The sequence below is a fragment of the Meriones unguiculatus genome, chromosome 17 (genome assembly GCF_030254825.1).
Source record: "Meriones unguiculatus strain TT.TT164.6M chromosome 17, Bangor_MerUng_6.1, whole genome shotgun sequence".
NCBI lineage: Eukaryota > Metazoa > Chordata > Mammalia > Rodentia > Muridae > Meriones > Meriones unguiculatus.
The window spans coordinates 58,195,758-58,429,620 of NC_083364.1; the positions used below are offsets into that span (position 1 = coordinate 58,195,758).

Sequence of the window (233,863 nt, forward strand, 5' to 3'; positions counted from 1 at the left end):
AATAGATTTAAAGCTTCAGAAAAAGACATTTTTGTTTTAAGTGGTAGTTCTTACACACTGAACAGAACTTTTGACCAAGGAGGAAGTATATTTAATACATAAGTGCCCAGAAATTTCTCTGTAGTATTAAAAAAAAAGAAGAAGAAGTTAAAAATAGGTTCCAAAGTCAGGAATACTTGCTTTGTCTGGTTGGAAGGGCACAGGCTTATTCTTTTTTGATTTAACTAAACTCAGTGAAATTTTTAAAAAAATGGAAATTACAATCTTTGAAAGAAGGATAGGGAAAGTGAAAATGAGCTGGGGCTTAAAAGGTAACTCAATAGCACAAAGGTAGCTCCACTTTCTTTCACCAACTGCTCTACATACTGAAAGCCACTCTTGCTGAACTGGCTCTCCAAAGTCTGAGAGTTTCTGTTCACAAAAATCCAGTAACTCGATTCTAGCTCTTCAGGCTCATAATTCTAACAGTATTTCCTCTTTCCTGGATTCCCTCTTTTCTTTGACATCATTGCTCTTAAAGACCTTTTCTGTTTCCCATTGCTTCAGTCTAAAGATAATTTTCTAATTCTGAAGAAAATAAGAATTCCCTTTCCTGGACCTGCAGAAGCTGATGAATCAACCAAGAACCACGCATGGAGAGGACGTAGACCCCCTGCTCAGATGTAGCCCATGGGCAGCTCAGTCTGCATGGGGGTACCCTAGTAAGAGGTGCAAGGACAGTCGGTGGCATGAACTCGGTGGCTGGCTCTTTGATCACCTCCCCCGAGGGGGTGCAACCTTTGGGCAGAGTATAGGGAATCTTATGGAAGAAGGGGGAGATAAAAAAAAAAAAGACCTGGAGGGGACAAGAACTCCACAAGGAGACAAACAGAGCCAAAAAATCTGGGCCCAGGGGACCTGCAAAGACTGATGAATCAACCAAGGACCATGCATGGAGATGACCTACACCTCCTGCTCAGATATAGTCCATGGCAGCTCAGCCTCCCTATTAGTGGACTAGGGGAGGGCATATGGAAGGATGATAGAGCAAAGGTGGGACTGGGAGGAGATGAGGGAGGGGGTTACAGCCAGGATATATAAAATAAAAATATCCTTTGGGTTGGGAATATGGTGGTAAAGTGTTTGCCTAGGATGTAAAGAGCTTGGTTTGATCCCTAGCAGTTCCAGATAGCAAAAATCAAAAACAGTAAACAAAGCAACAGTGTTACCTGTAGATGACACTTTGTAGATGACAATGTGCTGCAATCTCAGAAATGGCAAAATGCTATTCCCAAATAAATATGCTTATTCTTTGGAGAATTTTTGTTTTCTGATGTCATTGGTTTATTTTTTTTTTATTGTTGCTTTTGTTGTTATTGTTGTTTTTAGACAAGGTGCCACTGTGCAGCCAAGGCTTGCCTTGACATACTTCTTACCTTCCTTAACCACGAGAGTGCTGGCGTTACAGGTTTGGCCTACCACGCTTGGCTCTTTCTTTTCTTAGATTACATATATATATATATATATATATATATATATATATATATATATATTGTGTGTGTGTATGTGTGTGTGTACACATGCACAAAGATGCAATGGCACACATGTGGAAGTCCAAAGACAACTTTCACACTTTCACGAGTGTGTGGTCATCTTCTACTGTGTGGGTTATGGGAATCGAACTCAGGTCATCAGTCTTGATAGCAAGCTCCTTACTGGCTGAGCCATCTCTCTGTCCCCTCCAATTGTTTTTACTTGTGTTGCCATAAAGAGGAAAGGGTTAGTAGGGAGTGATATTTATATTTGCTTTTTTTTTTTAAGACAGTTTCTTTATTATGTGGATCTGATTATCCCAGAACTCACTAAGTAGACCAAGCAGGCCTTGACTTAGTAAAAATCCACCTGCCTCTGCCTCTGGATGGCTGGAATTAAAGGTTTGGGCCATAATACCTGTTTTCATACATATGAAATAGTAAGACTGCTCTTCACTCAATGGCACGCTCTTAGACCTCCCCACCGCCCCAAGGGAGGAGCAGTCCTGCTAGGCCACAGAGGAGGACTTTGCAGCCAGTCCTGAAGATACCTGATAAAACAGGGTCAGATGAAAGGGGAGGAGGTCCTCCCCGATCAGTGGACTTGGAAAGGGGCAGGGAGGAGATGAGGGAGGGAGGGTTTTGGGGGGAATGAGGGAGCGGGATACAGAGTTAATAAAATGTAAATAATAAATAAATAATAAGACTGCTCTTCAAGGAAAGGGTCTCTTGTTTAAAGGAAGGGGAATTTTTATTATTTTGTTATTGTTATAATTACTATTTATTAAAACTTATTCACTTTGTATCCTCGATGTTGCCCTCACTTCAACTCCTCCCAGTCCCACTCTCCCTTCTTCTACTCCCCCAATAGGGGAGGTCCTCCTCCCCTACTATCTGATCCTAACCTATCTGGATTTTCATGGTTGGAATGGATGAGATCTATTCCCCAACTCATCTCATCTCCTAAATTATTTTATTATTTTAAGGGAAAATATTATAGTTGTCTTAGGAAGCATTGAGGATGCCAGGGCTTTGCTGAGATTCTTTGAAGGGAAGCAATTTTATCCTGGTCAAAAGAATAGGGTACCTCTTGTCCCAACTGGAGACATGACATTCTGATTGCTCCAAGGAATAGAACATTACATACTATTTATTGTTGCCTAATTTATTAGTTAATCCAACTGGGTGTGGTGGCACACACCTTTAATCCAGCACTCTAAAGGCAGGCAGATCTCTGTAATTGTTACCTTCCACCATATGGCTGGTTGTCTGCCATGAGACTGCTTACAAATGGCATGGATTTCTCTTCTCTCTCCCTCTTCTGTTCTCCTTCTCCCAGTAGGTGCTCATGTTTACAGCTTGACTGACCTGTTGTTTTTCTTTGTTTCAAATGCTAATAAAATTGTTCTGGAACTTCCACATCTGTTTCTAAAATATTTTATTAAGAAGACGAAGATCGCCAGACAAGGTGGCATAGGCCTATAATCCCAGCACTCTGGGAGGCATTGGCAGACACATCACTGTGAGTTCAAGGCCAGTGTGCTCTACAAAGTGAGTCCAGAACAGCCAAGGCTGCAGAGAGAAACCCTGTCTCAGCTCAGGGAAGAAGAAGAAGAAGAAGAAGAAGAAGAAGAAGAAGAAGAAGAAGAAGAAGAAAAAGAAGAAGAAGAAGAGGGGGAGGGGGGGAGGGGGAGGGGGAGGGGGAGGAAAAAGAAAATGACTGAGATCCCAAAAGAAGGAAACCCCAGTAACATTATTGAAAAGCACTATTTACATCAGAATCTATTTACATCAGAATCTTTCCTTCATAATCTACTAGCCTGATTTACTTTTGAATATTTGTGTGTGTGTGCCTTCATAATCTACTAGTCTGATTTACTTTTGAATATTTGTGTGTGTGTGTGTGTGTGTGTGTGTGTGTTATGTGTGAAGAACAGAAGAGGATATCCAATATGTTTGTAAGCCACCAATGTGGATTCTGGGAACCAAGGTCAGGTCCTCTACAAGTGCAGCCATCTCTCCAGCCTCATGGTTTATTTTTTTCATTCTAAGGATCTTTTCAGGGCACCCCACTTTAATTCTAACGACTCTGATATTTCTTTTCCTACCTGAAATGGGCTGTGAGGACTGTAAAGAAAACAGTTCCGTGAAGGGGAAAGGGACTACAAATCTCTATTGGACAAAGTTGTTATTTAGAAAGGCGATCTCCTGATGTTCAGGAGCACAGATTCCTGCACATTTACAATAGTAGCTGGAAGAGAGTTCTGTTTGATTCATCTGCCCTCAGCTCCTGAGGAAAGGGCACAAAAGTCAGATGTTCCCCTATGACCAAGTGACTCCACCCTCCTTCACAGGCATGGCACAGACATTCCATTTGTGTTTCAGGAACCAATTTTACATCTAAAGTCAAACTGCTAACCTTTTAACTAAGTTGTCTTCTTTCCTAAATGTTAAGCCCTGCAATTTCTGAATGAATTGGAGAAAATCATTCTCCTAATTAAACCTGCAAGCCTCCCAGAAAGGTAGTATTTCTTGGCAAGCCCAGGCTTTTATTTCTATCAGTACTGTATATTCAATCCCCAACTCTCTCTCCCAAATTCATCTGCCCACTGTAACTGGAATGATCCAAGCAAGACAATGCCATTTATCATATCAATCTTCTCCTTCAAAAACTTCCCACTCGATATTCAACTTTCCAAGGCCAAACATAAGTTGGCCTCACTAGACCTTCCCACTATTCATTCCATTCATTTTCATTTGGTGCCTTTCACTGAAGGACAGACACAAAGAAACTTGTGTTTACAAAAGTTAAACTGCTCATATAACAAGGATTAGTTGAAAGGTAGAAGAGCTCCGGAAGGAGATTTGTAACACAGAAACTTCCAACAAGATTCCAGGAAAGGATTATATACAAAGTTCAGATAACACGTGGTGAAGAGACTAAGTCAACACAGGACTGGGATAGCATTTGTTTGTTTTCTGAAAGAAGGGCTTACTCTGCAGCCTAGGTTGCTCTCAAACTCACTAAAACAATCCTGCCAAAGACTTCTGAGTGCTAGGATTACAGACATTGCCACCATGCCTGGATACATTTGTGGATACTGTAATTTATCATACAATGAAGGTGCTTCAGTAATTAGGATTAAATTTATCATGTCTGAAAGAAAAAAGTATAAATGACGGTTTCAAATTGTAAAATTAAGTTATTGATGTACAGGCAGAGGTCAACAAACTTTTGTGGGAATTGGTTCTCTCCTGCCACGTGAGTTTTGGGGGTGGAACTCAGGGTTGGCAGGGAGTCTCAACATTAAATAAATAATGGAGGGGCTAGAGAAATGAGTCAGCATTAAGAGGAGTGGCTGCTGTTTCAGAGAACTGGAGTGAAGTCCCCAGCACCCACAGCAGGTGGCTTGTAACTGCTTGTAACTCCACCTCCGGGGATCCAGCTTTTTCCTACCTCCACAGGCACCCGCATGCAGGTGCACTCCCACGCTCCCACAAATAAAATATAAAATTATTATTTAAAAAAAAATCAAAAGGGCTGGAGAGATGGCTCAGGGGTTAAGAGCACTGGCTGCCCATCCAGAAGTCCTGAGTTCAGTTCCCAGCTTGTAAGTCTGAAACACACTCTCACAGAGAGTCATACATGCAGGCAAACCACCAATGTACATGAAATAAAAATAAATAATTTAAAAAATCAAAATCAAAACAATTGTATTTATTTCATTTTACATGAAATGACCTGAAATTAAAATTTAGCAGTTAAGAACACAGGTTGATCTTCCATAGGACCTGTGTTTATTTCCCAGCACCCAGATCGTGGCTCACAACCATCTGTAACCTGTAATGGAAGTTTTGGTTTCTTTATAAACTCAGTTACATTATGTAAATATGTTTTTGTTTTAATCCCAAGTGTGAGATTTAATTTGTCCACAGCTGATAACTGTCTCATGCAGGTCTTTGTTAGCTGGTTACAGCCAGCTTTTTGCTGCACAGAGAGGGATGTGGTCTAGGACTCTGAAGGATATAAATATGGGAGCCCAGAGTGAGAAAGTGTGGCATTCAGTGTTGGCTTGTGTCAAGTAGTGGTTTGGAATGACCAGAGGTCAAGGGTGTGGCAGATGGACAGAGAGAAACATTTCAACACAGCTCAGAGGCTAGGAGGAGATTGCCTGCTGTATTTGCTGCTGATGGAGACTGGGATAGCCCCAGAGGAACCCATCGACCCTAAACAGCCAGAAGTAAAAGGGTCTGTACCCTCTCTCCCCACTTACCTTCTTCCTCCTACCTAGGGTTAGGGGGTTGGAAGAAAGAGGCTTTAAGGAGCCCCAAATAACAAGTGCTACAGGAACTCCTGTCCCAGGAGATCCAACACCTTTTTCTGGACTCCATGGACACCCTACACACAAGTGGAACACAGACACATATGCAGCCAAAACATACATACACATAAAATAATACAACGTATTTTTAAAGATTTATTAATTTATTTTATGTACATGAGTTCTGTTTTCATGCACTCCAAAAGAGGAAATCAGACTCCATTACAGATAGTTGTGAGTCACCATGTGGTTGCTGGGAATTGAACTCAGGACCTCTGGAATTGCCGCCAGTGCTCTTAAATTCTTGAGCCATATTTCTAGGCTCCCTTAAAAAAAAAAAAAAAAAAAAAGAAAGAAAGAAAACCAACTTATGAGACTGAGGATGACTAGCACACAGCAAGCCCTGATTCCCTAGCCCTTAATAAAACCAGGCATGGAACTGTATGTCTCTGTAAGCACAACACTTGGAAGGTGGGGGTAAGAGGACTGTGGTGGTTTAAATGAGAGTGGACGCTGATGAGGCCTGCTCTTTTTGGGTAGCATAACTATAGCCATTTCTGTTTTAGACCTAACAGCCACATCATCTCAGCTTGCTATTGATGTAGAGAAAAGTTCTCTGTGCAAGGTCAGGTCGAGCAAAAGCCATGCTTATGTTCAGCATACTCTGTTCTTGCTCCTTCTAGAAGTTCACCGAGGCATAAGCACAGCTGGCCCTGACTAATTAAAGGTCAGTCACAACTGCTTTGTCTAGTTAGCAAAAATAACTTGAGTCAAAGATGACTACCCTTTCCCACCCACCCCCACACCTCCATGTAAACTAATTTCGGTTTTCACCCTTTAAATATGCGATACAGCTTCCCCTTGGGGATCCCAAACTGGTGCCTCCCTGAGCTCAAAAAATAAAGCTTTCATTTTAAGCTTCTGTATCTGAAGTGAGCTTTCTCTGCTTCCACCCCAACCCAGCACTCCATAGGCTCATGTGTTTGAATGCTTGTTCCCCAGTTAGGGGACTGTTTAGAAAGAATTCGGAGGTGTGGCCTTAATGGAAGAGGTGTGTCCTTGGAGGTGAGCTTGAGGTTTCAAAATGACTCTCTCTGCCTGGTTCCTGCAGATCAGAATGTAAAGCTTTCAGTTACTGCTCCAGTACCATGTCTGTCTGCTTCCCACCATGATGATCATAGGCTAACCCTGTAAACTGTAAGCAAGCCCTCAAATAAATGCTTTGTTTTATAAGAGTCTTGGTCTTGGTGTCTAATCACAGCAATAGAACAGTAAGTCAAAGATCAAAAGTTCAAGGTCATGCTCAGCTACAAAGTGAGTTGAGGCTAGCCTGGGATCACGGCTACATGAGATTCTGTCTCCGAAAGAAGAAAATAGGGTCTGTCAGCTTGTTCCTGGGGGTGGCGCTAGGTGCTCATACCTAAGTGCACAATGTACAGTTGCCTTGCCTCTGCATTTGCACCTGAAATAGATTCACCCAAAGCTAAGCCTTAAAACCGCTCTTCTAATAAAATACAGAGAAATTCAGCAGCAAGTATCCTAGTTAGTTTGTGTCAAGGACCTGAGCAGCCGGTCCTGGAGTGCAGTTGATAGTAGACTGATGGCTAGGGAGTTGGCTTACAGCTTAAGAGCATGTGTTGCTTGTGCAGAGGACCCAGGTTCCATTTCCAGCACCCATGGGGTAGCTCAAAACCTTCTATAACTCCAGTCTCAGGAAAGCTGATGTTTTCTTCTGACCTTTGAGAGGTCTAGGCACACACATGGTGCACATACATACATGTGGGTAAAACATACACATAAAATAGTAACATAAATTTTTGTTCATTTTTCACTTTTTATTTTTGAGACAGAGTTTCTTAGTGTACTCCTGGCTGTCCTGGAACTTGCTCTATAGATGAGGCTAGCCTAAAACTCTGAGATCTGTCTACCTCTGTCGCTCACATGAAATGTGTGGACCACCAATATAAATGTAAAGTAAATGTAAAAGGGAGGAAGGAAGGAAGGAAGGAAGGAAGGAAGGAAGGAAGGAAGGAAGGAAGGAAGGAAAGAAGGGAGAGAGGAGGAGAAAAAAGAAAGAGAAGGGGAAAAGGGAGGGGAAAAGGAAAGAAAGAAGAGAAAGAGAGAAAGAAAAAGAGAGAGAGAAAGAAAGAAAGAAAGAAAGAAAGAAAGAAAGAACGAACCAGGCTGTGATGCCAGGGCTTGTTACACAGAGAAACCCCGTCTTGAAAAACCAACCAACCAAACAAACAAACAAACCAAATAATATATCTCTGTTACTGACTTGTGAGAGATTAATGAACTGCCCAGAGTGACTTCATTTTGTCCTAGTTTTAGCTAACTGTCTTCCTAGCCCCCAATGACCACATCCTGCTGAGCGGCACATTCTTGTGCAGCTGTTTCCACAGTCTTAGGTTTTACAACATAAAACAAATTGAAACTTCTGAACTAAAACATCTGAAACTCCTATACCCTGGCCTGCCTATGGTATGGTGTGATTGTGGTTTTTGGCTTTATAAACCCTACCTTGCTTTTCTCTGAGCCAAAAGTTCTCTCCAGCCAAAGCCTGCTCTTGGTATCCATCAAATAAAGAACTCTTAGCCTGACCTTCACTGAGTGGCATTCTCATGTTTCAAGTAGGTACAACAATTAATATGCCAATTTACATGCTTAGATTGTTATCAGTATTGTGTGGTGTCTGTAATATCACATTCCTTATCATGACAAATAAACATTTAGAATTAATTTGATAACATGCAATAAACAACTTGTTTGTTTGTTTGGTTGGGTTTTGTTTGTTTGTTTGTTTGTTTGTTTTTTGGTTATTCGTGACAGGTTTTCTCTGTGTAATAGCCCTGGCTGTCCTGGACTTGCTCTGTAGACCAGGCTTGCTTCAAACTAACAAAGATCTGCCTGCCTCTGTCTCCCGAGTACTGGGATTAAAGGTGTGCGCCATCAGGCCATGTTACAACATTTAAATATTAAAAACATTTTAAATATTAAATAAAAGTACTTTTAAAAGTTATTGTTCTTTGTAGTGAGAATTTTTATTTCTTTTTTAAAAAAGATGTTATTTATTTTTTTAAAGTATATAAGTGTTCTTTCTGCATGTACATCTGCATGCCAGAGGAGGGCATCAGATCTGTACTGGTACAGATGGCTGTGAGGCACCATGTAGTTGTTGGGAACTGAACTCAGGACCTCTGGAAGAGCAGTCAGTGCTCTTAATCAGAGCCATCTCTCCAGCCCAAGAATTTTACTTCCTTTAACAACAAAGAAATGTCATGCTTTTGTTTTAAGCCCAGGTGTGGGATATGGGGCTGATTCAGACTGACCACAGCAGCTAATTTTGATTTGTCTCCAGCTCTAGCAGGAGTGTGACAGTTGGTGTTTGGAATTCTGAGGGTTCTTCAGAGGTTATAAAGCCAGAGCCTTGAGCGGTGAGAAGGCTGCTGTTGCCCCTGCTGCAGTTTGTTGCTGTTTTCTGGTTGCTGGTTGGCCAAATCCCTACAACAAAGATCAAATTTTCCCTAAGGAACTTGCCTCTCCCCCCAATCAGCAGGCCGTAGTCAAAGGACATTGACTCCTCTTTTCACCTCTAACCTTTTTTTTTTCCTACCTAGTTTTGGGGGTTTAGAAGGGATGGGGGTGGTGTGGGGAGTTAGAGAAAAGAACCCAATAAGGTAGCCAAAAGTCTGGCTACAGTTCTTTACTTCTGAAAAGATAGAATGCAAAAAAGATTTTAATTCTCATTCATAGGCTTTAAATTTTTATCACATTTATTTGTGTGTGTGTGTGTGTGTGTGTGTGTGTGTGTAAGTGCTCACATATACCATGTCATATGTGTGGGGAGGGTATCAGGAAACAACTTACAAAATCGGTTCCCTCCTTTGCTTAGGGCTCCAACTCGAGCTGTCAGGACTGGCAGCCTGAGATTTGCCCAGTGAACCATCTCACAGGCTAGCAGATTCATTTTTATAAAAAGCTGTACCCAGGTCTGGAGAAATGGCTCAGTGTTTAAGAGAACTGACTGCTCTTCCAAAGGACCCCAGTTTGACTCCCTGCATCCACACGGCAGCTCATAACTGTAACTCCAGTCCCAGGGGATATGACACCTTCTTCTGGCCTCTGTGGTCACTACATGCACATGGGGCATGGACATATAGACAGACAAAACTACCTTACAAATAAAGCTTAAATATTAAAATCTACGTAGCAAACTCCAGGACAGATAGGATTACATAGAAAGACCCTGTCTTTAAAAACACAAAAACCTTGTACTCACTATATCTTTAGTTGTGTCAGCATGAATATTGTGTAAATTTGTTTTTGTTTTTTTGTTTTTTTGTTTTTTTTTTTTGTGTGTGTGTGTGTGTAATATGTACCTAAATGGTATCTTCAATTTTCCTCTTAGCTCACATGGCTGGATGTATTTGCTATTTGGCCTTTTACGGAAGGCATTATTCTAGAGGAAGTAAAATGGAAGTAAGAATTTAGCCAGTGAAAGAGGAAAAGTCTTTCTAAACAAAAAGGACAGGCTGGGCACAGGAGGATGAACCAAAAAATGAACAAGCATTGCATACCAGGCCATGCAAAACAAGGTTTGCCTTTCTGAGCCGATCTGTAATGTCAGCTTCTTCCAGAAGAGGGCTCCCTTTAGTTAGTTTGTTGAAATACAGATAATTTGAAACAACTTTACAGTAACTATTTATATACTTATCACTTTGATTTCTTCATCAAGAGCTTTATATTTGCTTTCATAACATATCTACACATCTATCAATAAATCATGTTTTCAATAGGCCACTACACCTCTCTTAAAATAGGTTAGCAGGTATTAGATTTACTAGTAATCCAAATTATCTAGTTTCTTTTTCTTTCTTTTTTTATGTTTTTACTTTTAGAGGGCTGGGACCTTGAGCATGCTAGGCTATCCCAATACCACTAAAATGCATCTCCAGTCCTTTTGTTATTAGAGGATACACAGGAGCAATGAAGTTGGAGAAGGAGGGTCCCAGGGGGCCAACCAGCAAAGCTCAAAAAAAAAATTTTTTTTGGGACAGGATTTCTCTGTGTATCCTTGGCTGTCTTGGACTTGCTTTGTAGACCAGGCTGGCCTCGAACTCACAGAGATCCTCCTGCCCCTGCCTCCCAAGTGCTGGAATCAAAGCTGTGTGCTACCACCTCTGGCCCTTTTATACATTTTGTTTATTTATTGTTGGTAAAAAGAGAGCACGTGTGTCAAAACATGCATGTGGAGGTCAGAGGAGAGCTCCTGGGAGTTGGTTCTCTCCTTCTAGATGTGGGATCCAGAGACCCAATGTAGTTTGTCTGCCTTAACAGAAAACACCATCTCACTAGCCCTCTCGACTTTATTTTCTGAGGCAAGGTGCTTTAGTTTTATTCTTTTGCTGTGAAAAATACAACAATTGAATGCAACTCAGGGAAGGAAAGAGTTTATTTCAGCTTACAGTCCACCACTGAGGGAAATCGGGGACATAACTTAAGCAGACCTGTTTGCCATTCCACACGGTGCTGCCTCCTGCTGAGAGAGATTTATTTCACAGCCAAAAACCATGTAGGATGTTGCTAGCTAGCTAGCTCTCAGCTAACTTTCATATACAGCTCAGGACCACCTTTCCAGGAAATCAAGGAATAGTGTTGCACACAGTGGCCTGGGACCTCTTCCATCAATTAACAATCAAGACAAAAACTCTAGACATATCCACAGGCCAATCTGATCTGGAAAATAATGCACTTGAGACTCTTCTCAAGTCTCTAGGTTAAAAGTACCTGGGACACAGAGTGTCTCACTGAACCTGGAGGTCATCCTTCCCACTCAGGCTTTGACCTGAGTGCTGGCATCTGAACTAGGCTCAAATGCTTACATAGCAGGTGATTTACCCACTGACCTATCTCCCCATCTTTTCCCAGCTATCAGCTTTCTTAGCACTGACCAGTCACTTGTCTAGCCAGTCTTCAATTAACTACTTAAAGGACATTTTCAGGGTGAGTTGCTCATTAAAATAGAAAACATTAATCATTATATTTTAGTAAGCAACAATTTAGAACAGAGTTGGCAGCCTTCAACAAAATTCAACAGCTGGTTCTTGCTATGTTCCCTCAGATGTTGAAGAAAACGAGGAACAGATCCACTCAGTGAGAATGGTCAGAAGCTTTCCCCAACTTTCCATCTGTTCTCTGTGAAACGAAGGAGCAGTCTACCCTCAACTGAGTTTCTCTATGGGGACTGCAGTGTTGTCTGATTTTCAGTTTTCTGTTTGGTTGGTTAGTTTTGTTTTGAGGATTGTTTGTTTTGAGACAGGCTACACCTAGACCTGGCTATCCTGGAACTTGCTCTGTAGACCAGGGAGGCTGCAAACTCAGAGATCTGCCTGTTTCTGCCCCCTGAATATCCAGAAAGTTCTTTAAAACAGATTTTTTAATTAAAGGTTTTTTTAAAATGTATTCATCTTATTTTATATGCTTGCACATATTTTATGTAAATTTATATAAATTTTGGCTGGATGTATGTGTCGATGGTGGTCAGAAGACAGAGTTGGATTCCCTGGAACTGGAATTACTGGTGGTTGTGAGCCATCAAGTGGAGGCTTAGGACTTCCTCTAAAGCCAGTTCTCTGCTGGCTCTTAAAAGTTGAGCCATTATTCCAGGCCTTAAAATATCTTTTTTCTTCTTTTAAGATTTATTTATTTATTATTTTTATTTATTGGTATTTTGCCTGCATGTATGTCTGCGTGAGGGTGCCAGATCACAGGGAACTGGAGCTACAGACAGTTGTGGGCTGCCACGTGGGTGCAGGGAACTGCGCTAGGGTCCCCTGGAAGACCAGCCAGCGTCTTCCTAACTGCTGCGCCATCTCTCCAGCTCCCTAAAATAGCTTTTTAAGTTTTTCTTGGTTCTCTCTTTCTTTCTTTTTCTTTTTTCTCTGGAGACAAGGTCTCTGAGTAGCCTTGGCTGTCCTAGAATTCCCTCTGTAGACCAGGCTGGGCCTGAGTTCGTAGAAAGATCTGCCTGTCTCTGCCTCCTCTGCCTGTGCTGTGATTAAAGGCGTGTGCCACCACTGCCCAGCTGAGAAAATTTCTTTTCTTTTGTGTATGTTGAGAGTACACTCATGACTTCAGAGTCATACAGTTGGAGTTAAAGACGGCAGAACTCTGCTCCTCTGCAAGAATAGTCGTAAACACTCTTAACCTGCTCAGCTATCTCTGCAAGCCCACACTTAGGTTTTTGAGCCAGTCTTACACTGTATCCAAGGCTGGTTTCAAACTTGTGGCAGTCCAGCTTGAGTGCTGGTATTACAAGCAGGAGCTCTCTATTTAAACAAGTGGCCAATTATTTTTAGTTTTTGATACAGGGTGTCACAACGTACCCCTTGCACTCTCTTGCTACGCAGACCAGCCTGAAAGTGCCTACTAGAAAGTTTGGATCAAAAACTTACGCCACCGTGCTAGGCTTAAAATATTACTTCCCCTCCCCGCCCAGTTGAGGATTTACCTAAGGGTTTCTCGTAGCAGTCACGCTATCTCTGGGCCACTTTGTCGGCCGCTACGATTTAATTTTGTTTAAAGGAACAATCCAAAGCCAAAATGTGACCTTCAGGTTTTACCTGAGAGACAGACATTCGTCTGCCGCCTTCATAAGACACGGAGAACACACTTGCCTTTCGTTTAGATTCCCTGCGAAATGCTGGCTCTACATTCTAGAATACCTGCAGGAGGGAAACGGTTTGACACAGAACACAAATCTTTCTGGCAGCAACCTTGGGGCACGCTCAACCTCTCAAAGGCAGTCTCCGCCGGTAAGTTTGAAAGAAAGCTGTTGCTAGGAAACCGAGACCCGGCTCTCGGAAGTGACATCATCACAGGGCGCTGGGATCAAGGAAGAGAGACGCGCCTCTCCCGCTGCCCTATAAGGTGTTTTCCCATGATCCTTCCTTTCTCTTCGCCATCTTTCCTCCGGCCGGCCGGCAGCTATCACCATGAAGTAAGCGGGCGCCCTGTATCCCAATCCGCCTCCATCCTGGGGCAGAGCACCTGGGAATGGCTCTCTTTTGCGGCGTACGTCCTAACGGGCTTTGGCCTTTCTTTACAGGGTCGAGCTGTGCAGTTTCAGCGGCTACAAGATCTACCCCGGACACGGGCGGCGCTACGCCAGGACCGACGGGAAGGTAAAAGGCCGAGCGCCGCTGGGACCGATGGCAGTGAGGCCGGTCGGCCGGCCCTCGAAGGACCCGGGGTTCGAATGTGGGATGGGAAACCTGAGTGGACATGGACAAGAGCGTGAGCCAGGTCGGAAATGAGTGCTCTGTGTAACAGCCATTGGAAAGGGAAACGGCCAGGGCTCGGAGGTGCCTGGTTCCTTAATGGGCTTCAGGAATTGAGTCTGAGAGGGCTAAGAGCCATATTTCCTCAAAATTTAACGCCACCCGACCCTTGGCGAAGTGTAGACTTGTCTGCTCTTGAGAAAAGTTGAAATATGAAAACATTGATGCCATGCAGTTACCTGTCATTTTGTGTCAGAGAGCCATTTGGTCTCTTTATATATTGAGACAAGGGAAGTAGAATAAAAAGTGTATACGGATTTCGATCGCAGCCTTTTCTATTTTGTGTAAAAGGAGGGACTCACTTTAATGTAAATTTGTTAACCGCAGGTTTTCCAGTTTCTTAATGCAAAATGTGAGTCCGCATTCCTTTCCAAAAGGAATCCTCGGCAGATAAACTGGACTGTCCTCTACAGAAGAAAGCACAAGAAGGGACAGTCGGTAAGTAGAATACTGCTTCCTAGCCTCTGGAAATAATAAAATTAAGCTGTCAGATTTTACCATGTTAAATTTTGTTTAGATGAGATAGGATGCAGTGTGCTCTTAAAACTGAAGCATCAAACAAGTGACAGAAAATAAGTAACCACAGGCTCAGAATGCTGTGTTGAAATTTGAAGAGATTCCCCTCTAAGTTTGGTTTGGGTTGAAGAGGACCTTAGGCTTTAAGGTGTTGCGTTGGGTGGAGATGGGGTAAGACTACAGCTAATAGTTGAAAGGCTTGGCATGTTTGAGCCCTTACTAAGTAGATTCCAGCTACATATTGCAGTAAGTGGCACCGGGTGTGAAGTATGTCAAGTAGGCATGGTGGCCCACTCTTGTAATTCCAATGTTTGGGAGGTAGAAGCAGGAGGATCCGTAGTTCAAGGTCAACCTAGGCTATGTAGATCTTGATTCCCAAAGCAAAACCCACAGAGTATAGTTAGTGGAAGGATTAACTAGATAACTAATCTAATATATCCATTTTGGTGCATAAAAGTGGGTCTTAATGGATGTTGGTTAGGCTACAGGGGCAGGAACCCTGCTTAGTATGTTGCTGGAGTAAAAGGCAGCTGTTGTGATAACAGCACATTGATTAACTCAATATTTATTTTTTGTTTTGTTTCGTTTTTTATATTTTGAAGTAGGGTTTTTCTGTGTAGTTTTGGCTGGCTTGGAACTCTTTAGATCAGGCTAACAAAGTTATATGAAACTATAACATCTGGTGATTTCATTCTAAGTATTGAAAGCAGGTACTCATAATAAAATTTGGTATTCAACTCTTGGAAGGCTGAGGCAGGAGAATTGACTTTGAGACCAGCCAAGGCTACAAGGTAAAAGCCTTTCTCCAAAAAAAGGAGGTTGGTACTAGAACTTGAATGCTTTAAGCCAGAAAGTTCTTGACTTTAGTGTTCTTAAAAATAGTTGCATGTATATAAAGTATTTTAGTGATGGAACTGAAGTCTAAAAAAACAATTCCATTTCTCTTCTAGCCTGAAAATGGTCTTTTTTTAAAAGCATATTCCCAGACCTGTATTTTGACAGCAACCAGTTACGTGAAGTCTGCAGTGGAATTTTCCATTTGTTGTTGCTCCCCAAAGATTAGAGATATTCAGTCATAGGTATATATGCAGTGGGATAGTTAGCCCTTTAAAGGATGGGAAAACATCCAGCTTTGAAGACACTAAAGCTGATGATAGGCTTATCCTTCCTAATGCTTTGACCCTTCAATAGTTTCTCATGTTGTGACCCTCAACCATAGAACTATTTTCATTGCTAATTCAGAACTAATTTTGCTGATGTTATGGATTGTAATGTAAATATCTGATATGCAGCCACAGTGAAAAGGGTCTCTGAACCCCAAAAGGGTTCATGAACAACAGATTGAGGGCTGCTATTTTAAACCAATGACTTGTTTTCTTTTTCAGCGTTTATTTAGTTTTTTATTTTATGTACATAGACTGCATCTATGTGAGGAGGTTCGATCCCCTGGAACAGGAGTACAGATAGTTGTGAGCTGCCATGTAGGTACTGGGAATGGAACCCGTGTCCTCTAGAAGAGCAGTCAGTGCTCTTAAATGCTGGGCCATTTCTCCAGCCTTGACTTGTTTTCTGATGATGTCAGGAGATCCCTGTGTAAAGGTCCTTCGACTCCACAGGTTTTGAACCACTGTGAAAAAGGATAACTCCATTGTTTCACTTTTATGAAGTACCTAGAATAGGTAGATTAGTAAAGATTAAAATTAGAGGAGGAATAAAGAGTTAATTGTTTTAAGAAGGATTTGGGGTTTGAAATTATGAATATTTCTGGCATCTTTCTACTGTAAGACTTAATCTTGGTAAATTTTAAATTTATTTTTATTTTTTTATACTTTTGGGTTTTTTTTGTTTGTTTGTTTGTTTTGAGAGAGGGTTTCTCTGTGTAATAGCCCTTGCTGTCTTGGAGTCACTTTTTAGATCAGGTTGGCCTTGAACCCACAGAGAGCCTCCTGCTTCCTTAATGCTGGGATTAAAGGTGTGTGCCACCACCTACCGATCGGATCGTAAATTTTATTTTTAAGGAGAATAACAACATTATTTTTTATAAGGGCAATTTTGTATACACCTACCTTAGACAATTTTTCAAGAATATTTAATTGTTTTTGGACTTAGAGATACCCTGTGAGATCTTATTTCTCATAATAACTATGTTTTAGGTTTCCAGTATAGACTCTACAGCAAACTCTGGATTCCTGGATACTAATGCTTGGCATTTTTGTCGGAATCAATTATTTAGCTTGAGTAAACCGTTTGCTGGCTAAGCCCATTTCCTGAGTAGATTTTCTTAAGTCTATAAGCACTCTTGCTAAAATAGTTTAATGATAGCTTTGAGATTTCTCTGCACGAAGGTTCGCCTGCACCTGTAAGTGTAGCGTGTGTGTCTGCAGAGGTCAGAGAAAGTGTCAGATCCCTTGATGCTAGAGTTGTCAACCACTGTATCAATGCTGGGAACTGGACCTGTGTCCTTAACTGATAAAGCCATCTGTCTAGCCCCTAAAAATAAAGTACCATCCAACTGCTGAAGTGAGCCATTCTTCCTAAAGTTCAATATTTGCTGTCTTTTTTCAGTAGTAAAAATGCTCATTATTTGTGATACAAACTTTAAAACAAATTCATAACTTGGAGAACAATTTTATTTCATATAATTGGCATGAATTAATTTGTTGAGTATATTTTAAGTGCTCTTTGACCAAATGGCTGGGCATGGTGGTGCATGCCTCTAATATCAGCATTGGGAGGGTAGCTGAGTCAGGGCTATTCTACAGAGTTTCGGGATAGCCAGGACTACAAAGAGAAACATGTCTCAACACCTCCCCCCTTTAAGTTCTTTGACCTTAATTCCTACTTCATAGAGTAAGGTTAAGTCTTTGCTTTATAGGAAGAAATTCAAAAGAAAAGAACTCGCCGTGCAGTCAAATTCCAGCGGGCCATCACTGGTGCATCTCTTGCTGATATAATGGCCAAGAGGAATCAGAAACCAGAAGTTAGGAAAGCTCAGCGAGAGCAGGCTATCAGGTAAGATAGAGAGCAGCTATCCTGAACATTTCAGCCTTGAGCATGGTTTTGATTGTTTTGTAGCTACAGAAACCCAGTTTCACCTGATTGTTGGTCCTTAGCGGTGTAACAGACATCTATGCTCTAGTTTGCTAAACCCTAGTATTTACTGTACAATAAAATATGTTCTGCTGGCTTGGGTAATGGAATTTATTAGCAAATCTTTAGTTCTGGTGTTTGTGGGCTTTTTGCCAAGCTCTCCAAGTGAAGCCCTGGCTGTCCTTGGATTTGCTATCTTCCTGCCAGCTATATAATTTTAGGTATGTACCATTGTGCCTGGCTCTGGATTTTGGATTTCATTTACAAATATGAGGAGTATATATGATTTTTGTCTGAAACTCTACAGCTGTGTTCTTAAAGAGTAAAGTGTTTTGCTTAATGTTAATTATATGACACTACAGGGCTGCCAAGGAAGCAAAAAAGGCTAAGCAGGCATCAAAGAAGACAGCAATGGCTGCTGCAAAGGTAACTATGGGGACTTCTTGGGTTTCTTATAGTAGGAAATTTTATCTTTATTAAAAGGGTTAGGAAATGGCAGGTGCAAGTTTCTGTTGGAAATGGTTGAAGCTAATTTCCATGTGAATGGTTATATCTCTGGTTTCTAGTGAATCTTAACTTTAAATGTGTTAGGAAAAGGAAAAGAAAGATAGCTTTTTAAAAAATGTGTTTCTTTTTTCTGAAATGATGTGTTACTGTAACTCAGGCTGGCTTGGAACTAACAACTGGACTTTGAAATAGTCCTCTTTAGCTTGGATTATGGATGTGGTTCCTAGCACCAAGCTTGCCTTTTGTGTTTTTAATTTTATACCCTGATTAACTACAACAGTATGGGTTTAATCCAGCTTTTGCTAATGGTTAAATTTAAAGCCAGAGCTGGGAGGCAGAGGAAGGTGGATCTCTGAGTTTGAGGCCTCAGGTTACACAGAAAGACCTTGTCTCTAAAAAAAACAAAAGAAAAAATTTTTTAAATAGCCAGAGCTAAAAATATTTATGTCTTTTTGGGTGGGCAAGATGGCTCTGCCAGTAAAGGCACTTTCTACTAGCACTAGTAGTCCCTGGAACCCACAAGGTGAAAGGAAAGAACCAACTCCTATCATGCAAGCCCCTACCCCCTCCAGTGAATTTAAAATCATTCTGGGCCAGCAAGAAGGTTCAGCAGGTAAAGACACTTGTTGCAAAGCCTTGAATTTGATCTTTGAGAATTCTATGGTAGGAATTACTAACAATTCAGGATCCCACTTTGTATCTTCTTACTGTTGAATCTGTAACAATGTCTGATTTAAATGAACTTTAAACCATGGGTTACTTTGAAATTGATAAGGTAGTTAGATTAAGACAGTGAAAGGTATGTAAAGAATCTAAGGGCAAGGTAACAATTCTATGAAATAATGTGATGTGTTTTGTTTTTTTTTTTTTTTTTTTTTTACAGGCCCCCACAAAGGCAGCGCCTAAACAAAAGATTGTGAAGCCTGTGAAGGTCTCTGCTCCCAGAGTCGGTGGAAAACGCTGATTTGGTAGAAGAGAGTTTAAAATAAAGATCTGTTTCTGACTCTAGATGGTGTTGATTTTTTTTCTCCTTTCATGTAGTCTTTATTTTGGGTGGGAGTGGCTTAGCCACAGACCATGTGCTTAGCTTGCCTGACTTCCTAGGTTTTATCCAGCTAAAAATGTTTTATTCCTTGTTATGTGGTGGTGTACACATTTAATCTTGATCCTAGCACTCTGGAGGCAGAGGCAAGTGGATCTCTTTGAATTCCAAGACATCCCTGGCAATAATGCCTCCTAATATAACCATAGTTGAAGAGATGAAAAAAAGTGATATGGTTGTGAAATGTGTTTGAAGCATAGCTATGATCCCAGCACTTGGGAAACATAGGTCAAGGCTACTCTATTCCATGAATCCTTTTACTTTTCACTACCCCTAAAAATTTGGGGTTTTCTTGCAGTGCTAGGGATCAAACCCATTCATTGTGTATAGCAGGCATTAAAGACATTGCTTTTCCGTTACAAAACTTCAATCCTAGGATGTTGCAGTATTTTTTGTTTTATCTAAAATGCTAAGATAACCTTTCTTAGTGTAGTTTTTAGATTCAAGATCTCTGTAACCTCAGGACTGTCTTGCCATTTTAGTGTCAAGATTATATAGGATTTCAACTCTACACCCAGGTAGACCTTTCTGTTACTGTGGGTGCAGCGATTAAAGGTGTGTGCACTACACCCAGCTTTTTTTTTTTCCTCTTTTTGAGAAATGTTGAGACTGGTTGCCATTTTGGTCTTGAACTCAATACTCTTCCTACTTGGGTAGCACATGTGGCAGCTGTGTGCTACCACATGTAGCTTTTTATTATGTATTTAATGTATGAGTGCTGTTTGCATGTACACCTTTCTGCCAGAAGGGGACATTAGATCTGGGTTGCCGGGAATTGAATTCAGGACCTCTGGAAGATTAGCCAGTGTTAAGTGCTGAGCGATCTCACCATTTCTCAATATTGCTTAAATATGGTACATTGTACTTGTTTACTCGCTTTGTTACAAAACCATACCAAATTTTAAGTTTTCTTAAGAGTGGACTTGTGTATAAGGTATGCCTGTAAGCTGGAGACCTCAAGTTCAAGGTCATCCTGATGACTTCAGAGTACATGAGATCCATTCAACTGACTCCAACTACTCTACGCCACTCTCCCTCCAGTTGCACACCTGTTAGTGTATGTGTATACAAACGTGATGAAGCAGGGGAAACTGTAATTTCAGCATTTGAAAATATGAGCTGGTAGGATTGTTAAGGGTTTGAGATCAGCCTAGTAACAAGATTTTTTTCCCCAAAGAAGCCATTAATTTGTGTAAAAATGTGTGCACATGGAATGCAAACCTTAGCAAAGATCCAACTGAACAGAACAGTCTTCGAAGATTTGACATATGGCCCAGGAAGCCCACAAAGGGCTAGAAACAACTCAAGTTAAAGTTTGACTTAGTGAAATTAGATTACCAAAAAAAAAAAAAAAACTTGTAAAATTTACTGTTAACCTCCAAATACTAGATAACATTCGACTTTTTAGAAAGTGAACTGATCTTTTAGTCGTGTTTACCACATCGTTCTAACTGTATTCTCAACATATTAAAAAAACCTCAACGTTTTCAATGTGTAAGGGTCGTGAAGCTGCGCCCAGTACAGGCCAAGTTCCATAGAAGGGTTTGGCTACCTACACTGTCATGTGGGTGGTGGAAGGGTGATTTTCATTTGCACTCTCTTCCATTGTAGCTGATGGAAAAACCCAAATCACTGGTGTCTGAGCACACTGCCACCTGCTTGAACCTCACTTGAGATCCCATAAAGGTCTAAAAGCCTCGTAGAACTATATCCTCCAAGCGGAAAAAAATAATCAAGTCCATGGGTTGGAAAATCTGGAACTTTCTAGCTTCATTAGACAGCGCCAAGTGTCCCAGCATTACAAGAGCACAGCTGAATCAGACTAGTAAGGGAAAGTCTGGATTGCCGCTGCAGGTAATTTAATCATCTAAATAAGCTGGGACTGCAGAGTCGTTACCATAGTGACGGTTCTAGAAAAATCGTACTGAGGTTAATTCCTAACATCGAGGTATTTAATGCTTGATAATACTGCGACTGTCTGTGGCCCAGAAGCCCAGACGGTGGTAACTAATTACTAGTTTCAAAATCAGCGGAATCTAGTATATTGAGAGCCTCAAAACAGACAGAAAAACGGACTGATTTACTCTTTGCGGGGAAGGTCTCAGTTGAGGCAACAAACACCAAACTGCGCCAACACGTGGCTTTTCAGAGAGCGTGGGAAAGGGGAAAAAAAAAAAAAAAAGGAAACTGCCAGGACTTAAGATGCCGGCTCGAGACCCTCGTATCCGCCAGAAAGAGCGTACCCTCTTCCAAAATGTCCTCCTGCAGTATTGACGTCACTCCGATGGCTCCTCAAGAGCCAGAAATCGTGAGCCCTCCAATCAGGACGTAGGCCCCGCCCCACACGCGCGTCACTTCCGGTGGTGCAGCAGCCATTTTGTCAGTCGCCAGCGGATCCCGCGCGCTGCACAAGTGCAGTTCCCCCTGGTTACCAAGTCGTCCGTTCTTCCTTCGCGCCGCGGGCGCCCTCGAAGAGCGCCCACCAAAGGCGCAGCCGTTCCTCCTGAAAGTGTTGCCGCTGCTGTTGCACCTACACGGAGCCAGAGCGCTGTCTGCCTTTCCCTACCACTGACAGGCGCCCTGAGGGCGCTGCCACCAGCGATGTCAAGCGAGGAAAGCTATCGCGCCATCCTGCGCTACCTGACGAACGAACGTGAGCCTTATGCACCGGGCACCGAGGGCAATGTCAAGCGTAAAATCCGCAAGGCTGCCGCCTGCTACGTAGTGCGCGGCGGGACTCTGTACTACCAGCGGCGGCAGCGGCACCGCAAGACGTTTGCGGAGCTGGAAGTGGTGCTGCAGCCGGAGCGACGCCAGGGCCTCATAGAGGCGGCACACCTGGGCCCCGGAGGCACTCACCACACCCGGCATCAGACCTGGCATGACCTGTCCAAGACGTACTGGTGGCGAGGTGAGCGCCGGCCCGGGGCGACTCGGTGGCGGGCTTGCGGGGCCACGGCCCCGCGTCGAGGCCTGCGTGCGTGCGCACTCGCGAGCCGGAGGGGTCGGGCAGGGCTGGCTGTCCCCCTGGCCAGCCGGCGTTCGGCTGCGCGGCGGCCGCGGGACCCAGCCGAGCGGGCGGGGGACGCGAAAGCAGCCGCACTTCCCAACAGGAAGGAGGCCCGGGAGGCTGGGGGCGGACCCTCGCCCGGGGTGGGGCTTCGGGGGCTTACCCCGGGGCCGGGCCAGCCGGCGGGGGTGTGGCGCGGCCTCTCTGGGCCCGCCCCCTCAGGCCTCCGGGGAAGGGCGGGAGGCCCTGAGGCAGGGGCTTTATCTCTCTTTTCCACTTATCGCGGGAGGCTTGGCCCAAACCTGGGGCTGCGGTCTCCAGCGAGTGCCGCTCTGGTTTCTCCACTGGGTCTGGGGGTCTCTGAATCCCTTTGCCCGCATTCCTCTTGAGTCTGCAGCTGCGACGTGGAAAAGCAATGATGTAGTTAATAGGAGGGACTGTGCGCAGTCGTCTTGAGTCTCGGTTTAGAGCATAAGGTAGTCTTAAAGATTGTCAGGTGCTTGTTTTTCTTGGGAGAAGGGATGAGACAGACACGCCATCAGAAGAGATTTCATTAGGAAGAAATATGCCATATTTGGCTCCCCCCGCCCCCTCTTGTTTTCCTCTTCTCGCCTCAGCCTCTCTAGTGTTGAGATCACAGCCCTGACTCACCAATCACGGCGATGATGTCGCATTTTCTAATGTTTTCATGTTCTTTTTGCGAAAAAGGCCCAGGGAACTGTGCAACCCTATGTATGTTGAGAAAAGATAAAAGGTAACTGTGAGTCATTGAGTGGTTATTTATTTCTCTATTTGAGGCAAGATCTTACTAGTTACTCAGGCTGACCTTGAATTAAGGATCTGAATGCCTCAGCTAGGATTACAGTCCTGTGCCACCAGACCTGACTTAATTGATTATTTTGGGGTCAGAAAATAACCCTAATGTTTCTTGATCTCTTGGAAAGCAGATGAGAGCAGAACAGTTTGATTTTTTTTCTTTTTAATTTCTAAAAATAGTTGTATGTATATGAAGGTTTTCCCTGAATGCGTGTGTCAGCTGCCCACGGAGTCAGGATTGGGTATTGGATTCAGAACTAGAGTTAGATGGTTTTGAGCCACCATGTGGGTGCTAAGAATTGAACCCTGGCCCTTTGCAAGAGCAAAAGTACTCACGAATGACTTGTCTCTTCATTCCGTCTAATTTTTTAAATAAGTTTTTTAAAATTATATTTTGTGTGGTATTATACATGCAAGCCAGGGTTGGCAGCAAGGGCCTTTATTTGTTGAACCATCTTATTTGTTCTAGATATTTGTTTATGTTTATTAACTTTGTCATCAAACCTATTTTAGGAACTCTAGGACCTATTTTAGGAATTCTACGGTAATCCTTTTGTTCCTTAGAGAATTCCTTTGTGGATAGCAGCCCAGATTTATACTAGTCTCATACAGTTTTCCTTAACATTTAAAAAAATTTTAGATTATTTACATTTTGTGTATGGGTGTTTTGCTTGTATATACATGTGTGTGTGGTGCCTACAGAGGTCAAAAGATACTGGATTTCCTGGAACTGGAGTTATTTATGAATGGGTGTGAGCTACCATGTGGGTGCTGGAAATCAAACCTTGGACCTCTGCAAGAGCAAAAAGTGCTCCATTGCTCCATACTGCTGGCCATATCTCCTAGCAGCCTATATGATCTCCTAGTCCTTGTTTTATATTAAAAAAAAACCTGAATTAAACTGGATGCCTTGGTGTACCCCCTTTAATCCTAGCACTCAGAAGGCAAAGGCCAGTGGATCTCTGAGTTCAAGGCCAGCCTCATCTACAGAGTGAGTTCCAGGACAGTCAAAGCTACACAGAGAAGCCTTATCACAAAACCAACCAACCAAAACAAAACAAAAACCCAGATAAATAAAGTGAAAAAAAAATCTGAATTAAGCCAGGCCTGTGCTCTTAGAACCTCCATTGTTCCAGAGGCAGAGGCCAGCCTGATCTGCATACTTAGTTCTAGGACAGCCAGAACTACATGGAGAGAATTTTTCTCTTATTTCATCCCCCAAGAAATCTGGGTCAAATTTACAAGATGATGTAGCTGTGAAGAGTAAACATAGAGTCATAGCTGCATTTTGTTCAGATTGGTTTGGCCATTGGTCAGATACTTCAGGTATAGTGTGTTAAAGAGAATTATATCTAAAGATCAGGGATCCACCGCTTGGGAGTCAGAGGCAGCTTAGTCTATACAGTGAGTTTTGGGCCAGCCAGAGCTACCTAGTGAGACCCTGTCTAAATTAAAAAAGAGTATGATGTTTGATTCCCATCCCCCCACCCCCACCCCAGGGTAGGAGTATGTTAATGTAACCAGTCTGTGCTTGCAGCACTAATTCCCAATCAGCAGGTGATAGTTGATGAGTGGTCAGTACTCTATAGTTCACTACAGAGCTATGATGCTTCATAGATTGGGCAAATTAAATATGTATTACATTTAAGGACATTTTCAATTTATGATGAGATTATTGGGATTATAATCCCATCATAAATTGAAGTATTTATATTACTGAAGTTCAAAAGCCCTGTTTAGGCTTAGTGGCCTATGCCTTTAATCCCAGCACTTGTGAGGCAGAGGTGGTTCTAGGCCAGCCTGATCTACATAATGAGTTCCAGGACAGCCAGAGCTATACAATGAGACCCTGTCTTGAAAACAAACAAACAAAACCCCTGTTCTAGATCAAGAAACTATTCACAAGCTGTTTTGTTATATGAGTACCCACTAAGGATGCTTGACTGAAGTACTTAGGAACAGTTTTTGTTGTTTTGTTTTGTTTCGTTTTGTTTTATTTTGTTGTGAGACAGTGGGCCTCTCTGTATGCCAGGCTGGACTAGAAGGTTTTTTGTTTTTTTTTAAGTTAGTGCATATTATGTATACACATAATGAGATATCTTAAGGAAAAAGCCCTAGTCTAAACACAAAGATCTTATGTTTATAATGTGTGTTAATATTTATACATCCCTTGTGGTAATTTTAAACAATAGTTTTAGTGTGCCTGCATATGGCTTACCCATCACATGGACTCAGGTGGGGGATTTTGTAACATTGTGTTGATACTCAAAACTTTTGGTGTATATATTTCTGTATTTATTTATTTCAGGTGTATGGGTGTTTTGCCAGCATGTATATCTGTCTAACACTTGTGTGCCTGGTACCTGTAAGGTCCAGAAGAGAACATTGAATCCCTTGGAACTGGAATTACAGGGAGTTGTGAGCCACTATGTGGGTGCTGGGAATTGAACTCTAGTCCTCTGGAAGAGCAGCCAGTGCTCTTAACTACTGAGTCATCTCTTCAGAACCAGGTTTTGGGTTTGTTTGTTTAATCATTCATTCATTTAATTGTTGGATTAAGGGGAGTGCTCAGTGTAAACTTTATTTCTCTCTGACTCTGTGCTCTTTGAACAACCTTTTATTAGTAGCTTGACAGTCAATGAACTATCACAGGGGTCTTTGTTGGGAAAATACAGAAACTTACATTGAAGAGCACAAAACCAGTTGTTTCCCTAAACATAAAGAGAGTTTTTCTGCAGGTGGAGCTTGGTAAATGCTTGGAGCACCAACATAAACAGACAGAAAGACTAAGCACAATGTAGATACAAATACCTCAACTCATTTTTATGTCATGTAGTTTAAATGTTTCTCATTGGATAATGTAGTTATTTTAGGAGAAATATCAGAAGAGCATCCAACCTGCATATCCCAACTGCCCTTGCCTCAAGACATGATCTTTGCAGTGATTACATGTTGTACTCATAAAATGTGCTCTTAATTTTTCTGTGCTGTTATTTTTTTCAGATTAATTTTGTAATACACATTGGTGTTTTGCCTGCATGTATGTCTTTGTGAGCGTCAAATCTTGGAGTTGCAGACAGTGTGAGCTGCTATATGGGTGCTGAGATTTAAACCCCACTTTGGAAGAGCAGTCAGTGCCTTTAGCCACTGAGCCATCTCTCAGGCCCATGTGATGTTATTATATTTTGAGACAGGGTTTCTCTGTAGATCTGACTGTCCTGGAACTTTGTTTTCAGGATGGCTTTGAACTTAGAGATCTTACTACCTCTGCCTTCAGAGTACTGGGGATTAAAGGCATGCCCCACTATACCAAGCTTAGTGCTGTTTTGTTGTTGTTGTTTGATTTTTTTTATTTGTTTGTTTTTGTTTTATTGATGAGCAATAAGAAAAGTATATCAAAGCTCTGGATGAAAACGAGGAATAATTTCTGTTGAAGTCTTCCGACAACTGGGTGACATTTTGTCTAATTCAGAGGGGTAAAAATTGCCCTCATGCATAGGAATCTACAAATTCAGGGAATTGAACAATATTCTCATAACATTTTTGTCTCATCACATAAAATTTTAAGAGTAATTTTTAAGAGTAATTGAAGGAAGATTAAGTGCATGATAGAGAGGAAAACTTTTGTTATAGTTTAGCTTTCTTTTTTGTTTGTTCATTTTTTGTTTTTGATTTTTTTTGAGACAGGGTTTCCCTGTGTAGCCTTACTATTCTGGACTCACTTTATAGACCAGGCTGGCCTCAAACTCACAGAGATCCATCTGCCTCTGCCTCCTTGAGTGCTTGGTTTACAGACATGTGCCCAACTTTATTTCTTATTCTTTTTTTTTTTAAAAAAAAAAGACCTAATTTTCTTGGTGATCATCCACATATTTAATCCCAGCACTTCGGAGGCAGAGGCAGAGGCAGATGGTTCCACCGAGTTCAAGCCCAGCCTGGTCTACACAGTGAGTTCCAGGACAGGCAAGGCTACACAGAAAAACCATGTCTCAAAAAATAAAAAAACAAAAAAAAACAAAAACAAAACAACAAACCCACAAAACAAACAAACAAAAAACCCAAAACCTTAATTTTATTTGTTATGTGCCACATAACATACGGGTGTTCACAGAGGCCAGAAGACGGATCTTCTAGAGTTGATGTTACAGGCAGTTGTGAGCTGCTGCCTCATGGGCTGGGAACTCAGGTACTCTGAAAGTAGAATTTTTTTTTTTTTTTAAGATTTCCTTATTTTATGTATGTGGGTGCTCTATATATACCTGCATGCCAGAAGATCACATTGTAGATGGTTGTGAGCCACTATGTGGTTGCCAGGAATTGAACTCAGGACCTCTGGAAGAGCAGACAGTGCTCTTAATCACTGAGCCATTTCTCCAGCCCCCTGGAAGAGGGCTTTTAACTGCTAAGCTATCTCTCCAACCCAGTAGATTTATATCTGCATGAGATATAGTGGCAGTTTTTTAAAATAGTTTGGAAAAATTACTTATCATTATGGGTTGAGCCATATTAACTTTCTATAGGTCAAGACAGTTGGGTATTTGTTTCATGTTTATGTAACAACAGGAATATTTTATAGGTACTAAGAAATGTATTAGGTGATTTTGTGGTTTTGTAAACATAGAATATATAATTATATGAATCTAGATTGCATAGGCTATATTACAATTGCATTCTCACATAGTTGGTCCACTAATAAAAGCATCATTATTTAGTATTTAACTGTATTGTTTTTCATGGATGCCTTGAAATATACACAGAAATGTGAAAATACATAATCATATCATGCCAGAGGAGACTGAATACTTGGTAATAAATAAGAAAAAAGTATCTCACATTCTGAAGAATTCACTCTGCTTTCTTTCTGGGCATAAGTGCTTGCATATATGTATCTGAATATAATTTATTGTATACATTAAAGTGATACATTTTCAAGTAGGAACACTTAAATTTGATGTTAATTTTTTTTTTTTTTTTTTGACTGAAGGTATATTAAAGCAAGTTAAAGATTACATAAAACAGTGTAGCAAATGTCAGGAGAAACTTGATCGCTCCCGTCCAATATCAGATGCTTCAGAAATGTTGGAAGAATTGGGATTGGACCTTGAATCTGGAGAAGAAAGTAATGAATCAGAGGATGACCTGAGCAATTTTACTTCACCTCCAACCACAGCCTCCAAGTCTTCAAAAAAGAAGCCAGTGTCTAAACATGAACTTGTATTTGTAAGTGATGCTTCTGTCCTACTTTCAGTCTTTAAGTGTTTTTGTTTGTTTGTTTGTTTTTCCATGACACTAACACTGTTTGACTGTGGGTGCTTTCCTTGAAGGAGATATATTTGTCTAAAGTGTTTCTCAACCTTCCCAGTGCTGAGACACTTTAATACAATTCCTCATGTTGTGGTGACCCCCAACCACAAAATTATTTTTGTTGCTACTTTATAACTGTAATGTTGCTTCTGTTATGAATAGTAAATATCTGCTGTACAGGACATCTGATATGTAACCCCTGGAAAAGGGTTGTTTGACCCCTTAAGGGGCCAATACCCACAGGCTTTGAACTACTGGTCTAAAGTAAAGCTTATTGTTCAAGACATGTTAATTTGTGCATTGGCACAAGTGTATAGAATATTTTTCTGAATTAGACTATGGATCACATAGCAAGATAAAATTGTCTAGCTCGGACTTCTGCTTGTTTGGTATTTTGGGGACAGAGTCATGTAGCCACGGCTGGCCTTGAAATAGTTATGTAGGTGGGGATGACCTTGATGTCCTACCTCTACTTCAGTGCTGGAATTTCAAACATGTTCTATAGGTTGTGTTTTATGAGGTGCCAGCATCAAAACTTCAAACATATTAGGTAAGCACCCTACTAACGGAGCTGCATTCCTCTCTTCCTTGGAGGTTTTTATTGTTTGAGTCAGGTTGTCTTCATGTAGCCCTGGCTATCCTTGAACTTTCTATGTAAACCAGGGTGACCCAGGACTCAGCTGCCTCTGCATCCCAAATGCTGAAATTAAAGTTGTGTGCTACCATGGCTAATTCCTGGCTGGGTTTTTAGAAAGTGTTTGTTTAATTGCTCATTTGTATTGTTTTAGACTGTATCAGTGCCATACATCAAATTTTTGACCAGAAGAGGCAGGATCAAGTAAAACAGCATGACAGACTAAGGGGAATTGCGGGGAGGGAAAGGGTCAGGCCTACACCTTTAATCCCAGCACTTGGGAGGCAGAGGCAGGAGGAATTCTAGGTCAACTTGGTCTACATAGTGAGTTCCAGGTTAGAAAGCTACATAAACTCTGTCTTTTAAAAAGGCAGAAAATTCTAATGTGTTTTATTTAAATATATAGATAAAAAAGAAAAACAAATTGTTGGCTGAAAAACAAAATGAGAATATATTGGTGATATATAATACACCTCTTGATCTCAAACCTCTCTTGACAGGTTGACACCAAAGGAGTGGTAAAACGTTCTTCACCAAAACATTGTCAGGCAGTTTTGAAACAGCTGAATGAACAGAGACTTTCCAATCAGTTCTGTGATGTTACATTGTTAATCGAAGGAGAAGAGTACAAAGCTCACAAGTCTGTCCTGTCAGCTAATAGTGAATACTTCAGAGACCTTTTCATTGAGAAAGGAGCTGTTTCTAGTCATGAGGCTGTCGTGGATCTTTCTGGTAAGATTTCTTAATACCCTTTGCTGTTAATAAGTACATTCTAGAACAGAAATAGATTTGTATCTTCCAGACAAACAGGACTTATGCCAAAATAAAGGCCTGTTTTCTCAAGGTAAAAGGTTCTTTTAATGCAAGGTTTCTAAGATTGTTGTGGCTATCACTTATTTTTTGTCTGTTTCCAGACCAGGTTTCTCTTTGTAGCCCTGGATATCCTTGAACTCAGTAGACCAGGCTAGGCTCTGAACTCAGACCTGTCTGCTTTTGCCTCACAAGCACTGAGATGTAAGACATGGACAACAACACCTGGCAGAAAGGCTGTCTTTTCTTACCATTGCCTCTGAGTTCAGGGAATTGGAACAGAGTTATTTCTAGAGTTGAAATGAAACAGTTGGAGAGAAATCTACAACTGAGTAATAATTATATCAAGTGAAAATATACTTTAAACTACTTGTGTGTTTTTAATTTTGTATGTGTGATGGATGACCTGTTGGTATGTTCGTATATATAGAGGTTTACATCAAATGTCTTTTTCTATTGCTTTCACCTTTATTTTTTTTCACCTGTTCTCTCAGTCTGTCATCACCAAACCTGAAGCTCATTATTTGGGCCATTAAGGTTCTAGGAGTCTGTTTTTAATACCAGTGCCACGGTTTTGTGTTGTTGGTAGTGTGGCTCTATAATATAATATCAGATATAATATCTATAATATAATATCAGATCAGCTTTTAAGATACTTTCAGCATTGTTCTTTCTGCTTAGTATAACTTTGGTTATTATGGGGTGTGTGTTTCTATATGAATATAGAATTTTCTAGTTCTGTAAAGAATGTGATTGTGTCATCAAATCTGTACTATTTCAGTTAGTAGAGCAATTTTGGCAGCATTAATTAGTTCTGCTGGTCTATAAATAGGGTAGAACCTTTCCATGTTAATAGTGTTTTCATTTTTTTCCCCTCCTTCACTGTCATGAAGTTTTAATTCTAGAGTGTTGTTGAATATTTATTAATTCTAGAAGGCTTTTCTATGACCTGGCTAGTTCCCCATTAATTGAGACAGAGACCTATTAAACAGGCTTTAAGCTCAATAACTGGGCAGATCCAATTTAAACTAATTTTCTTAGCTAGTCTGGCTACTTCCCAGCCACATTTCCCAAGTTACTTGCCAAAATTCATCCTGTCTGGGCTGGATGTGCAGTGTCATGCCACATCCTCTCTCTCTCCATCTTCTTTTCCCAACCTCACCTTCCACCTCATGGTCCCTCCCTGGGACACCAAGCCAAGAAAACGAAGCTCTGCCTATTTCTCTTCTGCCCAGTTACAGGCTGTTCAGCCTTCTTTATTAAACAATCTGAGATAATTGGGGATCAAGGTCACAACAAAGACTAGTTTATGTGAGAGTACACACTTGTCTGGACTACAGCCAGATCTTGGGGGCCAGAATTTAGCATTCGTACACAACATACGACCAGACCAACCTCCAACAGTAGAGGTCTATTGTTTTGTTTTGTTTAGAAAACTATTAATATAATGAAATTTTCTCTCTTGACAGATTTGTCATTGGTTTATAGGAAACCTATTGACTTTAATTGTTGATTTTAGTTTCTGTCTTGCTGCTTTTCTGAGAGTGTTTATTCCAAGTATTTCAGTGTTTATACAGTTTTTGTAAGTATTAAATCATATCATTCACAAATAAGGACAAATTTTTTTTATTTATTTATTTTTTTTTTTTACTTTCTGGCTTGTTTTTGTTTTTGTTTTTGTTTTCTCTTGCTTTGTTCTAAGACTTGAAGCAGTATAGTCAAAGAATGGAGAGAGTGGCCACCAATTTCTGGTCTCCTTTTGTACGATATTGGCTATAGGCTTATTGTAGCTAGATAGCCTTTATTATGTTATGGTATGTTCCTTTCAGTCCACATATTTAGGGCTTTTATCATGAAGGTATGTTGAACTTTGTTGAAGGTCTTTTCTGATATCACTTGAGAATGGTTGCTTTATTTCTTTTCTTTTTTACACAGGGGTTTCTATAAAGCCCTAGTTGATCTGAAACTTACTATGTAGACCATGCTGACCTTAACTCACAGAGATTTACATGCCATTGCTTCCTGAGAGCTAGGGTTAAAGGCATGGGCTACCATGCCCTGCTCTCATTTTGTTTGTATTCTCATGTCTGTATGCTGTATTATGCTTTATTGGTTTGTATTTGATGAATCAGTCTTGAATCCCTAGAATGAAACCAGTTGATCCAGGAGGTAGTAATTTGTTGTTTTTTTGTTGGGGAACAGGGTCTATGTCATTCTGGCTGTCCTGGAACTCACTGTATAGGCCAGGCTGGCCTCAAATTCATAGAGATTCAATTGCCTCTGCCTCCTGAGAACTCCAATCAAAGATTGACTCTTCTACAGCTGGTGCCTTAATGTGTTCAGTTTACAACAGTACTGTTCAGAATTTATTTTTCTCAAGACAGGGTCTTACTATGTAGCTCTGGATGTTCTGGAACTCACCATGTAGACCAGGCTGACCTTGAACCATAGAGATCTGTGTGTTCTTCCTCTCAAGTGCTGGGATTAAAGACATTTGTCACTACACCTGTGTTCAACAAGGACTAAGTTTGTAGTTGTCTTTTCTTTTTTTTTTTCCCCCCGTGTTCTTATCCAGTTTTATATCAGGGTAATAGTGGCTTCATAGAATGAGCTTGGTGCAGCGATTCTTTTTCCTTTAATGTTTTAGAAAACATTTGAACAGTTTGTAGGATCTGGTCAGTTTGAGGCTTCCTGGCCTATGGTTGTTCTTATATTTAGGCAGCCATGGGAGTTCAGCGCTTTTTTAAAATTTCTGTTTTTTGAGACAGGGTTTCTCTGTGTATGTAACCCTGACTGTCCTGGAACTCAATTTGTAGACCAGGCTGGCCTGGTGCTGCCTCTGCCTCCTGAGTACTGGGGTTAAAGATGTGTGCCACCACTGCCCAGCTATTAATATATGATGTAATGACTTGCCTGTCTATGAATATAAAGATCCCATATTTTACATACTTTGAATAAAAATATTTGCTTTGTTTCTATGTATTAAACATAACAGTTTATATCCTTAAGGTAGTTTATGTCTATGATTTGGGAGGAAATGAACAAAATGTAGACAGTGTGCCCGAAAGCACTTGATGCATGGGGGATGGGATAAGAATACTGGATGACTGTGTAAAGAAACCTGAAAAGACACTATATTAAAACAACTCTCATGCAGAGGGACTGCAGAATGAATATTGTGAAAATGGCTATGTTACCAAAGCCATCTATAAATTTAATGTTATCTCTATCAAAATTCATTACATAATAAACATTTTTGGGGTGCGGGGGGAACAACCAAAATTTATATGGAAGCCAAAACAATGTAAGTAGCAAGAGCAGTTCTTAGCAGAAAGAGTGCAGCAGTGCTGGAGATACCATATCTAGCCTGATGTACTACAGGCTGTTTTGTTCTGGCACAAAAACAGACATGCAGAACAATGGAATACAATAGAAGGGCCTAGCAGTGAACCTATATAGTTAGAACTTTACTTTTGACAAGCATACATTGAAGAAAAACAGCTACTTTAACAAGTAGTGCTGGGCAAACTGGATTTGTTCTAGATGAATGACACTCCGTATCTCATCAAAATAATCAAAAATGGATCAAAGATCCTAATGTAAGATCTGAAACTTTGAACAGATGGGAAAGTTTCAGGCATAGACAAGGACTTTTTGAAAAGGACTTCAGTAACACAGGAAATGATTCTAAATAATGACAAATGAGATTTCACTAAATTGAAAAGCAAAGGGAAAGACCAAGAGTGGGACTGGAGATATGGCTCAGAGGTTAAGAGCACTGGCTATTGTTCCAGAGGTCCTGAGTTCAATTCCTAGCACCACATGGTATGTTACAACCATCTATAATGAGATCTCTTCTTGCCTGCAGGCAGAATACTGTATAAATAATAAATAAATCTTAAAAACAAAAACGAGTGAAAAGATAGCTTACAAAATGGAGAAACAAATACTGCAACTACACATCAGACTGAGATTAATAACCAGGATATATAAGAACTACAAAAATCAAGTGCACAGACATACACCCACAAATCATCCAACCAGTTAGATAAATGAACTGAATAGTCAGTTTCCAAAAGCAGAGATAGAAAGGCTAATAAATACTTGAACTTGAGTGTTCAACATCTTTAGCAGTCAAGAATATGAATTAAAGTTGCTTTGAGAAGCTGGAGAGATAGCTCAGTAGCTAAAAGCACTGCTTGTTCTAGGGGACCCAGGTTCAGTTCCCAGTACTCACATGGCAGCTCACAACCATCTGTAATTCCCCTTCTAGGGGATTGGACTACCTCTTTTGGTCTGAAGACGCCAGGCATGAAAGTAATGCACAGACCTACATGCAAACAAAACACCCATAACCATTTCTTTTTTAAAGTTTGAAAATTGCTTTGAGAATCCTTTTCATCTAAGTCAAAATAACAGTTATCAAGAAAACAACTAGCAACATACTGTGAGAAAAGAAGACCCATTGTTCACTGTTGGTGGGAAAATACACTTATGTGGCCATTATAAAGATACGATGGAGTTGCTACGCAAGTGATACGCCATTTATCCCAGCAATTCAGAAACAGGCTTCTGCCAATCTGAGGCCAACCTGGTCTACATAGTCAGCTCCAGGACAGCCAGGGCTATGTAGAGAGACCCTGTCTTAAAAAAAAAATAAAAAAAAAAAAACAAGAAACAAATAATGTAAACAAACAAAACCACTAAAAATAAACTACTAGAGATAACCCATTTATACCATTCTTGGGTACATACTAGAATGAATCTTAAAGCCAATATGCTATGGAGATACTTGTGTATCTATGTTTATTGCTTCACTATTCATAATAGGTAGGAAATGGAACCAGACTAGATGTCCATCAAGATAAACAGATAAAAAATATGCGTTATTCTGGGTGGTCGTTGCACATGCCTCTAATCCCAGAACCAGGAGACAGAGGCAGGCTGATCTCTGTGAGTTCAAAAATCGCCTGGTCTACAGAGTGAGTTCCAGGACAGCCCAGACTGTTACTCGAGAAACCCTACCTTGAAAAAACAAAACAACAAAAGAATATGTGATAAATGCACAGATTGGAATTTCATTCAGCCACAGAGAAAAATGAAACCAGCACTTTTGTTGGATAATGTATAGAATTTGAAATCATTGTTAAATGAAATATAAAATCTTCATAAATTTTTATCTTTAAGCTGAGTGAGCTGGCACATAGCTTTAATCCCAGTACTAGAGAGGGAGAGGCAGGTGGATCTCCCAGTTTGAGGTCAGCCTAGTTTATATAGTAAGATCCTTTCTCAAAACAAAAAATTGTCAATTTTAAGGACAAATTATTCTTGAAGGAGTTTTAACCGTTGTCTCTTTTGTGTCATTATTTCAAACAAGTTTTTTTTTTTTGAGATTCGTTTTAGAATTTCCTAAAATAATAACTCCAATGTTATTAGTGAGATTTGTTGTTGTTTTGGTTCCCCCCCACCTTACCGTTAATCCCGCCCCTCCCCCCATTGCCCCAGTTGTAATGGAACTTGCTCTGTGTTAGGGGTTGGTCTGGTGCTGTGTTCTAATGCTAATTACTGGCAGAGGCAGGTGGATCTCTGAGATCCAAGCCAGCTTGGTCAACAAAATGAGTCTAGGACAGCCACGGCTGTCTCCATCTGGTTGCTGCTCAGATGAGCACATTCATACCAGCACATGTCTTTGTTGTGTAAACCTTGCTCTATCTAATTTAAAGGTGATGGGTTAGTAGGAGTGCTGAAGCCTGGGACTTGGCATAAGAGAGATTAGCAGAGCTGGACTTTAGGGCTTGGGGAAGGGAGGACCAGGAGGCAGGAGGAGGAGGAAAAAGTGGAGAAAGAGGACAAGGCTTGATGGAACAGATCCAGCCTAGAAAGAATGACTTATTAGCAGGAAACTTGGGTTGTGTAGCTGAGAGGTAGCTAAATAGCTTAGAGGGTTGAAATCTGCCCATCTCCAGTGTATTAAGCTTGTAAAATAAATCATAGTCTCTCTTTGTCAATTATTTTGGAAGATAGTGATATTAAAGAAAACTGTTGCTTATGTAATTAGTATCTTATACTCTGTGAACCAAGTCAGCCTTGAACTCACAGAGATCTGCCTGTTTCTGCCTCCAGAGTTCTGGGATTAAAGGTGTAGCACCACTGCCCACAGAGATGGAATCTTTAGCCATTGTTTTATTTGTAATTTTACTGTATTAAGTTAAAAAAAAAACTTTACTTTTTTTTTTCTCATGTATCACCTACATTTAAAAGTGTGTGTCCTTGCTGATCACAGAACTAACTAGCAAGGGATCATGAAGATGGCAAATAGGGTAGAAATCTATATGACATGAGTGCAAAGGAGACTTTTTAGGAGGAAGAAGAGGATTATCTGTGGAAGGATTGAAACAGGGTTTCTCTGTGTAGCCTTGGCTGTTCTGGAATTTGCTCTGTAGACCTGTCTGGCCTTGAACTCACAGATCCACCTGCCTCTGCCTCCTCAGTGCTGGGATTAAAGGCATGTACCACACACACCTGACTAAGCACATGTGAATAAAGGCGTCTACATGGGACCCATAACTTTGTTAACCTAAAAGTTTATGAAAAACAAACTTAAGAAAGATAGGTACTATTTTTGGACAAGGGACAGAGAAAAGTGAGAGCTTGGCAGGTGTGTTTGCCCCTGACTTTCACTGTAATCCTACAGAACTTTGTAGTCACTTGTTTGTGGAAGTAGAATTACAATTATCACTGTGTAGCACTTGTTTTATATACATTATTCTTATATGTGTACATATACTATATATAAATATAGAGAGAAAATAAAAAATGGCTTCTGGAAGCTGGGAGTGGTGGTGCATGTCCATAATCCCAGCACTCTGGGAGGCAGAGTCATGTGGGTAGTTCAAGGCCAGTCTGGTCTACAAATAGAGTCTGGTTCAGCTATGGCTGCACAGAGAAACACTGTCTCAAAACAACAACAACAGCAAAAACTACTACAGAAGTAAAGTGCTGAGAAGCAAATTGAATTTAACATTCTACCAAAGAAACAATTTAATACCTAGAATAATGATTTTATTTTTTAAATCTTGGATAAGCAAACTATAAACCAGGGTCTTTCTATTTTTGTAATGAAAGTTGGGCATCTATACCCATTTCATTTGCATTTCTTTTTTTTTTTTTAAAGGTTTGTTTATTTATTATGTATACAGCATTCTGCCTGCATGTACACCTGCACACCAGAAGAGGGCACCAGATCTCATTATAGATGGTTGTGAGCCACCATGTGGTTGCTGGGATTTGAACTCAGGACCTCTGCAAGAGCAGCCAGTGTTCTTAACCTCTGAGCCACCTCTCCAGCCCCTTCATTTGCATTTCAACTATAATTTCTTTTCTTAATTTTTGAATGCAGATTATTTGGTTTCTTTATTTCTGTGTATCTCTTTGTCTCTGTGTATCTAGAGTCTATGAATACCATGGCAGGCAGCATGGTGGCAGGCAGGCAGGTATGGCATTCAAGCAGTCCCTGAGAGTTTACATCTGATCCACAAGCATGAAGTGGAAGGGACAGGTCACATCACCAGGAATGAGATGGCTTTTTGAAACCTCAAAGCCCACAAGTGTCACACTTCTTCCCACAAGTGTGATCCCAATCCTTAGAAGGATTTCTAATCCTTCTCAAACTGATCCACCAACTGAAGGCTGAGCATTCAAATATATCAAACTATGGGGGCAATTCTCATTCAAACCACAATAGTCTTTAAATTGAGAAAAATCACGTTATAATCAGAAAGTTATCAAAGATTGAAGATGTAGTCAATCATCACTTTCCTATCTTTTCTATCTTATTTGCATACTTGTGTGACCTTTTAATATCAAATATTACACTAACATTTACCAAATTTAAGTAACTCAGTGAATGTGCATTCTCTTTCAAATATTACCCTCAGGTGGAGGTGATCAAAGAGCCAGCCACTGAATTCATGTCACAGACAGTCCCTGTTCCCCTTACTAGGGAACCCGCTTGGACACTGAACTGAACATCTGTGCAGGGGTTCTAGGTTATCTCCATACCTGGTCCTTGGTTGGAGTATCAGTCTCAGAAAAGACCCCTGTGCCCCTATTTTTGGTTCTGTTGGTCTCCTTGTGGAGCTCCAGTCCTCTCCAGGTTTTTCTGTCTCCCCCTTCTTTCATAAGATTTCTAGAACTCTGCCCAAAGTTTGGCTAAGAATCTCAGCATCTGCTTTGATACCCTGCTAGGTAGAGTCTTTCAAAGGCCCTCTGTGGTAGGCTGTTGTCCTGTTGCCTGTTTTCTCCCTCTTCCGATGTCCATCCCATTTGCCTTTCTGAGTGAGGATTGATCATTTTACCTAGGATCCTCCTCCTTGCTTAGCGTCTTTAGGTGTACAGATTTTTGTATGTTTATCCTATATTGTATGTGTAGTATCCACTTGTAAGTGAGTATATACTATGTATATCTTTCTGCTTCTGGAATATCTCACTCAGGATGATCTTTTCTAGTTCCCATCATTTGCCTGCAAATTTCATGATTTCCTTATTTTTAATTGCTGGGTAGTATTCCATTGTGTAAGTGTACCACAATTTCTGTATCCATTCCTCAACTGAGGGGCATCTGGGTTGTTTCCAAATTCTGGCTATTTCGAATAAAGCTGTTACAACATGGTTGAACAAATGTCCTTGTTGTGTAGTAGACCATAGTTTGGATATATGCCCAGGAGTGGTATAGCCGGATCTTGAAGAAGCGCTATTCTTAATTGTCTGAGAAAGTGCCAGATTAATTTCCAAAGTTGTTGTACAGTGGTTGGACAGCAATGGAGGAGGGTTCTCCTTTCTCTACATATTCTCCAGCATGCATTGTCACTTGAGTTTTTTATATTAGCCATTCTGATGGGTGTAAGGTGAAATCTCAGGATCATTTTGATTTGCATTTCCATGATGACTAAAGATGTTGAGCATTTGAGTGTTTTTCTGCCATTTGATATTCCTCTATAGAGAAATAATTCTCTTTTTAGCTCAGCACCCAAATTTTTAATTGAATTACTTGATTTGTTGCTGTTTAACTTCTTGAGTTCTTTATATATTATGGATATTAGCCCTCTGTCAGACATAGGGTTGGTGAAGATCCTTTCCCAGTCTGTAGGTTATCATTTTGTTCTGATGACAGTGTCCTTTGCTTTACAGAAGCCTTTTAGTTTCATGAGATCCCATTTATTGATTGTTGTTCTTAGAACCTGTGTTGTTGGTGTTCTGTTCAGGAAGTTGTCTCCTGTGCCAATGTGTTCTAGGGTATTCCCCACTTTTTCTTCTAACCGATTTAGTGTGTCTGGTTTTATGTTGAGATCTTTGATCCACTTGGACCTTTGTTTTGTGCAGGTGATAAATATGGATCTATTTTAATTTTTCTGCATGTAGACATCCAGTTGGACCAGCACCATCTGTTGAAGATGCTGTCTTTTTTTCCATTGAAGGGTTTTGGCTTCTTTGTTGATTTTCTTAAAGAACCAGCTCTTGGTCTCATTGAGTCTCTGAACTGTTTTCTTTGTTTCTAATTCATTGATTTCCGCTCTTAGTTTGATTATTTCCAATCCTCTACTCCTCGTGGGTGTGTCTGCTTTTTTTCTAGGGCTTTTAGGTGTGCCATTAAGTTGCTTGTATGAGATGTCTCTAACTTCTTTCTGAAGGCAGTTAGTGCTATGAACTTTCCTCTTAGCACTGCTTTCATTGTGTCCCATAAGTTTGGGTAAGCCTTTATTTTCATTGAATTTTAGGAAGTCTCTAATTTCTTTTTTCATTTCTTCCCTGACCAAGCTGTCATTGAGTAGAGAGTTATTTAGTTTACATGTGTATGTAGGCTTTTTGTTATTTCTGTTGTTCTTGAGGTCTAGTTTTAGGCCATGATGGTCTGATAGGATACAAGGGATTATTTTGATCTTCTTGTATCTGTTGAGGTTTGCTTTGTTCCCGACTATATGGTCAATTTTGGAGAAGGTTCTGTGAGGTGCAAAAAAAAAAAGGTATACTCTTTTAAGTTTGGGTGAAAAGTTCTGTAGACATCTCTTAGGTCCATTTGATTTAGGATTTCTCGTTATTTCTCTATTTAGCCTCTATCTAGATGATCTGTCCTGTGGTAAGAGTTAAGTGTTGAAGTCTCCCACTTTTAAGGTGTTGGGATCGATGTATGATTTAAACTTTAATAATGTTTCATTTACAAATGCAGGTGCTTTTGCATTTGAGGTTAGATGGTTAGGATCCTGATGTCCTCCTGGTGGATTTTTCCTTTGAGAATGAAGTGCCCCTCTTCATCCTTTTTGATTAACTGTGGTTGAAAGTCTATTTTATTATATATTAGGATAGCTTTCCCAGCTTGTTTTCCAGGTCCGTTTGCTTGAAAAACATTTTCCCAGCCCTTTACTCTGAGGTAGTATTTATCTTTGTTGCAAAGGTGTGTTTCTTGGATGCAGCAGAATGTTGGATCCTGTTTCCACCATCATTCTGTTAATCTGTGTCTTTTTATTGGGGAGTGGAATCCGTTGATGTTGATAGGTAATAGTGACCAATGAATTTGTTGTAGAGTTCGTGGTATTACTGGGTTTCTATGCTTGTTTTCTTTTAATTTTTTGTTGTGACGTTATCTATATCCTGTGTTTTCTTGGGTGTAGTTGATTTCATTGGATTGGAGTTTTCCTTCTAGTATCTTCTGTAGGGCTGGGTTGTTGTGTAGATATTAAGTTTAGTTTAGTCGTGGAATATTTTGTTTTCTCCATCTATGTTGATTGAAAGCTTTGCTGGGTATAGTAGTCTGGTTTGTCATCTGTGGTCTCTTACAGTCTGCATGACATTCGCCCAGGACTTTCATAGTTTCTGTTGAGAAGTCTGGTGTGATTCTGATAGGTCTACCTTTATATGTTACTTGGCCTTTTTCCCTTGCTGCTTTTAATATTTTTTCTTTGTTCTGTAGATTTAGTGTTTTGACTATGATGTGACATGAGGAGTTTCTTTTCTGGTGTAGTCTATTTGGTGTTCTGTAGGCCTCTTGTGTGTTTATGGACATCTCTTTAAGTTGAAAGAATTTTCTTCTTTGATTTTTCTTGAAAATATTTTCTGGACCGTGGAGCCTGGACTCTTCTTTTTCGTCTGTTCCTATTGTTTTAGATTTCGTCTTTTCATGGTGTCCTTGATTTCTTGGGTGTTTTGTGTTAGGAACTTTTCTGATTTTATTTTTTCTTTGAGAGGTGTATAAATGTCTTCAGTTGTATCTTCAGTGACAGAGATTCTCTCTTCCATCTCTTGTATTCTGTTGGTGGTGCTTACCTTTGTGATTCCTGCCTGATGTTTTCTCTTAAGTTCTCGAGCTCTAGGGTTTTCTCTATTGATTCTAACTCTGTTTTCATGTCTTGTACTGTTTCCTTCATCTGTTTGAATGGAGATTCCTGTCTTTCCATGATGGCCACTATTTTTTTTTTCCTCTCTATATGCCATTACTTGTGCCTCTACTTTTTGGCTGTATTTGCCTGTATTTCTTTGAGAGGTTTTTTAATTTTCTCTTTATGTGCTTCTAACAACTGGATAAGCATAGATAATTTTCCTGTGTGGCTGATGAATTAGCATATCTAGTGATTTTGGGGGTTGCTGGCGAAGCCATGATGTTCTGATTTTTGTTGGATGTGTTCTTATGTCGACTTCTAGCCATCTGCTTATCTGTAATCTTCGCTGTTTATTTCTGGAGTCTGTACTTCAGACTATGTCCTTCTGTCTCTGGTGTCTTGAGTATTCTTCAGGAAGATGAGAGAGATCCACCGGTTTGAGAGTGGATGTTGGTGTTTCAGTTGTAGTTAAGGGAGGAAGGTCGCAGGTGCATGTCCATAAGCGCGGCATGTGGGTGAAAGTGTGCCTTGAAGGGCAGGGTGCTAGAGGCTGTAAATGCCTGGAAGGGTGGACTTAAGTGCAGGAGCGCGTGCACAGTGCTTTCACTGTTTGCGGGTGCATGTACAGGTGCCCTTACTACCTCAGTGACCTACAGGCCTGTCGTACTGTCCTCTTGGTATTCAGATCTGCCTGGGCTCCAGGAATTGTTTGCCTGGACTCCACTGGTAGACCCACAGAACAGGGTCTCCAATGTTGACAACGCTGTCCCAAGGATCCCTATGTTGCCCACAGTGGGGGTGTGGGTGGGAGGGATCCGATGTCTGGCTCCTAGTGCAGAGGGACCCTGGATCTGGGGCTCTGCACACACTCACTTGAAGGCGCACTCACTCGCTCGCAGGCCTAATGGGAAAGCACAGGGGTTCCCCCTGTTCTCTACTTTCAGATTTGGGTCTGTAGGAGTAAATGAGAGTGTAGGAGATCCATCAGCTCAGTGGTGTCCACTGTTTGGCCACCAGACAGCCACCTCACTGTCTTAGACACTGAGCATGGAGGCTCCTGCTTGGGCTAGCCGCTGCCCGCCCTACTGCAGTTGCAGGCCCAGGAGGCCCTTCTCAGTCATGGAGCAAGGAGGCTAGTGCAGCGGGGTTGAATATTCGCCACCCTCAGTTCCTGAGATATCCACAGGGGACTTGGATCCAAACTGTCCCAGCTCAAGTGTTGTCCCCTCTCGCCCAGGAAGCCTCAATGTTGATGTTCTGGTTTCAGCTGCCCCTCCACTCACTAATTTTGGAGTTTTGTATCCTGTGCTTCTCAAATACGGTGTGCACTCGTCGCTGCCATCTTGGACTCTCAACTGTAATTTCCAAGCAGAATGGTTATGGCAGGTATCTTCTGACCTGCAGTTTATGTCATTTGATTCATTATAGAAAATAGTAGTCCTTGCTTTAAATTGTAGTTTTGTTGTTGTTGTTGTTTTGTGTTTTGTTTTTGTTTTTGTTTTTGAGATTAGGTTTTATGTATTCCGGGCTGGCTTCAAAACTCTCTGTAGTTCAAGAGATATGACCATATGTGATAGACCACAACTTCCTGCTAGTCAAGAAGTCTACCAGCTAAGCTATATCTGTGGGCTCAATTTAGGTGGTTGTTGTTTTTAGTACATTTACTTGCTGTGGGTGTAGGTGTGTGAGTGTAGCTGTGTAGGAATTAATGTGTTAGGCAAGGCAAAGTTATAGAGGTCTGAAGACAGTTTTTAGAAATTGTTTCTCTGCTTCATTGTTGGGTTTTTAGGGATTGACCTTTACCCGAGTCATGTCATTGGCTCGAAATATTTTTAATGTACACATGTAGAACACACTTCGTTCAATTAACATTTTATGTGGACTGCTATTATTAGAAAATACAGCTATCTATAATAAGCGAAGAGAGGTAAGGGGATAGGTTGGTTGGTCCCTGTCTATTCACTTTCCTACCCCCTCCCTTTTTTACCCTCTATTCTCCAGCAACTGTTTCTTGAAGGGAATTGAGGAACCCCCAGGGTTCTAAAGGAATACAGTTTGAAAATGGCTGCCTTATAACAACTCTTAAGGTAGTAAGTTTGTTATTATTTTCTTCTTTACTAGTAGTTTAGAGACTCAGCTTATGGATGTGAGTTAGTCAAGGTTGTTTAATAGCAACCAAAAATGAAAGAAAATCCAGTGGTGACTAATTGTAGAATACATGGTCACAATATTTCTTTCTTGTCACAAATCTATATTATCTTTATAAAGTAGTTTTGTGATGACTGACTTTTTTTGTTCCTTGCTTTTTCTTGTTTCATACAGGTTTTTGTAAAGCAAGCTTTCTTCCTTTGCTGGAATTTGCCTATACTTCTGTACTAAGTTTTGACTTTTGTAGCATGGCTGATGTAGCTATCTTAGCTCGCCATCTTTTTATGTCAGAAGTTTTAGAAATTTGTGAAAGTGTACATAAACTTATGGAAGAAAAGCAACTAACAGTGTATAAGAAAGGTGAAGTACAAACAGTTGCATCTACTCAGGACATACCAGCACATAATGGAACTACAACACCACCTGTGACTAGGAATGAAGCAACCACAGCTTTGTCAAGTGAACTTGGGCACTGTGAAATTGTACTGCTGGTAAATGGAGAATTGCCAGAAACAGAGCAGAATGGGGAGCCAGGACCACAGCCTGTGCCTCAGGTTTCTCCTGAGTCTGAAGCTAGTGTGGCCCCTGTAGAGTGTGTAACTGATGCCCATTCTGAAGTGGAAACTGCTAACTTAGCAACAACAACCAGCCAACCAGAGCTAGAGCCTGCAGTCATCAGAGAAGATGACACAGTTGCTAATGATCATCCTAACATTTCAAAGGAGAACGTAATCAGCACCTCTCAAGAGGACAGTGATATAGGAAATGATATATCATCTGAGGACATCTGTGCCAAAGACTTTCCAGAGCATAGTCAGAGTCCTGGCCAACCTTCAAAAGATGAGGAAACCCTAATTGAAATCACAGAAAAGACAGACTCAGGCCCAGACGATGACACTTACAGAAGCAGGCTTAGGCAGCGGTCTGTTAATGAAGGGGGCTACATCCGGCTACACAAGGGCATGGAGAAAAAGTTACAGAAGCGGAAAGCCATTTCAAAGTCAGCAGTTCAACAGGTATGATATAAAATAGGTTGGTCAGGTTTTGTTTGTTTGTCATTTTAGTCAGAGGGCATTCTAGTAATGAACTTATGCTTGTAATAAAAATTACATGGGAGGGGAGATGTACAGGGAAGCAGTTTACTGCTTGAAGCACTACATGACCCGTGACTTTAAAAATGATAGTGAAGCTAGACATGGTGATACATTTGAGGTGAGAGGATTGATGTGAGTTTGAGGCCAGTCTAGGTTCCACAGTACCAGGCCAGCCTGGGCTACATAGCAAAACCATGCTTTGAAAAAGAAGAGAAAAATGAATGTATTTTCTTAAATTGTGTTTTCTGTCTGCTTAGGTGGCCCAGAAATTAGTTCAAAGAGGAAAAAAGATGAAACAACCAAAAAGGGATGCTAAGGAGAACACTGAAGAGGCGTCTCATAAATGCGGGGAATGTGGAATGGTTTTTCAAAGACGATATGCCTTTATAATGCATACATTGAAACATGAAAGAGCTAGAGATTACAAATGTCCAGTAAGTACCTGGAAGCTAACTGAAAATAAGCCTAAATTCATAAATGGAGTCTATCTTGCTCACTGCTCTGTTATTCCTACAACTCCTTTTTTATTGTTTTTGTGTTTCTTTTCTTTTTCTTTTTAATTTTTCTTTTCTTTTTTCTTGTTTTACAGATGAAGTCTTACAGTGTAGCCTAGTCTAACCTTGGACTTAAGGCAATATTCTTAATTCAGGCTTCTAAGTGCTGGGATAACAGGCATGCACAACCATATCACCCAATTCTTTCTTATATTGTTAAAAGATTCTGATTCATGTTATTTACTTGCCACACCTTAATGTTCTTTCATCTGGGTTTCCTCAGGAGGAGGACAGTGAAAATATTGTTCATAAAAACTACAAACTTGGGGCCAAACAGGTGGCTCAGCAGTTAAGAATATTTCTTATTCTTGCAGAAGACCCAGTTTTGGTTCCCTGCACCTTCTTGTGTAGTGCAGATGCATACATGCACATAGGCCTGTGTGTGTGGTACATATACATACATGCAGGGAAAACACGCATGCACATAAAAATAAATCAGGCTAAAAAGTAAAAACAAAAAGGTAAGGTAACAGAAGAGAACTAGTCAACTAAATTTTATCTGTTAATAAGCATGTATAAAGTGATTCAGTAAATTTGAACTAGATTTTCAACAGAGAAAGCTGAGAACCAATCACAGTTGTACATAGAACCAATAAAAGTCTCAATAATTGATGGTACTGATTACTTTGATACTAGGAGCCATTGATTACATTGCCACCCCTTAGCCAGGAATCTCCTTTCCCTTGAAAAATCACAACTGCCCTAGCGAGCACAGTGTATATAGTGAAAGGAAAAGTTTACTTGCTGAATATTGAAACCTTTCAAGATCTTTCCTCACACAAACCCTTAACCTTAAAACAAAATGCCTTTTCTGAAAACAGAAAGAGAAATCTAAAGTTCAATAACAAAAGACCTAAAGATATTGCCAGCCAGAGCCCAGAGTTGAAACTGAAAATACTGCCTGCTCTTTGTGTCTCCTCCTCCTCTTTTATTTTTGATTGGTGTTGGGGATGGCTTCTAGGGCCTTGCACATTGCTGGGTATGTACTGTACTACAATTAGTTGTGTTGTTGTTGTTATTGTTTTATTTTATGCCCAATTAGTTTTTAAATGTCTTTCTCTAAAATACAAAGAAATATCACAGATTTTTTGGATTCCAGGGGGGGAAAAGGAGTTCTGAGGAATCAAAGACCTTATTGAAAAAACAAAACCTCTCACAAGCAAAGAGGAATGGTGGTGTACTCTCATAAAGATAGCATATGGGAGACTGAGGAAGAAAGACTGTGAGTCAAGGACAGCCTTGACTATATAAATGAGAACATGTCTCAAAAAAAGAATCAAGGTCACAAAATGTAATTTATGTAAAAAGGAGATTGCATCTGTAAAACAACCAAATACAATCTAGCCCTCAGTATTGGTAGATTCTACACCCACAGGTTCAGCTGGTGCATGTCAAAAATGTTTGTAGGGGCTACAGAGGTGTTTCAGCACTTAAAAATCTGTCTCAAAAAAAAAAACAACCCACAAAACAAAATACAAAAGAAAGAAAGAGAGAGAGAAAGAAAAGACAACACCAAGAAAAACCACTTGTTCTTGCAGATAATTCAGGTTTGGTTCCCATTACCTGTGTGGTAGCTCACAACCATTCATAACTCCAGTTTCAAGGGATCTGACTCTTTTGCAACTTCTGCAAGCACCAGGTATACATACATATTGTGTAGACTTTAAATCAGTCTTAAATATGTTAATGTTTTAACATAAAATCAGTCCTAATGGGTTAATGTTTTTAGGTTTTTTTGTTGTTGTTTTGTTTTGTTTTGCTGTGATAAAATGGTCTAACAGAAAGAATTTAAGGGGAAAAAGTTTATTCTGGCTCACTGTTGAGGAGTCCAGTCCATCATATTAGGGAGGTCAAGGCAACAAGAGCGTCAAGTAAATATATGGTCACATCAGGTCTATAGTCAGGAAGCAGAAAGCTCTGACCGGTGCTGCTGCTCAGCACCCTTTCTCCTTTAAGTCACTTTTATTGTGTATCTTATCACAGCACCAGGAAAAGCAACCAAGACAGTGTCAGATGCATACCAGTGGACAAAACCATATCGAGGAAACACCAGCTTTTAAATAAAATGTATATGGCCTCCAATAAACAGTGATCCAGCTTGAAGACTTTTTACCTTATGATGGATTTATGATGATGTGACCCCATTGTAAATGGAAGAACATCTAGATAGTAACAAGTATCTCATAAAAGCAAGGTGTACAATTGAATAATGTTCCAGAAAATAGAGCAAAGGATAAATTAGAAAACAGGAGTGATGGGGTGATTGGATTGTTTATCAGTTTTTAAGTAATGTTTCTACAGCATGGATAAAAAGAAATTCTTAAGGGCTGGAGAGATGACTCGGCAGTTAAGAGTACTGGCTGTTCTTCCAAAGGTCCTGAGTTCAATTTCCAGCATCCACATGGCAGTTCACAACCAATTATAGTGGGATCTGATGCCCTCTTCTGATATGCAGACATACATTCTGATAGCACTCATACATAAAATACATAAACAAAAATTTTTTAAAATGTGCAGAAAGAAGGAAATTTTTTTTGTTTGTTTTTTTTTTTTTTTTATAGCCTTGGCTGTCTTGGAACTCTGTAGACCAGGCTGGCCTTGAACTCAGAGATCCTCCTCCTCTGCCACCCAAGCGCTAGGATTAAAGGTATGTGCCACAGCTGCCCTGCAAATTCTTAACAACAACAACAAAGCCCAAACCTAAGATACATGTTTTCATCTTAAAAGGATAAGTCCAGAGCTAGGCATGCTGGTGTGTACCTCAGATCCCCGCACTCAGGGAACAGTAGCAGACAGGTTTCTGTGAATTCAAGGCAAGCCAGTGCTACACAGAGAGACCCTCTCTTTTGTCAAAAAAAGACAAAAGGAGGTTTTGCCCAGAAGATTGGATGTCAAGAAGAAACCTGTATGAAAGTATTATTATGAAGCTTGCATTTAGGAACATGGAACAACAGAGTGAATTTCAGAAAGGCAAGAATTAAAATTAGAAGACAAGAGGACAATCTGTTTAAAATTATAGAGGGAAGTGAGCTCCATGCACAAAGCATAGCCATACCATCCATGTCTGTAATGGAAGAAATACTCTGAGACATGGAAGATTTTGGAAGTTTTATTAAACCCCAGCTGTCATGCAGGTGTTGAGGCTTGTTTGACTAAAATGAGCATGACATAGGAAATGGAAAATTGGATTCAATTAAGCAGGGTTAAGGAATGCATCAGGGCAATAACAGAGGTTGACCAGGGTGAAATTATGTACCAAGAGGAGGGACAGTCAGGTAGGTATCAACAGAAAATGCCTTCACAACACTTTCAATAAGGTAATGAATTGGGATTTGTGGTTTTAGTGAAGTGCTTTAAATCTCTTAGACAATTGGTGAAGATTTTTAGTGATCAGGTCGTAAATATAAAGAGACTTAAGCAAAACAAAATAAAAATGGAAAGATCCAAGTATATCATGTAGCCCATGTTTGGTAGCATTCATGATAATAAGCACGCATAGTGCTCTGTAATGCAGCATTGAGAGGCTGAGGTATAGGGGGAGAGTCTGGGTTCTTTAAGGCCATCATGGACTTCATGCTAAGTTCCATGCAGAAGGGACTACAGAGGGAGAATCTGTCCAAACAAACAAAGATATGATGGAATCATTAACACACATAGTATGGAGAGGACCAACTTTTGTATGCACTGTACATACTGTCAGAAAATAAACATCAGGTGGTGCAGGCCTGTAATGCCAGCACTCAGGGAAGCAGAAGCAGGCAGATCTCTGTGAGTTTGAGGCCAGCCTGTTCTACAGCCAAGGCTACACAGAGAAACCCTGTCTTGAAAAACTAAAGTGGGAGAAAAAAAGAAAGGAAATAAACATCAAAAGACAGTAAGAGCTAATTTAGAGGTAAAGGGAGATAAGGAGTCAGGACATAACCAGTCTCGTTATTTTTAATGACCAGTCTGGTTATTTTTATTTTTCATTATATTTTTAATGAAAAAAATTTTTATGATGAGCATATTTATCCTCAATTTATGAGCACATAAAAGCTTCCCTAAACCACACTAACTTTAAAGTCTGAAAACTGACCTAATTTTATACTTTAATCTTTTTAGTCCCTCTTTCATTTCTACCTAAAATCTCTTGGTATTGTTATGTTGATAATACTCTGTGTGTTTAGTCTTTCTTGGTGGTTGTGCCAGGGATCAAACCCAGGGCCCAACAGATGAGGCAAGCCTTTGTCCCAAGTGACATACAAACTTTCCTTTTAAGACCCAACTTAAGTCTACTTTTAACTAACCCCTCTTAAATACTTTACCCTTTAAAAAAATAGACAATTCCTATGCTGTGTCTAGATTTTAATTCTCTCCAGCCTTATCCTTTTCATCTTTATAATCTGGTACCTAGTGCTTTATTGATTTACTTATTTTGACACAGGTCTAATACAGCCTACGCTGTCGTGTCTGTATGTCAGTGTGTGTATGTAGGTTGCTGTGTGCCACAGAACATCAGACTTGTGGGACAGTCCTTACCACTCTGAGACAGCTCCCTGGATCCATATATATTGTCTTTTAAACTATGTATTTCTTTATTTATTTTCATAATTATAACCAGAATTGTAATATTGAAATGTGCATTGATTGTCACTTAACATTTTATATAGGAAGAACTTCTGTTTTTCTTTTTAGTTATGTAAGAAACAGTTTCAGTACAGTGCCTCATTGCGAGCACACCTTATACGACATACGAGAAAAGATGCACCCACTTCATCTTCATCCAGTTCCACTTCTAATGAGGCATCAGGAACATCATCTGAGAAGGGAAGAACCAAAAGAGAATTTATATGTTCTATATGTGGAAGGACATTACCTAAATTATACTCTCTCCGAATACACATGCTAAAGCACACAGGTGTCAAGCCACATGCATGCCAGGTAAAGGCCTGCTTATTCTGTTACTTACAGGAGATTGGAAATGAACTGTGATGATGAGGTGGGTTTTAAATATAGTGTGAAATCATCTTCACTCTTGTAAAATGTCAGGTTTGTTGCCTACATTAGGTGTGATTCCTTGTTGTAGTCTTTAATTTGCTGTCTGAAACTATCATTTGAAATGTTTTGGTACCCAGAGGACATGGTGGATGAGAAGAGCTATTCATCACCCTAATCATTCCTTAGCCTTTAGTAGAAATCACCTGTAGTAAAAAAGAATGTGTGGCATAAGCAAACACTGCTCAGAAAAAGTCCTTTCTAAGCTGTCTTTTTGTTGTTACTAAGGATTGTGGGTAAATAAGCCAAAACTCTTGGTTAATGAATCCTGTGATTACCCAGCTTTGGGCTGTTTGGAACATGAGAGTTTTGAGTAACACTAGTAGCCTTACATGGCATCACTTTTTTTTTTATTATCAAACAGTTGTGGAACCAATACAGTTTTGTTGTTAATTTTTATTAGAACTTCACATATGAGCGCTGCATCTATACCATATCAGCCCCTCCTTTGCCTGTCTCCAGCTCTTCCTGTGGCCCCTCATCCATGATTGCTTTTTAAATTATTATTGTTATATATATGTGTGTGATTTTTAAAGTTCATATGAATGCATATACATGTGCATACACCCTCCTGGGTCTATTTCGCTTTACTCATATGTGTCCAGGCATGGCCACTTGGGATTGGACACCTTATGTGGGATCTTGTTCTTTGAGGAGACTAAGTCTCCCTCTCTCAGTATCTATTGATCACCCATAGCTCTTCATCTAGGAGTGGAACTATGTGGAATTTTCCTGTTTTGGGTTGATGTTGTCATTGTGAAGGTAATTGTATTGTTCAGGCAACCTCACTCTTGACAGTCCATGGGTTCAGCCTCCCTGACGGGTGGAGAAAACACCATTTTAGAGCCGATGCCCAGGTTCTTTGGTGTTCAGTGTCTTCCCCCTCCCCTTTCCCGAGATTTTTCAGTCATTTGCTCCCTTCATTTTTACCTATTTCGGATCTCTGTAATAGTCACCATTTTTTGAAAAAAGAAGCTAACCTTATCTGTAAAAATAAGGATAAATTTTTAGCCTGACAAGGTTGTGCACGCCTGTAATCCCAGCACTCAGAGAGGCAGAGGCAGGTGGATCTCTGTGAGTTCAAGGCCAGCCTGGTCTACAAAGCAAGTCCAGGACAGCCAAGGCTACACAGAGAAACCCTGTCTTGAAAAACCAGAAAAAGGGGTGGGGGAGGATACATATTTAGAATAGTTAGAAATGAAATTAGTTTAGAAAAATGGCAGTAGAAAATGGTCTCTAATCACAGGTCCCCTTTAAGCATCTTACTATATGAAAATAGAATGTATTATAAGAGAACCCTTCCTCAGTGTTTATTTAGTGTTTTCAGCTCATGAACAATGTTTTATTTTTATTGTTAATCAGTGTTCTTTCCTTCACTGTCCCAATTATTTTTGAGGTTAAGCTCTCTGAATTGCATTCATGTGTTTAAACACTTAAGTATTGAATGAGCCTCTGGTCTTCAGTGGGAAGACCACCACTCAAAATGTGTGTTCCGTGGGAAGTAAACACAGAAATAAGAGTGTAAAACTTCTCAGAGCTGTTGACATTGCTATATTTATTGTACTTAACAACAAAATTTCCCCAAAGGATTAGAAAAACGGAAAATAATGGTTTTTCATCCAGAGATCAAGAATAACTATTTTCTGTTGTGTGTTGGGTAATGAGAAGTGCTTTTCATTACTCTCACATGCCTGAAAAGATATGTATTTTGCCAAGCTGGCAATGATTTTTGCCTTCTGTTGTGCATACTTTCAGAAAGATGGCAATTGTACTGAGTAAGAAAAGGGGTCAACTGGCTAAGGTCCTTGGTAGTTATGGCTTCATCTTTGACAATGTCATTTTGCTAGCTTTAATATAATAAATTACAGTTTAATTAAATTATTTAATATTTTTGTCTATAATGATATTAGGATTTTTTGTTCATAATCATCTGGAATAAAATCTTTTTTGTTTTGCTGCCTTAAACATTTCTGTCATAGGTCTGTGGAAAAACTTTTATTTATAAGCATGGTCTAAAATTACATCAAAGCCTCCATCAGTCACAAAAACAGTTCCAGTGTGAACTGTGTGTCAAGTCATTTGTTACCAAACGGAGTCTTCAGGAACATATGAGCATTCACACAGGTAATTTAAAAAACGTACTGACATAGTTATATTTTATGTTTTCATTTAGTATTATGTTGATTACTCATACTGTAATGATACCAGAACATTGTATTCCCAGCACTTGGGACCATGAGGCAGGACCATGATGAGTTCAAGGCCAGCTTGGGTTTCATGTAAGTTCTAGGGTAGTCTGGTCTACATGGCTGGGCCTTCTCTGAAATTTCTGTTAGCCCCCAAGTAGAGGTAATTATATTAAGATGCTAAAAAACTAATGTCTACAATTTTTTATTGAGTAGTAAAATTTTAAAGTTTTCTTAAATACAATTACTGATTAGCCTTATTTTTATAGAAACTTTTTAAATTTTATTTATTTTGTGTGTGTTCATATGTGTCTGGCATTTGGGCGCTGTGCGTGTGTATAGAGGAGGTCAGAGGACAGCTTTCAGGAGTCAGTCATCATGTGTGGGTACGAGTTGTTGAAGTGAAGTCACAAGGCTTGACAAGTGCTTTCCTCCCTGAGCCTCACATACTAGTATAGTGATGCATTATACTAATTGTCCTGGAACTTTTGCTGTAGACCTTGGCTGTCCTAGAACTCAGAGATCCTCCTGCCTCTGCCTCTCAAGTCTTGGGATTAAAAAAGGTGTACATCACCATACCTTCAAAACTTCTAAACCACATCATCAAGTAGTCATGGCAAAGACTCTACTCTTTTTTTTTTTGTTTGTTTGTTTGTTTCTGTCAACCTGTTAATAACTGTGGTAAATAACCTGTGTCAGGGATAGCTGAGCTGCAACAGCTATGGGATTCCCATTCTACAAGGGATTGGAAGGACTGGCTGGGCAGAGGTTAAGGGAGCAGTAAGAGCTTGGTAGGCAGGCTCGTCCCCTCACCTAGAGGTTACCCTCTCCATCTCCTTTGAACAGTTTTTCTGTTACCACTCTCTTTACCTCATCTCCATTGAGGGCTCCTGCCCAATTGCTCAGTCCTCTCTTATGAATGCTGTGACTCAGCTCTCACCTGCAAAGGTGTTCTGTGACAGATTACACCAGCATTTTAAGTGTATTTTGACAGTACTACACTTTTAAAAGGAAATAGAAAAAATTTTTTTCTCGTTAGTTTATTTATTTTTTCACTTTACATCCTGCTTGCAGTTCCATACCTCCCCTACTCCTATCATCCTCCTACCCTCTTCCCCCATTCCTTCTTCCATTCTTCTCAGAAAAGAGGACCCTCCCCATACCAACTCTCCTCAGCACATCAAGCTGCATACAAACTAAGTGCATCTGCTTCCACTCAGGCCAGAGAAGGCAGCCTAGTTAGGGGAAATGATCCAAAAGCAGGAAATTCTTCCCATGTCACATACAGCCCTCCTTCAATTGCTAGGCAACTGACATTTAGACAAAGCTGCCCAATAAGGCTGCCCCATATCTTGCCCATATTGCAAGATATGTGTCAAATGCTAAGGTCCAGTCCATGCGTGCTCTATAGTTGGTGGCAACCAGCCATTTTATGATGGCATGCTGTCAACTGAATCTACCATGTGAAAACAACTCAGAATTCTCATTATGATTACATGCATAGAAAAAATATGATTCCCCTATTGTACAGCCACGACAATGCACAATATTTGTGAAAGAATAAAGGAAGGCAGAGAAAATGCCAACAACATAAGCCCAACAATATAATCAAGTGGAAATAGAAAATTTAGTAAAGTTTTTTTTCCAGGCTTTTGTAAAATGTCACCATTTGTGTTTTTTCTCTTTGTCTGGATAAAATGTAACTCTGGAAATGTAGTGAATTATGTTGAAAAGAGGACATGATTATTGGATTTATAATATGGCTTCTCATTTTCTCTCAGGAGAGTCCAAGTACTTTTGCTCAGTTTGTGGGAAGTCTTTTCACAGGGGCTCTGGACTTAGCAAGCACCTTAAGAAACACCAGCCAAAGCCTGAGGTCCGAGGCTATCACTGTACACAGTGAGTATTAAGATGTGACATTAATTTCACTATCTAATCGCCCTTATTTGAATGTTGCTTTTTTTCTTTTTTTTTTACAAGAAAACATACAAAGATAACATTAAACAATAATTTCAGTTTACTGAGTGCTCAGTCCATCTAACTCTTAACTGTTTGGTTTTGTTTTGTGTGTGTGTGTGTTTTAAAGTAATTTAGAGACTTTCCAAGGCTCTGCCAAGGGGTGAAAATTGTATGGGAGAGGTCTACATCTAGCCAAGCTCCTTTGTAGGGGGTTCATACAGGGCCTTTGCAGATCCTACTCAGCATATTTTCAGTCTCACACATCTATGCAGCTTGATTCTCAGAAAGAGGTGAATTTTGAAAATTCTTATTCCCCAAAGCATCTCATTCTCATCCTTTTGATGTTTTCATTTCTATAAAATGTATTCCTTGTCCCCAAGAGACACTGGCTAATGTATTTGGTTTTAAATGTTGTCAACAAACAGCTGTACTCCAACCACACAGCTACAGGAGGATTGGGATATAAATAAAAGGAAAAGATAGGCTTCTTTGGTGAGCTAGCCAATAGATTTAAACAGTCTTAGGTCTAGGCCATGTGTGATGGTACACACCTCTAATCACAGCTCTGACGCAGGAGGCAGAGGCAGGTAGATCTTTGTGAGTTCAAGGCTAGCCTGGTCTGTACAGTGAGTTCCAGGACATCCAGGTCTACATAGTGAGACCCTGTCTCCAAAAGCAAAACAAAACAAACAATCCAAAACAAACAAAAATAAAAGTTATAGATCTTTAACTATAGATCTTTATAGTACTAGGAACTTTTACTAGGTTCGCTGGCTGTTGTCTTCAAGGCTAAGCTCTGGCAACCAGAGTATGGGTCAGAGTAAAATGCTGTAAAACCTTAGATAGTAACTTTTTCTGTAAAGATTAATTTATTTTTATTATATGTAAATGGGTGTTTGACTGCATCTATGTATGTGCATCATGACTGTGCCTGGTACCTGCAGAGGCTGGAAGAAATTAAATATCATGGGACTGCGAGTTATAAGCTGGTTGTGAGCTGCTGTTTGGGTCCTGGGGATCCTGAGTCCTCTGCAAGTGGTCTTTACTGCTGAGCTGTCTCTGCAGCCCTAGTGTTTGTTGGTGTTTTTTGTTGTTGTTGTTGTTTGTTTGTTTTGTTTTGTTTTGTTTTTTGCATTTAACCAGTTGCTGGCCATGATAAGTGTTTTTTGTTTATTTTTTGAAACAGGGTTTTTCTAGTTAGTCTTGGCTATCCTGAGAAATTGTTTCTTGAAACAGGGTTTCATTCACTATGCAAGCTCTGGCTAGCCTAGAACTCCCTGGGTAATCTAGGCTGGCCTTGACCTCACAAAAGAGATCTGCTTGCCTTTAATGCTGGGATTAAAGGCATATGCTACCACAACTAGATTCAATGTATACTGTTGATAAGTTCCTAGACTCCCTGATAAAGTTAACCAATTGAACTCCAACTTTTATGTCTAAAGAGGTTTTTGCCATTTCCTACTCTGCTGTACTTGCCAGTTTCACTACAGTTAGTCTTATTTTAAAGTAAAGATACATGGTGACAGGTGCCTCTAATCCCCAAACTTGAGCTCAGGCAGGAAAGTTGCATGTTAGAGACATGCTTGGGCTACAAAATAAAACTGTTTCAAAACAAATGACAACAACAAAACAGACAAACAAACAAAACAACAACCCAACAACAACAATAAAACCCCCAGCAAATATAGGGTGTAATATTTTTATTTTTTAAGATAGGGTCTAAATAGCTTTGGCTATTCTGAAACTTGCTTTGTGACCAGGCTGGACTTGAACTCACAGAGTTCTGTCTGCCTCTGCCCCTGAAGTACAGCTCCTGGCCCCAGGTACAGTTTTTGTCAGTACTTGCTGTTATTACATGTGGAAGAAAATCCAGCCCATCTGGCTTGAATGGAAAGGAAAGTCTGGGTCTGCGTGGTTTAGCCTAAGCTGGACTCAGATTGATTAGTGTCTGGTTTCTCTCAGGCTCCATATGGACAAAGTCTGGCAGTGGTTTCAGCTTCTCATCCTCTCAACTTCCAAATTGTCAAGATTATTTTCTGGTAGTTCCTGTAAAAGTCCTGAGTTTCACTCTGACTGGATCAAGTTAAGTCATTTGGCATTCCTAAGCTGATTGCTGCCACCAAGGGAATGCTATTATTGTCATTGACTAGGCCTGAATCATTGCTTCATTCCTAGTGTCAGTGATGAAGCCTACCTTCTGCAAATGGACAAATAGGAAGGGGTTGAAGGGTATGCAAAAAGAGGGATGAGGAGAGGTGGACAGTAATTCACTTTGTGCTAACTTTTGGGAGTTCTGCATGATGCCTTCTCAAGCATTTTGAGTGTTTGACAAAACTTAAACCTTGCATCCTTGATGCAAGACTGAAAAATTGGATATCTCTCTCTCTCTCTGATGAATAATTTTGTGAAGCTTCAAAAACAATGTGGTGAATTCTTGGAGACTTGCTTTTAAGATGATCCAGTTGGGTAATTAAACTTTATTACAGATGTGAAAAAAGTTTCTTTGAAGCTAGAGATCTACGCCAGCATATGAACAAACATCTTGGCGTGAAGCCCTTTCAGTGCCAATTTTGTGATAAATGTTACAGCTGGAAGAAAGATTGGTATTCCCATGTGAAGTCCCATTCTGTCACTGAGCCTTACAGGTGAGTAAACCTCAGAAGGACCTAAACTCAATGAGAAATATACCCAATTTAAGTTGATTCTTATGGTCATTTTTACTTTGGAAAAAAAAGTAATTTGGGCCTTCTCTATTATAGGTGTAATGTATGCGGCAAAGAATTTTATGAAAAAGCTTTATTCAGAAGACATGTAAAGAAAGCTACCCATGGGAAGAAAGGAAGAGCAAAGCAAAACCTGGAACGGGTGTGTGATCAGTGTGGAAGGAAGTTCACTCAGCTGAGAGAGTACAGGAGACACATGAACAACCATGAAGGTAATGTGGATTTATCATGATAGAAGAAGGCCAAGTAGTATTTAAGTGGCAGAAATGATACTGAGTCTGAGAACTTAATTATTTGGAGGTTCTTTTTTTTTTTTAATATTTATTTATTTATTTGATGTATATGAACACTCTGTTTTCATGCACACCAGAAGAGGAAATCAGATTCCATTGCAGATGGTTGTGAGCCACCATGTGGTTGCTGGGAATTGAACTCAGGACCTCTGGAAGAGCAGTCAGTCCTCTTAACCGCTGAGCCATCTCTCCAGCCCTATTTGGAGGTTCTTATCCTAGGAATAGAAGATTGTGGTAAAAAGGATAAGATCATGACAAACTCACAGTTGTTCATTGGTAACTTCTATTATGAGAACACTTTTTGAGAGAGTATAGTGCAAAACCTTGATTAGTCCATTGAACAGTGTTAGATGCTAATTAAAAGATTACAGTAGTAAAAGGGAAATTGTTGTGGAAAATAGTACTTAAGAACATTTGCAAATCGATTTATATATATGTATTGGAATTTGCTACCTTACCCCACACACACATTTTTTTTCTTTTTCTTTTTTTCAATAGGTGTTAAGCCCTTTGAGTGTTTAACATGTGGAGTAGCTTGGGCTGACGCCCGGTCACTAAAACGTCATGTACGAACACACACTGGTGAACGGCCCTATGTTTGTCCTGTGTGTAGTGAAGCCTACATAGACGCTCGAACACTTCGTAAGCATATGACTAAATTCCACAGAGACTATGTGCCTTGCAAAATTATGCTGGAGAAAGACACTCTGCAGTTTCATAACCAAGGAACTCAGGTGGAACATGCTGTCAGCATCTTAACTGCAGACATGCAGGAACAAGAGAGCAGTGGGCCTCAAGAGCTTGAGACTGTGGTGGTGACAGGAGAAACCATGGAAGTTCTGGAAGCTGTTGCAGCCACCGAAGAGTGCCCATCAGTGTCTACGCTTTCTGACCAAAGTATTATGCAAGTGGTTAACTACGTGTTAGCACAGCAGCAGGGACAGAAGCTGTCTGAAGTTGCAGAAGCCATTCAGACTGTGGAAGTGGAAGTGGCACATATGCCGGAAGCAGAGTGAGTGCAGCAGCCAGAGCCAGCTGCTCTCACAGAGCTCGTGTTTACAGTCAAGTCACCACCATGGAGACTTCCAATGTGAAACTCTGCGCTGTTGGTGACTTACTAAACTCCGTGTCTGACCCGTGAGGTCTGTAGGAAAGTCCACTTTCTGTAAAGAAATTGAAAACAAAAATCTGTTGGAAGTAGTTGATCATGGTATGCCTTTTATGAATTAATGTTTATAAATAACTGTACTAAATTTAAAGATGAGCAGTTTCATCTATATTTTGACATTTTATTACATATTTTGAATTTAAAAGGCTGCACTTAGCTTTTCTGTTTCTTCTTAAAATACAGAGGTTCTGTGACTAGTTGCTGTTTGTGGATTTAAAAATTCTAATATAAAGCCTATCGTAAGATGCATAAATATATTACATTTTAAAAATGCTTTAGATGTATGATTCTTGACTTAATATTTATTTTAACTGCTTCTGAGTCAGAATCTATTCTGTCTTAAGGCACTTAATGAGTTCTGTGTTGTAATCAAGTTTGCATAATTTATTTATCTGTATGGGAGACCCATATGCAAAGCTAATTTTAAAATACCATTAAAATGCATGAGATGCCTATTAAAGCCTTACTGTACTATCTCTTCAAAGCAAGTAGTTGGCCATGAGCAAATAGTACTGTTATTGAACACTGTTGATGGGAAGTTTCTGCTTGATAACATTGACTATAAATGAGGAGGAAAAAAAAGAAAATGAAAAAAAAAAAAACCTGTTTCTTTTGCTGAAGAATGAACAAGTTAACGAAGAAGCTATGTTTGCTATGTTTTAGCTTTTGTATCATGTTTGTTTAAATTTGTTAAAAAACTATACATCTACAGTGGTAATATGGATACCATATAATTGTTAGATAATTTCAGAATGTTGGAAGATCTTCAATGCAGCCCTCATTATACTACATTACATTGAAAGACTGATTATGGTACTATCAAATTGCTGAAAGTATTTTGAAAAGTTACCTTAAAACTAAATTATAGTCATTCATGTGTTTGATTTTTTTTTTTCTTTTTAATTTTTCACCTCTGAGTTGTCAATTATCCAGATTTTGAAAATAACTATGGGGAGAAGTCACATTTCTCTCTAGAAAACTATTGTTCAAGCTATAATTATTAAATTAAGCTTTTAGGTATTAGAAGCTTTCTAAGATATATAATTAAGATATAAAACAGATTATATGTAAATCATTCCTAAAGCACAAGAAATGAATGTGCCTTGATGTACATATATAATATTAAGATGCTTATTCCAATATATGTTCAAAATGGCTTTAAGGTTAAGGAGTAAATGTGATAGCCCTGCATGCATTTTCTTGCGTATTTAATGTCTGCATTTGCAAATTTGTTGTTATTTTAACAGCTGTGTGGCTTTCAGTTTTAAAAGTGAACTATATACAGCCCATGACTTCATAAAGGCTATTCATTGGTCATGTCCATCAGTTAGTGAGAAAGTATTTCAATGTAACAAAAATTTGAAATTGTCTTTTATGTTCCATTTTCACCATTGTTGTTAGATTTAGTTAGAAGTATAAGATCATTAATGTATGTCAGAAATATGTAAATAAAAGATGTTCAGTATTGTTAAAAGCAAAGCTTTGGAATTGAGCTTGACATCTTTTTCAGTCTATACCTGACAGTGATTACTTTTGAGGCTGTGGTCTATGCAATGCACTCACCTATTTGCAAGGGTGGAAGCCAGGAGTTAACCTTATCTGGTATTTTCTTTTATCTTTCTCTGCCTTATTTATTTGTTTATTTTCTACTTACACTTTTGAATTTTGTGCATGTGCATGCCTTTGCATGTGTATGTGTGAGCACATGAGTGCCTGTGTGCAGGCACTCTTGCCAGGGCATACATGTGGAGATGTGAGGACAGCTGTGGGGTTGGGCTCTCTTCTCATCACGTGGGTCCCCAGATTGAACTCAAGTCATTAGTCTCTGTGGTGGGTGCCTTTACATACAGTTATCTTGCTGGCGCTCCACCTTATTTCCTTAAAAGTTTTGGCTAGACTGCCTGGCCTGTAATCCCCATGGATGCTTCTTCCTCAACCCTGTCCAGCACTGGTAGAACAACAGCTGCACTTTTATTATAGCCAGATTTTATGTGTGTTCTGGGAATATAAACCCAGTCCTCATGCTTGCATAGCAAACATTTTACCTACACGGAAATCTTGCCTCAAAAACAAACTAAGAGTTAAAAGTTCATACTACTCTTTCAAAGAACCTGAGTTCCAGCTGTCTACATCAGGCAACTCATGAGCTACAGTTCCCAGGGGATCTGACCACTCTCATATTCTGGGAACCTGCATGCACATGTGGAAACCCATATAGATACAACAATTAAAAGTAATAAAAATAGAGCTTACACAGATATAAAGGGCACAAAGAAACCCTATCTCTGAAAAAAAGAAAATAAAATTTGCACAAAGAAAAAAAGTAAGCTTCCAAAATTTTAACATAGTTTTATGTTGGTGTACTTTAAACAAAAAAAAAAAAAAAAAAAAAAAAAAAAAAAAAAAACAACTTTATTTATATTTCTTATATCTATTTCTCCCTACTCCACCCAATCCCTTCTAACATCCCAACACCAAGTAAGAGAGATAAAGGGTTAGTAGGAGACGGGGTGCAATTCTCTTTCTTAGCTGCTTCCTGCTAGTTAGGTCATCATCGGGTTCCTTGGAGCCAGTTCAATCCTTGTTTCAGGAGATCTCCAACTTCTTGTCTCATTGCATCAACAGCAACAGGGATCCTGCAGAGAGAAAGCAGCAGCAGCCTTGTTCTTTCTCAGAGCTTGTATCCTGAAAGGTATATTCATCTTTCTCTACCGTGCTGTCTCCTCTACAACATTAGCCATTATTTTAAACCCCACTTTGGGTGCCAAAATGTTTAAAAGAAGGAAAATCCCAACAGTTCTATTTTACCAATAAAGACTCAGGAGCCAGATGCTGGGGTGAAAACCTGCTAGCTCAGAGAGGCAGAGAAAATAACCAGCTCAGCTCAGGTCTGGATGGAAAAACCCAAAAGGCTCACTAGCTCAGCTGACAGCCCAGGAGCAAAAGGCCAAGCAAAAAACCCAAGGCCAGAGGCTTACTATCTCAAAGCCCAAAAAGTCAGGGAGCTGAGGAGCTGAAGAAGCCTAAACTAAAGCCAGAGCTTGAGCTTATAGCTCTTCTTCTCCACACTGTCTTAAAAACCCCTCACCTCAAAGTCCCTCCTATTCTCTAATTCCTGTCAGCTGGTGTCTTGCTCTGCCTCTTCTTGAACTAGGGTTAACTTTATTAAATCCTGTGTACAGAAAGCTCTTGGATTAAATGTGTCCTAGGGCTGGGTAAACCATAGCATAATCACCTTGTTTACAATGAACAGAAAGTTCTTGGATTAAAGATGTGTAATAGCATTCAACCAGACCCAAGAAACAAGGTTTTACAGTTCACAATTTTGGGGTTCACCATGGGATCAAATATCCTGCAGTAGTTTTGTGATTTTTGTGGATTTAATTGTGTGTTTGCAAGTGGGAATGTGTGCCTGTGAAAGCCTAAAGAGGATGTTGGCCCCCCTGGAATTACAGCTGGTTTATGATCTGTCCAACAGAAGTGCTGGGAGGAAAAAAAAACTCCCAAAGGTTCTCCTAACCACTACACCATCACTGTGGTCCATGTTTTGTTTTTTGAGACAGGTTTTCATGCTTTACTCTCAACCAGCCTGGAACTGGCTATGTAGAGCAGCAGATACCTGTAGCACTTGTCCCACCTTTGTCTCCTGAATACTAGGATTGCAGATGTGTGCCAGCCCAGTACCATTGTAATGATACCATATGGGAAAGTGTTTTATCTATAGTGAATCTGTTTAGAAACATATATTGCTTTGTTCTCAGATGAATTGTCTCCTGATCAAATCCTGAGTATTTGAAGAAACACCAGTGTTTTTGTTTTTGAGCCAGGGTCTCCTGTAGCCCGGACTGGACTTGAACTCGGTGTGGAACTGAGAATGAGCTTAATTTGTGATGCCCCTTTGGGTTATAGACATGCCCCACGACATGCAGTTTATGTTGTGTTGGGGACTAAATCCAGTGCCACATGAATCCTAGACAACTCTACCACCCGAGCTATGCCCCAGCCTTTCTGTTACTGCTACTGCTGTTAAGCAATCTGGATCACAGAAGAAACTTGCAGTGTTAGCAGAAACCAATTCTCTAACATATTTGAATATGTATGTGTGTATTTATAGCCCAAGTACACTCTGGCCCAGGCTGGTCTTGAGTTCAAAGTTCTGCCTCAGCATCCTGAGTGTTGGATAATAGGCAGGAGTCGCCATACTGCATTTTTCTGTGGCTACTTATGTCAAGGGAGAGTGACTGAAGAATTTCTCCAGGATAGTTAAACTTCTAGATTTGTAGCTTACATCTCTACGGTTTACTGTTTGGAGTTTTCCTCTATGTATACAGGTATTTTGTCTATTTTCTATGTAACTGTATTTTTTGTTTTGTCTATATATGTCTATGCACTACTTTTGTACCTGATGCCCATGAAGGCTGGGAGAGGGCCTTGGATCTTCTGAAACTGAAGTTAAAGATAATTGTGAACTGCCATGTGGGAGGTAGGAATTGAACCTGGGTTGTAAGAACAGCCAGTGCTCCTAACTATTGAGCCACCTCTGTAATTCACTTGTTTTTGTAAACTCTCTATACATGTGTCCTGCTCACGATTCTATCAAACTTGCAGTCCCCTTGGAATTTCTTACCAGGTCTTCTATTTTTCAGATCAAGTTAGGCCTTAACTCTGCTGATCTTCCAAATTTATCAGCAAATATGTTGAAATGTGTGGAGTGAAGGTACTTAATTTTTTAACATACCATGTTTATAGTCTATTGTCTCATTTTGGGGTTTGTTGCTACTTTTGTTGGCCTTTTCCCAAAGGGTATGAGCTCTTCTGTATCAGGTTCTGCTCTATTTTGAATATTTTCCTGTTATCCAGCATTCATGTTGAACCTTGATCCTGAAAGTAGCATTAGCCTTGGTGCTGGGGAAAAGGTTCAGCTGTGAAGAGCACTGCTTGTTCCTGCAAAGGACCTGGGTTGAGTTCCCAGCAACCACATCGCAGCTCACAACCATTTTTAACATACTTCCAGAGGACCCAGCACCTTCTTCAGGCTTCTATGGGTATCAAGTGTACAGACATACATGGAGGCAAAACACCCATACATGAAAATAAAATAAAACGTTGTAGCCTTTGGAAGATGATTAGGTCATGAAGGCTCCACCTGCAGAAGAAATTAGTGCAGTAACAGGGCTAGGTGCTTTTAGGCCCTTCTGTTTTCAGCTAAGAGAATGCAAATGCCATTAAGATGCAGAGGCAAAAGCTGCTTCATGTTGGACTTCTGCCTCCAGATGTGTGAGAATAATTTATATTCTTATTACAGTATCCATAAATTGCCCTTCTGGTATTTTGATCTAACAGCACAAATAAACTCCCCGGCCTTACCTCAGGGAGCCTGTTACCCTTATGTTGAGAACTGGTCCTTCCAGGTCAGTTTGCTTGTTTCTGATAGGGTGCTCAAGGGACTAGGTATTGTTTTATATCAACTGTGCAGCCTGTGGACTCCCCATTGGACAACTGCAGTTTGAATTCTTTCGTAATGTGAAGACAGGTCCATTATCATTATGTCGGTGAATGTTTATCTGGTTTTTACGCCTTGACTCAAGTTCACTGGCAGCTGGGCTTGGTGGCACACATCTGTAATCCCTGCACTCTGAGAGGCAGAGGCAGGTGGATTGCTGTGATTTTGAGGCCAGCCTGGTCTACAAAGCAAGTCCAGAGCAGCCAAGGCTACACAGAGAAACCCTGTGTCAAAACAAAAAAAAAAGCTCACTGTCTTCTGTGGCCCCATTTCATCTCTTCACAGTTTGTTAAAAGCCTTTAAGACCAATAGTCTCAGCAGGACATAAGTGTGCACCTTTAGTCTGCCCACCGGGAAGCAGACGGATCTCAGCTTGAGGCCAGCTTGGTCTACATACTAAGTATGTATGTATCAGTCAGGGCTGGCTGTTTGGTTTTTTGTTTGTTTTGTTTTTTAAAGGGTTTTTGGTTTTTTTGAGATAGGGTCTCACTAGATAATTCAGGCTGTCCTGGAACTCACTATATAGACCAGGCTATCCTCAGATTCACAGAGATCCACCCGCCTTGGCCTCCTGTGTCCTGGGATTAAAGGTGTGAGCCACCATTGTGCCCAGCTTGTTTGTCAGTTTTTAATTTTGTGTTTTTGTGTGCCACAGCTACAGAGATGGCCACCTGGGGATGGGCTGTTGCTTTTTCCCATTCTGATCAACAACAACGTCTTAGTTTTATAATTTTTGACATCTGATAGAGTAAGTTCTCCTGCTTTGAGGGGTTAGGACACTGTGTAGCCCTCCCTGGCTGGCCTGGAACTATGTAGATAGACCCAGATGGCCTTGAACTCACAGCAATCCACTTGTCTCTGCCTCCCAAGTGCTGGTATTAAAGGCCTAAGCCATGGCTGGCTCCCACTCTGTTCCTATTTCATTTTGTCTTGAGTATTATACAAATTTTAGGATTACCTTTTTAATCTCTAAGAAAATGTACTTGTATTTTTGCCCATACTTATAATAACTATAGATTGAGAAAACTGGTATCTAAATTGATTCTTCAAAATTTTCATTATTTTATGTGTTTATGAATATTTTACCTGAATGTTTAGTCTGTGTACCTCATGCACGCCTGTGCTGGTACAGAACAGGACAACAGATCTCCTTGGAGTTACAGAGAGTTGTGAACCACCATGTGAGTTCTGGGAATCAAACCCTCCAAGCCATCTCTCCAGCCCCATTTTTGTTTTTTTGAAACAGGATTTAGGCTCCGCTGCCTTGCCTTGAACTCAGATTCTTCTGAGTGCTAGGAAAGGTGTACACCTCCAGGCCTAGTAGGGGTGAGGATGGGGGTTTCCCTTAGAGTGATGGGCAGGGGAATCTCACAGCTCTGACTAGCAATCAGGTGCTTCTTTATTTATATAGATTTCATAGAACAAAGACTAATGATTATCTAAGTGTTACAGAGTATGTGTTTGTTTTATTATTACCTTGCCAGGATTACAAATTCAGTTACAAACAGATTTTATTTTTTTAAGTTTATTTATTTTTATTAATTACAGTTTATTCACTTTGTATCCCCCCATAAGGCCTTCCTCCCTCCCCTCCAAGTCCCACCCTCCCTTCCCCTTCTTCACGAATGCCCCTCCCCAAGTCCACTGATAGGGGGAGGTCCTCCTCTCCCTCTCCTTCCTTCTGATCTTAGTTTATCAGATCACATCAGTAGTGGCTGCATTGTCATCTTCTGTGGCCTGGTAAGGCAGCTCTCCCCTCAGGGGGAGGTGATCAAAGAACAGGCCAATCAAATTATGTCAGAGGCAGTCCAGATTTTATTTTTATTAGCCCTATTACTCCAATTTAAAGAATCTCCAAAGAAAACACATTCATTACATGACAGCCTGCTTTTAAGCTGGCAGTGTTTGTAGTTTGAGAGCACTCCAGAGAAACAGAAAATATCTAGTCTTTTTATGAATAGCACATACTAATACCTATAATTTCTTTTACTATATGTTTCATCATCGACACTATAAATAGGAAAAATTTTAGTCAATCTTACTGAGTTTTATTCCTCCTGAGGTGTATGAACCCCTATCTTTAAACATTTTCAGAGAGCTCTAAGCCTGTAATAAAGAGATCTTGAATCTGTAACTCATTCTGGTCAGTCAGAGTTTGTCAGTTGTCTCTGCTTTCCCTGCAGCAATTATGCTATTTGAGTTTGCTCATGGGCAGATATCTTAAGACTTCATCTAGCTATGTGCTTCTCTGTGCTTAATGATCTCCAGGGAATAAGGAAGACTTCCAAATCATAGCCAGATAAACAATTTTAGGATTTTCCTAAAAAGACTCAGACATATTTTTTCTCAGCAAAAGACATAAAATGGATCTTGAAAGTCCCCAAGAATACATGACACAGAGACCAAAACCCAAAAGCGAGACATAGAATGACAGTGACTATAGCAATCCACTCAGCTTTGCTGAAACTATGTCAAGCAGCTGTGCTACTACCTTCATGACTCTTACCATTTCCAGAGGATATGGCTGTGCCACCTAGCAAAATCAATTTTTTTTTTTCTCTCCTGAACCTACCTACTAATATGTCTCTTGCCTGGACTACCTACCTGGTAATGCCTCTCAAATTATTTTTACAAATAATGTGAATTTAATGGATATTGAAAAAAAAAAATGTCCCCAAAGTGGACATGATCTCTGAAAAATAGAAAATCAAGGTTTTGAATGATAGCTCATTAGTATTATTACATAAGAAATGTACAGGCCAGACATACTTAATCCTAATACTTCGGAAGCAGAGAGAGGGGAATCTCTCTGGAGGCCAGCCCAGTCTACACAGCAAGTTCCAGCATGGCCTGTCTAGAACTTTTCAGAGACTGTTTCAAAAAACTAAACCAAACCAAACCAAGAAATGTTCACAGGAAGGCTATGGCTGTTCAGTCGGTAGACTGCTTGCCTAGAATGCATGCAGTCCTGGGCAGTCTAGCACTGGATAAAACCATGTAAGGATACACCCTGTAATCACAGCACTCAGCAGGTAGTGGCAGAAACTCAGCAATTCAGGGCTACCCTCAGCTACCTAGCTTGAAGAACAACTTGAGACGTGCAAACCATTTCAAATTAAGAAAATCAATAAATGCAGAGCTATGTGCAATAGTCAGATGGATAGCCATTGTGATATGCCTCAAGGCCAGTGCTCAAAGTTCTCAGATCTCTTAAAGTGAGCCCTAGCTCACAGCTGATCCAGTTCACTTTATTAGACATCTCTCCTCTCCTCTCTCCCAGTTACCCAGGTAACGTAGGGTTAACACAGGATTATACAGAAAAAGAAATACAACAGTATTTTTTCTTACTAATTTCCCTTGGGGTGGAGAGTTCCATACTATTAGAGCTCTTATAGAGGTTGGGTCACATTCCCAAATGTTTTCATTGTGGGACAAACAGCTTTTCTCTACAGCCACTCTTAATTTGACCACTGACACCAAAACCACCTTCTGACCAACATGGGTCCTTGTGACCCAGGCTGGCCTCAGTATCTCTCTAGCCAAGGGTAATATTGAGCTTTTAATATGCCTGCTCTACTTCCCAAGTTCTGGGAATCCAAGTATGCATTACTGGTAATGCATGGATTTTACAGTACTGGGGATCAAATCCAGAGTTTTTTGCATACTAGGCAAGCAGTCTCCCAACAGAACTGTCTCCAGCCTCTGCCCTATGATTATACATTTTTACAAAAGATTTATTTTTAATGCTCTTATGTGCACGTACATCTGCATGCCATAAAGAGAGCAGTAGAGGGTATAGATGGTTATGAACCACCATGTGGTTGCTGGGAATTGAACTCAGGACCTGTGGAAGAGCAGACAGAGCTCTTAACCACTGAGCCATCTCTCCAGCCCCCATTTTCTTATTTTCTTATTCAGTAGTCTCTTCGTACATTTGGTAACTCTGCTACACCTTAGATTTCTTAGGTTGAGTCCTTTAAATCATTGCTTAAGACTCCTTTTACAGCTGGGTGGCGGCAGCATGTCTTCAGCCCCAGCACTTGGGAGACAAAGGCAGGCCAATCCCTTGAGTTGGAGGATAGCCTGATCTACAAAGTGAGTTCTAGGATAGATAGGGCTACACAGAAAAACCTGTCTTAAAACAAAAAGAATCCTTTGACAGGCAGGCAACGTTGGGGAAGCCTGTTTTTTCTTGAAGGGGAACAAATGAGAAATGGTTCTCAGGGAAAGGGAGGTGGGGGGAGGGACTTGCAGAGCGGAGAGGAGGTTGGGATGTAATATATGGAGAAAGGATCCTTTGACTGAATTCAACAGTCATTCTTGACAAAAGCACTTATTAGGCGTCAGTTGGCAATTGCAGCAAGTTGAAATGCTTACTTTATAATTTAAAACATTCCCAAAAGACGTAAAAGCCACTTTATTTAGTACCCTTATCAAAATGTATAACATCCTCAAAGTAAGGCTACCTATATAAACTTTGAAAAAGGAAAATACTATAAAAATGGGGTGAATTTATCTTTAACTTTAGTATATTTAATTATTAAGATCAAAAGGCAAAAAAGAATGCAACATTACAAATACTATACTTTAAAAAGGAAATCTATCACAGAGTTCCCTGTTTTACAAATTAACACTGTAGACAGAGCTGGCACAGTTTGGGTGCTACACACCTACGTTTAATCTTTAGCCCAACCAAAAACAAAAGTAACAGAACAAACTGACACTATGCACTTGCTAATAAGACAGTGGTCAGTAGTATTCCCCAGAGCACTCTAAGTGAACTTAATAAGGAAATATTAAGCAGCCCCCCCCCCCCCCCCCCGAGAGCTCTATTGTCAATAACTGGCAACCATTTTTCCATAATGTAATAGAAGATTATCACCAACTTGCACCTTGGGAGGCAAGTTTTGAGTCCAGTCAGAGTAAAACTGAAAACAAAAGATATTTTTGTATGTTTCATTTCTGAAGCTAAGAGCTGGCAAGCGTGGGAAAAGGTGCTTGCTGTCAAGCCTGATGACCTGAGTTCCACCCTCGAAACCCACATGGCAGAAGAAAGAGATTCTTCTAGCAAGTTGTGCTCTGACCTTCAACATGTGTACAGTGGCGTGTGTGCACAGAAACTCACAGTAAATGCATGGGGAAAAGAAGCGTCAACAGAGACAATGCATGTACTGACAATGAAGTGGCTCTTGGACTGGGAGTATAATCGCATCTGTAAATGGAATGCAAAGATCTATAGAACAGGGTAAGGTAATAACAGATGATGCTAATACACCTATTCTGACAACTATCTAATAAGTAGTATGTTAAGATACTGGGAACATTTATCTATAATGGTGATATTTTCACAATTTTTTGTCTCCCTGACCCCACCAGTATGCCATGCACACGAAGTACTTTATATATTTTTTAAATGCAGTAAAAAATAAATAAAATAGAAAATAAGACCACCACCAAGTTTGACAAAATTTATTGTAATTTTAGTAAAGACATTCAGCTCAGTCACCTCTCTCCTCATCTTGACCTCAGGTTAATATGTCATTTGCGTCAAGTAAAGAATATGTAGGAGAGATGTTATTTCAACAAACAGGAAAATGGACAAATGGACAGGTTGCCAACACAAAAGTTAAATTTATGTATCTTGATATACTTAAATCATGTAAGAACTAATAGTGCTATGTACATTTCCATTGTTTTACTTGGGGCTTATTAAGTAAACTAAAATGTAATTAACCAAGTGTTAGGAGTATCGGCAGGCTGCTTCTTGGAAGTCATTACATTAAAAAACACCTAGTGAACAATTACCACCAATAAAGCTCATTGAAGCTGCCTCCAATTAACATTGTAATTTTCAAGGAAAATTTATTTCTTTTGTCTGTGACTAATAAAGATGCATTTAATTGCCACGTTAAAAAAGCCCATATACAATACAAAAATACAAAACAAACACCCTGCAATACACAAATCTAAGAGTACATGTGGTGAGAGACTCATAATGAAAATGTGTTTTAAGAAGCATTTCTGTCCTAGTTCAGTCATTAAAATGTGCTTTTGAAACCACTGGTCAGTATGTATATACTTAAAATAAGCCATGTAGTTGTACAAATAAGAAATCTTATGAGTTCAATTCAAATTGGATCTAATAAGTTAGTAACTTAAATGCTTCAAAAGTCACAGAAAGTGTGTTGCCTCATCTGTCATACAATGTTATACTTTTTTTTTTTTTTTTTTTGGTATTGAAACCTTTTAAAAAATAAAAGCCAGCCAAATACTTAAAGCAGTATGTACATTTATATTTTTGGTGGTGGTTTGTACTTTAAAAGAAACAGCTTCCTTATGATTTGCCTCAAGTTCTGATGGAAATACAGGAACTAGAATAAAAACCAAGAGAAGCACATTCAAAATACTGATTTACTTTGGTAGCAAATAGTGTCCTTTGAAGACTCCTGAATGGAGGCAAGCTCCAGCAAAGTGGGCTACTTCTAATACTAAGTACTTCACATAGGAATTTTTGACAAAAAAAAATTTTTTTAAGAGCAAAGCGACTGTACCCACTGATAGCAATGCAATACTAGTATATGATAACCCAAAACAAAATGAAATGCCCACAGGAAAAGGTTTAATTTATCTAAATTTACTTTCAGTCAATAGTCCAGTAACATTGTCTTCTGAATCCCAAACTCCCTCTCTCTGTATGGCTGTTCCTGGGAGCCAGACAGTTTAGGTAATGAGGGAGTGAAGTCAGGAGAGGAACTGCTTACAGTTTTAAGTAGACAGTAACTTTTGGCTTCCCTCTTAATGTGCTAATAATAGTTGTGTCTAAAAAAATATGCAATTCTTAGAAAGGTACCACTTCTGATTTATTATCTGTAACCTTTGGAAACTAATCACATGAAACTACAAAATTAGCAAATGTCTTGAAATCTGTATATAAAACATAAATTACCTCTAATTTCAAACTCTCATTTATTAGTGTACCACTCAATCTTAAAAAAAAAAAGAAAAAGAAAAAAAAGAGGAAAAAAAACAAAAACAAAAACAAAAACGGCTCCAAAGCTAGTCTTACACCTTTCTTAACAAAAGGAGACTGTTCCTTCCAAGTGCACCCACCCACACCCCAATCTCAAAACACTTCACTTAATTGTCTTGGTCGTGTACATTTCCAAGATGAGATTTTATATTTCGCTCCCACAGCTTCTGGTTATCAGAAAAGCCATGCTTTCCTTTATTAAAGGAGTTTGGTCCGGCTGATGTTGGTGTGTCCCTGTATTAAAAGAAATGCACTTTATTCAAATTGTTGTTGTCTTAAACCGATTAATATACATTTGCTTAGCATCCATTATAATAGAAGGCCATACAGAGACTTTTTAAAATGTCTTTTCTATAAAGGGTTAAGCCTTTAGAGTCAGTGTGTCTGCAGTGAGGATAGGAATGCAAAGGGGAGCCTAGTGTTTTGTATGGTCAGCTCAGGCTGCCTGGAATGCAGAGGTCCACCTGCCTCCTGCCTTCTGAGTATCAGGATTGTAGGCATGCACCTGCAAGCCCACTCTGGTGTTGTTGCTGGGTTTTTTTGGCAGTACTGAGGAAAGCCTAGGGAGTGGCTAGTGCATCCTGGTCAAGGGCTGTACCACTGAGCTCTACTCCACACTCAATTGTTTAGTTTTCAACACACATTTACAGTAATACAGTAATAGCAGATGCCGTTAGAGTTCTAAAGCCGCTGCTGAGGGCTGGAGGAATAAACTCAGTTGAGGAGTACTTATCCAGAATACCAGTTCAATTCCCAGCCCTGCAGCAAACAAAAAAATCTTGCAAGTAAGTGACATAAAACCCACAAAAAGGTTAAAAAAGTACTTTGGTGGCTTACCACCAGCATTTGTGAAAACGAAACAAAAATCCAAAGATGTGTCAAACACAGAAATGTGCAGTGTCACACTTTATGTTTCAGTTTAAACATGTTTAAACTTCTGTTTCAGTTTCAGTTTAAACATGTGTGGGCTGGGTGGCACACACCTTTAATCCCAGCACTTTGGAGGCAGAAGCAGGTGAATATGAAATCTCTGTGCGTTCAAGTCCAGCCTGGTCTATATAGCAAGCTCTAGGACAGATAGGGCTATATGGTGAGACCGTCTCAAAAATAAGTAACGAAAAAGTGTGTATATGTGCACGCAAGTACTTCATTTGGACTGGTAACAATATCAGATACATTTCTTACTCTAAGGTCTAGTAGAGAGGATGGAAGGCTGGCAGCCATGGGACTGCTTTTATTTGAATCATAGACGTAAAGCTCATAGACAGATTTAGATTTTAATGCTTTGTAGGCTCATGTGTGTGGGCATAGTACGGATTCACGTAAAACGTGCAATTTATTCTTTCCCTCGATTTCCCTATAACTGCAATAATTATGAAAACCTATGGTACCTTCCAATATTCTTCATCCGCATCTTTGCTTCTGGAGGCATTTCTTCTGGCTCACTCTGCAGAACAAGTAAATTGAGATGAATATGTTCTAATTATTCACTTGGTTACTAAGAATGCTGAATTTTACCTCTATAATGTGTTTTAATGCCATCAATTTTGTTAAAAGAAAAGTAGTCAATTATCTTAACAGTTACTTTAAAAAAATATAGTAAAACCCTCATATTCTATACATTATATATATGAACTAGAAGCCAACAGTGTTCCACTAAGTACAATTAGTATGTTGTCTTTTTTTTTTTTTAATTTTTTTTTAAATCTTAGGTTGAGAAGATGGCCCAGTCAATAAGAATGAGGACTTAAGTTTAATCCCCACCTATGCTAGGTACAGTGGTGCCTGCCTATAACTCTGGTATTGGCGAGGTGGAGACAGAAGGATTCTAGGGGCCTGCTGGCCAGCTTGTCTAAACGAATCATCAAGTTCCAAGCCAACAGCACCCTATCTCAAAAAAAAAATAAATAAATAAAAATAATTGTGAAGAATAATTGAAAAGACATCTGATGCTAAGCTCTGGCCTTCACACGTATGTATGAGCGAGCACCCCCACACAACATGAATATGAATACACACACACCACACAATTTAAACCACAAAATCAAACTTTGAGTAGTATAAAGAGAAGGTAACTCTCACATACTAATTAGGCAAGGATGTAAATTATTTGTACAGCCAAAACACAATATAAGAGGTTTCTTAAAAACTTGTAACTATAACCAAAGAAAGAAACAACTATATCAACAAGACATACGAATTTCATGTGCTCAGGTGCACTTTTCACACCAGCAAAGACACGAAGCCTGCCTAGGTGTTTACGAGTAACTGGTTCAAGAAAATGTCAAAGTATGTGAGAGGGTGGGCACAGGTGCCCTGAGAGAACAGAAGCCGCAGATCCCCCTGCAGCCACAGCTAGAGATGCTGGAAGCTGCCAAACATGGGTGCTAAAACATCAAGTCCTCTGGAAGGGAGGAAAGCGCTCTTAATGTTGAGCTATCTCTCCATTCTTGTTCACCAAGGTATTCTTGAGCCGTAACACGGAATAAAAAACAGATGAAACTGGAGAGGGTCAGGCGCAGGGATGCACACTTGTACTGTTAGTACACAGGGGGCAGAGCTGACAGATTCCTGTGAGTTCCAATTCTGGATACAAAGTAGACCGTCTTAAAAACAAAGCAAACCCCAAAACTTCTTTAAAATTAAGGAAGACAGTGAGTTAAGATGCATAGCCCTGAGCAACAAAGCCATAGCCTAAGGCAGTGCTTACTTAGGCACACTTCTCCATCTGCAAAGATGAACTAATGCACACTACAAAAAATAAATAAATAAACAAACATGTGAGAGACAGCCACACTGTAAAAAGCACTGCTGCAACACAGGTACCCACAGTGCCCATTTACATACTTCACCCACTTTCTATGTTCTCTTTTCCTTCTAGACTTGTACATATCTAAATGTTTCATCAGCTGAGCATGGTAGAATGGTAGGAAGATCAGGAGTTGAAGTCTATCCTCAGCTACCTAGTGAGTTCATGGGCTAGCCTCAGCTAAAAAGTCTGTGTCTCAAAGACTAAACAAAAGAAAACAATCAAATGAGATGTATGAGCCTTTAATCCCAACTTGCCTAGTATTCACAAGGCTCTAGGCAGGTTTGATCCTCCACACCACATAAAAACCAGATATGGCCAGGTATAGTCCCATCCCAGCACTTGGAAGGCAGAGGCAGGTGGAGCTATGTGAGTTCAAGGCCAGCCTGTTCTACAGAGCAGGTTTCAGGATAGTCAGGGCTACATAGAGAAAACCTGTCTTGGGAACAAAAAAAAACAAAAAACAAACAAACAAAAAAAAACAAACAAAAAAACCTGGGCATGGTAGCGTATTTTTGTGATCCCAACACATGAGAGGTGGAGGCAAGATGATTTGAAATTCAAAGCCATCATCCTACATATCAAGTTACAAGCCAGTCAGCCTGAAATGTGTGTGACCATGTTTTTTACAAAGAAGGGAAAAAAAACAAAAAACAAAACAAAACAAAACAAAACAAAAACCTGGAAAATTCCACTGATCATCCTTGAGTATGATGTCAAGACTATAGGGGGCACAAGAGAACTGGGACAGGACTAGCAAGAGACACCTTAAGCTCTCTCTGGAACAAGCTCATTGAGAGGAGAGTCTGGTAGAACCCCTGCACTGTTGTCCCTGCTACAGATGTGCCGTGCAGCTGCTTTTGTGGTCTGCACAACAGTCATCACTGAAGACTCCAACTATAAGACTATGGAAGGCAGCAGTACAGAAGGTCAGGCATGAGAAGGCTACTGAGAGAGTCAGTGGGTAAAGGTGCCTGGCATCAAGCCACACAACCTATAACTGAACCCAGGGACCCACACAATCGAAGAACTAACTCTATAAGTTGTTTTTTGACCTCTATACATTCAAGTGAACATGTGCATACAGATGTGTGTGCGAGCACACATGGACATGCATGCGCACGCACGCACGCACGCACGCACGCACGCACGCACGCACACAGTAAATGTAAAAAAGGAAATTCTTAAAGCCTGGCCTGGTGGCATGTGCACTGCTATACATACTTCCTAGTGTGTACAACTATAAGCATTTGACTTGATTCTTAAGCTTCTTGCCTAAATTAGCAACATTTAAAGACTTAGCTTTTTGTCAACAAACAAAACACATCACATTTTTAGTTTTTGATATGTACCTCAGTTGTAGACAGTTACTTGGAATTTACTTGGCAGTAAGATCAGTATCTAGCACCACAAAACAAGAAATCCAATTTTCTTATGCATTACAAAAATTTTACTAATATTAATTTAAGTACCATTAGTACAAACTCTAACTTTCTATTAATATCATCCTCTCTTTTTAAAAAATTTTATTATTTTTAATTATGTGTGGGTGTGTGTGCAGGTGCTTGTGCAAAGGGAGCTTTGAGTTACAGATATTTGTGAGCCACATGGTGTCGGTGTCAGAAATTGAACCCAGATCCTCTGGAACAACAGTACATGCTCTTAACCACTGAGCCATCTCTCTATCCGCCATTATCTTCTTAAAAGGACTAGTTAGTTAAAGTCAAAATAAGGGCCAGCAGGATGGTTCAGTAGGTAAACAGCGAGGCAGGTAAGCCTGACAGCCCTGACACATTTCTTGGCCTCTATATGGAGGAAAAGAACTGACTCCCCAAAGTTATCCTCTGACTTCCATATGCATACTACGGCACACATGCATTTCATGCACACACCACACTCACACACATAAAATCTTTAAAAATAAATAAACAGGTATTAGCTTACATCTTCATCTTCATTGAAAGCTGCTGCTACTGAAAGTGTTTTTGGAGCAAGAGTTGGAACCGTTTCCTTAGGCTTCTGAAGGAGAAATAGTAACAGAATTATCACAAAATTTATATTGTTTAATAAAAAATAACTTCTAGAAGATTCAATTTTATTCATGGTTTTTCTTTTTGCCACTAGATGAATTTTTTTTATTCATGTTTTAGTCATTTTTTTTTATGTTTTCATAAGCTTACACAAAACCCATTGTATCTTTGAATATAAGAGTTATCAGCAGGTAGGTTTACTTTACTAATTTCGTATATCCATCAGTCTTTTACTCATTAGGACCTGCAGTTTATTATCTAGGCTAAGGACACTCACAGAAGAGACAATGACTAGCTGGCAATGCTGCTGCCTCACATGACTACACAGTGCTTTTAGAATACGAGGGACGTCACTCTGTCTTTCTGTAGCAGCGAGTTTCCCCTTTGGCCTGAAATCCTGCTCCTCTCTTGCTTCTTCTATTCACTCTACAGCCCCCTCGCTGTCCCACTAAGTCTCCTCACCACCCACTTCTTCTCTACCCCACTGCAATGAGCTCCCAGGGCCACCAGTGACTAGTGTGCCACATTTGATTAGGGTCACCAGCTCCTTTTTGAAAATATATCTCTGTTGGCTTCTGGCTTTTTATAAAGACTATCTCAATTCTCAGACCTTCAGTTGGGTATCTCCATTGTTTCTAGTCAAGAGAGGTATCTGTTAGTGATTCTTCCTTCTTTGGTCAATTTCATTGGAAATTTTAACTACAAAATTCTTTGAATATCCCAAAAGGCTATATCACCTGTCCATGGTCAGCTCTACTTAAGAATTCCCACAGTTTCATATTGTTTTTAAGTATTCAGGCTTGAAAACCTTTCCTTTGTCTTCCAAGGTCCTTCTGATTAAATCCTTAGTGAACACTCTTATTTTTCTCCCTCTCTCCATGATACTAGCACACTACCTTCCAATCTTAGCACCACTCAACTGGACAACTATTAGAAACAGCATGTGCCAAGGTAAGGGGTACACAGCTTAGTGAGAGAGAGACTATCCAACATTATTGAGCCCTGGGGTCAGTCTCCAACACTGGAGGAGAGGATACTAACCATTCACACCCCTTTGCATTCTTTTTTAAACTAGTGATGGTCCTAAGATGCTAAAGGACTTACGTCTTGAGATTCTTTATTATATGAAGGCTCTTTATTTGATTCGAAGACCTCACTTTGATTTTCACTTTCCAAACTTAAAACTTTCGTGCATAGGCTTTTCTGAACCTAACTTAACAATTATTAAACACTGTCAACTATTTTATAAAAAGGAGAAACTGGACTCAGAGTATGCCACAGAATATTAGAATGATAAGAACACTTGCCTAATATTTAAACGTATCAAGATATACTTTTATAAACATATACATGTTTAAACTACTAAAGAGTAAATAAAAGTATTATCCTTTAGAAACCAAGTATTTATGCAATTAGGTCTATGTGAGTTTTAAAAATTACACATGAAGAACCAGAGGATATAAAGAAAAATGTTAATGAAGTAAAAGCATCAATCATTTTGTTCAAAATAAAATTTTCTTTTTAAAAAGAAAAAAAAAAAAAATCCATGGTGGAATTTGTGGTTCTGAGAAATGGTTGCTCTTTTAATGCAGAAAGATAGTTCAAACAGATTCCAGTAAGAAAATGATTGAAAATGTATTTTCATTTTAAAAAATCACTGAAATGAACATCTATGGCATAAATAAAACCATATACAGAATTTAAAAAAAAGAATTAAAAATCAAAACCAACCAGAGATAAAAAATTTTTTTTGCTACATCAATCCTGTGAATTACAAAGAGCTAATTTATTGAGTTATTATTTCAATCTGTGGTAATAATGTTGGGTATTTTTTCCAAGACCTCTCAAATGTTAAGCATATCCTAAGTAGCATAGCTACAGCACAGTACAAGTTATTACTGTTAATAGACCAAATGATAAAAGGCTTAAAAAAAATCCCCAAATATCTTTTAGAGATGTTGCTCAACTAAGAAAAATTCTAAGTGATTACTTTATAAATCATGCATTCGTTATAATATGCCTTTTTTCTTCAAGTGCTTTGAGACAGAATTCATAGGCCTTTCCTATGCGTTCATTAGTTCTTGGTTATTTACATGTAAGTTCACATGTACATTAAAGCACTTTACTTTTTAACACTTGCTATTTTCTCTATATATACCAGGAAAAACAGACTGAGGAAACTCGTCTTTAAGGGCCATTCCCAGAGGACACATAGAACAACTCACACTTGCTCCGAGTCTGATGGAGATGGCGGATGCTTTCCTTGTCGTCTGACTACCTATGGCAAATCCAAACTTGGACATCTTTGTAGGCTTTGTTGGGAGGTCTGCAGCTTCGTCTTCAGCTGATCGCTTTTCAGCGCTGCGACTGGAACTTTCCCCTCCATTACTGGAAGAAACAGTCTTAGTTTTCACAGGTTTTTCTGCTTCTTCTTCAGGTCCTGGTGAAGTCGAAACAACTTACCAAGATGAGCTATTTTTACTGAGCAGATTGATGGGAGCAGCAACCTCAAAAAGCATCTTTACAAGGAAGATACCTCTGCAGCTGTCACCTACTGACCCAACAGTCTCTTCACTGCTTGTTAGAGTGTACAGCAGGAACTGAGATTGTGTGGCAGTACAAGAGGCTCCCATGAATTAACTAGCATAAAATACAGAGCAATTTAAAATTATAAACACAGAGTTCACAAAAAGTACATACCCATCAGCTAAACATTACTGTATTAGTTGTACATTAATCTTGGTTCCATTAGTGGAATTTTGATGTTCAGAAATTAAGATCAACAAATTCTCTTATACAAACTAACTTGTAAATAATCATATGGTAAGGTAAAACATATGGCTAACAAATTATAATATTCTCAGTCATGTAGTCCTAATCACACAAAACATGTAGTCATGAACATGTGAATTCAGTCTACAGCCTTTCCTTCCCCCCTTCAGCACACTGAACCCAGGGCTTTGCATAAACAAGGCAAGCACTCTACACTGGGCTCCAACCCCAGCTAGTTATGCTCATAAGTGTTGTGTTACTAAAGATACACCTTTCATAACCTTTGGAGTTGAAAAAGAATTTCAAAGTAATCTCTTGAGAGTTCATCCTACTCTGAAAGCAGTCTAGCACCTGTTTTAAACTACTTGTAAGAGCTACATAGATATATGTAGATATAGAAAGCAAGATGTCTTTCAAAAATTTTGCTTGTATGTATTTAAGTCAATAATGACGTAACATCTTGAGTATCTTATGCTTGCTGTATAAGAAACATATCAGAACATATCATAAAAACAGAAAAGACTGGCTGATCTTTTGTCCAGTCTATTACATGTTGCATTCTGAGACAATGAGTCAAACTCACTTGTAAAGAAACAGAAGATGCCCTAAGTGACCGCCTTAACACGTTCAATAAGAAAATGGGGCAAAGCAAGGATGGGGGGTGGGGGAATTTGTCAAACATAGTAACTGACAAGTGAAAGAATTAAAGACTCAAGACTATAAATCTCCTTTCATGCAGTTTGGGAATGGTGCATCTTTAGATTAATTAGTACTTTGTGGCACCGAGGACTGAACACATGTTACATAAGTGCTATACCACTGACCTACATGCCCAAATAGTTTTCTCATTTACAGAGAGGTTCTTGCTGTGTTGCCCAAGGCCAAACATTCCTGTAACTTGCACACCTCCTGCTTCATCTGCAGGGAACTTGGGATCATGGGCTTGTATCACCATGCTAGTTCAACAACAAGCACTTTGAACAGATTATCTGATTTTGTACAGGTTAAAACAAAACAAAACTACTTTTTTGGGTTTTTTGTTTTGTTTTGTTGTTGTTTTTTTTTTTGAGACAGGATTTCTCTGTGTATAGCTTTGGCTGTCCTGGAACTCACTCTGTTGACCCAGCTCAGAGAGATCCAATGCCTCTGCCTCCTGAGTGCTGAGATTAATGGCATGTGCCATCACCACCGGGTATAAACTACCTTCTTTAAACCCTGTCTCAAAACAAAACAAAAAAACCTAAACAAACAAAACCTAGATGGATAGACAGACAGAGAGACAGACAGTAAATTCAAGGCCAGTGGTCTACAAAGTGAGGAGTCCTGGACAGTCCAGGACTCTGGACAGAGAAAACCAACAAGCAAACAAAAAAACCAAACAGTTTCCCCAAGTGGACTGGAGGGAAAAGGGGTAGTTCAAAAAGTCTCTTTAGTAGAGACACATTAGCTTTAATTATGGGAATATTCTATTTACTAAAATAGAGCACAGCAATGAAGTGCATCCTTAGCATAAATGTAGCCTTGGGTTCAATCTCCATCACGAATAACAAGACTAAACGGACAGAAAAAAACAACAAAAACTTATATTTACAATACTGTGGGCCATGCCACAAAAGAAAAACTGCCAAGTCTAGACAAGGTTTTCCAAAAGAGCTGAATGTACTTGCCACAAACTTATTTCAGTCGTATCTATGGGTTGAAATGTTTCTGTTATAATTCCTCTGCATAATTTCATTACAAATGTCTGACCTTAAAATATCTCTATGAAATGAGGCAAATTATGTAGAAAAGGACAGCTATTTTAAGTTACCAACAAAGACCATATTTTTTTTTTTAGTACTGATTAGCAAAGTACATACAACCCCTAACACTGTTAAAATGGAAACAATATTCTCACTACAGAATGTCCCTCAACCGAAAGGTTGGCAAGTATATTACACAGTGGAGTTATATCTATTAAGTACATTTTGGCAGTACCTTAAAACAATTTTCTCAGTCAAGTAAAAAGGACCTTCACTTCAAAGCTACCTATGTACCTAGGCTATAGTTTTCCTCAAAATACTATTAACAATATTGGAGAGTTCTAAAGCAACTAAGAACTAACTAAATTACTTTCTTTAGCTATTTTACTAGTTTACTTATTTAAAACAAAATAAAAATGAGTAAGAATCCTAACAATGTGGCCATGGGCCTATAATTCCTGTACTCAGGATGCTTGAGCTAAATGAGATCCTATCTCAAACAAACAAACGGGGGCGGCTCAACTAATAGTACTCACTGTACATATTTTTAAAGCAAATTCTGAGTTCAAAGTAACATTACATTTACCTCTTCAGTAATTTTAACTTCCAGGACAATTTAACAAACCTAGTAGGCCCTATTATTTGCCTCTATGCGCTACAGAGTTTATATATTCTCACATAAAAGTATTTCAGGGATAAGATCAAAGGGATCTAGAGAGTGAAATATTAGAACATTCTGAACAAGACATTATGATCCGCCCACACATGTTAATTATCGGTACGACAAAACGGCATAGTGGGTAGAGAGACTACCATTTTCTTTTCCTTCCTGCACACGATCACAAATTACGGGGGTAGGAGGGACGAAAAGATAGCTATAATCTGAGTCTGATTTCGCGACAAATTACAGGAAGATCACACCTGACTACTACGCCAACTAAATATCTGGCACTGACTCCGCTGTCGGCAGCCTAAGACAGATACTGTGAAGAAAGCGAATCAGACCCTAATTTCAGGCCTTTGCTGCTTGAACCAGATCATCGCCCCCTCCCCGCCCCCATCGCCCTCCCGTATCGTATGGAGGACTGATCCCGTCGCAGGGTTTATAAATGTTATGTCTGAAAACACAGCAAAGAGAGGGCTGGGGTCTTCCAACCTCCTCAGGGAAGGTGGGCGTCAGGCGGCCCTAACTACGGGTAAGCGAGAGGCCGGCGCCCTCGCGGCGCCCTCGGAAAGCCGGCTTGCGGTCAGTGCCCGCGGCGGCGGCTGGGCGCTCGCGCTGGGCCCTGAGTGCGCAGCGGGGCCTGAGCTCTCCGCTGTTTGTCCCCGCACGGCCGCCCCGGCTCCCGCCTCCCTCCGCAGGGCCGGGTGGTAACCGCGGCCTCTCTTCGGAGGAGGCGACGTGGGCCTGGATCCCCCGTGGGCCACCCCGGGCGTGCCCGGCGCTCATCGGGGCCCAGCCTTCGGCCCGGCGAGCGCCAGCTCCGCCCGCGCTAGCGATGCCGTCAGCCCGCCGCCCCCACTCGCCCACCCCGGGAAGCCCAGCCAAAGGCCGGGCAGCCCCCGCAGCCCGCGACGCTGGGGTTGTGTTCACCTCCGGCGGCTCCTGCTCGCTGCGGCTTCTCAGGCTTCTCCTCTCCCGCCTTCCCGTCCGCCATCTTCCCCGCCGCGGCCTCCCCCTGCAGCCCGGGCAAGGACGTCACGGCGCCGCCCAGCAACCATAAAGCTTCGGGCGGGCCAGCGAGGCGGCAGCCTAGAGCGGCCCTGCAGCGGGAGACAGAAGCGGATGTGACGTCCTAGGCTTGGCGCCGCAGAACGGGGTGTGTGGTGGTGGTGGCTGAGGGGGGCTGCGCTGTCACATGGCAGGTCCGGGTTAGTGTGGACTGCCTGACCGTGGAGGGGTTGGTAGAATCCTAGGTTTCTGCATGCCCAGGGGTGGCTGCAGCTGGCTCCTCATTTTATGGGATAGGGCTGTATTCTTACAGGGAAAACTCAGCAGTTATCGACCGCCGTCTGGTATTGACATCTCTCATGCCCTGTCACAGAATCTCCAAGACAGTCCAGTGCGAAATTGTACTTTCGTATACTGACACGTGGATGCATACATGCCAGAATAGGGCACCAGATATCATTATAGATGGTTGGGAGCCACCATGTGGTTTCTGGGAATTGAACTCAGAACCTTTGGACGAGCAGCCAATGCTCTTAACCTGAGACATCTCTCCAGCCCAATCATCATATTCTTTCAAGGAAAAAGTATCCTGTGGGAGTTTTATCATAAAAACTACTGCCAGTTTTGCCTCTTAATCTGCACAGGCACAACGAATAGAACTGTCTTGTAGCCTCCCTGCCATTTTTCTCGCTCCAGTGTTAGTCTTTTACTTAATAACAACCATTGCAGGCCACTTCTCTATCAAGTCAAAGACTGTTAACTACCACCTCCTCTAGAAACCTTTAGTATATTAATTGTTGAAGTCCATGCACTACATATGCCTACAGCTTCATCTATGTTTGTTTCTTTTCTTTTTCTATACTTACTAAGCCCTCTGCCCAAATTTAGTCAATTTCTAGCCTGCAATATACAATCAGTGTTAGAGAATATAGTTTAAAATCCTGAGCTGTCCTCCAAACAACATTAAGAGCTGCTGCCCACAGACCTGCTTTTACTTCTCTGTGAAATAACAGTATATGTACCTCAATTGGCAGAGTGTTTGCATAACATGCAAAAAACGCGATGGGTCTCATCTCCAACATTACATAAACGAAGTGGTGACACAGATATACATAATTCCAGCATTTGGGAGGTAGAGGTAGGATCAGCCTGGTATGCAGGAGACCCAGTATCCAAATAAATACTAGTACCTCTTCAACAGGTGGTCATGGGATAGATACCATCCTTTGCTACACAGCCAGTTCAAAGCCAGCCTGAGCTACATGAGATCCTGCCATCAAAACTCAAAACTATCAACAGATGTTGATAAAGCATTTGTTACATTTCATTATTCTGTTGTCTCAAGAGCAGAGTTCATATTCCTAGTATTCACATTAAAAGCTGGGATGCCTCTAGTCCTAGTGCTGGGGAGGCCAGGACAGTTCCCTGGGGTTTGCTGGCCAGCCAATGCAGCCAGATCAGCCAGCTGATCTGGTTTCAACAGGACACCATTCTAAAAAATTAAAGTGGCACCAGGGATGGTGGCACATGCCTTTAATCCCAGAGGCAGAGGCAGGATGATCTCAAAGCCAGTTTGGTCTACATACTGAGAACATGTCTCAAAATAACTAAATCAAGACAGCTTATCAACACATGCATGCATACTCATCAATGGGAAGAGCTGCTTGTTTGGGAAGCTGCTTTGTTATTAAGTATTCACTCTGGCCTTTACCTTGAAAGTTGCAGGATCTTTTGCCAAAGCTCCTTTAATTTGTGTGGACCATTTTTGCTATACAGGTAGTTTAAGAAAACAACCTTTGACTTCTCCACGAACCCCTTCCTTGTATTGATGGTTTTTGTCTTGACTATATAAAGGAGCTGTGGAATAAACTGGGCTGCTACAGTTTTTACTGTCTTGCCACTCAGGTAGGTACTTTCTTGGCAGGCTCCGGAATAACAATTAAAAAGCAGCCACTTTTCAAAGCACCTTATATAGGGGTTTTCCTGTATGAAAGCTGTTCAGTATTTGTTAATAGGTAACTCAAGCTTCAAGTAGAGGATGGGAAAGTGCCTTTAGAGTAGTACGGTAGTGGGGGATTTGGCAGGGATTTTGTAATGTAAGTCAGGAGTTCTCACTTTGCTATTTAGCACACAATTATATCCAAGTGATCAGGAAATTATCATATAGCAGTATTTGGTTCCTTTTGTTTTACCATTTCAGATTCTCACATTTCTTGTGTTATAATCCCAGCACTTGGTTGGCAGGCAGAGGCAGATGGATGTCTGTGAATTCATGGCCAGACAGAGCTATACCCTAAGACCCTGTCTCAAAAAGAAAAAAAAAAAAAAGATATAATACCCTAGGTTATTCTTGAATATCTTGTATAGACTTGGCTGTCTCCAACTTGCTGTTAAGCTAAAGCTTTGGTCCAAAAAAAAAAACAAAAAACCAAGGATCCAAACCGTAAGTCCAGAAACCATACAAGACCAGAAACATGGCTCAGGCATTAGAATCTAGGTTTACTTCCCAGCATCCAGTGTTTGGGCATCTCAAAACTACAGTAAGGTATGTTTTCTTCTGGTCACATGGTTATGCACATATGTCATACACCCACACAAGCAAATACACAATAACTAAAAAAATAATAATAATAAAAAAGGAACTTCCTTAGTCAGGGTGTTTCTACTGCTGTGAAGTGACGCCATGACCGCAGCAACTCTCATAAAGGACATTCAATTGGGGTGGCTTACTGTTTCAGATGTTTTAGACTATCATCATGGCAGGAAGTAGACATGGTGCTGCAGGAACAGAGTTCTACATCTAGATCCACAGACAGCAGGAAGACTGCCATAATGAGATCTATGGCATGGAATGAGATCTCAGACTTCAAAGGCCACCTCTTGTTATGCACTTCCAACAAGCTATACCTACTCTAACAAGGTCATACCTCTCAAGAGTGCCACTGCCTATGGGGGCTATTTTTTTTCAAACCACAATAACTTAAGAAATGTTCAAAGCCATGACTAGAGAACAACAGTATTTCCTAGAAATGCTATCCACACAGTAAATAGTATCCATTAACCAATTACTTGTTTTTTCCAGCATTTGTATTCACCTGTGTGTATATACTTGCATGGGTTGTATCCATGTTTGGTACAGGTGCCCTTAAGAGGCCAGAGTGTCAGATCCACTGGAGTTGTAAGTGGTTGTGAGCCACCTGACATGGTTCTGGAAAATGAACTCAAGTTCTCTGCAAGAGCCCACTGAGCCATCCTCCCAATCCAGATTTTTTTTTCTCCCCTAAGAATTTGGTTTTACATCTAAACTCATTTTTCATAGTATAAGGAAATCACCGAACATGCCAGGGAGAAGCAATTTTTGGATAACCAAGATTGTGTTAAGGAATATACCTTACCCTTAGTGCCTGAAACATGCCTAGCATTGTACACAGGCTTTAATTTCATAATGGCTACACCAAATTTACAAAGATTTAAATTATTTTCTCAGGAAAGAATAGTTTGACATGGATAACGAATATGTATAATGGAGCCAGGCATGGTGGTAATCCCTTCATTTGGGATATGGAAGCAGAGAATCAGGAGTTGAAGCTGATAGGCTACTTAAGAAATCCCTCCCCACCAACAAAATCCCACAAAATTCCCAAGCCAAAAAGGAAAGTCTAATATTCAAAGAATCTGCTACCAAAAAAAAAGTATCACAATGATGTTTCATTTTGTTCAATTCTAGATTAACTATAAACCTTTCTAATTGTTTTTACAACAAATAAAACATACTTTCAAAGTTTTATAGATATTTAAATAAGAAAAAGACATAGGCCGGCAACGGTGGTACACACTTTTAATCTCAATACTTGGTAGGCAAAACGAGGCAGATCACTGAGTTGGAGGCCAGCCTCGTGTATACACACAAGGCTACAGAGAAATCGTGTCTTGAAAAACAAATAACAAAACTGCAAGCAAACAACCAAACGCCTCTACTGACTGTTAGTCTGGAAAGACTACTTTTAAGAGACAATTCCACTTAGGAAGATATGTTATTTTAACCATTTCCAATCTATTTAGTTCCTAAATTATCACAGTTTCTCATTTAGGTCACCTTTTCCATATGCATACATTTAAGAGGCCTTTTGGAAATAAACTTAAAATCTTTTCTTCAGTTTCCTGAAAACTTCCTGAGAATGCCGAGTAATCTCTAGATAGCCAGAATGCTTTCTCCTGGGAACAAACTTCAGAGCCTCTTCCCAGTTACCAGTATTTTTCATGCAGAGCAGAATACGGATCATTTGATCTAAAGTGAGATTTTTGTTACCAATATTCCATTGTAAATACTTATCTAATGGAAGGCGTTCCGTTGCTAGATCTAGCCTTTTAGCCTTAGCTAGCGATATGCCTGTTTGTGAATTTTTATCAACAACCGATCCAATTATATAAATTTTATCATGCTTGAAGGTAGTCATAACATTGGGAGAATTTGCTGTTAAATATATAATACTGTCCTTCGGAAATAAATCAATGGGAGATTTTTCGGTTGCTGTTAAGAGCAATTTATCCCATTTTTCTCCATAACGCTTAACTAACTCTCTATGATAAGCACCATCTGTTTTGAGATTGCAGAAATAAATGTGGAAAGGATCAACATTTCTTCTGTTCCACCCTTCACTTTCTAAAAGTTGAGAAACAGCATTCTGAAGTTCATTTGCTTTCATATAATTATCATAAGACATGTCAAAAACCAAAGGTTGTCCAAACTGCATAGCCTGGACACCCTTCCAACCCATTGCAGCGCTCATCTTTCGGTCCCAGAGGCGAAGAAACATAAAGTCCTGTTGCTCTTCCTCGGTGCTTTCTAGCAACCTGGCCTTTTTGGCTTCTTCTCTGGCCTCTGCTTTCATTGCCTTCTTTTTTTGCTCAGCTTTTTTCAACTTTTCCTTACCATACAAATATCTTAAGTACTTCTTTTTGGCTGATTTAGAAGCACATTCCATAAGGGTTTTGAATTGTTCTTCAGTGATATGCTCTGGTACTTCTTTGCCAAGCAATCTCCACATCTCAATTAATTCTCTGGTGGCAGCTAGAGAATCTTCATCTTTATCTGAAACTGTTGAAACACCATCTCCTTGAATGCTAGATTTCATTGTAGTTTTCCACCCATCCAATTCCAGCTGTTCAGAAGGGGATGTACTGTCATTATGACAGGGCAAAGAAGGTACTTTGGAAGACATATACCTCTGTAGAATTGTTGAATATAAAGTCTTTCTCTTCCTATTAAAAGTAAATGGCACCAGCAACCTGGGAAAAGTTCTTAGGAAACGGACAGTAACATTCATTTTGAAGAAATGTGAGGAACCCCTAGAAAAGAAAAATTAAAAGTAAGTTAGATAAAGATTTTAAAACTTCCTTGGGTCTTGGGAAAGCTGCGTCTGCCACAACTGGGAATATTTTGACCCCACAGCCATCAGAGAAAGCCACTTCTCAGCTACCAGGGCTTTAAAATGAGCTGCACTAAACTTGGTGAAGGCCCACATCACTAAGATGTGGATCTTCTGGCTGTCAGCAAAGCTGAAGTTGGCTCTAATTGGGCCTCAGCCACACATTCCTTATTCCGCAGCTTGGTGTGGATAGACCTGACCTGACCAATGTGAACCCTGACCACTGTGTTCTAGGAAGCCCAAGCACTTGTCTAGACACTAGGATGAAAATAGCATTGCAATGAGACATGATTATCCACCTAAAAACTGTCTCCAAGGTCCCTTTGGGCAACCTGCACTTTCAACAGGCTGCATACACTACCAAGGAGGATACTATTTGCAACCATTGCACACCAGAACCCCACGAAGAAAGGAACCTGGTCGGCTTAATTGGCTGCACAGGACAATTGATTTCTGAAGCATGAAGTGAAACCTTTGAAAAACATAAAATGTTATACACCATTAATTTAACTCCTAAGCATGTGATCACTTACTCGTCAAAAAATTTTGTGAGACAAGGGTCTTGTCATGCTAATCAGGGTGATATCAAACTCAACCTGAGTGATCTGCCTCAGCCTATGACATAATTGGCACTATAGCCATGTATCACCACACCTTGCTCCCTGCTACTTTATATATTAATTTCAATATATTTTTAAACAGGTTGACCCAAATATCCTTTTTGGATTTGTTATAGTAATAGGCTTTGAGGATCAATGTAACTAGACAGCAAAATTATATGGGAATTACAGGGCTGAGAAAAAAATGTTATAGTCTCCTCCAGATACATATCCAAACTCCAGATCCTTCATAAAAGCAAAAAGGAAGACAAGAAGGCGGAAATTTACATAGGATGGCACCTGATTTAAAAAAAAAAAAAATACTGAAGAGCTGCCCCACAAACTACTTTGTGCTTCCAAACCAGAAATCCAGAGCAGCTGATTAAAACAATCAATAAATGTTTCAGCTGCGAGTTTATAGCAAATAATGTTATAAAATAAAATGTCCAAAACTGGAGCGAATATATGTAATGCTCCATAATTTTATCTTGAAGAACTGGTTGTTCCACAAGACAATGAAGATTCTTAAAAGTTTGTGAGCTGATGTAAAATGTGAGAGGAAAAGAAAATTCCACCGACCTTCGGCTTCCTGTAATGATCCTCTGGTCTGTGCAGATGCTGAAATACACTCCTTCCCAGACCAACATAATCATAACTTTGTGTTCTGTTCGGATCCAAGTGCATAAATGTGGCTTAAGCAGGTTTTCATATCACCATTTGCTTGCCTTTTCAGCTGAACACCTCTTCATTTCACACTTCAGATCAAGCTGCCCTATTAGTTTAACAGCATCCTGTTCCTATAATACAATTTTCCAAACTATCCCATTTGGATAAGTACTGTGTCTATACAGCTAGACGTGGCCAGCCTGGTCTACATAGTGAGTTCCATGCCAGCTACGGATACAGTCAAATTCTGTCTCAAAAAATAAAAAATTTAGACCTTAAAGATTTAAAAACAAAAACACCCCCCCCCAATAAAAACTGATACCAGATTTTGAGAAATATTTAACTCAGGATCCTCCGGCCCTGTGTTTGACAGTGATTTCAAAAACTTCGCTTTGGTCCAGGCGTTGACCCTGCCTCCAAAAAAATAATGATAAAAACAATATGGTTGCGTGTTGCTTTTATAACTAGTGGAGACACTTTTGGTAATAGGAATTAAAACACAAAAATAATTTAAAATTTTTACAGGTTCTCCACTCTTTAGCGCAGGCTGGCTAACTCCAACTGCCTCAGCCTCCCCAAGCCTCAAACTACAGGCCTCGCCCGCCACAATCATTATGTAAACCCAATTTTTAAAGGATTTTATCTTAAAGTTCTATGTGTGCGTCTGTGCAGGCCTAGTTCCGTGCTCCGGTATGCGGGTGCCGGAAAAGACCGAAGGCACGGGGTCACCTGGCCAGAGATACAGGAAGTCAGTTGTGAGCCGTCCGAAGTGGGTGTTGAAAACCATACTTAAACCCTCTGCAAGAGCACTAAGCATCTTTAACGCTGAACTGTCTCTGCCACCCCTGCCAACTTAAACTTTACAGCGCGACGATGAAGATGGTTTTGGCAAACAGGGCTTCTGCGTCAGGTCGTTTGTTAACTTACGATCTGTGAATCACAGCTTCCTCTCGCCTGCAGCTGTTCGCGCACACGCTCCACAGCCTGCGTCCAGGAGGGCCACTGAGTCTACGCAGCACCAGCATCCCGGCATTGGGAAGCCCGCAAGGACAAGAGTGTGGGCCCCAGAGCGGATGGCCAAGACACGCGAACTGGGCCGCGTGCACACCGCGGCGGGAACAGCACGGGGCGTAGAAAGGACGAGGGCTGCCCGCGGCGGCCGCCGGAAATCCGGGGTCCCCGGAAGCCCCGCCTATTCCGGCGCTACCTCTGACGTTTACCCGGCCTGCAGTTTCCCCGCTTAAAGTTGGTCTGCGGTCTCGCTGCCTGCCTGCCCTTGTGTCTTTGTGAAAATGAGGTCTTGAGTCGGCTCGGGGGCCTTGTCACTTGCGCCCCGCCACTCCATTTATTGCATAGTCGTTAGGACTGGAACTTTCACAGGCTCTCAGTTTGGTTAGTCTAGTTATATGCGTGTAATAACAAAAACGATCCGACGCAGGTCTTCCTGTTGTGGATGTAAACATATCTTTGTTTTGATCCCAGGTGTAAAATATGGGATTGATCCAGATTGTCCACAGCAACAAAATATTTGCCCCATGCGGGCTCTGAGAGGGGCCCTTTGCCAGTTGCAGATAGTTTAAATCTGAGGACCCTGAGAGGAAATAAAGGCCAGAGCCCAGAGAGAGAGAGTGGAGCTCTGAGAAAAAGGGTGCTGGTGTCCACCCTGTTGTTCCTGTTGATACAGTTGGATGAGAAGCAGTTAGCTCCAAGAAACCTGACGACCTTAAGCAGCAAGAAGTAGCCTAAGAACTACGCTCTCTACTAACGTTCCTTCTCTCCTACCCGGTGTTGGGTGTTAGAAGGGATTGGGATGGAGTAGGGAGAAAGACATAGATTTGGGGGTAGAGGCCAGGGAGGCTTTGGAGGCCGAGGAAAATTTCACGGCTGCTTGGAGGGGGCGTAGGAGGACTGCTAGCTGCGCTTGCCGGTTACTTGGTTATTTGGACTACTGGATTTCCTGACAACAAAGGATATTTTTCCCCCCAAAAGAATCCTACGACCCTACCCAGCAGGAAGAAGAAGCAGCATCCCCTTTCCCTTCCAACGCCGTAGTATCAGGTGCGAGAGAGAAAAGGTTAGTGGGGAAAGGAGGCAGAGTTCTCTTTGCTTTTTCCTGTTGGGTAGGGTCACAGGATTCTTTTGGAGCAATACCAATATTCGTCATCAGGAAATCCAGAAGTCCAGATAACCAGCAAACCAGCAAATGCAGATAGCAGGCCTCCTCCAAGACCCTGTGGAAGCCTCCAAAGCCTCCTCGGCCTCTGCCCTCAAATCTACCTCTTTCTCCCCACACTATCCCAATCCCTACCAACACCCGACACCAGGTAGGAGAGAAGGAACGGTAGCTTGTAGGGAAAGGGATCATAGTTCTTAGGCTAATTCCTGCTGCTTGGGGTTGTCAGGTTCCTTGGGGCAAATCTAGTCTTAGGTTCAGGATATCTCTAACATCTTCTAATCCAAATGTATCAATAGGAACAGCAAGGGTGGACACCAGCAGCCTTCTTCCTTCTCAGAGCTCTCCTCTCTCTCTCTCTAGGCTCTGGCCTTCATTCCCTCTCAAGAGTCTTCAGATTTAAACTGTCTGCAGCTGGCAAAGGGTCCCTCTCAGAGCCCTTATGGGGCAAAGAGTTTGCTGCTGTGGACAGTCTGAATCAGTCCCATATGCTACACCTGGGATCAAAATCAAAACATTTTTCCATCCACAACAGCTTACAGTTCTATTTAAAAATTTAATTGGAGCCAGGTATAGTGGCTCACACCTTTAATCCTAGCCACTTGGGGTGGCAGGGGTGGCCTGGTCTACAAAGTGAGTTTCAGGACAGCCAGAGATACACAGAAAAACTCTCTCAAAAAACCAAGAATGTAAAAAAGTAAATAAAATTTAATTCTAAACCTGATTGATCAGTTTATTGCCAGTACCCACTACAGTGTGCATGTACCAGGTCACTCAGGTGCTAGTCCTCAGAGGAAAGTGGCTTCCCGAATTTGAGGCCAGCCCAGTCTACTAAGGGAGTTCTAGGACAGCTAAGGCTACTTAGAAAGACCCCGTCTTAACAACAACAAAGATTGTTCAGTGACACTTGAGATATCAGTAACCATTGAAAGTCAATACTCAAGTGCTAGGAAGTGCTAGGGGAAAGTAAAATTTTTTAGCTTGTTGAATTCTTTCTGCAGTACATGATACTAAATTAAGGGTTTCATAATGACATTATCTTTCTGCCCTAAGGTAAAGACTTCCTTAGTAATTGTGAATAATGTACAGTAGCAACAGACCAGGTATTTGAAAGGACAAGCAAAGGTCTAGGCCTTTAGCCAGACATGGCATATGGCTTTAAACCCAGGACTTGGGAGGTCAACCTGGTCCACAAAGTGAGTTCCGGGACTGCTAGGGCTGTTACAAAGGGAAACCCTGACTTGAAAAAACAACAACAAAAGGGCACATGCTTGTAATCACAGCATTTGGGAGTTAGAGGCAGGCGAATCTCTGGGAGTTTGGGGATAGCATGGTATATAGTGAGTTCCAGGCTAGCCAAAGCTATGTAGTAAGAATCTGTTGAAAAGAAGGAGGGGAAATACAAATATGGAGAAAACTCTTCTACAGTCTGCCCAGGTAACCTAACCAACTCTTGTGTTTTTTTTTTTTTTTTTTTTTGATACAGGATTGCTCTGCATAGCCTTGGCCGTCCAGGATTTGCTCTGTAGACCAGGCTAGCCTCCAACTCACTCCTTGCCTATGCCTCCTGAGTGCTGGGATTAAAGGCATATGCCACTAGAACTCAGCTTTAACTAACAATACAGTAAACATCCCAGAAAGCTATCCTGGCATGAAGTAGACATGTAGGAAGTGATCTTTCTTTCTTCCAACTTTTATTTATTATTTATATTGTATTCTTCCTGCATGTGTGCCTGCACACCAGAAGAGGGCAGCAGATCTTATTCCAGATGGTTGGGAGCCACCATGTGGTTGCTGGGACTTCAACTCAGGACCTTTGGAGTGCTCTTAACCTCTGAGCCATCTCTCCAGCCCAGGAAGCCATATTTTTATCTCCTGCTACAGCCCAGAAAACAAACTAATAATTTCTGTGAGAACTTGTGCCAAATGGCCAGGACAGGTTAATAACTGATGGCTTTACTGCTTTTTAAAAATCATCCCTGTGTACATGTGATGTGTATAAATTTGTAAGTGCAAGTATGAGCACATATATGGAAATCAGGAAAGCCTTAGGTGTTGATCCTTATCTTTCACATTGCTTGAGGTAAGGTTTCTTTGTTGCTTTTCTGCTACATACACCAGGTTAGATGCTGTGAACCTAGAGATTTACCAATCTTTGCCATCTATTTTCCAGTTGGAGCACAGATTATAGATGTCCACACTAATGGGCTCTCTTCACTGAACGATCTCACCTGCTCGGCTTTGCTATTTTTTTTTCCCTGTTGATAATCTGAGATCAGTCAGAAAAGGTCAAATATATACTCCTTCCCAAACCCTTAGGATGTTCCACTTCCAGTAGGTTCACCCAGAAGACATACCAGAAGCCTCTATCCACACTGTAAGGCATGACTGCTCTTCTGTCTTTGAATTTCATCCAGAACAGTGATGGTCATCCATTCCTTGATACAGAAAGCTCAGCATAAATGGGGTTTGGCTTTCTCATTTTGTTGCTCTTTATTTATTTCCATAGCAGACATTAATAAATGTCTTAGTTGGAGTTACTGTTGTTATGATGAAACACTATGAGCAAAAGCAAGCTGGAGAGGAAAGTGTTTCTTTGGCTTATACTTTCACTTGTACTCTATCACTGGAGGAAGTCAGGCCAGGAACTCAAATGGCAGGAACTTGGAGGCAGAAGCTGATATGGCACCCATGGAGGAATGTGGCTTAATGGCTTGCTTTGGATGGCTTGCTCAGCCTGCTTAACCCAGGACCACCAGCCCAGGGACGACTGTGGAGAGGTGCTTGATTTCACTCTGGCCTTCACCTGGAGGTAGGGATAGGCAGGAACTTGTTTTGCCAAGTTCATTTCCTTTTGTTTGTGTGAGGATCACCCAGACACGTGGCGGAGGTTTGACTTCTCAACGAACCCCTTCATTTTATCGAGGTGCTTTGCTCTGACTATAAAAAGGAATTGTGGAATAAACCAGTGTGACAGTTTCTACTGGCAGCCCTCTCGAACTCATCCTGTGTGTCATGTGTTGGCTTTTTAAAAATTTTCTTTCAATCTTCACTCCTAACTCAAGAACTTTTTGGCTCTGCCAGTGGGGTCCGGCAGATGACCCCACCTACAGTGGACTGGACTTTCCCCTGTCCATCACTAATTAAGAAAATGCCCTATAGCTGGATTGTATGGAAGCATTTTCTCAATTGTGTTTCCCTCCTTTCCTGTGACTCTTGTCACTTGTGTCAGGTTGACATAAAACTAGCCAGCACAATGAATTTTACTGTTAACCAAATGGAAATTACAGTAGTGGAAATGTGTTGGGAAAACAAAGGTCCTTGCCCTCACAGATAAGCACTAGGGAAACCAGGAATGTTAAACAAAGAATCGTCTCTTCAATGTGAGAGATGTACAACCTATTTTTCCCACCCAGCAGGCTGGAAATGGAGGAAGTTAATAGCCTGTCTTTCTGTGCTATCTGTGGAGATAGGCCATAGCAAGCTCCCACAAGCAGGATCAGAGGTAGCTAGTAGCCCAGATGACTTTTACACTATTTGTGTGACAGAGAGCACACCAGATCCTACTCTCAGTCCTTCAGCTAACACATGTAGCCTATCTGTAGAACCCATCTTCATGGAAGAAGTGATATGTACTTTAAGAAAAGTTTTGGTTCTCCCATGTACACAAGAGATTATGTTATACCAGGAAACCTTTTTTTTTTTAATTGTACTGTATTTAAATATGCCTACAATAAACTGTCTAGTGTTAGACTCTAGAAGTTTGAGCCAACATCGGCTACTGAGTTGTATTGAACAGGACTTCCTTCTTGGCTCAGGAAGTCATTACCAGTAGTAATATCTCCCAACCCTGATTGTCTCAGAGACCCCCAAAGAAATGAAATATGAATCAGGCTGTGTAAGTTATGATCCATATACAAGATCACTGTATATAGTGTTCCCGATATCTGAAAAGGTAAAGTAGGCTCACTACCTTTTAATTTAATTTAATTTTATGTGTATTGGTGTTTTGCCTGCATGTGTGTCTGTGTGTACCATGCACTTGCCTGCTGTTCAAAAGGCCAGAAGAGGGTGTTAAATCTGCTGGAACTGGAGTTACAGATAGTTCCAAGCTGACATATTAGTACTGAGAATTGAACCTGGGTTGTCTGGAAGAGCAACCAATGCTCTCAATCACTGAGCCATCTCTCCAGCCCCAAGGGGTTCTCTCTCTCTCTCTCTCTCTCTCTCTCTCTCTCTCTCACTCTCTCTCTCTCTCTCATGCATATTAGTATCCTAACAGGATGTATACATGCATGACAGATGAAGACGTCAGATTCCATTACAGATGGTTGTGAGCCACCATGTGGTTGCTGGGAATTAAGTTCAGGACCTCTGGACGAGCACACAGTGCCCTTAACTTCTGAGCTATCTCTCCATCCCCTCCAAGGCTGAATTCTTGAGGGAAGAACTTAAAGGGAAAAGATAAAGGTTTGGGGGTCTAAGTGGGTTGCTCCAAAGACAGAAACAAATTGTGTCAGGCATCATCTACTATGATAACTACCTGAGACAATTTCTATGCTGTGATAAAAGGTTTGGTTTTGCTCACAGTTTTGATGTTCTGGTCCACGATTAGGCAGCTCCAATGCTTTAAAGTCTCTGGTAGTAGGGCCATATGGAGGGCAATGATGGAGAAAATGTAGTGTGTGCAAATCTATTTATTTTTTATATACATGAATCAATCAAATTTATTTTATTTTATTTTATTTGGTTGCATGGTTGTGTGCAGGTGTGAGGCACCTGTTTGCAATGCATGAGGAGGCAGGAGGACAACCTTGGGTGCTGGTCTTCAGGAATATTGCCTACTTTTAACTTCTGAGATGAGAACTCTATTGGGCCTGTGATTCACCATACCAGGCTGGCTGGCCAGTAAGCCCCAAGAATCCTGTCTCCATTTCCCCAGTGCTGGGATCACAAGTGTGTGCTACCATTGTTGGCTTTTTTCACATGGATTCTGGAGCTCAAATTCATATCCTCACATTTGAGAAGCCACCATGGCACCAACCATGCCATTTCCCAGCCCCAAAGCAACTTAGTGCATGACCAGAAAGTGAAAGAGAAAGAAGAGACTTCAGCTCCCACAGTTTCATTTAATGCACATCTCAGTAGCCTAAAAAAAAAACACCCATTACATCCTTTCTCAGCATTTCAATCAGCCAGCAGCACCAAGCTAAGGGAAAAGACTGTAAAGCATGGTTCTTTGGGAGAACATTCCTGATTCAGACTAGTAACAACCATAAACGATTAATTTATTGAATGAACTAATGACACATACTCTTAAATTCTCATTTAAAATACATTGTATTAGTTATTTTTCTTATGTTGTGACAAAAAAGGTAAAAAAAGCAACTTAAGAAAGGGTTTATTTTGAGGGAGTTGTGAAGAGACACCACAACCATAGCAACTCTTATAAAGGAAAACATTTCATTGGTATTTTCTTACAGTTTCAGAGGTTTAGTCCATCATTATCATGGCAGGAAGCATGGCAGTGTCCAGGCATCTACAGTGCTGGAGAAGGAGCTGAGAGTTCTATATCTTGATCTGCAGGTAGCAAAAGGAGACTGTGTGCCACACTGGCTATAGCTAGAACATTTAAGACTTCAAAGCCCACCTCCACAGTGACACACTTCCTCCAACAAGGCCACACCTACTCGAACAATGCCACACCTCTGGCCAAGCATTCAAATAGGACTCTGTGGGGGCCATTCCTATTTAAACCACCACAGGTACCAACCATCAAAGCGGAAAGGCAGGGTAACAGGAGAGTGAATTTGATGAGCACATCCTGGTGCTCAGTTCATTTTCTCCTATTTGGTCTCAGCCCCAACCGTGAGATAGTGCTACCCACATTCAGGGAAGGTTGTCTCTTTTCACTTAAATCTTTCAGGGGAAAAACTTTCATAGATGCATTCAGAAGTGTGTTTCCACGGTGATTCTAAATCCATTCAAGTGGACAGATTAATCATCACAACTGGTTTGAACAAAACTTCAGTGGCTTTTAGATCTCAAGTCTTGTTTATTCAGGTGCTAAGCTGTAAAACATAATTTTCTGTGCCAAATATAAAATAGATTGAGGATATGTAAAACATGAACCTTATTAACTAGAAGGTTTTTTGTTTTTCCAGAGAACACACCAAAAATCAAATATTTATGGTAACAAACACTATACAGTATTTATTTATTCTCTTCCAATTTATTTTATTTATTTATTTATTTTTGAGACGGGGTTTTTATGTGTAGACTTGACTATTTTGGACTTGCTTGGTAGACCAGGCTGGCCTCAAACTCACAGAGATCTGCCTGGCTCTGGTTCCCAGAGTGTTGGGATTACAGGTGTGTGCTGCCATACCTGGGAATCTTGCAGTTTCTTTTTTTTTTTCTTTTAAAGATATTTGTGTGTCTAGTTGGTGAAGAGACCATTATTAGGGCAAAGAATGGTAGTTGGTGGGCTTTCAAACCAACAATAACACAAACAGATAAAAGATGAGTAGAGGTAGGATGAGTAGGAGGAGCCAGGTAGAATAAAAAAGGAGACATTTTTAGAAGACAGTGTCTTTGTAGTTCAGACTGGCCTAAAATTTGCCATTTCCAGCTGGCAATGGTAGTCCACACCTGTAATCCCAGCACTCAGGAAGGCAGAGGCAGGCATATCACTGTGAGTTCATATCTCCCTACACTATAGGAAAAACACTACTGACAAAAGTTCAGATACCACCAAAGTCCAATTTGGCAAATGAGTTTTATTGCTGTTATCTAGAGGAATACTGGTGAGAAGAAATACTTCAAAGACAGCTCCATCACCACAGCCCACCCCAGAACAGGTGACAACTCATGAAAACTGAAAACCTGGAGTTCACTGAACAGCCGCAGGCAGCTCAATAGGTTAGAAAGCATCTTTTCCGGGTGGCTCAGTTGGTCTTCCCAGCCAAAGAGTGTCTTTCGGCAGTCCTTAGTGCCTATATATGCTTGCACACATACAAATGCCACACACTCACACACACTTATACAAGATTAAAAACAAAACAAATATTAATCAACCGAACCCAGGACAGACTGTTACCTAGGAGTCTAGATTGAAAGAATTCTAATTGCACCACCTAGCGGAGGCAGAAATAACACACAGAAAAACCTCTGAGATCTTAGCTTTAATAGCTACTTAGGGTGGGGCTCAAGGCATTCTCTTGGAGAAGTGTGTGTTTGTTTGACAGATGGTCTCATCCAGCTGGTCTGGCTCTGAACTTGTTATGTGGATGAGGATGACTTTGGGATCCTCATCTTCCTGCTGTCACTTTCCAAGTGGTGGGCTTACAGGCATGTGCCACAATAATTGGCCTGAGTCTGGACCTGGTATTTTGAGGTTCCTGGCTCCTTATTCACAAGATTGAAATAGGACTTAGACAGTTTGCAACAAACAAGAATACTTAGGAAAGGTACAAAACAGTTCAGAATATGCTGCAAGAGAGCAGTGGGCCACATGAAGGAAGATACGCAAGGATCTGGATTAAAAATATACCTTTTACATTGCCTGATTTGGTGTGTCATATACATGTCCTCAAGCATATATAAGCAATAAGAATACACAAGCATGCATGCACACACGTACACACACACACACACACACACACACACTGTGAAAGTTAGAGAAAAGCGTTCAACTCTCTCTTGCACTGTTGGGGTTCCGGGGATTGTCAGGCTTTCTGGCTTCTTTTGATGGGGTTGAAGAGAAGGAGTTTGGTTATTAGGGCATAGTTTGGGTGGCTATTTTATTTTTTTTGTTTCATTTTATTTATTTTGTCTGTGTGTATAGTATATGTGTGAGTGTAGGCCTGTATACTGCACCATTTCCCTGTCCACTGAGCTACTATCCATTGGGCCATCTTGATGGTCTCGGGTCTCTATTTTGACTGACAGATTATCTAACTATTTCACTGATGCACATTGATCGTAATGCATTTGATTTTAATCACAGGCATGCCCAATCATCTTACAAGGTGTAAGATAGCCAACAGGCTTGGTATGGGAGCACATGCCTTTAATGACAGTACTCAAGAGACAGAGATAGGTAGATCTCTGTGAGTTCAAGCTCCCCCTTGACAACATGGTGTGTTTCAGGCTAGCCACAGTAGGACCCTGTCCAAAGGAGATGAAGGTTTCCCCCTAAGACTTCACTTTGAGGGCCCTTGTATATACAAGGGTCTTGAGGGTCTTGTATATACATCTAAAACTACTTCAGGCAAGATAGGTCCTTCTACACTATTTGGAGTATTTGGAGACTGGGGAAATATATTTGAGTAGATGCTATTGATTGTTATTAATGGAAGGAGAAACTTCTTTTGTTCAGAGACCACCCCTAGTTGGGTGAGCTCTCAGAAGAACGCTGAGGACAACTTTGAACATCTGATCCTCACATTTTCAACTCCTGAGTGTTGGGATTTCAGGCATGTTCTTATATTACAGAGAAACCAAGTTTTGTTAGGGTCCAGAAGACCCTGAAAGAATGACCCCAAACTCAGGTAGTGTGCAAACAACAAAAGGCGTTTATTCTGCAGAGAACCAGCTTGTGGGGATCACCATTCAGGAAGAATGGCAACCCCCAGATAAGCATGGGAACTCTATTCAAGGTCAACTAGGGGAATTTCAGGGATAGTTATGTCATCTTTTTGTGATTGGTGCAGGTCAAAAGCAAGGGTATGAGTGCACTGATGATTAGCTAGGGCTAGCTAGTGCTTGATTAGGGGCTAGGGGCTCTCTAAACTGGTTCAAACTGGCCCAAACTGGTGGGTGCCTATGGAGGCTCTATCAGGGCATGGCCTGGTGAAGGCTATTGACTCTGATCAGGGCTTAGGGGCTCCTCATACCAGTAGCTAAGCAACTTTATCTCCCTAGGCCAATGGTCCTGGTGAAGCAGGTTTCTGAGTTTTGTTTGTTTTTTTCTTTCTTGCAACTGAAATATCTTTTTCTGTACCAGGAAGAAAGCTGTGTGCTAGCAGGATCTTGCTATTGTCATTTCTATTGTCATTTTGAGCAGATAAAGCCCATCTTTGGCTTTATCTGCTCAAAAACATGAAAGTCAGACAGCACTCTATGCCTCTATGTCTTGCTGCTGATTGGTTGTAATAAAGACCTGACAGCAAATATCTGGGGAAGGAAACACGAGGGCAGAACTTCAGGGCAGCAAGAGGCAAGCCGAAGTGGGACAATTGTGAGGACCAGGAAGGGTACAGACACTGACCAGAATGGAGCAGAGAGGTAAAGTTCTAGCCATATGGTGGATCATAGTGCTAGAATAGTTTTGACAGTTGATGGGAGACTTTCCTAGCAAAAGGCCCAAGCTTTAAAGTTCCTGAGAAATCTCAGCATCATTATTTGATCTGAGAAAGCCCCGAAATAGCTGGTGCCCAACGTGGGGCTCAAAACCACAATCCTGAGATTAAGAGTCTCATGCTCTACCAACCAACTGAGCGAGCGGGGCTGAGAATGCCAGCAGCTGCCAGGAATTAGAAAGACAAAGTAGAGGAAGTCATGTTTTATCGAGTTAGGGATAGAGGAAAGCAGCAGAGGGAGGAAAGGGGTAGGGAGCAAGGAAGCCTTCAGAGAAACAGTGAAAAAGAGTGTCAAGGAAAGCATGCTTTTGGATGGTATCTGAAAGATAGATAGGAAAGGAAAAAAAATTATGCTTTATGAGTTAGAACCCAGAAAAATGAGAAGGCTTATCTGTGAAGTTCTGCAAACAACTGCACTGAAGGAGGGATTTCTGGAGTGTAAGCACATAAGCTCATTAAGGGAATACTTATTCTTCTCACATCCTTATCATGCTTTCAGTTGAATTAGCTCTTCTCAGGGGTGGTCTCCTGGCCAGATGATTGATAGATCTTGTTGTATTAACTCTCATTTAAGCTGTTTTACTTATCTTACTTATATGCATGGGTGTTTGCCTATATGAATTTATGTCCACCACGAATGCAGGAGCCCAAGGAGGTCAGAAGAAGGGGTTAGATCTGGAAATGGAGTTACACATGGTTATGAGTTGTCATGTGGGAGTCAGGAACCAAACAGAGCTCTTCTGCTATAGCAGTGGATGCTTTTAACCTCTGGGCTTCTCTCCAGTTCCTATATTAACTTTATTCGTGAGACACCCAAAGACCCACCAGGAATTGACTCCGCTGCAAAACACATGAGGATCTTTTTATTACAAGCTTGAGCCTGGGTCGCAGCAACCTCCCTATTTGAAGAGGAAGAGTGTGGCCCTGTGGTCTAGGGGAACAAGGTGTTTAAAGGGCAAAACTGCAAGCGGCAGATTACATGCCTTGGCATTACATGATTGGGTAAGGGAAACTGACTTTTGAAATGATTGGTTTACTTTAGGTGCCAATTGCATAAACAGCTCTGGCCTGGCTGTATGGGCCGGTTTCCTACAACTGTATCTCTAGTGGGCAGGAAAGAATGTGGTAAGGCTAGTTCCTCCCCTGTAGGTGGCTGGACATGTCTCCATCTGGCTAGCTGTTGTTGTTGTTCAGGCTTGTGCTTTAAAGTTTAAACCAATACCCCCAAAACCTAAATTTTAATTATTTGGTCTCTCAATACCTAGAAGAAATGATGTCCTTTCCTTCCTTTTTTCTTTCTCTCTTCCACTTACCATCCTATTATCTCTTTAATTCTGTATTTAGTGGTGTGGCTGATCCTAGTCTGTTGTGGCTTTTGGAGCTTGGATTTTTGCACTAAAACTCGACTTATAGGCCAAGGAGGAAAGAGGTTTAGGGAGTTAATACATAATGGTGCAATGTCTCTGTTTGGTATGATGTAAGGAAAAAAAAAAAAAAAGAAAAATGGGGGGAAAAGGTCATTGAATTGCATACTTAAAAAAGGATTAAGGGCTGGGACAGGTGTACCCCTGGCTGGCCTGAGTATTACTGGTTTGGAACTTGATATTTATAGACTTAAGTACTTCTGAGGTAACCTCTGGCTTGGAACATTCCAGTATTATTTTGCCTTCTTTCTCCTACCTTCTTGCTCTCTAGTATTTCACCATGGAACCATGGTTTTTCCGGGACTCAATATATAGACCAGGCTGGCCTTGAAATCATAGTGATCTTCCTGCCTCTGCCTCCCAAGGGATGGGATCATTGGTTTGAGATAACATACTTGACTTCTCATTTATTTTTTGTGGGGAGGGATATTAATAAAAGGCAAACTTTATTTATTTACTTGTTTATTTACTCACTTTACAAAAAACTTTAATTTTAAATACATCTCCTTTATAAACTACACGTGTTCCTCTAAATTTTTCTTTCCAAACTCACAATTAATAACTATGCAACTGGGCATGGGGACTCACACATGTAATCTCAGCATTTGCAAGACTGAGTTTGGAGGCCTGACCAGAATTTAAGCATAGCCTGGACTACAGAGTGACTTTTAGACTAATCTGGGCTACAGAGTGAGTATGCATCTAAAACATCAAAGTAAATAAATAACCTGTCCAAATAACAACAATGTTTTAGTTAGGTTTCTATCACTGTGATGAAACACCATGATCAAAGCAACTTGCTATTCATCACCAAATTAAGTCAGGACAGGAACTCAACAACGCAGGAACCTAGAGGTGGGAGCTGATGCAGAGGGCATGGATAGAGTTCTGCTTACTGCTTTGCTTCCCATGGCTTGGTCAGCCTGCTTTCTTTTTCTTTTTCTTTTGAATTTATAAATCTTATTTATTTAATATATTTTATTTATTAAACATAGTTGTTTCTTATTTCAAATTTTTATTTTAGGACAAAAATCATCATGTAAAAATGTATCCTAATCCAAAATATCTTATAGACCTCTTCTCTCTTTTGTCTAAAAATATGAGTTGATTTAAGCTACACAGAAGCATGCAGCAGCAAATTATGATTACCAATGTATAGATTTTTGACTACCAATCTTTTTGCTTCAAATTTTAGACTAAGGTTTTTGCTTGGAATTTTACAGGTTGCCCCTACCACTCCCACAATGGTTTTACATATCCTGAGCGAATGAAAGTTTACATTTCAGCAAGAGTTTTGAATATTCATGATCTTGAATGGGGGAACAATTTTTTTTTTTAAAACAAGAACCAAGAAGTCAAAGAGCAAGTCATCAGTAAATAAATGTAGCCAACCTAATTTCTATATAAATCCTTTTTGATTAAAATATTTAAATAATATGTGGCATAATGTTATACCCAGTTCGCTAACAATAACAAATTTGCCATTCATTGTAAGAAAAATTTTCTTAGGGGATGTTATACTGTATCCAGAGCCTTCACCCAGTATATTGAATTGCCTTCCCATTGTTGCAGAGATGGACCCTCTCCTTATTCTTAGTTTTTAGCCTGTGTACCATAAGTTTTTCAGAAAACCTTGACGTTTCATGCAATTTAGGCTTAATTGCATACAACCAGCCACAGCCTGCTTTCTTATAGAAAACCAGCCCAAGAACCAGCCCAGGAATGGCATCACCCATAGTGGGCTGGGCCCTCCCAAGTCAATCCCTAATTGAGAAAATGCCCTACAGCCAGATCATTTGGAGGCTTTTTCTCAACTGAGGTTCCTTAACTCTAGCTAGCGTCAAGTTCACTTAAAACTCTCTAACACAAATACAGAAACTCATTATTAGGTAATTTTTGTTTTAAAATTTCTGGCCAGGCCTGGTGCCACCCATCTTTAATCCCATCACTTCAGAGGCAGGGATAGGAGTATTTCCATCAGGTCTAGTCTACCGAGGGCTGTGCAGTGAGACTTAGCTCAAATGCTAGAAACAGGTTAGAGGAGGAAAGAAAGGGGCCACTATTCTAATTAGACAAAGCAAATTTGACTCTTCATCAAGAGGATGTGCTCAGAAAAGTAAACACATTGAGACAGGACTGTCTCCTCCTCCTCTTCTTTCGAGACAGGGTTTCTTTGTGTAGCCCTGGCTGTCCTACATTGTAAACCAGGCTGGCCTCCAACTGAGAGATCTGCCTGCCTCTGCCTTCCGAGTGGTGAGATTAAAGGCATGCCCCCAAATGGGGCATGATTTATATTCTAATTCAGGTGGTGACCTGTGTCTTTTTTCCATTGGTTGGGGGTCTGAGCACACAGTCTTAATGCAAATGTCAATTCTGAGAAGAATTGGCCCACAGGAAGTGAAGGAGAAAGAAAAAAGGGAGTCACTATTTTGTGCCATCGGATTCCTGCAATACATCAAATTCCTGGCTTCAACTGGGTGGGAAGATGAAAACATTTTACTAAGTCTTCCAAGGCAGGTGTTAGGTCCCTACATGCTGCAGGGCACGGCTGGCATACCCTGCTCTCTACCTAGGGGCGAGGCTCCCGGCTCCCAGAAGCCCCGCACTATAGACTGCGGACATTTTGGTCCCTTTTTGCCCTTTGCTCTTTCCTCTCTCCCTCCCCCTCTTTCTCTTCCGCTCTGCTCTCTCTGTGTCTCTTGCTCTTAAGTGAGAAGGCTACAGGACTGTCAGCCAGTCTGCCAGGATGTTGTGGTTTCTCAGATGTTGCCTTCCAGGGCCGGTTTGTTGCGGTGGTTTTGGATTGATCAACAGACGTTCGGGCATTGGCTGGTTATTGGCAGTCCTGTAGCCTTCTCACTTAAGAACATGCCATGCTCTCAGGTTGGGTCTTATATAATTTATTTCCTAATTACCTCATTGGCATTACATTATCCTGTCAGCTGTTCACACACACACAAGCCTTACCTCATCCTATCAGCTAGCTATTCACACACAAGCCTCACTTCGTCCTGTCCGTGGTGTCTTATCAACTTCTGGCAGCTGCTCACAGTTCTTGTGGCTGCCTTACAGCTCATTACACTTGCCCTCCTATGAGAGGGGCCACAAGAACGAAAACACTGACCTATCTGCTTCATGATAAACGGGAGGTTTTTCTTGTGAATAAGAAAGAGGAAATACCCAGAGGCATCTGGAAGAGAATGGACATGCCCAGGGCGATCTGTGAGAAATTAGAGAACAGTGGGAGAGAATAGTGGATATAGTGACATAGCAACCAGATAGTGGGCGCAGTGGGCAAACTTTGGTGTTACAAAGAGCGGGGATTCTGGGACAGCCTGAGGGCTTGGCACAGTGCAGGAAGAGTAGTGGAGGTGAATAGCCAGAAGGCTAGGGGCTTTGGAGACTTGTGAATGGGGACTATGAGAGCCTACAGGCTGACATGGACTTTGATATGTAACCACAAGTGTCTGTCAGCGGAGAGCAATATGCCCTATCTGCCAGGCAAGGGAAATAACAAGAGAAACACTGGCTTTTATGTAATTGCTGGGCCTAGACTGTTACTCTTGGATATATGGACTTCCTGAGTTCTAAGCACACGTTTTATAGTTTTTGATATAAAACACTCATATTTGACTACTTCTTACAACAAAAAGAACAAATATATTTTGCGGTTCTTCCTTCTAAAGTTTGAGTAGGCTTCTTGAGCACATAACAGCCAGAAATACTACAGAGTAAGTTCTACACTTAAACTTCTGGGGGCAACTTCCTTAAAGGCAATAAACTGGAAAAACTCGGTATTTTTATATTTTTTATTTTTGTCAACTTAAAATTTTTTTAAATGTTTTCTTAAAGTTTTTTTTTTTTTTCCCGAGACAGGGTTTCTCTGTGTAGCCTTGGCTGTCCTGGATTAGGCTGGTCTCGAACTCCTGCTTCTGTCTCCCAGAGTGCTGGGATTACAGGCATGTGAAGAAACACATGTATCACGGCGCCCGGCTTGTCAGCTTACATTTTAAAGTCAACGGGCTAAAACCGTAAACGAAGTTTACTTTCCCTTACCGACTTCGTTGGTGCAACTGCTCAGGCCCAGGTAGCAGCCCGCAGGACAAACAAGGCCCAGGAAGTGCGATCTCCGGCAGAGGAGGGAGGGGCCCGGGACTTCCGGTCGGAGGGAGGCGACTGCTAGTGCGCAAGCGCGAATCCCACTTCTGGCTGTCTTTCTCTCCCCTCCCCCTCCCTTCCCCAGCCCAAGGGGTCCCGAGGTGACAGTGCCTGGAACGGCGACAGGAGGGAGCCAGAGGAGGAGGAGACCATGGACAGGGCCAGGCCTGGGCGTCGGCGACCTTCGTCGGGTGAGGAGAGCTTGCGCGAGGGCCGAGCCGACCGTGCTACCTGCGCGGCTAGCGGCTGCTCCGAGGGGGAGGAGGGAGGAGCGGCGGGAGCGCGCATAATGGAAGCTCCGGGGCCGCGCCCGCAGCTGTCAGAGAAGCCTGTGCTGCAGCCGGTTCCTGCTGCACCCCTCTGGTGTGCTTCCCCCTCCCGGGACCCTGGCCTTGATTGTCTTCGGCCCGCAGATCTTCCCTGCTGGCAGTCACTCTCCTGCCACGCCTTCCTCGATATTCCACCCGCGTTCATTTTCGCTCCCGCCCACCCCCCACTTGATCTCACTTTTCTTCTTTTTCTTTTTCTTCTTCTTCATTTTTTTTTTTTTTTCCGAGACTGGGTTTCTCTGTGTTGCCTTGGCTGTCCTGGACTCGCTTCGTAGACCCGGCTGGCCTCGAATTCACAAGAGATCCACCTGCCTGTGCCTCCCTGAGTACTAGGTTCACCGGCTTGCGCCACCGTCTTTTGATCTCACTTTCCTGGGTTCCTTTGAATCCTTCCCTGGCCTGCTTTCCTCCTCCTTCCCCACAGCAGGCTGCTAGGAAGGTAGGCGGGGCTTGCCGAAAGCCCCGAAGTTCCTTAAGTAAATATGCCTGGTGTCCCTCTCGCAGGAACAGGCACATTTAATAGCCTTTTTTTCTTTTCCAGCCTCCTGCATCTTCCAAAAGTGGTTCGAAAGTTAAAGGATTTGAAACCGGGCTTTTGTTGCTTTTAATCTCAGTACAGTTTTTTGTTTGTTTGTTTGTTTGAAACTGTTTTAAAGCTTGAAACTCAAGAAGATCTTTAAGTTTTGCACAAAATTGAGGTAAAGATCCTCCAAGTCAACAAGTAATTGTCATCTGTTAAGTGCACCTCCTAGGTCCTTAAGTCAATTCCTTTGTGCATAGAAATGCGTTCTAGTACATAAAACCACGTTGATGAATTCATTGAGTTATTTTTTTCCTTTTCCTTTATTGTTGCAAAAGGGTTTCCCTGTGTAACCCAGGATGGGGTCAGATTCCCAGTCCCCCTGCCTATCTCTTCTGAATTTTGGGGTTGGTTACAAAGTAAGCCACCCCCCCTTTTTTTTTCTACACAGAATTTCTCTCCAACCCTGGCTGTTGGAATTCGATTTGTAGACCAGGCTTGCCTCTAACTCAGATGTGCATGCTTTCGCCTCCTAAGTGTTGGGGCTAAAGGCATGCATCACTACAGCTCAGCTCAGCCCAACCCATTTTAAAATTTATCACTGTAGTGTTTATTTTTGTAGCGCTAGCGTTAGCAGTTCTATTTAGGTATGCCCAGTGGCAATGTGTCTAAAACTTTTATTGTTGAACCGAAGGATGTGAGTGCACATCCCTGAGGACTTGGTTTGACAGAGTTGAAATCCCAAGGCCTCTTCACATGTATTCGATCTGATTAATACTTTGTCTTATTTTTTTTGGAGGGACGGTTGTCATCGTGCAGCCTTGGAGCTCTGGAGTCTCCTGCCTCAGACTTTCCCAGTGCTGGGATTTTAGGTGTATACCACCATGCCTAACGTTTTTTCCCCTGTGTATTGTAAAGATACAAAGAACTAGCTGTTCTTTGGCTTTGAAATTATATTTATGCAAACATAAAGGTGTTTCTGTGTGCATGTCTCCACTGATCAGTTTTTGTTTTTATATTGCTGCTCCCTGTGGTCAAGTAAGATTTGACATACTAGAAAAATGCATTGGTTAGTATCATTTGGGAGTTTTTTTAAATGCAGAACTGTAAGCATAGTCATAATTTCAGTTTAAGACACAGTTTCTTCTCAATAAATATGCTCCTTGGCTTTTTACATACACGTCTTACTGTGCTATATTAAGATATTCGCTCTTTCCATTGGCAAAATCTATTCCCTTCATCTGGTTATTATAGTTTATTTGATAGATATACTTTTGAGCCACTGTGTGGTTGCTGGGTATTGAACTCAGGACCTTTGGAAGAACAGCCAGTGCTCTTAACCTGTGAGCCATCTCTCCAGCCCCCAAATGGATATACTTTGAGAATAAAAAGTGGCTAATTTGAAAACCACACTGGTATTTGGTATTTATGTTAGCTGTACCTGTAAGAAAGATCTTTTTTGAGTGACTTTTGAGATTAAAACCTCAAATTCAAGTCTGGTGCAGTGGCGTGTGCCTGCAATCCCAGCACTCTGGGAGGCAGAGGCAGGAGAATCGCTCTGAGTTCTAGCCTGGTCCACAAAGTGAGTCCAGGACAGCCAAGGCTACAGGAAACCCTGTCTTGAAAAAACAAAACAAACCACACAAACAAACAAAAACAAACCCTCAAATTCATAAAAGATGTTGCTTTTTTTTTTCTCTAGAGAACTTTCCTCTGGAAATGGCTTTTCTGCAGAGTAATATATCCTCAGACCCATTCAGAGATGGAATTTTTTTTAGCATTTTCTCTGATATGCCTCTAGTTATATGAGCATTAACAAATGTTGCTCAATACTATATTTGATTTTTCATAAGTATACTAACTGAAATATGCTGTCCTGCAACTTGCTGTGTAGAACAGGCTGTCCTCAAACTCATAGATCTGCCTGCCTTAGCTTCCTGAGTACTCAGATTAAAGGCATATGCCACCATTCCCATCTTAAAATATTTTCATTTTGATTTATGTATTTATTTTATGTCTATGGGTATCTTTCCTGCATGGACATATGTGCACCATTTGTGTTCCTTGGTGCCTTTGGAGGTCAGGAGAGGATATCAGATCCTTTGGAACTGGAGCTACAGAGAGTTGTGAGCTGCTGCCATGTGGTTGCTGGGAATCGATCTTGCATCCTCTGCAAAGTGTCCTTAACAGCTGAGCCAACTCTCCAACCCCTGGAAACAGTTTGTGGCAGAGTAATATTACCGCCTTTTAGTGCAACCCAGTTTTCTGGGCTTTGTTTTAGACTAAATCTCCTCTGCATGCCTGAGGGTCACGTACTCATCATGTACAGTGGCTCGGTACTCTGTTTTCCCAATCACTTGATCACAGAGCTCCACGAAGTCTGAAGATGAGGTTGGCGGAGTGCCCTCTCACAGGCTGCCTCCCTGCCAGACTACACTAGGAACTTTACAAACTCTAATCCTTTCCAAAAACTTTTACAAGTGATTTATTATTTTTGATTTATGGATGAAGCTGGGATTTAGGAATCAGAAGCATCTGTTGGTAAGAGCTAGTGTTAGAAACAGGGCCGGGATTCAAAATCTGGTCTCTAAATATGGTATCTATAGCTTTAACTTCTTTTACTGCCAGTTCACATTAATTAGCCGTACTTTGGGGGAATAAAAAGTTCTGTGGCTAAAAAATAACTAGTTTGGGTTTAAAACCAAAAATACCTTCAGCATTTCCAAATTCTTTGTGTGTTCTTGTGCATTGTGTCTTGTCAAGAAAGTGGCTTTTGTGTGCTGGAGAGATGACTCAGGAGTTAAGAACACTGGCTGTCCTCCCAAAGGTATGGAGTTCAATTCCCAGCAGCTACATGGTGGCTCATACCTTTCTATAGAGAGATCTGGTATGCAGGCAGAATGCTGTATAAATAATAATAAATAAATATTTTAAGAAAAAGAGTGGCTTTTAAGTGAGAGTAGCAGAGAGAGGCTGAAGGGAGGAGAGGAAGGGGAGAAACTGATAAAATTCTGTTTCAATTAAAAACATAAAGAAGAGGTCAGGAAAGCCAAGACTACATAGAGAAACCCTGTCTCAGAAAAAAAAAAAAAGTGGCTGTGAGGATTGGTGAGATGGCTTAGTGGGTAGAGGTGCTTGCTGCCAAGACTGACACACGAATTCACAAGGTGCTGGGAGACAGACAACTCCTGATCACTGTCCTCTGATCTCCACATGGGCACTGGGATATATATGCCCCTTTACCCCCATAAATAAATAAAAATGTAGCTGAGTGCTTCCTGATTTTTTCTTCAATTCCATCTTGAGGGATTAATGTCCCCTGATGCATTTTTTTCTTTCTTTTAAAAAATTTTTGATAAGTTTTTCTAACAGGCACCAGTTGGTCCATGTTTTGTCTGCTTTGTGGTATTGGAAGTATAGTGTGAGCTGGACCAGCAAGCCATTCTTTAGTGACAGGGTCCTAAGGAGGATAACCAGGGGATGGAAAGATAAAGCAGAGAGGAAAGCTGGGACCAGAAGATCTTGCACATGCTGTATCTTATGCCCAGCAAGTTTACTAAGAAATATATCATCAGCCAGGCGTGATGCCGCATGTCTGTAATCCAGCACTTGGGGAGGCAGAAGAAGGTGAATCTCTGTGAATTTGAGGCCAGCCTGGTCTACAAAGCGAGTCCAGGACACAGAGAAACAGCATCTTATATACAGCTTGCAGGGGAAAATGGCACAGAGTCAGCAGAAATCTATCATACAATGGGCCAAAGTCTGCAAGAAGCTAACCAAGCAGTTTTTCACAAAGAAAACACAAGGTAATCTCAAAGTGCGTCACAGTACAGGTGATTACTGGTTTGGGAACTGACAACTATAACCCTTCAAAGAGGGAAAAGTTGGGTTCTCAAGATCTGTACAACAGCAGCTTCCCAAGGCCCAGGCCCCAGGCCATTACATATACCTGTGTTTGACAAGGTACTAAGTTACTTCTCTGTATGCCATGGCCTCAAAGAAAGTCCTGCACTGTCCTGTTCCTCAAAAGCAGTGGACTCTGGTTCAAAGTTCAAACTGAAAAGCTGCAGTTAGTCATGGTGAGGCTGCATTCTTTGCCAAGAAGGCACTTAAAGCAAGGGAAGGGAGTGAAATTATCCAGAGTATAAATTATAAAGGAATAGGATGGTGGCATATGGCTTCAGTCCCAGCACCCTGTGAATTTAAAGCCAGCCTTGTCTGTATAGCAAGTTCTAGGCCAACATAATGACCCCCCACACACACCCAATTTACAGGTACGTTGAAAATGGAGAAAATAGACACTGCCAAGCTGTTAGGTAGGCAGAATAAGAATAGGTTTAGAAGGAGAGGGTGAAATGTTAGTATTTCAGGTAAAATAGTGTGAAGGATTTGCCAAGAGAGGTTACTTTTAATGATGTGGTTCTAACAGCAGCAGGAGAAGCCAGAGTTCAAGAAGCTGAAGTAACTAAGTTAAGGTGAGGAAGTAAGCTACAGAAACAAGCGGGAAGATGAAATAGTTATACAAGTTGGAGTAGGGAAACAAAGTCTTAAAAAAGGAAAAAAAATGTAAAGACTGATTGGGAAGGGAGTAGGAAAAGTGTCAGTAGAGAGGAAAATGGGTTACAAATGTACTAACTAAACTGTAGTTAATAGGGTGAGGTGCTAGAAGAGTGGGGGGAATGGAGTAGATTTGATGACATGGGGAAAAATGGAGATGAAGATAAATATAGATACAATTTGAGAAGTTAAATCTTTTTTGTTATTATTATTTACAATTTATAAACTTTGTATCCAGGTTGTAGCCCCCTTCCTCATCTCCTCCCAGTCTCACCCTCCCTTCCTCTTTCTCTCCTCTCCCTCTCTCCTAGTCCACTGATAGAGGAGGTTCTCTTCCCTTACTGTCAGTGTTGCAGTCCGCGTTATGTTGGTGTGCAAGCAATTCAACTGGCCTGCCCTCAGGGGTTGTGGTGGGTTGCTGAAGGAAACAGGAAGTGAGAGTGTGGGTGGGGTTGCAGGAGGGTTATATCCTGTGCACCTGGCTGCAGCAGGTGATGGCGGGAGGATGTAGGTGGTGACAGAGGGTGTCCAGACCGTAAAGCCCCCTCAGGGCAGGCCAGTTGAATTGCCTGCATACCAACATAACATTCAGGGCACGCTATACAATAGGCAAGGTATTATGAAAATGGAGTTTTTATTTGTTAAATAAAGCCTCCTTTATTTAAAGAGGTTATATAGGGTAAATAAAGAAAGCAAATAGGTTCAGTTTTGGATATAGGGTAAATAAAGAAAGCAAATAGGTTCAGTTTTAGAACGAAGCAGTAGCCATCCATGGTGGTGTACGCCTTTAATCCCAGTGCTTGGGAGGCTGAAGCAGGCGGATCTCTGAGTTTGAGAGCGAATTCCAGGGCAGCCCGGGCTGTAAAGGGAAACCTGTTCTTGAAAAGAAAGAAAAAAAAACAAAAGTGAGTTTTCAGAGGTTGGGGTTACAAAAGTTTATATTAATTCAATGATATTAAGCGGTAGGAAGAAGTAAGTACTCAGAGAAAAATAAGTTTAGTTTAACTTAGGGTAAAGTGATGTGACAGGATGTGAGGTCAAGGAAAGGATTCAGGGGGAGTGAGAAAGTTGAGCCAAAGGACAGCATGTTGAATGAGAGATTTAAGAAGCTGGGTGAAGCTGGGTGGCGCACACATTTAATCCCAGAACCTGAGAGTCAGGAGCAGGCATATTTCTGAGTCCAAATCTTCAACAGCTTCCTAAAAAGCATAGTGTAGCTCTGTGTTCCGTAATCCTAGCACCGTTGTGGATAGAGACTGGAGGATCTCGGGCTCCTTGGCTGCTGGCCTTGTTCCAGGTCCAGTGAGAGACCTTGTCTCAAAGGAATAAGGCAAAGAAGGATGAGCAGGACATCAGATGTCCTCTGTTTCTGCAATATATTTAGGGGTATGTGCAGCCAGCACATGCATGCATACACCCACATGTCATGTATGCCATTACATACATGAACTCAAATGTACAACACAAAATTGCTTTGCCATCATTTACTGACAAAAAGTATTTTTTTCTTACTGAATTATAGTAATATGCCATAAGTAGATGACTCAGTGTTATGTGCATACATGTATTTATATAATATTTTTATATAATATATAAATTTTATATAATATTTAATTTTATTTTATATAATATTATTATGAAGTCTGCTATATAATTAGGTTACATTTATGTTTTGAACAGGGTCTTACACTGTTAGCCTTAGCTCTGTGTAGACCTACCAGGCTGGCCTTGAAATCATAGAGACCTACCTGACTCTTCCTCCTGAGTACTAGGATTAAAGGCATGTTCCACCATGCTCAGACTAGGTTATAATTGTTGAGAAATCTTGGATTGTGTCTGATTTTCGCAATGTTATTTATACTCACTGCTTAGCAAAAATGAGGGGTCTATGGTAGCTATTGAGTAACTATTTGCTCACTGAATGAGAGAATTCATATAAGAAAAATCCACAGGAAGTCTGAAAAATATTGATGAGTAAAGAGTTAAAAGGTTTCTTGTATGCATCAGTGTGTGTGTGTGTGTGTGTGTGTGTGTGATAGAACAGAAAGGAAATGTTTTTGTAGAATACTGCCAGCTTCTAGATAATCTTACCTCTGCTCCCCACCATAAGAATTTACCCAGTCATCTGATTCTATCATGAAGTTTGTTTGTTTATTTATATATTTTTTTCAAGACAAGGTTTCTCTGTGTAGCCTTGGCTATCCTGGACTTGCTTTGTAGACCAGGCTGGCACCCCACTTGTAGTGAGTCGCCTGTCTCTGCCTCCTTGAATGCTGGGATTAATAGGCCTGTACCACTGTGCCTGGCTGGGTCTGATGTTTTTATCAGGAACTTTCTGTTTAGTTTTTGAGACATTTGTGACAGTCTGACACATGACAAAACTTTTTTGTTTTTAGGCAGAGTCCTTTAGGGTCTGTACAACATAGGGTATTATAAGCATAACAAGTAATTTTAAATAAGGGATAGATATAAAAGGATCCTGTTCAGTAAATTATGTCATTTAGTTGTTAAATAATAATATTTGTTATGTCTTTGGATTTGTAGAGATTGTCACAGAGGGAAAAAGGAAAAAGTCAGCTGATTTACAGGAGGTATGTATTTATGTGTTCTTTGTCTTTGAAGTTACTGATACCAAAAACATTGTGCTATTTGCTTTTTATTTTTTATTTTTATTTTCCTGAGACAGGGTTTCTCAGGAAACCCTGAGAAACAAAGCCCTTGCTGTTTTTTATTTGTAAAACTTGAATCATTATTGTACTGAAAATTCTGTGTTCTAATTAATTGAGGGTTGAGAAGGGAATCCCTTGTGGGACTTGACTTTAACATTATTATGGTAATCAGTGTACATTCCAGTCCTCATTTTAGATTTTTTGTTTGTTTGTTTTTCAAGACAGGGTTTCTTTCTGTAGCCTTGGCTGTCCTGGTCTCACTTTGTAGACCAAGTTGGCCTTGAACTCATAGAGATCCACCTGACTCTGCCTCCCATGGTGCTAAAATTACAGGCATGAGCCACCGTGCCTGGCTACTTTAGGTTTTATATAAAACATAGTTCAGTGTTTCTTTGGTGAATGAATAACATGTCTCATATTCATTTATTAATAATACAGATTTAGAAGATTTATATTCATGATATATGCTGGAAATGATACCTGGGCTGTGTCCTTGTTTTTATTTAATTAGGTTTTTAAACATTAATTAATTTTTATGTGTGTGGGTGTTTTGCCTGAATGTATGTCTATGCATCATAATAATGATTGGAGGCTAAAAGATGGTATTGGTTCCCTTGGGATTGGAGCTGGTTTACAGCTGGTTGTGACCCAGCATGTGGGTGCTCTTAACCGCCCAGCCAACTTTCTAGACCCTGTGCTTTGTTTTCTTGAAACGGCATCTCATGGAACACAGGGTAGCCTTGAGCACAGTGTAGAGCTGAGAATGATTCTCCTGTTCTACCCCCTGAGGGCTAGGATCACGGTATATCAAAATAAAGCATTAAATTTTAAAAAATTTGTTTATTCTGTATAAGCCAAAACTAGAAAAAAACAATTATTAATTTCGACTATGTAACAAGTTCTAAAAATCATTCTTTAAAAAATTATATTTTTTTCCTCTTGGCATTTTGTTATTTAAATGTATTAATAATCTGATTTACAAAATAATTAATTACTTATTAGATAACTGTTCTTGCTTTTATCCACTTCTTTTTATTCATGTATAAGTGGAAATGACAGGGTTTTACTATGTAACTCTGGCTGAACTAGAACTAGAACCAGAACCAGGTTGCTTCAAACCCACAGAGATCAGCTGTGTCCTAAAGGCATGTTCTACCATTCCCAGCTACTTCTTTTGTTTTTTTCTACACAGGGTCTCTCTGTGTGTTCTGCCTGCATTTATACCTGCTCTCTAGAAGAGGGCACCAGATCTCGTTATAAATGGTTGTGAGCCATCATGTGGTTGCTGGGAATTGAACTCAGAACCTTTGGAAGAGCAGCCAGTGCTCTTAACCTCTGATCCATCTCTAGCTCCTTCCAGCTATATGTTTACCTTTAATTTAGAACTTTCTGTTTTGTTTTGTTTCTTGAAACAGGATTTTTCTGTGTAGCCTTGGCTGTCCTGGATTCCCTTTGAAGACCAGGCTGGCCTTGAACTATGATTTGCCTGCCTCTGCCTCTCTGAGTGCTGGGATAATCTAGAACATTTTTATGTTATGCAGTTGTAGCATTTGGCAAAGGAGGGTGACGAGAGCCAATAAGAGTCTTAGTAAAAAACATTGCTATAAGGTATTGCTTTTCATTGGCTGACTTAAAACTTGCAGGGATGCTTTCTCCATTTAAAAGGTTAGATTAAGTTGGGTAAATGATAGAGAAAATTTTTTTGTTTATTTTATTTATGTATTTATGTGTGTATATATTTATTTATTGCCAGGTTATATACTGTCATATCCAGTGACTCCGTTTGTTTTCCATTGCTATCAGGATACTTGAGACTGGTAGTGTGTTGGACCACTGAGATGGCTCAAATGAGTAAAGGGAAATAAGTGTGTTTTGTTTATGGTATTGGAGAATCGTTGGCATTTGTGCATCTTCTGTTGAAAGTGTTGTTCAGCTTCAGCTCAAGACAAAAAGTGGAAGATAAAAAAAAAAGTGGAAGATCGAGCAGGCTGGAGAGAGGCACTGGAGAGACATTAAAAAGGAGAATTCCAGTCATTCTTTGAATACTCTCTCCCTTTAACTATCTTCTTTTTCTTTTTCTTTTTTTTTTAAAATTAATTACACTTTATTCACTTTGTATCCTATCTGTAGCCCCCTACCTTACTCATCACCTCCCTTTTCTCCCCCATTCCTCTTCCCTAATCCACTGATAGGGGAGGTCCTCCTTCCTTTCCATCTGACCCTAGCCTGTCAGGTCTCATCAGGACTGGCTGCATTGTCTTCCTCGGTGGCCTGGTAAGGCTGCCCCTCCCTCGGGGAGGTCCTTCTTATTTTTCTTTTTTTTATTAAGTGTCTCAGTGTCTAATTCTGGCTTGCTTGGTATTCTCTATGTAGAGCAGGCTGGCCTCAAATTCACAGAGACTGCCTCTGCATCCAAAATGTGAGGATTAAAGGTATCTGATACCTCACTAGGCTCAGGAGGGTCTCCTGTGCTCAGAAGTTCGATGCTGGTCTGGGCAACATAGCTATGATATTGAATTGCATTGAAGGACATTGCAGCCGTATTTTCTGAGTTCTCCTCCTCTTTTCTCTTTTATGATTTATCTAGTTTTACAATGTTGAGTATGTTTTCTTCCACTAAAGCCACACCTTTTGCCCTACTCTGCTCTTTAGTAAGACTTTTTAAAAATTAAAAAAAAAATATTTATATAGTGTTCTGCCTGCATGTGTGCCTGCAGAGCAAAAGAGTGCACCAGATCTCTATAGATTAGATTCAGGAAGGTTACAAAAATATCACACAAAATTCTGGTGTACTATTCTTTTAGTTTCTTCTGATGTTCATGTGTTATATAATGATAGTATGACTATCAAGAATAAGAAATTAGCCTTGATCTAATTTAAAGAGTCTCCATTATGTTTGTTATGCCTTTTTAATTTCCTTGTTTGTCACATTTCTTTAGTGTTGTTGATTTTAAGCCATGACGCTTTAAAAAGTACTAGATAAAGGCATACTAATAATATGCCTTAATCTAAATAGACGTGTGTGTGTGTGTGTGTGTGTTATTGTTGATGTTAGCCTGATTGTTTGGTTAAAGCAGTATATCTTGCTTAGTTACTCTTTGATCATTTTCTATTTCTTTTATTCATCGCCTTTTGGCCAAGTTCAAGTATAGTATATACCTTCCTTATTCCGTCTTCATTTCTTTTTTTTTTTTTCCTTCTTCACTTCTTAATGGAAATTTTTCTGTAAGGGAGAGCTGTCTCTCTTCTTCCATTTATTTATATCAAGTTGTTTTCAGATACTTGCTTCATTCTGTTTGTTATAATCTACTGTGATGATTTTCTTGGTCAAACTTTTCTAGTTTTGGCAATAGGGTACCTTTCAGGTTAGCGTCTGTGTTTCCTTGTGTGTACATGTTTTGTATATGTATATTCATTTGCATGCAGGTGCATGTGCAGAGGGTACATTGTAATATTTATTATTTTAAATTATCTCATGTTTATACCAATAAAGACACAGGAGGCATAAACTGAGGTAAAAACCTGCTAGCCCAGTGTGGTTAACTTTATTTTCTGAACTATGTAGAAAAAAAAAGATATATATATATATATACCTGATTCTACAACCAAATTGCTAGTTGTCTTTAGAAATCTCTTTCTGTGTCCTTTTACTGAGCTAGTCTATCTTTCTTTTGAGCTCCTCCAAACCCATGAGGGCTACTTAGTTCTCTCTTCTAGATACCATTTTTCTTGTGTCCTGCCAGCTGCAAACTGTTGTTCCTGCAAACCCAGAGTGAGAGACTCAGACTAGCTTTATAACCTATGTTTTTGAATTATAGGCCCACGCCAAACTAAAGTCTCTCAGTACTTTTCCGGAGAACAGGAGAATGTAACAGCCCCCCCTGATCCTAGTGTTAGGCCCAGCATGAGCCTAATTTCCAGAAGGGATGAAGAGAATTCAGGAGACCAGATCTCATCAATGCAGAAATCGCAAGAGGTTTATTTTAACCATCGTGCAATGGCAATGGGGTCACCCCTGCTGGTCAGCAAAGAGTGGCACTGGGAGACAAAGGCCTTGGGTTTTTCAAGGACAAGGCACGGGAATTCAGGATTGGATGAGGTATTTAAATTTTAAAATAATTGTTTGGTTCTGGGCACCCTTAGGTCAGGTCAGCCCCGTCGTAAATATCTGGGGAATATCTGATCTTCAAGTCAGTTTGGAATTTCCTGCCATATGAGATATAGCCACAGTTAAAGGCGGGAGAGTGATTAACTCATCCCGTGTCTGTTCTGAGGAGTGGGAGCTACAGGCTTTGGGTCAAAGGTCAGGAACTATTCAGGAGAAGGATTGGGGCCATTTGGCCCAGTTTCCAAACAAAGTTTATCTCACAGGCGCCGGCTGGTAATTTTCTCTCCACTTAGTAGAGGTCTCTGTTTGTTTTCTTCCTTATCTCTGCCCTCACAGATGGCTGACATTGGGAACTTTTACATTCCTCTGTTCTCTGGAGAAGCACTACAAGGCTTTAATTAACATGGGCCTAAAACTTGAAAATATAAGTTATAAGGCAGTTAAAGAAACATAGATTATAAAGTCAGCCTGATTCTTTCATTTCCCCCTTCTCCTTGTAACTGCTGCAATCATGAAGCAGCTGTAGAGTGAGGATTCTATCTCAAGAAAAATTTTCTCTTTTGACTCAACATTTCAGCCTGTAGAATGGGACAGTGGGCTGGAGATCCGTCTTCTGGAATTTCTTCAATGCTAATGATTGGACCGTTGATATCTCAATTTGAAAGAAGCTGAAATGCTGGTCAAAAGTTACGGAGAGTACATGGGTAGTTACCTTAGTCTGTAATTATCTGGGTGTTTGTTTCTGTTTCATGCCCAGTCATATTTACTCTTTGGTAATGTCTCAGCATAAGCACTTGCACCGTACTAATCCTTTCCCTAATAAACATAACCAGATGATTTATAATGCAGGGTTCAAACATTGAAAAAACAAGCAGAGTCGCTAAGGGTTCCATTCCTTGAGTGCCCAAGAGGGTTGCTTCTATATTGACTTGTCTTTGAAAATAGTAAAATGTGTCCTTCATGACAAAACAGCAGAGAATAAAGAGTTTTGTTAAAAAATCAGTAGTCAGTCATGGAGTACAGTTCAGGTGCAGAAAGAAAGGCTGGTTAACCAATGCCTTACAATCAAAGATCAAGAGTCACAAGACTGCTTAGAGCTCCCTTGGTCTCTGATATAGCACTCAACACACACACACACACACCTATCCAGTCTATATCCAAACAACTCTAGGATCCATTTCCTTCCCCCCACCCCACCCCCCTTTGAACATATGCTTGCTTTTAAGGATTAAGGATTAAGGATTAAGGATTAAGGATTTTAATCCTTTTAATTTTAAGGATTCCTCCTGGATCTTTTGAGCTCCCGCCCAAGATACTAGAATCTCTTACTTTGATGCCAAAATCATGGCCTTTTGTCCAATCATAAGTTTTTTCCTAATTTAGTAAAGATTACTAGGAGCCAGTCAAAGGCTGGTCAGTAAGGCAATCCTTAACAGTCTCTGGTTAGTTGATCCGATTGAAGAGACAGGGAGCAGTCATGTCAGCTTCCAACAAGTCCAGATTTTCCCTCACAGCCCATAGCTGATCTGAAAATAGAGTCAACCAGGTGAAGAATCTGCTGGAACAAATTCAGACTAGAGACAGAAGTTAAGATTTGTCTATTAAATGGGAAAAGTGAGGAATCCCAACATCAGGGAAAAACTCATCTGGGATCCACTTGAGCTATGCCAGATCCAGGTCTCATAACCTTTTGATTTCCTGAAACTCATATGAATTTTTGGTACACAAAAGGAAATATATATTTAAAAACTCAGGAAGGTAACATATCAGCAAATCTAATACAACAACATTCTGAGAGTAACAGGTAAAACTATATCCAACGGAATGGACAGCATTCAGCTGTTTGTTTTGTATCTTTTATAAACAACATAAGTGTGTCCACAGTCTGAAACTCTAATACTTCTGTGGGTACAGCTGTTGGTAATCAGCCACCAATGGAGGTTGGCCATTTTTTGTACACCTAGGAAGGAATACATTTTTTTTTAACAAAAAAACTAGAAGGAATAGGTTTACATTATTCTTGTGTCAAAGTCTACCCCAGAAATGGCAGGTATTAAGAATACCATAGTAAAAGCTATGACTTTTGGGTCAGATATATACATTAAACAGATGTTTTTAGCATGATGAGAAGCACCTTTAAGTCTGTTTTCAGAAAACAACCAAAGGAAATTAAAGTTTCAAGCTTGTGACTGAATAGTAAGCAGTTAGTGCTCCATCAACTTATCAGAACTCTATTGATCAATGCCAAAATTCTGAACTTCTGAAATTTTGTAACAACATAAGCACAAGAGTAGCAAAGGGAAGAAATATAAAATATCTCCCATTTTTAATATGTCTTAAATTAATTTTATATTATTATAATTTATATTTATATATTTTAAAACATTTAGATTCTCTAATCTTTTTTGTACTTATCAACCCCGAAACATTTTTCAAGACCAAACAACATTTTCTGGATTCTCATAACCTAGACTCCTATATTCCCTACCTAAACTCCATATTTTTTTATCCAACTATTTATCATAAGACACAGACAACTGACGTAAAGCCTGTGAGCAGGGCAAACCAGTTTCCCTTTCTACACAAAAGATATAGTACCTAGTTGTTCTAACTAACTAATGAACTGTCTGATGGGCTGATAGTGGACCTAATTGTCTGCTCTTTAGCTGCCAAGCTACCATTAACTTAGCCTAGCCTTCCAGCCTAGCCGTCAGTGTGATCAGAGACCTGAGAAGGATAAATTATGAGCTAAGTAAATGTACCAATCCATGTACCAATCAAAATGACAGAGATGACTAGCTAGTCCATCACCTAGGCAGTGTCCCTGGTTCCTGTGGTCTCCTGGCATTATGAGCAGAGGCAGTCCAGCCGTCAGACATAGAGGGTTAGAAGCTGCTTCTGTGGAAAGAGGAACATGAGAGATTGACCTCACCTTGCTTCCTGCAATGTGAAACAATGGCTCTCCAGATGTCCATGGCTTTGTCCACAGTTTAGGCTGGGCCCTAGCAGTGGGCCAATTGAGGCAGTATTGCCCAGTGGTTAGCATACCACAATCCAGAGTCGCAGTAATTGGTTGTTGTACCCAAATCTTCTTGGAGACCTTGGGGGAGCTACTGCCAGAATTTTGGGACTCTCTGTCATAATAAACTTATACATGTTAAAATGCCATATTCATCAGATCTCTGACAAGCTTGAGGGCCAGCATATCTGAGTTACTCTTTGTCTATTTTTATCATCTACTCTAAGCTGCATTCTATAAAACAGAATGCTATAATCTCTAATTCTGGCATATTCCTTAGATGCATGTTTTAGAACCAGACTTTAAGTAGGTTTATATAGGCAAACTTCATGGTTACCCATCCTAAATTTAACCTTAGAAAACAACCTAAACAAAGGGACTAGGTAAAGCTCAATCTTTAGCGTAACTTTAAATCTGCTTTTTCTCGACTAAAATGAAAGCAAGACCTTTAATGGGGCACAATTTATAAAGTGGCTAGCAAATCTTATGAATCTCACCATCTTCTTTAAAACTTAACAGCAAAAAGCTTTGCACACTGGGATCAAATAAGTTTTAGAACCAGTTGCCTAATAGAACAGTACAGAACAAACAGAACAGTATAAAACAATTTTAAACTGTATGAATTATTTTGTCCACATCAAACCTGTCAGCCAGATTTTTTTCTTTAAAAGAACATAAGAAAACATTTTGCAATGAAGAATCACCAGCCTTTTAAATGAAGTACAACATATTTTACAGTTCTTTCTCAAATCATATTTGCAGGTATAAAGAACCAAAGCAAACATCATTCATATGCCTTCTGGCTTTTACATACATATACGGACCTTTCATAACATTCTTCAGGTTCCTAGCTTCATTCTTCTGGCTTAACCAGACATTCTTGCTTTAGACAAGCTATTTTTTTCTTTGCTATCCCTTTTATTTATTATTCCAGTCTTTTTGCCTTCTCTCTTGCTTTTTAGACAACTTCCATCAAAATTTTTTCTTTAATTTTCTAAAGGGTTGGGAAACTGTTCCAGGTTCTTTGTTAGACTGCCCAAGGGTTGTTGCTTTAAAAAACTTGGTAAACTGTAAACGTTTTATCACCTTAAACATCTAAACATTTTTAAAAACATTTTGCAATATCAAAACAAAATATCTTCTTTAGGAGTGAATTCACAAAGCATAACCATAATTTTAAAAGTCAAAACTAGATTTTAAGACCAAAATTTATCAGTGCAAACAATTTAATCTTTAGAACTAATATTAACTTATAATAAGACTTCCTTTTTATCCTAAAAGGAAACAAAATCATTTTGACTCAGATTTTGCAACCTTTGTTCTTCTCCTGAGCCACACAATGTGGCAATTTACATTGTTGTTATTTAAACATGTGCATTTATAGACCTTATAAACACATAGGCACATATACATGTTTTACCAAGAATTTGAATTTAACCTTAAAACATACCCATTTTTTTTTGGTCATATTAACCATTTAAGATCAGTTGAAAATAATCATATAATGGCCATATATTTAAACAGACGGATAAAACTCTTTTTATTGGACTTAGCTGTAATTCTAGACATTACAGCTAAGAGCAGTTTTCTTCCTACATTGCTGCATGGTCTGCAAGTTGCAATCGACATAAGCTCCCTGGGTGGGTGGAAGGAAGAGAGGAGGAAGGGGGCTTGGTGAGCGCCTGCCACTCACTTCCCTGCAAGGCTGGCCTGGAGGCAGGGGGAGGAGTTTTTCCCAGCTCTCTAAGCGCTCAGCCCCTTCTGGGCCGTAGCAGCTCTGGTTCTGAGCCCCGCCCAGCCATGTGTAAGCGCTCCCGCTCCCACGGAAGAGCCTTACCGGCTTCCTTTTGAGCCTCACTCTAGTTTACCTCCCCTGCAAGGCCCGCACTGAACCTGTTTCCCGCCCGGCCTCCCCCCTCCCCCCCCTCTCCCCCCCACCCCGTGCTCCTCAGCCACTGCAAATGGCTCAGGCCAGCCTTGGCAAGGGGCCTAGTAGTGAAGCCCCTGCACTGCTGGGTGTGCATTGTTACGTGGCACAGCTGTATGCTGGCATGTGGAGGACAACCTCAGGGTCATTCCTTGGGCTTTTGTCTGTTGTCCCTACACTCCCATCCCCCCACCCCCCACCCCCTCTCCTTTTTTTGGACCGTATCTCTTTCTGTCTTGGAACTTAAGAACCCCAGGGATCTGTGGGTTTACACCTCTCCAGTGCTAAGTGTGTAAGTGTCACCATGCATATGTTTATGTATGATTTGTATATGTATATGCACATAAACACATGCATATTTAAAGTCAGTTCTTAGGACCGAATTCAGGTTCGTGCTTTCAAAGTACGCAGCTTTCAAAGTACGCAGCATACTGGCTAATCTATTTTCCTAGCCCTCCTGTGCCCTTGTGACGTGGTGCTTGCTTTTTTTTTTTTTTTTTTTTTTTTACAAGTGCTTTTTAGCATTGCAACATGTTTTGTCACCACAGGATGCTGATTTTGTTAGTTGGACTGTTGCTGTGACATACTTTGTGACATACTTATGAAAGAAGGAAGGAAATTTATTTTGCCTCCTAGTTTCAGTCATTGCTTTTAGGCCATGGCATGGCTGAAATATCATGGAGGAAGGGTATGGTAGAGAAAAGCTGTTCACTTCTAGGCTGTCAGGAAGCCAAGAAGTGGTCCTGGGCCAGAAGAGCATGCTTCAAAGGCTTGCCCCCCCAGTGAGCTACTTCTTTAGCTAGGCTTCGCAGTCTGCGCTTCCTGTGTTCCAGGGACCTTAGTTATGTCAGGGGTTGAGTCATCCCTCGGGCTAAACACCCGCACAGACTCTCAGGTGTGCTTTACTAGTCTCAGGTGCAGTGCAGATGCCTTTCAGCCCACTTGCCCATCAAGACTATCCATCAACTTGTGCTGTTTTGTTTTTAAGTTGAAGAGTTACATTTAGACATCCAGATCTCGATGTGGCATGTCCCTTTGCCTCTGGAGTAGTCTCATTTGTTCAAGGCATTCTCAGTAAAAAGAGCTAGAAAATACATAGGCACTTGCACTAATTCCCCCATCTCTCTTACAGTTTTAGCTCTGTATTTTCTGTCTGTACAAATATTAAAAAATGAGCTCACTATTGAGACTTCAGATTCTAGTCTAATACTACTAGTCTTATTTTAGCTTTTCCTTTTCTTCATTTTTAATGTTTTGTTAATCGTTTATTAACACTATATTTTAAAAATATCAATTCTTCGAGAATTTTATGAAATGATCATATTAGCCCCCTCCCAACAGTATTTTTTATTATAACTATAAACTATAACATAACTTATACATCTAAAAGTACAGTGGTACATTAAAAAATCTTTTGAAAGTTAACATTAAATTCTTGATAGTAGTTAGCTTCTATGATCACTTTTTCTCTTAAAAGTAGTTAGTTGCAATAAATTACTGAAAGCATAAAAGCTTTGCTTGATAGAGGCATAAGACATAAGTACTTAAGATTATTTTCAAAAGCTAGTTTGTGTGTGTGTATTAGAAAATTCAGTTGAACAAAAAGACTATCCATGGTGTTGTAATGATTAAAATCCCACTGCAATATAGTTGGTATAAAGGAGGTTTATTGTGGGAAAAGGGGAGGAGAGGAGAGAGAGGGTACAGGGGAAGGAAGAGAGAGGAAGATGCCCATAACAGAGAGAGAAAAAGAGGAAGAGACTGAGAGACAGAGTGAGTGAGAGAAACAGAGAGAGAGTAAGCGAAAGAGTAAGAGAGACCGAGGTGGCAGGTGGGTCCTTTTTATACAGCACACACCTGCCTGGCACACACTTGGTGGCACATACCTGTGGCACACCTGGCGGTTGTGGCAGGTGATGACATCAGAGGTTGCTAGGCCCTTGAAAGGCAGGCTAGTGGGGACACCTGTGTGAGGCTAGTGGGAGATGCTAGTGGGACCACCTGTACACGTGGAACTCTAGAAGATGGCAGCAGTTGAGAGCACTTGATGCTTTTCACAGAGGACGTGGGTTCAGTTTCAGCACCCATGTGGCATCCCTCAACTGCCTACAACTCCAGTTTCAAGGGATCTGATGCCATCTTCTGGCCTCAAACATGCTCACACACATAAATATAAATTAAAAAAAAAAAGTAAATCTTTTAGTTTTTAGAGAAGAATAACCAGACACAACCAGAACTACTACTTGGTATGCATTCTTGTTTCATGTGTCTCTCTCTTGTCTGACTACCTAGTTATCAACCACAAAATAGTTGAAAACCACAAAATGCTGCATTAAGATTATTGCAGTTATGTAGATTATTACATTATGAAGTCATTTTTTTTTTTTTTCTGAGACAGGGTTTCTCTGCCTTGGCTGTCCTAGACCTTGAGGGCCTACCTTTAGACCAGGCTAAATCTACCTGCCATATAGAGAATAGAGCTTGGGGGCTAGCTTTAGGAATGCAATCTAATTTAGATTTATTCTATCCTTCCAACTTAGGCTTTCTTGTAGAAATTCCCAGGGTTAACAGGTTAGAGTTGGATATTAGTCCTGGTTGAGGAGGAGGGGGTTGGTAATTGAGCCTAGGGCCTTATGTATATGCTAATAAGTGGGTGCTCTGCTGCTCACCTGGAGCTCTCTTCTAGGGGATTATTGTGTGTTCTTTAATATTTAGTTATTTATACATTTTAGGAATTTAAACTTTAAACAAATGATTTCTAACTTGTTACATGTCATACATTCATGTCCCGTTCAACGGGAGTTCAACGAGTTCCTAGGGAGGGACGAAAACAATGAGGCGACAAGAGACACAAAGAATGAGAGCAAGTCTATAGTCTGATCTCGCTCTCATTTATTTGAAAAATTTCACACAACTTTATAGGGAGAAGGCAGGAAGGGAAAATGTGTCAGCAATATAGTTTACAAAACATAACAGGGTGATTAATGATGATGCAGAACACCGCAAGAATGTTTACTAAAAGAGATACTACAAAAATGTCAGCTAAGATATCTCAAAATGTCTAGCCTGACACACAGATGTCTCATAGGTTCCGGAAACGTAAATCTCTCACCTACGACCTTGTTGCAGCTGTCTGTAACTTTCCACTAGCTGGCCTTGGCTCCCGGCACATTCATTTTTAAAGTTTAGCTAATCATGAGTTATATAGATTGGACATACAGAAGTTATTAAGTACTGGGTATAGTGGACAGAAGCCTGGGAGCAGAAACAGGAGGATTGCCCCAAGTTGAGGCCAGCCTTGTCTACTTAGTAAGTCCCAGGTCAGCTGGGTGACATAGACCCTTTTTCAAAACACAGACAAAAAAGAAAGAAAATGAATGGCCCAGAGCCTCAGGTTAGGAGGCTTATGCAGATTGAAGACAGCTGTATAGACATATAACTGAATATGGTCTGAGTAAAAAACATAATTTAAAAATAAATATACACCCACTAACACACAGAGAAAGGAGTGGTTTCAAATAAGGATGGTTCTTATGAAGTTACTTCTCAGAGAAGTTTAGAGTGTTTAATAAAAATGAATACAGGGAAGAGTTGTCTAGGTTGCAGAAATAGTATATAAAAGTAACTAGAGATAAAACAAAATGCAGCATGTCTGCAGAAAGTTCAGCAACTCAAGGTTGATTTACAGAGTTTTAATTGGTGGGTGATGTGAAAGAACCCTGAATGTGTAGAGTTTCACTTATAAGTGACAAGTGCCATGACTGTATTTTGTGTATTTCAGTCACGATTAGCTTGTATTACACATAACTATAGCTTGCCTTAGAAAGATGAGAAGAGGAAGAGTCCAGGCAAAAGAATAGTATTTTGGAATCTAGTACAATTCTTCATCTACCTAATTTTATGCTCACCAGAAGATATTTTTCTTTTTATTTATCTCTTTTTAAAAGTTATTACAATTTATTCACTTTGTATCCTAGCTGTAGGCCCTTCCCTCATCCCCTTCCAATCCTGCCCTCCCTCCCTCTTCTACTCCCGTGCCACTGATAGGGGAGGTCCTCCTCCCTTTCCATCTAACCCTACCTCAAGATTCAGCTATACCACTGCTAGGCATATATACAAAAGATGCTCAAGTACACAGCAAGGACATTTGCTCAACCATGTTTGTAGCAGCTTTATTTGTAATTGCCAGAACCTGGAAACAACCCAGATGTCCCCCAACTGAGGAATGGATATAGAAATTGTAGTACATTTACACAATGGAGTTCTACTCAGCAGTTAAAAACAAGGAAATCATGAAATTTGCAGGCAACTAGGAAAGATCATCCTGAGTGAGGTGTCCCAGAAGCAGAAAGACACACATGGTATATACTCACTTATAAGTGGATATTAGACCAGAAGATAATTTTGATACAACTGTATTTGATTTCTTATAAATTAAGCATTTAATTTAAATCTTTAAAATAATTAAAATATTTATGTAGAGTTCTAGACAGTACCTATTTTAGCTGATTGGGTTCTTCTATATATTTCAATTAAACTAATTATTTTCTTGTCCTGTTTTCAGATAAAGAAGTTGCTAGCTGGAAAGTCAGAGGATGCTCTTGTTCAGTTGCCGTTGTCCAAACGCGGAGGCTCAGAACACTGGGATCTCCCTCTGGAGGGGGTAAATTGACTTTTCAAGTATATTGTATTTGGTTTGTTTAAACTAATTTTAGTAAATAAATTCTTATTTTCTTATGTCTCATTTTTGATTTTCTATTTAACTACAGGTTTTATAGTAGCTTATTTCTGACACATGTTAAAATAAAACTTGGAGATTAGGATCTTGGGTCTTCAGTTTAATATGGCTTATATATGGCTGATTTATGAAATTTGAATCTCAGAAAATAAATCATCTTAAGGTCACTGAAAATTTAGGTTTAGCAAACTTGTTTATTCTTTCCTCATTTAAAAGAATTCATTATCTCTTAATTCATACTAAAGCTGTATTTCAAAAGGTACTCTGGGGACTGGAGAGATGGCTCAACGGTTCGAAGCACTAGTTACTCTTCTATAGGACTTAGGTTCAGTTCCCAGTACCTACATGGCTCACAACTGTCTCTAAGTCCAGTTCCAGGGCACCTGACGCCCTCTTCTTACCTCTGCAAGTATTGGGCACGTACATGGTGCATAGACATACCTGAATATAAAGTACCCACATATATATGTGTGTGTGTGTATATATATATATATATATGCACAAAAATCCATACAAATATATATGTACATATACACACACAGATACCCACATAGATACACACATACACACATGTTTATGTATATGTGGACATTTGTGTGTGCGTGCGTATGTATATATATTTTATATATATATATATTATATATAAATAAATATATATATAAATAAAACTTAAAAAATGTTTTAAAAAAGATTATGATTTACTTTGTATCCTCTCTCTAGTTCCCCCCTCCTCCCCTGATACAAAGTAATTAAAGTATAATTAAAAAATGCAAAAAAAAGATTATGATTATATACTTAGACTCTAAAATCACAATTCATTATTAGTAGAGTGTTCTGATAACTGATCATGGGAGTTACCTATAGCAGAATTTTCTTATTTTTGCTGTTTGAGATGGGGTTGGTTATGTTGCGTAGGCTGGTCTTGGACTGTTGGGCTAAAGGGACTCCTCCCTCAGCACCCTGAGTACCTGGGACTTACAGGTATGCACTGCTGCACTTGGCTCCACACCCTTCTTTCTGACACAGAGCCTCACAAACTAGCCTAGCCTGGTTTAAAACTCCTAAATTCTTCTACTGTTTCAGCCTCCCAAATACTGCTGCTGTACCTTTTCTTTTTCTTGATGTGTGAATATGTGTCTTGTGTTAATGTGTGGGTTAGGGTACATGTGGACACAGAGGCCAGAGGACAACTTCACTTGTTTTCCTCAGGTGCTGTCTACCTTTTTTTCTTTTTTAAAGACAGGCTTACTCGCTGGTCTAGAACTCACCAAGTAGCTTAGGCTGGCTGCCTAGGGACGCCCAGGCACTCCCTGGTACCAGAATTGGGACTACATGTCCCACTCCTCCTCTTTTAAAAAGTAGGTTCTGAGATTGAACTCTGGTCCTGGTGTTTGCAAAGCAGGCTCTTTACCTACTGAGCCATCTCTCCAGTCTCCTAGTGATTTTCAAAAAGCTCTAATAATTACTTTCTTTTGCTTGAAGTAAAAAACGATTGTTTTTTTTTTTCTTTACTTTTGTAGTGAGGCTTAAACGTAGGGCCTTGTATTTCTAGGCAAGCCTTCCACCACTGAAGTATACCCCAGTCCTTTTCAACTTCAAAAATTTGAGACAGGCTCTTGCTAAGGCACCTAGATTAGTCTTGAATTCTCTCTGTAGTCCAGACAGGCCTTAAATTCTTGATCTTCTCTTCTCAGCTTCCTGATCAGCTGGGATGATAGACTTGCACCACTAGGTCAAACTTGAGTTTTTAAAAAATATTTTTTTTCAGATGCTATGTTATCTATTTGTAGCTGTTTTAGTTCTGGCTAGTATAGCAAATGCTGTTGACTAGATGGCTTACATATGAGAAATAGCTCCCAGGGGTGAGTCTGGAGGTAACAGGAATGGTGACAGCAGGCAGGCTTTTCTTAAGCCTTTCCTCCTCCTCTGTGGACAGCTGTCTTACTGCTCTTGCTGATTCCTGGTTTGCACATGGCTTAGTCACTGTTGTACTCTTAGGTAGAGACTCCGTGACCAACGCAGCTCTTAGGGAAGGAAGCATTTAATTGCGGGCTTGCTTATAGAGCAAGTTTCAGAGGTTTAGTCCATAATAGTCATGGTGGGGAACATGGTTTCATGTGGTGCTGGAGTAGTAGCTGAGAGCTACCTTCTGAGCCACAGGCCCAGAGAGACAGTGAAAGACTGAGCTTGTCATGGGCTACTGAAACTTTCAAGCCCACCCCCAGTGACACACTTCCATCAACAAGGTCACACCTCCTAGTCATTGTAATCCCTTTAAACAGTTCCACTCCCTGCTTACCAAGCATTCAAATGTATGTTAAAAAAAAACCCACCTACTAGATCATCTGAGCCACCACACCTCCCCTGCCTGTCTGATAGATTGACACTTCTGAAACCTTAATAAAAAGAAGTAATTCCTCTTCTTAAGGTGTTCTGCCAGGTATTTTTGTCATAGGTAGGCAAAGCAATAAACACACTCATAGTAAATGGTTTGCCAGTTTGAAAGGTAGAAAATTAATTTTTTTTGGCTTTGATAGTGTCGCAGTGTTTAACCCATATTTCTTTGTTAGCTTTGTTAAGCCTGGAATCATTATGTACATCTGCTATCCCCTTCTTCTCCATGACAAATTTCTAAATCTGTCCAGATGCCTAAAAGATGTGGCGATGGGGTATTCTCTGTTCATGGCAGAAAAACCCTTCTTATTACACTCCTCTGAGGGAGCCATTTGTTTGGTCCAATTTGAAAAGAAAGAACTCTAAGGATTACGGGTGTGCTTTCACAAGATGAGCTGTCACTTGAAACCCTATTTTAATTAAAAAAAAAAAAGGCTTATTTTTTTCTCTGTGTATTTGTCCTTGATGGAGCACGAGAGTATGTAGTGTGCATGCAGAGGCTGGATGACAGCTTTATGGCGGCTGTGCTTTTCTTTCACTTAATGAGGGTTCTGGGGATTGAACTGAGGACACCGAGTTACTGCAGCAAGTATTATTACTCACAGAGCCATCTCATCAGCAGCTGTACCTGGGTTCAGTCATTTTTCAAAACAGGGTCTCTCACTGTAGCTCAGGATAGCCTGGAACTCACCACATAGCCGACACTGGCTCAGAACTTGTAGTAATCTTGCCTCAGACTCCTGAATAATTACCTATGTTATAGATGTGAGCCGCCTTCCCAAGTTCACAGCATTAAACTATATGAAGATTCATTTCTGTCATTAGAATTGTAAAGGAAGGATCTGGATGGCTCAGCATTTAGGAGTGTGTATTGCTCTTGCAGGATCTGAGTTTAGTTCCTACCACCCAACATGAGGCTGTACAAGCCCCTGTAACAGCAGTTCCAGGGGATCTGATGCCTTTGTCCTCCATGAGCACCTGCACTAACAAGAATACACCTACTCGAGACACGTAATTAAAAATAAAAGTTGAAGTTGAATAAGAAGGAAATTGTACTGTAAGCTTATTAGCTCCTTGATTTATTTGCTTCTTATACAAGGATATTTTTTATTCAAAGATATATTGTATGTTGAGTATAATTTCCCCCATACTTCTCCTTCTCCCTTCCCATTCTCCTCCTCATTCTTCCTTTAGTCTTTTTTGTTCCCCTAGACAGTTTCATCCAAACTTTCACAAACACGACTTTGTGTATCTATATAAAAATCTAGGAGTGAGTAAAAAAATATGGAAAAATATTTTGTTTTTCTGAGATTGATTTAGTTTCTCTTTGAATATCTCCATTTGCATCCATTTGGCTGCAAATGATATAACATCACTGATTTTTATGTATGAGCAAAAAAAAATCTATCTGTCTAGTCTGTTTACATTACATTTTCCTTAACATTGAGGTTTGTTTCATAACTTAGCTGAACGGTGCTGCAGTAAACATTGATGTCCAAGTCTTTCTGTGGTTTGTTGACCTTGAATCCTTTAATACCAAGAAGTGTAGTATAACTGGGTCGTATGATAGTTCTGTGCTTATTTCCATAGTTGCCAGACCAGCTCTCCCCGCCAGCAGTGATTTTCCCTTTATCTATATCTTTGCATGCAGTTGTTACTCCTTCTTTGCCTAATTACTGCCATTCTGATTAGGCTAAAATGGAATCTCAGTGAGTTTTAATTTGTGTTGATTGATAGCAAGTGACTTTGAACATTTTTTTCATGTGACTATTGACCATTTGTATTTCAACTTTTTCTTCAGCAGCCCACTTATTGATTGAGCTATTTGATTTTTTTAAAAGATGGGATCTTACTGTGTAGCCTTGGCCTGCTTAGAACTTGGTATGTAGACCAGCCTGGCCTCAGATTTACAGAGAGCTTCTGCTACTGCCTCTTGACTGCTGGGATTAAAGACATGGACCACTTTGCCCAGCTGAGTTATTTGATTTCTTGGTAATGTTTTGAGTTCCTTGTATATTTTAGATATTAATCTTGTTATATATATAAAACTAGCAAAGATTTTCTTCCATTCTGTAGAGTCTTTGAAAAATTTCCTTGGCATTCTGCTGTCTCTAATTCTCTGTTCTTGTCAGTTGTGGGTCTCTGTGTAATCACCATCTACTGCAAAGAGAAGCTCGTCAGATGCAGGTTGAAAGATGCACTAATTTATTGGTATAGAGATAAATAATTAGGAGTAGGTTTAATATGCTCATTGAGTAGCATAACAGTAATATGATCTCCCTGGGGGCCTATGACCTGTCTAGCCAGAGCTTATTGGTCTGATGATGGTGCCAGGTATGGGTTTTATCTTGTGGAGTGGGATTTAAATTATAGTAAAAAGTGGTTGGTTGCGCCCATAATGTTCATGCCACCAGTTGGCATGTCTTCACAGGCCAAATCATTGTAGCTTGTAGGATTCACAGATATGTAAGATTTGTTGTGATCCTCCAGTGATTACTGCCAAGGAATTAAAGTCAAATTCAAGATTCAGCAAAACCAGGGGGGCTCTAGGTGGTGCTGTTCCCGATTGCCTTTAGTAGCAATTCTGTGCAGCTTTTATTCCAGATAACTCAAAGTTCAAACTGGGAACAGAGAAACAGCGAAAACATACAGACTGGTTCTTACCACTGTCACCAGATGTGCTCAGATGCAGGGCTGAATAGGGCCCAAATGAACATAGCATGCTAAACTACATTGATGATGCGGGGACAGGAAACATCTTGCCTGTAGCATTTCTTCGGGAAACAGAGGCTTTCTTCCAAGAGGGATAAACAAAGTTTTATGGAAACAGAGTTCACACAGCCAGGTAGTGGAGGAAAGTCTGTTATATGGAGGCTACTAAGATTGATGATTCTGCTGGGCATGGCGGTGTAAGCATTTAATCCCAGCACTTGGGAGGCAGAGACAGGAATGGGTGTTTCCATCAAGTACTAGAGAGTAACCACGAGCAATGGCAATGCCTGTCATGATTACTTGTTTCAAAGGAAACACATACCGTCAAGGCTCGGCTGTCATTATGGAAGAGGGGACAGAAAGACAGACTTGGTAAAATGACTATCTTTTTGACTGAGCAGGGAAGCTGCACATATGAATTTGCAGTGGTGATAGCAGCACACGTAAGACCTGTTCAGGCCCAAACCAGATCGAATCCCAGCATAGGCACACAGTCCCACCCCTGAATGTGGAGCCATTGGCCATTGTTAGTTGCTGGAAGAGGGAGAGTGAGTTTTCTCTAAGAGTATAGCTCTTAGGACGTTGACCACAGTCCACTGGGAGACCACACACTCAAGAATATTTGCACAGCACAAACTAGTATTGAATGTTGAAAAGAAAAAGGTAAGGATGAGTGGGTAGGGAAGCGTATGACCAAGACACATATGAACCTCTCAAAAAATAAATAATTTCCTTGATTCACAGAATCCTTTTAATTCCATGAGATCCCATTTTTCAGATTGTTGGTATTATTTTCTAAGTGACTTGGTCTTTTTTTTCCCCCTCATTTTTCAATACACTTTTTTATTCTGTGTATGTTTTGATTATGATAGCCCCATTCTTACCTGTTTTGTGTTCTAAATGCCTTCTGTACGTAGGTGGCCATCTTTTTCCTAGATCTAACTATGTTTCTACTATGGTTTTCTTAAAAATTTTTTTTCTGTGCTGTTGGTATGAAATTCCCCTTTTATGCCAGAATTATTTGTAGACTTGATCTTTTCATAGCATCTCATGGGTCTTGCGTAGACATGTTTTGTATATTCAGTAAGTGTGTGTACATGTGTGCGTGCTTGCATGCACTCTGTGTTTTGTATATGTGTGGGTGGGTGTGCTACAGCACACATGCAGACATGGCAGAGGAAATTTAAGGCAGTCAGTTCTCTCCCACCATGTGGGAGATTGAATTTAGGTCAAAAGGCTTGGCGGCAAATGCCTTTATTCCCTGCTCCATTTCCCTAGACTGTAATCACGTTTTTGATTAACACTTTGATAGTGCTTCATGTTAAATCCTGCATCAGATTAGAAAAAAGGATACTGTCAGTGTGTCCCCAGTTTCTACAGTGGAAAAGACCTGGTATCGAATGTCTGTTCTCACACATAACTGCTTTTTTTCTTTCTTTTTTTATCATTTTTTTTAAAGATTTATTTACTATTTATACAACATTCTGCCTGCACACCAGATCTTACTATAGATGGTTATGAGCCACCATGTGGTTGTTGGAAATTGAACTCAGGACCTTTGGAAGAACTGTGAGTGTTCTTAATCTCTGAGCCATCTCTCCAGCCCTTTTTTTAAGAAAGTGATCCATGGCAGGGGCATTCCAGCCACCATCTAGTCAGCCTGCTGAGAGAGCAAGGGAGGTCTCCAGGGTATGGGTGACTTTGTAGCTGCTAGAGCCCCATCACCTGAGTGCTACCCCCTCAAGCGTCATTTTTGCAACAAAACTAGCTGAGGCTTCTCCTTCTCTTTCTTCATCGTGCTCTGAGGTTTCAGCTGAGGACCAGGAGTCAAAAATGTCTTGAGAATAGGTTGCTTAGGGGGTGCTCACGGAGACACAATCTTCATGTGGATCCCCTAGCTCCCCAGGTTCAAGTAGAGCATACTCCAGGACAGTCTTGAGTACATCTTCTCAGGCATACATCAGCCAACCAAATGGATCATGGACGGCAAGAGTCTGCTCAGATGCTGCTGTGTGATGACCTGGCCATGTACATTGCTTTGGTTTACCAGGCTTGAACATCAAACCAGAACTGCCCAGGCTGGCTCTGAAGATTGTACAAAGCTCCAGTGGAGAATATTGTGTTTGATGCCCCAGACCTTGTCCAGAAAATAGTGTTTAGTTACCAAGGTATGAAGCTGGTCATTGTCTTAAGTTGTTTAGACAAAGGTAAGCTTCAAGGAAGATATCCTTAGGTTTTCCCGAGAAGCCCTTTGCTTTAAAATTAACACCAAAATCTTTTATCTTTCAGATTGACAGTTGTGATGCATGTTCTTCTTCAAGTGCTTGCTTCTTTGTGTCAGTCTTTTCTTTGAAGGAGGTGATATTCAACTATCACCTTCAGAGGGAGCATGGGAACAAAATATGCCAGCTGTATAGGCCAGATATATAGGACGGTTCATGCATTCCTGAGGAATAATCAATAATCAATCCTGCTTTGGTGGCTCATTCCAAAACAGCTGGTCTATTTTGTATTTGTCTAGGAGTTGTGAAACATTTTCTGGGCCCTGTTAGAACCACAGCTGTAGACTGAGTCACCAGAACTGGCTGCCAAAATCACCATCCTAAAGCCCTAGATAAACAGGACAACCCCAAAGTCATGGGGACCGCCAGTTTTTCATACTCTCTTAATACAGAATTTAGTGACGTCTCACACATTTTTACTGTAATGCAGCTATCATTCTGAAAAGTGAAATATTGTACCCATTAAATAAAAGTTCCCTGTTGTCCCCTTACCCCAGTCTTGTTCCACTGATTGTAAGTTTATTTACTCCAGGTATGTGATTTGGATGGAACTGTTCAACATTTGTCTTTTTTATTACTGCTTTATTTTACTTAGAATAATGCTAAGACTTGTTCATGTTGTAGCATGTTTCAGAATCTCCTTCCTCTTTTAAGAAAATGTTTTGAAACATGGCCTTACATGTGGCTGGGCTGGCCTTGAACTTGTGATCTTCTTGCCATCCTTTCCTTTTCTCTTCCTCCCCCTTCCTTCCTTCCCTTCCCCCTCCCTCCCTCTCTTCATTTTTCTTAAATGCTAGGTTACAGGTCAATGTCACCAGACCCAGAAGCTCTCCTTTTCTGTAAGATTTACTATTTAAATGGACATGTGTTTACACATAAATAATATGCTTCATTTTGCCTAACCATGTGTTGATGTACATTTGAGATGATTGCATCTTTTGACTATTATGAACAACGTTAACTACAAGTATATGTACTGGAGCTTACTGGCCAGCTTGTCTAACCAAAATGCTGAGTCCCACATCGTCTTTAACACTATAGAGGAAGATAGCAAGCCACAACCTCTGATCTCTACATGCACACATAGGTGTGCACAAGCATACTATGCCATATCGCCTACCACACACATTCACAGAGTAAAGTAGTTGTTATTATTATTATGTCCATTTTCTTTTCTTACCTATTTATTTATTTTTTACTTATTTTCTGTAGGTGAGTGCTCTGTCTGTATGTACACGTGCATGCCAGAAGAGGTCCCTGTATAGATAGTTATGAGCCACCATGTGGTTGCTGGGAATTGAACTCAGGACCTCTGGAAGAGCAGACAGTGCTCTTGTGGCTGAGCCATCTCTCCAGCCCTATTATGCCCATTTTCAAATAAGGAAACAAAGGCCTAGAGAATATAAATAACTTCTGTGTTTAGGTCCATACTATATGTTAAATAAATCAGAATTTCTTCTTTTGTTTCTAGAACAGAATCTCATAGGATTTCTCTGTGTGTTACCCTGGCTGTCCTGGAACTCATTTTGTAGACCAGACTATCCTCGAACTCACAAAGACCCATCTGCCTCTGCCTTCTGAGTGCTGGGATCAGAGGTGTGCGCCATCACTGCCCGGCTCTAGGATGACTTCTTAACTTACTGTGAAGCTGAAGCCGGCCGGGGCTTGATCCTCCTGCCTTCACATTCTGAGTACTGGAATTACAGGCATGTGTTACTATTTCAACTAATAAACCAAGGCTTATCTTTTTTTTTTTTTTCTAGTCATAAGAAACCTAAGCCCTAATAAGGTGTCTTCCTATTTCTCATGCAGCAGTTCATGGAGAACCACTTTCAATCTCTTCTAATTGTTACAAATGCAGTCATTCATAGACACATTCTTACTTAACCTGGAATAATTTTGCTATATCATATATTTCAAAATGAAGTAATTATAGCATACGTATGTTAACAAATTGCCTTGTGCATGCTAGGTAAGTGTTCTTCCACTGAGCTACTCTCCTAACCTATAACCACATCCTTCTAAAACAGTTGCAACTAGTATTGCTATTTAAGCTCTATAATCTCAGTCTTGATTTTTGATTAATGTTGATATTTTTTTAGAGACAATTCTTTTTTTATTATTTATTGCAATTTATTCACTTTGTATCCTAGCTGTAGCTTCCTCCCTCCCTCTTCTCCCCCTATGTCCCTTCCCTAGTCCACTGATAGGAGAGGTCCTCTTCCCCTACTATCTGACCCTAGCCTATGAGGTCTCATCAGGACTGGCTGGATCGTCTTCCTCTGTGGGCCTTGCAGGCTTAATGTTAATATTTTAAAAATACATTGTTATTGGTTTTGGTATATTTGTATTTCAGTACTTAGGAAGTGGCAGGTATTTTGTAGATTGCACTTCTTTTTCTCTGTGTACTACTAAGAATGTGGCTTTGGGGGTGGAGAGATGTCTCAGTGGTGAAGAGTACTTGTTACTCTTGTAGAGGACCCCGGTTTGATTTTGAGTACCCATATGGTAGCTCACAACCATTTGTAACTGTAGTTCAGGGGACATGACACTATACTCGGCTTCCTCAGGCCCGAGGCACTCATGTGACTCACAGACATACATGTAGATAAAACACTCAAATACATATAAGAATTAATAAAGAAAAGAGAATTTGGCTGATTGTCTTGACTAGCTAAGTAAAAATACAGGTGTCATTATTAGTATTATTGTATTTATTATCAAAATATCTTTTTTCCTTAGTGGACAAGAAGCTTAAGAAATAAAGTCATCTGTCTAGACCACAAAAACAAAGAAGGTGTCCATGGGCGTTCTTCTAAGGCATCTCCAGAAAGGTAAGATAGTTATTTCTGTGTGAATAGAATGGGTTTATACAATGCATACATAGTGTGACCAGGAATGATTATTTGATGTTGTTGAGTCTCAGTTAATATGTTTAAAATGGAAGGGTTTGAACTTAATGTCCTCTAAGCTTCCTTCTAAGCCTTAACTTTCTGTGATTGTAGATTGTCTTTACTAATTGTTCCTGTGCATTTGGTACATCTTTTTAAAATTTTTTTTATTTCATTTTATTTTATTTATTTTATTATTTTATGTGCAACAGTATGAAGGTGTCAGATCCCTTGGAACTACAGTTACAGACAGTTGTGAGCTGCCGTATGGGTGCTGGGATGCTGAGCCATCTCTCCAGCCCCCATTTGGTATATTTTGATAAGCTTTAGCTGACAATGTAATGACTGTAGACTGATAATAATTCTTGATTCATATTTGTCATCATTGGTTTAAAAGGTGCATTATTTGGCAACTCTTATCTGATATAGTCATAGCATTAACAAATTATGAATATAGTATCTGGTGATTTAAACAGTTATTTTCAGAAGTAATTTAGGACATTTCAGGGTTGGGCATCAGTCTCTGATTAGAAAGTTGTTATTTTAATAAAGGGTTTTATATTTCCTCTTTTAACATGGTGAATGAAGAAAAATAACAATGAAGTAAAAATTGTAATTATTAGATCATACACACTTTAGAAGACTAATTAGAGTTCCTTACAGAATACTTTTGTAAACTGCTGATACAGGAAATTGTAGAAACTGGACTGGAGAGATGGCTCAGAGGTTGAGAACACTCACTGTTCTTCAAAAAGTCCCGAGTTCATTCCCAGCAACCACATGGTGGCTCATAACCATCTATATTAAGATTTGGTGTGCAGGCAGAATGTTGTATAAATAACAAATAAATCTTAAAAAAAAAGAAAATATATGCTGATGACATCATTGCAGTTTATGAACCTCTTGATAGTCTTTTGTGGTATAGGTAAATTGTGAATAAACAAGCTCAGTATAAGCCAGACTACAATGCAGATCTGCTAAGGTACAAAGATATAAGGCCAGCCAGGATTAGAGCATGAGTTCTAGTCCAGCATGGACAACCTAGATTCTGTCTCACAATAAAAAAGGTAAAAGCCCACTGGTGACATAGCCCAGTGGTAGAGCACTCGTCTAGCCTGTGTGAGGTCCTGTGTTTAATTCCTAGTACCAGAGGGTGGGTGGGAGATGAAGGCCTGATAGCTGATGATGCCTTGATCTTTGGAACAGGTGCAAACTGTGGACTTGCTGTCTCAAAGATTATGATCTTAGGAAATTATGTTTGAGGAATCATTTTCTTATCCAGACTTACTGAAAGGCTGGCATTACAAGACTTGTCGTTGTATGGTAGTGAGACACTAGAAACCTCGTATAGTTCAAGTTTTATCTTCTGCAGCAGTGCTTACAATGCTGTGGGCACAGGTCTTCTGAGGAGATCAGTGAAAATCTGGGCCCAGGGGGTCCTTCAGAGACTGATGTCCAACCAAGGACCATGTATGGAGAGGACCTAGACCTCCTGCTCAGATGTAGCCAATGACCTTTATGAAGGTTCCCTTGTAAAGGGAGCAGGGGTTTTTCTCTGATATAGACTCTGTACCTTCTGTTTGATCACTTCCCCCTGGTCAGGTGGCCTTGCCAGGCCACAGGGTAGGAGGATGCAGGCAGTCCTGATGATACTTGATAGGCTGGGGTCAGATGGTAGGGGAGGACTACCACTTTTTGTGGTATAGGGGAGGGGGATGGGGAGAAGGGGAGAAGCTGGGATCAGGAGGAGATGTAGGAGGGGCCTTTAATCGGGATATAGAGTGAATAAATTTTATTAAAAAAAACAAAAATAAAGTGAAAAAAAAAAACAAAAACCTGTTGCAGCACTTCCTTACTTTAATGCTCCACTTTGTTTCCCTGGCATTATCTCTGATATCACTCACTTTGTTTCCTGCTGAATTATCATGTTGGAGTAAAACAGCAGTTGTTTGGCTTTGAATTTATGACATCTGACTAATGATATTGAGGTATGTTTTTAGTATTAGCACTTAAAGTCAGTTTAACATTCTTTTCATAATAGTGTTAAAGGATAAAAGTACTTTAAAATTTAATACCAGTCACTGTCAAGATAATACCACAGTTATGGAAAAGCTTAACTTTATTTTTAGTGTATAAAATGCACCAACAACAGTGAATTGTTTAAATGAATGGTAAAGTGATATAGTCAGTATTCTTATCAGTTTATATTGTACTCAGCCAGCCAGCTTTGGCATAATGTAATCTTGTTTTTGACCAAATTAAAAAATCTAGAGGACTTTGTATTATTTCAAATTTTGTACCTGAAATAGACTTTATTTTTAATATCTATGTTATCTTTAAATTCAAAAAATTAAACTTTTAATAAAACATGCTTGCATGTCATTTTACGGGTCATGGGTTGAATATATAAAGATAATTAAAAATATTTAATGTAGTGAAATTCTGAGCCAATTTCTAGTGACTTAAGCTAGGAAGGAACAACATGTTATTTATTTGTGTTTTTGTTTGTTTTCAAGACAGGGTTTCTCTGTATAGCCTTGGCTGTTCTGGACTCACTTTGTAGACCAGGCTAGCCTTGAACTCACAGAGATCTGCCTGCCTCTGCCTCCCTTAGTGCTGGGATTAGAGGCGTACACCACTGCACCTGGGCTGTACTTTAAACTAGATTAAAAATAATTTATTTAATTTTATTTTATGTGCATTAGTGTGAAGGTGTCAGATATTCTGAAATTGGAGATACAGACAGTTGTGAGCTACCATGTGGGTGCTGGGAAGAGCAGTCCTCTTAATCACTGAGCCATCTCTCTAGCCCCTAGATTTTTTTTTAAACTTTTACTGAAGATTCCCAAGCTTTAGATTCTTAACGTTTTTCTAAATCTTGTATTGCAGTGAAGGTAGATAAAATGCTTGATTGTAGTTTCTTTTCTATAGCTGTGAACAATTCTTGAAAAAAAAAATAGCTTAAATGGAGGAATTACTTATTTTGGTTCACAGTTTCAAAGATTTCAACATACAGTTTTTGGTTCCCTTGATTCTGGGTTGTGGTGAGACAGATGATCATGCTGGTATGAATATGTGACAAAGAGCAGTAGCAAGAAGGGCCAAGACAGGATATACCTCTGGGGACATATACTCAGTGCCTCCTTCCTCTTACAGTTCTACAACTTAAAATAGTTTATTCAGACACTGGTGGAACAAAGTGTTAATTAGCTTAGAGTTCTCATGAGCTGTTGTCCCTGGAAAGCTCTCCAGGGTATTCCCAGGTTTGCTTTGCTAATTATCCTGGACTCTTTTCAATCTAATCCACTTGACAAAATAAACCATTGCAAGTCCACTCCTTGTTAATTTGATATCTAACAGTATCTCTTTAAACCATAACATTCTACCCCTTTTCCCAGAATGTTCATGTCTATCTCTTAGATTCTCAAAGCTTCAGCATTGCTCAGAATTCTAAATTTAAGGTTTCTTCTTAAGTTTTTTAGCAGTGAGTCCCTGTTATATCAAAACCAAGCTACATAACTTCCAGGATACATTAGGGCAGTATAAGTATTTTTAGTCCTAATTGGAGACTGGTATTGACTCGCTAGTGAACTGAATACAGTCTACAATAGTAGTTACCACTCAGGGAGGTATATATCCACTATGAGAATGTAGTAATAACAAAGGAAAAAGCAATCACCCCTTAAATGCCCATCAGGAACACTGACAGTTCTGTGTTTTCTAATATATTAGTTCCTATATGAATGAAAAGGAAAACAAAAACTTGGTATTGGATTGATAAAAGTATAGGAAGATTTCACAAATAGTTCAGAATAATAGGAACCCCAAAGAGGGCAGGGAAGATTCAGGAGTAATTTAAGGGTTGACTGAAATGAGAGCAGAAAAAAAAAAAAACACAGTTAGATAATGCAGTACGTCAGTCTTTCAGGAGACCTGAAAACCCAGGCCATTCCATGTCAAGGAACGTGAAGAAAATGATACAGAAAATATAAATAGGCTAACAAACAAAAGCCCAGAATAGTGATTAAGAGTAAGAGCAGTATAGGGCTAAGCTGCTCTGCTCAATTGCTTTTAGTCATTTAAACAATAGTGAAATGTGGGGAGGACAGAGGTGGGTGGACAAAAAGGATCTGAAAAACTATATGGCTAGACTCACACTTCAGTTTTTTGGTTTCCTTGCCTGACTCTCAGAATCCTGTCTCACCCCAACGAGTCCTTCAGTTATCCCCTCTTAGGTTTTCCTTTGAGATCAGGTTCCAGATGGGTAGTATTTCACAGGTGGAGTCTTAGAAGAGACTGCTCACACTTTTGGGTGGTCAGAACTTCAGGAGACTGATCGCAAATGCTGCCACTGCTCCTGTGTGAACCCCCATCCTGTCCAGGGCACTGCTTATGTTTTGCCCAGTTCATGAGATCCCAAAGACCAGGAATAGACTCTGCTGTAAATAAATGAGGTTTTTTTTTTTTTTTTTTTTTTTATTGTATATGTGTTCAAACACAGGATGTAAACCTCCTGCGGAAACAGGAGAGGAATGTGGCAAACGCAAACAGGGAACTTACATGCTTTGGCATTACATGATTGGGTAAGGGAAATTGACTTTTGAAATGATTGGTCCATTTTAGGCACCAAGACCACAAACAGTTCTGGCCTGGCCATATGGGCTAGTTTCCTAGCAACTGTATAACTAGTGGGTGGAGAAAGGATTCAGTAAGGCTAGTTCTTCCCCGATGGTGGCTGGACATGTCTCCACCTAGCTGGCCTTAGTTCAGGCTTGTACTTTAAACTTTAAAACAGTACACACTGATTTTTATGTCTTTGGTCTCTCACTTAGAGCCAGTGTGAAACTTCTCTTTCAAAATCCAGCTCCCACCAGGTTTTTAGCTCTTGAAATACTGCAGTTGTGACTTCAAGGTTTGTTCACCTCAGTCTAGCCGTATTCTTCTGGCCAGGTTTCCAGAACCACTTGTTCTATATGTCCTGCGAGTGCTTTATAGAGGGCCTTAGACTACTGAGCCCATTCAAGCATGAGTCTTTTGCAAATGGCATCTCATCACTGTTCTTGCAAGTGTTGAATGTTGATCACTGAGTACCAAGTGCCTAACACTGAGAGGTTTTTCCTGGCATCTGCTGCTGCCATCCTGAGTCCAGCCTTTTACTCAGCTCTTTAGAATTTCTGTTACTGGGGGCTGGGGTGATAACTCAGTTAGTAAAATGCTTGCGAGCCTGATCTCAATCCCAGAATCCAGAAATGGGTGTAGTGTAATCCTAGCACTATTCACATAGAGACAGAAGCGTCTCTGGGGCTCACTGGGTAGCCAGTCTAGTTTACATGTCAAGTTCTAGACTAGTGAGAGACTTTGTCTCAGAAGAAGGTAGGTGGCGTCTGAGAACAACACCTGAGGTTGTCTTCTGGTCTCCATACCCATGCACACATCTGCACAGTGCCCCAGGACCTGAATACACACAGTGCATTTGCATATTCCAGCAGGTGCACACCTGCCCCTCTGCCCCCAATACTTGTGCAAAGAATGTTTATATGAACATTTTTCAGTCAGTAGTTGCGCAAAGTATTTTTTTTGAAACATATTGGCTTATTTTTCTTTTTTTGTGTTTTGGTATGTGTATCTGTTGGTTTGGGTATCTCTTTCAATTTTATTCAACAGTCAACTTTTGAATGTTCAATTCTTTGTACCACTTAATGAGGAGAAAATATACTGCTATAATAACAACAACCTTAAATTTTATAGAAGACACAGAAGCTGTACTTAAAATCCATTAATGGCCTCTAATATATTATCAGTGATCATAAGCCTGAAAATGGAAAAACTATAGCAGAATATACTGTGAAGTTAAAGATTACTTAGAATAAGTAGTTAAAACAAATGAGTGAGATCAAAGGAGGAGGCAGAGGAAGGGGGCAAAAAAAAAAATCCAGAAGGAAATCAAGGTGAAGAAAAAGAAAAAAGGTTGAGAAGAACATTTTTGAGGGCAAGAGCAAAGAGCAAGAGATTAGAAAAAATAAGAATACAAGAATTTCTTAACAAGGAAAAAGTTAAAAAAACAAAGTGATATAAATATAGGAAGGAGAGTAAAAGATAAAACAGAAAAGAATATAAAAAGCAAATTCAAAGTAGTTCTAAGAATGGAGGCTTGAGAGGATAAGAAAGATAAGAAATTAGAAAAAGACAAAATATTGCTCAGTAGTGAAAACTTTAAAGTTAGATATGTGTGTAAATGGGAATAGCAAAACCAACAAGTTTTGGAAAATAGAATATATTTACAATTGCTGAAAAGAACAGTAAGAAGAAAAAAAGGAGAATCCCAAAAGTCAGAAAGAAAAGGTGATGAGTGCCTGATTTCTGGGTCCTGGAAAGCTGCAGTGTCAGTTCTATGAACTGAGCGTAGATAGGGTCAGTTGAACTCTGAACTCTCATCTTCCTGTGTTTTGCTATTGCTGAACGTGTACTGGACAAGTGTAGGTGCCTTCCAAAAGTATCTTCACTTCTTTTATTATCAGGGTTCTCTACTGGGCACATTCATTAATACTTTGTAAGATGTGGGCTAGGCAGCTTCTTCACTGTCTAGGGGTACTCTAGCTCATATTCCCTAGGGTGACTAGTGTTTAGTTGGAGGATGTCTTCCTAGTGTGTTGGGAGTATAGGAAGCAATCACAGTATGGAGATCATTGTAGGTAAAGGACCTGTCATTGTGTCTTAGAGTTACAACTAGGTTACATTGTAGGGTGGTATGATGGAACACCATGACCAAAGCAAATTGGGGTGGGAGAAAGGGATTGTTTTGTTTATGCTTACGTATTGCTGTTTATCATCAAAGGAAATCAGGAAAGAAGCTTAAACAGGGCAGGAACCTGGAGGCAGGAGCTGATGCAGAGGCCACGGAGGGGGGCTGCTTACTGGCTTGTTCTCCATGGCTTGCCCAGCAGCCTGCTTGCTTGCTTTCTCACTCTTTTTTTCTTATTATATAAATGCAGATTTATTGGGAACAACAGGGAGGAAGAGAGAGGAGAAGTGTTCATAGAAAGAGGGAGGATGAGGAGAGACAGAAATAGAGAGAACAGAGCAGAAGAGAGGGGGGATGGGTGAGTCTAGCCTGAGTTGTCCTAAAAATTAACCAGCATACATTGTGCTTTGAAAACTTCTGATTTGCCCAGTTGATGTGATGCAGATGTGGGTGTCAGGTACATAGCTGTAATGTCAGAGTTCTTGGTCTTCATAGCAGTGAACTGTTGTTAGCTCTAGAGTTTAATGTATTCTTGGCCTCAGCCTCACAATTATGAAATTCCAGGGTTAATTTCAGTTGATTAGATAACCCCTGGCCAGTGAGAGATTTTGCTTATTTTATCTCTACAGTTTGTTTTCTGTAACCTTACTTTCTTGATCCTGTTTTTTGTTTTTGTTTTTTTTAAACAGGGCAGTTATAGTAATAATGAAGTTACTTAGCTTTTGTTTATGTATGTCTTGATTTCTCAATAAATTTTGAGGGAGACTTTTTCTGAATATAGGAATCTTGGTTAAAAGTATTTCCCTCAATTGGGGGTTTTCCTCCTGACAGGGAGAAACCCAGAATAGCAAAAATAATCCTTTATATAAAAGATCTCTATTCCTGATCGCAAGCTGTACTGTAGAGCAGCAGCAATAAAAACTACATGGTACTGGCATAGAAACAAACTGGTGGATCAGTGGAATAGAATAAAAGACCCAGAAATAAACCCACACACCTATGGATACCTGATTTTTGACAAAGATGCCAAAACCATACAATGAAAAAAAGATAGCATCTTCAACAAATGGTGCTGGTCTAGCTGGATGTCTCCATGTAGAAAAATGCAAATAGACCCATTTCTGTCACCTTGCATGAAATTAAAGTTCAACTGGATCAAAGGCCTCAACATAAAACCAGACACACTAAATCTGTTGCAAGAAAAAGTGGGGCAGAGCCTTGAACTCATTGGCACAGGAGACAATTTCCTGAATAGAACACCAACAACTCAGGCTCTAAGATCTACAATTAATAAATGGGACCTTGTGAAACCATGAAAAGCTTCTGTGAAGCAAAGGACACTGTCAGCAGAACAAAATGACAGTCTACAGGCTGGGAAAAGATATCCGATAGAGGACTAATATTCAGGATACATAAAGAGTTCAAGAAATTAGACACCAACAAACCAAATAATCCAATTTAAAAAATGGGATACAGAGCTGAGCAGAGAATTCTCAACAGAGGAATATAGAATGGCAGAGAAACACTTAAAGAAATACTCAGCATCATTAGTCATCAGGGAAATGCAAATCAGAACAATTCTGAGATTCCATCTTCTACCTATCAGAATGTCTAAGATCAAAAACTTAAGTAATGATGCATGCTGGAGCGTATGTGGAGAAAGGGGAACCCTCCACCATTGCTGGTGGGAATGTAACCTTATACAACCACTTTGGAAATCAATCTGGTGCTTTCTCAGAAAATTAGGAATAGCACTACCTCAAGATCCAGCTTACTATTCCTGGGCATATACCCAAAAGATGCACTACCATTCAATAAAGACATTTGCTCAGCTGTGTTCATAGCAGCTTTATTTGTAATAGCCATACTATGGAAATAACTCAGATGTCCCTCAATGGAGGAATGGATACAGATATTGTGGCACAACAACACAACGGAATGCTACTCAGCAACTAAAAGCAAGTAAATCATGAAATTTGCAGGCAATGGAACTAGAAGAGATCATCCTGAGTCAGGTAACTCAGAAACAGAAAGACAGGCATGGTACACACTGACTAATAAGCGGATATTAGCCATATAATATAGGACAGCCACCTACAGACCTGAAGAAGCTAAACACAAAGGAGAACCCTAGGGAGAATGCATTAGTTTCATTCAGAGTGGCAAACAGGTTAGGTACCAGAAGTGGTGGAAGAGAGGAAACAGGATGGGAGTCGACTATAGAGGGTCCTCTGAAAGGATTCACCTAACAGGATCAGAGCAGATGCTGAGACTCAGGGCCAAACTTTGGGTAGAGTGCAGGGAGGCTTATGGAGGAAGAGAGGGGTGGGATTAGAGGGACATGGAGGGGATAGGAGCCACACAAGGAGACCAACAAAACTAAAAGATCTGCGCACAGGGAGTTCTGCAAAGACTGATGCACAACAGAGGACCATGCATGGAGAGGACCTAGACCCCTTGCTCAGATGTGGCCAGTTGGGAGCTCAGTCTCCATGTGGATGGATCTCTGAGTGAGGGGAGCAGGGGCTGCTTCTACATGAACTCAGTTGACTGCTCTTTGATTACTTGCCCCCAATTATGTAGCCTTGCCAGGCCAGGGAAGAAGAGAATCCAAGCAGTCCTGATGAGACTTAACAAGCTGTGGGCAGATGGCAATAGTGGAGAACTCCCCTTTTCAGTGGACTAGGGGAGGAGATAAGGGGAAGAGGGAGAGAGGGGAAAGCTGGGGAGGGCTTCAATTAAGATATATAATGAATAAATTGTGAAGAAAAAAAATTAAAGTATTTCCTTGCTCTTAGCATTTTGATTGCCTGGGAGGTTAAAGGGAGCCACTTCATAAATTTATCAGAATTGAGACTCTAGGCACATGTAGGAATATTAAAGTCATACCAAGGAAACCTGGATTTATTAGGCATACCAGACTGAGAAAGGGACATGACTTCTTCACCTGGCTCCAGAAAATGGTGGATATGTAACCCTGGGATGATATGGCCCCATACCAACCTGTAATGTGATACCTGATGTGTCTTGATGTACATCAAGGACTGACAAGAACAGAACTCTGCATTGTTCTGGGGTTTCTACTCACCTTATTCTGTTGACTGTGTATTTGCCTGCCTGCCTACCTGCTCACCTTTGTCTGGTGTGAACCCTCAGTTTTTTGCACTTGGGCTTCTGTTTGGCCTTTGATGTCACAGCTGGATTTTGTTACCCTCCTTTCCAAAAATCCTCTTCTGGGTACCATTTTTTGTTTTGTTTTGTTTTTTTGAGACAGGGTTTCTCTGTGTAGTCTTGGCTGTCCTGGAACTCACTCTGTAGACCAGGCTGGCTTCAGACTCACAGTGATCCACCTGCTTGTGACTCCCAAGTGCTGGGATTAAAGGTGTGCGCCACCACCACCCAGCAGTACTTGTCTTGATTCCTTACTTTTATCAATATGGACTCTTCTCCCAGCTCATTTCTTAAGCCTTTGAGCTCTGTTGCAACCTCTCCAAGTATTATTCATTTTGTAAACCACATATTCACATATATCTATATGGACATATATAGTGTATTATATGCTGTATCATGAGAATAATTAATTGGTAATTACTAATATTAATTGCTAGTTATTACTAATAATTAAGAAGCAATTAGTAATTGAAATTGTATTTGTCTCAGCCAGATTACAAAAGTAAATTACAAAAGTGCCAGTGAAACCACTCAGCCTTGTGAATTTATTATTATCCAGTACATGCTAACATTGTAGAAAGGCACAAACATATTTTTCTGTTTCTGGCATAGCATGGTCATGACTGGATGTGTGAATGTATTATATTCTCACCTCTGTGGGGTTTCTGATAAGTCTGATGGCAAGCTTATGAAGATCCTTTGTCACTTATTTCTTATTTTTATGACCTCTTCCCATTTTAAAAGTGATTATGGTCTGCCTAGATGTGGCTCTTCAGTCCATCTCATGTAGAGTCTATCAAGTTTCTTGGATTTCTTCATTTACTGGTTTCATCAGATTTGGAAAATTTTAGCCATTATGTCCTCAGATATTCACTTGGCCTCTTTTTCTCTTCTTTTAGGACAACTGCAGTTGGTATGTTTCTCTAGTGGATTCGAAACTTCAAATTTTCAGTATTTATTTATTTATTCATTTATTTATTTACTTTTTGTTTTTTTCAAGGCAAGGTTTCTCTGTGTAGTGTTGGCTGTCCTGGACTTGCTTTGTAGATTAGGATGGCCTCAAACTCACAGTGATCTGCTAACCTCTGCCTCCCTGAATGCTGGGACTACTGGCATGCAGCACCACACCTGTCTTGTTTATTTATTTATTTATTTTTAAAGAAGGTGTCACTAAATAGCCCCAGCTGGCCTGGAATTTAACAGGCAGATGAGACTGGCCTGGAGCTCACAGAGATCTACTAGCTTCTGCATCCTGAGTGTTGGGATTAAAGGTGTGCACCACCACATCTTGTTAGTTGATATATTTTTAAGCTCTAGACTGTTATTTTTTTAAAGTTGTATCTATCTCTATTAATATTTCCATCTCATGTATTCATCATTCTTTCACTTTCTCACATTTTCTTTTGGTTATTTGCATGTCTTCAAGACAATTTTTATTAATTCTTTGGCTTGTCTCTTCAAAGGAAGGAGATTTTTACCTGTTTTCCATCCAGATAGCTGGGAAAGGATGTACTTTATAACCTGATGGTCTTTTGCTATCTGTAGGCCAGGCATCACCTGAATCCGCAGAGAATTATGTTCACCACAGCCATCCTCCCTAGACCTTGATCTTGAGCATTGTTCCTGAGTCAACAAAATCCAGCTTTATGGAAGAGGCCATATGTACTTTGTAAAGAGTTTCACTGTAAGCGTGTCTTAAGCTTTGATGTACACATAAGGATTAGATTAAGTATCATCAGGATACTTTTTTTTTTTCACAAAATTGTCCTGTACTTAAATATGACTAAAATAAACTACTTGGGGTCAGAGTCTAGAAGTTTGAACCAACACTATGTTGCATTGAACTAAATTTTCTTCATGCCTCACAAGGATCATTCTCATTCTCATGTTTGCAGAGTCTTCCACAGTTGTTACCATTAAATACAAATGTTTATTTGTTTATTTAGAAATAAGGTAAGATAAGAGTATCATTTTCTCTTAGCTTTAATATATTTTCCAAATTAATGCATGCAAAAACACATTTTAATGCAGAACGTGGTTGCCTCTGTGATGAGCTGTACAGATGCATATTCATTTTCCACTAACAGTGTGGAAAAGCGTGAGTGAGTTCCTAGGAATCTAACAACTGTACATATTTGTGAGGATGATTATAGTTTGTTTGATATAACTTTGAAGAAAATCCCAACTGGAATGAAGTAGGCCTTACTTTTTAATGTGTCATTGATAATGGCTAGATATTTGTTTCTTACTTATAATGTTTATAACTAATTTCTTGTAGTGGAATCCAGAATTCTAGGAGATACTTGTTACATTTTGTAATACATGTATGTATTATATAATCTTTAGAGCCACATGTATTAATTATTTATGTATATAACAGGCATCTCAGAGTTATGTTGACGAATGTTCTATGGACGGACTTAGGACGAAAATTCAGAAAGACCCTACCTAGAAATGATGCTAATTTATGTGATACCAGCAAGGTGCAATCAGACTCATTGCCTTCGACATCTGTTGACAGCATAGAGACATGTCAAAAATTAGATCCTCTTCACCAAAGCCTTAATTTATCTGAAAGGTATGTCACTTAGTATTGATCTTGTTCAATACTTTTGATTTTACTACATGTGAAATAATATAAATCAATATTCTTTTTATTTATTTTTTAATTTATCACAATTTATTCACTTTGTATCCCAGCTGTAGCCCCTACCTTGTGTCCTCCCAGTCCTACCCTCCGTCCATCTTTTCCTCCTATGCCTCTTTCCTAGTCCACTTATAGGGGAGGTCTTTCTCCCCTACTATTTGACCCTAGCCTATCAGGTCTTATCAGGACTGGCTGCATGTCTTCCTCTGGGGCCTGGTAAGGCTATCCCTCCTCACGGGGAGGTGATTAAAGAGCCAGACACTGAGTTCATGTCAGAGATAGTCCCTGTTCCCCTTACTAGGAAACCCACTTGCAGACTGAGCTGCCATCGCCTACATTTGTGCAGGTATTCTAGGTTATCTCCATGCATGATCCTTCTGTGGAGTATCAGTCTCACAAAAGACCTCTTTGCCCAGATTTTTTGGTTCTGTTGCTCTCCTTGTGGAGCTCCTGTCCCCTCCAGGTAGTTCCATCTCACCCTGTTTTCATAAGATCCCCTGCACTCTGCCCAAAGTTTGGTTATGAGCCTCAGCATCTGCTTTGATACTCTGCTGTGTCGAGTCTTTAAGAGCCCCTCTGTGGTAGGCTCCTGTTCTATTCCCCATTTTCTTTCTTTTCTGATGTCTGTCCTGTTTGTCTTTCTGAATGAGGATTGATCATCTTACCCAGAGTGGTCCTTCTTTTTTAGCTTTTTTAGGTGTACAGATTTTAGTATGTTTATTCCTTATGTCTAATATCCACTTATAAGTGAGTATATACTGTGTGTGTCTTTCTGCTTCTGGGATACCTCACTCAGGATGATCTTTTCTAGTTCCCACCATTTGCCTGCAAGTTTCGTAACTTCCTTGTTTTTAATTGCTGAGTAGTATTCCATTGTGTGAATGTACCACAATTTCTGTGGGACATCTGGGTTGCTTCCAAGTTCTGACTATTTATGAATAACGCTGCTACGAACATGGTTGAGCAAATGTCCTTGTATACTTGAGCATAGTTTGAATATATGCCTAGGAGTGGTATAGCTGGATCTTGAGGAAGCGCTATTCCTAATTGTCTGAGAGAGTGCCAGATTGATTTCCAGAGTAGTTGTACAAGTTTACATTCCCACCAGCAATGGAGGAGGGTTCCCCTTTCTCCACATCCTCTCCAGCTTATGTTGTCACTTGAGGTTTTGATCTTTGCCATTCTGATGGGTATAAGGTGAAATCTCAGGGTCGTTTTAATTTGAACTTCCCTGATTACTAAGGATGTTGAGCATTTCTTTAAATGTATCTCTGCCATTTGATAGTCCTCTGTTGAGAATTCTTTGTTTAGCTCTGTACTCCATTTTTAAATTAATTACTTGGTTTGTTAGTGTTTAATTTATTGAGTTTTTTAAAATTTATTCTAGATATTAGCCCTCTGTCAGATATAGGGTTGGTGAAGATCCTTTCCCAGTCTATAGGCTTTCGTTTTCTGCTGACAGTGTCCTTTGCTTTACAGAACCTTTTCAGTTTCATGAGGTTCCATTTATTGATTGTTGATCTTAGAGTCTGTGCTGTTGATGTTTCTTGGAATTTCTTGTAGTAGAATCCAGAATTCTAGGAGATACTTGTTAATTTTGTAATACATGTATGTATTATATAACCTTTAGAACCATATGTATTAATTATTTATGTATATAACAGGCATCTCAGAGTTATGTTGACGAATGTTCTATGGACGGACTTAGGACGAAAATTCAGAAAGACCCTACCTAGAAATGATGCTAATTTATGTGATACCAGCAAGGTGCAATCAGACTCATTGCCTTCGACATCTGTTGACAGCATAGAGACATGTCAAAAATTAGATCCTCTTCACCAAAGCCTTAATTTATCTGAAAGGTATGTCACTTAGTATTGATTTTGTTCAATACTTTTGATTTTACTACATGTGAAATAATATAAATCCAATATTCTTATAAACAAGATTGTTGGAAATGATATTAAATGTCAGTGCATATGAATATGCTCCACTCTAGAACAAAACTCTAGAACAAAAAAATCCATCCTGATTTTTCAGTTAGATGATGGTTCTCTATTTCACTAAAGGGATTGACAAGGGATTAAAAAGACTCTCTATTCCATTTAACTTCCTTTAAAATTAATTAATATGTATATTTTAGGAATTTGTGATATAAAAGATAATATGTATGCATATTTGAATATATGTGTGTATTCATATTTGTTTGCATATATTTTATTTTTTACCTTTTACTTTAAGAATATTTTTAAAATTGTACCTGTGAATAGATTTTTCATTATTTCCTCTCTTTTACTCCCTCCAAACACTTTCAGGTTCCACTTATTCCCTCTCAAATTCATGACTTCTTTTTCTTTAATTATTATTGTTGCAAATATATATACTTATTTATGGATAAGTATACAAATACAACATGCTGAGTCCTTTGAATGTGCTTATATGAATATGTTTCTTTAGTGCTGGCCACTTTGTATTAGAGAACTAATTAGGGAGCCCTGAGGAAGACTGATTCTCCCTCTAACAGCAGTCATCAATTATATATAGCTCTTCATCTAGGGGTGAGGCATGTCAACTAGTGTCGTTGTTCAGGTGTTGTGGGTTATTAATATTTATTGTTGATTTATGTTTTAGTTAAGCAGTGGTTATTCCTAAACCAGCTGTATACCCAAATCACCACACAGAGACTAGGATTTATTTAATTAATGTAAAGCACAATGCTGGGCAATAGTTATTCCATCCTAAACCTCCAAGCCTGCATAGTTTCCTATCATTCAGATTTCACCCATTATACTTGCTTTTAAGAATATCTCCTCTAGGTTCGAAGTCTTCTCCTCCTGAGATTTCTGCTCTCCTCCTCCTCTCACTCACTTCCTCCCCTCCCCCCTCCAGACCAGGATATTCCACCTTATTCTCTCCATTGCTCAGCATTGTGGCTGATTGTTTTATTGACAATACAGAGAACAAATGGTGGCATGTTTACACAAACGAGACAGGTGATGCTTATGCATCACAATGCAGTGTCTAGATTGAAACCAGATAGTGGGGTAGAGAAATCAGCATTTGAATGAACAGGGAAAATTGTGTACATTCCACAAGAATATTATACCAAGATTCAGGCAGTGTAGGCACGTGTATTGTTGAAGTTGTATGACTGCAGCTTCCCTGTCTTGCAGCAGAAGTTCTGATTCTCTGTCTGTTACAGCCTTTCTGCTTCCTCTTTTGTGATGTTCCTTGAGCCTTAGGTTTAGGAGTTGTGTTGTAGATCAGCTGGGACTGGGTACTTGAGAGTCAGTTGTTCTTTGCGTTTTGACTAGGTTTAGCTTTCTGTAATGGCCTCTGCAGTAAAAGGAAGCTTCTTTAATGAGGGATGAGAACTACACTTACTTGTAAGCATATAAATATTAAGTATTAAGGATGCATTTAGAGACAGTAGTTTAAGGAAATGTCAGTAGAGGATTCTTGCCAGTCATAGGTAGGTGCCTAGATTTAAAGTTCCAGGCATGAATTTCTTTCTACTGAATAGGTTTTAAGTCCAGTTAGGTAGATGTCGTTTACTCCCAAGATATAAGAACCACTATTGCACCCTTGGGGAAATCTTGCCACGCTGGTCATTGTTGTGGTTCACAGTCTTTAATCTGGGTAGACTATTGCTTTTCTCCCTTGGCAGTTTGCATAGCAAATTGATATACTATGAGAACTAGTCTTCAGGGAGGAGGCTTCTGGGTCAGATCCTGCTGGATTTCTTCAATTCATGTGTCTCAAGTGTGCAGTGCCTTCAGCAATATGGTCTTACCTCAAGTTCTGTAAGGCAACCAAGGGCAGTGGCAATAGCCCATATTGTTTTGGTAGTGTCTTAGACTCTCCTCACCAACAGCTAAAAGGGAATTTTCCATGCCTGGTACTGGAGATTTTGTTAGATAGTCTATGGTTCTTGGGGTGAACATTATCACCCCTACTGGTGTAACTTTCTTTAATTATTATATGTATATATATGTATAGTAGTTATATATTAATGTACTATATAGTGTATATATAGTGTATACTCACATACACATATATAACAATATATGAATAGTATATCTATGTGTACTTACATATATGTAATTTTGAGTAAACATAAAACATTATGATTCCCTATGGTTTTCTCAAATATCTCATATTTATCTTCCCTACCATTTCTTCTGTGTTGCTATCCCCTCCACCAGAGAAAGTTCCCCAAATTTTCCCCATTTGTAGCACCTGTATTCTACTAATTCTCTAGATAATTCTCTAGAGCTCCTCCATCACTATGACTATGATCCCTTTTTACTTTCTTGTTTTCTAAATCTTCCCCCCCCCCCCCCCGAGACAGGGTTTCTCTGTGTAACAGAGCCCTGGCTGTTCTGGACTTGCACTGTAGACCAGCTAGTCTGGAACTCACAGAGATCTACCTGCCTCTGCCTCCTGAGTGCTGGGAGTAAAAGCATGTGCCACCATGACTGGCTTTGTTTTGTAGTTCTTAGAATATATTTAAAATGTAATTTAATCTGTGTCTGCACTACTTATGGCTTTGTGAGTGTTCTCTTATTTTATGCATATTAATTTAGTATAGACATTGATTTAGAATAATATTTCAATCAGATTAAAATATTGATTTCACATTTTAAATAGTAAATATTCAGTTTAATAAATATTAATAGTAAATATAAAAATTTAAAAATAAATAAAAGTAAATAAAAAATAAAAGTAAATATAAGTTTATTTTTTGTTTTTTCCATTTATTTATTTATTTTTATTATTAGTTATATTTTATTAACTTTGTATCCCACTCCCTCATTCCCTCCCAATCCCACCCTCCTTCCCTCATCTCCTCCCTGCCTCTTTACTGATAGGGGAAGACCTCCTCCCCTTTCATCTGACCCTGTTTTATCAGGTCTCATAAGGACTAGCTGCAATGTCCTCCTCTGTGGCCTAGCAAGGCTGCTCCTCCCTCGGGCAGGGGGGAGAGGTCAAAGAGCCTGCCATTGAGTTCATGTCAGAAATAGTCCCTATTCCCCTTACTAGCATACTCACTTGGATACTGAGCTACCATAGGCTACATCTGAGCAGAGGTTCTAGGTTATATCCATACATGGTCCTTGGTTGGAGAAACAGTCTCATATAAGACCCCTGTGCCCAGATATATTTGGTCCCTGTGGAGCTCCTGTCCTCTCCAGATCATATTAACTCCCCCTTCTTTAATAAAAATAAATAGCAAATATTCAGTTTTTAAAAGTAAGAAGACAAAATTCCGTATTTTCCGAAAAAAAATTATTATTATTTTTTTGTGTGTATATGTGCATATGCCCACAGACATCAGAAGAAAATGCCTTTCCTGGAGCTGGAGTTACAGATAGTGTGTCCCACCATGTGGGTGATGGGAAATAAACTCTAGTTGTTTACAAGAACATAAGGGCTTGTAACCACTGAGCTGTATCTCCAGCCTTCTTGTTTTTAAAGTTGTATGTGGGGTTTGGTACTAAAAAGTAGGAATTAGTTGTAGGAATTTGTAATTTATAGTATAATACATATATACATCTATTTCCATTTACAGTTTTAGCTTTCAAATAAAGTTTTCTTAGGGTTGGTACATTGTTTAGAATCAGAATAACTTGCCCCTTACCATGATAGTGCTTTGGTATTACTGTCTATTATATGGAATTTCTTCCTTCTTCCCTCCCTTCCTCCCTTCCTCCCTTACTTTTTTTTTTTTTTTTTTTTTTTTTGGTGTGTGTGTGTGTGTGCTTTCTGAGACAGGTTTTCACTATGTACTCACTTTGAAACCCTTGGCATGGAATCTTGCATGGATATCACCTTGAACTTCTTAAGATCTGCCTGTGTCTGTAGTGTGTTTTTGGTATTAAACAGTAAATACTTTAAGCCATGATCTAGATAAAACTATTAACTTACACAGTTATTTTTAAATGTAAAAATGACACTTTTTAAAAAATATCTAAGTATAAGTCTATTTCTGTCTCTGTCTCTCTGACTCTGTTTCTCTCTGTTTTTCTCTCTCTCCCTTCCTTCCTCCTTCTCTTTCTCTTGCGCGCGCACTTGCGCACACGCACACACACACACACACACACACACACAAATAAAGGTTATTTGGGGCTAAAAAGATGGCTTAGTGCTTCAGAGCACTGACTGCTCTTTCAGAGGTCCTGCATTGGATTCCCAGTATCCACGTAGTGGCTCATAATTGTCCTAATTTGAGGGGACCTGTTGCCCTCTCCCCTTTCTGGCCTCAGTGGATACAAGACATGGACATGTTGCAGGAACATACACGCAAGCAAAACACCCACATCCATAAAACAATAACATAATAAATTTAAAGTGAACACTTCCTTTAAAAGAAAAAAATCAAAATGTTTACTGAGATCGTCCTATCCAAAAGATGCTCGACCACACAACAAGGACATTTGCTCAGCTATGGGATTAAAGGCATGCACCACCCCCACTTGGCTGTCTTTTTAAAGGACATGGTGGTACATTTTACAGTAGAGCTTATTTCTGTATGTGGTTCACATCTGCTTTCCTGGTTGAGAATTTTTAGACATTTATAAGCCTTGGTCAGCATGAGATGAGTGAGATACACAGAGGGTAAACTCATTCCTGCTTTCATTTAGTGGCAACAGTGATTTTTAGTGGAATACTGGATATAATATATTCATATTTTTTAAGGAGAGTTACTAATACTTGGAGTTTATCGAAATGCTATATTTATTGTTTTTCTAAAATTTGAAACAAAAATATATTCTGAATGCTATGATTGCCTTATGACTTCTTCAGGCCAGTGCTATTCTAGTTGAGTGATAATTTGTTCACTTCAATTTTGGCTTTGTAAAAGGAAAAGGGATATGTGGATCTTAGAGCTAGGGATATGGCTTACTTGTAAAAGTGCCCAAGAGCATGAGGACCCTATTTTCACCCCAGCACTCATGTTTTAAAAAGCAGATTATAGTGGTGTGGGTTTGCAGTCCCAGTGCTGGGGAAATGGAAATAGAAGGAACACTGGGTTCACTGGCCTCCAGCCTAGCTTAGCTGGCAAGCCCTAGGTCCCAAGTATGGGAATTTGTACAAAAAATAATGTGTATTGCTCTCAAGGAACAATATCCACAGTTGTCCTCTGTCCTCCACATGCACATACATAACACATGTGTACACACCCTACCCCAACAAGCATCCACCAATAAAGGCACACATACACATACCTGAAAACACACATATACACAGAGAGAGAGAGAGAGAGAGAGAGAGAGAGAGAGAGAGAGAGAGAGAGAAAAGGACATCTGAGGATCTCTTTAAAGTTATGGGCTAGTGTGGACAGTTGGTGAAAACATTTGATGTGCAAGTTTGACAACCTGAATTTAATCTCTGTAATTCAAACTGGGAGACTGAGCATCTTACCCTGGGTCCTTCTTCTTGCTTAGCTTCTTTAGGTGAACAGATTTTAGTATGCTTTGCCTATATTATATGTCTAATATCCACTTATAAGTGAGTATATACTGTGTGTGTCTTTCTGCTTCTGGAATACCTCACTCAGGATGATCTTTTCTAGTTCCCACCATTGGCCTGCAAGTTTCATGATTTCCTTGTTTTTAATTGCCGAGTAGTATTCCATTGTGTAAGTGTACCACAATTTCTGTATCCATTCCTTGGCTGAGGGACATCTGGTTGCTTCCAGGTTCTGGCTATTACAAATAAAGCTGCTGCAAACATGGTTGAGCAAATGTCCTTGTTGTATACTTGAACATATTTTGGATATGTGCCTAGGAATGGTATAGCTGCATCTTGAGGTAAAGGACCCTGGATCAGATGCTCAGTCCTCATTCAGAAAGGCAAATGGGATGGACATTGGAAGAGGGAGGAAAAAGGGAACAGAGCAGGAGCCTACTACTGAGGGCCTCTGAAAGACTACCCAGCAGGGTATTGAAGCAGAAGCTGAGACTCATAGCCAAACTTTAGGCAGAGTACAGGGAATCTTATGAAAGAAGGGGGAGATAGAAAGACCTGGAGGGGACAGGAGCTCCACAAGGAGAGCAACAGAACCAAAAAAATCTGGGCAAAGGGGTCTTTTGTGAGACTGATACTCCACAGAAGGACCATGCATGGAGATAACCTAGAATACCTGCACAGATGTAGCCCATGGCAGCTCAGTCTCCAAGTGGGTTTCCTAGTAAGGGGATCAGTAGCTGTCTCTGACATGAACTCAGTGTCTGGCTCTTTGATCACCACCCCCTGAGGGGGCGAATGCCTTGCCAGGCCACAGAGGAAGACAATGCAGCCAATCCTGATGAGACTTGATAGGCAAGGGTCAGATGGAAGGGGAGGAAGACCTCCCCTATCAGAGGACTGGGCAAGGGTCATAGGATAAGAAGATGAAGGGAGGGTGGGATTGGGAGGGGGCTACAGCTGGGATACAAAGTGAATAAATTGTAATAAATACTAAAATAAATAAAAAGAAAAAAGAAAATACTAAATTAAGAACAAAACAAAACAATAACAACAAAAAAAGTGGGAGACTGGAACTAACTCCTGAAAGTTGTCTGCTGATCTCCGTACTTGTACTTTGGTATGTGCATACACATATATAATAAATAAATGTTTTAAAAGAAGAACATAAAAAGGAAAAACTAACAATTCTTTCATACATTAAGATGTAGATTTAGAAGGGGTAGTTTGAATTATGTCATCTGGGAAGTGAGAGGATTTGAGATAGTCTTGTTAAAAATGTAATATATTATGCTTTTAGGATATATTAGTGCAATTACACAAAATTGAAATTGGATTAGCATTGTGACTTTTTATTATGTTGTAGCTATATTAGCAGGTGTAATTACTGCTTTTCAATAGATTTTATTTTATTAAAATGGCTCTTGAAATGCCATATATTAATATGCCATTAGTTTTTCAATGTCTCCCATATTTATTAAATATTTGAACCCCATAGTTTTTGTGGTATACTTAAGCCAAACCGTAATGGACAGTCCCAGACAATGGACCTGCAGTGGAGCCATCAGAAGAGGCACAGCTTTTCAGCATACTTTCTGTTGTCTTGTTTCTCAGTATTCATTTCTGCTTTGGTTTGGTATATTTTTTTGATATTCTGAAGTATAATTTTATAGTTATTTCATATCACTTACTAAGAACATTTACATATTTAGGAAAACAAATGGGATATGACATAACAACTTTTAGGCCTTCATTCCAGGTTGAGATTATTGTAAAACTTAAGAACGTCTTAAAATACAAGGTAGCTCTGTATTTATAGGCTTGTAGATCCAAAGACAGTCTGGCTGCTATGGATTTAGTTCGCTTTATAGATCTGTATTATGTAAGGCCATCACACAAAGCTTTTCTCTCAAGGTGGATTTTATCCATAAGTGATGTAAGGTCTTAGATAATGGCTGTGAATTCTGAGGAACTGAGTAAAAGACCATGGTCATTTCTAGGTGTGAGGTTACACTTGCTTTTCTTTTTTATTTTTTTTCTTTTTTATTTTTTTTATTTTTTAAAATTATGTATCTATTTATCTCTCTCTCTCTCTTATAATTTGTTCACTTTGTATCCCAGCTGTAGCTCCCTACATCATCTCCTCCCTGTCCCACACACCCTTCCTCTTCTCCCACCATGCCCCTCCCCTAGTCCACTGATAGGGGAGGACCTCCTCCCCTTCTCTCTGTCCCTAGCCTGTCAGGTCTCATCAGGGCCAGCAGTAGCATCTTCCTCTGTGGCCTGGCAAGGCTGCATCCCCCAGGGAGAGGTGATCAAAGAGTTTGCCACTGAGTTCATGTCAGAGACAGCTACTGATCCTCTTAGTAGGGAACCTACTTAGAGACTGAGCAGCCTATAGGCTTCATCTGACCAGAGGGTCTAGGTCCTTTCCATGCATGGTCCTTGGTTGGAGTATCCATCTCTGCAGGGACCCGAGGGCCCAGGATTTTTGGTTCTGTTGGTCTTCTTGTGGAACTCCTGTCCCCTCCAGGTCTTTCTATCTCTCCCTTCTTTCATAAGATTCCCTGCACTCTGCCCAAAGTTTGGCTGTGAGTCTCAGCTTCTGCTTTGATACCCTGTTGGGTAGAGTCTTTCAGAGGCCCCCTCTGGAAGGCTCCTGTCCTGTTCCCTGTCTTCTCCTACTTTCGATGTCTATCCTGTTTTCCCTTCTGAATGAGGTTTCAGACTCTTCCCTAGGATCCTCCTTGTTAACTTCTTTAGGACTGTAGATTTTAGTATGTTTATCTTATATTATATGGCTAATATCCTCTTATAAGTGAGTATATACTATATGTGTCTTCTGCTTCTGGGTTACCTCATTCAGGATGATCTGTTCTAGTTCCATCCATTAGTGCTACCTCAGTATCCCAACTATATCACTCTTGGGCATATATCTGAAAGATGCTCAACCATACAGCAAGTACATTTGCTCAACTATGTTCGTTGCAACTTTATTTGTAATAGCCAGAATCTGGAAACAACCCAGATGTCCCTCAGCCCAGGAATGGATACAGAAATTGTGGTACATTTACACAATGGAATACTACTGAGCAATTAAAAACAAGGAAATCATGAAATTTACACTTGCTTTTCAAGAGATTGGCTATTCATTTGGATGGCAGCGTCTCATAGTTATTGAAATAATCACTGAGAAAGACTTCAGTAATACGGATATTCAACCGAGTGTCCATATACTTTGAATATATAACAGGCTAACAATTGTGCTAATTGCTTTAAATCTGTCACTTTCTTTAATTCTCACTGTGGAAGGTATGTAATCTTCTCATGGTAAAGATGAGGTGATCAGTGCTCAGAACCAGAAGTTATGGTAAGTAACTCTTCTAAAACATGTATTATTTGGTGGTGGATTCAGATCCCCAACCTTTGCTGTGAGCGTCTGCAGGCTGTGCTCATAATTCATGTGTCATATGCCTTTCTTTATCCTTTCACCTCCTGCACCTTAATTTTTTTTCTATGTTGTAAAATACAATTTGGATTTCATTACATAGTTTATGTTACTTAGTTCATTAACCTTCGGTGTCCTATTTATTCTTTATTTTGTTCTGTGGTGTTTGCTCTCAAGGTCATATAGTGTTTTCTAGTTGAAAAGCAAAGTGTTAGGGACATGTTGAGATATGTCTTGAGCCTTTTGACAGTTTTGGAGACCTTCAGAGTTCTGTTGGAGTGTAAGGAATACAGCTTCTAGTATAGCTTGGTGTCTAATCTTTTAAAATATTTTTTGTTTTTATTTTTGCTTTTTTGTTCTAGGAAAATTTGAGCTTATTTGACTCAAATTTTGTGTTCAGCATATATTTATTTATCTTTCCAAGTTCTCAGTTCCCCTTTTTGTTTTTCTTTCTTTAAATTCTACCAGCATAACAAATGAGAAAGGGATCTGAGGGTTATCTGGGTCCACCATAGTTCACCAGGGTTTATTTGGTGGATCTAGCCATCTAGGTGGCTGCCCTCTTCCTTCCTAACCACTCCATGTGCATCCATCCTGAAGCTGCCAGTTTCTCTCTGATAGAAGTGAACCAGCTGGCTGATATGAGTCTGCCAGGGGTGCATGAGCAGCTGGGCTTCCATGCTGGAGCCTCCAAGAGAGGCTCAAGAGAGTTGGGTGATCATTTAGTATTCAAAAGGAAATTCTGAGCAATAGTCCCTTTCCTTGCTGATTTTTTTTGGGGGTCAGTTTATATTTTTCAGAATTGTTTAGGAGTGAAATTTTTGGTACACAACCCCATTATTTTGGAAAAAAAAATGCTTGTTTTAGGAACGGAACACTTGAAACCATCTTTAAATTATGTTATTGCCAGTTATTTAAACAGAGACAATAAGTGACAGTTGATATTTCTTTGATATATCTTTTATGTGCCCCACATTTCTTTCTATATCCTAGAGCTTTTGGGTTCTCTTATTGTATAATGGACAACACTGAAATGAGCTATCAGTTTAGTGTATCAGGATTTTTTTTTTTAATCTTAGACATAAATACAGTTCTTTGTGCACTAAAGTGTTTCCTTGGGAAAAATTCAACGATAACTTGAATGCATTTCTGTCTTACTTCCAAGTCTCTTTTTTGAGACAGTCTCACTATATAGACACTAGAAGAACTTCCAGAGATTTCTTTGCCTTTGTTTCCTGAGTGTTGGAATTAAAGGCATGTTCCGCCATGCCCAGATCAATATTTCTCTTTAATATTTCTCTTAAATACTTCTTAAATATTCTTAAAAAGACCATCTAGGCTTGGTAGCAAGCACCTGTGCTCTGTGCCAGCTACTGGAGAGGCTGAAGAAGAACCGATTGATCCTTGAATTTGGGGCCAGCTTGGACAACATTGTGAGAACCTTGGGATACAGAGCTAAACAAAATTCCCAACAGAGGAATCTCAAATGATGGAGAAGCACTTAAAGAAATGCTCAACTTCCTTAGTCATCAAGGAACTGCAAAATAAAATGACTCTGAGATTCATCTTTCAACTGTCAGAATGGCTAAGATCAAAAGCTTAAGTGACAACACATGCTGGAGAAGATGTGGAGAAAGCAGAACCCTCCTTCATTGCTGGTGGGAATGTAAACTTGTACAGTCACTGTGGAAATCAATCTGGTGGTTTCTCAGAAAACTGGAATTAGCCATACCTTGAGAACCTGTCTTAAAACGAAACAGAATAAAACAAAAACAGTAGTTGGGGCTAGAGAGAAGGCTTAGCAACTAAAAGTACTTGATGCTCTTGGAGAGGACCCAGGTTTAGTTCCCATTACCCACACCGGGTGTCCTGCAACCATCTGTAACTCCATTTCCAGAGTACCTGACACCCTTTTCTGGCTTTCCACACATACACAAGTAAAATAACTAAATAAATATTTAAAAAATACATTAGCAAAACCCACAACTCCCACCCCCAACAAATGAAAACAGTTGGCTTGAAGAAGTCAATAGGATCATATGTTGTCATTCTTCCTCCTACCATGCTGGAGTCAAACCCTGGATCTTGCACATGTGAAACAAAAAAGTAGTCTTGAAGATCTTTATGGTGCGGCAACACATCACTTGTTCATAGTTGAAAGTTGAATAACCAAGCAGATTCTGCTACTGTTCTTGATTATGAAGAGACAGGACATATAATTGTATACCTGATATAGATTCCACCAACTTAGAAAAATTCAAATATATAAAAATACACCATCAATTTTCTAAGCATTTGGCCAGGTGCAATGGCACACACCTGTAATCCCAGCACTCAGAGAGGCAGAGGCAGGTGGATTTCCGTGAGTTCAAGGCCAGCCTGGAGTCCAGGACAGCCAAGGCTACACTGAGAAATCCTGTCTCGAACAAAACAAAACAAAATAAAACAACAACAACAAAAAAAAATCTAAGCATTTAACTTATCAGCTCACTCATCTGATGCTATTATTATATTAACATAAATATCATAAGTATATGTGCTGTTTCATTTGTGGAATTTAGCGTTATCATGGATGGAATCTGAATGTTGTCTTTCTTCTTTGATTACAAGTGTTTAGTTGCTTGTCAAGGATGTTTCTCTTAAATGAAAACATAAATTTCATAGATTGGTTTGTGGTATGTGTTTTTAATAAATACTGTAAAAGAAAAAAGCTTTATTTTAAAAAAAAATTGGTTAAAAATGTAAGAACTGCTATAGGATCTGTTAGTAAAGTTAAAGACTTTATAGTCCCATGTGTAAGTGCTTTTAGAAACGAGATTGTGTCTGCCCAAAGTTTTGAGTTTTCATGTGTTGATTTACTAATAGCGCTTTCTTGCACTTAAGTGACAATGTTTGAAAATTCAACTTCATGGCGTACACTTTTTCTTTTCTTTCCCCCATAAAACTCTAGTACAGAACAGTGTTTGTCATTCTATGTGGCAGGGTACCCAGAGTTATATTGACGGATATCCTGGGAACGGAGTTAGGAAGAAAATACTTAAAGATCTCACCTATAACTGAGGCCAGTTTGAGTGATACAGCCAACCTGAAATCAGAGCAACTTTCTTCATCATCTGATGGCAGCTTAGAGTCTTGTCAGGAAGTAAATCACCACAAGAACTTTTTACCTGAAAGGTATGTCTAGTAATAACTTTATAATATATATATATATTTGTCATGTACCTGATCTATTCCTTTCACATACGTTATTTTGCTACTGCAAATATGAGACACATGTGCATTAGTGGCTGTGGCTCCCCCCACTGGGTAGAATGGCTTTTGGAAGCAAGCAGACTTGTAATCAGAATCAAAAGTCTATTGTATTGTGAAAAAAAAATGGATGCAAACACTGTATGAGACATTAGTTACCTGCTTTAGTATTTAAACCTGTTTATCTGGTATAATTGAAATCATTCCATTCCTCCCTTCTTTTCTTTTCCTATCCTCCCACCTATCTGTCTGCTCATTTCTTTGTGAATTCATTTATTCATCCATTCATACATCTCTTCATACATCCATTTTTACCCACTATGTTTATACCAGAAAAACTGAACCTGGCATTTGGTGCTCAGTAAATATTTATTAAACAAAAAGCTGAATCCACTGCTGACAAGAATGGTTTGTGAACACATGTAACTTACTGTTCTACTAAAGTAGATCCTAAGTTGCCTTCTTTCAGCCACTTAGGGTCTTGCATGGCCTAGAACTAAGAAACAATTTGAAAAAAAGCTAGAAGGGGCTCAATTAATAAATTATACTGGATTTTTTGAGAGATCTTTTTGCTCTGTAGTCTTGACCTTGTGAACTTTTCCCTTCTGTTGAGTGCTGAGTTTACTTTGTGTATGTACCACCAACTTTGACTTCTAGATAAAAAAACACAAAACCTTTTTTTATTATTTGTGATTTTCACATCATGCACCCCAGGCCTACTAATTTTCCCATTCCTTTGTTTCTGCCTTCTACCCTTGCATCCTCCCACCAAAGAAAAAAAAAAAAAAACCAACAACACAACAACAACAAAACCTAAACAAACAGAAAAAAATGTATCACTATGGAAGCTGTAGTGTGTCACAGTGTTCCACCCTTTTGTCTGCACAACTTTACTTGCTAATGTTCATTGCCATGAGTCATTGGTCTGGTTTGAGGTCTTGGGCTTCTGCTACAGTACCAATACTGGATCCACCAGGACTCCTCTCAGATATCCTGTTGTTGCCCTGTGTCATGGAGATCCTGTAGCTTTGGATATGTAGGACTGACCCTTTCACACACTCCAGCAGTTCATAGATGGGGTAGATGTTGGGGTTGGCCAACTCATAATACTGTGTCTTGGCCTGGGAGGTAGCTGAGTTGTTCAGCCCAGCAGCTCTCCTGTGTTGCACCATCCTGGTGAGCTCTCCAACACTGTCTCAGCTAGTTCATCCAATGCTGCAGCCAGCAAGGGACAGGAGTTCTCATGCCCTGAAGGCTGGTTTGCTCACACCACCGCCACCTGTGCCAGCTCTTCTCTGATGCCCAGGTATGGTGCAGGGCCCGCTCTCTGGAGTGCTGCTGCAGTTGAGGGGCAGAACCAGCTCTCGTACATCCACCTCCTCACCACCAGGGTCAGCTCTACTGTGCTGCCCAGGAGAGGAGTGAGGCCAACCCTTCTGAGTATGGTGGCCTTTGAGGGGTGGGCCGAACGCAGCACAGTCCTTCAGGTGGCAGTCAAGACGAGGGACATTTGCATGGCCTTTGGTGGTAACATGGGCCTGGGACCTCCATACAGACTCCAGCTGTGATAGAACTGTGGGCCCAGACATGGCTCCTGGCAGCATCATGGCCCCAGATGTCCGCATGGTCTCAGGTGGCAGTGTAGGCCACTCAGAACCGTGTGGCCCTCCGATATCCACATAGTCTCTGTTGGTAGTCCAGACCACGGACATCTGCTTGGCCTTTGGTGGTAGCTCCAGCCACAGGCATCGACACAGACCCCAGCTGCAGCAGGACCGTGGGCCCAGACATGGTACTTGACCAGGGCCTTCTCATATCCACCGGTTCCTTACCATGGTTGAATTCTCCAGTTCCACCTTTCTTCACAGTGTGTGAATCCCGCAGCTTCACTTTCTCTCCCATCTCTCTGCCACCTACACCATCTCTCCTGTCTCTCCACACATTTGCCCCTCCTAGTGCAAGTACATTTGCCCAAGTACCTGCAGCGGGTACTTGGGTGTCTTTCCTCTGGCTGCTCCAGGCTGGCCTGACTGGGGTGGGAGCTCGGTTGTCCTTTCTTCAGGCCACCCTGGACCAGTGGGACCTGAGTGAGCCAACTTTTAGACTAGTCAAACCTTACTTTCTGCTTTCAGTTTGTTGGACCTTTTATTTCAGTAAAAATTTGTTCTGTCTTAACGTCCCCATTGCTCTCTGTCTTCTTTGTCTTTCCCTTTTAAAGGCATGTAACAAATTTCTTAACAATTATAACAAGTAGTATCTTTTGAAACTCTTTATTTCTTATGAACTTCTGAAATTTTTTGTATGTGTATTCTGATTCATAAAGCATTAAAGATAATTTATTTAATAAGGTTTGTGTTCTACTCCTTTCTGTTTTTGTGACAATATTGTGGAGAAAAGCTACTTACGGGAGAAGTTTTATTTTAGTTTATAATTCCAGGTTATTAGCTTATCACACCATACCCACAGTCAAGACCAGAAGAAAGAATGCATGCATGCTTGCTTGTATTCAGCTTTATTTCCCTACTCTTGCATAGCTCAGGACCCTATACCTGTGTGTAACTGCCTAAAGCAGTTAGCACAATTAAGACCAAAAGAAGCTTTTTTGATGGAGAATGAGAACTATACTTACCTGTGGATATTAGGATAAACATTTAGAATGCAGTTAACAGTTACTCTGGTTTAGGAAATTGAAACAGTAGATTCTCTTCTAGGGTCATGACCTCACCAGCCAGGGTAAATTTTTAGGGTCATAGTAGGAGGCACAAATTTCCTCCTATTGAGTAAGTTTTAAGTCCCTATGGATCCATATGGTAGTTCAATTTTTTAGTATTTTGAGGAGATTCTGTACTGATTACTGTAGTGACCAAGTCAATTTACACCCCCACTAGCAAAGCATAAAATGTTCCCCTATCCTTACAACCTTGCCAACATTTGTTTCCTTGATGATAGCAATGCTGATTTTGATGCAATGAAATCTCTCTATAGCTTTAACTTACAGTTTCTTGATAGGTTTAAAGATACTTTTAAAAAATCTATAGACCAGTTGTCTCTCTTCAGTTGCTATCCCTGGGCGGCTTCCTTTGCCTTTGAAAGAAAGTAGAGGAGTAGATCTGGCAGAAGGGGAGGGTTGGAAGAGTTGGGGGGGGAACTGTGGTCAGGATGCAATATATGAAACAAGAATAAAAGAAAAAACTTTAATATTTTTATTTTATTTTTTAAATATTAGTTACAGTTTATTAACTTTGTATTCCAGCTGTATCCCGCTCCCTCATTCCCTCCCAATCCCACCCTCCCTCTCTCATCTCCTCTCTGCCCCTTTCTAAGTCCACAGATGGGGAGGTCTCCTCCCTTCCATCTGACCCTAGTTTATTAAGTATCTTCAGAACTGGCTGCAGTGTCCACCTCTGTGGCCTAGCAAGGCTGCTCCTCCCTCGGGGTGGGTGGTGGAAAGTCAAAGAGCCCGCCCTTGAGTTCATGTCAGAAATAGTCCTTGTTCCCCTTACTGGGGTACCCACTTGGATACTGACCTACCATGGGCTACATCCGAGCAGGGGTTCTAGGTTATATCCATACATGGTCCTTGGTTGGATACAGTCTCATAAAAGACCCCTATGCCCAGATATAATAGGTCCCTGTGGAGCTCCTGTTCTTTCCAGGTCATACTAACCCCCTCTTCTTTCATATGATTCCCTGCACTCTGCCCAAGGTTTGGTTATGAGTCTCAGCATCTGCTTTGATACACAGGTAGGTAGAGTCAGGGGCCCTCTGTGGTAGGCTCCTGTCCTGTTACTTGTTTTCTCCTACTTCCAATGTCCATCCCATTTGTCTTTTTAAGTGAGGATTGATCATCTTACCTTGGGTCCTCTTTCTTGTTTATCTTCTTTAGGTGTACATATTTTAGTATGTTTATCCTATCTTATAGGTCTAGTACCCACTTATAAGTGAGTATATACTGTGTGTGTCTTTCTGCTCCTGGGATACGTCACTCAGGATGATCTTTTCTAGTTTCCACCATTTGCCTGCAAATTTCATGATTTCCTTGTTTTTAATTGCTGAGTAGTATTCCATTGTGTAAATGTACCACAATTTCTGTATCCATTCCTTCATTGATGGACATCTAGATTGTTTCCAGGTTCTGGCTATTATGAATAAAGCTGCTACAAACATGTTTGAGCAAATGACCTTGTTGTGTACTTGAGCATCTTTTGGATATATGCCTAGGAGTGGTATAGCTGGATCTTGAGGAAACAGTATTCCTAGTTGTCTGAGAAGGTGCCACATTGATTTCCAAAATGGTTGTACAAGTTTACATTCCCACCAGCAATGGAGGAGGGTTCCCCTTTCTCCACAACTTCTCCAACATGTGTTGTCACTTGAGTTTTTTATATTAGCCATTCTGATGGGTGTAAGGTGAAATATCACGGTCGTTTTGATTTGCATCTCTCTGATGGCTAAAGATGTTGAACATCTCTTTAAGTATTTCTCTGAAGAAAAAACTTTAAAACACTGAAGAAATTAAAGACATGGGAAGTTTGAAAAGGCTTCCTCATGGATTGCTAGGATTAAAACTAAAATTGGGTAATATCACTGAGAGCAATTTACAGATTTAATAGAAGTTATACCAAAATTTCAATGATATTCTTTTAAAATGATATTTATTAATTTTTTTCTAAAATTAGAAAAAATAATCCGAAAGGCCCATTTAGAAACGTAAAAAAATTCTCAAGATAATGAAAGCAATCCTGAACAGCAATGCTGGATGTATCACAAAATTTGATCTTAAACTACACTGCAGAATCATAGTTGCATGGTAGTGGAAAAAGTACTTGTAGACCAACGGAAAAGAGTAAAGATCCAACAGCTACCAGCCTGAACATTCCTCATATCCTCCTATCTTGGAAGTTAAGCACTCCAGCCTGGTTAGTGCCTGAAACGGAGAACAGAGGATCCAGAAATGCTTCTGCAGCTGTAGCCACCTAATTTTCAAAAAAGGTGAAAATAACATACATTGGCGAAAAAGCCTAAAACAAATGGTACTGAGAAAATGGAATATCCACATGTAGAAGAATGGTACCATGTTCATATTTCTTACCCTGCACAAACACCAATTCAAAATGGATCAAAGACCTTAAAGTAAGATCAAAAATCTTGAAACTGTTAGTGGAAAACTTGAGTGAAACACCTCAAGATATAGGCACAGGCAAGGCTTTTTCTGAAAATAATTCCAGTATCTTAAGAACCATTCTCAAAAATTGGCAAATGGGATTATGTAAAATTAGACTTCTATATAAAAATATAAACAATCATCAAATTGAAGAAACAACCTACAGAATGGGGAAACCCCTTAACAAGTGCAAATCAAATAGGGATAGCATCTACAATCTATAAAAACAATTCAAATATTTTTAAATAGTAGAAATAATTCAGTTAATAAATGAACTAATGAATTAAAGAGACTGTTCTCAAATGAAGAAAGACAACTGGACTATACATTTTTTAAAAGTATCTTTAAACCTATCAAGGAACTGTAAGTGAAAGCTATAGAGAGATTCCATTGCATCAAAGTCAGAATTGCTATCATCAAGAAAACAAATGCTGGCAAGGTTGCAAGGATAGGGGAACATTTTATGCTTTGCTAGTGGGTATGTAAATTGGCTTGGCCACTATAGAAATCAGTATGGAATCTCCTCAAAATACTACCATATGGATCCATTTATATGGTTCCTGGGTCTATATCAGAAGAAATCTGAGGATACCATGGAGAGACTTAGTGGCATATGATAATTGCCATACTAGTCACAAAAGCTGGGATTTGGAACAAGCCTGATTTTTGTGAGTTAATTTTGTATCCAGCCACTTCGCTGAAGGTGTTTATTAGCTGTAAGAGTTCTCTGGTAGAATTTTCGGGCTCACTTATGTATACTATCACATCATCTGTGAATAGTGATACTTTGATTTCTTCCTTTCTTTCTTTGTATCCCCTTGATCGCCTTTAGTTCTCTTATTGCTCTGGTTAGAACTTCAAGTACTATATTGAATAGATATGGAGAGAGTGGACAGCCTTGTCTTGTTTCTGATTTTAGTGAAATTGCTTTGAAATTGTTTTCATAATTTGATGTTGGTTATTAGCTTGCAGAAAATTGCCTTTATTAAATTTAAGTTTCTCTGTCTTATTTCTAATCTCTCTTAGACTTACCATGAAGGGATGTTGGCTTTTGTCAAATGCTTTTTTGAGCATCTAATGAGATGATCGTATGTTTTTCTTCTTTCAGTTTGTTTATGTGGTGAAATACATTGACTGATTTTCATATGTTGACCCATCAACACCTCCCTCCCTGAGATGAAACCTATGTGATGACGGTGGATGATATTTTTGATGTGTTCTTGGATTTGTTTTGCGAGTATTTTATTGAGTAGTTTTGCATCTATGTTCATGAGAGAAATTGATCTGTATTTCTCTTTCTTTGTTGAGTCTTTGTGTGGTTTGGGTAACAGGGTGACTATGACCTCATAAAAGGAATTTGCAGTGTTTATTCTGTTTCTGTTTTGTAGTTGAGTACAGGGTCTCCATCCGAGCTGGGATCTGGACTTCTGATAGCTGGGGTGGCCTAGGGTTGAGCAGGTTTTTACCTGAATTGGGGTTCTAGAGGTCTGGTGGCCAGGGCATGGCCTTTTGTCCAGCAGGGGTCCTTCCAACAGAGTTGTGGGCTGGGGTTCTAGCAGCCAGTGTAGCTTTGGGGTTTCTCTAAAGTTTTTTTTTTTTTAACTCTTTACTGAATCTTTATGAATTTTCACATCATGAACTCAGTCCCATTCATCTCCCCATCCCCTGTATTTGTCCTTTACCCTTGCCACTTCCCCTCTAAAAGAAAACAAAAACACACAAAAAAGAAAACAAAGCACAGAAGACATATCATGGAAGCTATAGTGGTTCCACAGCGTCCACACGTCTGCACTTGTAAATGTTCATTGCAGTGAGTCATTGGTCTGGTTTGGGGTCTCTGGTTTCTACATACCATCAATGTTGGATCCTTACCGGGACTCTTCCCAGTTATCCTGTTGTTGCCTTGGGTCATGCAGATCCTGCAGCTTTGGATCAGCAGGACTGGCCCTTTCGTGTGCCTTATCATCATCAGTTCACAGATGATGTGGATTTTGGTGTGGCTACCTCAGAGCCCTGGATTTGGGCCTGGATGGTACCTAAGCTTGTCAGCTTGCCAGCTCTTCTGCATCTGCACTCCAGGGTGAGCTCTCTAGCACTGCCCTGGCTAGGCCACCCAGTGCTGCCATTGGCAGGAGGCAGGATCAATTGTCTGTTCTCATACCCCCGGGGCTGGATCACTCGCACCCATGCCTCCAGACCCAGCTCGACTGTGCTGCCCAGTAGAGGCACAAGGCTCAGTATTCCAAGTGCTGCAGCTGGTGAGGGACTGTGACAGCTCTCCTGAGCAGCTCGCTCACTGGTGCCTTTACCATCAGGGCAAGTTCCATTGTTGCCCTGTGAGGAGCAGGGCCCACTCTCCTGCATGCTACAGCCAATGAGGGGCAGGACTAGCTGTCTCGCTCTTATGGCCTGGGAGCTAGCTTTCCCAACTTAGAGCAGTGAGGGAGGACATCACTGTCTTGCCCGCTCCACCTTAAGGCAGACAAGTGGCAGGGTCACCCCACCCATGCCCCCTCCACCAGGACCAGCTCTGCTGTGCTGCTCATTTGAGGTGTGGGGGCCCACTTTCTGAAGTACTGCAGCTGGCAAGGGGCTAGGCCAGCCTTTCTGTTCTCATGACCCTGGGATCAGCTGTCTTGACTGCCGCCGGTGGTGGGGGCCATGGGGCTGCATCACTCTTGTGTCTTTGCCACCTCACAGCAGACAGGTGATGGGGCCAGCCCCTTGGTGCCTCCACCACCAGAGGCTGCTCTCCAGAGTACTGAGGATGGAGAGAGGCAGGCCAGTTCTCCCACTCTCTTTGCCCTCACTCTTGCTCTTGGGTCTAGCTCTCCTGACTGTTGCAGGAGGTAAGGGATAGGGGGTTGGGGAGGGCATCACCTCCACACCTGTGCCACCTCATGGCAGAGAAGTGAAACTCACGTTTCTTGTGGTTGTTCTCCTCACCTCCGGTTCCCCCCCCCGCGCCCCCCCCCCCCCGACTAGGGCCCACTTTACTATGCTGCCCGGGTGAGCGGTAGGACCTGCTTTTCCCTGAGTTCAAATCTAGTGAGGGGAGAGGACAGTTCCGAATAGCTTTTGGACATCTACATGGTTCTGGGCAGGTGCCAGACCAGGGATGTCCCTGTAGTGGCTATTGGTAATATGAACTGCGGTCATTGACACCTGACTTCTGCCGCTGCATGGCTGTGGAACCAAACATGACGCTTGGTGGCAGCATTGGGTGGGATTTCACCATGGCCTCAACTGGCTACTCAACAACAGGCTATTCCTCTCTACCCTCAAATCTCCAGTCCCCTCTATTTCTCTCCCTCCCTCCCTCCCTCCCTCCCTCCCTCCCTCCCTCCCTCCCTCCCTCCCTCTCTCCCTCTCGCCCTCGCTCTCACCCTCACTCTTGCTCTTGGTTTTTCAAGATAGGGTTTCTCTGTGCGGCCGTGGCTGTCTTGTACTCACTTTGTAGACCAGGTTCTCCTTGAACCCACAGAGATCCTCCTGCCTCTGCATCCAGAGTGCTGAACCACACCTGGCACTTCATCTCTATTTCTATTTTTTTAATTAATTTATTTTTTATTCAGTTTACATCCTGGTTGTAGTTCCATCCCTTCTCCCCTCCCAGTCCCATCCTCTTTCTCTCCCCTCCCCTTTTGCTCAGAAAAGTCATCTCTATTTCTAATGTTCAAAGTGTTCAGCTTCTCTTTCTCTTCTCTCTGTCCAGCACAAACTTGCCATTGTAGTGACTTCTGGTGCGGGCAGGCCACATGGCTGGTGGGTCTCTAGGTGACATCCTCTTCTCATCACATGCAGGTGTCTACAGCCCGCCCCTGGGGCATGGCAGCAGTGGGTCTTGGGATGTTTTTCTCCTCCTGTGCCTCTTGGCATGGTGGCAGATGGGCCTCTGTGGGTCTGTGGTCTGTTCATACTGTGTGGTGGGCAGGCACGTCTCTAGGTATCTTTTCCACCCATGCCTCATGGCGTGGTGGTGGCCAGGTCTCTCTCTAAAATGTTTATTGTAGATATCCTTTTCTTCCTTTGTTATGCTCATTACAAAGCATTTGTTTAAAAGCTATTGTGAGTGAAATTTCCCACCAGCTTCCTTCTTTGCATTTTTTATTGGTTTGTAGAAAAGGTACTGATCTTTGTATGTGATTTTACCTACTGCTTTATTGCTGAAAGTATTTGTTAAATTTAAGTTTTCTGATGGACTCTTCAGGACTTTTATTGCATTTGTAGGTGTGTATGATGTCTGTGAATGCATGTATTCATGTTTACGTCTATGTGAGTGTGTGTGTGCATGGGTGCATGCTTACATATAGAAGACAGAGGCTAGTGTTAGGTGTACTCCTCAATTTTCCACTTTATCTACTGAGGCATGCCCACCTGGTTTTTACATGGGTGCTGGGGACCTGCACTTTGGTCCTCCTGCTTTTGCCATAAACTGTTTAATCATGGAGCCATCTCTCTAGCCTTTCTTTAGGGTCTGTTACCGATAGGATCATCTTATCTGCAAGCAGGGATTATTTGCATTTAAAAGTCAAGTTTATGTTTTAATTTTTTGCTCCAATATATTTTTTGTTGTTTCATTGCTTTTTACTTCATTTTGATTTAAAAACCATTTAGATTACATTCTAGTTAGCTCTACCATGAAATACCTACTGCTATTTTACTGGGAAGTTAAAACAACGGCAACAACAACTAGACTTTGCTTTAGGCTTTTACTTTCAGTAAGTGAAACTTGCTGGAATAGTGGTCTTTATATGGTCTTAGCCTTAAAATTGATGGCTCAGGTTTGAAGACTGATTAGAATGAATTGACTTAGTTGAAAGGTTTTTGTAAGTGAAACTGCCTGTCTTGTTTTGAATATTTGAGATTTTTGTTTCCATTTTATAAGCAAAGAATATCATATTGAAGTAAATATAAAGGGCTCAATAAAGTAATTATAGCAGGGACTGAGCCTTTTACTATGATACTACATTGATAATATTTGGCTACTGTAGCTTTTAAATTTATAATTTATTTTTTACATTCTAGATCATTTTTGTTATAGGTTATATGTTACTCATTTTTGTAGTACCTTTTGCTTATTGAGTTACCTTAATTGTAAATACTTTTTATTTTAAAGTTGCAAACTGTTTAAAATTGTCTTTAGGTATAGAGAATAGTATTACATTACACCTAGATTAATCATTATATTCTATATATATATATACATATAAATACAAATAATATCTGCTTATGGTTTAAAAAGAAGTATGCTAGAAAGTAAAGATGCTGTCCCTCCCACACACCCCACCCCCTTGGCTTTTAAGTAATCCACCACTCAAATAGGTTTGACTTCTTCTAGGCTAAAGTTTTTATATGTATTCTCTTTTTTATTTAAAAAAATGTTAAAAGTTTTATTCTTATCATGAAAACCTTTGTTTTTGTCTTTTTGTTCTTTTCTTTTTGTGAGATAAGGTCGTTCAGTGCAGCCCTGTGTGGCTGTTGATAAGGAGCCCTTGAAGCCTTGGCTGTCAACAGTGATGCCTGTAGCATACACTGGTTGATTATCAGGGTACTCGTGCTGTTGAAGTTTTGCCTATTAAATGTTCACTTATCTAATCTGTGTATGATTATTTTGTACTCATTGCAGACACAGTGTTGACACCTGTCTTTCCCCTAACTCCTTTGGGGAATGTAAGGGTGGAACAGACAAGGAAACTTATTTTTCAAATCTGAGTTCAGTATTTCTTTTCAAGTGCCTATGTCTTGTAGGATTACATGTGAGAATATATTTTTAACCTATTGGATTTTTATTTAAGTTTGTGCCACTTGTCCTCTAACTTCATTTGAGTCTTATCAGAAGTGAATAGAATTCAACTTCTGCTTTGCAGGGCCTCAAAACCGAGTAAGACAGATAACATTTCGGCAAAGCAGGCCTTGCGTGAGAAAGAAAAGCACAGAGATGATGCTGTCGTTTCTCCTGAGAAGTCTGATACTCAATCTAAAGGTTTGTGACTGCTAGAAAACTGAAATTAAAACTTCGCTTATTCTATTTATAATAGTTTTTATTATGAATATTTCATATTAACATTGAAAGGATATGTAAAAGTAAATGGAAATTATTTAATACAAGTAAAATTGCAAAAACATCTATTTACATACCAAAGTATGTATTTCTTTCTTTATTTGCTGGTCTTAAAATTTAAATTTTAATAGTGTTTCTTTTCTGTTTGCGTGTGTATAGAGTGAAAGTGTCTTGAACTTATATTAGTTTGGGCATTCAAATAATTGTTTTCAAGGATATTAATATTACTGATACCTGGAATTTTATTATGAGCCTCGACTGCCTATTTTTCTACTATAAGATGCATTCCTTATTTGTCAGAACTTATTTTAACTTTCAAAGGATGCCAACGTAAGCCAATTTTAGAAAATATGAAGGTAAATAGTTTTCAGACTTCTGAAATTTCTTCGTAGGTCTCTTGATGTATGTAATTAATGATGTTAATATTTTATATATATATTTTAAAATTTATTTTCATTAATTACAGTTTGTTCACTTTGTATCCCAGCTGTAGCTCCCTCCCTCATCCCAATATTTTATATTTTTAATTTTTCTTTTAACACTTATAATTTTTTACAAAAATTTATGGAATACAGTTTATTACCTTAGCCATTTGTAAAATCAACACTTGTGAGGTCTCTTGGATTGTTGATAGCTTAAAGCAAGTTAAGGTATTTTTGTTTTCTGGGTAAGAGCAAATTTTTCAGAAAAAAAGATGTCCTTTAATCATACTATGCAAAAATTTATGTATATCATTTCAAATAAAAGATTCTCTGTGTGTGTATGTGTGTGTATACCTGAGGAAGCCAGAGAAGGGCATTGAGTCATCTCCTTTATCATTTTCTGTCTTATTCCTTCAGAGCAGGATTTTTCTCTAAAGCCAGAGCGATCATGTTTTGGCTGGAGTGGCAGCCAATAAATCCTAGTGTCCTCCTGCCTTCACCCTCTTTGAGCTGGGGTTGTAGGTACATGTAAGACCGTGCTTAACCTTTAGATGGGTTCTGGGAACGAGCTCATGTCCTCATAGTTGGGTAACGAGTAATCATAACCCTTTTAATAGCTCTCAACCCTTAAAATATTTTCTTCGTAGACCTTATAGAAACAGAGGAAACTAGACTTGACTTTTATGTATCCAGGAAGCCAGCTGAAATGTTTTTGAGGGCAGTTACTAGAGAATGTACTAAAACTTTTCGACACAAGCTTCCACAGTCCCTGATTGTTAGTATATAGTAGAAACATCTATTTATGAACTATATGAAATTTGTTAGTATAATGTTATTTATATGCTTAGCTTTAAGATTGATCATTGTAGCTTGAAGATTGACTAGAATGAATTAACTTCAGTAAAAAGCACTTTGTAACTGGAACTGGCTAAGATTCATTTTGAATATTTGAGATTTTATGACTAATTTGATGTGGCTGTCTAGTTCCACCTGGACAGTAGTTTCCTGTAGCTTTTTCCCTTATTTATCTTTTGTTTGCTTTTTTCTTCCGTTTACTCTCATAATCACACCGACATAGTTATTATTCAGCTATATTTCTCTTAGGATTGCCTTGGCTCTATCTCAGAAACTCTAGTAAGTGGTGCTATCATTTTTTATTTTTTCTAGGAATTTTAAAATTTCCTTCTAGATCAGCGCAATTAACACTGTATTATAAAAATGGCCATATGCCAGAAGTAATATACAGACCCCACCTTCACAACACTAGAAACAAAGAAATACTAAGTGTTCACATGGCAACACAAAAGATAGCCAAACCAATCTCGATAGGCAGAACACTTCCAGGAGGGGTCATAATATCTGATTCATACTGTACTGTAGTTCCATAGTGACAGATACTATGGTACAACACGGTACTCCCACAAAACAGACGCGTAGGCAAGTGGAACATAATCAAAGTCCCAGAAATAAACCCATGTAGCTGTAAAGGAAAAAAGAATCATGAAATGTGCCAGGACATGCCTGTATTTGGAGATTATTTTAAATGAGGTGTAAAGTTGCCTAGGTTCTAATTTTGATATTGTGTGTAGTTATGTGGGAGTGATTGTAGGTCAGAAACTAGAAAGTAGGTTGGCTGCAGGGATACTGGGCAGAGTAGTCAGGGGGAAGGGTTGATGAACAGAAACAAAAGTATGTGTAAAAATGAAACTTATTACTTTATATGCTAATTAAAACAAATATAAAATAATAAAAGATAATTAAAGAAAAACTATTTTTTTCTGATACCAGTTGTTTAAACCTTTATTACAAAGGACATTCTAAAGTAAATGACACATATAGCATTCCATGTTGTATAGTGTCATATAGTATTGTGTCATATAGTGTAGACTAGAAATAAGTCTGCCTTGTGGATTTTCTAAAATATAAGAATATATTAGAAATGCTTTTATTACTAGGAGTTTTGTGACTTTTGGAATTTTATTTGCTAGGAATATTTCCGTCTTAAATTGTATGTAATAAATTAGTACAACTTTAATTTTGTGATGACCAGCTTTATATAATAAATTTATCCCTGTTTTGTCTTGATTGCTGTGTAAGTAGTAAATTCTTTGAATGTAGATTCCTATAAAATAAAGTTTTTCAGCTTTTTCAAGTCCCCCTTTGTTTCATTAGTCTTTTTTGTTTACTTTTGAGACACCAGTCCGTCTCTCTTCACATTAAGAGAAGCCTTTCCTATGGGGCCTTCACAGGGCGCTGGGTACCTTTGGGAGCCTGAGCCAGAGCTGAAGCCTGTACATTAGCTGTGGCCTCTGCCTTGGTTTAACCTTGGGCTTTGGTTGGCAGAGCTTACGACCCTTGGCCATATAGCTTTGAATCCGCTTCCCAAGCTTGGGGTGAGCGATGAAAGCCAGACTGCTGAGTAGCCTGGGGCCCTTTGGCATCTTGGGCTTAACTGTTGCAGGCTTCAAAGGCCTTCCAAGGGCTTTGATGGCCTCTGCTCGTGCACTCGTTGTATTTGCGTTCTTTGCCTACATCTTCAGGCCGTTCTTGTTGTGCTTCTTGGCAAAGCGCCTGTTCCTCAAGAACTTGAGGTCCACCCCCTTAAGAGATTTGTATCTTTGTGACGGGGGTTTCTTGATGCCATTTCTGTGCCATTTGCGGGACTGGTTGTGTGTGGTGTGGTTCTTGGACTTGGCCATGTCTGCACGGTATCCCGTAGCATCTGGGACCGGAAGAGAAAGAAGTGCTTTACTTTTAAGTTAAGTATATTGTGACTAGTTTTAAAAATAGTGAATTATAAAAACATTTTAAAAGACTGATTTTTCATATTTTACTAACTTTTAATCCCAGCCCTCCGGAGGCAGAGGCAGGCAGATCTCTGAGTTGGAGACCAGCCTGGTCTGCAGAGTTCCAGAATAGCCAGGGATACACAGAGAAACTCTATTGCACAACAACAACAAAATTGTATTTATACCAAATAGAAAAACCATGGTTAATTGTTTTGTTTTAATTACTCCATGAAAGGATATTTTCTTCCCATAAAATTTTATCTTTTATATCTATTGTCTAAAAAACAGAGCCAGTTTATATTGGCTATACCCTTTATATTTTCATCCCACATCACTGTAGAGTTTTGTTTTACTGAGCAGTGTAGTAATTTCTAAACTACTATGAACTCATGTAAATGAACTTTTGTGTGCCTTTTGGGCATTAACTGTGCTTTTTATGTTTTTTGAAGATCTTAACAGTGGAAATAAAGGTTGTGATTATCTTGAAGAGGGGACCAGCAACAAGAACGCTCCATATTCCTATTCAGAGATAGAACATACTCCAGTTTCCAGGAAGAGAAGGAAAAGGCCTAGGAGTAATTTACACGATTCTCATAATTCTAAGTCTTCTTTGTTAACAGAATATATGGTAAGTAGTTGTATTTAAATGTCATAGGAAATGGTTTTGTGCTTTGATTAAAATGAGTTAATTGTAGCGAAATAATGTTCTTTGAATGTCCTGCTTTACTGGATTTCTTTCATTTTCTTTTCTAGTTCTGTGTAAACTTTATTTTTTTTGCTAGTTAATTTGCTTAATATTGTATTTATTTTTTAATTTTAATTTTTTATATTAATTACAGTTTATTCACTTTGTGTCCCAGCTATATTCCCCTTTTATCCCTCTTTTATTCCCCCTAATCCCACCCTTCTTCCCTCATCTCTTCCCATGTCCCTCTCCAAGTCCACTGGTAGGGGAGGTCCTCCTCCCCTTTCATCTGACCTTAGCTTATCAGGTTTTCTCAGGACTGAATGCATTGTCCTCCTCTGTGGCCTGGTAAGGCTGCTCCCCCATCAGGGGGAGGTGACCAAAGAGCCAGCCCATGAGTTCATGTCAGAGACAGTCTCTTTTCACATTACTAGGGAACCCACTTGGAGACTGAGCTGCCATGGGCTACATCTGTGCAGGGGTTCTAGGTGTACAGTCCTTGTTTGGCGTATCAGTCTCAGAAAAGACACCTGTGCCCAGATTTCTCGGTTCTGTTGCTCTCCTTGTGGAACTCGTGACCCCGCCAGGTCTTTCTATCTCCCCCTTCTTTCATAAGATTCCCTGTACTCTGCCCCAAATCTGGCTATGAGTCTTAGCATCTGCTTTGATACCTTGCTGGGTAGAGTGTTTTCAGAGGCCCTCTGTTGTAGGCTGCTGTCCTATTTCCTGTTTTCTTCCTCTTTTGATGTCTATCCTATTTGCCTTTCTGAATGAGGATTGATCATCTTACCCAGGGTCCTCCTTCTTGCTTAGCTTCTTTAGGTGTACAGATTTTAGTATGTTTATCTTATATTATACGTCTAATATCCACTTATAAGTGAGTATTGTACCATGTGTGTCTTTCTGCTTCTGGAATACCTCATTCAGGATGATCTTTTCTAGATCCCACTATTTGCCTGCAAATTTCATGATATCCTTATTTTTAATTGCTGATAGTATTCCGTCATATAAATGTACCACAATTATAAATATACCAAATGTAACTAGATTCCAGCTCATAACTATGAGTTTTTAGTCAAATGAAGAAAATGGGAGTTTCTTCAGATTAGATACATACAAGAAAAATGTGGTACAGTCTTTCAGGAAAAAAAACTTACAGTCTTTCAGGAAAGAAAAGAGGAAACTTTGAATTCCTTTGAATCACAAGTCATGTCAGTACTATGTAGTGTCTCTGGGTTATTTAGAGTTATTAAGGAGTAATAAAGATGTTGAAAGCAATTATTTTCGTAATTGTTGATGTTATTCTTATTCAGTATTTTTGCCTTTGTTACCCAAAGCAACGTTTGTTACTACTTTTAGAAATAAAAACATTATTATTATTATTAAAACCCTCTCATTCTAAGTTTACTTAGCTCTGACTTTCTCACATATGGAAATTTCTTTGAATTCTTTCTTTTTTCTTTTTTCTTTTTCCTTCCTTCCTTCCTTCCTTCCTTCCTTCCTTCCTTCCTTCCTTCCTTCCTTTCTTTCTTTCCTTTCTTTTTTTTTTTTTTGACAGGGTTTTTTTGTGTAGCCTTGGCTGGCCTTGAACTCAAGAGATCTTTCTGTCCCTACCTCCCAAGCTCTGAGATTAAAGGCGTGCACCACCACCACCTGTAGAAATTTCTTTATTTGACTCTTTAAAAATTATTTAGGCATCAATTTAATAGGTCAAACCCTGTATTATACTTTGGTAGCACTGCCAAGCATAATTAGTATATCTGTCTGTCTATGTACTTATAAAAATAATACATTTATATTATTACTTATAAATTTAAGCCTTTGAAATATGTCTTAGGGAAAGCAAATGGAAAAATATAATTTCTCTGTTTATTAAAAAAATGTTCAGAAAGAAGAAGAAAATGTCTCAACAGTCTCCAGTAAGCTTGAAGAGTCAAGGAAAACATCTCACCAGGACCCAGCACCACCTGAGGAACTCACATTTGAGCCTTTAGAAACAGAGGCCACTGAACTGTGCTCACTCACCAGTCAGGAGTCAGGTGTTACTGCTGCCTCTGGAAGGGCCTGTTCACCCACCAAAAGCTCAGAGAGCTCTGTTTCTAGTGAAGTGGTGGAGAATTCTTCCCTGGCTGCGAAGGGTGAGGAACTGACTATAAAAGAAACATCTCTTCTAGGTGGAAACAGTGAAGAGAACCAGTTGTTGATCTTGGCTGAACCGAGTAAGTAAAAGAGACTGTAAAGACTCTTGTTGACAAAGCTTCATGAAGAGCTTTTGATTTTCTCACATTCTGCTGAGGCAGTAGGCTCTTTGGGCCTCTGGGAAATGTGTTAACTTTAGGGGAAAACATCCTCAATGGTTCCCTTTTGAACCTTGTAATACTGAGTGGGGTAAAGGGATTGGGTCCGGAAACAGTAAGTTCTTTTTTTACTTTATTTTAATTTTTATGAGTGTTTTGCTTGCATGCCTGCATGTGCACCTCTTGCATGCCTTGTGTCCTCAGAGACTGAATAAAGGCATCAGATTCTCTGGAACTAGAGTTACAGATGGTTGTGAGCCTCTGGGTGTTTGCTGGGAACCAAACTCAGGTTCTTTGTAAGAGCAGTTTAGTGCACTTAATCACTGAACCATCTCTCCAGTCCTAAGAGTAAGTTTTTAAAAAGTATTTACCATGAAGTAACCCAGTAATTAAAAAAAAAAAAAAAAGATTCTCTCAAGGCCATTATTATTGTAATGTTGAAGCGGAATTTAAAGGCAATTTGATTATTTGATTATTATTATTACTTTTGATTTAGTTAATTCTTAATAATTGTCATCTGGTAAAAAAATTTAAAAGATCTACAGGGTACACATGTTCGTGTCTATATCTTCTATCCATTCATTTTCCCCCTTCCTTAAGAAACTAATGTGACTTAGGGCACAATTTAGACTGATAACACAATACTTTGTAATAACTAGAAGTTGTAAACATGTTAGATTTAGCACTTCAAAACATACCTGCTGTAATTACTTAGTAGAAGACTGGGCTGGGAATAGAGCTCATAGTGCTTGGTTAGTATTTACAAGACATGGGATTCAATCTCTACCAGAAAAGAAAGAGAAAAGGAGAGAGAAAAAAAAAAAAAAAAGATTGATTTTGGTTCAGAGTTGAGGAGAAATTTTATTTTGGCCTGAAGTTATGTAGGCTTCAGTCCAAGACTGAGTGGACCAAGTGCTTTGGGCCGCTAGCGGATTCTCTCGATAATACGAAATGTCGGGGAGCATACAGCAGAGTGGAAACACTTAGTTCATTCTCCAGGGATCAATGGTGTGGACAGACAACTCCATAGCCCTTTCTGGCAAGCCCCAAAGACCTAAGGATGTCTAGTGACCTGAGGATTTTCCACTGCTAGGCCCCACATCTGAAAGGCTCCCTCTCATCTCATTAGTAACACTCACAGGAGCAAGCTTTAACCTGCAAATCTTTGAGGACACTCAGCACCCAGAATATATTGTTTATTCATAGCTTATTCATCTTTAAATACCTTTATTCATTAGAAGGTGGGACTGTAGGAAGCTATTAGATAATAATGTTGATAGGGAATCTGTATATAACTAGTAATAATCATATAATGAAAAATAGGCTAGATCTAATTTGAATATAGATAAATTTAATGTAATTTTTAAAGATAATTAATTTGAAAGTTCTTTTTTTATATTATTGTGACACATTTAAAATACATTTTGCTTTTTAGTTGTTGTTTCCAGTGATGAAGAAGGACCCTTTGAACATAAGAATTCAGCAATTCTAAGAATACAGCCTCATCAAGATTATGAGATCGTGAATGAAAATCAGATTACTTCTATATCACAGTTGTCAGATCTACAGTTGGGTGCATGTGAGTCTGTACAGGTAATGCATTCCTGCTTTCTCATAGAGTAACAGTGAAATATGATCTTAAAAACATTTTTTGTTTCATTATCAAAGCTTAAAACATTTTCTTACATTTGTTTCTTTGTTTGTGTGCATGTGTGTGGGATGTACAGGCCATGGCATAGTTGTGGAGGTCAGGTGACAACCTGCAGTAGTTCCTCCATTCTGTGGGCTCTAGGCTTGAGCTAGATTGTTAGTCTTAGTGAAAGGTATTCTTCCCTGCCGAGCCCTGTGTCCAGCCCTTAGTGAAATATTCTTATTAGTTAATATCTATTGTTTTAGTCAACAGAATATAATGATAAAGATTATGCAGGTCCTGAGGGTGAGTTTTGCAAAAACTTCCCTATTAGTTTTAGTAACATCTTTATTTATCATTAAATTATTTTTAGTTTTATTAATTACAGTTTCTTCACTTTGTAGCCCCCCTGTATCTTCCTCCCTTTCTCCCTCCCAATCTCACCCTCCCTCTTCCCTACCCGTGTACCTTTCCCAGTCCACTGATAGGGGATGTCCTCCTCCCCTTCCTTCTGATCCTAGTCTATCAGGTCTCCTCAGGAGTAGCTGCATTGTCTTCTTCTGTGGCCTGGTAAAGCCGCTTCCCCATCAAGGGGAGGTGATCAAAGAGCAGGTCAGTCAGTTCATGTCACAGACAGTCCCTGTCCCCATTACTATGGAGGCCACTTGGACACTGAATTACCATAGGCTATGTCCGTGCAGGGGTTCTGAGCCATCTCCATGAGTGGTCCTTGGCTGGAGTATCAGTTTCAGAAAAGACCCTTGTGCCCAGACTTTTTGGATCTGTTCCTCTCCTTGTGGAGCTCCTGTCCTCTCCAGGCCTTACTATCTCCTACTTCTTTTATAAGATTCCCTGTACTCTGCCCAAAGTTTAGCTATTAGTCTCAGCATCTGCCTCCATACCCTGCACTCAGAAGCCCTCTGTGGTAGGCTCCTGTCTTGTTCCCTGTTTTCTCCTTCTTTTGATGTCCATCCTCTTTGCCTTTCTGAATGGGTATTGAGCATCTTATCCAGGGTCCTCCTTCCTGATTCGTTTTCTTAGGTGTACATCTTTTAGTATGTTTGTCTTAATATCCACTTATGAGTGAGTATATACCATGTGTGTCTTTCTGCTTCTGGGATACCTCACTCAGGGTGATCTTTTCCAATTTCCACCATTTACCTGAAAATTTCATGATTTCCTTGTTTTTTATTGCTGAGTAATATTCTGTTGTGTAGATGTACCACAATTTCTGTATTCATTCCTCAATTGAGGGGCATCTAGGCTGTTTCTAGCTTCTGGCTGTTACAAATAAGGCTGCTACAAACATGGTTGAGCAGATGAACTCAAGAAGTTAAACAGCAACACATCAAGTAATCCAATTAAAAAATGGGGTACAGAGCTAAACAGAAAATTCTCTGTAGAGGAATATCAAATTGCAGAGAAACACTTAAAGAAATGTTCAACATCCTTAGTCATCAGGGAAATGCAAATCAAAAGGACCCTGAGATTTTACCTTATATCCATCAGAATGGCTAAGATGAATATATTACTCAAGTGAAAACACATGCTGGGGAGAATGTGGAGAAAGGGGAACCCTCCTCCACTGTTGGTGGGAATGTAAACTTGTACAACCACCTTGGAAATCAATCTGGCTCTATCTCAGACAATTAGGAATAGTGCTTCCTCAAGATCCAGCCATATCACTCCTAGACATATATCCAAAAGATACTCAAGTATACAACAAGGATATCTGCTCAACCATGTTTGTAGCAGCTTTATTTGTGACATCTTCTTTAGTCTAAATGTGTTGTGACTTGAGTATTTTCTTTTTTGTGGTTCTCATTGAACTATAACTTTGCTATTTGTCTACTCTTGGAGTAATATGTCTATTTGGAATCATTTCTTTTTCTCACATTAGGTTGTATCTCTTCAAATATAGAGGTTATAATAAAGCACATAGATTTGATGTAACAGAGAGTTCTTTTTTATTTTTGTATTTATTCTTTATTAATTATACTTTATTCACTTTGTATCCCCCTGTGGTTCCCTCTTTCCTTCCTTCTGAGCCTAGTCAATTAGGTCTCATCAGGATGGCTGCATTGTCTCCTTCTGTGGCCTGGTAATGATGCTTTCCCCTCTGTGGGAGGTAATTAAAGAGCAGGCCAATCAGTTCATGTCAGAGGCAGTCCCTGTTCTATTACAATGGAACCGACTTGGATACTAAACTGCCATGGGCTACATCTGTGCAGGGGTCTTATGTTATCTCCGTGCATAGTCCTTGGTTGGAGTATCAGTCTCAGGAAAGACCCCTGTGCGCAGATATTTTTTGGTTCTGTTGCTCTCCTTGTGGAGTTCCTGTCCTTTCCAGATCTTACTGTTTCCCACTTCTTTCCTAAGATTCTCTGCACTCTGCCCAAAGGTTGCCCAGAAGTCTCAGCATCTGCATTGATAATCTGCAGAGCAGAGCCTTTCAGAGGTCCTCTGTGTCAGGCTCCTGACTTGTTCCCTCTTTTCTCCTTCTGAAGTCCAGCCTCTTTGCCTTTCTGGATAGGAATTGAACATTTTAGCAAGAGTCCTCCCTTTTGATTAGTTTCTTTAGGTGTTCAAATTTTAGTAGGTTTATCCTGTATTATATGTCTATATGAGTGAGTATATACCATGTGCGTCTTTCTGCTTCTGGGATGGCTCACTCAGGATGATCTTTTCCAGATCCCACCATTTGCCTGTAAATTTCATGATTTCCTTGTTTTTTTTATTTTTTATTTTTTTATTGCTGAGTAATATTCCATTGTGTAAATGTACCACAATTTGTGTATCCATTCCTCTAATGAGGGGCATCTGGGCTGTTTCCAGCTTCTGGCTATTACAAATAAGGCTGCTACAAACATGGTTGAGCAAATGTCCTTATTGTGTACTAGAGAATCTTTTGGATATATGCCTAGGAGTGGTATAGCTGGATCTTGAGGAAGCGCTATTCCTAGTTGTCTGAGGAAGAGCCAGATTGCTTGCCAGAGGGGTTGTACAAATTTACAGTCCCACCAGCAGTGGAGGGGGTTCCCCTTTCTCCACAACTTCTCCAGCATGTGTTGTCACTTGAGTTTTTTATCTTAGCCATTCTGATAGGTTTAAGGTGAAATCTCAGGGTTGTTTTGATTTGCATTTCCCTGATGACTAAGGACGTTGAACGTTTCTTTGTTTCTCTGCCATTTGATATTCCTCTACAGAGAATTCTCTGTTTAGCTCTGTACCCCCTTTTTTAATTGGATTACTTGTTTTGTTGCTTTTTAACTTCTTAAGTTCTTTCTATATACTGGATATTAGTCCTCCTTCAGCTATAGGGTTGGTGAAGATCCTTTCTCAATCTGTAGGCAGTCGTTTTGTTCTGACGACACAGTCCTTTGCTTTACAGAAACTTTTCAGTTTCATGAGGTCCCATTTATTGATTGTTGCTCTTAGAGCCTGTGCTGTTGGTGTTCTGTTCAGGAAGTTGTCTCCTGTGTCAATGAGTTCAAGGTTCTTCCCCACATTTTCTTCTAAGCGGTTTAGTGTGTCTGGTTTTATATTACGCTCTTTGATCCACTTGGACTTTAGTTTTGTGCAGGGTGATAGGTATGGATCTATTTGCATTTTTCTACATGTAGACATCCAGTTAGACCAGCACCATTTGTTGAAGATGCTGTCTTTTTACCATTGAATGGATTTGGCATCTTTGTAAAAAATCAGGTGTCCATAAGTGTGTGGATTTATGTCAGGGTCTTCTATTCTATTCCACTGATCCACCAGTCTGTTTCTATGCCAGTACCATGCAGTTTTTAGTATTGTTGCTCTATAATACAGCTTGAGATCAGGGATGGAGATACCTCCTGAAGATCTTTTACTGTAGAATATTGTTTTAGCAATTCTGGGTTTCTTTTTGTTCCATATGAAGGTGAGAATTTTTCTTTCAAGGTCTGTAAAGAATTGTGTTGGTAATTTGATGGGAATTGCATTGAATCTGTAGATTGCTTTTGGTAAGATGGCCATTTTTACTATATTAATCCTGCTAAGCCATGAGCATGGGAGATCTTTCCATCTTCTGATATCTTCTTCTAATTCTTTCTTCAGAGACTGGAAATTTTTTTCATACAAGTCTTTGACTTCCTTGTTTAGGTTCACACCAAGGTACTTTATGTCCTTTGTGGCTATTGTGAAGGGTGGTGTTTCCCTAATTTCTTTCTCAGCCCTTTTTTCTTTTGTATACAGGAGGGCTACTGATCTTTTTGGGTTAATTTTGTATCCAGCTACTTTGCTGAAGGTGTTAATCAGCTGTAGGAGCTCCCTGGTAGAATTTTTGGGGTCACTCACGTATACTATCATGTCATCTGCAAATAGTGATACTTTGACTTCTTCCTTTCCAATTTGTATCCCCTTTATCTCCTTCAGTTGTCTTATTGGTCTAGCAAGGACTTCAAGAACAATGTTGAAGGGATATGAAGAGAGTGGGCAGCCTTGCCTTGTCCCTGATTTCAGTGGGATTGATTTAAGTTTCTCTCCATGGAGTTTGATATTGGCTATAGGCTTGCTGTATATTGCCTTTACTATGTTCAGGTATGTGCCTTGTGTCCCTGATCTCTCCAATACTTTAAACATGAATGGATGTTGGATTTTGTCAAATGCCTTTTCAGAATCTAAGGAGATGATCATGTGGTTTTTCTCCTTCAGTTTGTTTATGTGGTGGATCACATTGATGGATTTCCGTATATTGAACCACCCTTGCATGCCTGGGATGAAGCCTACTTGGTCACAGTGGATGATATCTTTGATGTGTTCTTGGATTCGGTTTGCAAGTATTTTGTTGAGTATTTTTGCATCAGTGTTCATGAGGGAGATTGGCCTGAAATTCTCTTTCTTTGTCGGGTCTTTGTGAGGTTTAGGTACCAAGGTGACTGTGGCTTCATAGAATAAGTTTGGTAGTGTTCCTTCTGTTTCTATTTTGTGGAATAGTTTGAAGAGTATTGGTGTTAGCTCTTCTTTGAAAGTCTGGTAGAATTCTGAACTGAAACCATTTGGCCCTGGGCTTTTTTTGCATGGGAGACTTTTGATGACAGCTTCTATTTCCTTAGGGGATATAGGACTATTTAATTGATTTACCTGTCTTGATTCAACTTTGGCATGTGGAATTGGTCAAGAAAATTGTCCATTTCACTTAGATTTTCAAATTTTGTGGCATATAGGCTTTTAAAGTAAGTCCTAATTATTGTTTGGATTTCTTCAGTGTCTGTGGTTATATCCGCTTTTTCATTTTTGATTTTGTTGATTTGGATAGTGTCTCTCTGACTTTTAGTTAGTTTGGGTAAGGGTTTTTCTATCTTGTTGATTTTCTCAAAGAACCAGCTCTTGGTTTCATTGATTCTTTGAATTGTTTTATTTGTTTCTAATTTATTGATTTCAGCCCTGAGTTTGATTATTTCTAGCCATCTACTCCTTTTTGGTGTGTCTGCTTCTTTTTTTTTCTAGGGCTTTTAAGTGAGCCATTAAGTTGCTTGCATGTGATGTTTCAAATTTCTTCTTCAAGGCACTTAGTGCTATGAACTTTCCTTTTAGCACTGCTTTCATTGTGTCCCACAAGTTTGTGTTGTGCCTTCATTTTCATTGAATTCTAGGAAGTCTTAATTTCTTTTTTTATTTCTTCTCTGACCCAGCTGTCATTTAGTAACAAGTTGTTCAGTTTCCATGTGTGTATAGGCCTTTTCCTATTTTTGTCATTGAGGTGCAGCTTTAGTCCATGGTGATCAGATAGGATACAAGGGATTATTTCAATCTTCTTGTATCTGTTGAGACTTGTTTTGTGACCAACTATATGTTCTATTTTGGAGAAGGTTCCAGTAGATGCTGAGAAGAAGGTAAATTCATTTTAGTTTGGGTGAAAGGTTCTGTAAATGTCTGTTAGGTCCATTTGATTCATGACCTCTGTTAGAGATAATGTTTCTTTGTTTAATTTCTGTTTTGTTGACCTGTCCTTTGTTGAGAGTGGGGTGTTGAAGTCTTCCACTATTAATGTGTGGGGATCTATGTGTGGTTTAAGTTTTATTAAAGTTTCTTTTACAAATGTGGGTGCCCTTGTATTTGGGGCATAGATGTTCAGGATTGTGATATCTTACTGGTGGATTTTTCCCTTGAGGAGTATGAAGTGTCCTTCTCTATCTCTTTTGATTAATTTTGATTGAAAATCTATTTTATCAGATATTAGAATGACTACTCCTGCTTGTTTCTTGGATCCATTTGCTTGGAAAACTGTCTTCCAGCCCTTTACTCTCAGGTAATGTCTATCTTTGTGATTTAGGTGTGTTTCTTGTATGCAACAGTTTGTTGGGTCTTGTTTACGCATCCATTCTGTTAGTCTGTGTCTTTTTATTGGAGAATTGAGTCCATTGATGTTGAGGGAGATTAATGACCAGTGGCTGTTAGATCCTTTGATATTGATGTTGGCTATGGTAGTGTGTTTGGCTACTTTTTGTTTTGCTGTAGTGAGGTTATCTATTTCCTGTGTTTTCTTGAAAGTAGTTAGTTTTCTTGGGTTGTATTTTTCCTTCTAGTATCTTCTGTAACACTGGATTTGTGTGTAGGTATTGTTGAAATTTGTTTTTGTCATTGAATATCTTGTTTTCTTCATCTATGAGGACTGAGAGTTTTGCTGGGTACAGTAGCCTAGGCTGACATCTGTGTTCTCTTAGGGTCTGCATGATATCTGTCCAGCCTCTTCTGGCTTTCATAGTTTCTGTTGAGAAGTCAGGTGTGATTCTGATGGGTTTTCCATTATATGTTACTTGGCCTTTTTCCCTTGAAGCTTTTACTATTTTTTCTTTGTTCTGTATACTTACTGTTTTGATTATTATGTGGCGGGAGGATTTTCTTTTCTGGTCTATTAGGTGTTCTGTAGGCCTCTTGTATTCTTATAGGCCTCCCCTTTAAGTTGGGGAAATTTTCTTCAATGATTTTGTTGAAAATATTTTCTGAGCCTTGGAGGAGGGAATCTTCTTTTTCCTCTATTCCTATTCTTAGGTTTTGTCTTTGATTTCTTGGATGGCTTGTGTCAGGAATTATTTAGATTTATTATTTTCTTTATAAAAATGGATATATCGATTTCTTCCATTGTATTTTCCACACCTGAGATTCTTTCTTCTATCTCTTTGTAGTATGTTGGTTATGCTTACCTCTGTAGTTCCTGCTTTTTTTTCCTAGGTTCTTCCTCTCCATGATTTCTTCCATTTGTGTTTTCTTTAATTTTTCCAATTCTAGCTTCAGATCTTGAACCGTTTTGTTGATTTCCTTCACCTGTCTGACTGTGTTTTTCTGTTTTTCTTTCAATTCCTTCAGCTGTTTGTTTGAACATTCCTCTGTGTCTTTTATTTCTTTTAGTGATTTAATCATTTTCTCTCTGAAAGCCACAAACTGGCTGCATCTTCCTTTATTTCTTTATGGATGGCCATAATCTCTTTTATTATATCTTCCCCTAATTCTTTACACATTTTATTTGCTTTCCCCATTAACCTCTTCATAAGCATAGATGTAAGGTCATCTTCTTGAATCTCACTTATGTTAGGTTTTCCAGGGCTACTTGCCCCTGGATAACTTGGTTCTGGGGATGCCGTATTGTTTTGCCTTTTGTTGGTTGTGCTTTTTTACTGGCCTCTACCCATCTCTCTGTCTCAGGTGTTGTCTGTTAATTTCTGGTGCCTGCTGGGTCCTGGGGTGGGGAGAATCCATTTGGCGGGGTTCTGAACTTCTCTGCTTTTTGGGTATGGTCAATTGAATGATGGTGCTTCTCAGGAATTGTCACAGTTCACTTCAGGCGTATGGACCTGTGTAGTAACTGCTGTGTTCAGGAAGGCTCTCCTCTCATCAGGAGAGGTCCTGGTGATGGCTGCCCTGCTGCTGGGTTTCTTGCTCTGAATTTAGCAAGCAGCAGCTGTTGCTCTTAAGGTGCAATTGTTGGGTGCAGCCCTCTTGAAAAACCAGGGATTCCCACAGTTTTGTCAGTTTAGCTAGGGATAACTGCTTGAACCTTGGAGCAGTATCTGAGGGCTGCTGTAATGGTTCTCTGGCTTTTGTAGGTCTAAGGATGCAGCTGTGTGCCCCAGTGCCCTAGAGATACTCAATATTGTCGGGTGAGCAAGGCGCTTCTGCTTGCAGTGGAAGGCTAGAGCCTAGAGTCTGCGTGAATACAGAAAGTCTTTTGGAGTTGGGTGTCCTGAGCGTTGGACCTGATGATCTCCCCGCTGTGGGGTTTCCTCCTGACAGGGACACCCAGTCTTTGCTTTGGGGATGCAGGCACAGACTTTTGTAGCTCCGCCTTTCTGCCTTTCTGGTGATTGGGTGCCTGGGTGTCTACTGAAACTGGGTAACTTTTCCCGAGGTGGTGGTATCAGCTGAGTGCTCTGAGTTCAGACCAGCCATTCCCCTCCCTGTGGGTTTGCACCCGACACAGAAACTCAGTCTCTGGTGTGCTGGCACCACAGTTCTATCTGGGGCAGCAAGTCAGGCACGCAGGCAGGGCTCTGTGCAGGCGCCTGGATCCCCAGCCCTGGCTCTGGGCTGGCTCCTGGGGCACCTGTGGAACCCGAGTCTTTTCCAGGGGATGTCTGGGTAACCTAAGGTCGGTCCCAATCGTTTCCTGCACCATGGGGTTGTCACTCAACTGGAAATCTCTGCCTCTGATGTTGTGGTGCCCACAGTTCAGTCTGGGACAGGGACCAGAGTACACTGGCGTGTGGCTCTGGGCTGGCGACCAAGCACCTGGTGGAACTGGGATCTCTTCTGCGGTTTAGCTGGGTTAGTTAAAAGCTGATTGAATTGCCCACCGTGGGGTATCCTCTCACCTGGGAAACACAATCACTTGTGTTTTCGGGCCATGAATTCTGACTGCTGGTCACTGTGCCCATCCTGCTGTGCTGCTGGTCAGAATGAGAGTTGTCCTGGCGCCACCGTCTTGCCGAATCCAACAGAGAGTTCTTAAGCACTTATATTTCTCTTTTTAAATTTTTATTTATAGTCGGGTGTGATTGTGCATGCCTGTAATCCCAGCACTGAGGGATGCAGAGACAGATGGATTGCTGTGAGTTAGAGGCCAGCCTGGTCTACAAAGTGAGTCCAGGACAACCAAGACTACAGAGAAATCCTATCATGAAAAACAAAACAAAACAAAAGAAAAATTATTTTGTTTGTATATGGTGCTCCTGTGGAGATCCAAGGACAATTTACGGGAGTTGCTTCTCTCATTCCACCATGTGGATTCCAGGGATCAAATGGAACTCAGGTCATCAGGCTATGGGAAGCAAACCTCAATCTGTTGGAAGAGAAGCTTGTCATCTTTTTAAAAATTTATTTATTTATATTTATTAATTACAGTTTATTGACTTTGTATCCCAGCTGTAGCCCCCTCACTTATCCCCCCCAATCCCATCCTCCCTCCTTCATCTCCTCCCATGCCCTTCCCCAAGTCCACTGATAGTCCATCTGACCCTAAGCTATCAGGTCTCATCAGGACTGGCTGCATTGTCTTCCTCTGTGACCTGGTAAAGTTGCTTCCCTCTCAGGGGGAGGTGATCAAAGAGCCAGCCACTGAGTTCATGTCAACACAGTCCCTGTTCACCTTAGTACAGAACCCACTTGGAGACTGAGCCACCATGGGTTACATCTGTGTAGGGATTCTATGTTATCTCCATAGAACCTTTGTTGGAATATCAGTCTCAGAAAAGACCCTTGTGCCCAGATTTCTTGGTTCTGTTGCTCTCCTTGTGGAACTCCTGACCCCTCCAGGTCTTTCTATCTTCCCCTTCTTTCATAAGATTCCCTGTACTCTGCCCAAAGTTTGGCTGTGAGTCTTAGCATCTGCTTTGATACCTTGCTGGGTAGAGTCTTTCAGAGGCCCTCTATGGTAGGCTCCTGCCCTGTTCCCTGTTTTCTTCCTCTTCTGCTGTCTGTCCCATTTGCTTTTCTGAGTGAGGATTGATCCTCTTCCCCAGGGTCCTCCTTCTCTTGCTTAGCTTCTTTAGGTCTACAGATTTTAGCTTGTCATCTTAACCACTTGAGCCATCTTTCCAGTCTAACAAATAATTCTTGAGCTTTCAATCTAAGAGGTTGACTATATCACAAGTTACCATAATTTGTAGTTTCTAGAATTTTTCAGATTCATACATAGTGCTTACTCTAATCTGATTAGGTCTTCTTCCTACATGGCAGCCTAGTAAATAATTACTTCATGTCATAAATCCTGTGCTGCCTTCTCCACAAACCCTTCACTGGTTTCTCCAGGGAATTCTAGGTTACTAGCCCATATGCATTTATCTGGTAAAAATTTCCAGTGTACAGTTTATCATAATGTAAATAATTAGCTACATGTTCATCCCTTTCTCTCTTCCATGACACTTACAAATTTCTTGAAAACAGAAAGCATAGTCCAGCATTTTTATTTTCTGTGATATTTCCAACACAGTGAAAATTAATAAAATTGTTAGAAAAATATTTGATTTGAATTAAAATCTAACCATGTTAATTTACTTTAACAAATACCTTTAAGTGTCCACTTGAATTTGCACTGTTTACAGGTTTAAAAATGAGAAAAAATGGATAGCTTTTCATTCTAAGAAACTCAGAGGTTAATGAGAGAGTTTATTCAAGAATAAAGTAATTGTAAAGCACAGAATAAATCTGATAATGGCTTTCTTTGGTTTTTCTTTACACTAACAGCTTGCCCCCAAGTCACTGTCTTTTCTGCTCTGTATTCTCACAACCTCAAATGATAAGTAAACAAACTTGTTTGGGTAATAGAAAAGCGAGAGGTATTAAAGTAGGAAATTAAAGATACAATTCAAAAATCTGTCTTTGTTTCTCCAAACAAGTACCATGTATGGATGCAACCTAGAGCCCCTGCTCAGATGTAGCCCTTGGTAGCTCAGTATCCAAGTGGGTACCCTAATAAGGGGAACAGGGACTGTTTCTGACATGAACTTGATGGCGGGCTCTTTGACCTTCCTCCTCCCCCACCTGGGAGGAGCAGCCCTGCTAGGCCACAGAGGAGGACTTTGCAGCCAGTGCTGCATACCAGTATCAGATGTAAGGGGATAAACCAGTATCAGATGTAAGGGGAGGAGGTTCTCCCTTATCAGTGGACTTGGAAAGGGGCAGGAGGAGATGAGGGTGGGAGGGTGGGATTGGGAGGGAAAGAGGGAGTGGGATACAGCAGAGATATAAAGTTAACAAACTGTAACTAATATTAAAAAAATAAAAATTAAAAAATAAACAACTCTACTTACTGTAAAAAAAATGTGTCTTAACAAACACATCCAAAATATCCCATAAAAATTAATCTCAATTTTATTTTCATTTGTACTTAGGCACATACAAAATCTAAGATGTCCAGGATTCAAAATTGAAAAATAAATTTAAAATCTACATTTTATAACAAATGTCTTAGTGGCTATTTTTTTTACATTAAGAACAGTATAAAATTTAAAGAATTTCGTCTTTGAACATAATTTTCAGCTTTTCTAAAATTCTTAGAGATGTTGTGTTCATTCTTTGTTCTTTGTTAGATGTCATCTGAATTATGTCCATACAGTCCTGACATGGAAAACATTTCCTGTATTAAACCTAATAGTGAAGAGGATCTGAAATTGGATTTTATATTTACTTCTGTATATATTGGTAAAATCAAAGGAGCGTCAAAAGGTTCTGTCACGGTAGGTAAAGCCTATAACTTTTTATATAAAAATCTTGGTAACATCTCACCACATGATTGCCTAGAGATGAGCTGGAAAGGGACAATAGACATGCCAAAGTGGACAAGGGAAGAACACAAGACCTGAACCCTACACACAGGACTACAGGCAACTAAGAGTGCTGAGAGCAGGAGGAATAGTTTTACCCAGGGAAGAGCAAGCCATCTGGTGATCTAGTAGTGATTGGTCAGCCCAGAAAACATACATACAGGTAACACAATACAGACCGAGTAGGGTGTATTTAGGTATATATGTATATCTGAATATACAAATATGTATGCAAATAACAATTAATGAACAAAGAGGCTGTAAGGAAGAGGAACAAAGAGGAAGGAAGAAAGGGAAGGCAGAAAATGATGTAATTATATTATACTCTCAAAAATAAAAGAAAAAAAACTTCAAAAAAATTAGTGCCCAGCTTTGCACTTTAAGAATAGTGTAAACTCTCTTTAAGGTAAAAACTAGAACCAAACAAAAAAAATTATAAACAAGGTAAAGGAAGAATGTAAAGATCACAAATAATTTTAAATGTCAAGACAGGTGTTGCTAATTTGGATTATATGTAAGTTTGTATTCCTCATACATGAATATATTTATATGTGTATATATATATATGAATATATATGAATATATATATGAATATATATATGACAGTGTTGTGTATTATTTTGCAGTTTTTAATTATATTAGTTTAATTTGCTTTCCATTTCTATTTTGGGGTGTATGTCTGTTACAGTTGCCATTTGTTGTTCATTTCAATTGTCCTAGTGTTTGGTTTGCTTTAAATATCACCAAGTTTAAGTTGGCACAGTAGTATCTATTTCTGGTCTCATTTGGGAGGCTGAGGTGAGAGGATCATGTGAGCCCAGGAACTTGAAACCCTGTCTCAGAACAAATTTATCTCTGATTTCAGGAAAGTGGTTTAATAAATCAAAGTAAATTTATGTACATGAAAAAAGCTGAGAGGAATTCTGTAATTTAGAATTATAATGGAAGAATGTGTAGACCATTTTTAAAGTTAAAATCATTATAGGAAGTAACAGAAGGGAAAAGGGTAAAAGTCTTAAAAATTTCTGGGTCTTCAAAGATATTTTATGTGCATTTTTTTCAGACAGAGTTCATAATTTTTTGTAACAGAAAGAAAAGGACTTTTTTCATGGGTAAATATATGAGATAATTAAACTTAGTCCTTCAAACATCAGCATACTTACTATGTTAGACATTATTGTAATTAAGATACATTTCTTACTATTATGATAATTCCAGTCTAGCTGGATTTGGAAACTTAAGATGGGAAGTTATGTAAATTAGAAGAGCTTTCTTTACTTGATCATTTGTTTTGTTTTGGTTTTTTTTTTTTTTAGAGAATGCAGTAGTAAGTATAGTTCATTTAAAAAAATCACACTTGTGATAATGAGAAAAGGCTTACAAGGCAAAATTGATGTTCAGAGAACTGTTCTGATTAGTGAAGGATAATATATATCAGCATTACAGGCAGTTTTTTTCTTGTTCAAATGCGTGTAAGATGTCAGAGACCTGGGTTTACTTCAGTATCACTGTAGTTGTCTGGGCTTTAAAATCTAGCCGGGAGTAGAACACTTGTTGCTGTAGTAAGCACTCAGACATGTACGTCAGCATCAGATCCTTGCCAATAGAAGTTCTGATAGAATAAGAATATTTGATCGTATGGAAAGGAGGAGAGAGCGGAAGAGGAAAGAAGTCGACACTGGGAACTTCATTGTACAGTGTTTCTCAATAATTTAGAAGTAATGGCTGCCAGTTTTAATGTCTCATTACAGAAAAGTAGTATATTGGCACATTTGTTTGATCAGTAGTCTCTTGTCAGTTTGGTTAATTCCTAGGAGGGTGATTACCCCTTTGGATACGGTTGCCATGTGTGGCATTTCTTTTGGACATTGTCTAATTTCTTAAAATTTCCAAATACACTTTTGAAAAGTAGGGTTTTACTTTTTGTTTGTTTTTTTGTTGTTTTTTGAGACAGGATTTCCATATGTTTTGGAACTCACTTTCTAGACCAAGCTGGCCTCAAACTCACAGAGATCCACCTGCCTCTGCCTCACCTCTTTCCCCAAGTGCTGGGATTAAGGCCATGCACCACTACTGCCTGGTGTGTTTTAATAATTTTTATAGATGATTATTTTTATAAAGTTATTTGCATAGTTAAAGACTCAGCCCTAAAGCTAAGTCTTTAAGTTCTTTGCTTTTTTAGAACTTTTACTGGGCACCCAAATTGAACAGTATTAAAAACATGAATACTAAGAAAATTGAATGGAAATGCTTTGGAGTAGTAACTCATCTTTTCTTTCATGTTTTATTTTAGTTCACAACGAAGTATATTAAAATCCCATTTCAAGGTAAGACATCTTATCGTTATGACATTTCTTTACTGTTATTTTGAATGAAAAGTAAGTGATAAGAAAAAGTTCTGAAATTATTTCACAAGTTTTCCATCACTTTTCAGTATAGAAAGTAAAGTGAAGACAGTTTAATGTTTCATATCAACATTTTTAGGAGTTCCAAAAAACATTAAAATGTTTTACAGTTGTTACCCAAAAGAATATTTTATTGTTTTAATGACTATAAATCAAATGTAAAATACTCATGATGATTTCTTAGGATTAAGAAAAATAAAAATTTGATAACATAAATACTATGCTATACATAAAAATGATTTAGATAAGAACTAAGGGAAAAAAGCACACTGTATATATTTGCATAGATAGATTTTTTAAAAAAACTATATATTATCAAAGTATAGTAGATGGAAATGTATATATAGCTTAAGGAGACACAGGCTAGTTCTCATCTTTCTCAAACAAAAAATTCTGGAACAATTTATGATGAATAATAAGAGAGTGATCTCTTTAGAGAATGAATTCTAAAAAAAACAAGGAAGAAAACTGCACACATAAAACTTCAGATACACAGGATTATCAACATGGATTGCTGCAGCCATGAATCATCTGAAGGAATGGGCGGGCATGGGAGTGTTAGCAGGCCTTCTGGTGTTGGTCTCCTTGGTTTGCCTGTGGTATATATGCAAGATTAGAGTCTCACAACAGTGTGATGCAGCCATGATCATTCAGGCCTTTACAGCCATTGAAGGAGGACATTCTCCCCAAGCATGGTTGGATACCATAAAAAGCTAAAATGATACGCTCAGGATGCGAGGCTAAGCACTGCACTCAGGGTCAGCCGCTTTGGACCCAGAGAAGAGCATGTCTGATTGCATGCGGGTTGATGCCCCAGGTCCCGCCTCTGAGAAAAAGGTATCAGACGGGTCTGATGCTCTTTGGGTGGATGACACCTAAATGAACATCTGTACAAAGTCCCAATTTATTTCTAATATCAGAGATCAGACCTCTACTCTTGCCTGATGCGTCTAAAACAAAAAGGGGGAACTGTAGAGAGCTGCGGAATGCTATGCCTTAAAGATGGAGCTGGTTTCCGCCTTCCACCTTCCCGATGGTGAGTGCTCTCTGTCACGAACAACTCCACATTTGGCTAAGGCCGAGGATCTGGCTTGCTTCCATGTATGTGGACCTATCTGCATTGCCCCCGTGGCACGCCTGGGTTGGCTACCTAGAGGCTATTTAAGCTGTGGGGGCTGGCTTTCCCCGGGGTCCGAGGATTGTTCAATGTTCCTGAATAAACTGCATTGGAAAAAAAAAAAAAAAAAAAACTTCAGATACGAACTGGGGTAAAAGAAGCATCATTCCCACAGTGAAGATGTAACTAAAGCACTTCAGTTCCTCAGCTCCTGCATGTTCAGAATTGAAGACGCGGTTATGGTAGTAAATGTAACAATTGTATTACCATTTAAGTAATGAGAACACGTAAGGCACACAGTAATGTAATGGTCCTTGTTAGAAAACACTCATGTGTTTAAGAATGAAGTAGTCTTGTCCTTGTTCAGCTCATGTTTGGGAAGTCATGACTTTGGGAAGTTATCCATGAAGCCTCAGACTTCATGGATGCAGCTTCTGACATCTGTAGGAGATACAGTCTCACAGCAAACTTCTTGATCTTCTGGCTCTTAGAGTCTTTTGGCTCTCTCTTCCACAATGGTCCCTGAGCCTTAGGTGCTGTTTTTGGGTTGTAGATATATCTGTTGGGACTGGGATCTACAATTCTGTGTTGTGATCAGTTGTGGGTTTCCTGTAATGGTTTCTGTCTGTTGCAAAGAGAAGTTTCCTTGATGAGGGGTAAGAAATACACTTATCTGGGGGTATAGAGACAGATACTTAAAATGTAGTTAGGGATTATGCTGGTTTAGTAATGGTGGTTACAGGTTTGCCTCCAAGATCCATGACTTCATTAGCTCTGGGTAGTTCTCTAGGTTTGTAGAATCAAGCATAATTTCTGTCTTGGTGATTGATGGGTCTCAAGTCCATTTAGAGAGCTGATGCTTACCACCAGGGATGATGCCACTGCTTCAGCCTTTGGTTTATTATGCCATGCTAGTTATTGTGGTTCATAGGCATCACAGTTGGGTCGGGCTGTTGGTTGTCTCCCTCCTTTGGAAGCTTGCATGGTACTTTCTGTTACCATGAAAACTAGTCCTCAGGGAGGAGGCATTCAGGTCATTTCGGCTCAGAGGTTTTTGGGCCCTGTGTCTGAAGTGCATGGTGTCTTCTGCAATGTGGACTTAACCTTCTGCCTCTTGGGGGCAGCCAAGGGCAATAGCCTGCAGTGTTTTGAAAATCCCTCAGATGACTCTGACCAACAGCTGTAAAGTGGGGTTTTCATCCCTGGTGTTGGGGTTTTTGTTAGATGGCCTTTGGCTCTTTGAGGGAGTATTGTCAGCCCAGATGGGAAAATTTCATTTCACCTATGTATATTTATACATTTACTATGTATTATAGATATTTTAGGTTGGTAGTTACTAATATTCTTTATGACCTTTTTAGCCATCATGTTATTTTACCCTCTCCCTCCTTTTGTATTTATCTCCCTCCTAATTAGAGGCCCCCATCCCCTTATTTCTCCATTTCCACCTTTACATGTAACCCTCCAACCCTCACTGCTCCCCTGAATGCTCCCTTTTTATTTTCCTGGCCTTTGCAGTTACTCCAGGCTGTTAACTCACATCTGAAGATTTGAAGCTAGGAGCCTCCAAAAGGAGACAGCGTGCAACCTTTCTCTTTCTGAGGCTGGGTTACCTCGTTCAATATGATCTTTTCTAATTCCATCCATTTACCTGCGCATTTCATAATTTTATTTTTTAACAGCTAAATACTATTCTCTAGTATATATATATACCACATTTTCATTATTCACTCATTGGTTGTAGGACATTTATATTGTTTTTATTTCCTACCTATTGTGAATAGAGCAGCAATGAACATGACTGGGCAAGTGGCTATGGAGGAAGATATCAAGTTCTTTGAGCATATGTCAAGGAGTTACACCGTTTTCTTTACTGCCCACCTCTTTTTCATATGAATTATTATTATTATTATTATTTGCGATTATAATGAAACTACATAATTTAACTCCTTGCTTTTCCTTACTTCAATCACTTTCATGTATCCCTCTTGCCCTTTTTCAAATTCGTGGCCTCTTTTTCCTTTATTTGTTTAATGTCTGTAATGTTGCTTATATGTGTATGTTTTCAGGGCTGACCATTTGGTATTGCATAACCAGTTTTAGTATGCCTTTGATATGTTCTTCCCTAGGGAAGACTATTTCCCCCACTGTCAACATTCCTTAGATGACAATTTGATTAAAATTTTTTGACAGTTTTACACTTATTCCTCCCCAAATTGCTCTGAGCACGGCATTTCATGACAGCAGTGGACATGCAGCATGTCAAGAATGCATCAGAGGTGGCCTATCCCTAAATAGACTGCTTTAAATTTTCTTATGCTCCGTTTGTTTATTTCAGTGTCCATGAATGAGGTGTCGTTGTCAGTAGACACCGCACACTTAAAGAGGTTCGGACTGTGGAAAAGCCAGGATGATGATCACAGTAAGAGGAGCCACGCTATCCTTTTCCTCTGGGTTTCCTCAACGTACCTTGAAGAGATTCAGACCCAGTTAGAAAACCCTATGTTAAGCCAGCAATGTGAGTATAAAGAGCGTTCCTAAATCTTAGGAGAATCTCAAAAGTTACATGTGAAGAAATTTTTCTAAAATAGTTTAACAGACTTAATCTTTATTTTATTGGATTGAAATTAATTGCATTGCACTAAAGATATGTTATCCACTGATACTGGATAAATTATTTTACTTATTCACGTGATTTTGCCTGGTAATTTTATTCAGTTATGGAAAATTATTACCTAAAATGAAAAAATACCTTTAAGAAATCTTAAGTGTTGTTTACTTTAAAGATAAAATATTTTGTATAATTAAAACTATATTTCAGTCAGTTATCTTTGGTTACATTCCTTTTCTTGATTAATTTTTTTACTTAGTATATGAAAAGTTGTTTTGTTGACATTTTCACATTTAATTTCACTTTGTTCGTATTTGTACAACTTCCCGTTCTTCCTTTCCTCTCCTGCTGGCCCTTCCACCTCCAGGTAGTCCACTTCTGCTTTCATGTCTTCTACATGGCAAGTACATAACTGATATGTAGAAAAGTTACAGATTTTCATATGTTGGTTTTATATGCTGCTCATTTGATGAGCATGTTTATCACATCTAAGATCTTTCTCTCTTTTCCTTTCCTCCCATCATCCCTTGGTGCAATCACACACATGTGGTGTGTGTGTGTGTATGTATGTTTGCTTTGTGTGTGCAGGTGCCCATGGAGGTGTCAGATCCCCTGGAGTTCAAGATCCAGGTGGTTGTAAGCGCCTTTATGTGGTGCTGGGAACTATCGAGTTCGTTGCAAGGGCAGAAAGTGCTCTTAACTGTTGAGCTATTGCTCCAGCCCTGTTAGTTATTATTATTATTTTTTAATGGTCTGGAAGAATAGAACAGCAAATCTGAATGGCCTTGGGCTTTTCTTTCTTGGGATACTCCTTAGTATTTCTTTAACCTTATGCTTGTGATAGATCTTGTTAAATTATGTTATATTTGAGAATTGCACACAGGTGTGTGTGTGTGTGTGTGTGTGTGTAGGTTTGAGAGTCAGTTCTTGTTTTCTACCTTGTGGGTCCTGGGGATAAAGCTCAGGTCCACAGGCTTGGTGGCAACCTTCTTTCTCTACCCATGGAGTTATCCCACCAGTTTCAATCTTTGTCTAAACACTGACTCTTTCCTTGATTCTTTGCAGTTATGTTTTCCCTGATCTTACTTCTTTTCCACTGCTTTTTGGTTTGGCTTGTTCTTGTTTCCCAAGGCTTTGAAGTGCACTGTTAAATTATTTGAGATCTCCTTGATTTTTTTTTAAATTTGATATGTGTTCACCACTATAAACTTTCCTCTTAGAACTGCCTTTGCTGTATCCCAATGGTTCTGATAAGTTGTGCTTTCATTTCTTTTGATTCTAAGAATTTTAAAATTTAATACCTGCCTGATTTCTTCAGTGACCCAGTGGTTGGTCTCAGGAGTGTTCTGTCTTCAAGTATTTTAGTTTCTCTCTTCCTCTGAATTACATTCATCTTGTGACCTGCTCTGGTGCAAAAAATATTGTATTTCTTAAGACTTACTTCATGGGCTATTGTGTGACTTTAGAGAAAGTTACATTATTCTTGGTTACTTTCCTTAATAGATTTTTTTTGTCCATTATTTCATTATAAACTGTGATACAATAGCCAAATTAAATAACACATAGTTATCTTTATATTCTATGTTTTCTTAGTTTCTCATAAGTTCAGCTTACATATATATCAGACTTTTAAGACTTTCTATGTACTTTTGAGTACTTTTCTGTGTGTTCGATAACACATACATAGCTACAAATATGTATCTTGAAATACTAACTTAATATTTTTTAACTCTTACTGGTATCTGGCTTAGAATTAGGTAAATAAGATTAATAATATTTGTTTTAACCTCTTTGATCTTTCTGCCCTCTACTTTTCATTATATGCTAGATGATGTAGTGAGTTAATTTTATACTCCTAAATTAACCATTTCCTATTCTAATTATATACCATAGGGAAATTCATAATCAGATAAGAAATTGTGTAATTATAATGGGCCATTTACAGGTATATGAATTGGTTGATAATTTGTTTGTTTTTACAGTCATTATTGAAATGGTTGGTTGAAAAAGAACAAAATCTTTAATTAGAATGCTTTTTTAATTGAAAGTGGATCTCTGGTGGAGGCTAGATAAAGTAAATAACGGCTTGATTATGATTCATGAATTTACACTCCATAGCAAATACTTACTAGCACCTTTAAGCTGCCAGGTATGGCATATAGAACAGTCAGTACCATTTGAAATTTTCATTCCAGTGAAGTAGAATAGAAGCCTAAACATTGTGAATTTGGCTTTTGATTATCAGCTGTTTCTTTTGTAATTTCAACTTGTCTGTTAATTACCTAATGTACAATATAATTGGTTGGGTTTATACAAAAATCCCTTTCTGTTATTCAGAATTAGATTAATTATAATTATCTTTAAAATATTGTCAAAAATTGATTTCTTTTTTCTTTTTTTTCTTTTATAGCAAAAGCAAACGAATTCATTTTCCTTGAGTTAAACAGTTCCATTTCACAAAGAGAAGAATTGAAATTGAAAGATATTATGATGGAAATAAGTACGACCAGCGGAGACTTAAAACTCTCTCATCCATTGTCTTGGGTTCAGGCATTCCCTTTGTTTCAGGATCTCTCTTCAAAAGAAAGCTCTTTTATTCATTATTACTGTGCTTCAGCTTGTTCTTTCCCTGTTGCTGCTGATATAGAAATGAAGAGGAACTCAGAATCTCAGGTTAGCGTATGATTAACATAGTTGACAGAGGGTAGAAAGGTAAAAAGTGTTTCACTCTCTAAGATGCTCTTTGTTAAAAGAACATTGGAACCAACATAAAAGAATTTCCACCTTTGTGGTTCCTGATCTTTTCAGAAGGAGAAAGACACACATGGTATATACTCACCTATATAAACCTATAAGATATGATAAACATAATGAAATCTATACACCTAAAGAAGATAAACAAGAAAGAGGAAGCAGGGTAAGATGATCAATCCTCACTTAGAAAGACAAATGGGATGTGCATTGGATGTAGGAGAAAATAAGTAACAGGACAGGAGCCTACCACAGAGGGCCTCTGAAAGACTCTACCTAGCAGTGTATCAAAGCAGATGCTAAGTCTCATAACCAAACCTTCAGCAGAGTGCAGGGAATCATATGAAAGAAGAGGGAGTTAGTATGATGTGGAGAGGATAGGAGCTCCACAAGGACCAAATATATCTGGGCACAGGCGTCTTTTCTGGGACTGATACTTCACCAAGGACCATGTATGGCTATAAACTAGAACCTCTCCTTGGATGTAGCCTGTGGTAGCTCAGTAACCAATTGGTTTTCCTAGTAAGGGGAACAGGGTCTATTTCTGACATGAACTCAATGGCTGGCTCTTTGACACCCCCCCCCCCAGGGAGGAGCAGCCTTTCTAGGCCACAGAGGAGGACTTTGCAGCCAGTCCTGAAGATACCTGATAAAACAGGGTCAGATGAAAGGGGAGGAGGTCCTCCCCAATCAGTGGACTTGGAAAGGGGCAGGGAGGAGATGAAGGAGGGAGGGTGAGATTGGGAGGGAATGAGGGATCAGGATACAGCTGGCATACAGAGTTAATAAAATGTAACTAATAATAAAAATAAAAAATAAAAAAAATAAAAAAAAAAAGAATTTCCAGTGTCATAGCTGGAAAGTTTCTTCAAAAAAATCAGTAATGGTAGTGTGAGATTTTAACCAAAGGACAACATAAACAGCTTGGTTCTATACTGATGTAGATGATGGAGTAAGACCTGAATTAATTAATAATGGGACAATTCTTAGAGTAGACTTCAGTAGCTAAAAAAGAAAGGAAATACAAAGTCACAAATCAAACTGTATGTATGATTGTTGCTGGCCAGGTTCATGAACACATTCTGATTTTAATGGGTGAAAACGGGGAAGAACTAGTGTGTGTGTGTGTGTGTGTGTGTGTGTGTGTGTGTGTGTGTGTTATGTGTATAACTCAAGTCCTATACGGCAAACAGTCATTAAACTAGAAAATGAAAGTAGTACTTTGTAGTGGAGGGACCTGCAGGTGGCCCTGTAAACAGGTGAGCATAGTTCACTCCATCTGTAGTAAGGCACGGGCCATCGCACTGAGCAGGGTAAACCACTCTAGTCCTGTCAGTGACGTATAATCCAGATCTGCTGGCAAGAGAGAGGAGGGGCAGACTCCGTGGCCTAAAACTAGTAGCTATTACTCTGTTAACTACTAAGTCTGAAGGACAAGAAAAGAGTAAAAAGATAGTAGTGGGAAAGGTAGTGAGATCAGACCAATGCCCTTAGCTAATATTCTGTCAGTGTTAATTTTTTAGTTTTGATAGTCCAGTTTTACTGATTTCTGATATTAAGATTAAGAGAATATAGACAGGGTTTTCCTTTTTTCAACACCCTGTAAGTCTAACATCTCAAAACAATAGTAATTAACAATGCTATGCTTAGGGGCCTTTTAGATGGCTTCTTGGGCACAGTGCTCTCTCTGCAAGTTTCTGGGACCCAGAAAAAGCTGGAAGGAGATAAGCAGCTTCCACACGCATGCTGTGGCTCAGGCATGTCCATACATGTGCATCATAAACACATGCACAGTGCTCATGAGAAATAAAAAAAAGGTTATGCCTTTCTGTAGATTGATGATATATTCATACTTATGTAATTGTCAGCCATGTCTAGAAGGAAAAGCATTTCCTGAGTAGCTGGGGTATACACATGTGTTCACACACCTAGATATATACACAAGTGTGGTCTGAGCCTCTTTTTACTGAAAAAGCTTACACGGCCCTGATAGTGTTAGATGAATCAGAAAGCCTAACTGTATTACATGTACAAATTTATGTATTACTTACCACTTAATACTAGGATGTTAATTTATGATATAAGCTCTCTCTTTCAATTTAAAATTTAGTTTTTCCTAGTATTACCTACTTGTTTTGGTTATTTTAAACCACAAAGTTGATTTCTTCTTTAATTGCAAGAATTCACTACTGGGACTTTAGGTTAAACTTTAGCCATTATATTGCATTTGAAATCTTTTGATCAAAAGTATTTTTATTTTATTATGTATGTGTAGGAATTTTAAAAGTGTAGTTGTTACTCTTTGTTATACATTTCTTTTTGTTTGTTTGGTTGGTTTTTTGAGACAGGGTTTCTTTGTGTAGCCTTGGCTAGACTGGACTCACTTTGTAGACCAGGCTGGCCTTGAAATCACAAGAGACCTGCCTGCCTCTGCCTCCCTGAGTGCTGGGATTATAGGCATGTCCCCGGTGGTATACATTTCTTTCAGTTATAAATCTAGATTTTAACCCCTGTGTTTTTAAAAATTAGTGTTTTTAAAACGGTACTTACGAGAGAGTCTTTTTCTTCCAGCCCTCAAATTCAGATGCCATCAAGCCTACTTACACCTTCCTACAGAAACAAAGTAGTGGCTGCTATTCACTCTCTATTACGTCAAACCCAGATGAAGAATGGCGAGAAGTCAGGCACACTGGACCTGTTCAGAAGTATGAACTGTGTTATATCCTGTTTGTAGTAATGTTCATATTAGTAGGTTTTACTAACGTTGCTGCCTTTAAGTAGTTTACTTATTGAAATGATTTGAGTTTTACTATTATGCTCCTGGCTAGTGATGGAAATAATTTTGTTAATGAGGGAAATATAAATTATCAAGGAAATAATAGGTGTCACTTCATTTAATTTTGTATCTGAAAAAATGACTCATCACAATTTGGAAACACTAAAGTGCTTATTGAAAATCTGGGAGTACAATGTATGGTTTTTAGAAATTTTTCCTCTTATATATGAATATTTGATAAGGAAATCAATTTGCTTATTAAAATATATTACAGTTTAGTTACTTTGGTGTTTATTTAAGATCTCTTTTTAAAGGTGCTTCTTGATAGATTATCTTTCATATATTTTCTGTTGATGGTAAGACAGAATATACTGTACATTTGAGATTACTTCTGTACCCCGAATGTTTTTCTTTCTTTTTAAGTAGTTGAAAGTACAGTATAAGGCAATAATTAGTTATATAGAAACTCTCAAGTTTGACTTAAATTTTGAGTTTTTTTTTGTTTAAGTGCTTTGGTACCAAGATGAAATCAGTGGATGACTTTGGGTTTTATGACATTTTCCTGGTGCAAGCATTACAGCTTTATTAAATTACTACATTTGCCCATCAAATGGTGCCCTAATAATTCCGACGTTATAGCCTGGAATTTACTTCTGGTTTCTCTCTGACTGTTAAGGGGTATGCCAGGAGAATGTGTATGAGCTGTCCATGGTCCGCTGCCACTCTCTAGTTATGTCTGATGGTTTTCTGTATGTTCTGTTAAGTTTTCATCGTAAGCACTTTCTTAGGGTGATGTCTTTGATGTGCCCCTCCCAGCCACCAGGAAGATTGAATGGCTTCTGGGTGGCCTCTGTAAAGGCAAAAGAATTCATTTTAGAGTCAAATTGCAAATTGGAGCATTAGGGAATCTTTGTGTTATTACAACAGTCATTGAAAGTTTAACATTATATAAAAGAATTGTATAATGTTGGAAATTTGAATTGTAGAGATTTGTGAAAATATAGGAAAGTATAATTGGTTATGTCTTAGCAGATATTTACCACATAGAATTTAGGTATAGAATATATAGCTTAGTAGCTGTTTTGTATGAGAAATCTCTTAATAATATATTAATATAAGTAATATATTGCATATTATATAAAATATTTTTATATACTAATATAGTGAGTTATATTTTAACTTTTTTATTTTTTATAAAGGTTGATTGTTTATCCTCCACCACCTACCAAGGGGGGCTTGGGAGTAACTAATGAAGATCTGGAGTGTTTAGAAGAAGGAGAATTTCTTAATGATGTAATCATTGACTTTTACCTTAAGTAAGTATAATAATGATCTCATCTGTTTTTGTAGGCTTTACTGTGAAACTTATAAAGTATCTTTTTTTCCCAATTGTACTTGGGCTTGAACCTTTGTGCATATTAGGAAAGCCCTCTGCTCTTCAGCTGTACCCCTCCTGGAAATAAGTGTCTTTATCTGAATTATTTTTAGTTCTCATCAAAAGTAACCTGGCAAGACTTGAGATTCAGAAAGCACTTGTCTAACAGAGTTTACTGAAGTTGCATAATTCCCTTGCAGCCTCGCCTCATCTGTAATTACCACACATTGCAGAGGAGTTATAGCTTGCTGTCTTGACATAGTTTTTAATGTGTTGGTTTTTTGACGTTTACTTCTTGAACATTGTATATTGTGGTGAAGGAAGTATTTACAAAATTCAAACTACTTTGGGAATGGAAAAGAAACAGCTCCATTTAGTTATTGTGTGTGAGCGCTCTAGAGGTGGAGGGACCCCAGAGGATGGAGCCAACAAATGTGGTCAACTAAGCACATTCAGAGCACCAGATAGTTTATACTCGGTGTTAAGAATGGCCACCCGAGTAAGTTCTCACGAGTTCTAGCTCATACAAAAACAAAAGTAAAAAACAAACAACAATAAAAACCAAAACAAGAACAATAATAATTCTCACAGCTTTCTCATTGAGAGAAAATTTGTTTTTAGCCTTCATTTTATTCTGTATCCCTAGACTAAAAACTTCCAACATTCAATTGAAAGATCTAATTTTTTAAAATATCCTTCTCAGACAAAATTTATTATCATTTAGACTGTCATTTTTGTTCATTATTTTATTTTATTCCAGTCACAAAGGCTCGGAATTTTACATTGTCACAAATTTATAGAAAGACTTTAAAGTCTCTAGAAAATTAGTTTGAATCTTTTTTATCTTCAACATGGAAATACAATTCTAATAACAATTTCTAATAATTTTTGTTTGGTCTGTATAAATTATGAATTGGCATTAGTTGCTATTTTTCTCTTCTTTATGAGTCATGTTTTGTAGTTTTTTCATGTTTGATGATTTATTTTTTTTTCTTATGGAAGATTCAGTATTGTTGAGTGTCTTAATGTGTATCAGTTTTCTGACACATAGTTACATTTCCAGAAGTGGTCTGTTAGTTTCAAGAGTCTTGTTTTAAAGATACATTTATCCTTATCACTTTCTAAAATGAGACTAACAAGCGGATTCCTGTTACCAAGGAGAGATCTCCTGGGTACTGCCTTCCTTGTCTCATGAATTATGAGACTGCCCAGTTTTACTGGTAGGTGTAGATACCTCTTGGTCTGAGTGAATTCTGACAGCCATTCCCTGTTTTCCTAGGGTCATTTTTCTCTAACTTGAATACTTCCCTCACCCCTCCCACACATGCACACACACAGATCAGAGTTATGCGGAAGATGTAAGGAGCTGCAAGCTATCCTGAATTCTGTCTCTGTACTTTTTCCTTTCCAGCACTCTGATCTGTATACATCAGCTACTTAGCTGCCTAAAATCATTAAACTATTTAAAGTGAGTAGACTATCAAGAATAGCAACTTTTTGATGATGAAAGATATAGTCACTGAGTTAAAGGTGACACTGAAGAATTATTTTAGTGTGGAAGTAGATTAAGAATATAAGCTAGGAATACTCCACTTACCAAGTGTTTTCTAGATTGATATATGCTATCGTCTTATATTTATCATGTGATTATTTGGTCAGCATTTCCTTCTGTTTTCATTTCTTTAGATTGTGATACTACTCTCCTAACCCATTTTCTGTATCTAGTGTAAATGTGATGCTTAACGCGTGTTAGCAATTTGGCAAATATTTATTAAATAAGTGGGCAATTTCTACTTTAAGTGATTGTTTTGAAAGGCAAGTGGTAACTAAAAAAGAAGCTGAAAGCCCAAATCATAGAAAAATGCAAGATTTCCTTGAATTCGGCTGGATGTAACAGCAATTTCCAGCTCATAAAAGGTAATTGAAAAAACCATGTAAATTCTCAATATGGTTTCCTCTGTGGGCTTGCTACTTTACAGGTATCTTCTACTGGAGAAGGCATCAGATGAACTTGTTGAACGAAGTCACATTTTTAGTAGCTTTTTCTATAAGTGCTTGACGAGAAAGGAAAATAATTTAACAGAAGATAATCCAGATCTCTCGTAAGTCAGTCTAATGTAATTAAGGTTTTTAAAAAAATTATTGTGTGTATGGGCACAGCATGCATGTGACGATGAGGGAGTGCATTTTCTCCTTCTACTGCATGAATCCTGGAGTTTGAACTAAGTCACCAGGCTTGGCAGCAGGTGCCTTAGCCAACTGAACCAGTCTTAAGATAAAGAACACTGATGTTTTCATGCTCCTATCGAACTGTCTTAAGATAAAGAACACTGATGTTTTCATGCTCCTATCGAACTGTCTTCATTGTAACAATCCCAAGAGCAAACATAGAAACACTCTTGTAGGTCTCTCGACTGTCAGCTGCAAGATCCAATCCTTTCACTACTCTCTAAGAGGGAGGCTGGTTCTTGTAGCCACAATCCCAGCTGCGTGACAAGTGTGGGTTCTAGGAGTTGGAGAGCACAGGAAGAAAGAGTCGCATTGTCTTCCCTGTGCTTTTGCTTTGGACTGCTTTTATCAGAAGTCATTTCTCTGTGGATGTGTCCTACTGTACATGCCTGCTAGGCCTCTATCTTCCACTTGGAGGTGCTGCTGCTTTCCTCTGCTAGCCACTCTAGCACTAGAGTATTTCCACCATGCTAGTCTCCAGTTGCCTCACTGTTTTTTTTAAAGTTTGTACTTTTCCTCTGTTATGTTCAGTTATAAAGATGTAGATCTGTTTTTGTTTTTGTTTTTTTTTTTTTCTCCTGGTTAGTTCCTTGCTGACATACTACTAAATTAGTATAACATAATATGAAATACCATTCTTATTTGCACAATTTTGCTCAATTTATCTATTCAGTATTCTTTTTTACATTTAATTTTGTTTATATATTTATTTATTACAATTTATTCACTTTGTATCCCTGCTGCTGCCCCCTCCCTCATCTCCTCCCAGTCCCACCCACCCTCCCTCTTCTTCCCCTATGCCCTTTCCCTAGTTCCCTGATAGGGGATGACCTCCTCCCCTTCTATCTGACCTATCTGATGGACCTATCAGGTCTCATCAGGACAGGCTGCATTATCTTCCTCTGTGGCCTGACAAGTGTGATCAAAGAGCCAGCCATTGAGTTCATGTCAGAGACAGTCCCTGCTCCCCTTACTATGGAACCCACTTAGAAACTGAGCAGCCAATGGGCTTCATCTGAGCATGCGGTCTAGATCCTTTCCATGCATGGTCCTTAGTTGGGATTATCAGTCTCTGCAGGTGCCCTGTGCCTAGGTATTTTGGCTTTGTTGTTCTCTCTGTGGAGTTCCTGCCCGCACCCCCCCCCCCCCCAGGTCTATTTCCCTCTTCTTCCATAAGGGTTCTGGCACTCTGCCCAAGTTTGGCTATTGATATCACAATAGGCCATCTATCACTGTGACAAGCATCCAAGTTGCCACACTTGTGTTCTTCATAAAGCTTTTATGGCCATCAGAGTCCTTGCATCTCTTATTAGGCAGAAGGATATGATAATGGTATCTGTGGTAATGGGTCATGCAAGTAATTGCACATTATAAGAATACAATGTTAAAATGGTAAGTAAGCATACTTCTCTTCAGTGTGAGAAGGTATAAGTAGGTAGGTTCTGCTTATTACTAGGTTTGAAAAAAAATAGTGATATTAGTGTACCTAATCACTCAAAAATAATAAAAACAATGTTACATGAATGGCATTATAGTGTAGGGAAGGTAAGATAACACATATGCACACATGCACATATATCACACTTGCCTCCTACTGATGTTTAGTTTGATTTATTTGTATATGTCTAGTTTAAATTTATTTTTATATTTATGTATTCATCTATCTATCTATCTATTTATTTATATTCACTTTATATCCTGTTTGTAGCCCCATCCCTCCTCCCCTCCCAGTCCTACCCTTCTTTCCTTTTCCCCCATCCCCTATTCCTCAGAGAAGAGGACCCCCCTCTTCTTGTTCACTCAGCTCATTAAGTCACATAAGGGGCTGAGCTTGTTCTCTTCTCCTGTGACCTGTCAAGGCAGTCCCACCAGGGGGGAAGTGATCAAAAAGCTGGCAAGAGAGTTAGATGCAGTGCCCGCTTCCTTTACTTGAGGCCCACCCACATGAAGCCCGAGCTGCCCATCTGCTACTTCTTTGTAGTGGGGTTAGGTGCAGTCCATGCACTGTCCTTGGTTGATGCTTCAGTCTCAGCAAGCCCCTCTGGGCCCTGGTTAGTTGGCTCTGTTGGTCTCCTTGTGGCTCCTGTCACCTCCATGTCCTTTTCTCTTCCCTCCCACTTTTCCACAAGACTCCCTACATATCACCCAATGTTTGGCTGTGAATCTCAGCACCTGTTTTGAGGTGCTGCTGTTTAGAGTCTCTCAGAGAACAACTCAGTCAGGCTCCTGTCTGCAAGCTTAGCAGAGTATTCTTCATAGTGTCAGGAGTTGGCACTCTTATAGGGTGGTTTGGCCTAGGCATTGGTTGGGCATTCCCTCAATCTGTGTTCTCTCTGTTCTATCTTTATCCCTGTACATCTTGTAGGCAGGGTAAATTTTGGGTCAGAGTATTTGTAGGTGGGTTGGTGTTCCCTTCCCTCTCCTAGACTTGTCTCTGTGGCCTCTGCTACTAGGAGTCTCTGCTTGAATCCTCCTCATATCCTCCCAAGAGCCTAGCCTGACTTAGGTCCAGTTTGTCACAGAGATGGCCCCACCTTTAGTTTCTCTTTTCTCTATAGGCCTTCTGTCCTCTTGCCCTCACTTTCCCCAGGTCTGATCTCTATCCTCTATTTCTCTGCACACTCTCTCCTACCTTGTTCACTCTTTTCAGCCACTACATCTGTCTATTCTGTCTCTCCTTCTTAGTGAGAATACAAGGCATTCTGCCTTGCATCCTCCTTGTTACTTACCTTCTTTGGGTCTGTGCCTTGTAGTCTGTTTAATCCTGTACTATATGCCCAAAATCCACTTAAAAGTGAGTACATATCATGTGTGTCTTTCTGGGTCTTGGTTACCTTACTCAGAATGATCTTTTCTAGTTCCATCCGTTTGCCTGCAAATTTCATGATTTCTTTGTTTTTAATAGCTGAGTAGTATTCCATTGTGTAAATGTGCCACAGTTTCTTTATCCATTCTTTAGTTGAGGGACATCTTTGTTGTTTCCAGATTCTGGCTATTACAAATAAAGCTGCTATGAACATGGTTGAGCAAGTGTTCTTGTATGGTAGAACATTTTTTGGGTATATACCTAGGAATGTTATAGTTGGGTCTTGAGGAAGAGCTATTCCTAGTTTTATGAGAAAGCGCTAGATTGATTTCCAAAGTGCTTGTACAAGTTTGCACTCCAACCAGTAATGGAGGAGTGTTCTCTCCTTTCTCTACATCCTTTTCAGCATGTGCTGTCACTTGAGATTTTGATCTTAGCCATTCTGACCAGTGTGAGATAGAATCTCAGGGTCCTTTTGATTTGCATTCCTCTGATGTCTAAGGAAGTTAATCATTTCTTTAAGTGCTGCTCAGTCCTTCGAGAGTCTTCTGTTTTAAATTCTCTGTTTAGTTCTGTGTCCTATTTTTTAATTGGGTTGTTTTGTTTATTGGTGTTTGATTTCTTGAGTTCATTACATATTCTAGATATTAGCTCTTTGTCATATGTAGGATTGGTGAAGATATTTTCCCAATCTCTAGACTGTTGTTTCATTCTATTGATAGTGTCCTTTGCCTTACAGAAGCTTTTGAGTTTCAAGAGGTCCCATTTATTGGTTGTTGATCTTAGAGCCTGAACTGTTGGTGTTCTGTTCAGGAATTTGTTTCCTGTGCCAGAGAGTATGAGACTCTTCCCCACCGTCTTTTCTAATAGATTTAGTGTATCTGGTGTTATAGTGAGGTCTTTGATCCACTTGGACTTCAGTTTTGTGCAGGGTGATAAACATGAATCTATTTGCATTTTTCTACATCTAGGCATCCAGCTAGACTAGCACCATTTGTTGAAGATGGTTTCTTTGTTCCATTGTATGGTTTTTGCTTCTTTGTCAAAAGTCAAGTGTCTGTAGGTTTCTAAGCTTATTACTAGGTTTTCGATTTGATTCCACTGATAAACCAGTTTATTGCTATGCCAGTACCATAAAGGTTTGATTATTCTTGCTTCGTAATATAGCTTGAAGTCAGGGGTGGTGATATCTCCAGAAGATCTTTTATTGTATAGGATGGTTTTGCTATTCTGGTTTTCTTGTTTGTTTGTTTGTTTGTTTGTTTTTCCATATGAAGTTTAAAATTGTTTTTTCAAGGTCTGTAAAGAACTGTGTTGGTATTTGGATGGGAATTTCATTGAATTGGTAGATTCCTTTTGGTAACATGGCCATTTTTGCTGTGTTAATCTCACTGATCCATAAGCATAGGACATCTTTCCATCTTCCATTATCTTCATCAGTTTCTTTCTTTAGATATTTGAAGTTGTTGTCACACAGGTCTATCACCTGCTTGGTTAGAGTTATATCAAGATACTTGATATTATTTGTGGATATTGTGAAGGGTGTGCTTTCCCCACTTTCTTTTGTCCATTGTTATTTGTATGTAGGAGGGCTACTGATTTTTATAAATTAATCTTGTATCCAGCTAATTTGCTGAAGGTATTTATCAGCTGTAGGTGTTCTATGGTGGAATTTTTGGGGTCACTTACGTATACTATCTTTTCATCTGCAAGTAGGGATTCTTTGACTTCTTCCTTGTAGATTTGTATCCTCTTGATCTCCTTTAGTTGTCTTATTGCTGTAGCTAGAACTTGAAGTATTACGTTGAAAAGATATTGAGAGAGTGGGCAGCCTTGCCTTGTAGCCCTGATTTTAGTGAAATTGCTTTGAGTTTCTCACTATTTAATTTGATGTTGGCTATTGGCTTGCTGTATATAGCCTTTATTATGTTTACGTATGTGCCTTGTATCCCTGATCTCTCCAAGACTTTGATCATGAAGGGGTTTTGGATTTTGTCAAAGGCTTTTTCTGAATTTAATGAGATGATCATGTGATTTTTTTTTTCTTTGATTTTGTTTCTATGGTGGATTACATGATGGATTTTTGTATCTTGAACCATCCCTGCATCCCTGGGATGACACCTACTTGGCATGGTGGATGATGTAATTGAAATGTATCCTATTTGTGAGTAATTTTATTGAGTATTTTTGTGTCAATGTTCATGAGTGAAATTGGTCTGAAATTCTTTTTCTCTGTTGAGTCTTAGTGTGGTTAGGTATCAGGGTGACTGTGGCTTCATCAAATGAGTTTGGTAATGCTCCTTCTTTTCTATCTTGTGGAATAGTTTGAGGAGTATTGGTATTAGCTCTTCTTTGAATTCTGGTAGAATTCTATGCTAAAAATGTCTGGCTCTGGGTTCTTTTTTGGGGGGGAATGGGAAACTTGATGACTACTTCTATTTCTTTAGGGGTTGTAGGACTCTAAACTGTTTAACTGATCTTGATTTAACTTTAGTGGGTGAAATCTATCAAGAGAATCCATTTCCTTTAGATTTTCCAATTTTGTAGAATATAGGGTTTTGAAGTAAGAGCTAATGATTTTGGGTTTCCTCATTGTTTGTTGTTATGGTCCCCTTTTCATTTCTGATTTTGTTAATTTGGATATTCTCCCTCTACCTTTTAGTTAGTTTTTTAGTTTGATAAGGGATCATCTATCTTGTTGATTTTCTAAAAGAACCAACTCTTAGTTTCATTGATTCTTTATGTTCTTTTTGTTTCTACTTTATTATTTTATTTCTATTTTATTATTTCAAACCTGAGTTTGACTATTTTCTGTCATCTACTCCTCTTGGTTGTGTTTGCTTCTGTCTGTTCTAGAGCTTTGAGGTGTGCTGCTAAATTACTAGTATGCAATCTCTCCAGTCTCTTTAGGAAGGCACTTAGTGCTCTGAACTTTCCTCTTAGCATTGCTTTCATTGTGTCCCATAAGTTTGGGTATGTTGTGCCTTCATTTTCATTGAAAGCTAGAAAGTCTTTAGTTTCTTTCTTTATTTCATCCATGACCCAGTTATCATTGAGTAGGAAGATGTTCAGCTTCCATGAGTTTGTAGGCTTTCTGTTGTTTCTGTTGTTGAGTTTCAGCTTTAATCCACAGAGATCTGATAAGATACAAGGGATTCTTTCAATCTTCTTTTCATCTGTTGAGGCTTCCTTTGTGATGGAGTATATGGTCAATTTTGGAGAAGGTTCCATGAGGTGCTGAGAAAAGTATATTCTTTTGGGTTTGGTTAATTGTTCTGTAGATATCTGTTAGGTTCATTTGATTCTTGATGTCTGTCAGTTTCTTTTATTCTCCATTTAGTTTTTGTCTTGATGATCTATCCATTGGAGAAAGTGAGGTGTTCAAGTCTCCCACTGTGGGGTTAGATGTGTGATTTAAGCTTTAGTAGTGTTTCTTTTATGAATGTGGGTGCCCTTTTATTTGGGGCATAGATATTCAGAATTCAGAAGTCATTTCTATGGATTTTTCCTTTGATGAGTATGAAGTGTCCTTCATCTCTTTTGATTAATTTTGGTTGAAAGTGTATTTTATTAGATATAAGAATGGCTACTCCAGCTTGCTTGTTGGGTCTGTTTGCTTAGAAAAACCTTTTTCCAGCCCCTAACTCTGAGGTAATGTCTATCTTTATTGCTGAGGTATGTTTCTTGTTTGCCTCAGAATGATGGATCCTGTTTTTGCATCCATTCTGTTAACCTGTGTCTTTTACTGGGGAGTTGATGCCATTGATGTTGAGAGATATCAATGACCAGTTTTTGTTACTTCCTATTATTTTGGTGTTGGTAGTGGTAGAGTGTGTGTGTGTTTCTATTCTTTTGGTTTTGCTAATGTCGGGTTATTTTTTTCCTGTGTTTTCCTGGGTGTAGTTGGCCTCTTTGGGTTGAAGTTTTTCTTCTAGTATCTTCTGTAGGGCTGGATTTGTGGATAGGTACTGTTTAAATTTGCTTTTGTTATGGAATATCTTGTTTTCTTCCTCTATGGTGATTAAAAATTTTGCTGAGTATAATATTCAGGGGTGACTGTGGTCTCAGTGTCTGTAAGCTATCTGCCTAGGCCTTTCTGGCTTTTAGAGTTTTTGATGAGAAGTCACATTTAATTTTGATAGGTTTGCCTTTATAAGTGACTTGACCTTTTTCTCTTGCAGCTTTTAATATTCTCTCCTTGTTTTGTAGATTGATTATTATGTGGTGGGATGATTTTCTTTTCTGGTCTAATCTATTTGGTGTTTTTTAAGCTTCTTGTGTGTTTATAGGCATTTCTTTAGATTTGGGAAGTTTTCTTCTATGATTTTGTTGAAAATAGTTTTTGGTCGTTGGAGATGGGAGTCTTCTTCTTCTATTCTGATTATTCTTAGGTTTGGTCTTTTCATAGTGTCTCAGATTTCTTGGATGTTCTATTTAACATTTTCTTTGACTGATGTATCAATTTCTTTAATAGTATCTTCTACACCTGAGATTCTCATTTCTACCTCTTGTGTTTTGTTGGTGATGTGTGTGTCTGTAGTTCCTGTTCTCTTCTCTAGGTTTTCCATCTCCAGGATTGCCTCAGATTGTGTTTACTTGGTTGCTACTAGTTCCATTTTTAGGTCTTGAACAGTTTTATTCATTTTCTTCTCCTGTTTGATTTCATTTTCCTGTATTTCCTAAGGGATTTATTAAAATCTTTTAGCTGTTTGATTATATTTTCTTGTATTTCTTTGAGGGATTTACTTTCCTCTGTTAGGGACTCTATCATTTTCATAATCTTATGTTTAAAATGTGTTTCTTGTGCTTCAGGTGTGATGGTATCTCCAGGGCCTGCTGTGGTAGGACCACTGGTTTCTGCTGGTGTCTTACGGCCCCGAGTTTTATTGCTTATGTTCTTATACTGGCCCCCAGCCATCTTTTTGTCTCTGGTATTAGCAAGCTTGGTAGTTCCTTCATTGGGTTTTGTTGTCTGTGTCCCGGATGGGCCAAGCAGATTGGGAACGGGAAGAGAGCTTCAAGCCGAACACTGCTCAGGCACCCCACCTTAATATGTGTATGCGTACATTTTAATAATTAGTACTCACAAAAGAATCCCTTCAAACTAGTTTTAATCCAGTTTTAGATTAGACATAGTCTAAGCCAAACATGGTGGCACACGTCTATAATCCATTATTCAAAGGCAGAGGCAGGCAGATGTCTGTGTGTGAGGCTAGTCTGGTCTACATGGTGAGTCCAGGATAGTCAAGGCTACACAGAGAAACCCTGTCTTGAAAAACAAACAAATGAAACCAAAACCAAAACTAAAACCAAAACATCCAGAAACAAGGTAACAAGAGGAACACTGTAGTATTAGTTCATAAAATGGCCCAAATTACTAGTGTTATACAAACTACAAAATAAATGGCACACATACTCAAAACTATGCAAGATTTGGCCTCTTTTCATCTCCCTAAATTCATTTCACAACATTTGCTTATCTTACCATACTGTAGTCAACCTACCTCTTCTCAGTTTTCAGTCCTTTCATGTTTTCTTCTGAAATTTCTTCTAACACCTGTATTTCACAGTAGAGTGCCATAATCTTGTCAGTTTTTTATTATCGTTGTCATCCTGAGCTTTCTGTGAGGATATCTAGTTTCTCAAGTTTCCTTGATATCTCCAGTGACTAATTCAGTGTTTGGAACATAATAAGAAGTGAAAACAGAAGATGATAATAATGCTTGTGACTAAGTAGATAGAACTGTTAGATATTTAATTTGGTTATTTTACACAGTTAAGTACTGAGAAAAAAGCTGGGCAGTGATAGCAGATGCCTTTAATCATTTTTTATGTGTTTTCTTTCTTTAAATTATAAATTCTTTCGGAATATTGAAGTTATTTTTATTTTTTGTTCTTAGGAAAGTAATAAATATCTCCTGGGGAACTAAAAGGAAAATGATGAGGATCAGTGGGTACACTTAGCCTTGTCTTGTAATTTTCTTATGTGTGAAATGAAGGGAGATGACGTTTATGCTTTAAAATTAAAGACAAAAAAAATTATTTTTAACACTTACCACAGAACAGCTGGATAATGTTGTTAAGATTTTATGATATTTTACATTTTCCCTAAGTGGAGCAAAGCAGAATGAAATAGGTTTGAAAGTGTTTCTGCTTGGCTGCTGAGATACTTTGGAATCTAAAGCATTTAGCAATGTGCTGCCTTTCCTCTGTTTATTCTATTACTGTTTATGGTAATCAGATGTAAGAACAATCAAATATATTACAGAGATGTTAAACTACATACTTTGAAGACAGTGGTTTAATAAGCCTAACATTTTAAGTGTAAAAAGTGGCCTTTACTTTCATAACTTAGATAGAAGACTTTTACAATTTCAGTTTTGTGGCTTAAATTACAATTTTAAAAATGAATCTATGTTTTTCATATTCCTAGAATGGCTCAGAGAAGACATAGAAGAGTAAGAACATGGACTCGCCACATAAACATTTTTAATAAAGACTATATCTTTGTACCTGTAAATGAATCGTAAGTATTTCTTTTTATATGAAAACCAGTTAAAATTTAAGAAAAAATATTTAAGGTATAATAATTTTATAAAAAGGGCATTTACATGCAGACATCACTTAAGTTTTTTGTAACAAAAAAAGGCAAATGTCTCCAATGTTGTAATAATCAAAACAATTGATTTTGTGCTTTAAGAAAAAAAATTTTAATATTACTGGAAATTTTTTTAATCTTTCATTTTTTAAAAACTTTTATTAATTACACTTTATTCACTTTGTATCCCCCCTTAAACTCCTCCCTCCTCCCCTCCAAATCCCACCTTCCCTCTCCCTTCTTCATGAATGCCCCTCCCCAAGTCCACTGACAGGGGAGGTTCCCCTCTCCTTCCTTCTGATCTTAGTCTATCAGATCTCATCAGGAGTGGCTGCATTGTCATTTTCTGTGGCCTGGTAAAAATTTGAACACAGGGGTCTTTCCAGAGACTCATACTCCAACCAAGTACCAAGCATGGAGATAACCTAGAACCCCTGCACAGGTGTAGCCCATGGCAATTCAGTGTCCAAGTGGGTTCCATAGTAATGGGAAGAGGAACTGCCTCTGACATAAACTGATTGGCCTGCTCTTTGAAAAAAATTTTAAACTAAAAAAAATCAGAAGAGAATTAAAGTCTACCATAAAAACTAATGTTGTGGCTCTTTTTGTTAAATAGGGATTCTGAAAATAAAATACTGAATGCATGAAGGTAGATAAAGTTTGAAGCTTTATTTAGGGCCTTGGTAATTGTGGCTATTAGTGTAGAATATGTAGACTGTGTTCTCCATCTTATAGGAGAGGCTCTAGTGGATGTCTTCACAGTTAGTAAGAAGTCTATCATATCTACTGTCACAGATGAAGTCCTAGAAGTTTCTTCTCCATTGTTTAGATTTGGCATGTTATTAAGATTACAGTTCTTTTCAACAGGTCTCACTGGTATCTTGCAGTCATTTGCTTTCCATGGCTAGAAGAAGCTGTGTATGAAGATTTTCCACAAACTGTCTCCCAACAGCTCCAGGATCAGCAGTCTCCACAAGACAACAAAACAATAGGTGACAGACATTGTTAATGTAGTGTTTTTAATAATAATCATGTAATAAGCAGATTAAGTGAATCAATATGAAGTTAACAGTATACCTATTCATTATTAAACTTATTAGAAGGAATACAAAATGTTTGAGAGTCTCAGCATACCACGAATTATACAAATATAATTCTAAAGTCATACTGTTGATGCTAATTTTTAGTATAGCATTTTAAGAGAATAGCTTTGCTAACAACTCTGCATTCATGGTATGACTCTTGCAGCATAGTTTAAAACTCTCTAACTTAAGACATGTTTTATATACTAGCTATTCAGAGGCAACATAGGAGATGATGTTTCTTCTATAATTTTCTTGTGACAATTTAAAGGAAGTAATAAGCCGATTTTCTTTGAAAAAAGTTGAAAAAGTAGGGTCTTTTTTGGTAGGTATAATCTAAATAGCAAGCAAAATTGATAGTGGCTTTTCTCACTATTCAAGACCTGGGGAAGGGAGAGAGATAAACTGTGAGATAACTGTGGAGACACTTGTTTATTTTCCATCTCTTCTTATCCTTTTGAGCTTCAAAAGTTTGAAAATTATCACATGACAAGTTAACTGCCCTTCACATGAAAGTGTACATTTTTATTAGTTTGCTGTATTTGAAGATATTCTTTGGGAGGGAATGGACCTAACCCGGTTGTATTTTAGGTTTTGGCTCTGAGGTTACTAAATTATGTGAAAACAGCCAACTCATCAGTTTTATCCATTGACTAAGTTTTCTCATAAAAATATATCATAAAAAATATTTTTCTTTAATTATTACTATAGATGCATCCTGAAGTTTAGGTTTTCTAAGTTATTTGTGCTAACACACGATAAAGACTCATAGTGGCTTTATTTGTTACTAGATAATGATGCACATGCCACTTCACCAGGGTCTGCAAGTTCGGAGGATTCCCAAGTAAGTGTGCTCTGTCCAGACGTGAAGAAAGAAAGACTCATTAAAATTACAAAGTTACCTATAAAACGGGGCCTATCTAAATGGATTGAAATGGGTATTTGTGGCTCATAATTCAATTGTGGTCATTTTTGATTATTTCAACAGTTTTTTTCAGAAAGAACATGAAGCCACCGTTCTTACTGGTCTGTTTAGTGTCAACTTCTTCTCCTAGAGATTCACTGTTTCCTTTAGAAAAATAGTGACACTAAGATGATATTTAAAGAAATCAGTTTGATTTATTCACTAAGGAACTTATGAACAAAACCGTTGTTAGTGAAGCCCACAATTGCTAATGCATCTTTTTCTTATCGTAGATAAATAACTTATTTGCTTCTCAGCCTTCGGCTAAGATCAAGTGCAGATTAAAACTGTTTCTTGTGCTTCAAATGGAATAAATGTGTCTCTATGGCCTTAGTCTAGTTACAGAATATGTGCAGACACAAGTTACCTTATTTGTCTTTAAGATAAATGAATAAAAAAATAAAAATTTATGTTATTGCTTAGGCCAAGATAGAGCATCTGCCTAATGTCAGTGTGAAAGTATATCACCAGTCAGCTTTGGGAAGTGGAGTTAGCTTGATTTATTTCAAAGCAAACTGTTAAGGAGAGAACTCTTACTTGAAAATTTAATTTTAGTATTTGAAACAGTTTAAGGAGTAAGGGGCTATTAATGTATTTAAACTCACTTAAATTGCAAAGACAAAAATTCATGTTATTTCAGAGTACCGAGATAAATATGCCAGTACCAAAGAAAATGTGTAAACGGTAAGTACATTTTATAAGAAAAATACAAAAGTTTGAAAATTAATTATTTTATGTGTATGAGTGCTTTGTCTGCATGTGTATGTGCATACCACATGGGTGCCTAGCCTCACTGCAGAGGTCAGAAGAGGGTGTTGGATCCCCTGGAACTGGAGTTATAGACTCTTGTGAGCTGCCATGTAGATTTTGGGAGCCAAGCCCATATCTTTTGCAAGCCATATCTTATTCAGTGCTTTTTACTCTTCTTTCTTCCTTCCTTCTTTCCTTTCTTTCTTTTTTTCTTCCTTCCTTTCTTCCTTCCTTCCTTCTTTTAATAAATGTGTGTGTGTTGGGGGTTGCATGTGCCATGGCTCAGCACACATATGAAGGTTTGAGGACAGCCTTTGGTACTTCTTCTTCCTAGTATTGAAGTCAGGTCATGAAACATAGAGAGACAATTACCTGCTGAACTCTCTTACCATCCCTGGATGCTTTCTTTGTTTGGTTTGAGTTTGGTATTCATCTTTATGAGTCTCTTCATCTCGATTTTTTTCCTTTGTGTTTTAAAGGCCATGTATTCTCATACTAGATTCCTTGAAAGCTGCTTCTATACAAAACACAGTTCAGAACTTACGAGAGTAAGTAATGACAGTTTTTACCTTCCGTTCTATTATCTAAAAATCTCAGCACCTTTGAAACTACCTTAAATATTACTAAAATCAGCGCTGGAGATGTCAGTTGGTTAGATGTCAATCAGTGTTGCAGTCTGACAGGCAAGAGGACCATAAATTAGAAGGACAGCTTTGAAGGACATTGGTCTATCATAGTGAGATCCTGGCAACTATGGAAAAAGAGATTGATAACACTATGATAATAATTTTATATATGGTTTTTCAAGACAGGGCTTCTCTGGATAGCCCTGGCTGTTCTGGAACTCACTCTGTAGATCAGGCTGGTCTTGAATGCACAGACATTCTTGTGCCTCTGCTTCCCTGGTACTGGGAATAAAGGTGTATACCATAACTACCTGGCGTAATAATTATATTCGTAATATGTACCTTAAATGAACCTGGAAATCCGATTGCCAACAACATTCATTATTAAACATTCATTAATATGTGTTAATGGTGAAGGATTTAGATTTGTCAAAGGTAAATGCAAAATTTGTATTTATAATTGAACAAAACTCATAATTTTATGCAACAACATTGCAGATATTAGTGATTAGGGGAAAAAAAACCTGAAAAGGACATAGAACTTGTAAATTTCTATTAGTGTATGTGGGGGTGGGGTAGGGGAGAGCAAGCAATAGAATGGGAGCACTAATGAGAGAGATTTTCTGAGAAAAAAATTTAAAATCCTGTGTGTGTGGTGACACACTTATGCTTGGGTATGGTGGCTAGAAGACAACTAGTGAGAGCTGGTTGTCTCTTTCCACTATGTGGATCCTGATGCTCTAACCTAGGTCATGAAGCAGCAGGAACCTTTGATAGAAAGCATTTTAGCAGCTGGCTCTGGAGAGGAATTTGATAATTTAACAAAATGCTGGAAAAAAAAACCCCAATTATTTAAAAAGCCATGTGTTAGCCTACTTCATAGTATAAGTAACTTTGTTATCTGAATTGTGAACATTGAGTTGTTGAAACTCTGGCTTTTATTTGCAAATCATATCACTTTACAGTGTATTTTGGGAAGGCTCATAAATTACAGTTGGATAGCTGAAATTCTGTCTTTGGAAATTTAATTTGAAGCAACAGATATTGCAAAAGAGGTGTTTTCTTCCCCTGTAGAAAGTTTTGTAGACTGATCACAATTTCTACTCAAGTCACATTTCTTATTGATTATTTCAGGTATTTAGAGGTTGAGTGGGAAGTTAAGCGAAAAACTCACCGTGAATTCAGTAAAGCAAACATGGTCGACCTATGCCCTAAAGTCCCTAAGCAGGATAATAGCAGCGACTGTGGAGTCTATTTATTGCAGTATGTGGAAAGCTTCTTCCAGGTACGTGCTGATACAGTTTTGTTTTTGTTTTGTTTTGTTTTTCATAGTTACCAATGTGCAGTCACAAATTTCTGGCCCACAGAGAGGCAGGAAAATGCGAGTAGGCAAGGACATATAGAAAGACATAGAGACCACAAGTGACCTAATGAGGCAAGATGATGAGAAAACACAGAGAAACTCTCATGTGAAAGGATAAAATCTTCATTAGCTGGGCAGTGAGGCTTCCCAGCCTTTTGACATAGCCTTTTGCAACATGACACTATCCTGTGTGTTGTGCTACATTCATAGTTATTGGATGTATGTGACCTTAGGGCTGCAGATTGGACATACCTGGCAGCACAGTAGATACAGTAGAAGATAGAATTAGAGTACTTGAAGGAGTCAGAAGAGAAGAGACAAGTCTGATAGGACAGAGCTCTCATTTTCATATAATCAGAATTCCAGAAGGCTTAATGAAAGAGTGAATAGCGCAGATAAAATACTAAAAAAAAAAAAAAAAAAAAAATTCTAGGTGTTAAAAGGACCCTTTATTTAAGAAGCTCAGATTATCATAGCTGAGGAAAGGTATTTAAAAGGATGGCTATTATTTTCTAATCCATACAGACTTTATTGGAGCTTAGCAACATTAAAGATCATTCTTTGAATGACAGGAAATCACAGCCTTTCCATATCAGCTCATTTAGGTTTGTCACTAGTAGCATCACTTATGAAGATAGTTTTTTTTTTTTTTTTTTTTTTTAAATCAGTTGTCTATTTTCAGAACTCTTGGCTGCATTTAGGACTTTAGAATTGGGAAGAATATACCTCATAGTAAAAGATGTTACACATTATAGAAACTAGCACATAATTATTATATTGTGTTTAGCCTCCCTTTTTATTTTTTATTAATTAATTCAATTTACATCTTGGTCATGGGCCCCTCTCTCCTCTCCTCCCAGTCCCACCCTTCATCCCACATCCCTCCTTCCTCGGAAAAGGGGAGCCCCTTTACCCAGACACCCCAGCTCATCTATTCACATGAGGACTGAGTTCGTCTTCTTCCCCTGTGGCCTGGTAGGACAGTCCCATCAGGGGGAATTGTTCAGAAAGCAGGCAACATAGTCCATGTCAGAGATATCCCTCACTCCCTTAACTACTGGGCCTGCATGAAGCCTGAGATGCCCATCAGTTACTTTTAGAGGACATAGGTCCGGAGCATGCATTGTCCTTGGTTGGTGCTTCAGATTCCATAGGCCCCTCTGGGCCCTGGTTGATTGGCTTTGATGATCTTCTGGTAGAGCTTTTGTCACCTCTAGGTACATTTATTCTTTCCCCTTCTTTCCCTGTAGACTCCCTATGTTTTGCCCAGTGTTTGGCTGTGAGTCTCAGTATCTGTTTGGAGCTGTTGCTGGGTGGAGCCTCTAAGAGGACAACTCTGGTAGGGGTTGGCTTTCTTCCGTGGAGTGGATTTTAGAGTTGGGCCTAGCATTTGTTGGACATTCTCTCAATATTTGCTCTATCTTTGTCCCTATAGGTCTTGTAGGTAGGGTAAGTTTTGGATTTAGGTTTTTGTGGGTGTGTTGGTGATCTTCTCTGTCCACTAAGAGTCTTGTCTAGATAAAGGGTGTCCTCTTTAGTCTCCATGGCACCTCCTATTAGGACTTCTAGCTAGAGTACCTCTCATATCCTCCCAGAGGCCTATTCTGATTTAGGTCTGCAGCTTGTCACAGAGATCCACCATTTCTCATTCCTCTGCAGGCCTGATCTCCACCTTTATTTCTCTCTGTGCTACCTCTTCTACCTTGCTTCCATTCTTCAACCACTTAGGCCCTCTTTTTATTCCACATTGAACTTCAGTATATGATGACAGTTCTGGTCCTTTAGTATTGTTTCCAAGTAGGTTTTGATTTAAGGTTTTCAATACCCAGTGGGCCTTTCTACTGACATTCTGACTTGGTTACATTACTCCAATTTTAGGTAGCCTTTGTTAATAGAATATATTTTAAATACAGGATCATCATGTAAAGTTCGTGGGAGAAGCTAAAACTTCTAAACGTATGTCTTGTAGATTTGTTTGCTAATGTAGCAGTGACCATGCGAAAAAATAGGCTTGAGGAACCAATGTTTTCCTAATGAAAACAACACAAATTCTAATAAAAATTTCCAATGGTGAATCAACATGTAGCCTTGGATCACAGAGTCACAGTTAGTGAGTTCATGTTGAAGTTCCACACTTGGTCCATCCTTTCTTCTGTAAGATGCAAGTTCTTTTGTTAGCCTTCTAGCAGTTTCTTCAGATTAACTCAATCTAATGTAGCCTTCTGTAGTAACTGAAATAGTAAAACACAAGGAGAAATAACATTGTAGTTGCAACTCAACTTTGCCATTAAATTAACATTATGGAAATGTAGCTGTACTGGAAGCCACTTCCTACCCTAAAAGATGACTTTTAGTGGGATTTTCCATGTTTACATGGAATTTCTTATCACCGGAGCTTTTTCTGTAATAGTTTAACAATATTAACTCATGCTCAAAGTAATCTGAATTCTGAGTTCTGATGAATCATTCTTTACCAATTACAACTCTCAAACACGCATTGTAACAGAGTAGCCTATTTAATTTTAATGTTTAAAGGTTAGTAATTTTATGAAAATGTTCTGGAATAGATTACGGCCAGAGTTACCCAGTTGAGGAACTGAAAGCTTGCTGTGTGCATTAGATGAGTGCTGTGGTATGGTAGACAAAAAGGTGTTCTTTCTTGGAAGGTATCATTTAAAAAAAATTTCCTATAACAATGGGACTTGAGAAAAATTGAAATCATGATGTCACACTAATGGCATTCTTTCTTTTCTCTTATTAGGATCCCATTGTTAACTTTGAACTTCCAATTCACTTGGAAAAATGGTTTCCTCGCCATGTGATAAAGACCAAGCGGGAAGATATTCGGGAGCTCATTTTGAAACTTCATTTACAGCAGCAGAAGGGCATCAGTAGCTAGTTAAGCTGCACACACACGGCGCATGCTCTCTCAGCTTACTGGAAAGCCGCTTACCAGCATTTGTGTCAGCTTACAGAGAAGAAAGTATCTTGCAGTAGTTCATAACTTGTTAAAATGTACATGGTATCTTGTTTGAGTCATTGGGCTCTTTCAGGTAAAGGTGACGTAGAAGCACTTATAAGATAGAAATGAAAATTTCGTAAATATGATATTTTTATGACTAAATATGCTTGGATTATGCAACAGCATATGTAATGTGGGAATGTTTTCATTATGTAATAAAACTATGTGATCTGTACTTCCACATAACTGGGTGCTGATGGGGGGGCTCCTCCCTGGTGCCAGCCCCAGTGCTTGTCAGGTGTTGGCAAGTCACATCATATTGTAGTTCTATTCTTTGCAGCTCAAGCATGCAGTATGAATACTGTGTATTTTTTTAAAAAGAACTTAGTATCAAGGCTTCAGAAAATGCCATTCACGGCATCTCTTCTGTATAGTGTGGAAAAAACCCCGAAATATCATTAGTCAAAAAATTACCCTTTCAAAGTGCAGCTTATTATTCTCAATTGCTAAATGCAATTACTTTGCTCTGATTCCCTCCTCCACTTTTTCCGATGTCATTTATAGGGATATGAGAAATGGGTTCATTTGTTCAGATAAAATGTGGAACAAACTTTAATACCAGATTAGTTTAAAACATTATGTAGCTAAGCTTTATTTGAGGTATAGCAATATAAATATTCATTCCTATATTATCCCACAATGTGTGTGTACAGTTTCTATAACAGATAAAACTTGGTGTTCTCACAATTTTAACAAAGAGAATACTTTTAAACTTCTATTTATTATTTAGAACCAAATAATGTAATTTTATAATTTGGTTTACCCACCATTCATCTGTAAAGGCAGATTTCTCATTTCTTTTGTATTTTTAAGTTATAGTTTTTAAAGATGTATGATCCACCATGGATCTTACACATACAGTACCTAATATTTTATTAAATGTTCAGGTAACAGTTCTACTGAATTTATGTAATGATAGTGATATTATGTAGCAAACATTTTAGAGTCGAATGCTATCAGAAATATTTTAGGAAGACCTGATCATACTGTTTTCTCAGATAATGGGTTTTAGAATATTATTTTAAACATCTCTTGGATTTACAATTATAAGTGTTTATAATTTGAAAGCATTTGAAACAAAGGCAATTTAAGATAAAACTGAGATGTCTGAAGGTTTTACTTCAAAATCAAGTGACTTGGGGTTGTCAGCCTCCCTCGTTCCCTCAGTTCTGTAAATCTTGTCTCTCTCTGCATTCTTCAAGATACTTGGAGATCTTACATGACAATGGTTATTAGTTGCGTATTTCATTCCCAATTTGTGTGTGTTGGGGAGACATTTTTTAAAAAGTGGCTGTTCATTGTTTTGTACATCTAATTTTGGAAAGCAAGTGTGTAAGACAACATCTTGTAATTTCTGAACTTTTTTGTTTGTGTGTTTTCCCAAGATAGCACTGTCCTTCATCATGCTTTGGAGACTTTAAAATTTGTTTTCCTCAACTCATGTAGAAATAATGATTTGAGGTTATCAATATTTTATATTAAACATGTTTTCAATTGATTAAATTGTAATTTTTTTCTTAAATATGAAGCACCGCTAGAAACGTATTTTTAATTATATTGTGTCCTGCATATACCATGTAATTGGATGCTTAAATTAATTTTTCTTCACATTTTTGACAAGTATATAGTTAATTCACATGTCTTTCTGTGTAAAGGAAAATATTTTTACTTCAAGTAGAGCAACTTAATTAGATAAAAACAGTGTTCCCCAAATCCATAATCCAAAATGCTTTTAAGTGTGAAATGTTCTGAGCACCAACATGCTATCACACATAGAAAATTCCATACCTGACCTCATGCAATTTGTGACAGTCAAAACACTAAGAGTAATATGTAAAATTACCTCAGGATATGTATGAAGAGTATATGTGAAACATAAATGAATATCATAGGTATGCTCAGAAGCTTCCTCAAGATACACTCTTGTATTTGCAAATTATTCTGAGACCCAAAACACAAGACCCTTCTGCCCCAGGTATTTTCACGTAAGTGATACACAGCTGGAATCTTCTGGTGGCTAGTAGTACAGCACAAGAAAAGGACCTCCATGGTCATCATACAAGCATTTGCTGTGCAAGCCTAGCGTCCTCTAGTCTCTTTCCATTGCTTTGGCAAACACCATGACCAAACCAACTTGGGGAGGAAAGTTTATTTCATCTTATGCTCCAGAGGAAGGAAGTCAGGGTAGAAAGCAGAAACTAGAAGAACACTGTACACTGATTCTCTCCCTCCGCCAGCATTTTGCTAGACACATGAAAATTAAACCAATACTAAAAAAAAAATACTCAAAAAAGCAATACTCAACTCATTATTTGAGACAGGTTTCTCTGTGTAGCCCTGACTGTCCTGAAACTCAATCTGCAGGACCAGGCTGGCCTCGAACTCACAGAGATCTGCGTGCCTCTGCCTCCCAACTGCTGGAATTAAAGGTGCGTGACACCACCGCCCAGCTTGCAAATGCTTACTTTTTATAATGCTCTATATTTATTAAACATTTCATACATTTTGATTTTATACCTATTCACTATTATCTCCTAATGCTCACGGTGCCCGCCACCTTACTGTCCAACTCCATGCCCTTTTGTTGTTAATGTTGTTTATTAATACACATCTGGTCTAATTACTGCTTCCCATGTGAGCATGGATGTAGGGGTCTATCCACTGGGGCATGGGCCTCCTGTTCATCTAGCTTCTTATTACAGCCTAGATCCCCTTGCCTGGGGATGGTCCAGCACACAGCAGTGGGCTGAGCTCTCATACATCAATCAACAGTCTTGACAGTTCTCCCACAGCCATGGTCCCAGGCCAGGCTGATCCAGGCAGTTTCTCAGTTGAGACCCCCTTTCTCAGGTGATTTGATTGTATGAACTTGACAATAAAAACTAACCAGGACCCATAGTGACCTGAGTTTGGTTCCTGGAACCATGTGAAGGTAAAAAGAGATCTGATTTCACAAGATGCCCTCAGGCCTCCACAGGTGAGCTGTACTCAGTGTATCCACATGCACACACACATGCATACTAACCATAAATGAAGACATGAACTCCTATGTTTTTGAAAGCAGACACTCACTTCTGAACAGATGAGGAAGTCTATTAATTTGGTAAGATCATTTGGTAAGACCTGCACAGATTTAGCCCATGACAGCATAGTCTACAAGTGAGTTCCCTCGTAAGGGAAATGGGCAGTTTCTAACATGACATGAACTGATTTGGCCTGCTCTTTGCTCACCTGCCCCTGTGGGGGGTGCAGCCTTACCAGCCCACAGAGGAAGACGGTGCAGCCAGTCCTGATGAGACCTGATAGGCTAGGGTCAGAGGGAAGGGAGGAGGACCTCCTTTATCAGTGGACTTGGGGAGGGGCATGGGAGGAGATGAGGGAGGGAGAGAGGGAATAAGAGAGGGGGTTATAGCTAGAATACAAAGTGAATAAACTAATTTATAAACAAATAAATAAATTATAAAAAAATATTTTGGTAAGAACAGCAGAGTTTCTTTGGAAGTGCAGTGAAAGTAAGCCTAAAGGGTGTAAATTTGTTAGATTAGGATACCGTGAGAGACAATAGCCAGTAAAAAGCCTGCTAGTGCCCAGAGGTTATTTGTAGAGAAGATACAAATTTTAACTTAAGACTCTTGAGAGTGGAGAAAAGCACGGTTTTCGTTTGTTTGTTTTTGGGGTTTTTTGTTTGTTTGTTTGTTTGGTTTCAAAGTCCCATTTAATCAGGTACTGCCTGTGAAAGTTTTAAACTTCTTAAAAACCATCCTACATGTTTACACACACACACACGCACACACACACACACACATAGTTATGTCTACCATGATTTTTAAGAAGTTTGCATACATTGGTCGGGAAGTGAAATGTCTTATCTTGCCGTAGAGCCGACTCTACCCTGTGCCAGCCTGTTTGTCCTCGTCCTTACTTTCCTTAGCTGTGCAGCCACTCACTCATGCTCTACTTCTGCTTTTCTCAGCTAGGCATATTCCTGTGAAATTCTTTAACTTTGCCTGTCACAGGCTGGAAGACAGGCTCCCAGCTGCTGGGGCCTGCGCTTACCAAAATGACCTCATCTGTGAAACTGTTCTTGTGGGGACTGGAGAAATCAAAGCCTCAAGAAGACCTCAGGTGAAGATGTACCCTTCGTACAGTTACTGTGGTAGTGACAGTGTGAGGCATTTTTCAACAAGGTATAGGTGGAACCAGGTAGTGCCACTTTAAACCCCAAGTCGTAGCTAATTACCTGATGTTGATTTTGTTTCTAAACAGGCTAATTATTATAATATGTTCTTTTAAACTTAATGTTTGATATTTGATTGCAGCATTTCTAGTCCCAAGCACTTTTGGATAAGTGATACCTAACTTAAGTCTATTATTCAGCATTTTGCTACACACACCGCACACACAACTCTTTGCTCTTTTGAAATCAAATGTTTTTTTTTTAAAATAATATTTTTAGTTTATCTTTAAAAAGTTATACATTTTGATCATATCTGTCCACCATTACCTCCCTCTGACACCCCCAATTTTCCCTACCCTCACACCCAACTCCATGACCTCCTTTTAAGTCATTTCCTAACAGCCCCATGGCTTAATTAGTGCTGTGCATGTGAGCATGGATGTAGGGGCCATCCTCAGGGGCCCGGACAACCTCCCAGTGGCCATGTCCCCAAAGGAGAATGACTGTCCCACAGCAGCTATCAACTACAAATAGCTCCTTGGCTAAAGGTGGGATCTCAGGGGCCTTCCCCATTTATGCTAGTATTTTGGTGAATATTCATTTCCAGATAACACTGTAGATGGCTATTCCTTCAGAATAATCATATAATAATTTTTCGTTGTTCTGTTCCTTCATAGAAGTTTGTATAAAAGTTTAATAATTTCTATTCCACGTGCGCATGCATTTACTTGTGGGCTACAAGCCCATCAAATACTGAAAACATTCTGAATTTTCTCAGTCTAAGTACATCCATGTTTCCTGAATGCCTTGATTCTCAGAGGCTTTTTATTCTTTGGTGTAGGCCAACAAAAAGAATAATTTTTCCAGTGTTCATTAATTAAAAATTTTCTTGTGTTTGCATTCATCAAAGGTACCTAAGATTAATTATTTTTAGTTTTTCTCTCTGACACATAAAATTTTTATATTTTTAAAAAAACATTACTAATGTTTTACAGATACTTCTATGCACACACAGCTTTTAAAGGGCTGCAAATGTTTATGTGAGGCTATCATAGATGCAATTGATAAGCTTTTTCTACATGATAAAAACATCAGCAATGACACAATTAGTTAAGGTTTCTAAGGAACATGTGCTGTAGATCTTAAGTAATTTTTTCTTTCAAAAATTTTACCAGAATATGTAAAACAAAATTGTAAATTATTTGATAGTAATTCCTAGTTTTCACAGGGATTTTTGGTTAACTTTGTTGCTTTCTATTTGGTTAGTGAAAAACTTTACTCAGAATTTTATTCCCTTTCGGTGTAGGACACCATTTGTAGATTAAAAGGTCCTCACATTCATACAGACCAATACCCAGTGAATGGCCTTCTAGGCTGTGTTGAACCACTTTATCCCAAGAATATCCTTCCTCAGGGCAGGATGGGCTCAGGGCAAGGCCTCTCAGAAGAACTGTTCAGTTGGAAACAGTAAATTGTAAGGGGCTTGACTACAATGGTTCTAGGACACCATGACGTTGAAACACTGCCTCACTGTTCCCACAACCCCATCAAAACCGTGCCTTAGCGTGTTTCTTGTTCATCGTGGCTTGTCCACACTACTTCTGAAACTATCTGGGCCCTTTTCTTTCTTGGTG

The 233,863-nt window shown here is 39.5% G+C and overlaps 5 protein-coding genes and 1 non-coding gene across 16 annotated transcripts; 3 read left to right on the forward strand and 3 right to left on the reverse strand.

Annotated features, from left to right (window-relative positions):
- Window positions 1–13,720: 13,720 nt before the first annotated feature.
- Rpl24 (ribosomal protein L24) lies at window positions 13,721–19,296 on the forward strand. The gene is made up of 6 exons (XM_021660379.2): window positions 13,721–13,835; window positions 13,944–14,019; window positions 14,503–14,613; window positions 17,567–17,703; window positions 18,144–18,207; window positions 19,172–19,296. The coding sequence occupies exons 1-6, from the start codon at window positions 13,831–13,833 to the stop codon at window positions 19,250–19,252; spliced, it is 474 nt and encodes a 157-aa protein (XP_021516054.1). The 5' UTR covers window positions 13,721–13,830; the 3' UTR covers window positions 19,253–19,296.
- A 1,694-nt stretch (window positions 19,297–20,990) lies between these two features.
- Window positions 20,991–59,974, forward strand: Zbtb11 (zinc finger and BTB domain containing 11). Its single transcript, XM_021660374.2, has 11 exons — window positions 20,991–22,301; window positions 28,201–28,436; window positions 29,655–29,886; window positions 43,659–44,500; window positions 44,836–45,012; window positions 49,807–50,052; window positions 52,146–52,290; window positions 54,134–54,251; window positions 56,798–56,956; window positions 57,071–57,246; window positions 57,826–59,974. The coding sequence occupies exons 1-11, from the start codon at window positions 21,992–21,994 to the stop codon at window positions 58,341–58,343; spliced, it is 3,159 nt and encodes a 1,052-aa protein (XP_021516049.1). The 5' UTR covers window positions 20,991–21,991; the 3' UTR covers window positions 58,344–59,974.
- A 9,478-nt stretch (window positions 59,975–69,452) lies between these two features.
- Window positions 69,453–82,125, reverse strand: Pcnp (PEST proteolytic signal containing nuclear protein). Of its 5 annotated transcripts, XM_021660369.2 has the most exons (6): window positions 81,976–82,091; window positions 78,331–78,507; window positions 78,093–78,255; window positions 75,782–75,856; window positions 72,420–72,475; window positions 69,453–71,262 (listed from the first exon to the last, which is right to left on the reverse strand). In XM_021660369.2, exons 2-6 carry the CDS (start codon window positions 78,498–78,500, stop codon window positions 71,136–71,138), a joined length of 591 nt encoding a protein of 196 aa, XP_021516044.1. In that variant the 5' UTR covers window positions 78,501–78,507; window positions 81,976–82,091; the 3' UTR covers window positions 69,453–71,135. The 5 variants fall into 5 exon arrangements, with proteins under 5 accessions (XP_021516044.1, XP_021516047.1, XP_021516046.1 ...); XM_021660372.2 differs by lacking the exon at window positions 78,331–78,507 and having other exon boundaries at window positions 75,782–75,853; window positions 78,093–78,307; window positions 81,976–82,125; XM_021660371.2 differs by lacking the exon at window positions 78,331–78,507 and having other exon boundaries at window positions 78,093–78,307; window positions 81,976–82,125.
- A 3,749-nt stretch (window positions 82,126–85,874) lies between these two features.
- Trmt10c (tRNA methyltransferase 10C, mitochondrial RNase P subunit) lies at window positions 85,875–89,921 on the reverse strand. 2 transcript variants are annotated; one of them, XM_021660368.2, is made up of 2 exons: window positions 89,675–89,921; window positions 85,875–87,402 (listed from the first exon to the last, which is right to left on the reverse strand). In XM_021660368.2, exons 1-2 carry the CDS (start codon window positions 89,770–89,772, stop codon window positions 86,193–86,195), a joined length of 1,308 nt encoding a protein of 435 aa, XP_021516043.1. In that variant the 5' UTR covers window positions 89,773–89,921; the 3' UTR covers window positions 85,875–86,192. The 2 variants fall into 2 exon arrangements, with proteins under 2 accessions (XP_021516043.1, XP_060226532.1); XM_060370549.1 differs by lacking the exon at window positions 89,675–89,921 and adding an exon at window positions 88,661–89,624.
- Window positions 87,787–87,921, reverse strand: LOC132648814 (small nucleolar RNA SNORA70). The gene has a single exon (XR_009587217.1). It is a non-coding gene; the product is annotated as a small nucleolar RNA SNORA70 (small nucleolar RNA).
- Window positions 89,922–105,877: 15,956 nt separating the features above from the next.
- On the forward strand, window positions 105,878–229,555 carry Senp7 (SUMO specific peptidase 7). 6 transcript variants are annotated; one of them, XM_060370553.1, is made up of 26 exons: window positions 105,918–106,055; window positions 106,735–106,891; window positions 113,815–113,861; window positions 127,558–127,656; window positions 137,862–137,953; window positions 150,304–150,501; window positions 152,235–152,432; window positions 164,471–164,662; window positions 175,772–175,887; window positions 179,626–179,804; window positions 181,750–182,080; window positions 183,594–183,751; window positions 195,344–195,490; window positions 197,871–197,904; window positions 201,438–201,617; window positions 204,121–204,383; window positions 207,033–207,166; window positions 208,437–208,553; window positions 210,592–210,714; window positions 220,081–220,173; window positions 221,113–221,237; window positions 222,119–222,171; window positions 222,932–222,975; window positions 223,521–223,589; window positions 224,802–224,952; window positions 227,792–229,555. In XM_060370553.1, the coding sequence occupies exons 6-26, from the start codon at window positions 150,317–150,319 to the stop codon at window positions 227,927–227,929; spliced, it is 3,030 nt and encodes a 1,009-aa protein (XP_060226536.1). In that variant the 5' UTR covers window positions 105,918–106,055; window positions 106,735–106,891; window positions 113,815–113,861; window positions 127,558–127,656; window positions 137,862–137,953; window positions 150,304–150,316; the 3' UTR covers window positions 227,930–229,555. The 6 variants fall into 6 exon arrangements, with proteins under 6 accessions (XP_060226533.1, XP_060226534.1, XP_060226535.1 ...); XM_060370550.1 differs by lacking the exon at window positions 106,735–106,891 and having other exon boundaries at window positions 105,878–106,055; XM_060370551.1 differs by lacking the exon at window positions 106,735–106,891 and having other exon boundaries at window positions 105,878–106,055; window positions 181,750–181,999.
- The last annotated feature ends 4,308 nt before the right edge of the window (window positions 229,556–233,863 follow it).

What these genes read in the sequence shown, in the direction of transcription:
- Senp7 (XM_060370550.1), top strand. Translation starts at nt 106,016, where the DNA reads ATGGACAGGGCCAGGCCTGGGCGTCGGCGACCTTCGTCGG. An exon ending in GCGTCGGCGACCTTCGTCGG is followed by an intron (nt 106,056 to 113,814) that starts GTGAGGAGAGCT and finishes TTGGATTTGTAG; the next exon opens with AGATTGTCACAGAGGGAAAA. An exon ending in CCCTATGTTAAGCCAGCAAT is followed by an intron (nt 201,618 to 204,120) that starts GTGAGTATAAAG and finishes TTTCTTTTATAG; the next exon opens with CAAAAGCAAACGAATTCATT.
- Trmt10c (XM_021660368.2), bottom strand. Translation starts at nt 89,772, where the DNA reads ATGCTGGTGCTGCGTAGACTCAGTGGCCCTCCTGGACGCAGGCTGTGG. An exon ending in GAAGCTGTGATTCACAGATC is followed by an intron (nt 87,403 to 89,674) that starts GTAAGTTAACAA and finishes TTTCTTTTCTAG; the next exon opens with GGGTTCCTCACATTTCTTCA.
- Rpl24 (XM_021660379.2), top strand. An exon ending in AGCACAAGAAGGGACAGTCG is followed by an intron (nt 14,614 to 17,566) that starts GTAAGTAGAATA and finishes TTTGCTTTATAG; the next exon opens with GAAGAAATTCAAAAGAAAAG. An exon ending in CAGCAATGGCTGCTGCAAAG is followed by an intron (nt 18,208 to 19,171) that starts GTAACTATGGGG and finishes TTTTTTTTACAG; the next exon opens with GCCCCCACAAAGGCAGCGCC.
- Zbtb11 (XM_021660374.2), top strand. Translation starts at nt 21,992, where the DNA reads ATGTCAAGCGAGGAAAGCTATCGCGCCATCCTGCGCTACCTGACGAAC. An exon ending in CTAGAGATTACAAATGTCCA is followed by an intron (nt 45,013 to 49,806) that starts GTAAGTACCTGG and finishes TTTTCTTTTTAG; the next exon opens with TTATGTAAGAAACAGTTTCA. An exon ending in TCTGTCACTGAGCCTTACAG is followed by an intron (nt 56,957 to 57,070) that starts GTGAGTAAACCT and finishes TCTCTATTATAG; the next exon opens with GTGTAATGTATGCGGCAAAG.
- Pcnp (XM_021660369.2), bottom strand. Translation starts at nt 78,500, where the DNA reads ATGGGAGCCTCTTGTACTGCCACACAATCTCAGTTCCTGCTGTACACT. An exon ending in CTTTCAATGAAGATGAAGAT is followed by an intron (nt 72,476 to 75,781) that starts GTAAGCTAATAC and finishes CTTGTTCTGCAG; the next exon opens with AGTGAGCCAGAAGAAATGCC. An exon ending in CGGATGAAGAATATTGGAAG is followed by an intron (nt 71,263 to 72,419) that starts GTACCATAGGTT and finishes CTTTTAATACAG; the next exon opens with GGACACACCAACATCAGCCG.